Raw genomic sequence first — 288,358 nt, forward strand, 5'->3', positions numbered from 1 at the left:
CAGTCCATGGGGTCGCTGAGAGTCGGGCACGACTGAGCAACTTCACTTTCACTTTTCACTTTCATGCATTGGAGAAGGAAATGGCAGCCCACTCCAGTGTTCTTGCCTGGAGAATCCCAGGGAAGGGGGGAGCCTCGTGGGCTGCCGTCTATGGGGTCGCACAGAGTTGGACATGACTGAGGCGACTTAGCAGCAGCAGCAGCATACACAGAGTAGGGCTTCCCAGGTGGCGCTAGTGGTAAAGAACCTGCCTGCCAGTGCAGGAGACATGAGGCACAGGTTCGATCCCTGGGTGGGGAAGATCCCCTGGAGGCGGGCATGGCAACCCACTCCAGTATTCTCGCCTGGGGAACCCCAGGGACAGAGGAGCCTGGCAGGTTACAGTCCATGGGGTCGCAAAGAGCCAGACTTAGCACACGCATACACACACACACACACACACACACAGAGGATAAAATGTCAAGATAGTTGCAACTTTGCTTAAAAATGCATGTGTGTTAAGTTGCTTCAGTCGTGACTGACTCTTTGCAACCCTATGGGCTATAGCCTGCCAGGCTCCTCTGTCCATGGGCTTCTCCAATATTCTCAAGAATGCTGGGTTGCCGTGCCCTCCTCCAGGGGATTTTCCCCACCCAGGGACTGAAGCTGCAGCTCCTGCACTGCAGGTGGATTCTTTACCACTGAGCCTCAGGGGAAGCCCTTGCTTAAGAGTATTCAACAATAAAAGGTAAACTTAAAAGTGGCACAAGATTAAATCTTGTTGATGGGTATACGAGACTCCATTATGATTGTCTCACTACTTTTCTGTGTGCTCGGACATTTCTGTAATAGACACACAACTTCTGCTTATTATACCACGTCAGACAGAATCAGAGGGCTGAGATAAAGGGATGTGTTGGTTGTCTCGAGTCTGAGTGGTCAGGAAAGACATGATGAAAAGGTGACTTCTAATGTGAGACCTGAAGGAAGAGAACGAGTTGGCTGCATTAAGAGCAGGAAAGCATTTCTGACAAAGAGGACAGTGTGTTCAAAGACATGATGACTTAATCTCAGATAGCATCCATCATAAGGAATCCAGTTTTTTTAAAAAGCTATTAGAACTAGAAAATAAGTTAACCAAGGTTAAGTTAAACAAGGTTGCAGGGGACAGAATCAATACACAAAGAATAACTATATTTAGCAATAAAAAATCCAATAGCAATAAAAGCACTATACAAAATATAGTAAATAAAAGATCCAAGGAGGAAATTAAGAATTTCATTTGTGATAACATCAAAAGAATAAAGTTCTTAGGCTTTAATTAACAAAATAAGTGTAAAACTCACACTCTAAAAACTGTAATGCATTGTTGAAAGTAGCTAACAAAGACTTAAATAAATGGAATGGCAGCTCTTGCTTATGGATTGGAAGACAGAATCTTGTTAAGAAGGTGGTCCTCTTCACATTGATTTATAAATTCAATCCTTGGGCCACTATGGCTTGTTTTCATCAGAGCTCTGTACTTTACTCAGCAAAACACTTTCCTAAATAAATGTTTAAATCCAAGTATATTCAAAAGCTGAATAAACAGTAGAAGCAGTAGTATATGATTGAATGCCAATGTTAGAAAACAACTGAATAATGAAGTTTGCATTTTCAAGATGGACTACGTGAATACCAAACAAAAGTTCGGTTATCACATCTAAATAAAAGTCCTGATTTCATAAAAACTTTGCATATTGATTTTATTCATTAATTAGCTTCTAAATCATTTTTTATCCAAAATAGCATGTAAGTAATTACAAATATCCATGCAATAAAATTTTATTAGACATTTATGTGCCAAATACTCTGTTAAAAATGAAAGATTAAAAAAAAAGATAAGGTATAATCCCTCTCCTCAAAGTTCCAATACTTTGTACACAATTTTAATTTATCTCATGGTTAATAGCTCACGACTAGCTTATCCATCTTGGGCAAGTTAGTTAACATCTTTGTGCCTGTGTGTGTGTGTGTATTAGTGTACTATGGAAAATTTCAAACATACAGCAAAGTAGGGAGAATTGTGTTATAAACCCCATGCATCTACCAACCAGATTCAGTCATTTTCAGCCAAGTGTATTTTTTTTAATGTCCTCTCTTTGCCCCTTACCCCTTAACAATTGGATTATTTTGAAGCCCATCCTAGACATCATATTATTTTCATCTATCAGCACTTCCTTATTGCTGTTCAGTCACCAAGGCATGATCGATTCTGTGACCCCATGGCCTGCAGCACGCCAGGCCTCCCTGTCCATCACCATCTCCTGGAGTTTGCTCAAACTCATGTCCATTGAGTCGGTGATACCATCCGACCATCTCATCCTCTGTCGTCCCCTTCTCCTCCTGTTCCCAATCCCTCCCAGCATCTGGGTCTTTTCAAATGAGTCAGCTCTTCGCATCAGGTGGCCAAAGTATCAGAGCTTCAGCGTCAGCATCAGTCCTTCCAATGAACACCCAGGACTGATTTCCTTTAGGATGGACTGGTTGGATCTCCTTGCAGTCCAAGGGACTCTCAAGAGTCTTCTCCAACACCACAGTTCAAAAGCATCAATTCTTCGGTGCTCAGCTTTCTTTATAGTCCAACTCTCACATCCATCCACGACCACTGGAAAAATCATAGCCTTGACTAGATGGACCTTTGTTGACAAAGTAATGTCTCTGCTTTTTAATATGCTGTTTAGGTTGGTCATAGCTTTTCTTCCAAGGAGCAAGTGTCTTTTAGTTTCATGGCTGCAGTCACCATCTGCAGTGATTTTGGAGCCCCCCAAAATAAAGTCTGACACTGTTTCCATTGTTTCCCCATCTATTTGCTATGAAGTGATGGATGCCATGATCTTAGTTTTTTTAATTTGAACTTTAAGCCAGCTTTTTCATTTTCCTCTTTTACTTTCATCAAGGGGCTCTTTAGTTCCTGTTCACTTTCTGCCATTGAAGTGACATCATCTGCATAGCTGAGGTTATTGATATTTCTCCCAGCAATCTTGATTCCAGATTTTGCTTCATTGAGCCCAACATTTCTCATGATGTACTCTGCGTATAAGTTGAATAAGCAGGGTGACAATATGCAGCCTGACTACTTCTTTCCCATTTTTGAACCAGTCTGTTGTTCCATGTCCACTTCTAACTGTTGCTTCTTGTCCTGAATCAACATTCCCTTAGGTACTTCTAAATATTAACATAACCATAACACCATCATTAAATGCAAAAAATAACAATAATTCCTTGATTTTATGAAGTGTCTAATCAATCTTAAAATGTTTCAGCATATATCACATTTCTTTTTTTAAATTTTATTTATTTTTTACTTATTTAATTTTGGCTGTGCCGAGTCTTCACTGCTGCTTGCGGGCTTTCTCTAGTGCGGCGAGCAGGGGCTCCTCTCTAGCTGCGGTGCGCAGGCTTCTCATTGTGATGGCTTCTCTTGCTGCAGAGCATAGACTCCAGGGCCTGTGGGCTTCAGCAGTGTGGCTCACGGGCTTTGCTGCCCTGTGTCATGTGGGATCTTCCCAGACCAGGGATTGAACCTATGCTTCCTGCACTGGCAGGCAGATTCTAACCACTGGACCACCAGGGAAATCCACACATTTTATTTTTAAATGTTTTTTTTTTTTTTCAAATCGAATTCGAAGTCCACACGTGCACAAATTCACTTCCCACTCCCTCTTCTCTCTTCCCTCCCATCTGGTTGGAGAAACGAAATTGTTCTGTATCGTTGCCATCGTGGATTTTGTCGGTTGCTTCCCGTGGCAGCATTTAAGACGTCACGCTGTCATCTGATATTTTTGTAAGTGGAGTCGAGTTCCCTCTTTCCCATCCCTGGAGAATACAGGTAGGAGGTGGTGCTGCCTTCAGCATCCCAGCAGGAAGAATAGGATGTCTGGTGTTGTTTGTGTGGTGTTATGATTGGCCCATTCATTATGGAGTTCTTTACTGGCTTTTCACCTTAAGGTATTCATTATTTCAGTAGGCTTTGAAAGTGGCTCAGTGGTAAAGAATCTGCCTGCCAATGTGGGAGACACATGAGCTATGGGTTCGACCCTTGGGTCAGGAAGATCCCCTGGAGTACGAAACGGCAATTCACTCCAGTATTGTTGCCTGGACAGAGGAGCCTGGTGGGCTATAGTCCGTGGAGTCACAGCCTCTCCTCTTTTACTTTCATCAAAATGCTCTTTAGTTTCTCTTCATTTTCTGCCATAAGGGTGGTGTCATCTGCATATCTGAGGTTATTGATATTTCTCCCCGCAATCTTGATTCCAGCTTGTGCTTCGTCCAGCCTGGCATTTCACATGATGTACTCTGCATTTAAGTTAAATAAGCAGGGTGACAATATACAGCCTTGACGTACTCCTTTTCCTATTTGGAACCAGTTTGTTGTTCCATGTCCAGTTCTAACTGTTGCTTCTTGACCTGCATACAGATTTCTCAGGAAGCAGGTCAGGTGGTCTGGTATTCCCATCTCTTGAAGAATTTTCCACAATTTGTTGTGATCCATGCAGTCAAAGGCTTTGGCAAAGTCTACAAAGCAGAAGTAGATGTTTTTCTGGAACTTTCACTTTTTCAATGATCCAACGAATGTTGGCAATTTGATCCCTGGCTCCTCTGCCTTTTCTAAATCCAGCTCGAACATCTGGAGGTTCACGGTTCACATACTGCTGAAGCCTGGCTTGGAGAATTTTGAGCATTACTTTCCCTTAGTTTACTGGAATTTCACAAAGATGATGAACTAAGGTTTCTTTTTCTATTTAAATGTTTTTAGCATTATTTTTCAGTATTATCATGAATGTAATTAAAAAAATTTTTTTTATTTTTAACTGAAGGGTAATTGCTTTCAATACTGTCTTGGTTTCTGCCAAGCATCATGAATCAGCCATAGGTATCATAGGTCCCCTCCCTCTTGAACCTCCCTCCCATCTCCCATCTCGCCCAATCCCTCTAATTTATCAGAGGGCCCCGGTTTGAGTATTTTAACACAGTTGTTTTTCCACCCCTTGTCTTTTTTTTTCCTTTTTCTTCCTTTTTTGAGGCTTAATTCTTTTTATCTTTGGCCAAGGGGAGCTTGTTCAAATCGCTCCCGAGTCCTTTTGACATAATTTCGAGAGCCTTTTGCAGCTTTCTTGGTTTCTGGCACGAGGTGCTCCTAACTCTGTGTGCCAGACACACACAGAGTTAGGAGCCCCAGACACAGGTCATCTGCCCCAGACCTGGAACGTGCTGCTTCCCCAACGAGCCCTGGTTCTCAGCGTCCACGGAGCACAGTCTAGGGGCTGAGGCCACTTACTCATACCAGGCTGGCTTTGTGTCTTGGCCTTTTAGTGGACAGAAATAGGGTATACACGTAATTCTTCAGAGAAAAGTAAACCGTGAGTTTATACTGCTATTACCCATTTAAACTTGTGGTTACAAGATTTTTATTTAACTTCTTTGATTTTATACTTGAATTTCTTTACTTTTATGCTGAAAAATCCTGGGTACTAATTACTTCTTTTCTTTAATTTTCATCATGTTTATAAATGTGTATCAGAATAATAACATAGCTATTTGCATATATATGATTAATCACACATTTGTGTGCATGTCTGTGAGAAAAATAATACCACTATTATTAAAACAGCTTTGCCCTTATAGTGTATCCCACTAAGGATATACTGTCAAATTACTGGGTTTTAAAATCACTTAGAATAATTTCTGGATGTTTGGTTAAGCCACAAATCAATACTCATTAGGTTGCTTTGTTTTATTTTGCTTTCATTTTAGGTTTTTTTAAAAGACTTTGTTTTATAACTGTGTAAAAGTTAAATTGATAAATCAAGAAATAGCCAGAGAATTTTAGCTTTCATCCCTGCCCGTTGACCTATTTTTTCCTTTGCTTTATGGATGACCTTTCATTTTTAACATTTCTGGTTTATCCTTTCATTATATATTTATACTATAAGCAAGTGTGTATATGTGTGTATGTTTACATTAGTGTAATGCTCATTTCTTAGATAAAATGTAGATCCTCTACGTACTATTCTATATCTTGGTTTTTTTTCCCGCTTAAAGATATATAGAGCCTGTTCTACAGAGTGGAATAAGTCAGAAAGAGAGAAACAAATACCGTATTATGTATTAATGCATGTGTATACGGAATCTAGAGAAATGGTCCTGATGAGCCCATTACAGGGAAGGAGTGGAGATGCAGGTGTACAGGTCGGACTTGTGGACACGGGGAGGGCAGGGAGGAGGGACGAATGGAGAGAGGAGCATCAGCACACACACTGCCAGGTGTGAGATGGCCAGCGGCCGAGAAGGGTCTGTAGCACAGGGGCCCAGCCCGGTGCTCTGGGATGACGGAGAGGGGTGGGGGTGGGTGGGAGGGAGGCTCCAGAGGGAAGGGATATATATATATATATATAATTATGGCTGTTTCCCATCATTGTATGGCAAAAAACAACACAATTCTAAAACAATTTTCCTCCAATTAAAAAAGAAACAAAATACATTCTGGAAGCCACTGCACAGCATCACGTTAATAAGGTATTCCCCACGTTTTCAGCCGTCTCTTTGAGCTCTAGTATGTGGACATTCTGTTGCTTATTAAATCCCTTCTCTGCAGATGGCCATTTGTGTTGTTTCCAGTCTCCCACTATTTCAAATAGGGCTGCAAGTAACAGCCTTGTCCGTATGGAGGTCTCATCTGTTGCTGCTTTTTTGGTTTTATTTGGTTTCCGTTTTTGCTGCTGTGTCTTTAGGATCCATCTCTAGAAGAGGAACTGGAAGATCGAAGGGTAGAAGCATACGCATTGTGCTCTGCATGATAAATTCCACGTTACTTTCCTTTCCTACCAGCAGTGTATAAACATTCTTCTTTCCCCACAGCTGCACCAACAGATTATTTTTTGTCACCCTGATAGAGGAGTGAAAGTGATGGCATCACGGCAAAATGTCACGTTGCGAGAGCCGACTCAGCGAACCACAGATCTTCCCTAACACCGGACTCCACTAATAATTCACAACAAAACAAAGTGAGTATACGCAAGGAGATGGCATTCTTCTCTGCGGGGACCTCGAACGATCAGATGCAGCTTCCGGAAAGTGTTCCTCTTGGCTCCAGTGGAACTGGTGTCAGTGTCAGAGTAAGAGCGACCACGTGTGTGACTGAGGTCAGCACAGAGGAGCTCGTCTCAGGGTTAGGGCTTCTTGGTTTTTAGACTTTATTAGTTATGCAGAGAGAGAGGCTGTGAACTCAGCTTCCACTTTCCGGACTTCCTTGCTCCTTACATTAATACATTCCGGTGGTTTATTTATGACAAGCAATCTTGATAGATCAGCTATATCCTGGTAAAGGTGTTAGGAGGTTTAAAAAGAAGTCTGTCTGAGGTAAACCCAGGAAGGGTTCGGGTGAGTTGCAGGTTTGCTGTTTTACTTCCAGTTGCCTTATCTTGGCTATTTTATCCTGAGTCGAGGTTAAGCACCTTATCTTCAGTTTATCGTCTGTTTGCATTTTCTCCTGTGAACCATCTGTTCCTATTCATTGCTTCTTCTTCTGATAGCCTCGTGGTGGCTGCTGGCTTAGTCCCTAAGTTGTCTCTGTCTCCTCTGACCCCATGGACGTTAGCCCGCCAGGCTCCTTTGTCCATGGGCTTTTCCAGGCAAGAATACTAGGGTGGGTTGCCATTTCCTTCTCTAGGGGATCTTCCTGACCCAGGGATTGAACCCATGTCTTCTGCATTGCAGGAAGATTCTTTAGCAACTGAGCCACCAGGGAAGCTCTCTAATAGCCTCAGTTCAGTTCAGTCACTCAGTCGTGTCTGATTCTTTGGGAACCCATGAACTGTAGCACTCCAGGCTTCCCTGTCCATCACCTACTCCTGGAGCTTGCTCACACTCATATCCGTCGACTTGGAGATGCCATCCAACCTTTTCATCCTCTGTCTTCCCCTTCTCCTCCTGCCTTCAATCTTTCCCAGCATCAGAGTCTTTTCCAATGAGTCAGCTCTTCGCATCAAGTGGTCAAAATACTGAAGCTTCAGCTTCAGCATCAGTCCTTCCAATGCATATTCAGAACTGATTTCCTTTAGAATGGACTGGTTGGATCTCCTTGCAGTCCAAGAGACTTTCAAGAGTCTTCTCCAACACCACAGTTCAAAAGTATCAGTTCTGCACTCAGCTTTCTTTATGGCCCAACTCTCACATCCACACATGACTACTGGAAAAATCATAGCTTTGAGTAGATAGACCTTTGTTTGCAAAGTAATGTCTCTGCTTTTTAATATGCTGTCTAGGTTGGTCATAGCTTTTCTTCCAAGGAACAAGTATCTTTTAATTTCACGGCTGCAGTCACCATCTGCAGTGATTTCGGAGCCCAAGAAAATAAAGTCTGTCACTGTTTCCATTGTTTCCCCATCTATTTGCCATGAAGTGATGGAACCGGATGCCATGATCTTCGTTTTCTGAATGTTTTGTTTTAAGCCAACTTTTCACTCTCCTCTTTCATATTCATCAAGAGGATCTTTAGTTCCTCTTAACCTTCTGTCATTAGACTGGTGTCATCTGAATATCTGAGGTTACTGATATTGAATATCAGTTTACTGATATCTCATCTGAATATCAGGTTACTGATATTTCTCCCCTAATTTTTGTACCTCTAATTACTTTCATTGGTTGTATCATGGTTCCTTAAGTTAAAAGATGAAACAGAAATTATATTTATCTCATGACCCAGATAATCACAATGGTGTGATCACTGACCTAGAGCCAGACATCCTGGAAGCTGAAGTCAAGTGGGCCTTAGAAAGCATCACTACGAACAAAGCTAGTGGAGGTGATGGAATTCCAGTTGACCTATTTCAAATCCTGGAAGATGATGCTGTGAAAGTGCTGCACTTGGCAAATTTGGAAAACTCAGCAGTGGCCACAGGACTGGAAAAGGTCAGTTTTCATTCCAATCCCAAAGAAAAGCAGTGCCAAAGAATGCTCAAACTACTGCACAATTGCACTCATCTCACACGCTAGTAAAGTAATGCTCAAAATTCTCCAAGCCAGGTTTCAGCAATATGTGAACCATGAACTTCCTGATGTTCAAACTGGTTTTAGAAAAGGCAGAGGAACCAGAGATCAAATTGCCAACATCCACTGGATCGTGGAAAAAGCAAGAGAGTTCCAGAAAAACATCTATTTCTGCTTTATTGACTATGCCAAAGCCTTTGACTGTGTGGATCACAATAAACTGTAGAAAATTCTTCAAGAGATGGGAATACCAGACTACCTGACCTGCCTCTTGAGAAACCTGTATGCAGGTCAGGAAGCAACAGTTAGAACTGGACATGGAACAACAAACTGGTTCCAAATAGGAAAAGGAGTACATCAAGGCTGTATATTGTCACCCTGTTTATTTAACTTATATGCAGGGTACATCATGAGAAACGCTGGGCTGGAAGAAGCACAAGCTGGAATCAAGGTTGCTGGGAGAAATATCAATAACCTCAGATATGCAGATGACACCACCCTTATGGCAGAAAGTGAAAGGAACTAAAAAGCCTCTTGATAAAAGTGAAAGTGGAGAGTGAAAAAGTTGGCTTAAAGCTCAACATTCAGAAAACCAAGATCATGGCATCCGGTCCCATCACTTCATGGCAAATAGATGGGGAAACAGTGGAAACAGTGTCAGACTTTATTTTTCTGGGCTCCAAAATCACTGCAGATGGTGACTGCAGCCATGAAATTAAAAGACGCTTACTCCTTGGAAGGAAAGTTATGACCAACCTAGATAGCATATTGAAAAGCAGAGACATTACTTTGCCAACAAAGGTTCGTCTAGTCAAGGCTATGGTTTTTCCTGTGGTCATGTATGGATGTGAGGGTTGGGCTATGAAGAAGGCTGAGCGCCGAAGAATTGATGCTTTCGAACTGTGGTGTTGGAGAAGACTCTTGAGAGTCCCTTGGCTGTAAGGAGATCCAACCAGTTCATTCTGAAGGAGATCAGCCCTGGGATTTCTTTGGAAGGAAGGATGTTAAAGCCGAAACTCCAGCACTTTGGCCGCCTCATGGGAAGAGTTGACTCATTGGAAAAGACTCTGATGCTGGGAGGGATTGGGGTCAGGAGGAGAAGGGGACGACAGAGGATGAGATGGCTGGATGGCATCACTGACTAGATGGCTGTGAGTCTCAGTGAACTCCGGGAGTTGGTGATGGACAGGGAGGCCTGGCGTGCTGCGATTCATGGGGTCGCAAAGAGTCGGACACGACTGAGTGACAGATCTGATCTCATCTGATCTCTGTTGTACATATTAAATGATATTAAATATGTAAAATGATCAGAACAGTGTCTGAAATTTAAATTGCACAATTACTTATTTAATTATAGCTGTGTGTGTGTATATACATATATATATATGGGTCTTCTCTGGTGGATGAGATGGTAAAAAACCCACCTGAAATGCAAGAGATCCCTGTTTGATTCTTGGGTCAGGAAGATCCCCTGGAGAAGGGATAGGCTACCCACTCCAGTATTTTTTGCCTGAAGAAACCCATGGACAGAGGAGCATAGCAGGCTCAGTCCATGGTGTTGCAAAGAGTCAGACACTTGCATATGGTTGGATAGCATCACTGACTCAATGGACATGAGTTTGAGAAAACTCAGGGAGATAGTGAAAGACAGGGAAGCCTGGTGTGCTGCAGTTCATGGGGTTGCAGAGTTGGATATAACTTAGCGACTGAGCAACAACAAATATATATATATATCTTATATCCATGTGTTCAGTGAAGTATTTCAGAGTTAAGAATTCTTTCCAATAGCAAGCATTTGCACATCTGCAATTTGGAATTATGAAAGCCACAGTCACTGTCTGAAGAGATCAGTATTTGCAAACTTTGATCACATGTCACCTTCATCATTCCTCCATCCTCTGTGTATCCTACCACTTCTAGTTTTCTTTAGTATTTTTCTTTAAATGAAAAAGTTTCTCTTTTTTCTTTTAAATGTATATGTAAAGATATACAAATAAATAAATGCAGATTCTATATTTAGTGTGTCTTTATATATCTCTCTGTGTTACATGTATTAAAATAAAGATATTGTTTTTTTTTAAACCTTAACACCTGAATGCATTTCATATCCCACACTGTGGAAAACATTAACGAGTTTCTGCTTTAGACAAGAACCCCCTTTTCAGCATCCCAGGTAGCGGACACACTTATTTTTAAAGACTTCTTGAGTAGGTTTTATAATCACTCTTAATTATAGCTAGAATGTAAATTTTTAAAAGTGGGATCTTTGGTCTGATTCACTGATCCATACATGTTTTGGAATTCTTTCATTCATTCAGCTCTTCTGTCTTTTTCTCCAAGTCCTGCTCTGGGGCTGACATGGGCTCACAGTGTGTTTTAACTGCAGTGGTTTAAATTGGTGTTCATTCTGTCGAAAAATATGGAAGAATTGGGAATTTTGGGTCTATTCTAGAAGACTCATGAAAAAATAATTGGATTTTTTTTTTTTCTGCAGCTAGCTGTGTTTCATTCACATTTCCCCCTCACTTCTGGAAGTTTCCCTATAGATTATTTTTGAATCATGAAGTTTTAAATGTTTGCAGTGGGTAACGCGGATGCTATCCCAATATAATTAGAAATATAGAAGTGTGGGGCAAAATCCAGCTAGGGTATATTTGGCTTTCGTTTGATCTGCAACTTATATAACCAGCAATAACTCAGTCCCCAAATGCTAAATGTTGCCTATAATTAGAAAGGCCCACTTTTATAATTGATGGTTAAAACGACTGTTGCTGGTGCTTAATGGGCTTCCTTTAGGTATTCTTATCCGTAAGGAATGTGTAGGCTGCCTGTTTATGCCTTTCAAAGATTCCCCCAAATCGTTTTCTTTAAGAAAGTAAGGTCACGTTATAAAGCACAATTCTCTTTTGTTCTACTTTGTTAAATGACATAGTTTGTAAGTTTTCAAAGTGCCATCTGCATTCTATAATTAGAGCAGTATATTTTTCTTCCAAACATTTGTCAAATTAAGGATCCCAAGGTCTCAGGCATAATTTTTCACATCTTGTGCATAATGCTGGAAGCTTCTGTATGTACCAATTCAAGATGAGGATAGGCCATTAGCAGGAAAAGCAAGATTAAAAGAAAAAAAAAAAGTGTTAGCCTTGGGGGAAAATATGCTAGTTACAGTCACATGGATCAATCGTGTACTTACTTGGGGAGGTCTCTGAATTTCCCTGGCCTTCCTGTTCTTCTCTGAACAATGGGAATCACCAGGCAGGGAGGAAAGGTGTGTTGGGGCTTCCCTGGCAGTCCAGTGGTTAAGACTTTGTCCTCACAAAGACCCGCTGAGCACTGGGTGGGGGTTTTGTCTCTGGTTGAGGAGTTAAGATCTCACGTGCCTCTCGACCGAAATCCAAAACAAAACAGAAGCAATACTGTAACAAATTCAATAAAGATTTAGAAAATGGTGCAGATTAAAAACAGAGAGAGAGAGAAAGGTGTCTTAAAGAGACGAGGGTGCGATTCAACAAACACTTTCCTCAGTCTTTATCATAGGTAAGGTCCTTCCTAAGTGTACGTGAGACCGAAGAATAGGGTGAAAGCCTTCCTTTAGGGACTTTGCAGTTTGTTCTGGATGACAGGCATATAGAGATAATTATGTTACAATATAGAGAGGGAGAAAGTGTCAAAATAAACATGGATGAAAGACCAAAAGATAAATTGATAATCATTTCTTCATTAATTCATTAACCAAATATTGATTTTGAACCATAAATGTCTAACAAAACTTGTAATCTCAAACAAGACATTTTTCCAAATATCAACCATGTAAATCTATTTTTCTACATGTTTTGTGGGCTTTTCTCAGCCTACCAAGATGCCCTTCAATCCCTGTGATGGGTTATCTTCCACAAGGACCCTGAGTCCTGGTAGGTATAGTTGTCAAGGGCATGTTTGAGATTAAAAACAACCCATTTCCTGGAAATTCTCTGCAAAATTCACACGGGTTACCTTTAAAGCTACAGGGAGGGAGGTGGGAGGGGGGTTCAGGATGGGGAACACGTGTACACCCATGGTGGATTCATGTTGATGTATGGCAAAACCAATACAATATTGTAAAGTAATTAGCCTCCAATTAAAATAAATAAATTTAAATTAAAAAAAAAGAATGCCCACCATACAGTATTAGCAAAAATAGTTAAGATATAATATTGTTTACAGACCGCTGAATTTCCATAAATGAGTATGGGTTTGCGAAAGGGTTTAGGCTTACTTTTTGTTGCACAGTCCTGCCTTGAGATAGTAAATGACTACAGTGTTTTGCTTCTTTAATATCCTGAGGGTAAAGTATAATATTCATTCATTCATTCAACAAAAGGCTAGATTCAGGCACTCTTGTTGCAAAACTTTCAGCAATTAACAAGATAGAACTCACATCCTAATGAAGGAAGGGAAAAAGCATTCAATTCTGTTTTAAAGAGTTATGCATTTATCGATGGGGCGCTGGGTCTGCGTGGCTGCGCGCGGCGTTCTCTGGTGCCGGGGCCGGGGGATACCCTCCCTTGCCTTGCGCCTGCTTCCCGTTGAGCGGCTGGTGCGCGGGCTTCAGCAGCCGCAGCACGCACGCTCGGTAGTCCTGGCGAGCTGGATTAGTTGCTCTGCGACATGTGGGATCTCCCCAGGCCAGAGATCGAATCCATGTCTGCCTCCTCGGCAGGCGGATTCTTAACCACTGGGCCACCAGGGAAGTTCCGTTAAATTCTTAAGAAAACAAAAAACTGATGATTGCAGGAAGCTGTATGAAAACAAAAAATAAGGGAATAGAGTAATTAGTAGAGATAGATCTTGATAGAGTGATAAGACAGAGTCTCTCCAAAGGAGTGCATTTTAGGATCTGAATGATGAGAACTAGTGAGCCATGTGAAGGTCCATAGAGAAAGCATTGCTTGTAGCATTAATAACAGGTAACAATGGAGTGAACTTGAATTACTCAAGGAGCACAGTAAAAATGGGAGAGTTTGATGAATTGGGCTAAAAAGGTGATGGAGAGAGTAGGGGCAGAAATTTCTAAAATGGTTTCTGATTTCAAAGATGCATATCTGGCTCCTGTGTAAAACATGAATCGAAACAGAAGAGTACAACGGGAAACTGGTTCAGGGGCTGTTGCTGTCACATCGGAGAGAGAGAGTGATGGTTTGGTGTGGGGGGAAGCCATGAAGCCTGTCTGCGTATGGTGTGTTAGACATTGTGTTCCTGCTTCAAGAATATTAAAACCAGCAGCATTCTGAAAAGGTAATCACTTTACATTTTTCAGGTGAGAAGACTGGAGCTTAGGGAGGGTAAAACGTGGCACATAGTCACAGAGTTGGTAGACAGCAGATGACACTGAGTTGGTCAAATTTCAAAGACATGTTCTTTTCTAAATAATAATTTTATTTATTTATTTTTGGCTGCGCTGGGTCTTTGCTGCTGTTCACAGTCTTTCTCTAGTTGCAGAGGGTGGGGGCTACTGTAGCTGCAGGGCATGCGCTTCTCACTGCAGTGGCTTCTGCTGTGGAGTGTGGGCTCTAGGAGCATGGGCTTCAGGAGACTCGGCACACAGGCTCAGCAGACGCAGTTCACAGGCTGAGCAGATGCGTTACACAGGCTCAGCAGATGCGGTACACAGGCTCAGCAATGCGGTACACAGGCTCAGCAGATGCGGTTCACAGGCTGAGCAGATGCAGTACACAGGCTCAGCAGATGCAGAACACAGGCTCAGCAGATGCGGTTCACAGGCTGAGCAGATGTGGTACACAGGCTCGGTAAATGTGGTTCACAGGCTCAGTAGATGCGGTTCACAGGCTGAGCAGATGCGGTACACAGGCTCAGCAGATGCGGTACACAGGCTCGGTAGATGCGGTACACAGGCTCAGCAGATGTGGTTCACAGGCTCAGTAGATGCGGTACACAGGCTCAGCAGATGCGGTTCACAGGCTCAGTAGACGTGGTTCACAAGCTTAGTGGATGCAGTTCACAGGCTCAGCAGATGCGGTACACAGGCTCTGTAGGTGCGGTACACAGACTCGGTAGATGTGGTACACAGACTCGGTAGGTGCAGTACACAGGCTCTTAGATGCAGTTCACGGCTCTGCAGCTGTGGTTCACAAGCTCAGCAGATGGGGTACAGAGGCTTGGTAGATGTGGTACACAGGCTCAGTAGATGCGGTTCACAGGCTCAGTAGATGCGGTTCACAGGCTCAGTAGATGCGGTTCACAAGCTCAGCAGATGGGGTACACAGGCTCAGTAGATGTGGTACACAGGCTCTTAGATGCAGTTCACAGGCTCTGCAGCTGTGGTTCACAGGCTCAGCAGTTGCAGCTCACAGCCTCAGTTGCCTTGCAGCATGTGGGATCCTCCTGGACGAGGGATCCAACCTGTATCCCCTGCATTGGCAGACTCTTATCCACGCACCACCAGGGAAGTCCCAAAGACTATGATCCTGCATGCTGAGACACCAGGACTGCAAGGAATCGGTTAAGGTAGATTTTCATGCAAGGCATGATGGGAGTACGACCGCAGTCTGCAGACGTGGCAGGCCTGCCTCCCTCTGAGGGGAATATCTTGCTCCACAGGTCTGCCAACCGCTGTGAAGGTCCTGAGAGTTTATCCTGCTTGCAAGTGAACCGTTTCATGTTTGCTGGGAGGACACATGAGGTTCTCGGGACAGAGACAAAGGATTTAGTTTGGACAGCAAGTGGCCTGAGCTTCTTGTTTGGTTTGGCTCCCGCTGCCCTCCAGGTCCCCCAGTGGGTGAAGAAAGGAAGTGTTCCCAGGTCTGAGGGGCTCAGGTGGGTTCGCATTACAGCCAAGGAGCCCTGAACCTGGGGAGTTCCCCGCTGTTACAGCGAGCTGTGAGCCAGCCTGCTTGCTGTCTGGAGGGGAGTTACCTCATCCTTTAAAGTTGCTTGCTATGAACAGAACCCTGAACCGTGACCTGGGTGAAGAGAAGTCGGGGCCTTGCATTCGTGGCACAGCCACAAGAATATGGAGGAGTGCTTCAGGGCCCACAGCGGCTGCCCATCCTCCCTACCCCTCCTCCCCGCGGGGTCTACAGCTCACCTCAGTGGGAACAGAGCCACTTCCTCAGGACTGATGCAGGAATTTGTCCCAAATTCAACCCTCACACTGTTTTAGAAAGATCTGGGAAATGCATCAGAAACCAGAGTCTTGGGGTAAGAGATTTGAATGCTTTTGGCTGCAAGTAAGGGAATGTTGGCACAGTGGTAAAGAACCTGCCTGCCAACGCAAGAGACTGTGGGTTTGATCCCTGGGTCAATAACATGCCCTGGGAAAGGAAATGCAACCCACTCTAGTACTCTCGCCTGGGCAAGAATAGACAGAGGAGCCTGGTGGGCTACAGTTCATGGGTCGAAAAGAGTCAGACACAACTGAGCGACTGAGCATACACGTGCACACAAGGGAAATTCACCTTTTAGGATCTTGTAGGAGGGTTTCATTTCCTCATCGAAAATGAAGCTCTGGTAAAAGGTGATACTGGGCCCCGGGTCCACATCCCTGCGGTTCTCTAAACTTTCCGCTTGGTGTCAGACAGACCTGACTCATCTGAGCATGATGTTCTTCCTCAATCACTTCCAAAGCAAGGAGGAGGCAGGCAGGGTACTTCTTTTCCAACACCATCCCCTTGTCAGGGGTGAGAATTCACTGCTTCAGGAATCCCCAGGAGATTGCTGCTTAGCTCTCATTGGTCACACATTGGTCACATGACCACCCTTCTCTTCCTGAGGGACCCCTGCCAGACATGTGAATAAAACTGAGGTTCTGTGACTGAGGAGAAAAGGAGATTTTCGTGTTTGATGGTCACACGTGTACCCCAGTGCGTTTCTGGCATTTAGACAAGGGCTCTGGGCAAGAAGCATGGACTGGAAATCCACCATCCCTGAAGCAGGTCGTGGCTCTGTGGGTGGCTCCTCAGGGGCAGCACTAAGGAAGCGTTCTGCCTTTCACACCAGCCTGGTGTGGCGGCAGCTACAGAGCCTGCCAGTTAATTTGGCAAAGACTCTCCCCTTCAGTGAACTTTAAATAAAGAGCACAGAAGGGGACAAATGGGAATTATTTTACAATCTGACTCAAACCTTGCAGGTTCCTGAGTCACTGAATAGAGTGAGGACAAGGTCTCTTCAGCATATGCTGTCGGCCGGCCGGAAGCAGGAGGGAGCAGAGAGAAAGCTGTTTGTGCGCCTGGAACCTGTCACAAAAATCCCAAAGAAGCAGAATGAACGCTGCGATTCTCAGTGGGCACCGCGGCCCGAGGTTCCGCACGGTCTGTTTGCTTGCAGCTTTAGTCAGCGTTACTTTCCTCCGTGTTTAATAGTATTCACCATATTGACAGTAATTTGCAGGTTTTTAATTCTGCATATGTTCCCACAGAAATAAGCCTCCTTTTTTGCTTCCCTGAGACCTTGTTCAGGAAACACCTGAGCCAAGCAAAAATAATAAATAAATAAAAATGTTAAAGTTGTGCATGAATCAGAAAATGTCTTTGGAAATTTCTCCAGGCTTTTACATATCAAGTACTGCCCCCACTGAAATGGCAGTTGCAACATCAGGAGATTTATTGCTATGAATTGCAATCATAATCATGGGATGTTTTTCACTGAGAATTATTTTACACTATCAGATCATCAACTCCTTATTGCCAAATTCAGACTTAAATTGCAGAAAGTAGGGAAAACCACTAGACCATTCAGGTATGACCTAAATCAAATCCCTTATGATTATACAGTGGAAGTGAGAAATAGATTTAAGGGCCTAGATCTGATAGATAGAGTGTCTGATGAACTACGGACTGAGGTTTGTGACATTGTACAGGAGACAGGGATCAAGACCATCCCCATGGAAAAGAAATGCAAAAAAGCAAAATGGCTGTCTGGGGAGGCCTTACAAATAGCTGTGAAAAGAAGAGAAGTGAAAAGCAAAGGAGAAAAGGAAAGATATAAGCATCTGAATGCAGAGTTCCAAAGAATAGCAAGAAGAGATAAGAAAGCCTTCCTCAGCAATCAATGCAAAGAAATAGAGGAAAATAGCGGAATGGGAAAGACTAGAGATCTCTTCAAGAAAATTAAAGATACCAAGGGAACATTTCATGCAAAGATGGGCTTGATAAAGGACACAAATGGTATGGACCTAACAGACGCAGAAGATATTAAGAAGAGGTGGCAAGAATACACAGAAGAACTGTACAAAAAAATCTTCACGACCCAGATAATCACGATGGTGTGATCACTCACCTAGAGCCAGACATCCTGGAAGCTGAAGTCAAGTGGGCCTTAGAAAGCATCACTACGAACAAAGCTAGTGGAGGTGATGGAATTCCAGTTGAGCAATTCCAAATCCTGAAAGATGATGCTGTGAAAATGCTGCACTCAATATGCCAGCAAATTTGGAAAACTCAGCAGTGGCCACAGGACTGGAAAAGGTCAGTTTTCATTCCAATCCCAAAGAAAGGCAATGCCAAAGAATGCTAAAACTACCGCACAATTGCACTCATCTCACACGCTAGTAAAGTAATGCTCAAAATTCTCCAAGCCAGGCTTCAGCAATACGTGAACCATGAACTTCCAGATGTTCAAACTGGTTTTAGAAAAGGCAGAGGAACCAGAGACCAAATTGCCAACATCCGCTGGATCATCGCAAAAGCAAGAGAGTTCCAGAAAAACATCTATTTCTGCTTTATTGACTATGCCAAAGCCTTTGACTGTGTGGATCACAATAAACTGTGGAAAATTCTGAAAGAGATGGGAATACCAGACCACCTGACCTGCCTCTTGAGAAACCTATATGCAGGTAAGGAAGCAACAGTTAGAACTGGACATGGAACAACGGACTGGTTCCAAATAGGAAGAGGAGTACGTCAAGGCTGTATATTGTCACCCTGCTTATTTAAGTTATATGCAGAGTACATCATGAGAAATGCTGGGCTTGAAGAAGCACAAGCTGGAATCAAGATTGCTGGGAGAAATATCAATAACCTCAGATATGCAGATGACACCACCCTTATGGCAGAAAGTGAAGAGGAACTAAAAAGCCCCTTGATGAAGGTGAAAGAGGAGAGTGAAAAAGTTGGCTTAAAACTCAACATTCAGAAAACGAAGATCATGGCATCTGGTCCCATCACTTCATGGGAAATAGATGGGGAAACAGTGGAAACAGTGGCAGACTTTATTTTTCTGGGCTCCAAAATTACTGCAGATGGTGACTGCAGCCATGAAATTAAAAGACACTTACTCCTTGGAAGAAAAGTTATGACCAACCTAGATAGCATATTGAAAAGCAGAGACATTACTTTGCCAACAAAGGTCTGTCTAGTCGAGGCTATGGTTTTTCCAGTAGTCATGTATGGATGTGAGAGTTGGACTGTGAAGAAAGCTGAGCACTGAAGAATTGATGCTTTTGAACTGTGGTGTTGAGAGTCCCTTGGACTGCAAGGAGATCCAACCAGTCCATCCTAAAGGAGATCAGCCCTGGGTGTTCTTTGGAAGGAATGATGCTAAAGCTGAAACTCCAGTACTTTGGCCACCTCATGGGAAGAGTTGACTCATTGGAAAAGACTGATGCTGGGAGGGATTGGGGGCAGGAGGAGAAGGGGACGACAGAGGATGAGATGGCTGGATGGCATCACTGACTCGATGGATGTGAGTCTGAGTGAACTCTGGGAGTTGGTGATGGACAGGGTGGCCTGGTGTGCTGCGATTCATGGGGTCGCAAAGAGTCGGACACGACTGAGCAACTGAACTGAACTGAACTGAACTGATTAGGTCTCTGATATATTTTTTAAAGTTTAAAAAATAACTTTTTGGGGTTTTTTCCCTAGAAAAGTAGCACATTTATTTATCATTCAAAGAGCTTATTATTGTAATTTATTAGAGGTCTTAAGTGTACTGGAACTGTGACTATATTTTTATATGGACAGCTGTGTGTGTGTGTGTGTGTGTGTGTGTGTGTGTGTATAGGAAATCTCCAAATGACATCAAGGAGGAATCCTGTAGACAACTGGTTCAAATATTGGCCCAAATAATAATATAATTCCAACCAGATTAATTATCACTGTAGATCTGAGGAGCATGGTAGTTTTGAAGTCAGACTTTGGGGTTTCAATTCCCACCCTGTCATTTGACCTTGGGAAAGTTACTTCAATTCTCTGAGCCTCAGTTCCTTCATCTGTTGGTTGAGTTAATAATAGCAAATAGTAATATTAATAGCAATAATAGTAATGATGAAAATGATGGCACTGAATCTAGCTAACAGTTATTGGGTGAGAGGCACTGTTCTAAGTACCTCTCAAGTATTGTTGCTGTTTAGTTGCTAAGTCATGTCCAACTCTTCTGCAACCCCATGGCCTGTAGCTTGCCAGGTCCCCTGTCCATGGGATTGTCCAGGTAGGAATAGTGGAGTGGGTTGTTTATTCAATCATTAATTAATTATTAATATTATAATTATAGAGGCTTGTGAGGATAAGATGCTATGTGTCTAACACACTACTTCATACGCTGTAAATATTTTAAAAAATATACAGACCAGGTAGGCATCCAGACCCAGACAAAGAGCCTAGGCCACGCGGGCTCGTTAATTTTAAAGGCAGCGCAAGGTGTCCTGGACAAACAATTTTCAAAGTACATCCTGCCCTGCCAGAATGCACAATCAGCACCTCGGAGCATGGGACCTCTGGCCTGGATTCTTCTGAACTAGAGCCTGAAAGAGTTCCACATGTTTGCATATTTCCCCTGGTGGCCCAGTGATGAAGAATACACCTGCAGTGGGAGACATGGGAGGTGTAGGCCCGATCCCTGCGTCAGAAGATCCCCTGGAGAAGGAAATGGCAACCCATTCCAGTATTCTTGCCTAGAAAATCCCATGGACAGAGGAGCCTGGCGGGCTACAACCCATGGGGTTGCAAAAAGTCGGACACCTTAGTGATTAACAACAACTGGATCTTTCTGGCTGGAACCGCAGAAGTTTAAATATTTGCCCAACAGACTTTCAAGAACGCTGGGGAGGACTGTCACACGCCCTGCTACTGCAGCCCCAGATCGGCTCCTCCTCAGCTGGTGTTTTCCTTTTCCGGGTCTGGCGCACAGCAGTGCTGAGCAACATCTAGGGATACCCAGCATGCCCGGCAGGGAAGGCTCCGACTAGCTTTCTGAGGCTCCTGCTTCCAGCAGAGTTTCTGAGCCCTCCCCTGTCGACTTTTTAATAATAGATGCAGAAACCTGGCTACCCCCTTTCATTCATTCATTTAAGCAGTCCTCTGGGGAGCACCCGGGGACATCTCTCAGAGAGTCATTCAGATCACACACATTCTGAGATGTCTAAAAGCTTCAGTGTTTCCTCATGGGTCTGATGAAAAAGCTCCTCGTCTCACCTTATCTCACGAGACCCAGCCTGGTCCCGACCTTGCCTGGCTCTGTCTCACTTTGCATCACCGTCCCTGCCTCTCTGCTTCAGTCCTCCCGTCTTATTGCCTTTCATCGAAGGAGCCAGACTGAGGCAGCTGCAAGGCCTTCACTCTGCCTGCGTGCTCTTCTCTGCCTTTGCCTGGCTTGCTGTTGTTTAGTTGCTAAGTTGTGTCTGACTCTCTGTGACCCCGTGGACTGTAGCCCACCAGGCTCCACTGTCCATGGGATTCTCCAGGCAAGAATACTGGAGTGGGCTGCCATTTCCTTCTCCAGAGGACCTTCCCAGTCCAGGGATTGAACCCATGTCTCCTGCATTGACAGGTGGATTCTTTACCTCTGCGCCACCAGGGAAGCCTTTTCTGTGACTGGTTCAATTTACATATTTCCATCACACTGAGGCTTTTCATATCAACTCGACTTAAAGTAATTCCCTTCTCCAGTGCCTGGAACAGGGCCAAACACATAATAGATGCTAGTACTTAATTAACTTAAATGACATGAAGGATGCTTCTATAATGTGCAAATTGCTTTCTTTTAAAGAAAATATTTAGGTGTATAATTAAACTCAAGGAGGACTCATGAGATTTTAGGTGATCTCTTGGAAGGCAGAGTAATAGAATGGCTAACCTTTAGAATGGTGTGTTCCAGTTTAAATAGGTCCAGGAGCCGGGCAGGTAAGCAGTGTGAAGTCAACCTAATATTAAAGGAAAAAGAAAGGGTGAGAGGTGTGGCTTGAGTGTTATGCCTGACCTCAGATAATTCAATTCAGTTTAAGAAGTTAAGACAAATAAGAACTGTAGCCTTAGCTGTGGGTTCCGCTGGCTGGCGTCTAACCTTTGACGTGCTGCCGACTCTGAGAAGTGCCTTACTTCCCACTCTGCGTGTGTTCTTTCATTTACCATCACTCTACCCTGTAAAGGAGGAGCTATGATTGACATCCTTTATGCAGTCAGCCTTCCGTGTCTGCGGGTTCTTCATCTGCAGATTCAACCAACTGGAGTAAAAATATTCAGAGGAAGAAAAAAAATCCAGAAAACTCCAAAAAGCAAAGGTTGAATTTGCCAAACCCCCCAAATCATTTGCATAATATTTACATTATATTAGGTATTATTGGGAATCTAGAGATGATTTAAAGTGTACTGGAGTATTTTATTTATTTTATCCCTATGTATCTTATATCAGGAGAGTACAAATTTTAGAGTGGAATATTATTAAAATACTAATGCTGGACAAATAGACTAAAATATCATTTAAAGGTTGTCCATAATCTGAGACAGTGCTAAATTTTTGGGCAGACAACTGAAAAGATGCCCTGATTCACTGGTGAATCAGGGCAAAAGACTGACCTTCCTGTGCAACGGCCAGAATGCTTTGCAAATTTCTTTCATGTATTACCAGCAGGTCCCTTTGAAAAAAAAATAATGCTTAATTCTTAAAAAACAAAAGATTACCCATATAAAATAAAAGTTATTTGTGAAGCACAAGAAAGCAAAATGAAAAAATAAAGTACACCGGAAGATACATGTAGCTTATATGCACCATTATATAAACGGGACTTGAACATTCCTGGAGTTTGGGGTCCACCGGGTCTGGAACCAATCCCCTGAAGTCACCGATGGACTTCTGGAAATTCGATACTTGAAGTTTATAAAGCAGGGCAGACTTTTTCTGTAAAAGGCTTGATAGTAAATATTTTAGGCTCAGGGATCTACACGGTCTCTGCTGCAGCTACTCAACTCACAAGCAGCCACAGCCATTGTATCAACGCACGCGTGTGGCGCCCTTCCAACCCGACGTGCTTTATAGACGCAGCGGGCTGGACTTAGCTGTCCCTGGTTTGCCAGCCTCTCTTCCAGAGGGTAGGTAATTTGCTGGTATTTACAGAACTAAATGGCAGCTAGGTTTCCACCCCACTTGTCCTGGTTTTCAGATGCTGGGTTACTGCCTGTGCTTCCTACTGGTCTATCCAATAGGTCAGGGCCACCACAGCTTTTAGTAACTAGAACGCACGTTTATTGACTTACCAGGCACTGCCTAAGGGTCTGTGTGCGTATTCAATGATTTAATTCTTATGGTGTTGATGTAAGAAAGTGTTAGTCACTCAGTTGTGTCCAAATCTTTGAGACTCTGTGGACTGCAGCACGCCAGGCTCCTCTGTCCTCCACTATCTCCCAGCAGACAGGAGTTTGCTCAAACTCATGTCCATTGAGTTGGTGATGCTATCTAAACAGCTCATCCTCCGTCGTCCCCTTCTCCTCCCGCCTTCAATCTTTCCCAGAGTCAGGGTCTTTTCCAGGAAGTCGGCTCTTTGCATCAGGTGGCCAAAGTATTGGAGCTTCAGCTTCAGCATCAGTCCTTCCAGTGAATATTCAGGGTTGATTTCTTTTAGGGTCAAAGTACCAGCAGCATTTTTCTCCCTTGATTTTGCAGGCTAAGAACTTTTTGCACTTACAACAATGCTATAAAGAGATACTTTTATTTCTCCCAACGTGATGTTTGTGGAAATGGAGGCAGATTTTGTGTCTCTTCCAGGATCTTGGAGGTGGGGGTGGCTTAGTTGCTAAATTATGTCTGATTCTTTGTGACCCCTGGACTGTAACCTGCCAGGCTCCTCTGTCCATGGGATTCTCCAGGTAAAAACACTGGAGTGGGTTGCCATTTTCCTCTTCAGGGGATCTTTCTGACCCAGGGATTGAACCCAGTTCTCTTGCATTGCAGGAAGATTCTTTATCGACTGAGCCACCAGGGAAGCCCAGGATCTTAATGCTGGTAAATAAATGGTAGAGCCAAGATTTTAAAACTGAAAGTTTGGATCCTGCTCTGTGGCTTTTAACAAAGACTTTCTCTGCTGCTCGAGTTATATATTTGCTTTTGGTGAGACTAACAAGCTGATCACTTACAATCATGTAGATTAATTCCTCGTTTGAATCTATGTCCTTTTATCCATTTTAGTTCTCGCCTGTGTTACCTCTTTGTAGGTAACAAAAAGGCTACTTAAAAAAGAGCATTCATAAGGCCAATTTCCTTGATGTGAAATGCTGTGCCATTTAAGGTAATTGTTCCTAATATTTTAGCTTCTAACCCAAAAGTCAGGTTGCTTTAAATGAAAGGTTAATAACCAGGAATCTCAACTGCACAGTACATCAGGGCAGATAAATGACGACACAAACGGTAATGCAAAATTATAGCCTAGTTTAAACCCACTGGGTTTGTTCTTGATTCTTAGACCAACCTTGCCAAAGGTTAAATGGAAAATTAAGGAAAAGACAAGTTTCAGTTCAGTTCAGTTCAGTTCAATCGCTCAGTCGTGTCCGACTCTTTGCAACCCCATGAATCGCAGCACGCCAGGCCTCCCTGTCCATCACCAACTCCCGGAGTTCACCCAAACTCATGTGCATCGAGTCGGTGATGCCATCCAGCCATCTCATCCTCTGTCGTCCCCTTCTCCTCCTGCCCCCAATCGCTCCCAGCATCAGAGTCTTTTCCAATGAGTCAACTCTTCCCACGAGGTGGCCAAAGTACTGGAGCTTCAGCTTCAGCATCATTCCTTCCAAAGAAATCCCAGGGCTGATCTCCTTCAGAATGGACTAGTTGGATCTCCTTGCAGTCCAAGGGACTCTCAAGAGTCTTCTCCAACACCACACTTCAAAAGCATCAATTCTTCGGCGCTCAGCCTTCTTCACAGTCCAACTCTCACATCCATACATGACCACAGGAAAAACCATAGCCTTGACTAGATGGACCTTTGTTGGCAAAGTAATGTCTCTGCTTTTCAATATGCCATCTAGGTTGGTCATAACTTTCCTTCCAAGGAGTAAGCGTCTTTTAATTTCATGGCTGCAATCACCATCTGAAGTGATTTTGGAGCCCAGAAAAATAAAGTCTGACACTGTTTCCACTGTTTCCCCATCTATTTCCCATGAAGTGATGGGACCGGATGCCATGATCTTGGTTTTCTGAATGTTGAGCTTTAAGCCAACTTTTTCACTCTCCACTTTCACTTTCATCAAGAGGCTTTTGAGTTCCTCTTCACTTTCTGCCATAAGGGTGGTGTCATCTGCATATCTGAGGTTATTGATATTTCTCCCAGCAATCTTGATTCCAGCTTGTGTTTCTTCCAGTCCAGCGTTTCTCATGATGTACTCTGCATGTTTATCTCTTGGCAAATTCATGTTTCACCTTGTACAGCTTGCAGGACTTGATAGTTGTGGCCAGCATTTGCAGCAGAACTAGAATTATCACTGGAGAGTTGTAGTTTTGCTGTTTGACTCTAGGCTGATTCAGGGGGTAAAAGACATGGACTTGGTCCCATTTTATTCAATAAATTCGATGTAAAATCCGGGGGAAGGGTTGAGTCTCTTCGTGTGTATTTGTTTTTTGGGGGCTACTGTGACAAAGTACCACAAATTGGGTGACTGAAAGTAACAGAAATGTACTGAGATAGTTTTGGAGACCAGATGTCTGAAATCAAGTTACGTAAGAGTCAGAGTGAACCTCTCCTTGTTTGGCTTGTAGATGTGTCGCTGTGCCTCTGCCTCTGTCACCCTGTACCTCTCCCTTCCTCCCCAGTAGCATTGTGGCCTATTTTGGACCTTCGGGGCTCATCTTTCAGTGTCCTATCTTTCTGCGTTTTCATACTGCTCATATAGTACTCTTGCCTGGAAAATCCCATGGACGGAGGAGCCTGGTGGGCTGCAGTCCATGGGGTCGCGAAGAGTTGGACACGACTGAGCGACTTCCCTTTCACTTTTCACTTTCATGCATTGGAGAAGGAAATGGCAGCCCACTCCAGTGTTCTTGCCTGGAGAATCCCAGGGACGGGGGGGCCTGGTAGGCTGCCGTCTATGGGGCCGTACAGAGTTGGACACGACTGAAGCGACTCAGCAGCAGGAGGGGCAGCATGGGGTTCTCGAGGCAAGACTAGTGCAGTGGTTTGCCATTCCCTTCTCCAGTGGACCACATTTGGTCAGAACGCTCCACCATGACCCGTCCGTCTTGGGTGGCCCCACACGGCCTGGCTCATAGCTTCACTGAGTCACGCAGGGCTGTGATCCACGTGGTTGTTCTGATTAGTTTCCTGTGATTGTGGTTTTCCTTTTGGAGGCTGTGGGATCGCAGTTCTTGCTTCTTCTATCTGTCCTCTGATGGATGAGGATAAGAGTCTTGTGCACGTTTCCGATGGGAGGGACCGGCTGTGGGGAAAGCTGGGTCTTGCTCTGGTGGGCAGGCCACACTCAGGCCGTGGTCATGCAGCTTCTCTGCCTCTGCTGCCCTTAGCTGTACCCCCGTGTGTCTCTGTCTCTGAGCCTCTTCTCCTTCTCTTACAAAACCACCGGTCCTGTCGGATAATGAGCCCACCCTACTTTATTTGGACTCATTTTCACTAATTACATCTGCAGTGACTGATTTCTAAATAACGTCACATTCTAAGGTATGAGGTGCTAGGACTTCAGCATATCTTTTGGGGGAAAACAAAATTCAACCCGTAACACCAGGTTTCCATGTTCTCATTTGTTTTTGGATGTTAAAATTATCTTCTCTATAGGAATGCTAAAGGGAGGCTAATGAAATCCAAGTCCTTTGAGGAAACAATACTCCATAATTATTAAACAGATCACTGTGAGACTTATCCAAGAGATGAGGACATATTCATGGGACAGTCTTTATGAAATCTGGAATTGTTTTACATACCCAACCAAGTTCTCTTTTTACAGGAGCTGGGCTCCCCACAGTGTATTTTTAACCAGAATAATAAATAACTTCAAAGTAAGTGAGATAGACACAAAAGGATGACAATTCCTGACCTGGATGTGATTCTGCAGCAAGCTTTAGAAATTGTGTTCTTTATTTATAAACTGGATATTTATTAAGAGAAAACCAGTTTCTCCCCAGACATACAAAGAAGTGTTTCATTTGTTCTGGAAGAAAAGGCAGTTTTCATGAACACAGACCTTCCGTATTTGGCTTTTTCACTGAACATGTAGAAAAGAATGTCAATTCAGACACGAATTTCATAGAGGATGCAGGAAGTCCTCTTGGGCTTCTCAAGGAGTGAAGTTCACATGAAATGGGAAAACAAAAGCTTCCATAATCTTCTCTGGGGTGCGTTGCTCACTCGTTTATTTGACAAATAGAGAGCCCACTTGATTAAGGCAAAGACAACAGGGGCGCAAAGATGCAAAAGATGTGGTCCTTCCCCTCAGAGAACCCACGGGTGAGTGCAGAAAAATGTAAAGAAATAGCCAAAGTATGGTAAGCTCTGTTGAAGACGTATTTCCAAAATGCTGTGGATACAGCTGATACCACCGAAAGGAGCCAGGGAAAGCTTTCTTGAGGCAGAAACAGCAACAGCAGGGAATGGGATTGGGTGAAGGCTGAGGATGTAGGTGCCATGCTATTTTGAATGTGTGGCCGGAGTGTAGAGTGTGAGGTGCGTGGATGGCGAGACATGGGAGGTGAGGTCCGAGGCGCAGGCTGGGCCATGCCGCAAATACTCTCTTACATGTTGACCCAAAGAATTTGAACTCTACCAAGGGAGGACTGGCTTCTTTCCTTTCCTCAATACTGTTTTTCTGAAATTAATCTCAGCCTGTTATATCAAACTTTAAGTATAAAATAGTATAAATATGAAAATCAAAGCACTTCTAATCTCGACATTCAGAGTAAAGCTTTTTGTGTTTTATGTGTATCTCTTGGCCTAGAGAATTCTAGGACCATATAGTCCACGGGGTTGCAAAGAGTCGGACACGACTGAGCGGCCTTCACTTTTCACTTTCACTTTGTATTTTAAAAATAATCAAGTAGGGACTCCCCGGCGGCCCAGCAGCTAAGACGCTGTGCTTCCAATGCCGGGCGCCCAGTTTCCATCCCTGGCCAGGGAACCCACACGCTGCAACAAAAATCCTGTTTACTGCAACTCAGACCGTGTCCAGCCAAACAAATAAATAAAAATAAATATTTTAAAAATATGTAAATCAACATAATGTATTTATTTTAATTTTAGTTTATTATAATGTGAAGGTAGATAGGATTTTTGTCTCTCTCATTTTCTCTTGTCACTTAACTTTATATTGTGGACTTTGTCCTGAAAGAATTTTTCTAGATAGTCTTATGATATATCTACATTTTACAAAGTTTAACTGTTGTAGCAAGCAGAGATTTCTACACTTGAGTATAACATTAAGGTGATATCAGTCAAAAACTTGAACTCCCACTATTCCTAGCTGCAGAATTCAGCTAGGAATAGTGATTCAGTCTTGATGTATTTCAACTTGTCATGTGATTCACAGAAATAAAGTCAATGGTTCATCTTTTATGGAATTGTATACATTTATAAAAAATTATAAAGGGGAAGTGATACATGAAACACAATCTTGAAAAAGAAAATATGAGTGTAGAAAAATAGCAGGTTTGAAGCAGTGCATTTATTTTCTGGAAATAAACATTCCTGTTTATTTAAACATATAGTCTGAGTATGCTAACTATGTGGTACTTCAAGCCTAAGACTTCCATAAATTGCATCATTATAAGACACATAAGCGTATTGACAGCATTACAACAATCTCAAATAATCTGTCTGGAGGACAACTCTTGGATCAAAATAACATCATAGTACACGTGATTTTTTAAATTTATCCTTGAAATTTAAGACAATAATACCATTAGAAGGGATCAAAATAGTCTGAATGGGCATGAAATAAAATAACTGCACAGGAATGTGGGCTTGTACAGTGTCCCCTGGGTCTTGTCTAACTCTAAAATAGCTTAATGCTTTTAATGTGAAAAATCAGAAGTCTGTTGCATTTCAATGATATTCAATAACATCCACAAATTCCACTGAACCAGAGAATTCACAAATAGTTAAGATAATCAGAATGATTTTTTAAATTTTTTGGTGTAACTTGGAGGCTGTCAACTTGGTTTTTTAATTCACCATGTCAAAACAAACTAAGACCATTCATCTATGATGACACGTATTTTCAAGGATAAAGGAGAATAACTTAAGCATCTAGAGGGAAAAACCATATAATCTATAAAGAGACAAAAATCAGGCTGGCTGCAACTTTCTCTTCTGGGAGAGAGGGAATTTGACAGCCCTGACCATTATTGAAAGATAATTTTCAGGAAGAGGTAAAATCATGACTTATATACAGATATCAAAATGAATATGCACATTACAGGCTTTATTGTACTCGTAGGAGGGGCCCAGGCTGCTATTATAACTGGTTCAAAGAGAAAATCAAAATAGCACCGAGTAAAGGAAGGCTCAGATGAATTGCAAGCAGAGACAAAACCGGGGGGCGGAGTGGGTGGGGGAGTGAAGGCAGTTTGAACCTCTTCCAAATAAGACATACTCTGCCTGTCTCTCCGTCATCACAACTACAGCTCGTAACAGCTCAGAGTCAAGGAGCGGAGTTAGGTTCTGATAACAGAGGGTGTGCTGTAGAGCCTGAGCTGGGTTCCACGGAAACACTCTCTGTGGTGCAGTGTCATCGTGGTAATCTACCTCTCTTTGCCTTGTGATCTTCTGTTTCCCATTATGCCAGTCATCTACAATATAAACCCAGAATTAAATGAAATGATTTTTTTCCTTACAGATTTAGGAGTTAAAAAAAAAAAGATTTAAAAAAGCAGAAATCTAGGCCAATCACTACCACTGTTAGAGGGCAATGGACAAATGCACTCCCACTGCAGTCTGAGTCCCATGAACCCAGGAACTTCAGCTCTTTGGTTCACTAGTAGTGATACATCCTGGTGGTTTTTAAAAGATATTTGTTTATTTATTTGGCTGTGCCAGGTCTCAGCTGTGGCTAGCAGGATCTTCCGCTGCAGCCTGTGGGATCTAGTTCCCCGACCAGGGATCAAACCTGGGCCCCCAAGCACTGGGAGGGTGGAGTCTGCCACGAGGGACGTTTCCCAGATCCTGGTTTTTGAGGTCTGAAGCTTTTACAATGATTTTAGCCCTCTTAAAAAGATGTATATAAAATTATGAGAAAAGCATTAGATATAGGGCAAATACTTAGAATGAGCAAAGAAATCATGAAATAATTAATAAACCATTAAAAATGATGAGTCACAATTGATTTTAAAGCTGATTTTAAAAAACCCACACATGTCACAAAGTCCAGAAAAATAATACTGTTAAAAAAAAAATTAACAGATTCAACCCTCTGCAGTACTCTATTCCTTACTTTTGTGTGTGTGTGTGTGTGTGTGCGTATCTTTTGATATCACTGACATCATTCTTCTGTTCCTGTGACAAGGATTTTGCAATATTATTTTCCATCGAGAGAGCTGGAGGAAGTTCCGGTTTTCTTCTGCTGTTGTGGCTGCTTCTCTTTTGTGAGCAGTGTCGTGTGCTCTTCCGTCTGGATTCACAAGACGCCATCAGGACAAGATGCGTCGAAGGAGCTGAGATGTGATCTAATACGCTGCCACTCAGCTTGTCCATTGTGAGTTTAAGAATTCTGAAGTTCTCATGAGTGAGTGAAAGGCGCTCAGTCGTGTCTGACTCTTTGCAACCCCATGGACTGTAGCCCACCAGACTCCTCTGTCCATGAAATTCTCCAGGCCAGAATACTGGAGTGGGTAGCCAGTGCCCTTCTCCAGCGGACCTTCCCAACCCAGGTCTCCTGCATTGCAGGCGGATTCTTCACCAGCTGAGTCACCAGGGAAGCCCAATTCGCATCAAAAGAGGAATGAGAATGCATGGTGTATTTACTGTTGGGCTAGTTGGTTTCAGTCGCTAAGTTTTGTCCAACACTTGAGACCCCATGGACTGTAGCCCGCCAGACTCCTCTGTCCATGAGATTTCCCAGGCAAGAGTACTGGGGTGGTTGTCATTTCTCTTTTCAGGGTTTCTTCCCCACCCAGCGATCGAATCCGCGTCTCTTCTATTGGCAGGCGGATTCTGTACCACTGCGCCACCTATAGGAAGCCCAAAGGAAGCAGCCATCTAATGGAACCCTGGGTAGACATGTTGCTCTTAAAAAATTACAAGAACCCAAAATTATGTGTCCTTTTGAACGTATTGCTAGTAAGCCTTCCTCATTTCTCACTGTATCCCCAGTGTTTTGCCCATTACATAGACAATAAGAAGCATTTAATAAGTCTATGTTTAATGATTAAATGCTTGATGAGCAATGTGAAAGGAAGGATATATTTATCTAAGGATTCTTTGGTGCCCTCAAGGGATGCATGTACATATAAAAAAATACTACCCAGAAGTAGTTTTATTTATTTATTTAAAATGGTTCATTTCTTGTAGAACCCTGTATTGATTTATTTGTTTTTGGCTGCTTGGGCTTCTTGTCGCAGTGACGCGTCTGGCTGTGGAGCATGGCTCTAGGGTGGGCTTTAGTTACGGTGCACAGGCTTAACTGCCCTGCAGCACGTGGGGTCTTCCCAGACCAGGGATAGAACCCATGTCCCCTCATTGACAGGTGGATTCTTAACCACTGGACCACCAGGGAAGTCCAGAAGTATTTTATTTTTAAAAAATAAGTATTCAACTTATTAAAGTTGTGAAAGGAAAACTAACTCTAGCTTAGTCTTGAAGCATATCACACTATAATCTATTATTTTAATTTTAAATCCTGCAGATATTATTAGCAACTACTTCTAATGGATCTTTGACAAATATTGGGCCTTCCCAAGCTTGAACATCTCAAATATTTTAAACAGCTTTTAGAAAATTAATCTATTTGCACTCTCTAAGTACCCCAAAGAGACTGAATTAATGAAAACAACCTTCTAGAATAATTATCAAGCCTTTTTCATTTACTAATGTTTACACTTACAAAAATTTGAAGTTTTTTTTTTCTTGAATTGTTTCAAATGCATATTTATAAAGTGTGGGTCCGTCTAGTCAAGGCTATGGTTTTTCCTGTGGTCATGTATGGATGTGAGAATTGGACTGTGAAGAAAGCTGAGCGCCGAAGAATTGATGCTTTTGAACTGTGGTGTTGGAGAAGACTCTTGAGAGTCCCTTGGACTGCAAGAAGATCCAACCAGTCCATTCTGAAGGAGATTAGCCCTCGGATTTCTTTGGAAGGAATGATGCCAAAGCTGAAAGTCCAGTACTTTGGCCACCTCATGGGAAGAATTGACTCATTGGAAAAGACTCTGATGCTGGGAGGGATTGGGGGCAAGAGGAGAAGGGGACGACAGAGGATGAGATGGCTGGATGGCATCACTGACTCGATGGACGGGAGTCTGGATGGACTCCGAGAGTTGGTGATGGACAGGGAGGCCTGGAGTGCTGTGATTCATGGGGTCACAAAGAGTCGGACACGACTGAGCGACTGAACTGAACTGAACTGAAAGTGTGTACAGATTCAGTATTTACAGAAAAGAATGTTAATGCAATGAGTTTGTTACTCTCAAAATTCTTATACTTAATTTTAAAGTTTATTATGTTCATATTTGAGTAATATAATTAAACTTTCAATTAACTGGCTTTATTCATGAATAGCAGAGAAGGCAATGGCACCCCACTCCAGTACTCTTGCCTGGAAAGTCCCATGGATGGAGGAGCCTGGTGGGCTGCAGTTCATGGGGTTGCTAAGAGTCGGACACGACTGAGCAACTTCACTTTCACTTTTCACTTTCATGCATTGAAGGCAATGGCACCCCACTCCAGTATTCTTGCCTGGAGAATCCCAGGGATGGGGGAGCCTGGTGGGCTGCCGTCTATGGGGTCGCACAGAGTCGGACACGACTGAAGTGACTTAGCAGTAGAATTCATGAACAGAGGTTACATTCAAAAAGCTACCTGGGTTTTTAGTGACTGTTCTGCTGGAACTCATTGAGATCTATTTTATAGTCTACTTGTCGTGTCTCCATAATTCCAGGATGTGATCAAATTGCCTGATTTCCCAAGTTCAGGTTATACATATTTGCTAATTCATACAGGGAAGCCCGGTGTGTTGCAGTCCATGGGGTCACAGAGTCTGACACTAATGAGCGACTGAACAGCAGGTGTCTGTTTCCTGGGCTTCCCAGGCGGTGCCAGTGGTAAGAACCCACCTGCCAATGTAGGAGACACAAGAGATGTGAGCTTGTTCCTGGGCCCGGAAGATGCCCTGGAGAAGGCCATGGCAACCCACTCCAGTATTTTTGCCTGGAAAATTTCATGGACAGAGGAGACTGACAGGCTAAAGTCCATGGGGCTGCAAAAAGGAAAGCTATGACAAGCCTAGACGGCATATTAAAAAGCAGAGATATCACTTTGCCAATAAAGGTCTGTGTGGCCAAAGCTATGATTTTTCAGTAGTTATGTATAGTTGTGAGAGTTGGACCATAAAAGAAGGCTGAGTACTGAAGAGCTGATGCTTTTAAACTGTGGTGCTGGAGAAGACTCTTGAGAGTCCCTTGGACTGCAAGGAGATCCAACCAGTCAGTCCTAAAGGAAATCAGTCCTGAATATTCATTGGAAGGAGTGATGCTGAAGCTAAAGCTCCAATACTTTGGCCTCTTTGCAAAGAGCTCACTCTTTGGGAAAGGCCCTGATGCTAGGAAAGATTGAAGGCAGGAGAAGTGGATGACAGATGGTTGGATGGCATCACCAACTCAATGGACATGAATCTGAGCAAGCTTTAGGAGATAGTGATGGACAGGGAAGTGCTGCAGTCCATGGAGTTGCAAAGAGTCAGATACAACAGAGATACTTAACAACAACCACCAACCCAGCATAAAGACTTGCCCGTTCAATTAGCTCATTTTTAAAATAAATATTTTATTTATTTGTTTTATTTAAAATAAATATTCTCAAATTCGTATAATTGAGGAGGTGTTAAGAATGATATCCAGTAGAATTCTGTATTCCTCACGTGGCCTTTGTCTGATTTGCATTTAAACTCATGAGGTCATTCTGATGGCAGGAAAATGTAGGTCCTCTTGCTGAAAATAAAATCAAAGACACCCTCCCGCTGCCCAAAATAATGAATCAAAGAATTTCAGAGAAGGAAAATGAGAGTTTTTTTAAACTGTCAGTGATCAAGAGAGATGCAATTTAATAATAGAGTTTAAATGTGATAGTAACATTAAATTTCAAAAATAATTTTTAAAAGGTGCAAAAAATGAATAATAGATCTATGGATTGAAAATCTCACATTATGTAGATGCTATGTAATAGAATGGGTAGAATGGAGCTGATATAAAACAAAATGTACTCAAATTTCCATCATGGATGTTTATGTATTTATATAGTCTAATACAAATATCAAAAATAATTATTGAGAGAGCAAGATAATGTAAAATCATCACATTTGTCATTATATTTCCATATCATATCTTATTATTGAAAAAAAAAAACAGGAAAGGGGGTCAGGTCTCAGGAAAATAAAAATTGCTGGCATCTTTGTCTTCTAGAGGAAGTTAGACTTCAAAAATTTTTTGACATAGAAATGAAAAATACATGCATAAAATTATAAAACTAACTGCTGAGGGAATAAAAATAAGATAGTGTTGACAGCTGACTCCCCAGAGAGACCATCAAAATCACCTACAGATCAGACAAAGGCGAACTCATGGTTCACTTCAGTGCTGAACAGAGGGAGAGTCTCGGTAGCATTTCTAGAAGGAAAGGGCCAACATGGGAGAGACCTTGAGGGTTTTTTGATCTGATTTAAGGTATATCTTTCAGTGCAGGGACCTGAATAGGATTTTGCAAAGTGTGCGGTATAATAGTTGAAGATTGATGGATGCAGAGAAGTGAAGATTTTGAAGCGAAGCTCTAATAAATACACAATAATTTGGTGAATCCACTTGGGTTGTTTAATAGGAAGAAACGACTTCTGTTCCTTGTACTGAAGAGAACAAGGTGAATAGTCTAGTGTTCAGATACATGGATTTTCAGCAAGCTCCTGAAAGAAACAATAAAGGTTTGCAACTTCATTTTTCCGGGCAAGAATTTTCTGGCTTAATGCTGCTAAGTCGCTTCAGTCATGTCCGACTCTGTGCGACCCCATAGACGGCAGCCCACCAGGCTCTCCCGTTCCTGGGATTCTCCAGGCAAGAACAATGGAGTGGGTTGCCATTTCCTTCTGGCTTAATAGAGTCATGTTAAAGCAGACAGTAAGTTGTGTTGATGTAGATGGTATCAGGTATCAACAATATTTTTTTAAACATCAGCCTTATTAAAAATTACAAAGCTTTGTCTATAGCTTGTATAGACAGGAGGAGGAAAGATGAATAATAAAATGAGCATAAAATCAGACAACAGAAATTAAGAAGATCAAACACAACAATAAATGTTGAAAATGAAAGTGGATTAAGCTATCTGAGGCAAAGACACATTTAGCTGTGCACTAACCGAAGCCTTGTGCTGCGCTCGGTCGTGTCCGAGTCTCGTGACCCCGTGGACTGGAACCTGCCAGGCTCCTCTGTCCATGGGATTCTCCAGGCAAGAACATTGGAGTGGGTTGCCATTTCCTTCTCCATATGGTCATGTATCTTTATGCATAAAATCAAAGAGCATCTAAGAACATAAATCAAAAACTCTTGAGGCAAGAGAATGTAGGAGGAAGAAGAATTCAGGATGAATGAGTGTATGGGTCTGGGTTTAGGGCTCGAAGAGATGCTGGTTCTTGAGGCCGTGAGCCGAGGGTGCGGGGGGTGCTGTCCAGTACCCAGCCTCTGACCCAGGTGGGGAAGTTAGACCTCCGACAGACGAGATGATGCTGATGGAGAACGGGGCTACTACAGCGGTTTCCACGCAGAAGAGAGTGAACTGGATTTCGATCTTCCAGGCACCCCTCTCTCCCAATAAAATGATCATTCGTGATGAATTCAAGACTTAACTGTGAAAAGCAAAACTTTAACACTTGTGGAAGAAAATAGCGACTGTGTTTGACGTTAGGATCCTGAAGGATTTCTTAAGACACAAAAATGAAAAAAAATGACCCATAATCTGACTCCAATGAAAATTTAAACTTGTTTATTAAAAAAACCCCATAAAGAAAAAGAAAAGACAACCCCAGACCCCTTTTATAACACACTGACAAAAATCTGTTGTCTGAAATACATTAACAAAAAAATTCCTACAGTGAGAATTTGGGCAAAAGACAGGAACAAACACTGCAGAGAATATAAAACATGGATAGAAAGTGAGCACGTGAGGACAGCACTCAGCCCTCCTAATCGGAAAATGGGCGCTGAGATCTCATGCGGATATCCAGGAAAAGAGGGGCACAGGAGCCAGAGGACGTGCAAAGGCCCCGAGGCAGGATCCTGCCTGGCTGGATGGTTGATGCTGTTTGTTGCCAATTTACATCTGAGAAAACAGCTACAGGAGAGATTAAATAATTTGTTTAGAGTTTCCCGTGTTCCATGCTCTTGGCCTTTGGGGCTGGATAATTGTTTGTTGTGAGGCTGTCCTGTGCATCGGAGGCTGTTCTGAGCATCCTTGGTCTCTACGTACTAAAGGCAAGTGGCTCCCTACCCCCAACAGTTGTGAGAACCACGATGTCTCTAGAAAATATCTCCTGGGTGACAAAATCAACCTCATGGAGAACCACTGGCTCAGAAGCAGAGTAAGGGTGAGGGTGGAAATTCAGACCAAATCTGTCAACGCCAAAGGCGACATTTGTTGACTGTTTTTTGCAGAGTTCTTACAGTAGTGAACAGTGCCTTTCCGAATGGGTCTCACTGTCCATTCATGTTTAACATTCATGTAAAGCAACGCAGCTACTACAAATGGTTTGCCCTGGAGGAAGGTACACAGGACACCACAATGCAGATGTTATTTTGATTTTCCATTGTTTGTTGAACATCTCAAGACACACGTAATATCAAATAACAGCCTGCATTTCATTCATTCATTCAATGCTGGGTGTTGCATGAGGCACCAAGGCCAGCAGTGGACAAGTCAGAAAGATCCTGACTTGGGCTCAGTCTAATGGGGGATGGAGGACAGACAGAGACATGTTAGTACATCGTGAAACAAGATAACTTCAATTTGTGCCATGAGTTTTGGAGGGGGAGGTGGAGTTCCCAAGGGAAAGTGTCTTGGTTGGAAGAAGGGAGCTAATTTGGACTCAGATATCAAGGAAGGCTTCCCAGAGGAGGTGACACAAGCTGAGAAATCGGTGATTAGAAAGAGTCAGCCGTGTGAAAATCTGAAGGAAGAGTGCGGCAGAGAGCAGCAAGCAGGCACTAAGATGCAGGCAGCGAGTCTGGCGTATTTTGGGAACCGGAAGAAGGTCTTGGTGGACGGTGGGGGTTGAGCCAAGGCAAGAAGGACGTGAGGGCCTGGGGCCATGCCTGACCTTGTAAGCGAGCGGATTTTATTCTATATGCAAATGGAACATGGCTTTGTGGAAGCCACTTCAAAAGGAAGACCAACTGTTATCTTTCTCCAAGCTGAAATACCAGTGCAGGGTCCTACGTCTTCTTGCTCCCATCATTCATAGTTACATGTTTGCAATTATTTAAATGGACTGATGTGAGACTTTACTTTTTTGAAGCCAAGGGAAATCAAAGAAATATTTAAAATATATTAGTTTAGCTTTTATTCTCACTGCAGAACTTCTGCAAAACCAACTTTTTTTTTTGCTCTGGCTCCTTAGAAAGTCTACTGAGCATTTGATTTCATTAAAAAGAGCCCACAAGCATCTATATTCTTTAGGAATTCTGATGTTGAGCGTCAATGGCTGTCAGTGATTTTTAGATTTTTTTTTTTAGAAAGATATTACTGTGATGATCTTATTTCATATTTCAGGGATAACAATTTAACGTCTGTTGCTTGTGAAGGGATAAAATAGAAATAATTTAAGTGCCCAGCAGTGGAAAAAGAGAAATAAAATGTATTATTATTATATGATGGAATACGATTCAGTAGTTTAATGATTAGATCTAAGTGTATCAAACTGTACAAGTCTCCACAGAAGGAGAAGGAAAAAGTAGGCTGTAGTCAAACAGGTATATAAAAATACATTTCCCCCCAGATTTATTGAGATATAATTGACACCTAACATAGTGTAAGCTTAAGATACACAGATGCTAATTTGGTATATTTATGTGTTGCAAAGTGATGACCACTGCGGCATGGGGGCCTGGGACAGCATGAGTCGCTGCGGCCTGGGGGCCTGAGACAGCGTGAGAAGCTTTGAGGGATGGCAGGCATGTCCATTATCCTGATTGTTCACTGTTGCTGTTCAGTTGCTAGGTCATGTCCGACTCTTTGTGACCCCATGGATCGCAGCACACCAGGCTTCCCTGTCCTTTGCTATCTCCCGGAGCTTGCTCAAACTCATGTCCACTGAGTCAACGATGCCATCCAACCATCTCATCCTCTGTTGTCCCCTTCTCCTCCCGCTTTCAGTCTTTCCCAGCATCAGGGTCTTTTCCAGTGAGTCAGCTCTTCATATCAGGTGACCAAAGTATTGGAGCTTCAGCTTCAGCATCAGTCCTTTCAATGAGTATTCAGGGTTGTGATAATTTCACAGGGTGTACACATTTGTCAGAACTTAAGAAATTTTATGCTTTATTATATATGTGCTTTATAGCTGAATGTCAACTATACCTCAGTGAAACTATGAAAATTTCTTATGCTTGGCCATTGGCATGAAAAGTTAAGTTGAGAGAAATTTTCCTCCCTTACTAGGGCATAAAGTGGGAGTGTCCCTTAAAATTAATGGCATCTTCAATTCCATCAACTGCAGCAGTAATGCCTTTGATCTGAGATTCTGGTGGCTGAGCTTTATGCTATTTTCAGCTAAAAACATGCTGAGTGACATGCTTTGGAAATACTGGAGGGGAACAAGGTTGAAAGACCGTGAATTTGGTTTCAGCCATGTGAAGACTGAGGCGGCAGGAGCTTCCCTGGTAGTCCAGTGGGGAAGACTCCAAGCTCCCAAAGCAGGGGACCCGGGTTCTATTCTTGGCTGGGGAACTGGATCCCACATGCTGCAACTGCGTTTGAATCACACGGGAATAAAGACTGAAGAGCCCGCGAGCTGCAACCAAGACCTGGTGCAGCCAAATAAATAAAAACAAGTTTTAAAAAGTTCTCATAAAAAAAAGCACACCAAGATTGGGATGACAGGAAGACTGGTTGTCCCAGTAAGTTTCTAACTGGTCGCTCCGTCCTCTAGGGCTTCTCTGGTCCAGGCCCCACCCAGGCAGTCTTTCTGCCTTTGCCATAGACTGCCGCCTTAGCCTGGCTCCTGCCTGCCTTGGATAAAACATGCCTTTCCCTACGGTCCCTTCTCTTTGTGAAGTCGAGGGTCACATGGCTAAACTCTGGCCAATGAGATAAAAGTGGAATTGATGCGTGCAGCTAATTCTAGTCATCTGTCTAAGAAAGGAGTTCCTAGGACTGCAAATGGATCTGTCTATCATATCTTATTGTAAATGCATCTGGTTTTTGCTGCCTTATAATTCATCGACACGGAAACCCTGTTTTCAAAAGAAAAACATACCAGACTCAATTTAGCTACATCTTATGAGTGATGTCTTAAAACATGGCTTCTCTGGATGTCAGCGCTGTTCAATGGCTCATCCCGGTTCTCAAGCAGGCTCCATCAGTGTCCCTGGACAAGCCATTTATTCTTTCTGCTTCAGATCCTTCAGCTGTGAAACGTGGCTAATACTGCAGGCCTTGGGAGTGCTGTGAGGATTAATTAACGCTGGCAGAGCGCTTTGAACAGGAGCTTGTCCTCTCTGCATGTTTTATCCAGGGACTTCGACAAACTGTACCAGTAAGGCTGGTCCCATTTATCTCTGTTTTCCAGATCAGGTTATAAGGCAGGAGACATTAAAACCTTGCCCAAAGTCACTCAGTGAACAGGGGGGTGGGGGCCTAGAGGAGACCTCTGGAATATTGGCTTCTAATCTTGCAACAACCACTGAAACACACTTTATTTTGGAAAGAGGGCTCTATAAATGCCAAATGCCTTTGTCACCTGGTTCCTTCTCATGGGTCTCTTTCTCACGTGCTGGCCTAGATTTTCCTGAGTTGACTTTGTGCTGACCTACAAAGAGGAGGCCTCTTCTCATCAGAAAAGAAACGCGAGTATCTTGGAGAAGGTTAAGGATCACCAGACTCCAAAATGTGCATCACAGATAAGTTGACTGGAGGTTTATGTTAGCTTTGGTGTCCTTGGTTAAAAACTTAACATGTGAGGTCCTCCCCTGCAGAGAGAGGGTCACTCTTTATCCTAATTGCATCTGGAATTTATTTTAAAAAACACACACAGGAGAGAGTTCACAGCCTCAGTACTTCACTTTGGCCACAGATAAGCCCTGCTTATATTTTAGTATAGATATATTCTAGCACGCGTGTGGTGTGTGAGTGTGTGTATATATGTATGTGTGTGTGTATATACCTTTAAAACAGAACACAGGACCGCACCAGCGCGTGAGCAGCCCTCTCCTCTCTGCCTGGCGCCCGCCGCCCTCTCCTCTCCCGCATCGTCTCCGTGACCTCTCTGCTCTGAATGGGCCACCGCTCCCTTGTCTGGGGCACTGGCACCCGGCCTTCTTCCCCCATCCTCTCCTCCCACCCGAGTAATATTGTCTTCTTCCCATTTCAGCCCTCCAGTCTCTCCATCCCTCACCTTCCAAAGGGATCAGGTCCTGTCTCTTTGCCTTTGTCGTTCAGTCTCTAAGTCACGTCTGACTCTTTGCGACCCCATGGACTGCAGCACGCCAGGCCTCCCTGTCCATCACTATCTCCCAGAGTTTGCTCAAACTCGTGTCCATGAAGTCGGTGATGCCCTCCAACCATCTCACCCTCTGCCGCCCGCTTCCACTTTGGCCTTCAATCTTTCCCAGCACCAGGGACTTTTCCATCGGCTCGTGGGGGATTTTAGTCACGCCTGTGCTCCCACTGGGCCGTCACGTCCGTGAGGGCAGAGTCTGGTCTCTTCACGTCTGCTCCACCAACACCCCAGAGCCGAGGAAGCCTGGCTCATATGATACGTGTCGAATGAACAAATCAGAAAGGGTCCCATCTACATCCGTTCGAATGCTTGATATGGATTTGTAACAGAATGATAAAACGGCACCTTTCCTGTTGACTCAGTTTTGGAGGAAGCCTCTAAAGTGCAGGGGAAGGCTGGGGTGGGGGGCCTGTTTAGAAAACATTCCGAAGCCAAGGTGCGAGGCTGTCTGCGCAGAAGTGACAAACAAGAGTGACCAAAAAATGATGGTCCAGTGAGCGCACAAGACGGTAACAAAACACACCCATAGGTGTACGATTACGCGACAATTTCATGATGCTAGGACCAGGCGTGAGACCCCGACCGCCGTGGAAGATGGGAAAATCAGGCAGCTGAGCTGGGAGAAGTAGTCCGGAACACTTCGCTTGCACTAGTCGATCACGCTCCTCCAGCCTAAAGAGGACTTTGTGGATAAAGAAATTCAAGGAGGCAGCAGCCCTGCAGACAGCTGTCCTCTCCCCACAGGGCAGGCGGGGAGGCTTGTCCTTACGTCATAGCAAGGGAGCTGTTTTCAAGAGATTCGCTCAGCGGGCTGAGATGCGGGTCCCTGTGAGTGTGGCAGATACGCGGGCAGCCCGAGTCTGAAGGCGGAGGTCTGTGGCTGACCCGTGGCCTTGAGCGCGGGACCGTGATGAGCGCCGAGGTTGCCCTGGGGTGAGCAGAGGACTCAGTGCGTGAGCTTTCCCTCAGGCCGCCGTGCACACGTGGGGCACAGAGCCATCAGGAGGACACAGGGGATCCGCCGAAGCCTGGAGCCCTGGGGCCTGGGGGTGTGGGGGGGAAAGAGTAGCCCGACTAAGGAGGGGATCGACCGTGAGCTCTCGGCAGGTGCATCTCTAGTGAACTTGCAAACACTCAGAGACAGAACCAGCAGCCTTAAATGCCTGGAGCCCTGAAGGCATCTGGCCCCAGGCAAACCTTGGGGCAGGCAGAGCTTCTCTGTGTTGCAGCCTCTCCAACCCTGGAGGTCTCCGACGCCTGCAGTTATTACCTGGAGGAGGAGGCAGCTCAGAAAGTCAGTGAAGATCCCGCTCCCAACCCCAGCGCGCTCTCAGGCCTGACCGGACTGGCGGATACACCCTGCGCTGAGAGGTGTTGGTGTTCTGTGGTTGCTAGGCTCAGCTGAACTCTTTATGACACATTAGTAGTCAAAGGGGCCAGGGGCCTCCTGGAAATTTCACTCAGGCTTGGAGGAAGCACTTCTCAATAAGCAAAGGGTAATGAGGACTGACTGAGATTCCCAGGTGGCCAATCTGCAGCCCTATCCTCCTCGTTGGCGCGGCCTCGCCTCGCGGGGCCAAGGCTGCACGTGTTTCTGTGACAGTCCCACTGAGAGCAGCAGCCCACGGGGCCAAAGCTCAAGTTATTTTTGGTAAAGATTTTGGACACGTGCCATTTCAGCCTCTGCCCTGGTGCTTGGTGGCACCCAGTGAGAGAACGACCTTTGATGAACTTGGGCACCTGCTCTGGCAGACTGCAGAAACCTCTGGACTTTCTGTTCAGAAGAACTTAATAATCATAGAAATAACAACAATAATTGGTTGAACGGGATGCAGAGAGCAAGGCATGAGGTGTTCGTGTTTGAGTGAGAGTGGATCTCTGCTCTGAATGTATTGAAGTGGGCAGCTTTTGGGCTTTCCTGGTGGCTCAGATGGTAAAGAATCTGCCTACAATGCAGGAGACCTGGGTTCAATCCCTGCATGGGGAAGATCCCCTGGAGAATGGACTGGCTACCCACTCCAGTACTCTTGTCTGGAGAATCCCATGGACAGAAGAGCCTGGTGGGCTACGTCCATGGAGTCACAAAGGCCTTTGGGTTAATTCCTGCCTTTGTGCAGCTGTGGCTATAACGTTCTATTTCAGTGTGTGACAGGATTTTGTTTTATAGCCAGATGTCCAAGTAGAAGAGTACTGTTACATGTGTTCCATTTCAAACGGACACTCCTTTCATTTTAATTATTACGCTTTTAATAAGGACAGTGTTGTGGACTGAATGTGTCCCTTCAAAATTCACAAGCTGAGTTCCTCTTCTCTCCCCAGTGTGGTGATCTTTGGACCTTTGGGAGATGATTAGACTTAGATGAGATTATGACCATGGACCCCTTGTAAATAAGATTAGTGCTTTTAGGAGAAGAGAAAGAGAGACCAGAGCCCTGTCTCCCTCTCTGGCATGTGAGCACCTAGCAAGAAGGCTGCTGTCTGCAAGCCAGGAAGAGGGGTCTGCAGGCACTTCATCCTGGACTTCCCAGCCTCTAAAAATGTGAGAGAGAAAACTCTGCTGTGGAAGCCACCTGGTCTACATATTTTGTTATAGCAGCCTGAGCTTAGAGAACACAAGAGAAGACTCTACACATGGACATCAAAAGATGGTCAACACCGAAATCAGATTGATTATATTCTTTGCAGCCAAAGATGGAGAAGCTCTATACAGTCAGCAAAAACAAGACCAGGAGCTGACTGTGGCTCAGATCATAAACTCCTTATTGCCAAATTCAGACTTAAATTGAAGAAAGTAGGGAAAACCACTAGACCATTCAGATATGACCTAAATCAAACCCCTTATGATTATACAGTGGAAATGAGAAATAGATTTAAGGGCCTAGATCTGATAGATAGAGTACCTGATGAACTATGGACTGAAGTTCGTGACACTGTACAGGAGACAGGGATCAAGACCATCCCCAAGAAAAATGCAACAAAGCAAAATGGCTGTCTGGGGAGGCCTTACAGATAGCTATGAAAAGAAGAGAAGTGAAAAGCAAAGGAGAAAAGGAAAGATATACTCATTTGAATGCAGAATTCCAAAGAATAGCAAGGAGAGATAAGAAAGCCTTCCTCAGTGATCAGTGAAAAGAAATAGAGGAAAACAATAGAATGGGAAAGACTAGAGATCTCTTAAAGAAAATTAGAGATGCCAAGGGAACATTCATGCAAAGATGGGCTCAATAAAGGACAGAAATGGTAGGGACCCAACAGAAGCAGAAGATATTAAGAAGAGATGGCAAGAATACACAGAAGAACTGTACAAAAAAGATCTTCATGACCCAGATAATCACAATGGTGTGATCACTGACCTAGAGCCAGACATCCTGGAATGTGAAGTCAAGTGGGCCTTAGAAAGTACACTATCAACAAAGCTAGTGGAGGTGATGGAATTCCAGTGGAGCTATTCCAAATCCTGAAAGATGATGCTGTGAAAGTGCTGCACTCAATATGCCAGCAAATTTGGAAAACTCAGCAGTGGTCACAGGACTGGAAAAGGTCAGTTTTCATTCCAATCCCAAAGAAAGGCAATGCCAAAGAATGCTCAAACTACCGCACAATTACATTCATCTCACACGCTAGTAAAGTAACGCTCAAAATTCTCCAAGCCAGGCTTAAGCAGTACGTCAACCGTCAACTTCCAGATGTTCAAGCTGGTTTTAGAAAAGCCAGAGGAACCAGAGATCAAATTGCCAACATCCACTGGATCGTGGAAAAAGCAAGAGAGTTCCAGAAAACATCTATTTGTGCTTTATTGACTATGCCAAAGCCTTTGACTGTGTGGATCACAAGAAACTGGAAAATTCTGAAAGAGATGGGAATACCAGACCACCTGATCTGCCTCTTGAGAAATTTGTATGCAGGTCAGGAAGCAACAGTTAGAACTGGACATGGAACAACAGACTGGTTCCAAACTGGAAAAGGAGTATGTCAAGGCTGTATATTGTCACCCTGCTTATTTAACTTGTATGCAGAGTACATCATGAGAAATGCTGGGCTGGAAGAAGCACAAGCTGGAATCAAGATTACTGGGAGAAATATCAATAATCTCAGATATGCAGATGACACCACCCTTATGGCAGAAAGTGAAGAAGAACTAAAAAGCCTCTTGATGAAAGTGAAAGAGGAGAGTGAAAAAGTTGGCTTAAAGCTCAACATTCAGACAACGAAGATCATGGCATCTGGTCCCATCACTTCATGGGAAATAGATGGGGAAACAGTGGAAACAGTGTCAGACTTAATTTTCTTGGGCTCCAAAATCACTGCAGATGATGACTGCAGCCGAGAAATTAAAAGACGCTTACTCCTTGGAAGGAAAGTTATGAGCAACCTAGATAGCATATTCAAAACCAGAGACATTACTTTGCCAATAAAGGTCCGTCTAGTCAAGGCTATGGTTTTTCCAGTGGTCATGTATGGATGTGAGAGTTGGACTGTGAAGAAAGCTGAGCACCAAAGAATTGATGCTTTTGATACTATGGTGTTGGAGAAGACTCTTGAGAGTCCCTTGGACTGCAAGAAGATCCAACCAGTCCATCCTAAAGCAGATCAGTCCTGGGTGTTCATTGGAAGGAATGATGCTGAAGCTGAAACTCCAGTACTTTGGCCACTTCATTCGAAGAGTTGACTCATTGGAAAAGACTGATGCTGGGAGGGATTGAGGGCAGGAGGAGAAGGGGACGACAGAGGATGAGATGGCTGGATGGCATCACCGACTCGATGGACATGAGTTTGGGTAAACTCCGGGAGTTGATGATGGACAGGGTGGCCTGGTGTGCTGTGATTCATGTGGTGGCAAAGAGTCGGACACGACTGAGCAATTGAACTGAAGTGAGCTTAGAAAGGTGGTAGTATCAGGGTTGGGACTGAGGAGGCAAGAAGCTCCTAGAAGGGGTGGTTTAAGGAAGCATTCACCCTCAGGGTCTTGGAAATGGAGATTCAGCACTTGGTACCCCAGAGAGCAAGTGCTTCCTTAAATTTTGCACAGTGTCCCATTCACTTCACCCTAGTCCAGGCCCTCGGAAGCATACTGTTTATATCCCAAACCCAATGGGCTCAAATAAACAAAACAGAACAAAGAAAAGTAGATCTTGTCAGCAAGACGCAGAAGAGGTATCGTTCTGGCATGAGGAATGATTCCATCTCTAGCTCTGTCTCTTCCTGCTTTCTCCTTTCTTAACTTTATTCTTGACTGGGCTTCCATTTTGGAAACAATATGGCCACGTAGCTGTGCATCTCAGTGAAGGTTTTGATTGGCTCTTCTGGGTCACGTGCCCATCTCTGTGCCAATCCCCGTGTCATGGGTGGTGTGTGCTGATTGGCCAGACTCGATCAGGTGTCTAGCCCAGGATGGGTGAGACTGGCTCCTGCAGAATCACTCATGTTGAGACAGAAAAGTGAAGTGAAGTCGCTCAGTCATGTCCGACTCTTTCTCGACCCCATGGAGTGTAGCCTACCAGGCTCCTCCATCCATGGGATTTTCTAGGCACGAGTACTGGAGTGGGTTGCCGTTTCCTTCTCCAGACAGAAGTGATTCCCAAGGGACAGCGATTAGACCAGTTTGGACCTGAGGTCACCTTCCCCTTTGTCGACAGCTTTCTAGAAAATGCCACAAAAATGTTGGGAATTTTCTCAAGTAATCTATGCCTTCTAGGTGTGTCTGTATACAATTAAGTTGAGATTCTTGAGGCTTCAAATTGTACTGTGGGGCCATAAGCAGGACTCCTTTGATTGCAAATGACAGAATACCTCAGTCTGACTGGTTTGAGCAAAAAGGCGATTTTTTTACTTTGTGCAATTAAACAGCCCAAGAGTGGCTCTGGTGAGGTAGAAAATGCCAACTGATGCAGGCAACACCAATTCAATTTTGTTCTTTCAGAATTAAAGCCATGTCGGAACAGAGACTATATTCCCCATTCTCCTTGGAGACAGATGTGGTCATATGACAATGGATCCTCAGTGGAACGTAAGAGAAAGAGGTTTGAAATATCTGGATGAAAATTTTATTTGAGGATGTTTTCCGTCCATGCTCTCGTCTCTCTTCCTGGGAAGTGGCAGTTAACTAGACTCAAGGATGGGAACCATGTCCACAGCTGACCCACCTGCCTGAGTCCCTGGATGACCTTCTGGGATTGAGCTACCTATCTGCCCACCTGTTTTGTTCCATGAGAGATAAGTCAAACTTTTACCCAATCTAAGTCATTGCATTTTGGGCTCTAATTGTAACAACAGCTTCACAAGTATTTATAACATAGTAGGCTCCTGGGTTGAAGAAGGCAATGGCACCCCACTCCAGTACTCTTGCCTGGAAAATCCCATGGGCGGAGGAGCCCGGTAGGCTGCAGTCCATGGGGTCACAAAGAGTCGGACATGACTAAGCGACTTCACTTTCACTTTTCACTTTCATACATTGGAGAAGGAAATGGCAACCCACTCAGTGTTCTTGCCTGGAGAATCCCAGGGACGGGGGAGCCTGGTGGACTGCCATCTATGGGGTCACACAGAGTCAGACACGATTGAAGCGACTTAGCAGCAGCAGCAGCAGCAGGCTCCTGGTGGGTGGGGTGGGTTACCTGGACCGCAAGGAGATCAAACCAGTCCATCCTAAAGGAAATCAACCCTGAATATTCATGGGAAGGACGATCCTGATGCTGAAGCTGAAGCTCCTATACTTTGGCCATGTGATGTGAAGAGTTGACACACTGGAACAGACTCTGATGCTGGGGAGGATTTAAGGCAGGAGGAGAAGGGGCGGGGAGAGAATGAGATGGTTGGATGGCATCACCAACTCAATGGACATAAGGGACATGAATTGGCACTAACTCTGGGAGATTAGTGAAGGACGGGAAGCCTGGCATGCTGCAGTCCGTGGGTCACAAAGAGTCGGACACAACTGAGCGACTGAACTGAACCTGGGGTGCTAGATTGGGGGGTTCCAAATGGTACTATCAGGATTTGGTTTGCTTCTCTGAACCTCTTGATCTGCTTCTTCTGTGTGGCCTCCACTCCCAATGCTTCTGGGCTCTGTCCATCTAGACTCTATTTCAGCCAAACACCATATGAACCTTTGGCCCAGTAGCCATCAAAAGTAACATGTGTCTTAGTGCGCCAACTTAGGTCACGTGTCCAGGTCTAAACCCATCGGTGTGTTTGAAAGAAGGCAGTGTACAAGGCTGCACACCTGTGCTGGTGGTTGTACCTCAGGTAACAGCAGTGACCCTAGCGGAAGAGGCTTATTTACATGCTCTGGAAGCAAGCAAAAATGGGTACATATGAAGTTCCAAGTGTTCAAATTGAGTTAAAAGCAGGGATTGAAATAATGATTTTTCTGTATCAGACTTATCTCTAGTGAAACCGCATTGTGTGTGGCTGTGTGTCTGACTTGTACAAGTTGTGCACCGTGCAACTCTACAGGCACTATTTACATTGTGCCTCTCTGCGAATTACTACTTTCTCTTCAGCAGTAGGTTTCCAAATGATTTTTTAAATTATTTCATCCTCTTTTGGTGAGAGATTTAAACTTAAAACATCATTTTCATTGAATGACAACATGATGACAGAGCTGATGGTTTACTGTATAACAAAGAGAGTTCTCCTTGTCAGAAGATTTGATTTTTGATGGTCCCGATTTAGTCTCAGTTCCTCTGTGACACATTCTAGGGTGATTCTCTTCTTTAATTGACACCCATCAAACCAAGATGGCTCAAAGTCAGTGTTCCCAGGGAGAAAGATTCCTATAATCTTAGAGTTGAAAACCTTTGAATGTCATCAGGTCAAAGAACCCACTAAATAAATAAATGAATCTTTTCCTCAATAGCTCTGAGCAAAGATCACCCAGCCTTCACTCAGTCACCTCCAGGGTACAAGCACTGTCAGATTTCTGACTCCATCTTTGCCTCTGTGCACAGTACAAGTGATTGTAAAGATTTTTTGGAAATCAACTAGTAACCTCCCTCCCCCTGACATCTGCTCTTCAGAAGGGGTATGTTGTTGTTCAGTCACTAAGTCATATCCGACTCTTTATAACCCCATGGACTGCAGCATGCCAGGTTCCTCTGTCCTCTACAGCCTCCTGGAGTTTGCTATTGAGTCAGTGATGCTATCCAACCATCTCATCCTCTGCTGCCTACTTCTCCTTTTGCTTTTAATCTTTGCCAGCATCAGGGGCTTTCCCAATGAGTCAGGTCTTCACGTCAGGTGGCCAAAATACTGGAGCTTCAGCACCAGTCCTTCCAATATTCAGGGTTGATTTCCTTTAGGATTGACTGGTTTGCTCTCCTTTCAGTCCAAAGGGACTCTCAAGAGTCTTCTCCAGCACCACAGTTCAAAAGCTTCAGTTCTTTGGTGCTCAGTCTTCTTTATGGCCCAACTCTCACATCCATCATGACTACTGGAAAGATCATAGCTTTGACTATAGGGACCTTTGTTGGCAAAGTGATGTCTCTGCTTTTTAACATGCTGTCTAGGTTGGTCATAACTTTCCTTCCAAGGAGAAGGGATGTAGGGCAGTGTTTACCATCGGAACTGGTGGCACATCCATCTCCCTTCTGGTGGAATCTGATTCACATCTCTTTAATTCCTCTGAGCTTCAGTTTCTATAAAATGTAGCCCATAGTAGTTCATTATTCCTTTAGCAGGATTAGCATATTGCCTAATGCCTTGTTCCAAGCAATGATTGGCGTGATCACTCAAACAGGTTTCGGGAAGGCAGTGCAGCCAGGGCCAGGTGGATGTGCAATGGGTCCCCCTTTTGCCCTGTTCTGTAGGTGGCATCCTGCAATGGCTATGAACACGAACCTTATAAGGGAGGGTACCTGTGGGGTATATGAGAGTCTGCATGAGTCTGGCTAAGGGCTCAGAGGGTACCTGGCACTAAGGATTTATTCAGCATCTGCTCTGGGTCAGGCTTAAGCGGGTACAGGTATTAATGAGGCCAAGGGTCAACCTCTGGGAAACTCACAACCGGCCTGGAAAGACAGGCTCAAACAAGCAAAATGTGGAAAATGATATCACCGCAGGCTAGGTCCAGGATGCCAGGGAAATCCGAGGAAGCAGGCAGCTTAAGCCAGGACACTATTCCTCCCCTCCTATGCCAAGGTCAAGGCTAACCAGGGCAACAACAGCCCCCAGGCACACGCACAGCAGAGGCAAAAGCCAGTCGTCCTCCGGAAAGAGCTGGGGGTGCAGGGAGAGGAGGGAGAGACGCGGCTGAGAAAAGTGAAATTCCCTCTCCATCTGAAAGGAGCTGGGGATCTCCGCGGGCGTGGGCGAGACGCGGGGGCGCGCAGGGCAACTCGGGGTCCCGGGGAGGGGAGGGGTCGGAGGACCGGATCGGGCCAGGGGGGCGCCAGAGGGGTGGAGGGGAGAGTGCGCCGTCAAGGCTGTCTGCCTGCGGGTGACCGGCGGCTCCTCCGGCTCCCTCTTCCCCGTCCCCCTCCCCCTTCTCCCTCTCCTCCCCCTACCCACCCGGAGAGGCAGGGCTGGATCCCTGAGCGCTGCCCCTCCTCGCCCTCCCCCTCCTCCTCCCCCTCCCCCTCCTCCCCCTCCTCCCCCTCCTCCCCTCCTCCTCCTCCCCCTCCTACCCCTCCTCCCCCTTCCTCGCCCTCCCCCTCACCCCAGAGGCACGGGCTGGATCCCTGAGCGCCGCCCCTCCCTCCCCCTGCGCCTCCTCCCCTCCCCCTCCCCCTCCCCCCTCCTCCCCCGTCCCCCCTCCCCCTCCATTCTCCCCCCGCCTCGCAGAGGCTGGGCTGGATCCCTGAGCGCCGCCCCTCCTCCGAGCAGGCCGGCTGATGAGTCAGCTGACGCGGGCGCCCCAGCCGCGCCGGCTCCCCGCGCTCCCCGAAGTGGCTGCGAGCCGGCCGCCCACTTCCAGGCTCGGGGACGGGAAAGTGATGCGCGCCTCCTGACGCCGCTCGAGCCGCCGCCGCCCGGTCTGCGCTTTCTCCCCTGGCCCAGCCCAGAGCCCCGTCTTGACCCGAGGCCACTTAGGGCGCGCGCGGGGCGCGGGGAGCTCGCCGGCCGCCCGGGATGGCCTCCAGTTTCAATGACATCGTGAAGCAAGGCTACGTGAGGATCCGGAGCCGCCGCCTGGGGGTGAGTGTGGACCGGTCCTCCCGCCTCCCGGCGCGGGCTCAGGGTCCCGACCCCCGGCCGGCGTCCCTGGGGTCTCGGGCGCGCCGCGCCGCGCCTTCCCGGCTGGAGCGCACCCGGGCAGCCGCTGGAGCCGCTCTCGGTGTGTCGCGGGTCTGTCTTTGTCTCCCGGGTGACTTGGCTTTCCGTCGGTGGCCGCGTGTCCGCCTCGGTAGCCTGGAGCCCAGCGAATGGAAATAAATATTTCTCGGTAGCCATGGGAGTCGGCGCCGAGGAACCCGGGCGGGGGCGCCGAGCCTGCCGGGTGCCCGGTGCCCCCACCCGCCGCCAACTTCACTCCAGCGGGGGTGCGGGACGGACCGGCCGGGCGAGGAACGGCGGCCGCTCCGGGTGCGAGCCGGGTCAGTGACCCCCCGACCCCGGAGAGACACTTCTGCCAAGAGAAAGGCTTTTTTCGGAACTCCGGGCCGTGGACGGTGACCCAGCCCCGGCCCAGGAGCTGGCGAAGGCGCCGTGGGTAGATGTCCTCGTCCTGGGCAGGGGATGTGTTGCTGGAGTACACACCGGATGCCCCTGGAAGGCTGTCTGTTTAGGGCGGAACGGAACACCTGGCGCAGAGCTGGCGCTCTCTCTTTAAATATGTGCTGAAAGGAAGGATGGCTGAGCCGGAGGGCACTGGTGTGGACAGGTGTTGGCACAGGGATGGGTCCTCCTTTAAAACTCCCTCTCTGTGGCCCTTCTCCCCTTTGCTCTTCATTGACGAACTTCAAAGAGAACTTACTCTGCTTCTCTTTGGGCTTGAGTGGTGATGGCTAAGGAATTCTTGAGGGAGGAAGAGGATACTGGAATGATTTTTTTTTTTTTTTTAATTTCAGACTGCCTCATTTCTCTTTGCTTTGTGTCGGGTACTGTTGCTGCCTTTTTTTTTTCTTTTTTCATTGTGTACTTTGGGGCGAGAGGGTTGGGGGGAGAAAAGTTTACTTTGCTAATGTCTGAATAATGGTAATATCAGTAATGGCCACAGGGATAACTTAAATATCTTTCTCCACAAATATATGTCATTGGCACTGTCCTCTTATTGGATCTTTGGACTTGTTAATGCACTAGATAATCTTACTGGAAATTGAGATTTTCACCGTGTTAAACAGCTAGACAGGAAGACCTGCTGGTGGCAAATATCCATAACTATCAACAGCTCTTACCTGATGTGTTTTGGTCCTTTGCTTTCTTTCTTCCTTCCTCCTCCCTTTTCTCCCTCTCTTTCTTTCCTTTCTTTTCTTCCTTTCTTTCCCTGCTGGTTACCATTTTTTAGCAACTATGTCTTGTGTAATTGTGAATATACAAATACATAATTAGGGAGCAGTGTAAGAGAACTAACCAGTCCCTATCAACCGCAAGTTTCCTTGGTTTTCTTCCCTGCTATGCAGACATTCTGATCAACAGGAACAGCTTTTGTTAGGGTATTTAACCTAATGACTCTCATGCAAAGAGTCAGAAATAATAGGAACTTTTTATTTTTCATAACCTTGTGGGCCAGCCAAGTGTTACAGTGTTAAAAGGAGCATTTGAAAACACCATTCTAATTTTAGATTTACTCCATCATGTCAGTTGAGGAAATTGATGAGACATCCATTCTGTGCTAGAGAGCATTCCAATAGAAAGAGGACGTGAATTATTAATGTACAAAATGGGAATTATTCATAAGGATCAGTTTATACCAAATTTTGACACATGGTGATTTATTTGAAAAACTAGTTACTGTAACTTCCTAGTTTATAGTAATTGAGACTTTTTCTGTAATATTACTACTGACACAGTGTAGTCCCACGTGTGTGTCAGGAAAGGAAAAGTAGTTTACTTTGCATTTACTTTATATTTTATAGTATTTTGGATGCCAACAGAAGTGTACTTTCTTAGGATTTATTCATTGTGTCTGTGTTAATACTCAAATAGATTTTGGAATATTTATTGAATGACAGTTATTGTTCATGGAGAGAAAAGGTCAAAAATAATCAAAATCTAGTTTTATTTGTTCAGTTTGGTTTTATCAGCAGTTAATTTTAAAAAGTGTTCTAAATAGTATAATTTATCATTAGAAGCTGAGGAGGCTGTCGGAACCACTGCAAGCTAAAGCTTTAATGGAGGCATCAAGAAGAATACATTGGGAAAATGGCATAGGGACCTTCAGTCTAAAGAAAGAAATGTTCGTGGAGCTGATCGAGGCAGAAGCTGGCTTGGAACAGCAGGCAGCGTGTGCAAGTCTCAGAGAGTGGTAGGACTTCACGTTAGTGCACTGCAGGTGCTCAGGTCGTGCAAGTTGAACATGGATTGAACTGAAAGTAAACGCTTGACTTTGCGAATCATAAGCCTCTTGAAGAACCAGTATGACACAGTGGCTTTATTAATGGAATCCAGACAAGTGTCTGAGGGTTAGAACCATGTTTAGGAGAGTTTATAATTAAACAAGAAAACAGCACTTAATGGTGAGCCGCTGTCGTACCTAGGAACGCCCCTGCAGATTTGCAAAAGGAAGAAAAGAGACAAACTCTCCTTCTGTTACTCGTTAGCTCTGTGACCCTTGACTTCTCTTGGCCTCAGTTTTCTTATCTGTACATTGAACAGTGTTTAACGATGCTGTGAACTTTGGATAAGATGATGTCTATGAAAATGCACTGAAAGCATACAGCCTTGGTTCTGATTGCATCATTTCTCTGGTATAATTAGAGATGAGTTGGGGTTGGTGGAAGGATGTAGGAATTAGTGATTTCCTTATCTTTCGATCTAGAAGCGTCCAACGGCATATATATTTACGCAGCTTTCATTGGATGCAGTTTTCACAAATCCATTAAGTGATCTGTGATTTTGTTGTTGTTGTTATTTAATACTGATTTATTTCTCACGAGGGACCAAGAAAATATGCTCTGCAAACATTGGTGCCGTCTCCAGGGGCTTATGTCACGTTCACAGGTTTGAGTATTAGTGAGTTGCTTGTCCTCACTTGCGTGTGTGCCGAGTCTCTTGAGTTGTGTCCACTCTGCAACGCTGTGGACCGTATCCTGTCAGGCTCCTCTGTCCATGGGATTCTCCAGGAAAGAATACTGGATCGGGTTGCCTCCAGGGGATCTTCCCAACTCAGGGATTGAACGTGCGTCTCTTATGTCTCCTGCATTGGGAGGCAGGTTCTTTAGCCCTAGTGCCACCTGGGAAGCCCTGCCCTCACACACACTTGTAGTTATCCCCACAAAAACACAGTATGCAAGTCACACACACACACACACAAATATAATACATTTCAACAAGGCGTGAGTCATTCTAAGACCATCCCTGTTCAGATGGACCTCAGTAAGTGGTCACCTTTAGTTGAGATACTAAGCAGTTTAAGCGATTAAGCAGTCAAATATTTGTAGTGTTGCTTTTTTCTATAAACAATCCAAAAGCTTAGAAATTCACCTCCTTTAACTCAGAAGAAGCCTCCGTATCTTCACGTCTTTATTCTCCAGCCTCACTCCGTTGGTTCATGGAGCTGTCCAGTTGGGCCCTGGGGCTGCATTTGTTCAGGAGTGTCGATGGCACTGCTTTGGGGGGGTGGGGAGGGGTCTGTCCACAGTTTTTCGGCAAATCCACTAAAGGCATTAAACCTGTGTTTTTAGAGGAGTGGTGAATCAGGTGATTTGCACATCATTAGCAGTGGCCCTGAGTTTGAGCAAACTCTGGGAGATAATGAAAGACGGGGAGGCTGGTGTGCTACAGGCCATGGGGTCGCAAAGAGTCGCGCGCGACTGAGCAACTGAACTGCAACAACTGTTTCTTCCCTCGCAATGGAGAGGATTCCCGGGCAGTAATTGTCAGGAGTGTCCACTGGTGAGTCTCAGACCTGTTTACTTTATCTGCATGCAGTTCCCCTTGATTACTTGATTTTATTTACTTTTTAGCATTTATGTATCTATTTGGCTGTGCTGAGTCTTGGTTGCAGCCTTGGGATCTAGTTCCCTGATCAGGAATCGGGTGCCCTGCATCGGGCGTGTGGAGTCTTACTCACCTAACCACCAGGGAAGTCCCTGGGTGGGTGGGTGGGTTAGCTGCTGCGTCAGGGAAGACCCCACTTGCCTCTAAGCAGCATCTCTGTGCTCACCTACCAAGGAAGGACCTCTTCTCCCATCAAGCCACATCTTCATCTGATCGGCTCCTAGGCTCAGGCTTAGTATATCCAACCACCCACTTTTTCATCCTAGCCGGCTTCTCCTGGAGCCTGTATCTCAGCCACTATAGGTCCTGGTATTTCAGTTGCCCTGTAAAAATCAGTCAAGCAATCAAACAAGCAAGCAGCAAAGGATCAAAGCTTAGTCTCCATTCTCTCTCCTTCCCGTATCTCTTACCACCACGGCCAGTCCATCACGAGATGCTGTAAGCTTTGTTTTAGAAGTATAGCTAGAGTCCAATGACCTCTCATACCATCTGCCACTACTGCCCTGGCCCAGGCCCCCCGATTTATCTCCCTCACTGCTCAGACCACCAAAGCCTTTCCCTGCGATCCAGAGTGACGGCCTTACCACCAGCTCCCAGGTCCTGTGCTGACGCAGAATGTTTCCTCTTGCCCCTCCCTCCGCCTGGAATACGGTTCCACCAGGTTCTCTCCTCCTGGCCGTCTCCTCACCTCCTTCAGCCTTTCTGCAAGTGCCGCCTTGTCATCGAAACTTCCAGCCCTCCTGTTTGATCGCTGCCGTCCTTCTCGCCCTGTATCCCTTCCATTTTTTCTGTCTAGACTTAGCATCCACTTACCTGCTGATCTGTCTGTAGGTTTTACCTGTTGATTGCCTGTATCTCCCAAATAGCGTGTGGAGCTCCATGAGGGCTGGGACTTCTCTCTCTTTTCATTATAGCTGAACCCCAGTGCCTGGAACAGTTTCCAGCACAGAGACGCACTTGATGAAGGTTTATTGTGTGAATAAATGGATGAATGAATGCATCATGATAGCTGGACCACAGTGCCAGCATGAAGAAATACTTAAAAATGTATTGGATGAATGAATGAAACCATCAGTTATAGCTGAACCCCAGTGCCTGGAACAGTTTCCATAATGGAGGAACACTTGATGAAATGTATTGAATGAATGAATGAGTCCATCAATTATAGCTGAACCCCAGTGTCTGGAACAATTTCCAGCATGGAGAGCACTTGATGAAAATTTATTGAATGAATGAATGAATCCATCAATTATAGCCGACCCCCCAGTGCCTGGAGCAGTTTCCAGCATGGGGAAGCACTTGATGAAGATGTATTGAATGAATGAATGAATCCATCACTGCCTCCTGGTTTAAGAGCATGGGCTCTGACATGAGACTGTTAAAATCCCAATTCAGCGGCTGGTTATGTGAGTTTTGGTGAGATATTTAATGTTAAGAAGCCTCAGTCTCCTGTAAAAATAGGGAGGCTCATAATATCCGCCTAATAGAAGATCCTCATGAAAGGCTTAACACAACGCTTGACACAGCGGAAACCCTACCAGTGTTTTTACCACTCTCCCTCTTACCACCGGCGCTGTTAGAGGATAATGGTGCTTACGTGGTGGTGTTATACCTCTTCTACTGCGATAGCTGTCCTCCTCAGAGAACTCGCTCTTTAGTTAGGAAAACAGATGTAACATCTGTGAAGTAGTCACTGAACAACCACTGATGCTAGGTCATGGCCAGAGGTATTGGCCACCGTAGAATTTTTCCTGATCGTTAGGTACATGGCAGAAGTGTCAGGACAGAGAAACTCATCCGTGTGCAAGTTTGGTTTGAGCAAACTCATCAGACAAGAGCAACACTCTGTTAATTTGAGGATCTTTTTTTTGGGAGAAGGGGGGCTGGCAGAGTAGATTTGAAAAGTTGGTTAATTAATGGCCAAATTTCAGGTGGAAATATTTTCTCACCCCTTTCGTTTCTCAGTTTCGCTTGACCCAGCCTGCCAGAGACGTTTCATTTTTCATTTAGGGTTTTAGGTTGCAGAGATGATCAGGAATCTGCGTGTTAAGTTATATTCCTTACTAACACTGAAATCGTAGGAATGGAATAAATTAACCACATGCCATCAGTACGGTCGCTCAGTCGTGTCCGACTCTTTTGCGACCCCCTAGACTCCTAGCCCCCTAGGCTCCTCTGTCCATGGGATTCTCCAGGCAGGAATGCTGGAGTGGGTTGCCATGTCCTCCTCCAGGGGGTCTTCCTGACCGAGAAATAAGACCCGTGTCTCCTGCTCTGGTGGGCAAAGTCTTTACCACTGAGCCACCAGGGAAGTCCTGCCATCAGTACATGAGTGTGTGTACACACGTGTGCACACAAGCACATGTAATCTTTCAGTAAGATGCATGAAGCACCCTTTTCCTTCCTCAAGGAAAAGAGACTTGGCGGCTGACTTCCTGGAGTGAAATTTACGGTCAGACACTCACCTAAGACTGTTGGGCTTCTCAGGTGGCTCTAGTGGTAAGGAACCTGCCTGCAGTGCAGGAGACCCAGGTTCCATCCCTGGGTCGGAAAGATCCCCTGGAGAAGGAAATGGTGACCCACTCCAGTGTTCTTGCTGGGAAATCCCATGGACAGAGGAGCCTGGTGGGCTACAGTCCAGGGGGTTGCAAAGAGTCAGACACGACTGAGCGTGCGCGCATGCACAAACACAAGAATACTTGGTATTTTAGCCCCATCGGAATCTGCTTCACTGGTGTCATGTCAGAAGTTCTTTCCAGCTGGTATTTTAGCCATCTTTATTTGATCGCCCTTGTGGATGGTGTGATTAATTATGCATAAAGTCACAGCCTTTAATCATCAGCCCCAAAACTGATTTAAGCAAAGAATGGCCAATTTAGTGCTTTTGTGTGTAGACATAAACCAAATTATGGACGTGATCATTTCCCCCACATCTGCCAATGTATTTTTTAATAATATTCACGAGATGACTAGAAAGATTTATTTTTTAAGCAATTTTGTGGATCATTATCTTTGGTATTTTAAGAATTCTGTTTTCATTCGGGGTATTTGCTTTCATTTATTTTAACACGCATCAGATGTTTATGGAGTGAATACTCGTGTTAAGAAGCTTAGGGAACACTACCCTAAATAAGACAGATGTGGTCAACATCCGTGGGGAATTGACACTCTATTCTGGGGCTGATGTTATTAACATGAGATTAATATATTCACTCTAGTTGAGGAAGAATTCGTTTGAGCAACAGGTCAAATATTGAAGTGAAAAGGCATCTTCAGGTCTTTCCTTGTTTCATTTTTATGAAACGAGGGAGTGGAAATTTGATTTTCCTGTTACTGTAGGAATTTGATTCTGATCGGGTGGAAATCAAATCTTCAGGGATTCTAAGCCAGGAAGAGATTACTCTGCCTCCATTCTGCAAACGCCCTGTTTCTGTGAAGTTCAAAATGAAGCTAATAGTTTAGAAATGCCGCAGACATATGTGAATGTGGAAGTTAAAATAGCTTCTTTCTAGAATGCAGATGCCTGCATTTTGGATGAGGTTTTTCCGAGCAGTCGGCAGGCTGTGTTTATTTTATGAGTATTCTAAGTCTCTGTTGGTGCCCTGGGTCTCGGAGAATATAAGTGTTAGCTGTGTGTGCTGTGTTATGGGTAGGGTGCAAATGATTTCCTCAGGTGATGCTTCATAGCTTTTGTGGGATTCTTAGAGAAATCTAGACTTGTGTGTCCCCAAACCGCTCACCTCCCACCTGCAGATTTCCAAAACAGTGAGGAACCACTGTCTCGCTCACCTCCCACCCTGCAGATTTCCAAAACAGTGAGGAACCACCGCCTCATTTTTTAAAATTAGAATTTTAGGGACTTTATTGGTGGTCCAGTGGCTCAGACTCCAAGCTCCCACGGCAGGGGCCAGGTTCCACCCCTGGTCAGGGAACCCCACGTGCCCCAGAGACGTGTTCCCAGGCCGCAGCTAGAGATCCCGCGTGCTGCCGTGAAGACCGAGATCCTGTGTGCCGCACTTAATCAAGGTGCAGCTTAAAAGAGTTAAAATTTTAGCTTTTACATAATCGTAGGTTCACAAGAGGCGTAAGAAATGACACAGAGAGGCAGCCATGCCCCTCCCCAGGCTCTCCCAGTGGTGATGCTTTTCGAGTCCCCAGTATCACAGTCAGGATGCTGGTATACCATCAAGGGACAGCGCGTCCGTCCACAGCACCGTCCTCCCCATTGTCTTTTGTGGCTGCCCCTGCATCTCCCCCACCCCCGCCCCACAGCCCTGAAGCCCTGACAACGTGAATCTGTTTTCCATTTCTTTTATCATTCATCATTTCAAAAATATTATAGAAATGGAACCATGCAGTATGGGATGTTTTGGATTTTTTTTTTGACTCAGTATAATTCTCTAGAATTGTGGTGGTTGTCATGGGTTCTCTGGGTATGGATGGTGGTTGTTGTTCAATCGCTCAGTCGTGTTCTGCTCTCTTCGAACCCATGGACTGCAGCACGCCAGGCTTGCCTGTCCTTCACCGTCTCCTGGAGCTTACCCAGACTCATGTCCACTTACATGAGTCCATACAACCGTCTCATCCTCTGTCATCCCCTTCTCCTCCCGCCTTCAATCTTTCCCAGCATTAGGGCTTTTTCTGAGTGGCTCTTTGCATCAAGTGGCCAACGTATTGGAGCTTCCGTTTCAACATCAGTCCTTCCAATGAATATTCAGGGTTGATTTCCTTTAGGATTGACTGGTTTGATCTCCTTGCTGCCCAAGGGGCTCTCAAGAGTCTTCTCAACACCACAGTTTAAAAGCATCAATTCTTTGGTGGTTCGCCTTCTTTATGGTCCAGCTCTCACATCCATATGTGGATGACTGGAAAAACCATAGCTTTCACTACAGGGACCTTTGTCGACAAAATAATGTCTCTGCATTTTAGTACATTGTCTAGATTTGTCATAGTTTTTCTTCCAAGGAGTAAGCATCTTTTAATTTCATGGCTGCAGTCACCACCTGCAGTGATTTTGGAACCCAAGAAAATAAAGTCTGTCACTGATTCCATTGTTTCCCCATCTATTTGCCATGAAATGATGAGATTGGAAGCTATTCCTTTTCCCTTTTTACTGCTAAGCTGTAGTCCAGGGTATGGATGTGCGATATTTTGTTTAGCTGTTCAAATAGTGAGGGATATCTGGGGGGTGTTTTCCATTTCAGGCTCTTATGAATAGGTTGATGTAAATATCTGGGCTAGGGTTTTTGTGAGAATGTAAATGTTCATACCTCTAGGAAAACGCCCTAGGAGTACAATCGCTGTGTGTATTTGTAGTTGCATGTCTATTTTTATAGGAAACCACCGAGCTGGTTTCACATTGTACACTCACAGCGGCATCACAGGAGTGACCAGTCTCATCCCTGCAGCCTTTGGGGTTGCCCAGCGCTTGGTGTGAGTCTCGGCGTAGACCTTCTACGTGCGATGCTGGCCCTCCTTGTGACGCTGAGCACTTTTCATGTTCCAGCTTGTCAGCTATACGTGCATTTTGGGAAAATGCCTATTCATGTCTTTTGCCCATTTTCTATTTGGATTGTTTTTTAACTGTTGAGTTTTGAGAGTTCTTTGTATATTCTTGATATTAATCCTTTTCAGACATGTGGTTTGCAAATATTTTCTCTTACTATGTAGCTTATCATTCTTATCCTTTTAACAAGGTCTAGCACAGGGCAGACATTTTTAAGTTGATGAATTCCAATTTATTTTTTTTTTCCTTTTCATACTAATCCTTTGCCCAGCCCAAGATCCCAACTATTTTTTCCTACTTTTTCCCCCTAAATATTTTACAGTTTTACCTTTTACATTTAAGACTGTGGTCCATTTCAAGTCAAATTTTATATACGGTGTGCATTTTATATGAAGGTTCATTTTCTGCCTATGGATGTCCAGTTGCTCCAGGACCATTTGCTGAAACGCTGTCTGTTCTCCACGGAGCTTATTCACGTCATCTGTCCCTAGTCCTCTGTTTTATTCCACTGCTCTGCGTGTCTCTGCTGTGCCTTGACGTGTCAACATGTGTCTACATGTGTAGCTATACTATGTCTTGAAGTGGGGTAGACTGGTTCTTCCCACTTAATTTTTCTTTTTTGAAATTGTTTTTATTCTAAAGTTGAAATGATAAAGCTGAAAATTTGATCAACATATAGTGGGAAAAAGTTATGTTTATTGAATCAAACGGATATAGTAACTAATATTCCCAATCAATAGTTTTATCAACTCGCTCAGTCTCTAAGTGGGTCCGGGTGGGAGGAGGGATAATAGAATAATGTCTTGGCCCGCAGTCGGTGCTCAATGAGCATTAAATTCAATGAGTAAAACCCTGAAATAACATTTTGCATATTCAGTTATGAAACGGACAGGAAGCCTAGCCTCGCATGAGGACGCATACTCAGGAATCCCAGGAATCCCAGGAGTTCCGTAACATTCTTTGAGTGGTGTTTGTAGGCAGCCCTGCTGCAGCATGCACGCTGCAGTCCTCAGCGCAGGACAAGCGTGGAGACGGGCAAGCCGGCTGGAACGAGAGCGGCCTGGTTCCCCCGTCCTGCTGCTGGCCATCTGCTGTGACCAGCGCGTGTCGCTGAACTTCTCTCATGCCGGCTTCCGCTGCAGCAAAGATGGAGGTGCCAAGGTCTGACCTGCCTGCCTCCCCCGGCCGCCTCGGAGCCAGACGTGTGGCCGTGGATGCGGAGAGCCTGCCCGAGCACACTCCACATCCCGCCTAGTCCCAGCTTGGTCTCCACAAGTGCCCTGCTGTCGGCCTCCTGAGTGGAAAAGAGCAGAGAAAACTTGGGATGGCCCTGTGCTGCTCTGAGCTGTGTCAGACCCCAGAACCAGAACAGATGACTGGAAAACTTTCTAGATTTATGATTTACTTTGGAGTCACAATGTTGAATTTCTGACCAAAAAAAAGAAAAAGAAAGAAAGAAATAGATCCTCTTTACCTACAACAAAAAATGACTTTTGCCTGTATCAACTACTTTTAATTTACTAGTATTTTACGCTATATTTACATGGTTAAAAAATTAAAAAAGCAAAAAACGATCAAATGAAGAGGAAAGTTCTCTCCTACTCCAGACTTGTCTCCATTTCCAGGCAATTCTGTGCGGATTCTTGTGTATCTATATGGAGATATTTATTTGTATAGGCATATATAAAAATGCCTGTGTTTTTGTGTGTGTGTAATTTGCTTTGCATGCTTGGGTTCACGTTATTTAGTACTGTTATTCTATCTTTGTTCTTTTAACTTATGTTGGAGCACTTTTCTGAAATTTTTATGGATTTCCAATATTCACTTGGGCTTCCATGGTAGCTCAGCTGGTAAAGAATCCACCTGCAGTGCAGGAGACCCCAGTTCGACTCCTGGCTTAGGAAGACCCCCTGGAGAAGGGGAAGGCTGCCCACTCCAGTATTCTGGCCTAGAGAATTCGTGGACTGTATAGTCCATGGGGTGGCAAAGGTCGGACGCGACTGAGTGACTTGCACTTTCACTTTATCAATATTTACTTTCACTTTATCAATATTTACTTATTTGGCTCCATTTCTTTAATTAGCTCGCACTAATAGTGGGCATCTTAATGTAATTTCTAATTGTTGCTAATTAAACAGTGAAGCAGTAAACATCCTGTGCATACACTTATGGGCGTATACGATGCTCTGTTTCTAAGATAAATTCTAGAACGGAAGCTGTTCTTACAAAATTATGTTCATTTAGAATTTTGGTAAATTCATCTAATTTTCCTTCAAAGAGGGTGTAGCAGGTGTACTTCCCCTGAGAGTGCTCAGAATCATTTGTTTTTGCCAGTCCTCCCTTGAGGTGTGTTTAACTCTGTGCGTGTTCAGCTTCAAAAGGATGTTCTCCTGCAAGGATGTGCCTTCGTTTGGTCCCCAACTCTCCAAATTTATTCTGCTTGCAGCAAACATTACCTCGTAATCCAGTCCAATCCTATCCTATCTGTACTTTAAAACTCTCTAATGCCTTCTCCTTACCCATAAATATTCTGCAGTGTCCTCAAGACACTCTGTAATCTGTACCCGGCCATAACTCATCCCACCCAAACCCGTGCTCAAATAAGTTCACGTCCCCCTTGGTGCTCAACGAAACCTGCCCACTCGAGTTTCTCCACTGGCCAAGCTCTCCATCCTCTGTTATTGCCTTTATGCATGCTTTTTCATTGATTAGAAAATTCTTCCACTTGCTTTTATCTTCTGTACTTCTTTCTCATCCTGAAACTCTCAGCTGGGATATTGCTAATCTGGAGATGCTTTTCCAAACACCATCCCACATCTAAATGGTGGAAAAAGCCAGTTGGCACATGTATTTTTTAGTTCAGTTCAGTCACTCAGTCATGTCTAACTCTTTGCGACCCCATGGACTGCAGCACGCCAGGCTTCCCTGTCCATCTCCAACTCCCAGAGCTTGCTCAAACTCATGTCCATCGAGTCAGCGATGCCATCCAACCATCTCATCCTCTGTCGTCCCCTTCTCCTCCTGCCTTCAATCTTTCCCAGCATCATAGTCTTTTCCAATGAATCAGCTCTTCATATCAGGTGGCCAGAGTATTGGAGTTTCAGCTTCAGCATCAGTCCTTCCAATGAATAGTCAGGGTTGATTTCCTTTGGGATTGACTGGTTTGATCTCCTTGCAATCCAAGGGTCTCTCAAGAGTCTTCTCCAACACCACAGTTCAAAAGCATCAATTCTTTGGTGCTCAGCCTTCTTTATGGTCCAGCTCTCACATCCATACATGACTACTGGAAAAACCATAGTTTTGACCGTAGGTACCTTTGTTGACAAAGTAATGTCTCTGCTTTTTAATATGCTATCTAGGTTGGTCATAGCTTTTCTTCCAAGGAGCAAGCGTATTTATTTGTGTGTGTTTAATTAATTTATTTTTTATTGCAGAATAATTGCTCTACAGAATTTTGTATGTCTTCTGTCAAATCTCAACATGAATCAGCCATAGGTGTCTTTTAATTTCATGGCTGCAGTCACCATCTGCAGTGATTTGGGAGCCCCCAAAATAAAGTCTCTTATTGTTTCCATTGTTTCCCCATCTATTTGCCATGAGTGATGGGACCAGATCTTAGTTTTCTGAATGTTGAGTTTTAAACCAACTTTTTCACTCTCCTCTTTCACTTTCATCAAGAGGCTCTTTAGTTCTTCTTCCCTTTAAGGGTGGTGCCATAAGGGTGGTGTCCTCTGCATATCTGAGGTTATTGATATTTCTCCTGGCAATCTTGACCCCAGCTTGTGTTTCATCCATCATGGAATTTTGCACGATGTACTCTACATGTAAGCTAAATAAGCAGGGTGACAATATACAGCCTTGATGTACTCCTTTCCTGATTTGGAACCAGTCTGTTATTCCATGTCCAGTTCTCACTGTTGCTTCTTGACCTGCATACACATTTCTTAGGAGGCAGGTCAGGTGATCTGGTATTCCCGTCTCTTGAAGAATTTCCCACAGTTTGTAGTGATCCTCACAGTCAAAGGCTTTGGCATAGTCAATAAAGCAGAAGTAGACATTTAAATTAATTAAGATCCAATAAAATTCAAAGTATTCAGTTCCTTAATGATGCTAGCCACTTTCAAATGCTCAGTGGTGACGGTTTTGTTGGTTCCTACCCTGAGGACAGAACAGTTCCACCGTTTTTGAGAATTCTGTTGGTTAGCGCTGCGCCAGTTTCTTCATGGCGCTCGTGGCTGCTTTAAAATCCGTGATTGAGAACTTCCCTGGTGGTCCAGTGATTAAGAATCCACATGCCCCTGCAGGGGACACAGGTTCCGTCCTCCTTCCAGGAACTGAGACCCCACGTGCTGTGGGCAGCTGAGCCCGTGCGCCACAATACGGAACCTGAGCTCCAAGCCCGCGCCCGCCACAGCAGGGGCCCCCGCAGAGAGAGGCCCGAGCACCGCAGCTGGGGAGGGGCTGTGTGTCACACCCGAGATCCCGTGCACCCAAAGATGAATGAGTAAACACACAACTTTTAAAAATTGAAAAACATTAATGTTAAGTATGTGTTACCTTAAAAAAAATATGTGATTGAATGTGTTGTTGTGGTGGCTTTTCCCCTCATTAGTCTGTGAGCCACACATGGGTACAGCTTATTCTTGTCTTGCTTCCTGCTTTTTTTCTTAGAGTTCACTAAGTATTTGTCGAATGAATGACTGAGTGAATTGAAGAATTGCTCCAAGCTCTTAACTGTATCATTCTGCCATATTGGTGAGAGTCTTTCTGGGCAGGGGCCAGACACTTCATGATTTTATCCACGTCTCCTTCAACATTCCAGTGAGATACCTGCGCAGGGCCCTAACTCTTTCTCCACCATCGTCTGGGCTTATTTTTCCTCACTGGGCTTGACATTTCAGCATCCATTGGCCAACCGTGGGAAGGCTGCCTTGGGTTGGGCTGGACCATCGTGTTGGCACTGCATTGCGCCTTCCCGATCTCCACCGTCTCTTCAGGATGGAGCCTCTCGAGCCCTCTGGAAGTGCTGAGAGTGCTGTCGACAGCTCTCGGCCCAGCCCTGTCCTGATGCCGAAAAGCTGCATGCCCGACGCCAGGCCCCTTTCCAGGGCGTGTCCTGGCCCCAGTGACTGCCCCCGCTTGGGACAGCTGTGCAGGCGGCCAGCTCCCGGGGTGGGGTCTCCATGGGGCACAGTGCACAGAACATCACAGCTGCCCCGCACCTGATGTGGCTTCCAGAGCCCTCCCGGGAGATTTCTGGATGCACGTCTCCTTAGAGCCTGCTTCCTGCTAGGAAACTCGATTTGCAATCGCAAACCTGCAGCCCCGTCTTCCAAAGAGGGAGCCGAGACCTTGGCAAGGGTGTGTGTGGCTTGACTTGCTGGCCCACCGTTTCTGCCTGTGTCTCACCGAGTGTTCTCAACACCAAAACGGTTCTTCAGTTCACCTTTCATAAAGTGGAAGTTTGGTGGCTTGTTTCATTTCTTATGTTGTTAAAATGCCAGGCTCTTCAGCAGACTCATCTAATGAATGAATTAGGAGGATGCTGCCACTGGCTTGTCACCCTGCATTTGGACTCTGTGAATTGTTGATACCAACCATGGTTTTCTCTGAAAGGAAGAAGCTCCAAATAAACAGTAGGCAAGAATTGTATGCATATTGCTTTATCTTTTACTGCCAGAAAGGCCTGATTACAGTTCTTTTTCCTGAGTACCTGTTTGGTGGTGGTTTAGTTGCTAAGTCATGTTGGACTCTTGCGACCCCATGGACTGTAGCTTGCCAGGCTCCTCTGTCCATAGGATTTTCCAGGCAAGAATAGTGGAGTGGGTTGCCATTTCCACCTGTTTACACCATTATAAGAGGAGAATTCTGATTGTAACTTGTAGCCAGAGGGAAGGAAGATGCTTTTGTCTGTGGATTTGATTCCATTTTAATCCTGGACGGGGCACCTGGCCATCAGGCAGCCCACGCAAGGAGAGGAGAAAATGTGATTTTCCTTCAAAACTGTCACCTTCCCTGGGCAACTGTGAATTTCCGGAGAACATTTAGAGCGTAAATGGAGTTCCGGGAGATATGCTGACTGGCAGATGTTTCGAGATCGATTACAGATTTAGAAAGAAGTACGTTTCCCCAGGCTACTGGACTACCTTTTAATGAGATTGACAGTTTTACACATGGGACGGAGAAACTTCTTTATCATACAGAAATAAATTTCTGAAGTGAAATCCATTTGAGAGAGATGGATACAAGATAAAGTGTGTGAAGCAGTTTCGACATTTTACTGGCGTTTAACTTTGAAGTTTCTTTTTCAGAGATAGATGAAGCTGGGTCTTTCAAAGATGAAAAAGATCATTTTGTTAGACTAATTTCTCTAATATTAACTCAAAGAATGGGTCAACTCTCTGCCGGTTAAGGTCATGCATTCTGGAGAATTTGTAATCATGACTTTAGTTGGGCACTGGGCATATGGAGTTAGAAATTAGCGGATTTTCATTTTGTCTTGTAAAGGTTCAAATGGAGAAAGTCACTGGCGTATTAGTTGAGGAGATGACTAATAAGACTGTCAGTGTCGTTAGAAGAATGCATCTTGCTATTCTCTGAACGAGAAGCAGGCGAGGGAAGATTATGTTAAATTTAAGGAACAACATATAAAAAAAGAATAATGTCAGTTCAGGCTTCGAAACCAGAGGGAGGAGAAAAGGACTAGGGCAATTAGGCCTTTGTGGTGTAAAAAGATCTGACGTTAACTCGTTTGATCCCCGTATTTTACTGATGGGGTAACAAGCCAAGAGTGCTTTCATGACTTCTCATCCTTCAGAAATCGCATTTTTAAGCTGTGAAACCTATAATGTGAAATTATCCTGATATATTGTGACGTGCAAAAAAACAAGTGGCAGGAAAAAGGGAAATTCTGGCACAGAGGTGCGCACCAAGTCTCTGTGTGTGAGCAGAGAGGAATGAAGAGGGGGTGGCTCCTGGTCACACGTCTTGTATAACAGCTGTGCTTTCCGCTGAGAAGTAGGGCACTGCGGGTAAAGTAGGATGGGTGGTCATTTGCTTTTTAAATTTTATGCTTTTAAGTTTATTTATCCATTTGTTTATTTTTAGTGATGCACATTTGTACCTCCTGTAATACAATGAAAGGAGAGTATCATGACCCTAAGTGGCCAGACGTGGAGGACAGTGGTTGGAAGATGACTTTTATTTTTAGTGAACATATTTTACTTCTAAATTAAGAATTCATTCTCTACATGGCAAGGGCATATCCTCATCGATTGTCTTATCCTGAAAGACAACATCCAGTAACATCACTGACTTTTCCTCTCATGCATCTCTTTGGAACACGGGAGAATCACAGATCCTGTTCATTCCTGCGTCAAGTCATCACATGGGACCTCCACTGAGTATTTTCTTTTGCAGGAGAGGAAGCTCGGCCATGTGACTTTCTGCACCCTAGCATAATCATTATGGCTTTGCCAAAAACATTGTAAGACATCCTCACAGTTTGAATGAAATGTATTTTCCTTTAGCGATCACTATTCATGTTTTAATTAAGACTGTTGAGAGCTCAGGGTTTCAGCAACATCTCACGATCAGAAATTGGCAGATTACATGGTCTTTTTACATATCTTATTAAGTTTATCAAGGGAAGAGCAGCAACTCTAGTTTGTCAAGAGAGAAAGATGGGATTTGAATTCTATATTCAAATATTTAAGCTTGGCAGGCAGCTTCAGCAGTGAGAGACTGTGGTCCCTTTGGAGAAAGGTGAGAAGGAAGTTGGGTCAGATTTTCAGAACAAATCAAGCTGATTTGGAATTTCAGTGTATTTCGATAATATGTTCACTTCCGATGTTCTGTATCATTTTGCAAGTGTTGATGTTTGCTCTTAGGTAGCAAAATTACATCCAGTATTTCAGAGCCCTGTTCTTGGTGAACGGTGTAAATTGTGGAGCCCAAATCCTTTGTTTAGGATAATAATAGAACACAAGGAAAAATCATGTCCCTTCGAGCTAGTTTTGTAAAGATTTGTTTCCAAAAGCTATTGAATAGTATTTTTGTAGGTATTGACCCTCCAGCCAAATAAAGATTTTTCTGTGGAAGAATAAAGCCAGCCAATTGCCATGTCGGTGTGGTTGGTTATAATTTGTAGAAATGTAGAAATATTGATAGAAATGACTAGGAACTCTATGAATCAATATATAGTGAATTTTGACTTAACAATGATAGCTGGTTCCAGTATGATTTGATAATAGTTCAGTTTAGTTCAGTTCAGTCACTCAGTCGTGTCCGACTCTTTGCGACCCCATGAATCGCAGCACGCCAGGCCTCCCTGTCCATCACCAACTTCCGGAGTTGGAGTTCCTCTTTCAGTATCCTATCATTTTGCCTTTTCATACTGTTCATGGGGTTCTCAAGGCAAGAATACTGAAGTGGTTTGCCATTCCCTTCTCCAGTGGACCACATTCTGTCAGATCTCTCCACCATGACCCGTCCGTCTTGGGTTGCCCCATGGGCATGGCTTAGTTTCTTTGAGTTAGACAAGGCTGTGGTCCTAGTGTGATTAGATTGACTAGTTTTCTGTGAATATGGTTTCAGTGTGTCTGCCCTCTGATGCCCTCTTGCAACACCTACCGTCTTTCTTGGGTTTCTCTTACCTTGGGCGTGGGGTATCTCTTCACGGCTGCTCCAGCAAAGCGCAGCCACTGCTCCTTACGTTGGATGGGGGTATCTCCTCACTGCCGCCCTTCCTGACCTTCAACGTGGGATAGCTCCTCTAGGCCCTCCTGCGCCCGCGCAGCCACAGCTCCTCGGACGTGGAGTTGGACCTCCCGGCCGCCGCCCCTGGCCTCAGACGCAGGGTAGCTCCTCTCGTAGGGCACTTAATAATAGTTGGGGGCATTAGGCAAGGCTTTGTGTGCACGTACAGGGGAGTAAGTTGCGACTCATGACCACATTTTATAAATGAACAAAGTAAAGGTCAGAGCAGTGACATAGCACGTTCTAAGTCACGTGGCCAAGTGAGAAAGCAGGATGAACTTGGGATTGAGCTTGGGCACATTTCATGGCCTCTTGGAACAGCATTTACATGACTGAGCAGCTGAACATGTTGGAGTGACTCCCTTTGGAAGGGGAGTGAAGATTCCTCAATGCCATGTTGGATTTTCTGTGTTCATCATCTTTTTGAATCTAACACTGTAAGTCACATTCTATTAGCTTCGTTTAAAGTTTCAGGAAAGTCAGGGTCAAAGAACGACAGGAATGGCCCAAGACTGAGCAGTTTCGAGCTTCTCTGTCTGGGGTCCCACCATCCATCTAGTTCTGTTATTCACACCAACACGGAGGCAGGTGCACCCAGAAGTTTCATCTGCGTGGTGTACGCATCAGGAAGTGTTGAATCGCACATCACTCCCGGAGACCCAGAAGGGTGTTCTGCTTATGCTGCAGCTGCTTTACTGCTGTTGAGCCGGTTTTAGTGGAATGAATGCTAAGTGGGAGGAGTCACCACTTCCATCGTATCTGGCCAACTTAAAAGGGCCGTTATTGTTGCTGAGATCAAGGCACGGAGAGCTGAAGTAATTCACCAGGGCCACACAGACAAGACCCCACCTCCGTTCCTATCCATGGCTTGTCACACTGCTTGACTGAGTGTGCAGCACATGGTTAAATCTGGGTTGGAATTCATTCTCAAACCTTTATGATATACTATCTTTGTCCTCCTTTTACAGGTGATTTAGGCTTATAGAGAGTACATAATCCAGTCAAGACTGCCCTGCTAGTAACAGGAGATGCAGGAAGTTCAGACCATGCCTTTCTCTGCTTAACCTTTGCAACGCAGGTCCACCCAGTCTTTAACATTTTTATATTAGTAACAGGACTAACTAAACATTTTGAGTTACTCCTGTAAAACTGCCTCTTTTGGATACTTTTCTTGCACTACTTTTTACCTGATGCTCTGAAAGTAAGAAATGTTGAAGTTGCTAATGAGGAAAAGAGTAAGAAACGGAATTCAATGAAATCAAAGTGAATGTCATACACTTAATTGACTTGAAAACCAGTGACAGGAGAGGGCAGCTGGGTGTCTGGGTGGTCTTTGTGACTGCCTTTAAAAAATAGAAAATAGAAAAATAGACTAATAGTCTAAAGCTGGGCTCCATATACAGGCTCTTCAGAAGAATGTTAATAACCAAGATTGTCTCAGTCAATATAAATTTGAACACGGGACACAAAAGGGACAGGAGAGAGCACATTGACGGCAGTAAATCTTTTCTCTTTGTACTGTTACAGTTTTGCTGGGTTTTCCCTTAGTTTTCCCTGTAATGAAATTACATAAACCTAGTACCCCAGTGGCGCCCGCTCCAGCGCTCTTGCCTGGAGAGTCCCAGGGACGGGGGAGCCTGGTGGGCTGCAGTCCACGGGGTCGCTAGGAGTCGGACACGACTGAGCGACTTCACTTTCACTTTTCACTTTCATGCATTGGAGAAGGAAATGGCAACCCACTCCAGTGTTCTTGCCTGGAGAATCCCAGGGACGGGGAGCCTGGTGGGCTGCCGTCTGTGGGGTCGCACAGAGTTGGACACGACTGAGCGACTTAGCAGCAGCAGCAGCAGTACCTCAAAACAAGGGTGCTGTTTTAGTATATCTCTTTCCATTTCCCCATGCTCCTAAAATTTTTCATGGTTGTAGCTATTATACATTTATTGTGTCATATCCTATGTACGTTTTAAAATATGTTATATACATTTTCTCAAATGGTTACATAATCTTTCAAACTATAATTTTAACATCTATAGTACTCTGTTGAGTAAGTACATAATCTACTTGATAGTTAAAAACAGTTAAACTGTTTCTAATTCAAATAATGCTCAGGCTTACATTTTTGACCATGTTTTAGATTATACCTTAATAATCAATGTGATTATGAGGCTACAGCATTTAAATGTTTTTATGACCATTGATATACATTATGAATTAACTTGCCTAAGATCCTTAGCAGTTTATCCTGCTATCAGCAATGTGTGAAGTGATAAAGGCCAATTTTTAAGACGGGAAATCTAGCAGCCTGCCATAGATGAAGCTGACATTCTATTTGTTTCAATGTCTTCCATTCACTGATTATAGAATGTGGCTCTGAATCCTGAACTCAGTAATAAAGTCATAACCACAGTCCTCCGTGTACATTTCTGCCCTTAGCATGAAGATATATGTAGTGCTTTTTGATTTCCTTCGTTCAGACACTCTGAAGATTCTTTAGCTCAGTTAGGAATTTCATTATAATTAGAGAAAAATTAGATATGCTCTTTGCGATGGACATGAGTTTGAGTAAGCGCCAGGAGTTGGTGATGGACAGGGAGGCCTGGCGTCTGCAGTCCATGGGGTCGCAAAGAGTCGGACGCGACTGAGCGACTGGACTTGCGGTGGTGAGCCATGCTGTCTCCAGCCCATAGAGAACTACTGCCAAATGGGCTCAATGACCATTTTGATTTCATTTGTTCCAAAACTGGAAAGAGGATCTGTTTCTGAATTTTGAGCAAATTTTAGTTCCTCAGCTAATACTCTGAAATGCGATTTGCTTGTTATACTTGCTGACAGCAGAGAGCATTGGATTTGTTTTTGTGGCTTATGCTGTTTATTAATTATATTCCATCGATAAAGCAGTTTACATCTGTGAAGCTGGAGAAGCTAATCAAGGAAGAGTGTGTTCTTTCTGGTGAGTTCTGTCCTCGTGCGTGGCTATTTGTAGTGTGTGTGTGGCTCTTTCAGAAACCACATCAGTGACTGAGGCCTGTTTAGTAATCATTACACCAGTGACCCGGGCCTTCCTAGTGGCTCAGACGGTAAAGAATCTGCCTGCAATGCAGGGCACCTGGGTTCGATTCCTGGATCGAGAAGATGCCCTGGAGAAGGGAATGGCTACCCACGCCAGTATTCTTGCCTGTAAAATTCCATGGACAGCGGGAGCCTGGAGGTCTAAGGTCCATGAGGTCGCAAAGAGTCGGACACGACTGAGTGATTAACACACACATGCACCAGTGACCTAATTATTCCTCTAGTTTAAAATATTTAATGACTGTACATTCATTTGGAGGTCCATTCATTCATTTATTTAATACCTTTTTACTGAGTGCCTACTATGCGCAAGGGTTAGTTCTGGGTACTAACAGATAAACGGTGAGTCGAAGGAAAATGTATTAACGATAAATGTGCTCATTTAACCTGTGGTTTTAATATTATTATAATGATTTCATGCTATTTAAATGAAAAATTTTATAGGTATTCACATGGCATAAAATTCCAGCATTAAAAATTAAAAAATAGTACACAGCAAAAATTCTTTCATCCTGTTCCCCAGTATTATCCAAATAGGCCATCAGTGGTATAGCTTCTTATGGCTTTTTTTTTTCAGCTGTATGTCAGGCATATATCAACATATACATATATAGATAAACATATATATATGTTATTTTTTGCACTCCTTTCCCCCATGTATTTGGTGTATCTACTATATACTTTGTTCTGCACTTACCTTGTATTACCTAATAAATTTGGAAATCTCTCCTCATCATTACTTAAAGATCAATTTCATTTCTTTCTTTTTCTGGCTTCGTGGTTTCCCACTGTGTTAAATATTTTGTTAATTTGGAATTCTTAAATTTATTATCTCCTTTATTACGATTATTATAAATAGTTTGCAAAGAGCATCTTTGCACATAGGTTTTATTCCCGGAGGTCTTTTTTCTTTCTGGCCATGTCAGGCAGCATATGGGATTTTCGCTCCTGGACCAGGGGTTGAACTGACACCCACTGCGCTGGAAGCACAGAGCCTTAGCCACTGGCCACCAAGGAGGCCCTAGGTGTTTTTCCGTAGTAAGTGAAACTGTGCCTTTAATGCCAGGTGATTTTTTTTCTGGCTATTGAAAAATATTTTTCAAATCATAGCCTGTACTGATCCCCAGTGTGTAGAATGCTGTATTTGTGTAGGAAGGGAGGGGAATGAGGCTGTGTATTTGCCTTTGTACGCACATCCTAGCATTTGCATAAGAAGCTGACTGTCCTTGCAAATAGGTGACTAGTTTCGGAGATATAAAACTCAGAGGAAGGAGCTAATCAATAAATACAGTCAATCAACCAGTAAAATACAACTGAATAAATCCATAGTAAATCCATCAATAAATACTATTGAAATCATTGGGAAATTTGAACCATATGAACATATCGCTTTTAAAAATCATAGAATTTCAATTTTAACTGTAAAGTTAAAAAACGGAGCGTCGTTCTCTGTTACACTTCCGCTTTCAACCTACGCATACGAACGGCTTTCTTTTTAGGATGCTGGTGCCAGCGAGTGAAAATGTCACAAAGTACACGCGGTCATGCAGTTTGTTCATTGGGAGGATCTAATTCATAGGTTTGCTGCTTTTATCGCTAGCTCTTTTTTAAAAAAATTGCGTTAGAATATGGTTGATTTACAATAATCTGTTACTTCCTGCTTCAGGTGGAGTTGGGTTGAAATGGGATTGTGAGACACAGGGTGTTTTAGACCCATAGTCTTCAAATTTTTTTGATTACATAATTCATTCAATTAAAGGAGCCACTCCTGGCATTTCCTTGTCGGTCCAGTGGTTGTGACTCTGAGCTTCCACTGCAGGGGATGTGAGTTCAGTCCCTGGTCGGGGAACTCAGATCCCACATGCTGCGTGGTGTGGCCAAATAAAAAAGTGGCTCAGTATTTAATGCTTATTCTTTATATACGCGCTCTATTATCAATTCATATAGAGCAGTATTATATTTTAGAAAATGTTTCTTATTTATTCAAGATACACACAAGTAAACACAAGTTTCAGAATGTTTTCCTTCACTTCACTGAGCCCTACTGACTCTTCCAGGCAAAGGGAATTGCACAGGCAGAGGCCTGAAGGTAGAATAAAGCATGACCCACGTGGAGAACAGCAGCAGCTCACCGTACCTGGAGGGAAGCGTGTAGGTGGGGAGCTGGGGGCGATGATGGTGAGGAAGCAGGCAGGATCGTTTCTGGAGAGCTGCGCAAGGCGCTCAGGGAGAGGGACAGGCTGTGGGGACGCTTTTGTTAGATGCCTAAACACCCGTACGATGGGAGGTTGGTCATGGGTTTCAGGCTCGAGGGGGCGGGCATCCAGGCTGTGGGGACGCTTTTGTCCGATGCCTAAACACCCGTACGATGGGAGGTTGGTCGTGGGTTTCAGGCTCGAGGGGGCGGGCGTCCAGCATTTTGTACGATGGGAGGTTGGTTGTGGGTTTTAGGCTCCAGAGAGCGGCGTCCAGCATCTTGGTAAGCACTTTACATTCATTCGTCTTTACTGTGCAGTGCGAGGTGGTGACGAGGACATTGATTATTGATTGAAATAGTCTCCTTTCTCTCCTGTCCACTTTCTCTAATTAAATTCTGTAAGTTGAACTCATGCTGGTGAAGACCAGAGCTTTGATCACAGAGAGGAATTTCATTCCAGGACAGACGGTACTGGATCCCTACCGCCACAGCTCCAGAAGAAGCACCCAACACTGCCTGGGGTCCAAGCCAGTGAAAACTGCCCAGTTACACCAAGATGTAAAAATGTCCACCAGAGGCTTTCAGACAGGAGTATGGACAGTTTTTGTTTCTTTTTTTAGTACTGATTTACATTTCCTTTATTTACTTACTTTGCTCACACAGAATTTCCTGGAAATGCTTTTACTCCAAGAAGCAGAAATATTCCTTTTTCTTTACTGGAAGATTCTCTTTTCTGATTTCCTTGATGAGGCTGGTGTGCAAGGCTGGTGTGCAAGGGCTGTTTCTCAGTCTGTAAATGCTCGGTAATTAACAGTCACACTTTATGCCTAATCCTAAAATATGCGTAAGTGAAATAGCATTTTTTAAAAGCCTATTTTAAACTTCATACTTGAACAATTTTTTTACCTTCTGATTAGAATTAAAGAGAATAAAGCCCTTTCATGATAAATTTTCTGGCCATGGTGAAGAGACGTGTTTTAATGCTCATCTCTTTAAACCACAACCAGAGATATATACTCAGAAAATCACTTTATATTAATGGCTAATTGGAAAAACAGACAATACTATTAGAACATGGAGAGAAATAGCATTTGGGCTTTCAAAGTGGATTCTGTATAGGATCCCATGGCCTGGGATAAGAGAGGACACTTCTCCTTCCTGGTTTGCAGGAATCCCTGCTTTGCTTTACTTTAGTTCCCTTACGTCACCCTGGCTTGTGCTGGATTGAAAGGTTGCCTGGCTTGTGCAGCCCCTGGACCAGAATTACTCTTCCTGCTCGGCCATTGGGAGCACAACCCTGTCAGCAGATGCATCCACTTGATTTCACCTCTGTGCTTTTGGAGTTGAAAGCGCAGCCATGGCAATGGGCGTACGTCAGAGGGCTCAGCACGACCAGCTAGAGACACTGTCTGACCGTGGTGTTCACGCAACAGCGCAGAGTAACGGCGTTCGCGTCCGAGGATGGTCAGAGCCGCGACTGCAGAAGCCACAGCAGCAGCAACCGCTCCCATTTGGTGGGCATTTTCTTTCCTTTAAAATTGAAGTATCGTTGATTTACAGTATTAGTTTTGGGTATATGGGAAAGTGATTCAGTTATATACATATATATTTTTCAGATTCTTTTCCATGATAAGTCATTACCAGACATTGAATATAGTTCCCTGTGCTATGCAGTAGATCTTTATTGCTTATCTGTTTTATATATAGTAGTTTATATTTGTTAGACCCATAATCCTAATTTATTCCTCCCCCATTCCTTTCCCCGTGAATAGTATTCTTTCATATTGAAATCTGCACTTTGATTTACTATTTCAAAAAATGCACACTTTAAAAAAAAGAAATATGCTATGAAGGGTAAACTCAGTTTCAGTGATACTGACTTGATTTTGGCCCTAGTCTTTGTGCAATTATTGTACCATGGTTCTGGGGAAGGCAATCATAAGAGGTTCTGCAGCTGCAAGTGGAAGAACAGGATGTAAAGTAGTTAAGGAAGGAGAGAGGAACAAAAGTGAGCTTCTGTGTGGTGCTGACCACGTTTCAGAAATTTTGCATCAATTTTTTGTTCCTCTTAACCAGCCTGTGACACAGGTTTGCTTCCTGGACTCTACAGGACACCAGATTGACACTGTCTCCTCCCTCTTACTCACCAGCAGATCCCAGGTTGTTTGGGGTCATGATATACCCAGCTAAATTAACCACGTTTCTCAGCTTCTTGGCTGGGGCTTCAGAGCCAGATGGAGTTAATGGTAAAGCCCTTTAAAAGGGGGCAAAATCAACTGGTAACTTGTCTCTTACCCTTTTCTCAGAGTGTAACATGGGGTTGTAACAGGAGGTTGAGCAGCCACTTCAGGACTGTAAGTGGACAAGCCACAGAACTTGGTTTCCTGTTATATTCAGCTGGAATACCATTCCCAATAAGTAGATAATAGTGCGTTCGTGCTCAGTCATGTCTGACTCTTTGTGACCCCATGGACTGTAGCCCTGGGAACTCCATGGGATTTCCCAGGCAAGAATATTGGGGTGGGTTGCCATTTCCTTCTCCAGGGGATCTTCATGACCCAGGGAACAAACTCATGTCTCTTGTGTCTCCTGCATTGACAGGTGGATCCTTTACCACTGAGCCACCTAGGAAGCCCAAGAATAATAGTAATAGGAGTTTATTGAGCTTTAGCTGAGTGTATATGGTCTGTCAGGCAGAGTGCCAAATGGTTTCTCTTTATGATTTCATTTACCTTGCCTTCTGATCCTTACTGCAACCATGGAGTTAATGATGGTTACAGCGATCTCCCTGTTTTACGAGTGAGGAAATCGAAGCCTAGAGATTACAGGTAACTTGTCCTTGAGTGGTTACGTGTGAACACTGGTCTGTTCCAAATCTTAACACTGGTCAGAATCTGCCTGAAGTCAAGAAAGGCCTCTACACTTGGGAAATCTAATCCCAGTTCTTACTACTACTTAACTAGTTGTCGGCTGATACACTAGCAGTGGAATTAACTGCTCCTCTGCGTTGTTCTTCACGACCTTTCTACCACTGATGACCTTGTCTATCCATTTTGCCTCTGTATCAGCAACAAGGACTTTTTCCTGGTGAGAGCGATGGCTCAGCGTAGAGGAAATACAGGCTTTGGTTTCAGAAAGCTATGTTGAAATTCCACGTCTGCCATTTCAGTTTGTTATTGAGTTACCCAACGTCTGAACCTCAGTTCTATAAAGCGAAAATAATCATGAGACCTAGGCAATAGAGCTGTTGTGAGAATTATGAGAATTAATGAGTAATTGTCAGATAGTAGATGATCAGTGAATATTAATTCTAGATTACTGACACCTAGTAACTACTCAAAAATGAGCAGTTCTTTTGGAGATTGTTGAAGATATTGTTTCAAAAAGTCAAAAACTCAGAAGCCCTTGAAGCAGCTTGTACCATGAATAAGTAAAGAGGGCTGGGTAGGGATTCTGGGAAAATAACACCTGCCCTGCTTCAAGGAAGCAGTCACTTCTCACATCCAGCCCAGGGATCCAACTTTGTCAATTCTTGCAATTTTTCTTTTCTTTTTTTAAGTTTACTTTTAATTGGAGGATAATTGCTTTACAATGTTGTGTTGATTTCTGCTCAACAACAGTGTGATCAACTGTAAGTATACGTAAGTCCGCTCCTTCCCACCTTCTCCCCTTTCTCACCGCTCTAGGTTGTCATGGAGCACCAGGTTAAGCTCTCTTTGTTAGATAGCGTCTCTCCACTAGCTGTCTATTTTACACATGATAACGTATATATAGGCTTCCCAGGCGGTGCTAGTGGTAAAGTACCAGCCTGGCAGTGCAGGAGACTTAAGAGATGAGAGTTCAGTCCCTGGGTCAGGAAGGTCCCCTGGAAGAGGAAATGGCAACCCATTCCAGTATTCTTGCCTGGAGATCCCATGGACAGAGGAGCCTGGCGGGCTACAGCCCAGGGGGTTGTAAAGAGTTGGACATGATGGACATGAGTTGGAGCAAGCTCCGGGAGTTGGTGATGGACAGGGAGTCCTGGCGTGCTGTGGTCCATGGGGTTGCAAAGAGTCGGACACGACTGAGCGACTGAACTGAACTGAACTGAAGAGACTTGGCACACACACAGTGTATATGCATCAATCCTACTCTCTCAATTATTGCAACTTTTAAAGCAAAATCAGAAGTCCAAGTCTATGTGAAACTTGATTTTCAAATATTAGTTCATTTATATATTTTTAAATGCTCTGTGAGCAAAAAAATAAAAATCTCCATATTCCCTTGCAGGCTGCCATCCTGCCATCATGGATCATTCATTCATTTCACTGGTTCATTCAACAAGCTTTGGAGAGGTTAACTTAATTCAGAAGTGAGTCACAAAAATGACTGCAGAATAAGACTTTCAAAGAAGATAAAAGACACTGAGATTATTAATGTTGGAGAAAAGTGGCCTGTGGGTTGACTAATTAATAGTTTTCAAATACATGAAGGATTTTAAGCAGTCGATGTTGGCTAATTATCCTCTGTCTTGCAGAGAGTAGAACAAAAAGACAGTGATTCATTTTAAGGAGAATTACTATGATGAAATAAATATGAAAAAATTCAGCTACTGGGACTGATTAAGTTTTCAACAGAACAGGGGAACAGGCTGTGGACCCTTATTTTGTGAAGACTTAAAAAATAGGAAATGTTATTGGGGGGATATATGTGTATAATTTGAATGATGTTGGAATGACCCCAACATCTGGAATGCTGAGACCGCAGTTACTTATTCTAAAGGGATTTAATTACCGACACCCAACCTTTGGCACTCAGTTCACTGCAAGGTACAATTCAAGACAAATCCCTAAGGATTTTGGATTCTGATTACTTGAGAGTCTTCTGCCTCTCCTGTGCTGTAACTGCTCTTGTTACTGGACACGTGCATTGAATAGAGGGCTCCTTTCAGAGATACAGACACGAAGTTTCCCCTGGGGAAGTCATATCTTCCAGCTTGATGGATGCCAAGTTGACACCTTCCTCCTCTTTCATTATTCTGAATAATTCTGCAAAGCCCTCCTCATTTCAATACTGCACTGGGCATGAGAATTTGCCTTTTCCACTTGTCAGAAGATGTCAAGAGTTTCTCGGAGTCCGCGGTCATACTTCAGTTTTCAGGCAGAAGAGGAATTCCAGGGGTCCCAGAAATGGCAATAAATCTCTGCTCTAACTAACTTTGCTTCAGGTGTGCTTTAAAAACTCGAAGCTTAACAGTCTTAAATATTCTCTTTCCTTTTGCTGGAAAGCTGCAAGTTATTTTAAAATATATGGAAGGTTGCCTAGTAACTATAGCTTCACTAGCTGTGAAAGAGAGGTTTTTTTTCCTCTCTTTCTCTCTCCCTCTTTTTGCTACAGAAGGGCTGTCAGGGAAGAGTCTTGGAAAATGAGGTTCATCGAGAAATGAATGAAAAATAAGACATCTTTTGGGAGTTTGGGCTCACATAAAACTGACATTAGCAGGAACATGAAAATTAAGTTTGTGTTTGAGGCAATAAATAAGTTCAAGAAAATCATCTCATTTATCTTTGCATATGCTGAATAATTTCAGTAACGTGTGTTATAGTTGAATTATGAAAATACTGTATTTCACCTTTCTCTCTGTCTCTCCCGTCTCTTCTCTCTCCTTCTCCTTCTTCTCTTAAATGAATTAGTCTGCTTAGGCTGCCGTGAAGAGTGCTGCAGACTGGGCTGCTTAAACCATGGAAATTAGTTTTCTCATGGTTTTGGAGGCTCAGTTCAAGGTGCCAGCAAGGTCCCTGTCTGGCATTGAGGACTTTCCTTCTTGCTGGTAGATGGTTGCCTCCTGCTGTGTCCTGACATGGCCTTTCTTCTGTGTTGGTAGGGAGAGAGGGATCTTTGATGTTTCTTCCTCTTATAAAGACACCAATCCAGTTGGATCAGGGCCCCACCCACTTAACTGTAATCGCCTCCTTAAAGACTCAGTCTACAAATACAGTCACATTGAGGGTCGGGTCTTAAACATAGGAGTTTGGGGAAGACACAGTTCAGTCCATAGAAAGTAGTGTGGGTAATCTTAGTGTTCTGTGGACTCAACTTTAGGCTTTGAGATATGAAGAGTTAATTATAATTGACCTCCTGAAGTGAAGTAAAAGTTGCTCAGTCATGTCTGACTCTTTATGACCCCATGGACTGTAGCCCACCAGGCTCCTCTGTCCATGCAATTTTCCAGGCAAGAATACTGGAGTGGGTTGCCATTCCCTTCTCTAGGGGATCTTCCCAACCCAGGGATCGAACCCAGCTCTCCTGAATTGCAGGCAGATTCTTTACCATCTGAGCCACCAGGTTTCAATTGACTTCATAACTGACTTTATTTCTCGTTTGAATTTTGCTTCTTTTAGCCTAGTGGGAAACAACCACCAATCAAGATGATCAAGATGTTTTTGCTGAGTCAGTCCAGGCTTGGAACTGATTTACTGAAGAGCTCAGTGCTGAACTTAGCAGAGTTCTGTGGGGGTTCTGGGAACTCTGTGAACTTACAGTAGTACTTGGTGCATAGTTTGAGACCCAAAGATTGTTTGTCTTTTTCTTTCTTTCTTTCCTCCTTCTTCTTCTTCTTTTTTTAACAGCTGTTTGACAAGGAAAGAAGAAAACGGAGGGAAAATGCAGTTTAAGTTAATAGAACCGTAAGTGCTGCTTGGATTAGTATGACGATACGGGAAATAGATTAGTACTGTGATACAGGAAACCTAGACTCAATTCATTTAACAAGGATTTATTAGTTACCACCTCAGAGCAAGGCACGTGTGCTCAGTATATTAGGATGAACAAGACAGCAAGGTCCCTGCCCGGAGAACGTTCCTCCCCAGTTTATTAAGCCTCAGTCTTCTAAAAGCATAAGGGTGTTAGACTTTGAAACAAATGTTTTTCAGGGAAGGTAAAATGCGTTCATAGTTTAACAGAGGGCCAGTCTGGTTCACGATGGTTTTAGGTATGCGGTAGGTGCAGGATGGGTTAGGGACAGCCAGTTGCCGTCTAACCTTGCAGAGGGACCATGATGACCTTCTTTCTGTTCCTTTCTGTTAAACATTCTTCTGCGTTCTTACTGGGAACGCAGCCTTGGAAGGGATGCACAGGTTTTCTGTGTTCCTTTGAAGCCCTGTCCTGGGATCACCCTTCCTTCTCGTTTCCGTGTCTGACTCAGTTCCTCGTTTTCTGTCCACCTGTTGGCTCCTCATTCTGATTTGGGGACATACGCTACTGTCCTGTTTTATTATTAACTTTAATTATGTGAATAACACGTAGGACATTCTCATTGTAGGAAGTGAAAGTGTTATAAACAAGTGTCCCTTGGCAATGTCATCCTGCCTTTAACTCTTTAGCATGGGCAACTGTTATCAATTACCACATATGGTTTCTAGGCATTTGCATAAATATGTACATCCATTGAAATATTAGTTGTTTGGCATGTGAGTTCTTTTATTTAAATGATATCTTGTATGGACTGCACCAGTCCCAAAGAAAGGCAGTGCCAAAGAATGCTCAAACTACCACACAACTGCACTCATCTCACATGCTACTAAAGTAATGCCCAAAATTCTCCAAGCCAGGCTTCAGCAGTATGTCAACCGTCAACTTCGAGATGTTCAAGCTGGTTTTAGAAAAGCCAGAGGAACCACAGATCAAATTGCCAACATCCACTGGATCATCGAGAAAGCAAGAGAGTTCCAGAAAAACATCTATTTGTGCTTTATTGACTATGCCAAAGCCTTTGACTGTGTGGATCACAAGAAACTGTGGAAAATTCTGAAAGAGATGGGAATACCAGACCACCTGACCTGCCTCTTGAGAAACCTATATGCAGGTCAGGAAGCAACAGTTAGAACTGGACATGGAACAACAGACTGATTCCAAACTGGAAAAGAAGTACATCAAGGCTGTATATTGTCACTCTGCTTATTTAACTTATATGCAGACTATATCATGAGAAGCACTGGGCTGGAAGAAGCACAAGCTGGAATCAAGATTGCTGGGAGAAATATCACTAACCTCAGATATGCAGATGACACCACCCTTATGGCAGAAAGTGAAGAGGAACTCAAAAGCCTCTTGATGAAAGTGAAAGAGGAGAGTAAAAAGTTGGCTTAAAGCTCAACATTCAGAAAACCAGGATCATGGCATCTGGTCCCATCACTTCGTGGCAAGTAGACAGAGAAACAGTGGAAACAGTGGCTGACTTTATTTTTGTGGGCTCCAAAATCACTTCAGCTGGTGATTGCAGCCATGAAATTGAAAGATGCTTACCCCTTGGAAGAAAAGCTATGACCAACCTAGACAGCATATTAAAAAGCAGAGACATTACTTTGCCAACAAAGGTCCATCTAGTCAAGGCTATGGTTTTTCCTGTGGTCATGTATGGGAGTGAGAGTTGGACTATAAAGAAGGCTGAGCACTGAAGAATTGATGGTTTTGAACTGTGGTGTTGGAGAAGACTCTTTCGAGTCCCTTGGACTGCAAGGAGATCCAACCATCTATCCTAAAGGAGATCAGTCCTGGGTGTTCATTGGAAGGACTGATGTTGAAGCTGAAACTCCAATACTTTGGCCATCTGTTGTGAAGAACTGACTCATTTGAAAAGACCCTGATGCTGAGAAAGATTTAAGGCGGGAGAAGAAGGGGACGATGGAGGATGAGATTGTTGGATGGCATCACTGCCTCAGTGGATATGAGTTTGAGTAAACTTCGGGAGCTGGTCTTGGGTCCGGAAGCTCGGTGTGCTACGGTTTATAGGGTTGCAAAGAGTCGACGTGACTGAGCGACTGAATGGAACTGACTAAAATTGTTGAGTCCCTCCTGTCTTAGACTGGGAACATCTGGAGGATAGGACTTGAAATGTTCATTTTTGTCTTCCTAAGCTACCTTGCAGATGACACCACCCTTTTGGCAGAAAGTGAAGAGGAACTAAAAAGCCTATTGATGAAAGTGAAAAAGGAGAGTAAAAAAGTTGGATTAAAGCTCAACATTCAGAAAACGAAGATCATGGCATCTGGTCCCATCACTTCATGGGAAATAGATGGGGAAACAGTGGAAACAGTGTCAGACTTTATATTTGGGGGCTCCAAAATCACTGCAGATGGTGACTTCAGCCATGAAATTAAAAGACGCTTACTCCTTGGAAGGAAACTTATGACCAACCTAGATAGCATACTGAAAAGCAGAGACATTACTTTGCCAACAAAGGTCTGTCTAGTGAAGGCTATGGTTTTTCCTGTGGTCGTGTATGGATGTGAGAGTTCGACTGTGAAGAAAGCTGAGGGCCAAAGAATTGATGCTTTTGAACTGTGGTGTTGGAGAAGACTCTTGAGAGTCCCTTGGACTGCAAGGAGATCCAACCAGTCCATTCTAAAGGAGATCAGCCCTGGGTGTTCTTTGGAAGGAATGATGCTAAAGCTGAAACTCCAGTACTTTGGCCACCTCATGCGAAGAATTGACTCATTGGAAAAGACTCTGATGCTGGGAGGGATTGGGGGCAGGAGGAGAAGGGGACGACAGAGGATGAGATGGCTGGATGGCATCACCGACTCAGTGGACATGAGTCTGAGTGAACTCTGGGAGTTGGTGATGGACAGGGAGGCCTGGCGTGCTGCGATTCATGGGGTTGCAAAGAGTCGGACGTGACTGAGCGACTGAAGCTACCTTGGCTCCGAGTGGGCTTTCAATAAAGGGTTTTGAACAAGTGAAAAAGATAGTAAATGAATGACTGAGTGAAATGTGTGATTCTGAACAAATAAAAGGAACTAATGCATAAATACGTCTTGAAGATATGAAAAGAATTCAGTTCAGTTCAGTTCAGTCGCTCAGTCATGTCCCACTCTTCGCGACCGAATGAGTCCCAGCACGCCAGGCCTCCCTGTCCATCACCAACTCCCGGAGTTCACCCAGACTCACGTCCACTGAGTCGGTGATGCCATCCAGCCATCTCATCCTCTGTCGTCCCCTTTACCTCTTGCCCCCAATCCCTCGCAGCATCAGAGTCTTTTCCAATGAGTCAATTCTTCGCATGAGCTGGCCAAAGTACTGGAGTTTCAGCTTCAGCATCAGTCCTTCCAAAGAAATCCCAGGGCTGATCTCCTTCAGAATGGACTGGTTGGATCTCCTTGCAGTCCAAGGGACTCTCAAGAGTCTTCTCCAACACCACAGTTCAAAAGCTTCAATTCTTCGGCCCTCAGCTTTCTTCACAGTCCAACTCTCACATCCATACATGACCACGGGAAAAACCATAGCCTTGACTAGACGGACCTTTGTTGGCAAAGTAATGTCTCTGCTTTTCAATATGCTATCTAGGTTGGTCATAACTCTCCTTCCAAGGACTAAGCGTCTTTTAATTTCATGGCTGCAGTCACCATCTGCAGTGATTTTGGAGCCCAAAAGAATAAAGTCTGACACTGTTTCCATTGTTTCCCCATCTATTTCCCATGAAGTGATGGGACCAGATGCCATGATCTTCGTTTTCTGAATGTTGAGCTTTAAGCCAACTTTTTCACTCTCCACTTTCACTTTCACCAAGAGGCTTTTTATTTCCTCTTCACTTTCTGCCATAAGGGTGGTGTCATCTGCATATGTGAGGTTATTGATATTTCTCCCGGCAATCTTGATTCCATCTTGTGCTTCTTCTAGTCCAGCATTTCTCATGATGTACTCTGCATAGAAGTTAAATACAGAGGGTGACAATATACAGCCTTGACGTACTCCTTTTCCTATTTGGAACCAGTCTGTTGTTCCATGTCCAGTTCTAACTGTTGCTTCCTGACCTGCATACAGATTTCTCAACAGGCAGGTCAGGTGGTCTGGTATTCCCATCTCTTTCAGAATTCTCCACAGTTTGTTGTGATCCACACAGTCAAAGGCTTTGGCATAGTCAATAAAGCAGAAATGCATGTTTTTCTGGAACTCTCTTGCTTTCTCGATGATCCAGTGGATGTTGGCAATTTGATCTCTGGTTCCTCTGCCTTTTCTAAAACCAGCTGAACATCTGGAAGTTCACGGTTCATGTATTGCTGAAGCCTGGCTTGGAGAATTTTGAGCATTACTTTACTAGCATGTGAGATGAGTGCAATTGTGCGGTAGTTTGAGCATTCTTTGGCATTGCCTTTCTTTGGGATTGGAATGAAAACTGACCTTTTCCAGTCCTGTGGCCACTGCTGAGTTTTCCAAATTTGCTGGCATATTGAGTGCAGCACTTTCACAGCATCATCTTTCAGGATTTGAAAGAACTCAACTGAAATTCCATCACCTCCACTAGCTTTGTTCATAGTGATGCTTTCTAAGGCCCACTTGACTTCACATTCCAGGATGTCTGGCTCTAGGTCAGTGATCACACCATCGTGATAATCTGGGTCGTGAAGATCTTTTTGTACAGTTCTTCTGTGTATTCTTGCCATCTCTTCTTAATATCATCTCCTTCTGTTAGGTGCATACCATTTCTGTCCTTTATCCAGCCCATCTTTGCATGAAATATTCCCTTGGTATCTCTAATTTTCTTGAAGAGGTCCCTAGTCTTTTCCATTCTGTTGTTTTCCTCTATTTCTTTGCATTGATCGCTGAAGAAGGCTTTCTTATCTCTTCTCACTATTCTTTGGAACTCTGCATTCAGATGTTTATATCTTTCCTTTTCTCCTTTGCTTTTCGCTTCTCTTCTTTTCATAGCTATTTGTAAGGCCTCCCCAGACAGCCATTTTGCTTTTTGCATTTCTTTTCCATGGGGATGGTCTTGATCCCTGTCTCCTGTACAATGTCATGAACGTCATTCCATAGTTCATCAGACACTCTGTCTATCAGATCTAGGCCCTTAAATCTATTTCTCACTTCCACTGTATAATCATAAGGGATTTGATTTAGGTCAAACCTGAATGGTCTAGTGGTTTTCCCTCCTTTCTTCAATTTAAGTCTGAATTTGGCAATAAGGAGTTCATGATCTGAGCCACAGTCAGCTCCTGGTCTTGTTTTTGCTGACTGTATAGAGCTTCTCCATCTTTGGCTGCAAAGAATATAATCTGGTTTCGGTGTTGACCATCTGATGATGTCCATGTATAGAGTCTTCTCTTGTGTTGTTCAAAGGGGGTGTTTGTTATGACCAGTGCATTTTTTGGCAAAACTTTGCCCTGCTTCATTCCGTATTCTAAGGCCAAATTTGCCTGTTACTCCAGGTGTTTCTTGACTTCCTATTTTTGCATTCCAGTCCCCTGTAATGAAAAGGACATCTTTTTTGGGTGTTATTTCTAAAAGGTCTTGTAGGTCTTCATAGAACCGTTCAACTTCAACTTCTTTAGCGTTACTGGTTGGGGCATAGACTTGGATTACTGTGATATTGAATGGTTTGCCTTGGAAACGAACAGAGATCATGCTGTCGTTTTTGAGATTGCATCCAAGTACTGCATTTTGGACTCTTTTGTTGACCATGATGGCTACTCCCATGTCTTCTGAGGGGTTTTTGCCCACAGTAGTAGATATAATGGTCATCTGAGTTAAATTCACCCATTCCAGTCCATTTCAGTTTGCTGATTCCTAGAATGTTGACTCTTGCCATCTCTTGTTTGACCACTTCCAATTTGCCTTGATTCATGGACCTGACATTCCAGGTTCCTATGCTCTACTGCAACTCTTATATATAGTGAGTTAAATATAGAGTCAACGTTCAGAAGCAGAAATTAATTCAAGAAACATTTGTCGAAAATCGTACATTTAAAATGTTTTAATGATACATAACATTACTTTCCTATTCCTATTGTAACAAATAGTCACAACTTAGTTAGTGGTTTAAAAGAATGGAAATTTATTTTCTTACAATTCTGAAGGTCAGAAGTCTGAATTGAGCCTTAAGGGGCCAAAATCAAGGTGTCAGCCGAGCCTCCTCTGGAGGCCTTAGGAAAATGGTCTCCTTGCCTTTTCTAGCTTCGCTCGTACTTCTTAACTCATAGCCCCTTCCTTCATCCTCAAAGCCCTTCAGTCCAGCCTGTTTCTGTTGTCACATCTGCTTTTTCTAACTTCGTCTCTTGCTTTTCTCTTATAAGGATGCATTTGATTACACTGTGCCCACCTGGATACTCCAGGGTGATTTTCAGATATCAAAACTCTTAGCGTAATCAATTCTGGAAAGTGTTAAGATAGTATCTGCGCAGGTCCTGGGCATTACGCAGTGGACATCTTTAGGGGGCCATTTTTTTTGTCTGTCATAGTATATCTTGTTGCTATTGACTGTTCTCGTTTTGAGATTTTATAATGGAAGGCATCCTACCACTGACTGTCACTTCAAATGCAAATTTAGAGAGTTTTGAGCTTGTGTTCTCTTTTGCTTGTTCCATTTCAGAAAGTAAATTCATTTCCCAAGAAGACAAATCATTTCTTCATGTTGCCCATAAAAAGCGGCATGGCTCAACCAAGGAAAGCATGCCAAGATGGACTCAGTCCCTCCTGTGGAGACGGTGGTCCCAGAAACGTGTGCTGGTCATCCAGAGACGGCAGAGCGCTGGCAGTCAGCCAGCTTTGTCGGGCGACGGCACAAGTGTCTGAAGCGCGTCTATGCAGCCCTGTGGTGTTGCGGTGATCGGGTAATGCAGGGCATGCGTCTATGCGCTCTGTGGTGTTGCGGTGATCAGGTAATGCAGAGTACGCTTCTGTGCAGTCCAAGGTGGTGGTGGTGGTTTAGTCGCTAAGTCGTGTCCGACTCCTGCGATCCCGTGGACTGTAGCCCGCCAGGCTCCTCTGTCCATGGGATTCTCCAGGCAAGAATACTGGGGTGGGTTGCCATTTCTTTCTCCAGTGCAATCCATGGTGGTGTGTAATTGGGTAATGCAGAGCATGCTTCTGTGCACTCTGTGGTGTTGCGGTGATCGGGTAATGTGTTAGCTGACAGAGGATGATCCCTGACACAATCCACCTCTTTCTAGCTCGAGTTATTTCTGACTCTTAAAGTAGACAGCAGAAGCCAAAAGGAAAGGTGTGAATAATAGTAAAATGTTCACTTGCAGTGTGTCCTGCAGCCTTAGGCTAAAAGTAGCATCTCAGAGTCCAGCTCCCATATTCTCATTTCCCCTCTGTGATTCCTTAAGTGGGCAGAAGTGTGTCTCATTATATAACCCTGTTATAGTGGGAAGAGAAGCTATATTTAAATATGTGTGTGGAGAATCCATTGTCAGCTACAGATACATATTTAATTACTGTAAGGGAGAAAAAACCCAGAAATTCAAATATGATGTGGGGGTTGATTTTATTCAAATAATTCCGCCTAAAGAGAACTGAGCAGTGTTGTTTAAATGATTGCCTCTTAGGAGACAGAATGTGTATATGCGTCTATAGCCCTGCTTTGTTTAAATAAAGAGGCTTTTTGCAGTAGATGGAAAGACAAATGAGAAGAGAAAATCATTTAAATTTCACCCTTTGGAAATACTCTAGCTTGGGAACCTTCTATTGTTTTCTTTGGGTGTGGTAGAGTATGCTTTTGTCTGAGCTGTGTCTCCCCCTTCTAACATCCTGGGCTAAAAGCTTTACTGTTGCAAAGGCTCAGATCCCTCCCAGTGACAGAGAAGGGCCTCCAGCTCAGATGGTTTGGCTCCACATGTGTGTTCTATACTCACCCAGGGTCTAGGTTCGCAATAAACAATGAAAAAATTAACACAGATATTCATTCATTCATTCAGTTCCTAATTAGGTCATTGCTGTTGTTCAGTCGCTCAGTCGTGTCTGACTCTTTGCAGCTGACCCCATGGACTGTAGCACACCAGGCTTCCCTATCCTTCACCAACTCCCAGAGCTTGCTCAAGCCCATGTCCATCGAGTCGGTGATGCCATCTAGCCATCTCGTCCTCTGTTGTCCCAACTCCCAGAGCTTGCTCAAGCCCATGTCCATCGAGTCGGTGATGCCGTCTAGCCATCTCGTCCTCTGTCGTCCCCTTCTGCTCCTGCCCTCAGTCTTTCCCATCATCAGAGTCTTTCCAATGAGTCAGTTCTTCGCGTCAAGTGGCCAAAGTATTGGAGCTTCAGGTACTGCTAACTCTGATCGTTTTCTACGGATAGAACCCTACTGACACCAAATATTCATGAGGCTTTCCAACATCAACCAATTTCCAGCTCTCTGGACACCAGCTCAGTGTTGTATGATTCAGTTTAATTCTGACACTTTGTGTGAGTGCTGAGTTGCTCAGTCGTGTCCGACTCTTTGTGACCCCATGGACTGTTGCCTGCCAGGCTCCTCTGTCCATGGGATTCTCCAGGCAAGAATACTGGAGTGGGTTGCCTGCCCTCCTCCAGGGATTTATGCAGACCCAGGGATCGAACCTGCCTCTCTTACTTTATGTGCTGATGGTGATGATGTTGGTGATATTGATGAAAATGCCTCACAGTTAGTAAGCCCTTACTTTTTGCCCGGTGCCAGGCTGAATACTGCACACACATCAGCTGGTAGTGCTCTTACCGGCCCTCTGTGGCAGGTGGTCCTGTGGCTCCGCTCTTCCATTTTACGTTGGCGTCTGTTTATTTCCTTGGCGGTGCTGGGTCTTACTTGTGGTGTGCCGGACCTTTGGTGGCAGCACGTGGGATCTCGTTCCCTGACCAGGGATCGAACCTGGGCTCCCTGCATTTAGAGCAGGAGTCTTAGCCACTGGACCACCAGAGAAGTGAGAAGGTGAAAGTTTAATGGAGTTAATGAACGTGTCCAGGGACGTCTAGGAAGAAGTTGGCTCATCTAGGGCTCCAGTGTAGCTGTCCCTGACTTTCAACGTGTGCTGCGTCTCATTTAGTGTTTTCACTGTGCTGTAGTGGTTGGATTGAACTGCATTTTCTTTTTTTTTGTATCAGGAGGTCAGATGTTATGAAGATTAAAAGAGACATATGTTTAATGTTTGGCATCCATCCCATATAAAATGCTACATAAATATTAGGCATTTTATAATATTAGATCTATTTCTTTTACTTATAAACTATTTAATATAATCTTTATTCCTTCCATTTCTATTATTGCCTTTAACATTTCATACCATCCTGAAATGATTAAATTATTTATTCTCTATCTCTATAGAGATACAGAAGTTACGAGTGCCTATATAATTGAAGATGAGAGAATGACAAGACCTCTGTAATGTCCACAGAAAGTCAGAAAGTCTTGATTTAGGTCAGAGTTTCAAGTTTGAATATGATGTACTCATTTTTTCAAATAACTAGCTTATGTTTTAAGCAAATACCATTAGATCTGTAACACCATCCTCTTGTGATTTAGTAAGGAGAAATGGGTTGCTTAAACATGATGCTTTGCTCCTTCATTTCAAAGTGAATGATGCACCAGGAGCGGTATTTGTGAATCTGTCTCTATACATGAGATAACCAATTTGTCTGACTTTTATCTTTGAATTAATAGTTGTTTTGGCTTCAAGGAAATGTGGTGCATTAGACACTGAAGATTATCTGTGGCACATCTTCCTTGTAGGCTTTTAGTAACACTCTGTTTCAAACTCTCAGAAGAGAATCCTGTCGTCTTAGCGTTTTGGTTTTTGAAAATCAAGTGTGTTCTCCATTCTGTAGAGCAGGTAAGTGCCTATGGAAGCTCCTTGACCTGCAGCCTCGTCAGCTCTCAGACTCCTGTTGCTCGTGTTTTGGGGTCCTCCTCCTCCAGTTGATGGGACCAAAGGTGTCTCAGTGGAGCTCCTAGTTCAACCCCATCCTCCCAGTTGCTTATGCGATGGATCACCCTTCGGTTGTCCTTGACTCTTCTCTTCCTCTCCCATTTGGTTTGGCAGCCCCTTAGCAAATTCTGTTGCCTCTAGGTTCAAAATACATCTAGGATTTCGTTCTTGGTAAAACTCAACGTTCAGAAAACTTCAATTGTGGCATCCTGTCGCATCGCTTAGTGGAAAATAGATGGGGAAAAAGTGGAAACAGTGACAGATTTTATATTCTTGGGCTCTGGAATCACTGTGGATGGTGACTGCAGCCATGAAATTAACAGATACTTGCTCCTTGAAAGGAAAGCTGTGACCACCCTAGACAGCATATTCAAAAGCAGAGACATTACTTTGCTGACAAAGGTTCATAGAGTTAAAGCTTTGGTTTTTCCAGTAGTCATGTACAGATGGGAGAGTTGGAACATAGAGAAGCCTGAGAGCTGTGGTGCTGGAGAAGACTCTTAGAGTCCCTTCAATCCTAAAGGAAATCAATCCTGAATATTCAATGGAAGTACTAATGCTGAAGCTGAAGCTCCAGTACTTTGGCCACCTGATGTGAAGAACTGACTCATTGGAAAAGACCCTGAGGTCAGGAGGAGAAGGGGGTGATAGAGGATGAGATGGATGACATCATTGACCCAATGAACATGAGCTTGAGCAAACTCTGGGAGATGGTGAAGGACACGGAAGTCTGGTGTGCTGCAGTCCATGGGGTCAGTTGCAGAGAGTCGGACATGACTGAGTGACTGAACGAGAACACTGGCGTAGGGCGTTTGTGCTCACCATCTACGTGGGGTGTTTCCTTGGGATGCCACTGTGCCCCTCGAATCTCCCGGCCCTTCCTTTGGTTGGATGACTCCTGTCAGAGGGACCTTCTGTGAGCAACCTCTGACAGACCCCGTGTCTTCTCCTGTTGACCCAGTTCTTCACTTTCTGGCCTCACGTCGCTTGTGAGCCGTGGTGGTGCTCATTTTTATGATGCAGCCTCTGACACCAAGTGTGTCCAGAAACTCGGGTCAGTTCTGCCACTGCCTCCTGGAGTTAGCACAGACTCCAGAGGTAAAAACCTTGCTCCCAGGAGACGTCCCTGCTGGAGCTGCCAACCACAGCAGGGGTGCCCAGGCTTCCCACCCTTCTGCAGGGCCGACCATTAACTGTGCTGTTCTCCCAGCTTTCTTTTCAGGTTCAGAAATTTGCCTGAACAACTCACAGAACTCAGGAAAACACTTCACTTGCATTTCCCTGATGACTATAAAGGATTCAACTCCAGAACAGCCCGATGGAAGAGATGCCTGGGGCAGGGTATGGGAGGGGACTGTGTGGGACTTCTGTCCCCTCTCTAGACCTGCCACCCTGCCAGCACCTTGATGATCTCTCGGTCCTTCAGTCCTTGAACCCTGCCCTTTGGGAGCTTCTATGGAGGATTCATTATGTAGGCGTGATGGACCAATTCACTGGCCATGGGTGTTTCTGTCTCCAGCCCTGTGCCCCTCCCCAGAGGTGAGGGCTGGGTGGGCCTGCTTCCTTTGGCTGATCGAGAGGCACCTCATTAGCATACACTTAGGATTAAAGGAGTTAGTTGTGAGCAATAAAAGATGCTTCTAAATTCCTGTCTTTCCCATCACTCAGGAAATTCCAGAGGTTGTAGGAGCTGTGCCAGGAACGGGAGACAAAAGCAAAATACACATTTCTTACTAGACCACACCTGCCAGCCTGCTTCATACTCTACTCAGATGTTGATTGCCTGCCTGCACCAGCTGGCATTAAACTCCACTGCATCATGTGCTTTAGGACTGTGGTGCTGGAGAAGACTCTTGAGAGTCCCCTTGGACTGAAGGGAGATCCATCCAGTTGATCCTAAATGAAATCAGTCTGAATATTCATTGGAAGGACTGATGCTGAAGCGGAAGCTCTGAGGCGAGGAGCCAAGTCATTGGAACAGAGCCTGATGCTGGGAAAGATTCAAGGTGGGAAGAGAAGGGGACGGCAGAGGATGAGAAGATTGGATGGCATCACCGACTCAGTGGACACGAGTTTGAGCAAGCTCCAGAAGACAGTGAAGGACAGAGGAGCCTGGCGAGCTGCAGTCCGTGGGGCTCTAGAGTCGGACACGACTTGTCACTGAGCAGCCGCAGCAGCAGCAGCACATGACTTTTGTCGGTTTTGTGTCCACTCCTGTTCAGCACCCGGAACAGTGCCTGCTGCACCACAGACGATCAATATGTATTGAATGAGTTGCTTAATTGACTGAAATCAGATATTTACTTAACAGAGTGATGGAGGCAAAGATGAGTTTATACATCTTCCATGAGACTCAGAACCCAAGAGAGGGAGAGAGAAGAAAGTGATTTTCTAAAGAGCTTTCTGGTTTGAATCTGAGTCTTTGCTGGTACTGTGTTTTCTTTCTTTCCCTTGGAAAGTTCTTGAGCTTCTCCTGTCTTCTGAAAATAAACCCCCCTATTATAAAGCAAGGTTCAAATGGATTTTCCATTTGTTGAAAGCCAGAGTATCTCGGCTCATGCAACTCTTTGTAGAAGAGCAAAAGCAGTGGGCCTGGCACATGATAGGTGCTCAATGAATATTTTCTGAAGCATGAATATTTCCTAAAGACAAGAGGCTTGTATTTCCTATTGGCTAGAGGGAGAGAGTGCCCGCAGTGTGCTTGCGAGCTGGTGTGGGGCAGAACTGGGAAGCTCGTTTAGACACTCTGAAAGGACACAGCGGGCATGGCCTCTCTGAGGGCATTTCACTTCACATGCCAGTACAGATGTTACAGGATTAATTAGACACGTGTCTCTAAGGTCAGCGTCAGGGACCAGACTTGTTCCGGCTGCAGAACTGAAGCTCTGAGATTCAGACCTGCGAACTGGCGCTGGTGCTGGGCTCCCGGCTGTGAAGCAGGCTTAGCCACGGCCCACCCCCTTACTCTCCTTTCACCCACCTCCCCGCACCTTCTGAGTCTAACCCAGCTTGAGTCCCCTTCCATTTGGAGGTGTGGCGGGCTGAGGGAGGAGGAGCTGTGCTGGGGAGGGGAGGAAGGCCCACGGGAGGAGAGTCTCAGGTTGAAGGGGGTGCAGCCGGAAGGCGTGAGGCTCAAGATGCCGCGTGGCTGCGGTCAGGACGCAGCTTGGAGCTCTGTGCCTTCATCCTTGTGGTTCAGTCCGGTTCCCTTGCTGACGCGGCCGATGATGTGCTGGGTCCTCCGAGGTGCAGTGAAGATTAACAGGACCTGCCCTGGGGAACCCCAGCAGCTCCCAGAAGCCCCAGTCTCCGCCCTTCTGATCACATCATCTCATTTCATGACCTGATTTCAGTAATACCTGTTATGGTAACTTAGGTGACTCAGTGGTCAAGAATCTGCCTGCCAATGCAGGCCATGTGGGTTCCATCTCGGGCTCAGGAGGATCCCCTGGAGGAGGAAATGGCAACCCACTCCAGTGTTCTTGCCTGAGAACCCCACAGATAGTGGAGCCTGGAGGGCTACAGCCCGCGGGGTCACAAAAGAGTCGGACACGACTTGGCAACTAAACAGCAGCAGGCATGGGGACCAGCACTGACGTGGGTCCTTGTTGGCCGTCCAGACCTCCCTTCCCTCTGCAGCTGTGCCGTGGGGGCAGTGAAGGTGTTGGTTGACACTGACGTGGGTCCTTGTTGGCCGTCCAGACCTCCCTTCCCTCTGCAGCTGTGCCCTGGGGGCAGTGAAGGTGTTGGTTGTCTTTTCTCCATTACTCAGCACAGGGGAAACGAAGACGAGGGGGAGATAGGGGATGTATTTGCCGGAGATCACACCGTGGAAGGGGGCGGGTTTCCAGCTGTGGCTCCTGAAGCGAGTTTACACAACACTTGTCATTTCTCGGCATTTGGATTCTTCCTCTCTCTTATCTTCTGTAATAACTGATTTTCATTAAGATAGTTAGCATACTCTTGAGCTGCTGGCTAAGATTTATCTGTATCAGATTAAAGACCAGACCTTCAAAAGAGAATGAAAAAGATTGGATTTTTGTTGCTCTGTGGCTGCCTGGTTGCAGTTCGTCTTCAGCCAGAGGACAGCCCTCTGGAGAAGAACGTGAATGGAGGGTGGTCCTTGGTGGGCGATGGCCCCTGTCTGCGGGGAGAGCAAAGTTCCTGCTCTGCTCGCGTGTTCAGTACTGCAGGTGGCGTGGGTCTGAACACCCAGGTTATTCACAGCGGGTCCGATGGTGACTGTCCCTGCCCTGAAAGGAAGCATTTCCCCGAGGGTGGGAGGCTGGCCAACGTCGCCTGGGCTCAGCAGAAGGTGGACTCGAAAGGAAGCGTTTCCCCGAGGCTGGGAGGCTGGCCAACGTCGCCTGGGCTCCGCAGAAGGTGGACTCCTGCTCTCCTGGTTGGCCAGAAGCCTTTCTGTTAGTCATTCTGTTCACCGTGGTACAGGGACCAGTGGGACTGGGGGCTTCTCAGGGGGCACGGTGGTAAAGGATCCGCCTGCCAGTGCAGGAGACTCAAGAGACGTGGGTTCCACCCCTGGGTCAGGAAGATCCCCTGGAGAAGGACATGGCAGCCCACTCCGATGTTCCTGCCTGGAAAATTCCATGGACAGAGGAGCCGGGTGGGCTACAGTCCATAGGGTCACAGAGAGTCAGACACGACTCAGAGAGATGATAATTTAGGCAGGCCTTTCGTCTTTACTGAAATTATAGAGGGGTGTGGTAGGAGTTGTACTCCAGTCTTCTGACGCTTCCCGTTTGGTGATTCGATCTGTTTTTGAAGATTTGGCTGCAGATACCGGCCAAATACTAAGAACCAAACAGCTTCTTAGTTTTCAGTGCGCGCACATAAGTGTGCGACTTTTCTCCCTGCCAGCGACCGGCAGCATCGTGTCCTTTCGGCTGTGACCACTCTCCCTCCCTAAGTTCTGCTTTTTAAATTTGGCTGCTTCTCCCAGTCCAGGCTCGCACTTCTCTGATCTCTGGCTGAGGAGCCGGTGTCAAAACAAACCCCAGATTCTTTTTTTTTAACCGTTTCCCACATTCCTCTCTTTTTAGCTTTGATGAGGTCAGATTTCAGAATCGCCAACCTGACAGCTTTCTCCTTCTCCCATTGATTCGTTCGGATAAAGACAGACTGTGTAAAGAACACTTCTTGTCTGAGCGGTGTCCTTTCTGTGCCCTGTGAAGGGTGAGGCCCGAAGCTGGGACACCGGCTGTCTGGCGCCAGGGTTCCTGGAGTTCTGAGTGGTGAATATTCAGGAAAGAGATGAATTTGTTCCCTTTGATCCAGAGCTGGTTGCCAGGGGGGGAAGGCTGGAAAGGGAAAGAAAACGCAGAGACCGACTACTCGGGTATTAGGAATGTTAGAAATAATGGTTTTCTCTTGACGATTGGAACTTTCTTGCTGCGAACTTGTGGTCTGATTATAAATCAAGTGAGAATCTGGCACCAAGCACACTTGGTTAAACACACACACTCACAACTGGAAGCACAAAAAAAGATGTCCAGTTGCTGGATGCTTCCCGAGTCACGCAATTAAATCACAACCATGCTTTTCAGAAATACCTGGAGCAAGTCCATCTTCCAACAATAGAATCTTTTCCAGCACACGGCTGTGTCTGCACGCCCAGAGAAAACTGTGGGGCTGCCTGTTATCAGAAAGCAGCCTTTTTCCCCTCTTGCTTTCAGAACACCCGTGTGAAAGGTGAGTGCAATTTCTTACTCAGAGGTGGAAATGTTTTAAAAATCAGTTACTTAACCGCAAACAGGTACTGTCTCTGAAATGATGAGATTTTGTTCATCAGAGACAGTGGCTGTTAAGGTGCATTTCGCCTGGTCTTGTCTCTTGCGGAGAAGTGGTTCAGCATGGTTGTGGTCTCTGTGTACTTCTGATAAGGACGCTGAAATAATTGCACTTTCAGCAGAAAGAGCAATCTTGAAAATTTTCCTGGTTAATTTCTCTCTCAAAAATGGAAAGCTTGAGAAACTTGCCTGAACATGGATTTGGTCTCTGAATGATACCTGAGATGTGTTTTACCTAAACAATTGCAACTCTAAGTCCAGTGGGAGAATTTGGGCTCTGTGGTTCAGAATCTGCCTTCTCTCTGAGAACCGGCTTTAAAAGTGTTTTATTTTATTTTGTTGATCTACCAGTAATATAGGAGACATGAATTCAATCCTTGGGTTGGGACGATTCCCCCCTGCAGATGGAAATGGCAACCCACTCCAGTATTCTTGCCTGGGAAATCTGATGGACAGAGGAGACAGGCAGGCTACAGTCCATGGGGTCACAAAGAGTCAGATATGATTTAGTGACTAACACATTTTCCGACAATTAATGGCTATTTTGGGGTCTGAGTAATGAAGATCCATTGTAAGTGTGTATTCCTATGCTCAGGATTTTATGAAGCTTTTTTAAACTTGCAGTCCCCTGGTTGCTCCCGAGAAGAACACCCTGAGCCCCCGTCCACTTATAGGGCTGTGTGTTGTCATGACATCGACGGTCAGATGTCAGATCTGAGGGCAGGCCTCTCACGTTGCTGTTATTAGGTGGTATGCGCTCCAGTGCTCGCTGTGAGGGATGCTAACCCCCAAAGGCCTTTTGTTAGTTTCCCAGAATCTAAGCTGGGAAGCAGAGTTGCTTGTCTAAGAGCAAAATAAAACTGAATGCCTTGGGAAGGCAGCGCTGAGTAGAAATAGATTTTTTTCTTTTCAGAAACAGCATTTGAAAAAAAGAATTTAACAAAGTGGTTAACGGATGTAGAGGAACAACTTGAAACCTTAACAATGGAAAGCTACACATTCATTCAAAAGAAAGTTAGGGTTGTGCATATTGAAGTGGAAGGATGCCTTTGATTTGTTTTGAAGTGGAAACTAAAGGAGTAAGTTCTGGAGTATAATACTTGGTACGATCCTCTTTGTTAAAGTGTGCATGCTCAGTAGCTTCAGTCGTGTCCAGCTCTTTGCAGCTATGGACTGTAGCCCGCCAGGCTCCTCCATCCATGGGATTCTCCAGGCAAGAATACTGAGTGGGTTGCCATGCCCTCCTCCAGGGGATCTTCCTGATCCAGGGATCGAACCCACGTCTCCTGTGTCTTCTGCCTTGCAGGCGGATTCTTTACCACTGAGCTGTTGGGGAAGCCCCTTATTAAAACATATACATATATAAATAGGAGGGTAGGCTGATGCTACTTTTTGAATTAGGTTTGTCTGCCTGTACCTGAAAACTCATAGTAACTTACTAAGTAGAAATTTAGTTTTCTTCCATAGAAAATAATTCAAAGTTCGTATAATAGTTCCAAGGTCATCAGGAAAGCAGGTTTCATCTGTGTCTGCTCTGCCATCCTACTAGGGGCTTCCAACCAAAAGGTTACCTCATGGCCCAAACTGGCTGCTGGAGCTCCGTGCATCATACGTCTTACACAGAAGTAGGAAAGGCCAGAAATGCAAAAGAATTCTGACAGAACACAAAACTTCTTCTACATCCTTGGTCAGTATTTAGCCGCCTGGCTTTACTTACAAGCCTAAAAATATAGTCCCTCAGGTGGAACATTGCCTGGGATTTTGTTGCTGTTTAATAAGAAGAGAGTGGTAGTTGGGTGGTCACTTGCTGGAATGGCCAAATGGCAGCCTCCTGCGCTTCCATCATCGATTGCCTTAAATGCACATTTTTAATTTAAACAGTAAAAAAAATGAAGGAATGCATATTTTTAAGTGGGCTCTCCCGGTGGCTCAGTGTAAAGATTCTGCCTGCAATGCAAGAGATGCCAGTTAAATCCCTGGATCGGGAAGATCCCCTGGAGAAGGAAATGGCAACCCACTCTAGTATTCTTGCCTGGGAAATCCCGTGGACAGAAGAGCCTGGAAGGCTACAGTCCACGAGGTTGCAAAGAGTTAGACCTGACTTAGCAAGTAAACAGCAACAACAAATATTGTAAACAGAGGGCGATAAAAATGTAAGGAAACGCATGGTGACCCGGGAGTCCACGGTCAGCAGCGTGAGAGAAACGACAGTTCTCTGGCCTGTGGGACCCGTCTTTCAGCGTCAGAGCATCTTGGCATGTTGAACAGATCGTCTCATCATGACCCAGTGCTGGACTCTGAACAGTGTCAGATGAAAACATGTTTAGATTTCAACTCAGTTTAGATCCCGTCATTTTTTTTATCTGTACCAAGCCATTTGCAAAGGTAAAATTCTAATGAAAAGTACTGATTCATAGCTGCCACTCAGCTTCCTAAAATCTACTCGAGCATTTGGATGTTCAAGGCTGGAACCATAGTGACACAGTTGACCTTTGGACAACGCAGGTTTGAACTGTGCAGGTCCACTTACATGCAGACGCTTTTTGCAGTAAATACACACTGTCGTACCACACGAGCCACAGCTGCTTGGATCCATAGATGCAGAACCCAGGTGTGTAGGGCTGGTTGTGGAATTACACTCAGGTTTTTGACTGGCAGGAGGGTTGATGCCTCTAACCCCAGAGTTGTTCAAGGTTCAACTGTAATAAAAACACTAACAGAGATTAAATGCTTCAGAGAGGGAAGATCGTCTAATGGACAAGAGTGTGGGTTCTTGAATCAGAATTGCTCTTTACTTCTCCTTCAAATATCTTAAACCTCAATTTCCCACCTCTAAAATGGTAATCATAAGAGTTTCTCTTTATATCATGGGACAGTCATAAGAATTGAAGAAGACAAGCCCAATCAGGTGACTGGCCATTAGTAAATGCTCAAGGTCAAAGTGATGACATTTTTGTGGCTGGCCCACTGTGTCAGGCGGACTATAGTTATTTTGAATTTTACCCCCAAGTCCCACAAGTCTATAAAGGTGTACTTAATTTTTAAAATAACAACTTTATGGAGATAGAGTTCACTACCATAAAATTCAAGCTTGTGAAAGTGTCCAGTTCTGTGACTTTTGGCATATGCACACGGCTGTATGATCATCACCACAGTCCAAGTTTAGAACATTTTCATCACTCCATAAATAAATCTCCTGTCCATTGGCAGTCACTCCCAGGTGGCCCTTCCACTCAGTCCCTGGAAACCAGTAATCTACTTTCTGTTTCTATGAGTTTGCCTCTTGGACATTTCATGCAAACGAAATTAATGCAATATGTGATCTTCTGTGTCTGGCTTCTTTCACTTAGTAAAATGTTTTCAAGCTTCATCCATGTTGTGACAGATATCAGAACTTCTTTCTTGGTTGAATAATATTCTGCTGTATAGATACACCACATTTTTTTCTCTTCAGTTGATGGGCATTTGATGGTTTCTGCCTTGTGACTGTTGTGAATAATGTTGCTGGGAACATTCACGTGCAAGTGTCTGTGTGGACACATGTGTTCATTTCTTCTAGGTACGCACTCGGCTTTTTCGCTCAGCAGTCACTTTTGGAGCAGACAGTCATTTCAGTGGGTGTCCGGTTGTCTCCGTCTTATTAACAGCTGGCATTTGTGTTTTACCCTGCTGCTGCTGCTGCTGCTAAGTTGCTTCAGTCGTGTCTGACTCTGTGTGGCCCCGTAGACGGCAGCCACCAGGCTCCCCCGTCCCTGGGATTCTCCAGGCAAGAACACTGGAGTGGGCTGCCATTTCCTTCTCCAGTGCATGAAAGTGAAAAGGGAAAGTGAAGTTGCTTCAGTCGTGTCCAACTCTGTGCGACCCCATAGACGGCAGCCCACCAGGCTTCCCCGTCCCTGGGATTCTCTTTTACTCTACCAGCTCCCTCATGGTGTTCTGGTGTTTCAAATCTTTGGCTTGCTTTTACAAATAGTGCCACAGTGAGTACTCTTACACAGCCGTTATTTCACACGTGCAAGCGTATAAGGGTAAAGTAAATCTTTGCAAGTGGAATTGCCGAGTTAAAGCATGTGTACAGTTTGGGGAAAGATCTTGTGAGATTGCCCTCCGTGGAGAGTGTCCAAATTGTCCTCCCATCCGTTATAAAGACCCTGGGGAAACATTTATCTCTGGGCCGAGTGTAAAGAATTGTTCTGACTTTACTCAGCAGTTGTTTTCTTTTCGTCTTACAGAGAACGTGACTCATAATTCATCAGGTGTCTAATTTATCACTTGCTTAGAGCCAACTTTGTGGTCCAGCATTATCAGTCTGTGAAATTGTATTATGGGTTTTTATGTTAGTGTCTTTATTTTTGCTCATCTTGTAGGATTGGAAAAGCATTACATTGAATCTTAAAATTCTTATTCGGATGAGTCTTGAACCAGTGTTGATTCTAATTGTAGGATCTCAGAGCTCCAGAAGACTGAAACTGTAATAGAACCTGGCTTATAAGGCAAGGAAGCTGTTAGATTTTGGATGAGTCTGAGTGGAATCTATTATAGTTAGGACACCTAAGGAAAAGTTGATATTATTGTAGTTGATATTGTAGAGACGTCACCAGCTTTGCCTCATTTCGTAACTAATCGGAGTGAGAATGCTGTTCCAGGCTCTTTTAATGTTCAGCAGCTTTCTATGCAGCTTCCTGTTGGCCTCGGGTACAAGTGGGATGAAAGCTGAACCTCTTGCTGCCACATGTTACTATTGGAGATGAAGTCTTGGGGGAGCTGGTTTCCAGTTAATTTCTAGTGGAAAAGCTCCCCTTTCTTCATATCCTTTGTAAAAGCAAAAGCATTTCCAGTAAGACTTAGAGACAAGTTTATAGGAAAGCAAAATATGAATGCTGTTGACTCTACTGTCTTACTTATTCTTTATTTTACTTTATTGAAGTATAATCGATTTATAATATTGTGCTAGTTTCAGATGTTCAGTTTAGCAGTTTGAGTTTTTGACAGATTATATTCCATTATGCTGCTGCTGAGTCGTGTCCGACTTCAGTCCTGTGGGACTCTTTCTGACCCTATGGACCATAGTCCCCAGGCTCCTGTGTCCATGGGATTCTCCGGGCAAGAATACTGGAGTGGGTTACCATGCCCTCCTCCAGGGGATCTTCCCCACCCAGGAGTCGAACCCGCATCTCTTAAGTCTCCTGCGTTGGCAGGCGGGTTTGGGAAGGCCTATATTCCATTATAGGTTATTATAAGATAATGGGGATAATTCGATTGTATTTATTCTTGAAGTTAGACATAGATTCATTTCTTTGTTTCATTTAGGAACTATTTTGATGTGTGTTCACCACGATCCAGTAAGAGCAGTGCATAAAGCAAGCACTGCCCCTCTCAGGACTTACAGTCTAGAAAAAAAGAGACAGTTAAATAATTACCATGAAGTATAGTTTGTTTATAATGGTGGAAGGTCCTCTGGCAATTCATTTATCTGGCAATTGTTTATTGAGTTCCTACAGTACGGCCAGCACTGTGCTAGAGCTGAAAATAAAGCAAGGAAGAAGATAGACAAAGTCTCTACTCAAGTGTCTGTCGTTGATTAAAGGTTTATTATGTGCCAGCCATTGTTCCAAGGTGCTTTAAATGCAGGAACTCAGGATCCTCTGGGATGAGTCCTGTGACAATTAGTTATCCCATGAAGACACAGAGGGTTTAACAGCTTGCCCAAAGTCACACAACATGTGCATTTTGCGATCACCCTTGAGCCTAGGTAGGCTGGCTTTCATCTTCGTGTGCTTTGCTGTGACTTGGCTGCATCGTCTCAGGTGGGGTGTGGGGGTGCTCATGGGTCGTCTGTCTTCCCCGTGGTGCGTGGGCTCGGGAGCGTGGGCTCAGTGGCCGCAGTGCGCAGGCTTAGTTGCCCCACAGCATGTAGGATCCTAGTTCCCAGACCAGGAATCGAACCCACGTCCCTGGCATTGCAAGGCGGATTTGTAACCACTGTACCGCCAGGGAGGTCTCTTGAGGCTGTGCTCCCGACTTCTGCGGCATATGCTTCTTTGCATGGTCTGTATGTATATTGGTTTGATGCTGGGGATGACGGGAAGTGACGATTTTCTGGAGAAATTAACGTGACACGTGGAAGCTAAGGATGGATGTTGGAGGGTGTGAAATGGGAGGGTTGACACACACAGAGGCGCTCCCCTGAGGTGCCGGAAAGAAGGTGGGGATGGTTCTGGCAAAGGAAGGAGCCCGGTAGTGCAGAGGCCTGTAGGGTGTGTGTCCAGCCTGGGTGCCAACTTCTGAGTTGACTTGAGGCTTCACGTTCAGGGACTGCCACTGTTCACAGCCTTTGCGTGTTTCTTTTCCTCCTGATTGATCTTCACCGTGCTACTTTTTCGCATGTTTTCTCTACCTTGGTCGGCAGTGACTTTTCTAGCAAGGCTCACGTCTGAGCAGGGTGCCAGGAGGCTCGGAGCCCTGCAGTCTGAGTGGCAGCTCCTCTGCCTCTATCCAGCCCTCCTGGCCCAGCACTAATTACTGCCACCTGACTTCAGAAATCCTTTGAAGTCTGAAACACGTCGTCCTGGGACTGCGGGCATGTCTCAGCTTGTCAGGATCTGTGTCTACCTGACCCTAACACATCCTATCACTTTAACAGAAATGTTTGGGCATCTTGACGTTTGGTTTTCAACGTGACAACACTTGCTTTCAGAGCACTTTATAATTCATCAGACAGACTTAACTTTGGTCAATGAGTCCTTCTAGATCTGGGATAAAGGCTTTAATTTTGAGAAGGCTGTTTACCTGATGTCTTCTTTTTCTCACCTTCAACACTATAGACATTTTAGGGCCAGATAACTCCTTTCAGCGGAGAAGGCAATGGCACCCCACTCCAGTACTCTTGCCTGGAAAATCCCATGGACGGAGGAGCCTGGAAGGCTGCAGTCCATGGGGTCGCTGAGGGTCGGACATGACTGAGCAACTTCATTTTTACTTTTCACTTTCATGCATTGGAGAAGGAAAATGGCAACCCACTCCAGTGTTCTTGCCTGGAGAATCCCAGGAACGAGGGAGCCTGGTGGGCTGCCGTCTATGGGGTCGCACAGAGTCGGACACAACTGAAGTGACTTAGCAGCAGCTCCTTTCAGTGGGGGCCGGCCCTGGCACTGTAAGATTCGGCATCTCTGGCCTCCACCCCCAGGCACTGCTCAGCATCTTCCCAGCTGTGCCAAGTAGATTTGCTTCCAGATGCCGTCACATGTCCCCTGGGGATGCATTTGCTGGAGTTGAGCACCACTGATCTAATCACACCGATCTAATCATCACCTACAGGCCTCTGTCGTTCAGACGTAGGTTGGCTTTTTAAGCTGGACGGTACAGAGCAAAAGGCCATTTCATGACATTTTAATAATCTGATATGTAGACACTTTTTCCTAACAGTCTGTAATTAAATCAATACAAACAGGGCTCCCTTGATGGCTCAGTGGTAAAGAATCCGCCTGCCAGTGTAGGAGACCTGGGTTCAGACCCAGATCTGCTTCATGCCTTGAAGCAAGTAAGCTCTTGCGCCACAACTACTGAGCCTGTGCTCTGGAGCCCGGGAGCCACAGCTAGAGAAGCCTGCATGTCCTAGAGAGTAGCCCTCGCTCACGCAGCTGGAGAGAAACCCAAGCAGTGCTGAAGACCCAGCACAGCCAGAAGTAAATCAATTAACTAATTAAAAAAAAAAAAAACTCTCAAAGCAAACAACCAACCAACCCATCTTTCTGGTGCGGTCCATATCACATCTCTTCACAACAAGAATCATTTCTGAAAATTTGCCTCTTTGCTGTAAATTAGCCCTGATGAGCTGAAACGGTTTCCTCTGTGGCCACCCCGGTTTCCCCGCCTTGGATTCCTGGCTGAGACGTTTTTACGTGACCCTTATTCTTCATCCTTCTGCCCCTTTCTGGCAACATCTGTTCCAGGTGTGTGGGTTTCAAGAGTGCTTTCTCAACCATGGGATTCGTTTCTCTTCCTTTCTTAGAGAGTGACATTCTAACGTGCTGTACTGAACCCTCTCCTGGAATGGCTTTTCCTCAGTGCTGTGTCCCCGTCTTGGGGAAGTTTGGAGAGCCAGCCATGCTGAAATGTTTCCTTCTGAAATCATGACAGTAGCTCAGCTTCAGAAGTAGCATTTCTAATGAAAACTCTCTAATTGGGAATTAAAAAAAAATTTTTTTTTGTCATGGCAAATGTCTCTCCAGCTTGGTTAGAGCCTGTTTCTAAAAATAAGAAAATATTTGCTTTAGTCTCTAGGGAATTATAGTCATCTTGAGGGTCTGTGGTTTTAGAACAAAAACCCATTGATGTTTAAAAACAAAGATGTGCCGAATGGTCCCCAGAACCTTTCTGCATGGTATAGATAATGGCATTTTGCAGGATGCACTTTTTAAGGACAAATGTGGTTTTATAATTGTTTCTTTTCAAAGCATGTCTGTCAGTATAATTTGAATGTGTGCTCTACATATTTTGAGGTTTTATTTTCTTTTAATACTGTCTTGTATAAAGATGTTAAGGCTTTTTGGAAATGTCAGGTCCATTTTGAGGTACTTTGATGTCTAAGGGCATCATTTATGAAATTGTGGAAGGCTCATGAGTGCTGAGTATGGATTTTCCTATGTTTTTAATTTGCTCATTCATTTATGCACTCAGTTATTTAAAAAGAATGAGAGCCTATACTCTCTTAGGTCCTGAGAATTCAAAGTAAGACAAAATATGGGTTTTTTTGCTTTTTAGGGAGGAAGGTAAAACATAAATATGCAGACAAATCAGTGAGCAAGATGATTTCAGACGCTAAAGTTGCAAGGAGGGGAAGGAGAGTGCGTTAGATTTCGTAGGCGGGACGTGTTTCTGAGGAGGTGACATCATGATGGATCGTGAGTATGTGCTCGGCCTCTGTTACTTCCGGGACCTTTACCTTGAAATCTGACTGTCTCCATCTGCCCTGACTCTGGGCTTGTGAGATGAACTATCAGCAAACTTGCCACAAGCAGAGGCTTGTAAAAGCGTTTTACGTGGAGGCTATAAAAATATTTACTTGCTCCTTCTGGGATAAGTGAATAGACACACTCTCCCCTATTTCCTTTGCTAAGTACAACTATAAACTCTGGACTTTATATATAAATCAAACTAAGAAGACTCTGAAAGGTGAAGAGAGGGCAGACTGGCCAGAGACCTCAGCTTTTTAAAAACCTTTTGGCTGTGTCCAGGGCATGTGGGATCTTAGTAGCCCAGCCAGGGATTGACCCACACCCCCAGCAGTGGAAGCACAGAATCTTAACCACTGGACCGCCAGGGAAATCCCCACGGGTCTTGGCTTTCGAGGACCGACTTAGTGGTCATTTCCGTAGGTTTTTGTTTTGTCTCATGTATTTGAAAGGTGACGCTGGAGAAGCCAGCACATCAGAAATGCCAGTGGGCACAGGGAGAAATGCCAGTGGGTACAGGGAGAAATGCCAGTGGGTACAGGGAGAACCTCCTCTTCCCGCACACCCCCGCCAATTTTCTGATCCAAGGATGACCTGGAAAAGGCTCGGCTGAGTAACACAGAAAACTTTTAGAAAATACCTCTTCTGATATCAGCCAAGAATCACAGAATAGACCGGGCCCCGCCCCCCCACCTCCATGCCAGCAAAGGCTGAGTAAGGAGTCTAGACTTCCATCGTTATGAGCTTCTGTGAGTAAAACATTTCCCTCTACCTTCTTAGGTGAAGCACCTGGGCATTGTGAATTAAACTGACACAAAGCGTACAAATTTTATTTATAACTTCATATCTCTGGGGACTAAACAGAGAAAGAAGTGAAAATCCAAAGAAGCAGGCTTGGGATTTTATTTTAGTTACCCTACTTCCTAAAAGTCCTTTATTTGTCCCAACTCAGATTTGTGTTCTGCCTGTTATTTTCCAGGCAGTGCCCAGATTCATAACTTCTTTCTCTCCTTTCTGTCCTTTTTATTTTTCATGTCTCCCTCTCTCAAAGTATCAAAGAAAGAAAGAAAGACGCTAGAAAGAAACCCAGATACTCTGTTACAAAAGAGTTTGGCCATTTCTTTTTTAAAAATATTTATTTTTTTGCTATTTGACTGCACTGGGTCTGAGTTTGCAGTGCGCTGGATCTTCATGGCATCCTGCAGGATCCTTCCTGAGGCACTCGGACCCTCTAGCTGCAGCAGGAAGGCTCTGTAGCTGCTGTGCACTGGCTTAGTTGCTCTGCGGCAGGTGGGATCTTAGTTCCCTGACCAGAGATTGATCCCGTGTTCCCCGCCTTGCAAGGAGGATTCTCAACCACTGAACCCCAGGAGAGCTCCTGGCCACTTCTTACGTCGCCTTGACTCTTGATAATACCTGTGTGGTCTCACCTTTGAGCAAAGCTGTTTAGAGCATTCGCTCTATATTGAGTTTAGGTTTGGAATCTTATACACCGTTTTACCAGCGAGCTATGAGTTATGGAGAAGTGACTAGACAAGGAAAGAGAATTTGAGCAGCTCGGGGTGGTAAACTGCATGAAGAAGACTACAACATTTTTACTGTAGAAGAGGGTGTTCAGTATGGTTGGTTAAATAGATTCATCTTGGTGCCATCTCTTGTATTCCTGGTTTAAGAGAGTGAAGCCCCTTTACACGTGTAAATAAGTGAAGTCACTTCAGTCATGTCTGACTCTGTGCGACCCCATAGATGGCAGCCCAACAGGCTCCCCCATCCCTGGGATTCTCCAGGCAAGAACACTGGAGTGGGTTGCCATTTCCTTCTCCAATGCATCAAAGTGAAAAGTGAAAGTGAAGTCGCTCAGTCGTGTCCGACTCTCCGAGACCCCAAGGACTGCAGCCTTCCAGGCTCCTCCATCCATGGGATTTTCCAGGCAAGAGTACTGGAGTGGGGTGCCATTGCCTTCTCCATACACGTGTAAATGCATGTCAGTTAAAAAGAAATGTATTCCTTACTTTTAGGCAGAAAGGAGGAAGGCAGAGAGATTCGTCCTGTGTCTGCTGTTTCTCGGTTACCTTTGGCTCAACATGATCCCGTCAGAGAAGAATGTTTACTGTAACAGGGTCCTCTGTCCCCAGGTGGGTGTCCTGGAAGGCCAGGCAGGGAGCCCAGCCTCTCCCCTCAGCCAGTCCTTAGCCACGCCCACTGCGGTGTCATGGAGACTGAGGCCGCGTCCCTACACCCTGCCCCGCAGTCACGAGGTCTTCACCCCTTTCCCCACGGGGGTGGTGTCAGGGGTCAGGATCTACCGATGGTCAGTGGCAGTGAGACCACCCCACTGCCGCACCGGCGGGATCACTGGGGACAGAGCTCCCCGCCCCGTCCTGCGGTAATGAAGGCCCCTCGGTGCCAGCCATTCTCCTGCTCGCTCCGTGGAAACACGCCCCAGCTAACCCGGGGAATCTGAGGCCACGCAGTTGCAGAGCTCAGTCACCCCAGGAGAGCTCCAGACCGCCCTGCCTTGACCACTCACCTGTGCAGGAGCCCTGCTTAAAGGAGCCAGGGGAGACCAGCAGAGCAGCCCCATCCACCGTCAGGCTCACCAGGGGTGAAACGGGCTTGTTGTCTTGAGCTTCTCAGCTCCAGGGTGACTGGTTATACAACAGTCGCGAAGTGACAGAGGAATTTCACGTGCTCCCTGGAGGATGAGGGGAGGCAGCCCCTGAGCAGCAAGGGGAAGAGCCTTCCAGCACGTTCTCTCCTCCCTCATTAGAGAAGCTCGGAACTTGGAGGCTGGGGCTCCAGTGGTGGGCGGGGAGGTCTGGCCAGCGGGCAGCGGGCAGCCTGCGGAGAGCCAAGCTGAGGAATGGGAACTTAGTGTCGGGGATTTTGGTGTGGTGCCCACTCACAGACTTTTGGAAGCCACGACGACATCATTTCTTTTTTTAACTTCGCCAAATACTTGTTGGGAACATCCTACCAAACCACGGTGTCCCGCAGATGCAGTTCATGGTTGTAATGACCACGTGCTGGGCCTCGTGCTTGGGGTGGGGAGACTGAGTTGTCTGTCTCTACACACAAGGAAGCGAAAACCAGAACTTGCATGATGTTCACAGAGATGTGTATAAATGTCAACTGGTTCAATCCTCATGTTAATTATATGTGCTTGGTATTATTATTGTTATTTATCCTCACTCCACACAAGAGAAAGTGACTGTCATTTCTTCAGTCCTTGGAACAGGGCCTGGAGCATAGTAGATGCTCAGAAAATATTTGTGAAGTTAATGAATAAATGGGCTTCCCTGGCGGCTCAGACAGTAAAGAATCTGCCTGTAGTGCAGGAGAACCAGGTTCAGTCCCTGGTTTTGGAAGATCCCCCGGAGAAAGGAGTGGCTACCCACTCCAGTATTCTTGCCTGGAGAATCCCATGGACGGAGGAGCCTGGTGGGCTAGAGTCCGTGGGGTTGCAAACAGTCGGACAGGACTGAGCGACTTTCACAGGCTTCACAGTGAGTAAACGAAGGAGCTAGAATGTGTGTTGTCCTTGTTTGCAGGCAGATCACCTCCTGGCTGGATGGTGTGAGCTGCTGACCTCTATAAAGGGTCCCCCAGGCAGGAGAAGCCCTTTAAATGCACTAACTCATTCCATTCTGCCAATAAGCCTGTAGGGAAGATGGTGCTGTCAGTTTATTTAAAAAGTACAATAAAATCTTGTATTTTAGGCTTATGTGTATAATATATACATAGCTGACTAGTCCTCATGTTTAATAATAGAATGTTTATATATAAAACTTAGGTGTTTAACAGGCATAACAGACTCCTTATATCCACCATCAGATTCTGCATTCTCGCTGCAGATTCTGGTTCCCTCCCAGGCTTGCTTGCTTTGCTAACATAAACTCCATTCTTCTACTTGCTTGAGCTAAAAATCTTGAAATCATCCCTGGCTCTCCTTACTCACATCCTTACCTCCAGCCTCATCAGTGAGTCTCGTTGGTTCTGCTCTCGGAATGTATCCTGACTTGGACCCCTTCTCCTCTGCTTCCTCACGTCCATCCCGGCTCAGGGCACCATGAGATTATTGCAGCAGCAACCTCCTAGCTACATTCCTCGATTCTGCCTTCAAGTCCCTGCCGGGTACTAAACATAAATTGGATTATACGACTTTCATTCAGAAGCCTTCATCTCACTTCCCATTGCATGCAGAGAACAAGTCAGAGTCTTTGCAGTTAGACCCATACAGCCTCCCCGCCTCCACCAGCTCTGGCTTCTCTGGAATTCTGATGGCTCTTCATGCCAGGGCATGTTTCTGTCTGAACGTGCGTCTCCTGCATTGGCAAGCAGATCCTTTCCCACTGAGCCACCAGGGAAGCCCACATAACCCGTTATTGCCTGTGTACTACCAGACATACGCTCACAGATGTACCCGTACGTCTCTTGTCATCATATCGCGTCCGGAAGCCCAGTGAAGGCAGCAGGTTCCTCCACTCTGTTTGCAGCCCCGTCCTTAGTACCTGAACAGTGTCTGGCACATGGTAGGCACTCAGTAAGTGTTTGCTGATGAATTAATGCAGGAGTTCCCCAACCTCCCCACTGCGGAGTATCTTCAGATCAGTTGTAGCATTAGATTAGAAATAAAGTGCCCAATAAACGTAGTGTTCTTGAATCATCCCAAACCACCCCCCTCCACCCTGGCCCGAGGAAAAATTCTTTTCCACGAAATGGGTTCCTGGTGCCAAAAAGGTTGGGGGCTGCTGAATTCATGAGTGACATCAGCTCCCCAATTTTTTGTTTGAATAGAATGTCCACCCAGTAGTCAAGGTTCTCTAGCATTTCTTTAGCGTTGTTTGGCTTTTTTCTTCAAGGCTGCTTAAAAATAGAAGTTGAATGAGGACATGCAGCTGCATGTGGCTTCTTCAGGCTCCTGTTCTCACTTCTCTTCCTCCTGCTTTGTGGATCTGCCCGGGGACAGAAAGCACTGGGGAGAGGAGGAGCCACCACTTTTCCCTTTGGCCGTCCACTCTGCATTGGTTACTTTTGTCTGACAAGGGAAGGGTCCTCATGTATGACCAGAATACTGATTCCGTGAGAATTTTTCCAAGTAACCTCGTATTGCTTATTTGATCACCACTAAAAATATATGTGTATGGTTCTAAGTACAGACTATAAAAATGAAGAAATCAACAAAATAAGGCAAAACAGGTAGGGTGGGGCCAGCTTTTGCAGGTTCTACAATCTCTCGTTAAGACTTGGGTTTGTACCCCAGAGGCAACAGGCAGCCTCAGAAATGTGTTCAGCAGTGGGTTGATGTGGTCACATCAGGGTTTTAAGGATCACTCCAGAGGTACTGCGGGAAATGAACTGAAACGCGGCAAGAGTGAAAGCAGGGGACTCTGGAGCTCAGGAGGTGGTGCTCAGATTAGGGTGGTGGTCCCTTCGGGGGAGGCGGGGGAAGACACGCCAGGTTCAGCCAGAAGGTGAAATACACAGGACTCATCGACTGATGGATTGTGTTAAAACTAGTTTTCAAAACAGTTAACTGTTCATATCATGACTTTCGTACAGATGTAGAAAGAGCACGTGCTGAAGATTCTAATTAGCTCATTAAGTGAGAGAGCAGCACAGGATATTGTAACTAGTTCTAAGGGGAAGCCAGCGAGCTCACACATTTATATAAGCAGCATAGTGAAATGTGTGCTCCAGAGGAGGCTGAGCGGGCTCCATGATGGGGGCGGGGAAATCAGGGAGGCCTCTACTGAAGGGGATAGAATTTGCATCTTTATGGCTATTTTACATTTTTATCAGTGATCTACAGTCTAGAGTTGTAGACTGTTTCCCTCAGAATCAGAAGCAGGTGATACCGGATGTGTGTGTCCTAGAGAATGCATAGTTTTCCATTGAAACGGATACGTTCCCCCCTGGTGTGTGTGTGTGTGGGGGGGACTGAATGTATATATTACAGTAGAAACAAACTAAAAAGCAGGGACAACCTACTCTTCTTACTTAATAACTTACTTAGTAGCACATCCTGTGGTATGACTATTATCTTACAGCATCGTTTTTAATGATGGCAATTTCCAGTTTACAGATATGCCATAATTAATGAAGCCAGTCCCTGGAACATTTAGAGCACTCTCAGTTTTATGCCAAAGAGCCCTATTCCCATATGCTTGCATATTTCCTTAATTATTTCCTTAGGGGGAAAGTTCCTAGAAATAGTATTTTCAGGTCAAAGGGTAGGCATAATTTCTCCCCTGGAAAGGTTGTGTTAATTTACTTTGACATCAACAGAGGGTTTGCACAGCTAATTTATTGCCTGTGGATGCTTTTGAAATACTTTTAATCCTCTTTATACAAATTTTATTTTATGATTAATTATCTCATTTTTGCTGGGATTTTTCTTTGTAGTGAATTTTAATATGTACCTCAGCACCCACTGTGCAGCTTCCCCAAATTAACATTCTTTCCTGACAAATGGAAAGTGCATATAAATGACAGGCACAGAGTCATGCTGTTTACTCATTAAAGTGACTTTTTCTCCTCATAAAATATGTAATTCTGAACCAGCTCGTTATTTTGGTGAGTGGAGTTGGTAGCACCTACGGGTTACAATTCAGTGAAATCACAGAATTCTACTCTTCTTCCGTCGCCTTGTGGCTCAGACGGTAGGAATCCGCCTGCAATGCAGGAGACCTGGGTTCAGTCCCTGGGTTGGGAAGATGCCCTGGAGAATTCCATGGGCAGAGAAGCCTAGCGGGCTGCAGCCTATGGGGTCTCGAAGAGCAGGACACAACTGAATGACTGACACTTTTCACTTTCACTTTCTATCACCTTCTGAAATCCCATAATGACAGAGTCCTTCATTAGGCTAGAATGTTATAACTGCCTCGGTCTCAGACGTCTTCTCGGTCAGAATTCTCATTTTGTGGAAGGATTATTTGGAGACCGTGGCAGACAGACAGGCTGCATCACCCAGTGCTGTGCCTGTGGCTGTCGGCCTGCCCTTGGACTGGTGCTCGTCCATCGCAGGCTCAGGACTGGGTGGGCCGTGGGTCACTGTGGCCGGGCGCCAGGGCCACGGTGGGGGGCTGGGTGCTGACTGCTCGCATCCAGGGAGCTGGGGAGCCAGGACGCTGGTTTTCTGCAGCTGTAACCGGTTACAGTTGCTCGGTTAGAGCGAGCAACCACAGGTTAGACAGGGAAGGAAGGCTATGGAAAACCCAGAGCTTGCGTGAGACACTTACCATATAATCAGAAATATTTGGCACAGTTGAGTTTCTGAGCTGTGGTCAGGGATCCTGAATACTTTGTCACTTAAGGAGAGGGTGGAGTTCTTTTAAAAGAAAACACATCTTACAAACTGTTGGGCTTGCAATTCCGGGATAGGGTCTTCAGACCCCAATTGCAGAGATACTCCATTAAAATTTTCACTCTTGGCCAATGCTTGGTGCCAGGGAGCTTAAAATCACAAATGCAAATGTCACACTGAAATAGCTAGACGGTAAAGTCGTTGTCCAGATGAAAGAGCATATGGTTACAACTAAATGTCTCTTTATAGATTATGATAAGCATGAAAATCAACTTCTAACAGACGGCTCGACCCTCAGCAGAAGTTTGAGTGTCTCTAGGAGACCAGCTTTTCTGGGAAAATCCTGGAGGAATGGTTAAGAGCTTTTTCTCCAGAATCAGGCAAACCAAGGTTGGAATACTGGCTTGTCTCTCTAGTTTCATGCTCTTGAGTAACTAACACCCAGTGAGGAACCTCACTAAGGTCTATTTCCTCGTTGTGAAATGGGAGGAATGATAGCCTCTGTTTTATGGGGCTGTGGGTAGGTTAGTTGAGATAATGCACAAAAAGGAATTAGCATTCTGCATGCAGAAAGTTTTTGGCTAATGCTTGGTATTGATACTAACTCCCCAGACAAAGAGAATATTTGACTTGTTTTAGAGAATAAATAAAAATAGGACTAGAATGTGAGAAATGAGGCTTATATATGATGAGGATACATGATATGGCTGGGGTGGAGAGATGCCTGGTTCAGTTCAGTTCAGTTCAGTCGCTCAGTTCAGTTTGCGACCCCATGGACTACAGCACACCAGGCCTCCCTGTCCATCACCAACTTCTGGAGTTGCCTGGAGAAGAGGGAAAATTGATGCGATTACAGAAATTAGATTCTGGCAGAACAGAAAACAGTCCTAACTTACCTTCACTCCCCCGCCCCACCCCCCAAATACACCTTCCTGCTGTAGAATTGTTGTTGTTGAGTCACTAAGTCGTGTCCGACTCTGTGCGCCCACATGGACCGCCAGGCTCCTCTGTCCACGGGAACTTTTCCCCGGCAAGAGTGCTGGGGTGGGTGGCCATCCCTCCGTGGGTGGTCAGAACCTGTGACGCGGTGTCTGTTGTCGCTTCGACGGTGGCTTGTGTGGATCGGCTTGTCCGAGTCCAGGACTTTGAAGATATTCTTCAACTCTGCAATCTCAGATCAGCGTGAATTCATCTAGAATAGTGCTTCTGACTTTACACCCCTCACCGCCCGCCAGGGGACACTCAGCAGTGTCAACGGAGTAGGAGAAGCGTGCTTCCTGCATTCAGTTGATGAAGCCCAAAGAGGCTCTGAAACATCCCACGATGCACAGCGCCCCCGCCCCAACTAAAAACATAACTGTCTTAAATGCCAGTTGTGCTGAGAACGCAGAACCCTAATGTATAGCAGGTGAGATATTTCAACATAAAGTTATTCTGTCGTCAAATTATCTTAAGAGTGGTGCTAGCGGTAAAGAACCCGCTTGCCAGCGTAGGAGACGTGAGAGACTCGGGTTTGATCCCCTGGTTGGGAAGATCCCCTGGAGGAGGGCATGGCAACCCATCCAGTGTTCTTGCCTGGAGAATCTGTGGACAAGGGAGCCTGTCGGGTCACAGTCCAGGGGGTCCATAGGGACCCAGTGGATGTGACTTAGCATGCAGGCTCATCATTAGGATTACCTACGCTTCTTGTCCCATGAAACTACACTTTGCTGTCACAGTTGGGATAAAAAAGCTTCAGTTAAAAAAATCAGTTGAAAGAAAAATGTTAACTAAAGACGACTATAGATGGGCCATAGATGTGCTATGAAGGAGATCATTGGAAGAATTAATCGACGAAGGAAACGCTGCCCTCTGCCAGTAAGCAAGTGAGATGATTCTCAAGCTGTCGCCCTTTGACGCGCGCCAGTCACCCCAGCTCGTCGCCACGCATCCCCGTCCTCAGTGAGTCCTCCTGCCTTGTCCCCTCTCACCGATGCTGAGACATGGAGCAAAAGTCTGTAATTCTCTGGTACTTGGTGGCTGTTCTGTTCTTGAGACTAAGAGTGTAGGGCAGGTGAAACGGGTTTGCTGTGGTTCAGCCGACTTCACTGTCACCGTCACTGGGTCTCAAGACAGCATCTCCTGCCCCTCCATGCCCCAGGTCACGGTCCTCACCGGATATCACACCCTCAGAGGCCCTCACTGTGGGCGGAGCAGTTGCCAGAGGAGTCTTTGTTGGCCATCCCTCCGGGGAGCACTGAGTTGTCTGCAAGTCTTTATGAATATTCATGCATTGGTTTGCAAATTAGCAAGCAAAATTCCTGGGGAATGTGGTAAACAGCCAATTTGTCTGGCCCCATTCTGATGCAGTTGACCTTGGCTAATCTCTAGGAATCTGCATAATTAACAATTATCTTGAGTGAGGCTGGACCACTGCTTGAGAATCACTCAACTCCCTCTTTTCATAAACCTAGTGTTGGAATTTTCCTTATCTCCTGATGATCCAGCATGTTTTAATCTGTTCCAGGGTGACTTTACAGCCAGTCATTATAAACAATATTTGTACAATACAGCCTGGATACCCAGGTGACTTAGTGGTGAAGAATCTGCCTGCAATGCAGGAAACTTGGGTTCCATGCCCGGGTCAGGAAGATCCCAGGAGGAGGGCATGGCAACCCACTCCAGTATTCTTGCCTGGAGAACCCCATGGACAGAGGAGCCTGGTGGGCTACGGTCCACGGGGTCGCAGAGAGTCGGACGAGACTGAGCGCAGCACAGCAGCAGCAGCGAACAATACAGAATGTGTATCCATTTTACAAGTTTATTTATGTTGAATAATGTGAATCTATACAATAGTGCTTTGGCGGTTATTTGATTATAACCCTTCACTGTTGCTCTTACTACTTAATAAAACGAAAGAAAAACAAAAATCCTCCAAGAGTAATGTGGATGAATCGAAGATGGAAGTCATCAGGCCTGCTTAAATTGAGGAATCTTTAGCTTGCGTGTGACAGACTTCAGACAGAAGCCAGACAAATGTGGTTTGATCCTGAAGAAAATGAATAACTTTGTTTTAAAGTAGAAATGCTGTCATTCAAGACTGGGCCTAAAAGTTACAGCATAATTTGGAAATATAAAATGTCCTCTTTGATGAAAATATTTTTTCCCGTAGTATGCATGTTTCTTGCATACCTTAGCATGCTGTCTCTAACACATTTTCATGGCCGTGTCCAGAAGAGAGGAGCTGCCAGTGATAAAATGACGTCGAGAAACCTGTTTTCCACGTCTTTTATTTGAACAATCATAGTGACAGTCATTGCCGCTGTAATTATCGTCCTCTTTCTGGTGGTTAGGTTTTAAGGAAGCCAGTGATCTCATCTGTTATTCAGACACCAGTGAGATATTGGTAAGTTTTCTATTTGCCAGCCACAGCCCTCCACGTGTTAATCTCCATGGCTGATTCTCCATCCTGAAAAGGATTTGGTGTTTGAACTCTTACCGATGACTCTTGCCATTTAGTTTTCTTAAAGTTACTTAGTCTAGTGGTTAATTAGACTTCAGTTTGATAGCAAAAGAAGCAGGTAACTGTTTTTAGATTAGGCTGTAGTTTTTGAGATCTTGGTTACATATCTCTGCACTTTTCTGTTAAAAATTTATAAGTGTTTTGTTTTAAGATAATTGTAGATTCACATTTGGTTGTAAGAAATATTACACAAAGATCCTGTGTTCTTTAACCAGTTTCCCTGGTGGTAATATCTTTGAAACAACGCAGTATTTTTTAGATTCATGTATTTAATTTTTATTTGGCCGAGTCTTAGTTGCAGCAGGTAAATGGACTCTCTGGTTTGGTGCTCGGGCTCTGTAGATGCGGTGCATGGGCGTGTACTCGCCCCTAGACCTGTGTGATCTTAGTTCCCCGACCACAGATCGAGTCTGCGTCCCCTGCATTTCAAGGCGGATTCTTAACCACTGGACCCTCAGGGAGGCCCCCAACAATGCACTGTACCCAAGACGATAGTATTCGTAGTCAGGATACAGGGCAGCTTCATCGCTGCCGGGACCCACCTGTCACCTATAGGCACCCCTCCTCCCTTCCGCTCCCTCTTCACACAGCCCTCACCCCTGGTGACCACTCATCTGATTCCATCGCTATACTTGCTCTTGATGCGGCCACACAGTGCGTGGCCTTTGGGTCTGGCTCCGTGCCTCGCCCCCCCCGCCCCGCCTCAGGCAGCATTATTCTCTGAAGACGCGTTCAAGTTGTTTTTGTAGCTGAGTGGTGTTCCATGATGGGACTGTTCCCCGAGTCGTCTAGCTGTTTCCCCGGTGGAGAACAGACGGGTTGTGTGCAGTTGGCCCTGGCACAAATCCAGCTGCTGTGAGCATTCATGTTCATGTGTTTTGTGTGCGGGGAGTTTGCATTTCTCCGGCCTGGATTCCTAAGAGTACAGTTCTAAGTCCTGTGCTGCTTGCTTAGTTCTTTAAGGAATTGCCAACCTGTGTTTCAGAGTTGGACATTTTATATTCCCGGCAGAGTGAGAAAGCGATCCAGTTGATTGGCATCCTTGCCAGCGTTTGGTGGTATTACTGTTATTTGAGCCAGCTTGGTAGGCGTGTGCTTCATCGTGGTCTTAATGTTTGTGGTCGTGATTCACACATTTCATTGGTTCGCAGTGTTTCGCTGTGGTTTTAGTTTGCATTTCCCTGAAGGTTAATGACGGCGAGCTCTTCCTCATGTGCCTCTCGATCACCTGTGTGCTGTCTTTGGTGAAATGTCTGTGGTCCACTTTATAAATGGATGGTGTGCTTTTTTAATGTTGAAATCTGAGGACTCTGTGTATTCCAGATACTGAGCCTATGTCAGATATATGGTTTGCACATTTTTTCCCCCCAGCTTGTCTTTTCATTCTATCAGCAGAATTTTTCACCTAGCCAAAGTTTTAAATTTTGGTGAGTTACATGTGGCAACATTTTCTTATGGATTAAGATTTTGACATGAGGTCAGTCCTGGGTGTTCTTTGGAAGGAATGATGCTAAAGCTGAAACTCCAGTACTTTGGCCACCTCATGCGAAGAGTTGACTCCTTGGAAAAGACTCTGATGCTGAGAGGGATTGGGGGCAGGAGGAGAAGGGGATGACAGAGTATGAGATGGCTGGATGGCATCACCGACTCGATGGCCATGAGTCTGAGTGAACTCCGGGAGTTGGTGATGGACAGGGAGGCCTGGCGTGCTGCGATTCACGGGGTCGCAAAGAGTCGGACACGACTGAGCGACTGAACTGAGCTAGGGCTTCCCTGGTGGCTCAGTGGTAAAGAACCCACTTGCAATGCAGGAGACCCGGGTTCCATTCCTGGGTCAGGAAGATTCTTTAGAGGAGGAAGTGGCAATCCACTCCAGTATTCTTGCCTGGAAAATTCCATGGATAGAGGAGCCTGGCGGGCTCCATGGGGTCACAGAGAGTCAGATGCAACTTAGGGAGTAAACAATAGCAACCTGAGGTCTAAGAACTCTTCACTCAGACCGTGTTCCCAAACATTTCCTTTTTCCTCCCTAAGCATATATATATATGTGATATATATATATATATATATATATATATATACTTTTTTAAATATTTGAGTCCATTTTGAGTTAATTTTGTATGAGTCTTTTGGGTCAAGGTTTTTTTTTTAATTCCCTATGGATATTCAGTTTTTTGGCCTTCCCTGGTAGCTCAGATGGTGAAGAATCCGCCTGCAATGCAGGAGACCTGGGTTCAGTCCCTGGGTTGGGAAGATCCCCTGGAGGAGGGCATGGCAACCCACTCCAGTATTCTTGCCTGGAAAATTCGGTGGATAGAGGAGCCTGGCTGACTGCAGTTCTTGGGTTTGCAAAGAGTCGGACACGACTGAGTGACTAAGCACAGGCATTCAGTGTTTTGAGCACCGTTTGTTTAAAAGGCCACCCTCTGTCCAATGAATTACTTTTCCACTTTTGTCTCCATGTTTTTATGACCCTTAATATGTTGCAGTATTAACTCGGACTGCACCCCAGCCTGGCAATAATCTTTGAGTCTCCGGGTTGAATTTTCTGAAGGAGAATGTGGTTGGTGTTCATCTGCATTTATTAGCTAGTCTGCTGTCTGGCCCAGCTCCTGACCATCGGGTATGAGGAACGTCCCATGACACGCAGGGGCTGTCCCTTCCTAGGTCTTCTCGCCTTTGGCGTGTCTCAGGCTGTGATCTCCATAAGTAATGGCGTTTGGAATTAGGGCACGTGCCGTGAAAGCTTGTCTTGTTTGTGCTGATTTGGGGTTTTTATCTCTGGGACTTCTTCTGAAATGTTGTCAAAGAATGAAGATATGTGCCTCTAAATACTTATTTTCTTTTGATTCCAGTGATTTTTCTGAACAGCATAATACACCCATTGTGGAAACAGTTTGGGGTTTTAAAATTTTGTTTTCCCAAAGCAACATCACATTGACGGTTTATGAATATTTTACAGGCGAAAACATCAAAAAGAAAACATTTAAACGCAAATGCCAGTAATATCTGAGTCGGCTGTGATGCTGAGTGCTGTCTTTGTATTCACTTCCAGATTTATCAACGATGTTGGTTAGTATTCAAGAAAGCGTCCAGCAAAGGTCCAAAGAGACTGGAGAAATTTTCTGATGAACGTGCCGCCTATTTTAGGTGTTATCATAAGGTAAGACTCGATTATTGTAGCTTTCCAGGAGTCTGTTCGTAACTAGGGAACTCACGTTCTTTGAGTCTGAAAACTTGTCTTGCTTTTTTAACCGCGTTACAAAAGTTACTTTTCCCAAGGACGTAACGTCTCTAAAGTGGTAACTGCTTGCTCATTGTTTTCTTTTTTGGTTGTTGTTATTTGTTTCTTTTGTAGCTTATTCATTTTATTGTTTTTTTTTTTTTTTGATTTGTTTATTTATGATGTGTTTTGGCTGCGGTGGGTCTCTGCTGCTGCACGCAGGCTGTCTCTAGTCCTGGGCGGGGCTCCTCTCGGTTGCTGTGTGTGAGCTTGTCATTGCTGTGGCTCCTCCCTGGGCGGGGCTCCTCTCGTTGCCGTGTGTGAGTTGTCATTGCTGTGGCTCCTCTTCTTGTGGAGCGTGGGCTCTGGGTTTCAGGAGTTGCGGTCCTTGGGCTCGGGAGTTGCGGCTTGCAGGCTCAGGAGCGGCGTCTCAGGTCGTTGTGGGCTACCGGCTTAGGTGCTCCGTCCACGTGGGAGCCACCAGGGATCAAACCAGTGTCCCTTGCGTTGCAAGGTGGATTCTTAACCACTGGACCACCAGGGAGGCCTCCCATTTTATTGTTGATAGATACTTAGTTTTTTTCCAGTTTTCACCTATTATGACTCCAGTTTTTAAAAAATTTTTCTTGGAGTATCGAATCTTCCCTGGTGGCTCAGAGGGTAAAGCTTCTGCTTACAATGCGGGAGACCCCGGTTCAATCCCTGGGTTGAGAAGATCCCCTGGAGGAGGAAATGGCAAGTGGTTCCAGTACTCTTGCCTGGAAATCTGCATGGACAGAGGAGCCTGGCGGGCTACAGTCCATGGGGTCACGAGGAGTCAGACAGGACTGAGTGATAAACAACAGACCCCTGTGGTCCAGGCCTAACTAACTCTACCTAGGTCCACGCTACCTAACTCCCAGCCCTCTGGAGTCTATTTGAGATGCTCGTATTGCATCATGATTCTCTGTCGCAGAACCCTCAGTCAGGTTGGTATAACGGTCCACCCGTCACACGTGTGACTTCCTGCCGCCTGTTTAACTTCACGTGTGCAGTTTCCCCAGCCCCGCTTGGCCCTGCGACAGATACCCTGGGCTCTGAACTCTCCGTAAGACAGCCAAGCACATCCCCTGTTTTGAATTCCCCTTCCCTCTGCTTGGAAGGCTCTCCTTGCAAATATCCACATAATCATATCCTTCCTTTGTTCATGTCACCCTTCAAGTTCCTCCGCTAAGCGAGCCCCTTACCTGCCCTCGTTATTTAAAATGAAGTCCTTGGACACCCTCCCACTCCCTCTCCCTTTGTTTTTAGCTCTTATCATACTGCATACATATTGCTCAGTTATTTCTTATTGTCTTCACTACAATACCACCAAAAAACAAGGTTCCCAAGGGCAGAGATTTTGGAGTCAGGGGTACATCTGCTTCTACTCCTTACCAGGGCCTAACGTAGCAGACACTTCTTAAACTTTTTTTTAAAAAAAATATCAAAGGTCTTTATTTGTTTTGTTTCTGTTTTGTCGTGTCTTGGTTGTAGCACGCGGGGTCTTTAGGTGTGGTGTGTGGGCTCTAGTCCTGAGCCGGGGGTGAATCCGGCCCCTGCATTGGGAGTGCAGAGTCTTAGCCACCTGACCACCGGGGAAGCTGCTCTTGAAACTCTTGATTGAAGAGATTCGGGTGTTACCGACAGAGGACGGGGAATAGATGTGGATGTCCATGCATCACTTTCATTTAGCTCATCAGGGAGGCTGGAGGCGTCTGAAACTGGGAGGAAGAGTTCTGATTGGAGGAAATGCAGTGCGTGGTGCTGGGGCAGAGGAAGCCAGGACTGGGAAGGCTTTTGAGAGCAGACCCACCTGCAGAACCAGAGTGCCCTGGGAACATTCCCCTTGCATGCGGAACAAGCCAAGGGCGTTTGAGAACAAGCTCTCCCTGTCTCCCAGACCCCTACCTGCTGGCTGTGGAATTTAATGTGTGTATCTTTGGGGAACGTGGTAAGCCAGTCCCTTTCATCTATAATAATCATTAACCAAAGTTCAAAGCATTGGAACGGAAGAATTATCTCCATTAAGCCTCCAAGCCCTTGATGAGTTCCTGTAGCCGATTCACCCTCCTCACTCTTTCAGATCTGATACATTTAATATTAATCTCTCTGCGGCATATAAAAAGCTGGAGTAACTCTGAGATGTGCATTTTTTATCTAAATGCTGTGTAATTTATGAATCGTGATAATAAAAGTACTAGGGCGATAAGTGGCTCACCATGACCAGATTTCAGAGTTTGTTTGAATACAAATAAAAAGCAGCTTCCACAAGACATGAAGCACTGTACATGAGGCTGTGTGATCGGCGCAGGGACGGCGAGGCGCAGACACCCCTCTCTCCTGCAGGAGACCTGGGCGTGTGTGGAGCGAAGTGCCGCTTTACTTTCACTTTTAAAGACAGTATTACGGGGGCAGAAGACCACACCAGTTTTACACATGTGATTCTTTACAGTTTTTAAAAAGGAAATTGACCGTACAATTTTAAAATTTGGCGCTTTGCTCACTGGCAAGGTGACTACAGGTGTTCTCATACAAAAACTGGGAAATAAATACGTGACTGATGCCCAGACGGAGGCGTTCTGTTCATGTCTTTACCTCTTTCGTGAAGTGCCCCTCAAGCCCAGAGCTGTCAGAAATGGCTGTGAACTTGATTAACTGTAATTGTAGCAATATTAAGACTCCAGTGACTTTATTTTTTCTTTCTTTCCAGTTTTATTGAGAAATAATTGACATGCATCAGTAAGTTTAAATGTGGGGCTCCAGTGACTTTACATTTAGTTCCTGACCTTCCCGTTAAATACTGGTTTATTGTTCTCACTCAGCAAATGCAAACAGCCCACACGGAGCAGAAGGGGTGAGAATTTCTGTGCATACTTTTACTTGTTTGGTGTGCATAACAATTGGGAGGAAATCTAAGTAGAATGATGGTCAACTGTTGTTTTCGAGACCAAGGCAAATCACATGGTGGGAAGCATGCTGGCCCTGGGTTTGGGAAGCTTGCTTTCTCTTTTCTCTTTTGTTAATTAACCTCACTTTATTTATTTATTGAAGTGTAGGGAATATGCAATACTTATTGCATATTGATTCAGTATTTTTTCAATTATTTTTATTAATTAATTACAGGCTCAGTTCAGTTCATTCAGTCACTCAGTCGTGTCCGGCTCTTTGCAACCCCATGAATCACAGCACGCCAGGCCTCCCTGTCCATCACCAACTCCCGGGGTTCACTCAGACTCACGTCCATCGAGTCAGTGATGCCATCCAGCCATCTCATCCTCTGTCGTCCCCTTCTCCTCCTGCTCCCAATCCCTCCCAGCATCAGAGCCTTTTCCAATGAGTCAACTCTTCGCATGAGGTGGCCAAAGTACTGGAGTTTCAGCTTTAGCATCATTCCTTCCAAAGAAATCCCAGGGCTGATCTCCTTTAGAATGGACTGGTTGGATCTCCTTACAGCCAAGGGACTCTAAAGAGTCTTTTCCAACACCACAGTTCGAAAGCATCAATTCTTCGGCGCTCAGCCTTCTTCACAGTCCAACTCTCACATCCATACATGACCACTGGAAAAACCATAGCCTTGACTAGACGGACCTTAGTTGGCAAAGTAATGTCTCTGCTTTTGAATATGCCATCTAGGTTGGTCATAACTTTCCTTCCAAGGAGTAAGCATCTTTTAATTTCATGGCTGCAGTCACCATCTGCAGTGATTTTGGAGCCCAGAAAAATAAAGTCTGACACTGTTTCCACTGTTTCCCCATCTATTTCCGATGAAGTGATGGGACCAGATGCCATGATCTTCGTTTTCTGAATGTTGAGCTGTAAGCCAACTTTTTCACTCTCCACTTTCACTTTCATCAAGAGGCTTTTTAGTTCCTCTTCACTTTCTGCCATAAGGGTGGTGTCATCTGCATATGTGAGGTTATTGATATTTCTCCCGGCAATCTTGATTCCAGCTTGTGCTTCTTCCAGCCCAGCATTTCTCAAGATGTACTCTGTATATAAGTTAAATAAGCAGGGTGACAATATACAGCCTTGATGTACTCCTTTTCCTATTTGGAACCAGTCTGTTGTTCCATGTCCAGTTCTAACTGTTGCTTCTTGACCTGCATATAGGTTTCTCAAGAGGCAGGTCAGGTGGTCTGGTATTCCCATCTCTTTCAGAATTTTCCACAGTTTATTGTGATCCACACAGTCAAAGGCTTTGGCATAGTTAAGAAAGCAGAAATAGATATTTTTCTGGAACTCTCTTGCTTTTTCGATGATCCAGCAGATGTTGGCAATTTGATCTCTGGTTCCTCTGCCTTTTCTAAAACCAGCTTGAACATCTGGAAGTTCACGGTTCATGTATTGCTGAAGCCTGGCTTGGAGAATTTTGAGCATTACTTTACTAGCATGTGAGATGAGTGCAATTGTGCAGTAGTTTGAGCATTCTTTGGTGTTGCCTTTCTTTGGGATTGGAATGAAAACTGACCTTTTCCAGTCCTGTGGCCACTGCTGAGTTTTCCAAATTTGCTGGCATATTGAGTGCAGCACTTTCATGGCATCATCTTTCAGGATTTGAAATAGCTCAACTGAAATTCCATCACCCCCACTAGCTTTGTTCATAGTGATGCTTTCTACGGCCCACTTGACTTCACATTCCAGGATGTCTGGCTCTAGGTGAGTGATCACACCACTGTGATTATCTGGGTCATGAAGATCTTTTTTGTTCAGTTCTTCTGTGTATTCTTGCCATCTCTTCTTAATATCTTCTGCTTCTGTTAGGTCCATACCATTTCTGTCCTTTATCTAGCCCATCTTTGCATGAAATGTTCCTTTGGTATCTCTAATTTTCTTGAAGAGGTCCCTTGTCTTTCCCATTCTGTTGTTTTCCTCTATTTCTTTGCATTGATCGCTGAAGAAGACTTTCTTATCTCTCCTTGCTATTCTTTGGAACTCTGCATTCAGATGCTTATATCTTTCCTTTTCTCCTTTGCTTTTCGCTTCTCTTCTTTTCACAGCTATTTGTAAGGCCTCCCCAGACAGCTGCAGCATGGGGGTCACAGAGAGTGGGACACCCCCTAGCGAGTGAACAGCAGCAGTTGTTATTGGAGTGTATCAATTTAGAGTGTTGTGCTGGTTTCAGATGTGATGGTCATGGTTAGTCACTAAGTCATGTCCAGCTCTTGTGACCCCATGGACTCTATAGCCTGCCAGGCTCTCTGTCTACCAGCAAAGTGGATCACTTATGCGTGTGCATACATCCACTCTTTTTTAGATTGTGTTCCCATATAGACCATTACAGAGTATTGAGTGGAGCTCCGCGTGCTGTGCAGCAGGTTCTCGCTGGTCATCTGCTTATATGTAAATGTAGTGGCGTGTATGTCAGTTCTGGTCTCTCAGCTTATACCCTCTTCTCCCCCTTGGTAACTATATCTATTTCTACATCTGTCACTCTGCTTCTGTTTTTAATAAAACTCTTAGAGGAAAACAAAGGCAGAACACTCTCTGACATAAATCCCAGCAAGATCTTTTTTGATCCACCTCCTAGAATAATGAAAATAAAAACAAAAGTCAACAAATGGGACCTAATTAAACATAAAAGCTTTTGCACAGCAAAGACAACCATAAACAAAATGAAAAGACAGCCCACAGAATGGGAAAAAATATTTGTAAACAAAGTGCTCGACGGGAGATTAAGCTCCAATTTTTAAATACACAAGCAGCTCATGCAGCTCACTATCAAAAAATATAGACAACCCCATCAAAAAATGGGCAGAAGATCTAGATAGACATTTCTCCAAAGAAGACATACAGAGGGCCGATAAGTGTATGAAAAGATGATCAACGTCGCTAATTATCAGAGAAATGCAAATAAAATCAGCAATGAGTTAGCACCTCACACAAGTCAGAGTGGCCATCATCAAAAATCAACAATGAGTTAGCACCTCACACAAGTCTAGAATGGCCATCATCAAAAGATCTAGAAACAGTAGATGCTGGAGGGGTATGGAGAGGAGGGAGCCTTCTTGCATGGTTGGTGGGAATGTAAACTGGCACAGCCACTGTGGGGAACCGTATGGCTGCTTGTTAAAAAACTGAAAAGAGAGGGCCCATTTGGTCCAGCAGTCTCCCTCCTGGGCTTATATCCAGAGAAAACTGTACTTTGAAAGGACACATGCACCCCAGTGCTCATGGCAGCACTGTTCATTAATGCAAGAGACAGGACATGGAGGCAACCCAGATGTCCACTGACAGGTGCATGGATAATGAAGATGCGGTGTAGATACTCAATGAAATATCACTCAGCCGTAAAAGAGAACGAAATGACGCTCTCGCAGTGACCTGGATGGACCTCGAGACTGTCGTACTGCGTGAAGTCAGACAGACAGAGGCAGACAGATATCAGATGATATTACCTATAGGTGGGATCCAAAAAGCGATTCAGCCTTTCTGCAGGTTCTCCTCTATCATAGGTCACTGCTGTGCTCTTCTTGCTCATCTATTTCATATGTGGTGTCGATAGTTTGTACCTGTTAATCGCAGACCCCTGACCTGCCCCTCCCTGCTGGCTTCTCCCCTTCGGTAACCACAAATTTGTTTTCTATATCTGTGAGTCTGTTCCTATTTTGCATAAACATTCATTTGTATTATTTCTTAGATTCCACATATAAGTGATATCATACAGTATTTGTCTTTCTCTGACAATTCATTAAGCGTGATATTCTCTAGTGAGTGAAAGTCGCTCGGTCGTGTCCGACTCTTTGCAACCCCATGGACTATACAGTGCATGAAATTCTCTAGGCCAGAATACTGGAGTGGGTAGCCTTTCTCTTCTCCAGGGAATCTTCCCATCCCAGGGATCAAACCCAGGTCTCCCACCTTGCAGGTGGATTCTTTACCAGCTGAGCTCTCAGGGGTTCATCCACATTGCTGCAAATGACAATCTTTCACTCTTTCTCATGGCTGAGTAACACTCCACTGTGTGTAAACCACATCTTCTCATCCAGTTAAGAAGGGTGCTTGGGTGGCTCCATGTCTCGGGCGTTGTAAATGGTGCTCCTGGGAACAGTGTAATCCCCGTGAGATTCTCCAGGTTGCCGTGGTATGTGTCCTGATAGTCCCCTCCTGTCTGTCCCTAACCAGTGTTCCACAGTATGCATTACTACAGGTGATTACATTCCCCACTGAACAGCATCTTGCTTGTTTCTAGTTTGTTATTATTATGGATATGGTGGCTATGCGTTTACTTCTACAAGACATTGCGCACCTCCTTACAGAGCAGCTGTGGATTTCACATTCCCACCAGCAGAGAGCGGCCGGCCCCGTGTTCCTGCATCTTCATCAGCCTTTGGTGGTGTCACTGAATTTAGTCATTCGATAGTCACATCTCATGCAGTTTTAATTTGCATTCCCTCATGTCTAATGATATTGAATGTATTTTCCTGCACTTTAATTGCTGCGTATCTTTTTGTATGAATATCTCTTTATGTATTTTTACCAATTTTTAGTAACTTTTTTTACGAGTGAGTTTTGAGTATTTTTTAATATAGTATGGATTCCAGTCCTTTGTCAGATATGTGGTTGCAAATATTTTCTCCCTTTCCATAGCTTATCTTTTCATCCTCTTAACAGGATCTTTTGCAGACCAAAGGTTTTAAATCTCCTGTGGTCCACTGTTTGAATTTTTACTTATATGAATTATGCTTTTTGTGTCAAGTCTAAGAATTGTTTGCCCAGCCTTGGATCCTGAACATTTTCTTTTTCTAAAATTTTATAATTTTAAGTTATTATTAGTATATATTTAGTATAATTTATATACTAAAATATAATTTATAGCATAAATTACTTATAATAGTATATATTATTTGGAATATATAATATAGTATATTATACTATATAATTATACTATATAATATAGTATAAATTATTTATAATTTATAGTATATAATTTAAGTTATAAATTTAAGTTCATGGTTCATCTTGAGTTTAATTTTTGTATGAGATGTGAGACGGAGCTTGAGTTTCTTTCCTTTTTACCTATGGTTGTCCAATTATTCCAATACCCTTTGTTGTAAAAAAAAAAAACAACCTGTTCTTTTCCCACCGAACTGCTTTTGTACATTTAACCAAGAACCGTTTTGAGTATTAGCACAGGTCTATTTCTGGGTTTTCTGTTCTTTTTCATTGAGCTCGGTATCACGTTCTTTGATTACTGTAAATATATACTAATAATATTGGGTAGAAATGAATGCTTGCAGTTACTCTGTTTTTAAAGGTCGTTTTAGTCATGTTAGTGCTTCTCCATAAAATTTTAAATTTGTCTGTGCTTATAGAAAACCCATGTTAGAATTCTGAATAATTACATTAAGCCTATAAATCAAATTGTGGGAGAACTTGACATCTTTTCTGTATCAGATCTTTGCATTCATGAACATGGTCATTCCATTTATTTGAATTTTAAAACCTTCTTTCATCGTCATTTGGTAGTATTCAGCCTCTGTGTCCTGTACATGTCTACTTAGGTTCATATGTGATTATTCCACTTAATCTGGATTAAATTCAAGCCCTTCTGCATTAAATCTTGTGTAGACTTGCCCTCTCTGGCCTGTAATCAGTAAAACGGTCATCTGGTTTAATTTTTTTTTTCCTGTCCCACAATTATTTGAGTAATCATTTGAATTGATTAGTGGTCCTTGCATTTTGGGAAAAAGCCTCAAGTTTTGAGGGCTTATCAGAGTGTCATCTGTGTAGTCTGGCACTGATCCGTTAGTTTGCTTGACTTAGTCTTGTCCTTAAGAAATGTGCATATGCACGCAAGGAAAAGCAACGAGACAAAAACAAGCAGGGACAAAGTCCACTGAATGTAAATGCCTTTGCTCCCCCCATTCATATGTATTTCTTACTTGAATTTCTTAAAAACTTGAATTCTGAGGACTTATCTATATGATTTTGCATTTGTGTTTATGTGGAAACGCTTGACTATAATCCAGGTACACACAGAAGCTCTCTGTCGGTGATGTCAGAGAACGATGGATTTTGTTTAGTCGGTAAAAAATGAGTCAAATGGTTTTTGGGTGTGGGAGAAAGTACAGGATATTGTTGACCAAAGGGTGATGCTCCATCTACCTCATTTTACAACTTTTTGCAGATTTCTTTTTTCTTTTTCTTATCACATTATTTTTTAAAATTGTAAATATCGTACATGTTTCTTGCACCAAATGTAAACAGTTCTGAAATGCATGGAGTAAAATGAAAAACAAAAAAATACTATTGTGGACCCTAGTCCCTGTCCTTCGGAAAAAATGCTGCTGCTGCTGCTGCTGCTGCATCACTTCAGTCGTGTCCGACTCTGTGGGACCCCAGAGACAGCAGCCCACCAGGCTCCCCGTCCCTGGGATTCTCCAGGCAAGAACGCTGGAGTGGGGTGCCATTGCCTTCTTCTTCGGAAAAAATGCTAATGGATTCATGTGTACTTTTCAGACTCTTTTTTTCTCTGTATACAAATAGAAACAAATTCTCACACATATATAGATCACATTTTTAACGCAAAAATTCAGTAATTCATTGCATATTATGCATATTGTGTTTAAGGAGACCATAGTTACAGATTTCTCCAGGACATTTTGATGAGCCTGTAGTCAGTCCTTACATAACTTTTAGTAGTGACTTGTTTCACATTCAGAATATTTGTATTTATGAGACACTACACATGGCCACGTTAGTTATGCCCTTTCTTTCATGCTTTGACTACCACTCCAAGTCCATAATTAGTGGCTACACCTCATTAATTTAACAGAACCAGAGTACTCTTTAATATTGATACACCACAACCTGTTGAAAAATACCCAAATTGATGGGCAAAAAATTTTCTAATATTTTATAAATTTAAATTCTACTATGGTGAAAAACTTGTGCATGTATCTTTGTATGCTCATGCAAATCTTCTTGAGAGGAAATCTCTTAGACGCGGGATGGTCAGCTGATAGATATCCTGTGCTGTTAACATTTTTGTAACTACTGCCAAATTGTCTCCAGATAGATTATCCAAAATCCCACACCCACGACCAGTTTAGGAAAGTGTCCTTCACCCCAGACTCCATCCTGTCTGTAAATTTCAGATGCAGACTTTTCAGTGTAAGTACTCTTTGGTGTGTGTGTGGCTTTTTATTTTTAAGAAAGATGATGTGGACAGATTATTTCAGTTATTTCACATGTACAAATAAAGCTCCACTCTTCAGGGCAGACAGTCCAAATTTATACCTCAGACAGGCTCTAGTCCAATTTATTTTAAGTGACCAAGGGCATGTGTATATATTTGGAAAGAATGAAACCATCTCTTGGGGCTGGGATTTAACTGTCTAGGATGGTTCTTTCTTAAGGAATCTTTTGTAAAATGTTTGCTTAAACTGCTGTGTTCCAGGTCCTGAGGGGAGATTAGTGGATAGAAATGTTTTATGCTGACAACTTTTGATTAGAACTGGGAATGTGTCTCCTTCTTTATCTGTCCTTGCATACTGGCACTGCTTTAAAACCATTGGTACTTTTTTTTTTTTTTAGGAAAGACAATACGAAACACTTTAAATGTTTGAAACACATTATAAGAAGTCCTTAGGAAAATTTTAATGGGAATATTTATTAGAGCTTTTTAGAGTGCTCTGAAAAGTTCAACTGATAATAATGTAATAACAATAATAATCATGTAATGGATTGTTTTATTAATCCTGTACTTGAGAAGACATTATAGATCCAGAAATGTATTGCTTTTACATGACTTAATTTCAAAGGCAACCTACAGAAGTTAAAGGGATTTATGCCTGTTCATTTTCCGTAGGATAATGGCTTTATTTATTTATTTTTTTAGAATGAAATAATTTGAAGCTTTTGCAGAGCTTTGCAATTTGCATATACAAAGTGAATTGCTCACTGAATTCATTCAGTGCCACAAGGGGAAAAATAATTAGGATACAGCTTACAAAAGCAAGGCAGAAAAATTGCCTTTTAGGTAGCAGTCTCCATTTCACTCTGTAAACATAAATAAATCATCATCTGTAAATTACCATCAGCAAAAGAAGGGGAAAAGTTGGAAATCAAATCCTTGTTTTCCTAAATGGCTCTTGACTTTGCAGCATACCAGCAACGTATTTAATATTCCCACACAACGTTGACTAATTGCATAATTCTGACAGGAATATACCAGCTCCTCAAGGGAGTGTACTTTTAAAAAATCCGATTGTATTAATCTTCCCTTGAAGCACCAGAAGAAATTTCAGCAGTTTCTCTGTCTAGTTACAAAATAACCCGTTTGGAAAATTGAATTGTGTAATTTGTAATTGTTTTCCAAGTTGTTAATGCAAACCTATATCAGCAGCAAGTTAAACTTTTAAAGTATGGCCACTTTGTTAATTGCTGGCTGTTAAACATTTATTTCAATGAATACTATCATTTATGACGAATAAGACATCTGGAATATGGCTTTAAAAGCCAAATTAATTTGCCAGTTCTTTCCTAACTGGATGGCATACTTAAAGATTTATCAGAGATTTAGGAGTGTGCTGAATATCGCTCTTTGCTTTGAGGGAGTCACAGTGCTGGGTTTTGATGCTCAGAGAGTTAGCAAAGGAGAACTGCGGAGGAATTAAGCAGCTCTTCAGCGCCCCCTATTTTCCATCCCCCGCCCCACCCTAAGCTGAGCTAAGTCCTATCTGCTCACTGCCTGGCTGTCTGCTGACCTCTCTGGGCCTTGTTTCCACCCCCGGTCGTGTTCCCACCGTTCCCCACGGTTGAGGCCACGTGTGGCCCAGCCAGCGGCGCGATGCTCAGCCCCAGAAGACGCCATCCTCATTAGTCCTGTGTGAACAGCACACTCAGGCTGCGTGATGCATCAGCCGTGTCCATTCTCCACTTTTCCTCTAACGCGGTTTTTCCACCCTCTGCGCTGTTAACATTTTTGGTGTGGAGCCGGCCTGTTCTTTGCACTATGTTTAGCAGCGTCTCCTGACTTCTACCCCCTAGATGCCAGGAGCACCCCCCAGTTTTGGCAACCAAAAATAGCCCCGGACTTTGTGAAATCTTTTCCCTGGGAAGGATGAGGCGAGTGCAAGATCTTAAGCTCTCCCCTGGATGGAGAACCACTGCCTGCAGCCTGCAGATGCGACCCCCCAGTTACCTGCGTAAAACCTCCTCGTCTGCACTCTGCGACTTCACGAGGCCCAGTGACTCCTGCCAGCTGCTCACTTCTAGCCTTTTAGCCCCAGCCCAGCTGCTCTCGCTTCGCACTTTGTCTTCCTGTCACTGCCTCACTCCTCACCACCACTTTTCCCCGTACTCCTATCCTGCCAAACTGCAGTTTCGAGATTGTGTGGGGAAGCTTTGGTCTGGAAATCCCTCTCTCCTTTCTTTGCCTCATAAACCCTTGCTCACCCTTGTCAACCCACTTTAGGATGACAGTGCCTCCCTCAGGAACGATGGCCTCACTGATTCCTTTCTGGAGAGTCATTTGGTGGCATTTGGTGGTTTACTGAAGTGTCATGCCAGATTATCCATGGTTGAATCCCAGCTCTGCTGTTTGCAAGCTGAGTGAACAAATTCACCTCTGATAGTCCTGTTCTGTGTAAACAGGAATTTCACAGTCAGAAATGTGAAAAAGTAAATAACATAATCGATATGAAGTGCTTAGAACCCCAAATCTGGCATATAATTAAAGGTCTGCCTGCGTGGGGGCCTTCCCTTCCCTTCCCTGGTGGCCCAGCGGCTGAGACTGCACTCCCAACGCAGGGCGTCCGGCTTTGGTCCCCGGTCGGGGGACGAGGTCCCACATGCCCCAGCTAAAGACCTGGTGCAGCCGAATAAGTGAATTTTGTTCTTGTTCAGCCACTAAGTTGTGTGTGACTGTTTGCCACCCCATGGACGCCAGGCTCCTCTGTCCTCCGCTGTCTCCTGGAGTTTGCTCAAATTCACAGTCTCCTTTCCTTTATGATGAAGATGGGTGGGGAGGGGGGCTTTCATTTACCATGCTCTTGTTGAGGGCTTACACGTGTGAGGCACTGAGCTTGGTGCTGGAGAGAGCACAGAACAGAGCAGGCGACACCCTGCTTCTGCTTCTACGTAACATAAAGAAAATGTGTAAGTAAGGTATGTAGGGTGTTGGCGTGACTGATCAGCGCTAAGCAAGAATGCACGCCAGGCAAAGAGATAGGCATGTGGACTGAGGGTGTCGCAGTTTTGTTTTTATTTTACTCTATTTTACTGGCCTGTCAGCATGTGGGATCTTAGTTTCCTGACCGGAGATCCAGGCTGCAGCCCCTGCATTGGAGGTGCACAGTCTTCACCACCAGACCGCCAGGAAGTCCCCCTGTTGCAGTTCTAAACAGCGTCGCCTGGATGAGACGATGTTTGAGTCACTGATGATGGGGCAGATTGAGACTTCCTCCTCGAGAGGAAGAGTGTTTCCAAGCAAAGGAAGAATAAACCCAGGTGCTCTTGTTTGGTGGGGCTGAAAAGACCACAGAAGCGAGAGGGAGTTCAGTTGGACTTCCCGGAAAAGGGAGAGTAAAGTGTGACTGCCTGTGTTTCAGCAGAGTGGCGTCTCTTCACATAAGGCCCTCCAGCACCACACTGGGCTTCCCAGGCGCTAGTGGTGAAGACCCGCCTGCTGGTGCAGGAAACGTGAAAGACGCGGGTTCGATCCCTGGGTCGGGAAGATCCCCTGGAGGAAGGCATGGCAACCCACTCCAGTATTCTTGCCTGGAGAATCCCATGGACAGAGGAGCCTGGTGGGTCTGTGGGGTCACAAAGAGTTGGAGACGACTCAAGTGACTTAGCATGCACGCACGCAGCAAGCATCACAGCAGGCGGTGTCTTCAGGGCAATATTTGGAGGAATATTCTGAATGTTCCAAAGAACTGTCCACCAGATAAGCAGAAGCTGGGTGGAGACTTCAGTGTGCAGCTTTTCATTTCTTCCAGCTACTGGGAAGAAATCCATTTCTCTTAGAGCAGCACAGAGTATGTGGGAGGAGTACACGTGGTTGGACTGTATCTTGAGGAAAGGGAATCAAAGTTGGTTCAGACTGATTTTCAGGCAGCGCCGTCCAAAGGAATCACACGCTAGAGCCAGAAAGCACACCACCAAGGTAGCCTTCTGTCATTTTCTGCGTTGGTGCAGGAAAGGCAGGCTGGGCTGCCTTCAGCATCTGCCTGGAGTCTGCTGAAGGAAGGACGCTTCACTGCGGGGCATGGGGGATTGAAGGACCCTCCTCAGATGGTCTGCATGTGCCCCCGAAAGGCTAAGACTCAAAGGATCCCTTCTCAACAGGCTCTGGAAGTGTCACCTAAACAGGCCACCATATTCACCCGCGAGTGGTTTTCTTCAGATCCTCAGCGACTACAGGTAGAACCTGCTTCTGTGATAACAGCCAGCTGACTGTCCTGCGGCAATGCCTGCAAAGAGACGGAGGGTGGTATCAAGCCCAAATGGCTTGGTTCCCTTCTTGAGTAAGCGCCCCAGGCATGCACACCAGCTCACGTGCTGACGGATCCAAACCAAACACAGAGGACGTGTACCTGTCAGTCATGTCCTGCTCTGTGTGGCCCAGGACTGTAGCCCACCAGGCTCCGCTGTCTGTGGGGTTTCTCAGGCAAGAATACTGGAGCATGTTGCCATGTCCTCCTCCAGGGAATCTTCCCAACCCCGGGATCGAACCCAAGTCTCTTGCATCTCCTGCATTGGCAAGTGGGCTCTTCACCACCCGCGCCACTTGGGAAGCCAGAGATGGAGGAGGAGGATGTCCAAATGTTCAAAGGGTGTATGGTGGGTGCTTCTGTCAACTACACATGCAGTAAGTTCTCGATAGTTGAACACGCTCCCCTTATTAAATGCCATAGTCCACGTTTTTAAAATAAAAAAATAATCAGTGCTTCTAGTAATACTGTTGACCTGGCTTTCCTTGTGGGAACAGTTCAGGCATCCTGTGTCAATATTTATCTTGACTCTGACAATCACAAATATATGGGCTTAGGTTGACAAACCAGTTGGCCTAAAAAGAACAGCATTTTGATGCAGATGAGAGTCTTCAGTGGGTGCTAAGACAAGTCTCTCAACGGTAATTGGGAAACAGGTGTTCACATAATGCCAAAGTATTGCCCAGCGTGGATGCATCTTATAGATGTGACACCAGATGTAAGAATCCAAACATAGAAAAACACGTGTGATATAGTTCGGTTTACATGTTAATAAAAAGTTTTCTAGAAGGAAGAACCACCCAGTGGTGATGGAGGTGAGAGTGGTGGTTTTATCCGGGGTCGGCACTGATCCGGGAAGCGACGGTGTTAACTGAGAGCTGTGTGTGTCAGTCTGAGTGGCGTCCCCCAGCTGTGTACACGTGTCAAGGTTCACTGGACTGTGGTCTCGAGATTTCTGTCTTTTACTGTTTGTGCTGGATCCGTGGGGCCTCATATTTAGGTTCCTGTGTTTGTTCCAAGCTGGCTTTCACTAGAGCTGTAGTTTGGAATACAGACCGTGGTGCCACATGTACACACGTAAAAGCCAGTGGTTTTTGAAAAGCCGAGTTTTCTTCAGCATTTTAAAGTCTGAATACGAAAGATGAGTTTAGCTCAGACTGTCTTCTTTTCAGTTGACAAGTACTTTATTTTTACATAGGAATTAAGATTTACATTTCTTTTTTTTTCTTTCTTTCAAGATACGGTTTATAACTTGCAGAAATATCTTTAAATGTTTCCAGAACTGTTTGCATCTATAGTTTTACTCATTTGCTCATTTATCCAGCCAGTAACTTATTTATTCATTTACTTTTAATGTTTTTTAAGGAACACACATGGTGGAGTGTACTGCTAGAAAAAAGCATACATTTGTAGAAGCCAGAAGGTCTAGATTTGAATGTTGCTCTATCCTTCCATCTGCCTGAAAAATCATCATTAAGTTACCGCTCTCTCTCTCTCTCACTACTCATCCTCATATAATGAGTTTAATAATAGTACCAAGGGTGTTATACCATTGTGAGAATTCAGTATTATGCTGTAGCCATTCAGCGTTCTGCAGTTGATTGAAGTAAGCGGACCTCCTTGAGAAGTGGATTTATAACTGGTGAGTAGGGTGAGATTCATTTCCTCATTTAATTAGACTAGTTCTACTTTTATATGATGGTGACACTGTAAGATTTCCTTTGAAAAAAAACTTTAAAAACCAAGTGATTCAACCACTAAATTAAAATTGCTAACCAGTGTTCTAGTGGCTTATTATGTATTTGACTAGGAAATCTCGTCCCTTTTGTGCTAGAAGTAATATAGGAATACAGTGGGGTTTGAGAGAAAAACTCTATGAGAATTCTTGGCCAGAAGGAAATCAAACAGAGAGCATATTAGCCAACTTTTGCTTTGGCAACAATTCCAAAATCTTAGCAGCTTATAGCAATTCATCCTTGTCTTCTGCCCTTATTGTTTGAGGGGTCTGGGTTGTGTGGTGGGTCTGTGGGTGTGTTGAGCATAGCTGGATTAATTTGATTCAGTTGCAGTCCATCTGTCTGTACATCCAGGAGTAAGGAGGGAAATGAACTCAAGGAGAGAAGAAATGACTTACGCATACTTTTAAAGTGTTTACTTGCACATATCAGCTCACATTCTATGAGCTAAAGCAAGTTGCATGACCAAATCCAAACCATTCAGGAAGAAGTCGTGGGGGCAAAGAGTGGGTGGATGAATTTTGAGCAAGTAAGTCAATCCGTAAAATGAAGGTTAGGAATTCCCCAGGTGGTCCAGTGGTAAGGAGTCCACCTGCCAATGCAGGGGACACGGGTTCCATCCCTGGTCCGGGAAGATGACGCCTGCTGCAGGGCAGCTGAGCCCCTGCACCTCAGCTCCTGAGCCCACGCGCCCTCGAGACCGTGCCCGGCAACGAGATGCCAGCACTCTGCAACTGAGCACCCTCGCACAGCAGCAGGGACCTAGAGCAGCCGGAAATAAAGATAAATAAAAGAAGAAAATGAAAGTTGCCGTGAGGTACAGCGTTTGCCTTTGGTCTGATTTTAAATCCCTCCAGATTCTAAAGAGAATCATTTTTGCCAAGTCTTACCCGCACTCAACCTTCCCATCCTCTGTGTTCGTGAACGTACTTTATGTGTCAGGAAAGCTCCGATTCAGGGTTCATTTCTCTTACCAGAGGAATTTTCAAGGAACCATGATCTTCCATGAGTTCTGAATGAGTCCAAGGATTGACTATCAAATTAAGCCTGAAGCTAACCTGGGCTTTGAAAGTAAACAGCCAATTTCTAAAGAAAATCAAGCATTTAAAAGGTCCTCATATTGACATTTTCAGTAAGCTGTACACATGTTTCTGGTCTTCTTTGGCTCCATTTTGGCCAAAATGGATTAGATTTTAGCTCCATTTCGATAGAGAAATCTCTGGAGTCAGAAAGCGTAAATACACCCAGAAAAGGAAAAGGAAGTTTAGAGATTGAGAGGTCCCGGATTAACTGGAAAGAGTCATCAGACAGGTGGCAGTCCAGAAATAAACAGAAGTAATTTCCATTGTCTGCCTTGGTCACTTGTTGCGTTCGCATGAAGATTCTGTTACAGGGTAGGTAAAAACATTTAGACTCTATGTACCGTTTGAATCACAAAATGTGACTTCTGTTACTGTCCTGCTCAGTACCAAGACCCTCTGTTAGTAATGGACATTTGTAACTGGGTCTCATATTGACTGTCTCTTGGAAACTGTTCTTTTGCCTTTTAAATCGTAATTCTCACTTACATTTCAGATCTGGTCATGGCGTTTGAAATGTTTTGTTGTCTTCTTCACTTAGGACGTGGGGTTGTGAAATGGACAAAACAGGAGAAAAGGAAACAAATGGTCCTGCTCAGGTGCATGACCTTTGGGATGGGAAGTGGGCACCAGATCTTTGCCAAGGTTCTGTTGACATCCATTGTCATGCTCCTGCCAAGCAAAGGAGAGTTCTTCCGGCTGACTGTCGACCTTTAGGACGCTTGGTTATCACCTGGACTCTCAAATTCGTGAAAAATTAAATGCAAGTCAGTTCATAACAGTGGTGTTAGGTTAGGAGTCATAGATTAATGGTGTTTTTCCTAATTTTTAGTCCTTTTTCATTTATTCATAACTGTTTGTTGTGATGTTGGATGGCAGCACCGACTCAATGGACATGAGTTTGAGTAAACTCCAGGAGCTGGTGATGGACAGGGAGGCCTGGTGTGCTGCAGCCTGTAGGGTCACAAAGAGTCGGATGCGACTGAGCGACTGAGCGACTGAACTGTCGTAGTGTTGTTGCAGGGACAAGCCGCTTCTGAGTCCATGTTGGACTTTGACTTGCTTTTCGTTGCTTTTGTTATTAAAATCATACATAATGGCCTGTCTCACAGAATTCTGCGCCTCTGTCTGACCATCAAACTCAAATGCCTTTGTTCAGAACCCTGTCCTCTTGTGGATGGCAGGAAGAAAGAAATTAGCACATCCTCTGCCTGAGGCTTGCCGTTCTAGGAGGTGTTTGCAAGATGAATGGCCTTTTAACTCTGCTCCCTACCTCTCCCATCTCAGAGCTACAAAAGAACCTGGCATCCAGACCCCGATAAGATGGCTGTTTTGAGACATTAGTCTGCCAGCTTCTCGGTCAGCCAGCTCTCTCCTTGCCTCAACACCTGGTCTCCAAGTCGCTGGCCTGTCACGAGACTAGAAGCGCGAGCTTGTACTTGGTAATAGTATCAACTTTACTCCCTTTTACTTAATATTTTGCTTGAAATCAGATCACTTCTTTATTTAAATAAATTCACTGTAACAGAACGTTTTCTTACTACCATCAATAGAAACTAGTATTGCTTGCCATGAACAGCAGATAGCATTTAAGAAGAAGTACAAGGGGAAGAAAGTAATATTTTTAAGGCTGAATAATACCCCACTGTAGGCATGTACCGCGGTTTCTTTATTCGTCCACCAGTGGACAGGTTGTTTCTGTATCTCAACTGTTGTAAATAACACTGCAGTAAAACAGGAGTGTAAATGCCCACCTCAGGGCACTGTTTTCATCTCCTTGAATGTACGTCCCCAAGGTGGGACTGGTGGACCACATGGTACTTCTGTTTTAATTTTTTGAAGAACCTTCATATTTATTTTTATAGCAGCTGCATCATTTTTCATTCTCACTAACAATGCACAGAGTTTCCATATCTTATCCCTAGTTAATAGAACAGTACTTGATACCAAGCAAATTTTAAAAATAAATGAATGAATGAATGAATGAGTAAGTGAAGAGTAAACAGACAGATATTTTGGTGGATGAAGGGATGCAAGGAAGATTCTTGAGAAGGAATGTGATTCTCCTGCAATTGTGTGTAAGTGGTTCTCCTTGGTGTTAGGTCTTCTCAGGTGGTTCAGTGGTAAAGAATCTGCCCACCAATGCAGGAGATGCTGGTTTGATACCTGGATTAGGAAGATCTCCTGGAGGAGAAAATTGCAACGCACTCCAGTATTCGTGCCAGAAGAATCCCATGGACAGAGGAGCCTGGTGGGCTACAGTCTATGGGATTGCAAAGAGTCAGACATGACTGAGCATACACTTCTCGATGTTGTTACACTTTGAAGAACTTTTTACATTTTATTTGTGAATCTCTACACAAAGACAGCACTGTGAAGTTTCAGTTCAGTTCAGTCGCTCAGTCGTGTCCGACTCTTTGCAGCCCCATGGACTGCAGCACGCCAGGCCTCCCTGTCCACCTCCAACTCCCGGAGCTTGCTCAGACTCATGTCCATCAAGTCGGTGTTGCCGCCCAGCCATCTCATCCTCTGTCGTCCCCTTCTCCTGCCTTCAGGAGGATCTTTCCCAGCATCAGGGTCTTTTCAAATGAGTCAGTTCTTTGCATCAGGTGGCCAGAGTATTAGAGCTTCAGCTTCAGCTTTAGTCCTTCCAGTGAATATTCAGGACTGATTTCCTTTAGGATGGACTGGTTGGATCTCCTTTCAGTCCAAGGGACTCTCAAGAGCCTTCTCCAACACCACAGTTCAGAAGCATCAATTCTTCGGCACTCAGCCTTATTTATGGTTCAATTCTCACATCCATACATGACTGCTGGATAAACCATAGCTTTGACTAGATGGACCTTTGTTGGCAAAGGAATATCTCTGCTTTTTAATATGCTGTCTAGGTTGGTCATAACTTTACTCCTAAGGAGCAAGTGTCTTTTAATTTCATGGCTGCAGTCACAATCTGTAGTGATTTTGGAGCCCCCCAAAATAAAGTCTCTCACTGTTTCCACTGTTTCCCCATCTTTTTGCCATGAAATGATGGGACCAGATGCCATGATCTTAGTTGTTTGAAGGTTGAGTTTTAAGCCAACTTTTTCACTCTCCTCTTTTCACTTTCATTAAGAGGCTCTTTAGTTCTTCACTTTCTGCCTAAGAGTGGTGTCATCTGCATATCTGAGGTTATTGATATTTCTCCCGGCAATCTTGATTCCAGCTTGTGCTTCATCCAGCGCGCTAGTGGGCACCTGCTGGGTAGCACTGGGAGCCCAGGTGGGCGCCCTGGGCGACCTGGGAGGTGCAGTCAGGGGTGGGGGGAGACTCCTGAGGGAGGGGTTAAATGTATACACACAATTTATTCACTCTGTGAAACAGTCACACTCCTATCGAAAAGGTATATGTATGAAGCAAGCGCCTATGTCTGTGAAGCTCTGAGGCTGTGGCGCCTGTTAGCTTCAGAGAAATCTGACAAGGGGAGGCAATGTGTTAACCTCCTTGCTAGGGCTCTGAGGGCAACACTGAAATAATCGCCGGACATGCTCTTCTTCTGGCAAGTCCCCTTTGTGTTCCCCTGGAACGGGCCTGCTCCCTTCTGCTTGGTGTCAGTGGGAGCTTTCTTTCTGTGCTCTAGCTCACTGTGGTTCATTTTTCAGGTTACAGAACTCAACAACGTGAAGAGCGTAGCTCGGCTGCCAAAAAGCACCAAGAAGCACGCCATCGGGATTTACTTCGGTGATGACACCTCCAAGACCTTCGCTTGCGAGTCAGGTGTGTTGGCGGGGCGGGGGCCGAGGCTCTGTGCTCCCCGGCAGGCGCCGGGCAGCCGCGCTCATCTCTGGCATCTCCGCAGATCTTGAGGCTGACGAGTGGTGCAAAGTCCTCCAGATGGAGTGTGTGGGGACGCGGGTCAATGACATCAGCCTCGGAGAGCCTGACTTGCTGGCCACCGGAGTTGAGAGAGAGCAGAGTGGTATGTAAAGAAAGTCCTCTCCTCTCTTTTCTTAAACTGTTTTTTCCCCCATATAATGAAACATAAGACATCTTGATGTAAAACTTTTGAAGTTAGAAAAGTGTATAAAGGAAGAAGTAAAAATAACCTTTTATTTCACCTAAACCTCGGTTAGCATTTCTGTGTGTTTCTCAAGATGTTTCGGTGACTAACAGGACTGGATCGACATGAATCATATCAGCTGGAAGCTCTGAGAAACCCGCTGTGTTTCTGTGTTACTTTTCTCTGGACGATGCGTCAGATCATTTAATTTTCCCAGCACACTGTGATATAAGTACTATCACCTCCCATTTGCAGATGGGAAAATGAAGCTTAAAAGAGCTAAAGATCTGGCGTCAGGTCCAATAGCTAGGGCTTGATTCTAGACGCGTACTCCTGGGCTTGTATTTATGGTGTACACGTGCAGTGGGTTTTTGTCTTCCTTTTCTTCCACTTTAAATTTTTATTGAATGCTTTCCAGTGTTTTTAATAGAATCCAGACTTCCTGAATTTTTCATCAAGAGTAAACCTACCTAAAATTTGTAAATTTTTTTTTTTTTTTAACTAAAACACTTGAGCCAACTCTTTGAGCTCAACACTCAACCTGGGAATATATCATGATAAATAATAATGACCAAAATGTTCACAAACACTTCAACGAAACTCACTATTGATTTGCAGTATGAGTTTGGAGGCGAGGAATCATTTCTTTGTTCCCAAATGCCTTGTAACAGGATAGATTGACTCCTAGAGTTCCGCACCAGCCTGTTGACTTGATCTGTGAGGATATATCACAGCCAAAGAGGCTGGGGGTCACCTGGCCTGATTATGAACACTGCAGAGGTGGGATTGTGCTGACCCCTTCTATGGATCCACAGTCAATTGTTAGTGAGAAAAATGCCCTCCGTCACAGCCGGAACTGTGTCTTCATGACACATTTACAGTCGGCGGCTCCTTTAGATGCTCCGTGTCCGCCATAATCCGTCTCCAGGGAAGTGTTATTGATAAAGTCTGAGACGTGCTGGCTGATTCAGAGGAGCCTCTTTGCAGACTGGGAAATTGAGCTGCACAGAGGTGAAGTCATTAACCAAGGTCACACAGACACGCCCCAGGCTTCTCCCTCCGAAGTCCACTAATTCCGAATGCTCTTGTAACCGACATACAGAGAAAACGTGGCAGGCGCTGATTATTTTTTTAGAGAGCCCAGATCAGCACTTGCCTTGCACATTTTATATTTGCAAAGCTATATTCAGAGAGTGCCCCAAACTGAATTCACAAATTGCCTGTTCCTAGGGGTCGGGCTTCCCTGGTGACTCAGATGGTAGAGAATCCATCTGCAGTTCAGGAGACCTGTGTTTGATCCCTGGATCAGGAAGATCCTCTGGAGAAGGGAATGGAAACCCTCTCCAGTGTTCTTGCCTGGAAAATCCCAAGGAGAGGGGAGTCTGGTGGGCCACAGTCCATGGGGTCACAGAGTCAGACATGTCTGGGCGACTAAGCATGTCAGGAATTGCCCTTTGGTACCAATTTTCTGAGCCTCAGTTTCCTGTTCTGTCAAAGAGGAATAAGAATACCTCTGGTATATAACTACTGGGGTTTATAGCAAAACTCAGCTCTGTCTTCTGAGGTACTTTGCAAGATTAACTATGACTTAAAGTTACGGTAAAGTGGTCACTCTTACCAATGTTACTGTTATTCCTGGACAAGGTGATTACAGAACTTCCAAGCGAGTGACTTGGGAAGGATCTCTGTTATCGTTGTTGTTTAGTTGCTAAGTCGTGTCCGACTCTGCGATCCCATGGACTCTCTTATTTTTTGCTTATTGATGGCAGTCTTTCTTATTTCAGAACTCTCCAGGTAGAAATTTACTCCATCAGAGTTTACTTTTAAAATAACAGTTACTGGAAAGCAGCTAACGCTTGCTTATTGGGAGTTTGAAATCACTTAGAAAATTTGCAGACTAGATGCTTGAATACATTTGTAAACATAATCTTGACACTCCTGTTTCTTAAACTTAACTAAAGTCTATGAAAATTCTGTTGACTTTGTATTAATTCAGAATACCAGTGATACTGTTAGTGTCTACTATCTTCTCAGATGCAGTCTGCTGTAATGACAAATAGATAAAAAAGCGTTTGCTATAGTAATAATATTTTTATTCATATTTCATTCAAAATTTAGACTCTGTAACTTCCTGAATTAATGAATTTTGTAGAAATGTAACAGAAATACCATGACTGTATCTGTGGGGATGAAAATTCAGTTGCAGTAAAAAGCCAAGTAGTTTATTCAGAGTAATCGTGGTGAAATTTTAAGTCACACAAATAAGCAAATGAATATTTCTTTCCAGTATTTTGCTAACGAGAGCTCTTTGTTAAAATGAGTCCAAATTCATTGGAATTTTTCCAAACTGTTGGTCAGTTAAGTGCATACTATTAGTTTTATTTAAATAATTTGAGGTAGAATAGTGTTATGAAAATTATAAATTGATTAATATAACTTTAATATCAATAAACCATGCAACAATGATTTTGCACCTGCATTTTTTGTGAACACAAAAGTGTGGGTGTAATTAACAAGTACTTGGCAGGAAAAAAAGTTGTTTTTAATGGTTTCATTGTTAGAGTCTCTTCCTGGCATGCACAATTTTTATTATGCAAGCTAAAATATTGTAAAAATGATCTTTGCTCCTGTAAATACTGTGGCATGTACATTGACCACCAGACTGCATCTTTCCTGTGTTATTTAATGTAGTCTTCATTTAAAAAAGCATTTTCTGGAAGTGTTGATTTGTGAGAAAGGTTTGTCTTCCTGAACATTCAACCAAAACCTAGAATACGAGCTTGAATTGTTTGAAATGCCTCTTTGTTCCTGCTGTGTCTGTGATGTTTTATTCCTGGGGATTTTAGACTAACCTTTTGTTTTTCTCCCAGAGAGATTCAATGTGTATTTGCTGCCATCTCCTAACTTAGATGTACATGGCGAATGTGCCTTGCAGATCACATGTGAGCACATCTGTCTTTGGGACGTCCAGAATCCCAGAGTCAAACTCATCTCTTGGCCGCTAAGCGCGCTGCGGCGGTATGGGCGAGATGCTGCCTGGTTCACTTTTGAGGCAGGGAGGTGAGTTCCATGACTGTCTGTCTGCACTTTTTCCCGAAGTTCACGTCATGTGAGGCCTGGGTTTTCCTGTGAGATCCAGCGTGAAGCACACTGGGAAGACGCCTGGACCTGTGACTGTGATGCTGTGAATGGTGTGGTGGGTTAGTCGCTCAGTCGTGTCTGACTCTGTGACCCCAAGGACTGTAGCCCACCAGGCTCCTCTGTCCGTGGGACTCTCCAGGCAAGAACACTGGAGTGGGTTGCCTTTTCCTCCTCCAGGGGATCTTCTGGACCCAGGGATTGAACTCGTGTCTTCTGCATTGCAGGCAGATTCTTTACCAACTAAACCACTGTTCGCATATTCAGCATGGCTTTGTTTTCCAGGGATGGGGCTGATGTTTCATGAATGTGATGTGAAATTTTCATTACACGGTTTGAGCCCATACCACAACCTGACGTTGAAGTAGGAACCAGTGCTAAGATTGTACTCTTGCCAGGTCATGCTGAACAGAGGCCAACTTCCTCGTTTTTGGAAAACTCCTATTTTGATATCTATGTTTCCTCACTGAACTAACATTAGGGGCTGTTGATATTTTTCAAGTTACAGTTTATTAAGTTTAATCTATTTTTCTCACACAGTAATGAATGACACTAATATTAAGAAGAGATTGATTTCATAACTTGGTTACTGCAATACCTAATAAGCACTTTCGAGGCTTTTCCTGTTTCCTTTTCAAAGTTAATTTTGGAGAGAGAAGGGGGTGCAGTAATATGGGGTTGATCATTAGCTACAAAATATTAGTCTAATCAGCATCTTATTGTCACCCTCTTTCCTCAGAATGTATGCTCTTTTTTCGGAAACACTGCAGATCTAATTTTATATTTTAGAATTTCAAATGACTCAGTTCATTTCAGTCGCTCAGTCGTGTCTGACTCTTTGCGACCCCATGAACCGCAGCACGCCAGGTCTCCCTGTCCATCACCAGCTCCTGGAGTCCACCCAAACCCATGTCCATTGAGTTGATGATGCCATCCAACCGTCTCATCCTCTGTCGTCCCCTTCTCCTCCTGCTCTCAATCTTTCTTTCTAAATTTTAAGAAATCCAAGTTCTTCTGTATATGGCCTGATTTTAAAGTTGAAAAAAATCAACTTGTGACTTTAAAAGGTTTTTGTTTTTGGTTTATAAAGTAGACAGTTCTCCCCTCACAGGAGTAGGGTACTTGACATAATAATGACATGACTTCTAAACACCTAAAACTCTGCTCCATGTGAATATGCCATAGTAATGCTCCACTCACACTAATCTGCTCACCTCAGTATAAACATTGCCCAATTATTTAAAATTCCCTTTTCAGATAGATGATCGAGTCAGTGCTCTTACAATTATTCTAGAAAGTGTTTAAAGCCTTCTCACCCATGCAGCTCTTCTCTGGTCTGTTTACATTTTAAGAACCTGGAAATGGAAATGGTATAAACACATCAGTGAGTCTTTCAGAGACACAAAGTTTCTTGCATTAGCAAGTAAAACTTTAATCTTTAGAGCAGTGTCCTTAAGTCAGAATTACTTGTTTATTACCCTTATAGGGAAATCTTGATAGAAAATTAAGAATTTGTTTGGGAAGGTGGGTATTTCTCCCTGTTTCAGTGTCAGAAATCATTTATTATCATTTTTAATATTTCTGGCCATGCCTCGTGACTTATGGGATCTTAGTTCCCCAACCAGGGATTGAACCCTGCCCCCTGCAGTTGAAGTGAAGGATCTAACTGCTGGACCATCAGGATTCCCTCCAAAATCATTTATGTATAAACTGTAGCCAGTGACGATGGGTATGAAAGGTGTTTTGTCACTGAAAGTAGACTTATCTGTTGGCTGTACACCTCACATCATTCCCCACGCATATTTCATGTTCACTTGCAGGAGAGTTCTGCATTGATCAACATGTTAAGGGCCCATTTTCAGTCAGTCAGTTCAGTTTCTCAGTCGTGTCCGACTCTTTGGGACCCCATGAATCGCAGCACGCCAGGCCTCCCTGTCCATCACCAACTCCCAGAGTTCACTCAGACTCACGTCCATCAAGTCAGTGACGCCATCCAGCCATCTCATCCTCTTTCTCCTCCTGCCCTCAATCCCTCCCAGCATCAGAGTCTTTTCCAATGAGTCAACTCTTTGCATGAGGTGGCCAAAGTACTGGAGTTTCAGCTTCAGAGCATATTGGGCACCTACTGACCCAGGGAGTTCATCTTTCAGTGTCCTATCATTTTGCCTTTTCATACTGTTCATGGGGTTCTCAAGGCAAGAATACTGAAGTGGTTTGCCATTCCCTTCTCCAGTTGGGCAACATTTATTCCAAAATTCGTATTTTTCCATTTTTCTTGCATGTTATTGTGTATGTTAGTTATTGTGTATGTTATTGTGTTAATCTGTGTTATTGTGTTATTGTGTGTGTGATTGTGCGTGTGTTGTTATTGTGTATATATGTTATTGTGTGTTAGTTATTGTTTATGTTATTGTGTTATTGTGTGTGATTGTGTGTGTGTTGTTGTGTAAGTGTGTTCACATTTTGTAAGTAAGAGGACAGAGGTGGCCGATGTGGATGTGGGAAGAGTATACGGAGCTCGAGTGCAAGAAGTGGTGGAGGAAAAGAAGGTACGCTGAAGACGTGAATTTCCAAACTATTCCGATTGTCTTTGACCACAGCATGAACATTGACTTGGAAAATGAAAGCGCTTTTTAGTTCATGACTTTCCTCTCTGTGTTCTGTCCTTTGGGGTATTTCGTGCAAACACTCCAGTGGTTAGATACTGTTAACACCTACAGCTCATCCCCACAGCGTTGTGTCTCAGATGTTGTAGGGACCTGGGATATGTGTGGATTTTGAACAGCATCCTTGTTCAGTGGTCGTGCTTTGTGGGGCTGTGCAAACTGGAGACCGAATGAACGGTCAGAAGGCCAACTGCTGGGCTGTGCTCTCAGGACCTGACTCCTTTCTCAGACAGCATGCTGTGTGCATAAGGGGCCCTGGTTTGGGAGTCAGAGAAACCCTAAGGTCTGATCTCTATTCTTTTTCTTTAAACACTGAGTGGGAGCAATTGATTTATTTATACGTATTTTTTTACTTATAAGTCACAGCCGTTTATCAGGTCAGAAGTCGAGACACAGCCTGGCTCAGCTGGCTCTTTGCGCTACGATTCACAAAAGCAAGATTTTTCTCAAGGTTCTGGGGATAAACCTGCTTTGAGCCTCATTCGGGCTGTGGGCTGAGTTCAGCTCCATGTTGTAGGACTGAGTTTCCTGTTTTCTTGCCAGCCGTCTGCACCTTCTAGAGGCTACCCACACTCTTTGGTACATAGTCCCCTTCCTCTGTCTTGAAAGCCAGCAGTGGAGTCTGATCTCTGTTTTTTATTAGCTGTTGACTGTGGATGAAGTGTTTAACTTCCCTTTTATGTTTATCTAAGTAATTAACTTCCTTTTGGGGTGGTTGTAGGTAAAAGCAGTGATGGATATAGATGACCCAGAAGGTGCTGGGCTTCTATTACATAGTGTCTTTGAGATTTTGTTATAGGAACTTTTGGAGCAGGACTGGGTTTGCAGGATCCAGACAGTATTAAATGCAAGGTGATATTACCATTTTATATTTTGCCTGAACCTCAAATTAGATGGATTTTTATAGTTACCATCAAGATGCTCAGGATAATAAGATCGTTCATGTTCCCCCGAGTGTGAAGATTTCATATCTGCCTTGCTTTATTAGTGAAGATAATTTTTTCCCTTGGCTATTTTTGGATGTGTTCAAAACAAGATAATTTCCTCCTTGTCTTACATTGATAGGTGAACAGGAATTAAGTCTCTCCGGGCAGGTGGTTTTCACATATCCAGCATGCGTCTGCAAAGGCATCACAGCATTCCCCTCTAGGACACAGGCAGTCTTCCCAAAGACCTCAGGGAGAATTCTGCTCCATCTGGACAGAACCTGTGTTTGAGCTGAAACTAAGTGTTATTCCTGTTGAATGGCCCATTTTGAGGCACCAAGATTGACAATGGGGTGTGTGTAATAAGCTAGGCTGGGAGTCGGAGGAAATGAAATTAGAGTTAGTCTCATACTGGTTGTGGGACCTTGAGTGAATGAGTTAACTCTCTGCGATTCCATCAGCCACCTGTGAAATGAGTGTAATATTCTGTCTCCCACAAGATGGCTGTGAAGATTAACAAAGGTGCATAGACAAACACCCACGTTAACGCCTGGCAGGTACTAGGCAATTGTGTCAACCCAAAGGGATGCAAAGAGCAGAGAGATCCACGGACCCTCAGAGCCAGTGCAGGTGGCACGGCTGGCTTCAGGCTTGGGCTGACTCAGAGGCCAGATGAGGATCCTGGGTTGTATCTCACAGTCCTGCTCCTTCTAGATGGCGTCACCCTGACTCCACGTGGGTCCTCCAGGAGCCTTGAGATCTCACACCATCAGTGAAAAGAAGCGAAGTAGATTCTTACAGGTGTTGACTCCGTGTCAGGAGCTGCTTTGAGGACTTTGTGGAATGGTGCGGTTCTCGCAAAGCTGGAAGGAGGTACTGACACTTTCGGAAGACCTGTGAAGTTTAAAAAAAAATCTTAACAAAGTGTGTCCAACAGAGTATTTAATTACTGCTCAAAGCAATTAAAGAAAGGCAGCTATTTGACTATAATTAGCAATATCACTCATCACGGTGCTGAGGTACAGAACAGTGGTTCTCAACCAGGGGGTGATTTTGCCCCCAAAGGACACTTGGTGGTGTCTGGAGGCATTTTTAGTTGTCACAGCGTAACCTGTAGAGAACAACCCCAGCAACAAAGAATTGTCAGGTCCATACTGTAGCAGGCATGTCAGCCATTGAACGACTAGTGATATTTACTGAGCCCGTACTGTAAGGAAGGGGCTTCCCTGTGGCTCAGATGGTAAACAGTCTGCCTGCAGTGCGGGATACCTGGGTTCTGTCCCTGGCTCGGGAAGATCCCCTGGAGAAGGGCATGGCAACCCACTCCAGTATTGCCTGGAGATTTCCATAGACAGAGGAGCCTGGCAGGCTACAGTCCATGGGGTCACAGAGTCGGACACAACTGAGCGACCAACACTTTCACTTAACTGCTGTAAGAAAGTTGTTATATGAAACATTTTATACGCACTATCTCATTTAAGTCATTTGCTGGTCATATAAACCAGGGGATATTATTATTCGCATCCTAAGAGGAAGCTTGGGCATCGGTGCAACTGATCCAAAGGCACACCAGAGCAGTGAGTGAAAGGCGGATTCAGAAATACACGCAGGTCTTCTTACTCCCCAGCCCTAAGATTCCTAAGAAGGCTAAGTGTGACAGCTCTACTAGGTTAGCCTAGTTCTTTCTCTTAAATAATTATGTAAAATTCATTTGTAATCAGAGGATAATCGCTTTACGATGTTGAGTTGGTTTCTGCTATAACAACATGAATCAGTCATGAGTTACGTATGTGCCCTCTAGCCTGGTTCTTGGACTTCCCCCGTGGCTCAGACAGCAGAGAATCTGCCTGCAGTGCAGAAGGCCTGGGTTCAATCTGTGGGTTGGGAAGATCTCCTGGAGAAGGGAATGGGTACGACAGTGTTCTTGCCTGGAAAATCCCATGGACGGGGAGCCTGGCGGGCTGCAGTCTATGGGGTTGCGAAGAATCAGACGTGACTGAGTGACTAACACTTTCACAGCCTAGTTCTTAATGACCTCTACAGAGCGAAGGAAGAGAAGGCATACTACACAACCAGCACTCGTGCATAATTATCTTAGTTTAACTCCGAAACCTCCTGTTTGTCCTTTTGGTTCTGAGTACAGCACTTACAGTCAGGATCATTCATCTCTCCTGTGCTGCAGTATCATGACCAAAGGTTGTTAAGAGTCTTCTAGATTGTGTTTATCCCTCTCTTTCCCAGTGTAGGCAAATCTAACCATTCCTCTGTGGGTTTCTGTTTTTTTTTAAGAAATCCGGAGTTGATAAATAATCTGTAGTCTATAATAAAGTGCAATTGCACAATTAATTGCTACTCATTGCCCCCAGAGATAAAGAACAGTTAGCTTATGGGGAGGGTGGGAGGCAGGGGAAGGGACACGTTGCTTATTTTATTTTTGAGTATTTTCTAGTCTTCTATTTGTTTCTTTCCACTTGGAAGCCCTGAAACAGTGAAGCAGATCAGACTGGCAGGGTCTCTGATTTTTTACGGGAAGATCCAGTTGACATGGAGTTGTAACTGCAGCGTCCCCGCAGAACTGTTCTGTAAACGTTACTTTCTGAAGCACGGTGCCAGGTACCCAGTCAGTTGCCCTGTGAATTTCACAGCTGGCTGCCCAGGTCCCACCGTCAGCGCCAGGCCCCGCCCCACCTCCTGACTGATTTAAATGGACGCCCTGGGTTCAGCGCCTGCAAGGATGGGAGGGGATCAGGTGACGTGTGGCGGGACACCGGGGATGAGTACCACCCCTGGGCACCTCTCTCTACCAGCCGAGGAATGTCTCTCTTGTGCTTTTGACATCGTTTTAAGAGAAACTTTGAAGTATGCCAAGAACATGTTAAAACTGACATTGCATAGACCCATCCTTTTTCTTAAATGGAGTGCAGAAATTGGTGAAAAAGGCTTTTTTGGATGTAAAGGCATCTGAACAGTCTTGGAAAAGAAGTCATCTGTGTCTTCTGTATATCACTTTAAAAACAATACTAATTGGTAAAACAGTCTGTTTTAAGAGACTGTTTAACATTTCATTGAAGAAGAAAATTTTATCTTCCTCTAATTGATGAGTTTAAGGTAAAAAAAGGACCGTTATTCTAATATAAATCTTTGGGTATTCTCTATTTGTCTTCTTGATTACAAGCTACTTAGTAATCTCTTACTTCTAAGTATTTTATAGAGCGTATATTCATTCTTACTAAAGGATTGAAAGCAAATGAGCAAATGTATTCCGTGTTTCCTACTATGTTGATTAGAGAACTGTTAATTTTTTTTTTTTTTGGAGTATGGTTGATTTACAATGTTATGTTAGTTTCAGGTTACACAAAGGGAGCCTTTATATATCTGCATATATCCGCATATATCCACCTGTTTATTCTTTTCCCACATAGGTCATGGTTGTTGTTTAGTTGCTAAGTCATGTCCAGCTCTTCGTGACCTCGTGGACTGTAGCCCTCCAGGATCCTCTGTCCATGGGATTTCCCGGGCAAGAATACTGGAGTGGGATTTCCCAGGCAAGAATACTGGAGTGGGATTTCCCGGGCAAGAGTACTGGAGTGGGATTTCCCGGGCAAGAGTACTGGAGTGGGATTTCCCGGGCAAGAATACTGGAGTGGGATTTCCCAGGTGAGAGTACTGGAGTGGGATTTCCCAGGCGAGAGTACTGGAGTGGGATTTCCCGGGCAAGAATACTGGAGTGTTGCCCTTTTCTTCCCCAGGGGATCTTCCTGATCCAGGGATCAGACCCGCCTCTCATGCGTTGGCAGGTGGATTCTTCACCACTGAGCCATCGGGGAGCCACATAGGCCATTGTGAAGTATATAAATATGCTTGATCCCACACGGTCTTGCTCAGAAGAAGCGAAATTCTTCTTTTGAAAGCAAACAGAAGCTACAGTTGTACTTATATGGCTGTTCATTCTTCATTAGCATTGATCTAAAAAGTAACTGTAATTATAAAAGTGACAAGCATTATAAGCATTCCTTGCGTGGAGGCATGTGTGAAACCAGAAGGGAGAGTCCCCTTTGTACTCCAGGAAGTGACCTCTTCAATCCTCATCTTTAGTAGATCGTTCATGATTGCACGTCTGTTCTCTGCCAGGCGCTGTGCTAGGTGTTCAGGTGTGAACACAGTCAGGGCCATCGTAAGACGCTTAACCAAGTCCCCTTTGCCTCTGAACGTCTATGGTCTTAGCATATGAAATCCCTAAAGGAAAGGATGACTTTCTTATGATCTTTGGAAAAAGAAATTAGACACTCATCAATGCCTCCTGTCTTGTGGCCATCTTTAAAAAAATGTAAGGTGTATTTGTATTTAATTTATTTATTTGTCTAGCTTTATTCAGGCACCAATGACATAGAACATCATTTAAGTCTAAGATGTACAAGGTGATGATTTGATACATGTATGTGTTGCGGAAGGATCACCGTGATAAGGTTCGTTAACACCGTCGTCACCTACCTACTGAAAGAGTATGCACTCGGGGTCCGGCTGCCAACAAACAGGCCAGGCTGCTGGAAAGGAAAGTCTGCTGCATTTCAGATGCCGGCAGCTGTGGGGGCCGGTGAGGGTGGTGGATGTCTGTCCAGCCCCTGCTGACAAGCAGGGGTGAGAGCTTTGACAGACACAGCTGGGGGGCGGGGCATGCCGAGCAGCACGGTCACCTTCTCGTCGGTCATCGGTGGTCTGACCGCAGCATCTTGACTGTTTCACAGCTCGTCTTCAGTCCCAGGGTCTGTTTGTCCCCGTTTATTTGTGGCCAGTTCTCTGCTGTGGTCCCTCATGTCCTGGGAACAGTCTGGTCATCACATAGTTAACTCCTCCACCTGGGGTTTTGGAATCTGTAAGACAGCACACAGGACGTGGCACAGAATGTCATCTACAGCCCTCGAGGAAGAACTAAAGGTCCTTGGCGATGCTTAATGACTGCATTATTACCGCTTAGTCTCCTTTGACTGTTTTCCTTTGTTTCAGCATTTCTCACTTTTCTGATTAAAGGTATTCTTTGACTAAGGTTTACCACAGACAGAAGGCAGGCAGAGGGCATGGCTGGAGGTTGGGGGGCAGGGACCATGCGGTCCTGCTCCATTCCAGCCTCACATAATTACCCCTTTTTGTGGTGAGAACACTTAAGATCTGCTGTCTTCCAGGTATACAATACAGTATTTCCAATGATGGGCCGCACGCTGTACATTAGATCTCCAGAATTTACCTTCCAGCTGGAAGTCTATACCCTTAGACCAACATCTCCTGTTTTCCTCCGCCCCAACCCCTGGTAACCACCTTTCTATTCGTGGTGTCTGTGAGTTTGGCTTTTTTTAAGATTCCACAAGTCAGTGAGATCACACAGTATTTGTCTCTCTTGCTCTGACCTGCTTCACCTAGCATAATGCCCCCAGGGTCCATCCGCGTTGTCTCGACTGGCAGGAATTTCTTCTCTTTTCTGCAACTCAGTGATATTCCCGTGTGTTGCTTCTTATCCACTCACGCGTCAGTGGACTCTCTGGTGGTTCCCGCGTCTCAGCCGTGGTAAACAATGCTGCAGTGAACATAGGCGTGCTGACATTTCTTTGAGATGGTGACTTCATTTCCTCTGGAAATATGCCAGAAGTGGAATTGCTGGATCTTTTGGCAACTCTGTTCTTTTGAAGAAGCACCATACCGTGTTTCACAGTGGCTGCCCCAATTTAAATCCCCACCGGCAGGGCACACGGATTTCCTTTTCTCTGCGTCCTTATCACCACTTGTCATCTCTTGCCCTTTTCACAGTAGCCATTCTCACAGGTATGAGATTGTATTTCATTGTGGGCTTCATTTCCCTGATGGTTAGTGATGCTGGGCACTTTTTACAGGCATTTTTCACCCGTTGGCCATTGGTGTGGTGAGACCATTTTCTCGTAGGTGATGGCCCTCTAGTGGACGTGAGCACTCTATATGTGACACTGCCTCAGAATTCTAGTTAAGGGCTAGTGAAAATGAACCGTTCTTTCATCACACATTCCCTGAGTGCACCCTAAGAGCTACTGTGGTTCCAAACAGCATGGATGTAGCAATAAATAAAACTGATGTTCAGTTTTGAAATGTACTCTCCAGAGGAGAGGAGATACAGGCAATAGCAAACATTAAGAAAAAGTAAAATAGATGTTGGGACATGTGAGTCCCATATGGAAAATAAGGTGATGGAAAGTGCCAGACGGGGGCCCAGGTTTAAAAAGGGCGAGAGGACTGGTTTTGCTCGGTCAGTGACGTATGAGTTGGAGGCCTGAAAGAGGTGAGGGAGCGAGCCATGTGGGATCTGACGGGAGAGGATTCCGGCGCAAGTAGGGGTGCGGAGGGGGAGCGTGTAGAGCAGAGCCAGGCGGCCGGCAGGGCTGGAGCGGAACAGGTGGAAGGGAAGCGCCGCGTGACGGAGGCGGAGGCGTGGCAGGCCCAGGCCGTGTGGGGCTCGGGGGCCACGGGCAAGAGTCTGGCTTTTGGTCCTAATCACGTGGGAGCCACTGGGAGCTGCACAGTCTGAAGAAATGGTCCCCAAGACCTGTCTCTCTTCCGACACCGATTTCAAGTTCAGGGGTTCCCATACCACAAAGGTGGAATCATTTGCTGGGATGACTCAGAATTCACTGAAAGCTATGAAACTCATAGCTCATTACAGAGACGACACAGACTAACGTCAGCCAGGAGAGGACGGGCAGGCGATGGGGAGCAGAGGAAGCGGGTGATGTTTCCTGGTCTCAGTGTGTGACCTTCACACGGAATGCTGCCAGCTGGGGCGCTCCCTGACCTGCAGCGTCCGAGTGTTGAGCCTCCATCGCCTGCACAGTGGGTTAGTCATCGACTGCACAGGTGGAGATCTCCAGCTCCAGGTGCACAGATGCCACGTGACCCAAAGCTCATCCTGAACCGTATTGTTACTCTTTGCCTGGTCAGGAACCCCAGGCAAGCAAAACCCCTGACCTCCCAGGAGCCCATGGGAAAGATCAGAACCCTTGTTGGACAAGATAAAATTCTTGACTTGGGAAAGCAGGGCAGGAGGAGAAGGGGGCGACAGAGGATGAGACGGATGGATGGCATCACCAACTCAATGGACCAATGGACATGAGTTTGAGCAAGCTCCAGGAGATAGTGAAGGACAGGGAGGACTGGCATGCTGCCGCCCATGGGGTCCCAAGGAGTCAGACCTGACTTAGTGACTAAGCAATGATAAGTTCTCGGCTACACAGGGAGTGTTAAGCAACGAGGTGACATGGTCTGGTTTCGTTTTTTTTAAATTAGACTCTGTCTGACTAAAACCAGTTAGAGGAGCATCACAGCGATGCTCAGGGGAAGGGGCGGTGTGGCTGTGACGACTCTGGTAGCAGTGAGTGAAAGTGGGCTTAAGCGTTTTGAAGCTAAAGCCCAAGCAACTTACTCACTGGTTGGATGTGGGTTAGGAGAAAAATAGAGGAGTTCATGACTCCCCAGAAGCAGCTAAAACTGCAGAGCTTGCCAGAGTGGGGGTCTGTGGGGGTAGGCTGACAATGCATCCGTTTTGGACACGTTATCATCAAGCCGTGTTCAGCAGTTTCCCTGTACACACTTTTCATCTCATCAGGTGAAGCTAATTAGTGGTGCTGGAGAAGACTCTTGAGAGTGCTTGAGAGTCCCTTGGACTGCAAGATCAGACCAGTCCATCCTAAAGAAATCAACCCTGAATATTCATCAGAAGGACTGATGCTGAAGCTAAGGCTTCAATACTTTGGCCACCTGATGTGAAGAGCCGACTCATTGGAAAAGACCCTGATGCTGGGAAAGATTAAAGGCAGGAGGAGAAGGGGACGACAGAGGATGAGATGGCTGGATGGCATCACCAACTCAATGGACATGAGTTTGAGCAAACTCTGGGAGATATTGAAGGACAGGGAAGCCTCATGTGCTGCAGTCCATGGGGTCACAAAGAGTCGAACATGACTGAGCAACTGAACATGATCTTTGAGTTTAAAAACTGAGACTAGCATTTCATTTCCAACCAGCTCCTTATAAACTGCTATATCTGGAAGGATGAGGAAAAATGCATCCTTGACAGAAAGACATAGATCGAGGTCTTGGCTTAAAAAAGCAAAAAAGGAAGATAAAAGTCATCATCCCTCTTTGACTGTGTTTACATGTTAAATCTTTGGGAACAGATGCGAGTAATAAACCGCCACCCTCTCTTATTCTAGCTGTGTTGCATGGCTTCGGATAGTTCATTTTCTCCCCCACAAACCTTCAAGCCCACACACAGGAGGGTTAGGACGTGTATCTGAAAAGCGATCCTGACGTTTGTGTGTGTGTGTGAGGGGTCTGGTCACAGGAGCCCTGGCGACACTGAAGACAACCCCCCGGGAGAGAGGACAGCATATAGCAGCGCGTGCTGAGATCGGGGCCTTTGTCTTCATCCTGATCGCTCCGTTGTTAAGGTGTGGCTGACACTTCAGGACGGACACCTGGAGCTTCCTGGAGCTGGAGAAACAAAACACACGATATTTCCTGTCATCGTTTTTGGGGTTTCTTTTAAGGATCATCTCTTTTTTTAATTAATTGATTTATTTTTGGCCGTGCTGGGTCTTCCCTGCTGCTCGGACTTCCTCCAGCTGGGCGAGCGGGGGCTCCTCTCTAGTTGTGGTGGCCAGGCTGCTCATCGTGGTGGCTCCTCTTGCTGCGGAGCACGGGCCCTGGAGCACAGGGGCTTCAGCAACACGAGGGTTTAGCGGCTGTGACTCCCGGGCTCTGGAGCACAGGCTCTGTGGTTGTGGCGCGTGGGCCTGTTTGCTCTGAGGCATGTGGCATCTTGTTGGATCAGGGATCAGACTTTTGATCCCACGTGTCTTGCCTTGGCAGGCAGATTATTTACCACTGAGCCACCAGGGAAAACCCCTTATCATAATAGTTTTTATTCAGTGACAGTGGACTCTCGGATTCTCTCCTTAAAGGGAAACTTCATCTGTCTGAGTTCATGACTCTGCTCCCAAGGAAGGGGTTTCCACTGCCGTGCTGTCAGGCGGCCTCGGGCGTGCCTGCCCCGCTGCACGCCTGCTTTCCTGGGCGGTCACCCACGGGCACCTGCATCTCAGGCTGCGGTCACCCACGGGCACCTGCGTCCCGGGCTGCGGTCACCCACGGGCACCTGCGTCCCGGGCTGCGGTCACCCACGGGCACCTGAGTCCCGGGCTGCGGTCACCCACGTTTCCCTCTAGGCTGTGGTTGTGTCTGTCTCGTGATGTTTTCCCCGAGGACATCGTCCTCGTTGGCTTTGACGTTTTAAAGAGCCCAAGTAACAACACCCAGTCCTAATTAAATGTTTACTTGATGTCAGGTCCTTTGCTAAATATAAAACAAGATTTCCCACTGCCCTCTGAAGTTTGGGTGAGTTTATTACTCATATTAGAAACATGAGGCTGGCTTCAAGAGGCCAGAGACTTGCCCAAGGTCACAGCATGCGAGGGAGCTGGGACGGGGAGGTCCTGTCTCCTGCGCCCCCAGAGCAGGGCTCTGCAAACTGCACGTGTATCTCCCCGCAGTGGGAGGTGACTTTAGGTGGTAGAGACATCGTGTTAACTGAATGTGACTCTTCCAGGGATGAAGTCATTTTCTCTTCAGTTACCTTTTTGACTAAATTATAGAGAACCATTTCAGTGGGTTGCCTGCTGTCTTTTTTTTTTTTCCTTAATAACAAACACCTAAACTCTTCCCTTTATTAGTAAAGGGAGAAGTAACACAGTTCATGCCACATGTCTTAAAACAGTGCATCCTCTAACAGTTTCTAATTTACCTGTGTGTTACTGAGAGGGAATACGAACCAGTCCATCCTAAAGGAAATCAACCCTGACTATTCATTGGAAGGACTTGATGCTGAAGCTGAAGCTCCACTACTTTGGCCACCTGATGGGAAAAGCCAACTCATTGGACAAGGCACTGACGCTGGGAAAGACTGAAGGCAAAAGGAGAAGGGGGTGGCAGAGGATGAGATCGTTAGAGAGCGTCTCCAACTTGATGGACGTGGGTTTGAGCAAACTCCCGGAGATAGGGGCAGACAGGGAGGCCTGGCGCGCTGCAGCCCATGGGCTCGCAGAGACTGAGACGCGGCTGGCCCGTGACTGAAAAGTGAGCGAGCGCTCAGCTTGAATCTTGGACAGAGGCCCGAAACGGAGCGTTTCGTCGCATTTCTGTTCATGTCTACTTCCAATTTATGGCAGAGCCTCCTGGTTCATGATATGGATTTGATCATCCCATTTACAACATATTTGTTTAAGAGAAAAAAAATGAGTTGATTTAAAATATTCAGTAGGAGATACAGAGGTCTGACCAGCAAATGAAAGTTGTGTATTGACGTTCACAGAGCTGTCCCTGCTCAGAAGCCTGAGTGTCTCGCACGTTGATTCCATGTGGCGAGGAAGCCTGGGTCACGTTCCCAGCAACTCCTTTCCCAGTCCCGCCTGCTGTCTCCTCATCTCTTCTACAGTGACTTTGTTCTTGTGCTCAGTCGCTAAGTCGTGTCTGATTCTTTTGCGACCCCATGGACTGTACCCACCAGGCTCCACTGTCTGCGGGATTTCCCAGGCAAGAAGACTGGAGTGGGTTGCCATTCGCTTCTCCAGGAGATCTTCCCGACCCAGGGATCGAACCTAGGTCTCCCGCTTGGCAGGCGGATCCTTTACCTCTGAGCTGCCAGGGAGGCCCCTACAGTCATTTATTGGGCACCAGATAAAGGCCGAGGCCCGTGCTGGGTCCTGGAAAAGCGGTGAGTAAGTCAGAAAACAGTCTGCCCACGTGGGGCTCCCATCCACATGATTTGAAGACATGCTGTGTGCGTTCTGTGTATCACATCTAATACTTGTAATGCAATTTAGGTGACGGTTGCCATCATTATATTCACTTTTCAGATGGGCAGTGCAGGCTTCAGGAGGTTTACGGACACGTCCCGGGCCTCAAAGCAGGCATGGGGCAAGCCAGCCGGGTAGTCTGGAGCCCAGGTCATTACCTCTGCTACGCTTCTTCTTCCCACAGCCTCGATACGCACTTATCGTGTGTATGAAGGACTGAATTTCCCAGTGCTTTCCGAGCTCTTGGTTTTTCGATGGGTTCTTAGCCAGGTGCATAGTTCATGGTTTGGAGTGGCATGCGTGGCTTTTAGGTAAAGCAGTTACTGAGGACGTCAGCGCTCTAAGTGCATCTGTGTGGACATGGCGTTCTTGTATCCAAATCCTTATCCTCTCGAAGGACAGAAGGAGGTCCGGCTTAAACTCCGTATTTTTCTTTCTCTGGGTGTCTGTCAGCTGGTTTCTGTTAGTGTATGTCTATCAGGAAAGAGTGCTGGGGCCTCTGGGATATTAGCTAAAGTGCCCGCGGTCACAGTCAGAGGGTAGAGAGAGAAAGGAGTCGGTTCACACGTGGGCATTTGCAGGTCTGCGGCCGGTGAACCAGAACATCTTTGCCCCGTCTTGTGTGAGGCAGACGCTGCCGTACGAGGTTATGTAAGACCATCACTCCTTTCATGTGCTTTTCTTTTGACTTCCTTTCCTTTCCTCCCCCCCTCCCCTTTTCTTCTGACTTGCCTTGGGGAGTTGGCCCATTATTTTACTGAAGGCCCCCAGCAACATTTTTAATGCATCGTAAAGCTGCTTATGAAACAGCACCAAACAAATCTGTTGGGTTGGGGGCAGTGTGTGAATGAAATAAAAGAGCTCGTGGATGGAGGTTCGCAGAGACCTATGGAAGAGCCTCTGAGGTCAATTTTTGTTCATTATCCACACTTTCTGGGCCACACTTTCCCACTGAAGGGCATATGCCTTTGAATGTACGGATGAATGCAATGCAAACCAGAGGCCTAATTTCTGATCTATTTAGAGATCTTTAGTGCATTTTTGTCCCCTAATGCAAACTGGTGGCCTCCCGGCCAGATATGGTCCTTAAATGGCATTTTGACCTCCACAGCTTAAAGAAAATGGAAAAAGTAGCAACATTAAAAATTCAGATTATTTCCTATAAAAATTCAAGATTTCTGGTTTCTCTTAAATGATCAGAAGTGTGGCTGCACTGGGGCTCACCATTTCCCCGTGTAAATGCCTGATCGTCTGTGAAGCTCTATGTTGTGGGAGGTCTCTGCCTCCATTCATTCACGCTCTTTGTCTAAACCCTGATGGAATTTGAGGTTGTAACTCCTGTTACTTTCTTTAAGTGGTCAGTGTGTGTGTATAAGTGTGTATATGTATGCATATGTATGTGTGTGTGTAAGGGTTTGTGTGTGTGTGAGTGTGTATATGTGTGTGTGTGTAAGTGTTTGTGTGTGTGTGTCTCTCAGATCCTCAGGTGAAGCCAGGGAAAGCCCGTGACTTTCAGGAATACTTGATGCTCTCTGGATTTCCTTCATTTCTGATCACAGTAATCACTGAATCAAATGTCACCAAAGGATGGTTGTGGTGGATTCATGATGTTAACCAAAAGCAGACAGTGGGTGAAAGAGTGATTTTTTTCAGAGTTCTCGCCAATTAGTGAGTCATTATGTAAATTAAGCACTTCACCACTAGTATTAAAAGCAGAAGAGAAAACATCAGCATTTCATAAGTTGATAGATGAATAGATAGCTAGATGGCACCTAGATGATAGACTAAATAGATCAGCGGAGTATTTGATCACACTCTAAACTCCGTTACTGTGGGCTGCGGTTACAAAAGCCTTACAGTCCCTGGGTCATCAAGCTTTAGAAACACAGTTGCGGGTTTGCTGTTATATGGATCAGTCATCCTGTAAGTATGTCCCAGTTAACAGGAACCTTCATACTTTCTGAAATCAAGGTTGACATCTAAGTAAGTAAATAAATGATGACCTCTGCCCTAAAAGAAACAGAAGGCCACTTCTTTTTCTTAAATAATCGATTGAAGTCACCCTTCTCCTAACAAGTTACATTTCCGTATTTGGTGCAAAAAAAGAAGTGTGAAAACAAGTGAAAACCTTGCAGAACTGAGTGCCAAGTGACAGAGTCCCGTTTCTGTGGTCGGTCAAGTAGAGAGTGGATAGCTGAGGAGGGGAGTATTTTAGGAAGTCTTCAGGAACAAAACAGGACTTGAGTAAAAATGCTTTGAATTTTAATTCTTTGAATTAAAATGACAATTAAAATCACACAGTCAACCTTATAAGCTAGTTTTTATGTTAGTTTGTTGAAAGAGCCTTCTAATTTTTCTCTTTCTTCTTACATGGTCCATACTAGTGAAATTCAAGCCAATTAACATACTCTATGCTATACGTGCTGAAGACTGCCATATGGCGGGGATATTGAGCCAACCTTAGATAATTAGACAAGGGTAAATCTTCCTGTTTTACTGCACTAATTGCGTAGACTGGACTAGATAAAATCATTCACAGTGGTTTGGGTGAAAATTGGTTTGGTTCCCATGCTGTGTTAGAAAGTTCTTCTGATGTGAATCTCTAGATGTGAGCAAAACTCAGGCAGTCAGGCCAATATTCAGTTTGCAGTAAGAGTTTCAGAGGTGGAAGGAGAGGGATTGTGTCTTAGAATAACTAATTATTAATAATTGTAAACAATGTAATAATTGAATAGTGTTCTTTAAAACAAAAACAACCTCTTGGTTAACTGTTGATATATGTAATTAAAATCAGAACTGTACTGTAAAAAAAAATTCTTTTGAAAATTATCCAAGTCTTCAAAAATATTTAGAATAATTGAATACATTCATTAATTATGTATGCCCAAATCACTGTATATATATGTATTTTGTGTGTGTGTGTATACAAATATATATATATATGTATATATGTGCTCTTGCAATGCAGGAGACACAGGAGACATGGGTTCCATCCCTGGGTCGGGAAGATCCCCTGACAAAGGAAGATGGCAGCCCATCCCAGTGTTCTTGCCTGGGAAATCCCATGGACAGAGGAGCCTGGCGGGCTATAGTCCACAGGGTTGCAAAGAGTCAGACACGACTGAGCACTAAGCATACTTAGAAAACACAGACACACACGCATTAGTGGTTAAAACACACTGGTTTCTGGTCTAATTGTATGTACCAGTCTCCCTTACCAATGCAATTCATTTCTGTTTTTTAACAGCCTGAGGTAGAGATGGTTCCCCTCTTAATTCTTGACATTAATGATGAAACCCACATGTCTTTCCTTGAGTTCCCTGTTTCTCTTCCATTCCACACATTGGTTCAAGTTATGTCTGTTTAAAATACTCTTGGCTACGTTTGATTTATCACATGGAGTGAAAATCTGGAGTAAAATTGGATCGATGATTTTGGAAAGCAGAGCTGATTTCAGAAATAAAATCATTCTTCAAGCCATTGTCTGTAAGGAGGATCAGGTCAGAGTCTGAGAGCCATAGAACCCGTTCTCACCTCTGAGCTGAAAGGCCCCGTTTCTGGTGAGTCTCTGAGCTGTGAGCTGTGCTGGGAAGGCCTCGCCCTGGTGTCCTCTTTGACAGTTTTGGGAAGTAGAGGAATTGTACTGAAAGCCCAGAAACCATTTGTTCATTAACCTCCAACAAAACCTTCAGGACAAAAAACACGGGGCACCGCCCCGTTGGCTCGAAGTGACTGGTTCTCTGCCCGCTTTTCTGTATTAATGACAATTTGTCAAACACTGTGATTCCAGTTAACTCTGTTCAACACATGTGAACAGGAATCCTGATCTCATACAAAAAAATGAAGCTGATCTTGGGTTGTTCTGGGCTCTGGGTGCATTGAGCTTGGAGAAGCTGGCTTTCAGAAGCCCTCTGTCTTTGTTTTCACAGGATGTGTGAGACTGGTGAAGGGCTGTTTGTCTTTCAAACGCGAGATGGGGAGGCCATCTACCAGAAGGTCCACTCGGCTGCTCTGGCCATAGCGGAGCAGCACGAGCGCCTGCTGCAGAGCGTGAAGAGCTCCATGGTACGTCTGGGGGCCCTTTCTTACAAGCGCTGTGCACACCGTGGCAGAATGCTCTTGCAGTCTCTGTGCTGAAAATATGGTCAGTGTTTTGGGGGGCAGATGCTTTCCTCCTATACTCAGCAGTGTGTTACTCGGATGACACGCATCCTTGGAAAGCTCCAGAAAGTCACTTGGGAGCAGAAGAAGCATCAGCCCGCTTGTCATCTGCCTGCACACTGCTTACCTCCCTTGTAACGTGTGCTTAATCAGTGCCTTCCTGCAGCAGAATGCTGTCCACTGAGGGAATTATAAAAAGCAAGTATATTTTGTTCTCACTGGGAGACTGAGAAGTCTGAGATCAGGGTGCCGGCGGATTCTCTGGGGACACTTCCTGGTTTGTAACTGGCTGTCTTTTTACTGTGTCGCAAATGGCAGAAGGGGTGAGGGATCTCTCTGGGTTCTCTCTTGTAAGAACGCTAATACCGTTCATGGGGGCTCTGCCCTCATGACCTGGCCCCTGCCATATGCCTGACTGTCTGATAACATCACTTGGGGGCTAAGGTTTGAACATAACAGTTTGGGGTTGGGGACACAATATTCAGTCCATTGCAGTCTCTCTCTCTCTATAAAAATCCATTTCGCGTATGTATGGACATCTATAGACACAACTCCATGGGTTATCTACCTCTGAAAGTGAAAGTCGATCAGTTGTGTCCGACTCTTTGCGACCCCATGGTCTATACAGTCTGTGGAATTCTCTAGGCCAGAACACTGGCGTGGGTAACCGTTCCCTTCTCCAGGGGATCTTCCCAACCCAGGGATGAAACCCAGGTCTCCTGCGTTGCAGGTAGATTCTTTACCAACTGAGCTATCAGGGAAGCCCATATATACTTACAAGTGTAACAGAAGTTGTCATTTCAAAGGTCAGCAGTGGTCAGAGAAAAAATGTAAGTGAGAGAAGAGAGCTGAGAGGAAACGGGTCAAATACCAAAAACTCACGACCAGACAGCTGTTGACGTGAGATCATGGTTTCTGTGTAGGAGAGTTCTTGATTTTTTTTTTCCAGGTAAATCAAGACTTTGAGTCTGTATAGTATCTTCCAGTTTATAAGTGTTGGAAGTTAATTTCAGCTAAAACCAACAACAAAAATCAGTAATACTTTGTAGGACAAAGGAAACCTATTTGTAAGATTTCATTCTGCCCACAGCGTGTGTTTGCTGTCTCTAGGGGGTAAACCTTCATAGTCATCAGTGTGCAGAGACAGCAGGGACTGTGCCTCGTATGGGGAATTGTGAGTCATGAGTTTCTTCTTTAGGAACAGTAAATTTACAAAATCTGAAATGAATGTGCAGCAGTTAAATAATGCAACTCATGAATTGTGACTGCAAACACAAGAATAGAGAGTCACATCTGGGAAAGAAATCTGCAGAACCAAAAGGAACTAGGTTGGCATAGGAAGGTCAGGGCAATTTGAAAAGTCTGTGATTTAACCGTGTGGGTGGTTGGATTTAAAGAGGGGAAAAGCATGCCAGTAATACGATCTGTCCCAAAGCAGCCAGGGATTATTCCCAAATGACTTATGCGTGCCGTGTTGTGGGATTTTAGAGCTAGGATCAGCAAATCTTTAATACAGGCTGAGACAGTAATATTTCAGGCTTTCTGGATGAAGATGGTCCCTGCTGCAGCTCTTTAGCTCTGCCGTGGGAGAGCAACTGCAAGCATAGGTCATGTGGATTCAAATGGACATGGCTGTGTTCCGAGGGAAACTTATATTAACGGACAATGAAATTCAAATTTCACTTGATTTTCACATATCATGAAATATTCTTCTGATTTCCCCCTCAACCATGTAGAAATGTTCCTTCTGAACTAACAGAGTCTTGGCATCCATTTTCCATATTCTTCCCAATTTTGGATATTGCAGTAGAGGTGGATAAATGGATGGGTGGATGGACAGAAAGAAAAAGGAAGAAGGAAGAAAAGAAAGAAAAGAAGGAAGAATTCAAGTCATTTTGAACTTACAGGGCAATGTGTCACTGCAGTAGAACTGTGAGCTACTCGAGATGCCTTTAAATGTCTGAAGAAGGTTTTTTTTTAAGATTACCTTTTTGTAAAGCCATCAATTAGCATAAATCTGTCTGTACTTGAAAGGGAAGTTCTGCACTCACATGTGTTTCCATTTATAACTGCCTCATTACTTGCACTAAAAATTAATCAGGAATATGAGTAATTCGTTCAGATCATCCCTTTGCAAATTTAACTGTAATATAATGTTGTTTGCTCTTAATTTGCTGTATGCTTAACAAGCTCTATGAAATGAATGTGATTTTAAAAGTAAAAACATCCTGTTTTTAAATGGAAGTGAGTAAACTTCAAAATGGGATCTGAATCTCAAGGGAGTTAAAACTGGGGATTGCAGAATGCTTAAAAATCAACATCCTTGAATCGATCTCTGATTAGGGGAGAAAAGAGATACTATGCTAAAATGAAACGAGATGATACGGTAACACTTCAGTTAGTCTTGCATTTTCTGGTCACTGGGAGAGGGGCCGCAGATTGGGTTTATTTTGACTAGGAATTGCCATTATGCCACTATTGGCTGGCATCTCTGAGATAGTCAAGGTCACAAATGGAGAAAGACGGCGAAGCTAATCTCATCAGGCGGCCCTAACCCTAAATCTAAACGACAGTTTGCTGCTGCTGTGGTAAAACTCCCAAGACAGAATGCTTTGCCCATGACAGTTTGAAATTGCAGCCTTGTGTGAATGGTTTGAATCAGACTTATGACCCTAAATCCCAGAAGTCATAAAGAAGAGACATGTAAGTCAGATAATAATGATTATTTTTATTTTATTATCATTACTTATTACTGTGATAGTCTGAATGATGACTCCCTGAGGATCTTCCACATCTTAATTCCTAGAGCCTTTGAGCATTATCTTCTATGGCAAAAGGGACTTTGCAGTTGTGATGCAGTTAAAGCTCCTGAGATGGAGAGATTGTGCAGGATTATTCCAGTGGGCCTGGTGTCATCACAAGGTCCCCATAAGAAGGAAACAAGAGGAGTCGGAGTCGGACCAAAATGACGTGGCTGTGAAAGCCGAGGCACAGAGAGATGTTTGAAGAGTCTGCCCTGATGGTTATGGAGACAGAGGAGCTGGGACCCAAAGGTTGTCGTGACCTCTAGAAATTAGATAAGGAAGGCAATGGACACTCCTCTGGAACCTCCAAAGTGACCAGGACAGCAGACACCGCGAGTTTACCCCAGTGAGTCTTGTTTCGGACTTCCAGCCTCTAGATCCATATAGGGATATGTCTGTGTTATTTTAATCCCAAGTTGTTACAATAGCCAGAGGTAGCCAATACAATTACAATTGTATTAGTTACAATTGTAACGCAATTATTAAAATTATAATAATGTATGCAATTTTATACAATTACAATTTTATTAGTTACAGTTATAGTCACTGATGTTTAGTGTGTCCAGCTCTTTGCAGCCCATGACTGCAGCAGGCCAGGCTTCCCTGTCCTTCCCCATCTCCTGGAGTTTGCTCAAACTCATGTCCATTGAGTCAGTGATGCCATCCAACCATCTCATCCTCTTTTGCTCCTTGCTCCTCTTGCCCTCCATCTTTCCCAGCATCAGGGTCTTTTCCAGAGAGTCAGTTCTCCACATCAGGTGGCCAATGTGTTGGAGCTTCAGCTTCAGCGTTAGTCCTTCCAATGAATATTCAATCCAGGGTTGATTTCCTTTAGGATTGATTGGTTGATTCTCCTTGCTGTCCGAGGGACTCTCAAGAGTCTTCTCCAAAACCATAGTTGAAAAGCATCAAGTCTTTGGTGCTCAGCTTTCTTTATAGTCCAACTCTCACATCCCATACAAGACTACTGGAAAAACCATAGTTTCGACTTTATGGACCTTTGTTGGCAAAATGATGTCTCTGCTTTTTAATACGCTGTCTAGGTTTGTCATAGCTTTACTTTCAAAGAGTAAGTGTCTTTTACTTTCATGGCTGCGTTCACTGTCTGCAGTGGTTATGGAGCCCAAGAATTACAATTGGAATAATTACCATTATAACGTTATAATGATGAAAATGTGCTGTGTCTCTGCTCTGTAACAGACAGTAGTGTGTGGGCTTTGTGCGCACTTTCTGACCATCACAATGACCCTTTGATCAGAGGCCCAGTGCCCCAGCTTGGAAGTAGCAGGGCTCAGATTTGGAGCAGGTGTGCTGGGACAACCCCCACTTCACGCTTTTTCTCAAAATCAGGCATGTTTTCTTTGCCCTTCATGAGATCTGCTCACAGCCATTCAAAAAATTCCAAATTAATGGCTGACACTTAAAAGTTAAGATGTTTCACATAAAACTCAGATTTATGTATCATCAGGTCATGCAGCTTTTGGGTGGCAGGGGGTTTTCAGTTCTCTGAGGTCCCCGCCCTCCCCCTGGTGCCCTGGCAGGCGGCCCCTCTCTGTGCGTTTGCTCCCAGCACTGTGACCAGTTGAAGTCCTCCCTGAATCACTACATGTGTCCACTTTCTGCTGCTGGGTGACAAAGCCACGAACTCTGCACCCCAAAACAGCACACATTTATGACGTCATGGTCACCGTGGGTCGGGCGTATTGACGTGGCTCAGGTGGGCCTCAGCTTCAGATTCTCACAAGGCTGTGCTGCACCAGGCCAGGGGTCCCCAGCCTGCGGGATCTCATGCCGGCTGGTCTGCAGTGGAACGGATGCAATGATAACAGCAACAGCTTGCGCAGTAGATGTGGTGCACCTCGATCACGCTCCCCTGTCCACGGAGAGAGTGTCCTCCACGAAACCCGGCCTGGTGCCACAAGGTGGGGGCCACAGAAGCTTAGATGGGGGCGGGACCCACTCACAAGCTCACGGTGGTTATTGGTGCAAGTTAATTCCTTGGGGCTGAGGATTTAAGAGCCCTGGTTTCCTGCTAGCTGGTGGATGATGGCCACCCTAGCTCCCAAAGGCTGCCCTCTGTTTCTTGCCATCTTCCCACTTGTTTCATCAAAGCCAGCAAAAAAGACTTTCCTTCACAATGAGGGCCACGATCCTCTGCGTCCCTGTCGTGGTCGTGACATCCATCACCCCATCATAGGCTGTTGGTTGGAAGTGAGTCACAAGAGCTTCCAAAGGTCGAGGCAGGGGACCCCACAAGAATGTGCACACTTGGAGAGGAGACTGGGGGCCCCTTACTGACTCCACACGGACGTCACCAGAGGGTCGACACCAAAACCAGACTAATGATGTTCTTTGCAGCCAAAGATGGAGAAGCTCTACACAGTCAGCAAAAACAAGACTGGGAGCTGACTGCGGCTCAGATCATGAACTCCTTATTGCCAAATTCAGACTTAAATTGAAGAAAGTAGGGAAAACCACTAGACTATTCAAGTATGACCTAAATCAAGTCCCTTACGATTATACAGTAAGTGAGAAATAGATTTAAGGGACTAGATCTGATAGATAGAGTGCCTGGTGAACTATGGACGGAGGTTTGTGACATTGTACAGGAGACAGGGATCAAGACCATCCCCAAGAAAAAGAAATGCAAGAAAGCGAAATGACTGTCTGAGGAGGCCTTACAAGTAGCTGTGAAAAGACGGGAAGCGAAAAGCAAAGGAGCAAAGGAAAGATATACCCATTTGAATGAAGAGTTCCAAAGAATAGTAAGGAGAGATAAGAAAGCCTTCCTCAGCAATCAATGCAAAGAAGTAGAGGAAAACAATAGAATGGGAAAGACTAGAGATCTCATCAAGAAAATTAGAGATACCAAGGGAACATTTCATGCAAAGATGAGCTCAATAAAGGACAGAACAGACAATATTAAGAAGAGGTGGCAAGAATACACAGAAGAACTGTACAAAAACGATCTTCACAACCCAGATAATCATGATGGTGTGATCACTCACCTAGAGCCAGACATCCTGGAATGTGAAGTCAAGTGGGCCTTAGAAAGCATCACTATGAACAAAGCTAGTGGAGGTGATGGAATTCCAATTGAGCTATTTCAAATCCTAAAAGATGATGCTGTGAAAGTGCTGCACTCAATATACCAGCAAATTTGGAAAACTCAGCAGTGGCCACAGGACTGGAAAAGGTCAGTTTTCATTCCAATCCCAAAGAAAGGCAATGCCAAAGAATGCTCAAACTACCACATAATTGTACTCATCTTACACGCTAGTAAAGTAATGCTCAAAATTCTCCAAGCCAGGCTTCAGCAATACGTGAACCATGGACTTCCAGATGTCCAAGCTGGTTTTAGAAAAGGCAGAGGAACCGGAGATCAAATCGTGAACATCCACTGTATCATTGAAAAAGCAAGAGAGTTCCAGAAAAATATCTACTTCTGCTTTATTGACTATGTGAAAGCTTTTGACTGTGTGGATCACAATAAACTGGAAAATTCCGAAAGAGATAGGAATACCAGACCACCTGACCTGCCTCTTGAGAAATCTATATGCAGGTCAGGAAGCAACAGTTAGAACTGGACATGGAACAATATACTGGTTCCAAATAGGAAAAGGAGTACGTCAAGGCTGTATATTGTCACCCTGCTTATTTAACTTAAATGCAGAGTACATCATTGCCGGGGACCAGCCCCGGCTGATCCAGGGTATTCGAAGCGGGGACGGCGTCGGCGAGGTGGCACATCATGTGAAATGCCAGCCTGGATAAAGCACAAGTTAGAATCAAGATTGCTGGGAGAAATGTCAGTAACCTCAGATATGCAGATGACACCACCCTTATGGCAGAAAGTGAAGAGGAACTAAAGATGATGAAAGTGAAAGAGGGGAGTGAAAAAGTTGGCTTAAAGCTCAGCATTCAGAAAACGAAGATCATGGCATCTGGTCCCATCACTTCATGGGAAATAGATGGGGAAACAGTGGAAACAGTGTCAGACTTTATTTTTTTGGGCTCCAAAATCACTGCAGATGGTGACTGCAGCCATGAAATTAAAAGGCGCTTACTCCTTGGAAGGAAAGTTATGACCAACCTAGACAGCATATTAAAAAGCAGAGACATGACTTTGCCAACAAAGGTCCATCTAATCAAGGCTATGGTTTTTCCAGTGGTCATGTATGGATGTGAGAGTTGGACTGTGAAGAAAGCTGAGTGCCGAAGAATTGATGCTTTTGAACTGTGGTGTTGGAGGAGTCTTGAGAGTCCCTTGGACTGCAAGGAGATCCAACCAGTTGGATCCAATCTGATCCAACCAGATCCTAAAGGAGATCAGTCCTGGGTGTTCATTGGAAGGACTGATGTTGAAGCTGCAACTCCAGTACTTTGGCCACCTGATGAGAAGAGCTAACTCATTGGAAAAGACCCTGATGCTGGGAGGGATTGGGGGCAGGAGGAGAAGGGGACGACAGAGGATGAGATGGTTGAATGGCATCACGGATTCAATGGACTTGGGTTTGGGTGGACTCTGGGAGTTGGTGATGGACAGGAAGGCCTGGCGTGCTGTAATTCATGGGGTTGCAAAGAGTTGGACACGACTGAGTGACTGAACTGAATTGAATTTACTGTCTGTGTCCACAGCATGCAGACTTCTGGAGTAACATCTATTTAGTGTTCCCTGATTTATCGTGTTTTGCTAATACTATTTATTTATGAAAGAAAGAAAGAAAGTGAAGTCGCTCAGTCGTGTCCGACTTTTTGTGACCCCATGGACTGCAGTCTACCAGACTCCTCCGTCCCTGGGGTTCTCCAGGCCAGAATACTGGAGTGGGTTGCCATTTCCTTCTCCAGGGGATCTTCCAGACCCAGGGATCGAACCCAGGTCTCCCACATTGCAGGCAGACGCTTTAACCTCTGAGCCACCATTTATGAAGCATCTGCTAAATGCCAGGCTCTTTAGTAACAGCAGCTGTACCACTTGTCAAGCTGGACACTTTACTGACCTTTTCTCTGTAATCAGGATAGAGTCTCGGTGAGGTAGATTCAGTCATTCATTCTCATTCATTTGTTCGTTCACGATGTTTACTGAGGGGGTTATCTGCTTTGGGGCTTCCCCGGTGGCTCTGTGGTAAAGAATCAGCCTGCCAATGTAGGCGACATAGTTTTGATCCCTGGGTCGGGAAGTTCCCTGGACAAGGAAATGGCCACCCACTCTGGTATTATTGCCTGGAAAATCCCATGGACAGAGGAGCCTAGTGGTCCACAGTCCTTGGGATCGATAAAGAGCCAGACACGACTTAGCAACTACAGCAACAACAGCCTGCTGTTATGTGCGCTAGGATATAGTGGTAATCGACAGGTAAAGCCCGTGATCCCACGGGTCTTATTATTCAAGGGAGGATTATTCATGACCCTTGACCCGGAAGGAATCTGTCCAGATGCTATAGGTGAGAAAACAGATGCTCGCAGTGGTGAGGTCACTTGCCTGCAGCTATGGAGCTCATTGCTGCTGGAGCCAGGAATGCATGATCTTCTTTGTGGTTCCTTTTTAAATTTCTTGTTTGATATTGGAGTCTAGCTGATTAGCAATGTCGTGATACTCTCAGGTGGGCAGCAGAGTGACTCAGCCACACACACACGCATCCATTCTCCCAGACCAGGTGAGAGGGGAGTTTGTGTGGTTCTTAAACCTCTGCCTGCAGCCACAATGCCTTACTCTCCAGAGGGTTTTAAAGCCCTTCTGTTTCTCTTATATCCACGCCGTCTTAGCATTTTCAGACTACCCTGAATGTCAGAGTGCCTTTCAGAAATGCGTATCAACTTAGAGTACATCTTAAAAAAATCACTGTTACAGCAAACCCGGTTTCTTTTGCTATTTCCAGCACCAGAGAGCCATCGTGTTTCTCATGACTCTCCCCGCTCTGCTTGTGAATCCAGCGTGCTCTGATTCACTCTAAGGATGGCGCGGAGGAGGGTGGGTGGTTCGGGGAGGACTGACCGGTGATGAGATGGGGCGGCTGGAGCTGTTTGCTCGAGAGCCGGCAGCTGTCTCGCTGGAGTGGCGACAGGAAGACTCCGTGGGGACACTTCGGGACTTCCCTGAACAGCCGGCTATTTTTGCCACCTTGGAGATCAGTGCTGTGAGAGTCTAATTTTGGAGCAAGGAGTGGCAGTGTGTGGGAGGTCCCTCATTCCTCGACCCGGCCTGTCATCTTTAGAATTTCCTTCTAGGCAAGAGGGACAGGGTGGAGTGCGGTGGTGATCTGGCGGCTCCCTGTGCGGCTGTAGGTTTGGCCTCCCCTGGGGGTGACTTTGAGGCCCCGTCTCCCCCTTCCTCTGCAGCCCTGACTGTGCCCCCAGGCTTCCGAGTTTAATCCCAGCTGTTTCTGTGTTCCCTCTTTTTTCATTTGCTTGTTTAACTGATAGATTTATTTCCACCTTTGGGTTTGCAAATAAAATTTGATAATGAATTTGTAGAATTCAAGTGGAACTGTGTTACAGTTCTGCAAACCAAAGTAACTTATATTCAGCCTCATTTAAAAAATTATAGTCCGCACATTAAAAAAAAAAAATAACAGAAGACATCAAAGAAAGCATAGAATCAACTTCACTGCTTCTCAGACTAAAAGACCCTTACCTGCTGGGATTTTTATGTGTATGAACACCCTTTTCACAACTTTGTCCCCATCCTTCTAGCCACAGAAAAAATTAGTTTTTGCCTCTTTTTGTGTTTATAGACTCTGGTTAATTGGGTTAACTTACAGATTCTTTTTTTTTAATTTATTTTAGCATACTACTTAAAGTGGTTATCAATTTTTTCCATTCCTAAAATAAATCCTTTTTATATCCTGGTAATATTAATTATAGCTCAAAAATATTTTATCAAACACCAATCTACTGCTTGCAAAGTAGATCTTATAGAGGACATAAATAGTGAAAAAATCTTTTGCATCTTTAAAGAAGCTTGGATTTAGATTAGTTATGAATTTAAACCCTTGAAAACATGCAACAGTATAATCCTGTGATTCAATTTGCTCTAGTCCCTTCAGAGGGCAGTTTGTCCCTCTGATCAGGATTAAACTGACCAGAATTGGATTCAGGGACTCCCCGGTGGCCCAGTGGTTAAGACTCCATGCGTCCACTGGAGGGGTCACAGGGTCAGTCACCGGTCCTGGACGTTCCACACGCCATGAGGTGCAGCCAAAACCATGAGAACTTCAGGCGTCTCTTTAGTCAGCAGCAGTACTTCCAGGACTTTGCTCTGAAACCGCACCAGCAGAAGCACAGATGACGTGGCACAGCTAGAGGGAGTCACACCTGTTTCCTGACTTCCCTCTGTTGACCACGTTCGCTGAGCCCTGCTGTCCACGAGGTGCTGGGGACGTGATCAGAGAAGATGGGGCTCCCACTCTTGGGACCTGGTGTGTGAGTAACAGAAGTGTCACCCCAGCGGGAGCCTGGGCACGCTGTGGGGCGTGGTGTCAACAGGAGCTCAGTGAGGCCGCTGAGCAGTCACGGGTGGTGACCCTGTGCGTGTGAAGCACACGGATGAGCAAGGCAGGGCAGCGGCAGAGTGGACACACTCGTTCTCACCCTCACCCTCACACGTGCTCTGTGAGCCCTGGGAGTAAGCTTGTGGCGGGAGACTAACATCCGGGCTGTGTTGGTTACCTTTGGCGAGCGGGACTGTGACTCGAGGGTCTGGGAGGGGGCTTTAATATCAGTATTTCACTGTATGTTTTTCTCTGACATTAATTTTTTTTAACTAGCTACATAATTTTTAGAAGTTTATTCACTTCCGGCTCTGCTGGCTCTGTTGCCACGTGGGCTTTGTCTCTACTTGCGGCGAATGGGGGCGGCTCTGCGTGTGGTGTGGGGGCTTCTTTGCAGAGCGCAGTCTCTAGGACACGTGGGCTCCAGTAGTTGCAACTCCCAGGTTCTAGGCACAAGCTCAACAGCTGTGACAGCCGGGCTTAGTTGCTCCTCGGCTCGGGGGATCTTCCTGGATCAGGGATCGAACCCATGTCTCCTGCATTGGCAGGAGGGGGCTTTATCACTGAGCCACCAAGGTAGCACCCACAATTATTTTATAGAAACGGTAGCTGAACTTTTGGCCTGGGCAGACTGAGCTGATACACCGGTGAGAAAGAGGAAGAGCTTTCCCACTTAAATGTGTAGCAGAGCATGGTAAGAAAGAACGGGTTTTGAAAGCTTGGCAGGAACGTTTTCAGGTGCTAGAAATGTGGTCTCCATCAAGGGATAAGATGATCTTTGTGGAGAAGTTTGTGCCTGAGCTGAGTTTTCGGATGAACCAGAGGTAGCTATGAGCTACCACTGCTGGTGATGGTGACTCCGACATTCACTGAGAAGTTACTTTGTGCCAGGAACTCTGCCGAGCACTAGACATGTATTAACATCTTATCTTGACTCTTTAGCTTGGCTGCACTGACGGTGGGTACTGTCATCCCATTTTTATAGGTAAGGAGTCTGAAGCCTGGACATGCAGATTGAAATAATGGTGCCAAGATTTAAACCCAGGAGTTGCTAGCTCCAGTATCTGCAGGTTAGCTACTGGGCTCTTCTTAGCGAAAATTAATTTTTTTTTCCTCTGAATTCATTTATTTAAAGATCAGATCAGATCAGTCACTCAGTCGTGTCCGACTCTTTGCGACCCCATAGAATGCAGCTATTTGAAATCATGGAACACAGTATCAACCGAGAATAAAGTTGTGGAATTGAATTGTTATATTTCATTATATTAATAAATATATCAAAGGAGCAAATGTAGCTTTTAAGATTTATTAAGTTACTAATAGCACAAGTAACTAAGAGTTTCTAAGTTAAGAGTGATATTCTTGATTTTCAAGTTGAAAGATGATAATGATATTTCAACTCTATGGCGGCAAATGCAGAAGCGTGTTTTGAGCTGTATAGTGTATGTAACAGAGAAGGTGATGGCACCCACTCCAGTGCTCCTGCCTGGAGAATCCCAGGGATGGGGGAGCCTGGTGGGCTGCAGTCCATGGGGTCACTGAGGGTCGGACATGACTGAGCGACTTCACTTTCACTTTTCACTTTCATACATTGGAGAAGGAAATGGCAACCCACTCCAGTGTTCTTGCCTGGAGAATCCCAGGGACGGGGGAGCCCTGGTGGGCTGCCGTCTATGGGGTCGCACAGAGTCAGACACGACTGAAGTGACTTAGCAGCAGTGTATGTAAGGTGCCAGGCACTGGCGGCTGAGTGGGAAAGGATCTGCCGGCCCACGTGGGAGATGCATGTTCGATCCTTGGGTCAGGAAGAGCCCCTGGAGAAGGAAATGGCCACACACTCCAGTGCTCTTGTCTGGGAAATCCCGTGGACAGAGGAGCTTGGTGGGCTGCAGTCCATGGGGTCACAAAGAGTCAGACACGGTTTAGTGACTAGACAACAGCAGTATGTAAGGTATCGGCACAGACGGCATTTTTAAAAGACTGACTTAGTTCCCTGTGTTTAAAGTGGAAGATTTCACATAAAACACACAGTCTGTCTTTCGAGAAAACGAGACTGTCTGGCATCGCTGTGCCTGCTGGAGTCAAAGTTGCATAGCAGCTCTCATTTTCAGATGCTGACTGCTCTTCCGTTTTCTTTTTTTTAAATTTTATTAATTTATTTTATTTCTGGCTGTGCTGGGTCTTCATTGCTGCGTGGGCTTTTCTCTTGCTGTGGCAAGTGGGGGCTGTCCTTTGCATGCTTGGGTTTCTCACTGTGTTGGCTTCTCTTGCTGCAGAGCACAGGCTCTAGGCATGTGGGCTTCAGTAATTGCGGCACACGGGCTCCGTGGTCAAGGCATGTGAGCTCCAGAGCCCAGGCTAGAGCCTGTGGCACATGGGCTTGGTGGTCATGGCACGCAGGATCTAGAGCCTGTGGCATGCGGGCTCGGTGGTCACGGCATGCGGGATCTAGAGCCTGTGGCATGCGGGCTCGGTGGTCATGGCACGTGGGATCTTCCTGGACCAGGGATTGAACCTGTGTCTCCTTGATTGGCAGGCAGATTCTTCACACTTTGGTTTTTTGTAGTCCTGTCTTTTCTGGTCTCAATAACCAGGCTCTGGGCCTCTGGAGGGGAGGGGACAAGGCCCTCTGTGTCGCCATCGTCCTGGGGCTTGGCACAGGGTTCACTGAAGTTTTGCTGAATGAACAAAAGAGTGTCAAATAGACGATTTTATGAGCACAGAGAAAAAAATCGAAGCCAGAATCCCAAATCCCGTCTCCCCTCCAACGCCAAAACATGGCCAGGCTCCAAGTGAGTCTGCTCTGAGAGGCTGCTGGAAACAGTCCCAGAGGTTATCAGTTTCCCTGCACAGGTTGGGAGAGAGTTTCCTCAGCAAGGAGGCATAAAACGTTACTCTATTTTATGCGCACGGCCGAGAATTCAGACGGCTCTGAGAAAACGGAGGCAAATCACTTTCTTTCCGTGAAAATAACCGTTAGAGCGCATCTGGAGCTCACCAAAATGCTGGATTTGGAAACTTGGCCCCAAACGCTGGATCCCACTAACGGTCTCTTTTATCAAAGCCGCAGGCGACTGTGCGGGCATTCTCAGCTGGAGCTCTGCTCGCCAAGTGGTGTCACGGCTGCATTTTCCCTCCGCAATGTTCTTCTCTTGCTCACTTTTCTTCTGTCTCCCTCTCTTCTCTAACGTTCGAGGAGTAAGCCTCTGTCCACGCTCTTTCCTTCACAGTCAGTCATATTCTGTGATGTCTCAGTAGCATTTCGATGGTGGGAATATCCTCAATTTTGCTCCAAGAATTAGAACAAGGGCAAGAGCTGGAGAAAGCAGAGACAGCTCTTTGAGTGGTTCCTGCCAAACACCCGGCAGAGCTGGTCAGGGCTTGGCGGTCCCGGGGAGCAGCTTTCATCAGAAAGCCCGGGATGACCACCTGTCCTGTAGACAGTCGACTTGGACCTGAGAGAAGCGCCCTGGGAGAGCGGGGCTCCAGGGGCCGGCAGAGCCCCTGCAAGCTTCTGTCCCTCAAGCCCCCGGGGCCTTCCCAATGCCCTGCGCCTCCTCCGGACAGCTGTCGTCTCTCTGAGCTCTGGAGCTTTCATTTCCATAGTAAAATGTGTTTCCAAACTTCAGTGAACGGGATATGAGCCCGTCCCTTAAGGTTTCCATGACATCCTCGGCGCTTTCTCAGGAAATGCACAGGATTCCGCTGTGGACCTCGGCTCTGGAGGAGAAGGCCAGGTCTCATGTCCTCCCCACCCCCCGGGTCGTCACAGAGCCCAGGCTGAGCTCCGCGTGCTGGGCAGCGGTGTCGCGCTAGCTGCCTGTTTTACACCTGGGAGTGTTTATATGTCGGTTCTACTCTCCCATTTCATCCCATCTAAAATTTTTTAAAAAGAGCCTCTTGGGATAAAGCAGAACCTCTTAGCAGCCTGCTGGGGTGGAGGTGGGGCTGGGCTCCTCCTGGAGAGCCGTCCTCTCTGGACACATTGTTTTCGTGGGAACCATGAGCCAGAGAACTGAACGCTGTTCAGCAGGTGGAAAAGCAAAACACAGCACGACCCTGACTGAGCCAGAGAGGCTGAGGCTGTGACTGAGGGGCGGCGGGAGCGGTTCCTCATCTGCTGCCTGGGCCACACATTCAGCCAAGCCAGCCAGCGTGTCCATTGGCGACCCAGTCATTCAGCAGCTTTTACCAAGTGCCTGCTGCATGCTGTCGTACAGATCACGCCCTGTGCACTGTGTGTGAGCGCCCAGGAGGAGGCTTCTCCTCCAGGGAAGGAGAGCTCTGATTGCACGTGGGCCTGCTTTCTTCTTGGAGAAGGCAATGGCACCCCTCTCCAGTACTCCTGCCTGGAAAATCCCATGGATGGAGGAGCCTGGTGGGCTGCAGTCCATGGGGTCGCTAAGAGTCGGGCACGACTGAGCAACTTCACTTTCACTTTTCACTTTCATGCATTGGAGAAGGAAACGGCAATCCACTCCAGTGTTCTTGCCTGGAGAATCCCAGGGACGGCGGAGCCTGGTGGGCTGCCATCTATGGGGTCGCACAGAGTTGAACACGACTGAAGCAACTTAGCAGCAGCAGCAGCTGCCCTCCTCTGTTGAGAAAGCGGCGCCATTGTGTGAGCAGACAGTGATGGGATCCTAGCTGGGCTTTGAACTAGCTCCCTGGCCATTTGCTATACAAGGCGGAAGAGGCAGCCCACTGCGGCATTCTTGCCTGGAAAGGTCCGTGGGCAGAGGAGCCTGGCAGTTTGCAGTCCCTGGGCTCAGAGAGTCGGATGCGACTCAGCGAGTAAGCATGTGCACACACACCTGGGGAACAAAAGGTCTGTGTCTTATGTATTTTTAATTTCCAGCCCCCAGCAGAGTGAATGGCTATAAATGATACCCAGGGTATAGAAATGCATGCCGTGAGGGAGTGCATGAATCAAAGCGCCGAGGGCAGAATTCGCTGAAAGCGGTAAGGGGAGGCAGGGTGCAGGCAGGGGCCCATTCGGGAAAACCGCATTCGGAGGTTTCAACTCATGGAGGGACAGTTAAAGTTGGAATGAGCAGCTCCGTCTGTGGTGCTGCTTTATTTTGTTTTAATTTTCACAACTGTCCTTGGAGATGGGGGTTGGTTTTTGAATCCTATTTATCTTTACATAAGTACATGTATGGAAAATTTAAGTAACTGCAAAAATATGACCACATAGATGCTGTGTGCTGTTTCTGACTTTCCTTTTTATTATTAGTTAGCATGCCCCGCTCCCCTCTTCAGCAACTCCTGAACCGTAAAGGAGTGTCCTAACTTTTCCCTGCTTTCCTCTATACTCACGTCATGCTACGTAGAAATCTGTACAGACACCCGGAAGATTACATACACACTTAGATACCTACCCAAGATGGGAGTCTCTGGGGATCCTTGTTGGTTGTATAGAATCACAATCATTTTACACATTTAAAAAACTGCACGCTGGTTTTCTTACTCGGCAATAAATACTTCATGGGAATAGTTCAAAGTCATGTAGCATAGGTCTGACTTGGGTTGGCAAACCATGGCTGATGAGCACAATCTGGTCTGTGCCTGTTTTCATGAATACGGTTTTATTAGAACACGGCCGCCCCCCCTCCATTTTTATATTGTCACGGCTGCTTTTGCATGGAAACGAAGGAGGGGCTTCTTAGCCACCACAGAGACTGGATAACCTGCAGAGCCAAAGGCCGTTAATATCTGGCTTTGACAGAAGAGTTGGTCAGCTTTGGTTTCTTTCATTCTTTTTAATGGAATGCATTTTATTGGCAATATGATCAGGTCCATTTCACAGAGGGAAACAGAGGCTCCATGGCTCACAGTCAGCACGTGAGGAGCCAGGACGGGACCAGGAAGCCCAGGATGTGTGTCACCGGAAATGAAAGGCAGAAGGATGTTTGGAGGCTCCCGTAGGAGAGAGAGGGTGTCTAGGCCCAAGTGTGAGTGTGGTTGTGGTCTGGGTGGAGGTGAGAGGTGAGGGAGCAGGAGAGGGGGACCCTGGGGTAGTGGTTCCCACCTTCTTTGGGAAGCAGAGTCACCGAGAAGGCTCACCAAGCCCCGGGAGGGTGGGCTCCGCCTGCGGGTTCCTGAAGGTCTGGGTGATGCGCTGGGATCTGAGTGTCTAACAAGTTCTCAAGTGATGCTGACGCTGGCCCAGGGACCACACTTCGAGAACAATGACTCTAAAGTGAGAATTTGGCTCCTTGGTCCCTGGAAGAAATGACAGGGGAGCTAGAGAGTGCACAGTGTGTGACCGCGAGCTTTGATATCCTTTATACCCACAAAAACCCGCAGGCAGATTACATCAGTGATCATTCAGTGAACATGGGGCTGAGAACACAGGGGTCAGTACAGGCATAATTGCCTACCAGTCTTCACATGCATCTCAGCAGGATGTGTTCATGGGGTTTCATTGTTTCCGAAAGCAAGAACATGTGGTTATGCTCTTGCTGGAGAAAGCTGCCTCCTTTTAAGACCTCATTCCTCTGCTAGCAGGGGAGTGCACCTGTTCAACAGGTGGAGGAAAGATGGGTGTGAGAACTTCTCTGCGGACCTGTGTACACCTTGAGGACGATTTACCCCTTCTCATCAACCTGCAGTGATTACAGGACTTGCCCCACAATGAGTACAAAACTTGTTCAGCAGCATCTGCACCTCCGTTCCAGAGGGTTTGGTTACCAGCACTTAACATAGCAATTAGCATTTTAAGCAGCTTGTATTGATTAAATGAACGTGCTTTATCAAGCACAGAGAATCCCAAAGAATGCAACAAATGTATTTATCTCAATGAATTACTCCCAGCACGGAGGAGACATACAAGAGTTATTTGCTAGCACTTTATAAGGGTGTTTGATGTACCTGAGAAATATAGATGTATCAAGCTGGGTAAATAGAGCGCATGCTACGCAAATACACGCTTGATTTTTATGTCTTAAAAATATTGTCTAAGACTGTTGTTCTCTTGTAAAAGGGACATTTGATCTGGATTTTGTAGGAATAAACAACAATTTAAAGATTTTGTTCAAAACATGTTTACTGTTCATGAGGTATTTGGAGTACTTCTCTCTGGTTAGAGATTTTAAATTATGTTTAAGCTTTGTTGGGAGCTCTTTTCTAGTCTCCTTTCAGTTTCTCCTTGGTTTCAATTTCTAGTGTCATCTGGAGAGGATCAAGGGGGTTAGGGTTGGGGAGGAAAGGACCTATAAAATGACAGTGTGTGAAGTGGGAAGAGATTTCTTCCCTATAAGCTTGTTCTTACAGGAGTGGGGGCACTTAAACATCACTCAGTGCTTTATTCATAGTTTCAACATTCTTCAAACTAACACGTGGAATGGTATGCAGTGGAGGGTGGGAGCTGTGCTTTCTCTTGAGACTTCAAAAGCAGGCTTAAAAGATTTGATTCGTACGTGATAGAAAATGCAAATGGTACAAAAGGAGGCACCGTGTGCAGCCAACCTCTTTCCCACGCTTCATGCCTCTTAGGTCCCCAATTTACTTTCTTGGAAGTGAACACTTACCAGCTTCATTTGCATCCTTCCAGAACATTGTATCACTTAATAGATACAGGTGTGTCTATTTATTAATAAGTTCACTCATTTTATGAGTGTGGCAGAAAGTGAAGAAGAAATAAAAAGCCTCTTGATGAAAGTGAAAGAGGAGAGTGAAAAAGTTGGCTTAAAGCTCAACATTCAGAAAACTAAGATCATGGCATCTGGTCCCATCACTTCATGGGAAATAGATGGGGAAACAGTGGAAACAGTGTCAGACTTTATTTTTTTGGGCTCCAAAATCACTGCAGATGGTGACTGCAGCCATGAAATTAAAAGACGCTTACTCCTTGGAAGGAAAGTTATGACCAACTTAGATAGCATATTCAAAAGCAGAGACATTACTTTGCAACAAAGGTCCATCTAGTCAAGGCTATGGTTTTTCCAGTGGTCATGTATGGATGTGAGAGTTGGACTGTGAAGAAAGCTGAGTGCCGAAGAATTGATGCTTTTGAAGTGTGGTGTTGGAGAAGACTCTTGAGAGTCCCTTGGACTGCAAGGAGATCCAACCAGTCCATTCTAAAGATCAGCCCTGGGTGTTCTTTGGAAGGAATGATGCTAAAGCTGAAACTCCAGTACTTTGGCCACCTCATGTGAAGAGTTGACTCATTGGAAAAGACTGATGCTGGGAAGGATTGGGGGCAGGAGGAGAAGGGAACGATAGAGGATGAGATGGCTGGATGGCATCACCGACTCGATGGACATGAGTTTGAGTGAACCTGGGGAGATGGTGATGGACAGGGAGGCCTGGCATGCTGCAATTCATGGGGTCACAAAGAGTCTGACACGACTGAGCAACTGAACTGAACTGAACACCCTCCTAGGATGCAGGAGTACGGCAGAGAACAGGAAAGAGTCCTTGTCTTCAAAGAGTTTGCTCCTTGTTATGGGCTGATGTGGAGAAGACAATGGCACCCGACTCTGGTACTCTTGCCTGGAAAATCCCATGGACGGAGGAGCCTGGTGGGCTGCAGTCCATGGGGTCGCTAAGAGTTGGACAGGACTGAGCCACTTCGATTTCACTTTTCACTTTCATGTATTGGAGAAGGCAATGGCAACCCACTCCAGTGTTCTTGCCTGGAGAATCCCAGGGACGGGGAGCCTGGTGGGCTGCCGTCTATGGGGTCACACAGAGTCGGACACAACTAAAGTGACTTAGCAGCAGCAGCAGCATGGGGTGATGAGATGATCATCAATAGATAATAAAAAAAACTGTATCAAGAGTTGGTGAATGCTCTGGAGATGGCAGTGTAAAGGGGGAGAGAAGAAGGGGGATTTGTTGCTCTGATGAAACAAGACTCTAGCAGAGAGAGGAGGGAAAGAGAAGTGGAAATTTCCAAGGGCCAGTTGTTCTAGGCAGAGGGGACCATACTTGCAGAGGCTCTGAGACAGCTCTGTTCTTTGCTTGGTCAAGTCCAAAGCCATGACTTTGGAACATGAATGAGAAGAGGGCTACGAGGTGTTGTCCAGAAATAAGTAGGTGCCAAGTCCTAAAGGACCTTGCAGTCGTGGCCCAGACTTCGAATTTTGCTTGGGGTCAGTTGGGAAATCACCGGAGGGTTCTGAGTAATGGTCCAGTAAGCTGTCTTTACCCACTCCAGTGTTCTTGCCTGGAGAATTCCAGGGATGGTGGAGCCTGGTGGGCTGCAGTCTATGGGGTTGCACAGAGTCGGACAGAAGCGACTTAACAGTAGTAGCAGCAGCAAGCTGTCTTTACTATTAAAGGGGGCACTCTGGCAGCTGTTTGGGAAAGACTGGGGATGAGTGAGGCCAGAGTACAAGGAAGAAGCCAAGCTATGGACTGTTTCCATCATTGAGGCATCCAGGAGAGCTCTAAGGATGTGGATCGGATGGTGGCGGGGTGGGGAGCAGGTGGAACGTGGACTCTGGTACGTTCTGAAGAACAGGGTTTGCTGATGGCTGGACTCTCGAGTAGGATAGGGCGTGAACAAGGTACTCCCAAGGGGTTCTCTTCTTTAAACAGAGCAGTGGGGCAAGTGGAAGAAGCATTTACCCCGAAGGGGAAGAGCTGCAGAGAGTGGAGTCTGGGAAACGATGCTTTGGGTTTGTGTGTGTTCAATGAGAGACTAGCTCTCCTGGGTCCCTGGTGGCTCAGACGGTAAAGCATCTACCTGCCATGCAGGAGACCTAGGTTCCATCCCTGGGTCAGAGCCTGCTGGACATCTGGTGGAGGTGGGGAGCGGGCTGTGAAATACAGGACTCTGAGGTTTCAGGGAGAGATGGGAGTTACAGACACACGTTTGAGAATCATCAGAGTGGATCCATGGAATTTAAACCTGCCCCAGTGATGAGTTCTCTCCATGAACGCGCATACATAAGTAATAGCAGCCCTTTGAGTTTAGAATCGTTTCACATCACTTCAGAAAAGATCTACCTTTTGCTTTTTAATGGCTAACCTGTTAGTCTATTGCATTGGTATACGGTATATGAAGATAAGACTGCTTTGTTTAAAAACAAAAGCAAAATTACCAACCCATCTACAGTCACATTTTAAAGTAATTTTTGAGTCAGTCTAAAATTCAATTTCACATGTAAATTAAAATTAAATTTTTTAAACATTAAAAATACTGGTCATTGGAATAATTGTAGTAAAGTGGGTCTTAAGGTAAAAATTATAGTTAGCAGGGAAAAAATGTTATAAAAGGAGATTTGGTCAGAATTTAGTTCCTCCATCTTACCTGGTAAATTAAAAATGGTTAGGAAAATGAACAAGTAAAGTATAGTGCAACCGAAGTACGGGCTGTGATTCGGACGTTAAAATGACAGCAGAGGGGACGGCAGTATTGGGGAACGTTGGGATACATTTGCAAGATATGAAATAGAAAAAAGAGGACAGTGTAGTGCTGCATACACTATCTCTTGCTCAGTCTTTCATTCGTGTCCAACTCTTCGACCCCACGGACTGTGGCCCGTCAGGCTCCTCTGTCCATGAGATTTCCCAGGCAGGAACACTGGAGTGGGTTGCCATTCCCTTCTCCAGGGGATCTTCCCGACCCCAGAGATCAAACCCAGGTTTCATGCATTGCAGGCATGAGCCACCAGGGAAGCCCCATTAACGACTAAAGGAGGTTAAATAACCAGCCTGGAACCTTTATTAGTGGCAGATCCAGACTGCAACCCCAGTTTCCTGAGTCTGGAGTTGGGCTCTTGACACAGTGGAGAACTTTTCCCCCAGATTGATTGATCCAAAGTGTATGAATAACATAGGACCTGCGTGCATGCATACTCAATCCTGTCCAGCTCTTAATAAGACCCCATGGACTGAAGCCCACCACGCTCTTCCGTCCTTGGGGTTTTCCTGGCAAGAATACTGGAGTCAGTTGTCATTTCCTCCTCCAGGGGATCTTCCTGACCCAGGGATCCAGCCCGAATCTTCGGCATCTCCTGCGTTGCAGTCAGATGCTTTATCACGAGTGGCCAGGGAGGCACCAGCGTGGGACACTGGTTCTCAAAGTGTGGTCCCTGGGCCAGGACGGACGGAATTATCTGGAAACGGGGAAAATGCAAATCCCCCATTCACAGTGAGGTTGGGGGCCGGGAATGTGCGTTCTAATGAACCCTCCAGCTGATTCTTGTTAAAGTTGGAGAGCTCAGAGGTTGGCTGACCCAGGGACCAGAAAGCGTAGGTAGAGTCTATTCCCAAATGTGATTCCGAAGGAGAGCAAGTAGGCAGGAGGTGAAGGCACCGTTGAGGGGGCTCGGTGGAGGCTGACGGTGAGCCGAGGGGCGGTGCCACTCGTGCGCTGGGCTTGGGGGGATGAGAGACAGACAGCGAAATGCGGGTTTCTTTTAGAACCTCATCTTACTCGTCCTCTCTTGGACTGAGTCGTTCCTTCTGATTCAGCTTTGCCCACATGTTGTGCTTAAAATACCCGGAGAAAGTAAGTTCTTTATATATACATCCCTAAACTGAGGCTACTACCAGAATCAGGGGAGCTTTGGAAGCCTCTCAAGCCAAGCAGACACTCGGCGTCGATGTAGCTGTGACTCACAGCACAGCCTTATTGTCAACATCGTGTCCCTGGGCGGCGACTTCAAGGCGCGGTTGAGAGAGTGGAAATCACGGGTGGTTTGGGTACGCAGGGTGGCCACTGGCAGAGGCCCCACGGGAGTTAGCTGGAAGGCGCAGCCCGACGGGACTTTAAGAGGCTGATGAGGAGGGGGTTGGGTCTTGAAGTCGTTGTCTGTTCTGTGATGACTTGTGCTGGCTTCTGAACGGCTCCAGGACGATGCCACAAACGCAGCATATGAGCGTCCTTGTGATGGCTCATGGCAGCAGTTAGCTCCTGTCGTACTGTTCAGTTCTGCAGAACCCAGTGCTTTGTTGTAAAAACAGATGGAGTCCAGGGAAGGACGACCTGGTGATTGATGTGTGTCGTGCTGTGGCTAAGTCTTGGCCACGGCCCTGTGCACCTGGTCTCAGACTCATAAAAGGGGCCCGCAGGCAACAGGGAAGTGTGAGCCAGGCCAAGGGATGGGGCGGGAACCAAAGGGCAGCTGGCACACAGTGGTCCTTAGAGGGCTTTCTCTCCCAAGAGGGTGGCTATGATTCGCCTATTATTAGGAGAAAAAGGGAGAAGGCAATGGCACCCACTCCAGTACTCTTGCCTGGAAAATCCCATGGATGGAGGAGCCTGGTGGGCTGCAGTCCATGGGGTCGCTAAGAGCCGGACACGACTAAGCGACTTCACTTTCACTTTTCACTTTGATGCATTGGAGAAGGAAATGGCAACCCACTCCAGTGTTCTTGCCTGGAGAATCCCAGGGACGGGGAAGCCTGGTGGGCTGCCGTCTATGGGGTCGCACAGAGTCGGACACGACTGAAGCAACTCAGCAGCAGCAGCAGCAGGAGAAAAGGGGCCTTGACAATGAGCACTTTCCTCAGTGAGTTTTGGGAGGTTTTTTAGAGCCTGTCTGTGCTGCTGACTGTGACAGCAGTGGGGGCCGTGGTTTGGCCACTTGTTACTCAAATTTAAACGTTACTTCCGCCGCAACTGTTTGGCTGGTGGTGCTGGTGGTGGTTATTTAGCCTCTAAATCACACCTGGCTCTTTGTAACCTCATGGACTGTAGCCCACCAGACTCCTCTGTCCATGGCATTTCCATGTAAGAATATTGGAGTGAGTTGCCATTTCCTTCTCCTGGCCCAGAGATCGAACCCCCGACTCCTGTATTGGCAGGTGGATTCTTTATCACTGAACCACCTGGGAAGGCTTTGACCAGAAGTAGCCACCACCTACCTCATTACATCATGCTTTATAAAAAAGAAATAGTCCACACACTACTATCTGATTTTATTTTTTTGAGGACAGCTATATTGAGGCATAGTTCACATACCATACGATACACCCATTTAAATCATGCAATCCAGTGGCGCTAACATAGTCATGGGGTTGTGAAACCATCAACAGTCAGCTCCTGAACACTTTCCTCACCCCAGGGAGAAGCCCGCCCACCCAGCCTCGGGCGGCCACCGGCACGCTTTCTCTGCATTCGCCTGCCCTGGATGTTGCGTATAAATAGGATCGTGTGCAATGTGGTCTTTCCCAAGTGACTTCTGTCACTGAGCATCATGTTTTCAGCTTCTCCACGTTGTGGAGGGGGCCCCGGTGGCTCAGTGGTAAAGAAGCTACCTGCTGATGCAGGAGTGCGGGAAACACAGGTTCGATCCCTGGGTTGGGAAGATCCCCTGGAGGAGGAAATGGCAACCCACTCCAGTGTTCTTGCCTGGAGAATTCTGTGGACAGGGGAGCCTGGAAGGCTACAGTCCATGGGGTCGAAAAGAGTCGGACACGACTGAACGAGACTGAGCATATGTGCATGTTGTGGCATGTTTCAGGACTTCATCACTTTATTTAGCAGGTCATGATAGCAGCATGCAGGATCTTCAGTTATGGCATGTGGGATCTAGTTCCCCGACCAAGGATCTAACCTGGCTCCATGCACTGGGAGCTCGGAGTCTTAGCCACTGGACCAGGGTGGTCCCTGACTTCATTCCTTTTTATGGCAGTCATCTCTTTCTCTTTTGTTTGCTTAGTTTTATTGTTGTCTCTTTAGGAAGGGATGTTCCATGGGAAAGGAGACTGGGAGGTTTAGACACAAGTGGGGACGTGTCCCGTGTCTTACCTGGAGCACGGCTGGGATGGGAACCCAGGCCTCCTACCCCATAATCCCCCCCGGCCACCCCCAGCGGCACAGAGCCACGTGTGTCCTTGAAACCGCACCAGCTCCATCCGTTGATTGATTATCTCAGGCCACCGAGCAGCATCAGAACTCACTCGGGCTGGGCGGGGAGAGACCTCCACGTATCCTGCCGTCTAGGGGAAAGTCTGGGTGGTGAAGTCCAGGAAGGTGTGTGTCTGTCACTCACGAAGCCTTGTCCTTCTCCCCTGGCGGGATCGTGAGCCGACACTAGTAGGACGGATAAACGTGACGAGCTGGACACCCTGCTTCTGCTCGTCACATGAGCGGCAAAGTACAGAGTGACTCAGTCTTGTCACCACGCTCTCCACAGCCCCGAGAACCACGGTAACATAACCTGGACCTAGAGCTTCAGTAGGAATTCAGCTCCAGGCTGCTTTGCTGGGTTGATTTAAGATTTATTCCCTGCTCCCTGGGCAGGGCTGGGTTCTCTGGCTCATTGATTCCTCCATCCTGTATTTGTTCAGTCTTTGGGGGTCCCAGTCAGGTGTTGGGGATACAGAGATGAAAGATACAATCTCGTGTTCTCGGAGTGCATGGGCTGCAAGAGGAGGCGGGCTGCCATCACAGAAGAGCGAGATGACCACGGTGAGAGCAGGGCTGTGCATGCTCAGGTGGGTCTGACTCTGCGATTCTGTGGACTGTAGCCCGCCAGCCTCCTCTGTTCAGGGATTTCTCAGGCAAGAATACGGAGGGGGCTGCCATTTTCTTCTCCAGGGGATCTTCCTCACCCAGGGATCGAACCTTCGACTCTTGCGTCTCCTGTGTGTCCTGAGTTGGCAGGCAGATTCTTTACCAGTTGAGCCACCGTCTGGTAAGAGTGCCTGGTGTCATTTGTGGAGGAAGAGTGGTCAGGCGGTGGTTCCTGGGCCGCCTTCTGAAGGGCAGACAGCTGTTAGCTAGGTGAGGAGTCGGAGTGTCCTCAGGCCTAGGAGTCAGCATTTGCTATAGTGGGGAGTGGGGTGTGGGCACCTGGGTGGGTGGAAATGGCAGGACTCAGCAAGTGGCTTGGGCCCAGCCATTGTGCAGAGGGGTGACGGAGGGGTGCTGAGCTGAAGTCAGAGGGTGGGGCTCCCTGTGGCAGTGAGGTGGGGTGAGGCGGCACCTTCTGACTGGGGCATCATCGCTGACTTCCCAAGTCTTCTCACGCTTCGAGAATTCAGACATTTTTGCAGTGTTAACTAAGAAGGCTTTTCTTAGCACTTTTCTCCAAAGACAATTAAAATGCCCCTTTGATAAAATTAGATGTTCTTTCAAAGGTTTGAGGAAGGAAGAGACCAGGCTTGGTTGATATTCTCTTGACACACGGCATTGGTGCCATTTTATTTTTGTTCCTAAGTAAGCGTTCTAAAAATACAATCAGACCATGCTGGGCTGCAGAAGTATGTTCACAGTGAAGTAGCAAGTGATTTGAAGTGATGGCTGCTTCCCAAATATTTTCTTTGTATTAAAAATATTACTATCTTAACTATAATCCCTTTCTATTAAGAAAAGCAAATAATCGGTGCCTGAATATTCAGTTCTTTTCCTCTCTTTATTTTCTTGTACTCCATGTTCATGAGGTTGAACGTCACCGCATGTCGCTGCTAAATAGGTTTTTATTTTTTTTGGTTGGTTTTTGTTTTTGCTGCTAAACTTTGAGACTTTCATTTCTGCAGAAGCAGGAAAACAGCCCCAGAACTTTTCTACTAGCCTTTGTTTTCAACTTTTTAACCCTTTTGATTTAATTGGACATGTTTAGGGAAAATATGTCCCCACAAAATCTAGTGCTGTGTAATTACTTGGACACATTTAAGTAATTGTGCTACTGTGGTAAAGAGAGAATTCAATCCATCACGTGTAAAATAGAGGATATGTAAATTAAAATAGTCTTTGGAAAGATGGTTATAATCTTCTTTTAGAGTCAGTCTCATTGGGCTTCCCTTTGGTAAAGAATCTGCCTGCAATGCAGGAGACCTGGGTTTGATTCCTGGGTTGGGAAGACCCCCTGGAGAAGGAAATGGCAACCCACTCCAGTATTCCTGCCTAGAGAATCCCATGGACAGAAGAGCCTGGCAGGCTACTGTCCATGGGGTCACAAGAGCCGGACACGACTTAGCGGCTAAACCACCACGTCAGCTCCAACGAGTTTTGGATTCCAGGGTGTGAAGTCTCGTATTATTTGGCTTTATTGAGGGAACGTACAGATATTACGCCTGAGACTACTATGTTAATGAGATGTATAGAGTGGGGAGTTTAAAAGGAACCTTTTGGAGGGTACTGCAGTTTATACTCATCATCACAAAGTCCTTCCTTTTCGCTGTGCCTGGTTTGTTAGGCAAGTGCTAAGCAGGCATCATCTCACTGAATCCAAGTGGATAAATTTAATACCAGCTTTTCTCAGATGAGCAATTAAGGTGGCATCCCACTAGACAGAATGGTCTGCGATTTGCTCTTCCGTAATGGCACAGTATGGCAGTGTTTCCTTCTCAGTTGACGTAAATCTGCCGTCCTCTGATTTGCAGTTGCCAAGCACTCCAGCGTGTCCGCAGTTAGCCAGGCCCTGAGACATGGAGGCTTACGTTGCCCCTAGTTTTCCATGAGTGCAGACTGTCTCCTAACACCCATCCTTGTCTAAACCCATTTCTGGACACGTTTTTATCAGACTGGGGTGGGTCATTTGATATGCAAGCTGCTCTGGGACATCAGAGTCACCTCTGTGGTACGACACAGTAAAAGCATGTCATGTTTGTGCCAGATCAGGGCTCGGGCCGGGGGCACTGGGCAGCTGCCTCAGATCACACCCCACCCTCTCTTCCTCCTGCGTCGTCCCTGTATGCCCCTAGTCCCTCCCTGCTCGTCCTTCTAAGCTGTCTTCTCTCGGACTCGTCCCCCAGTGTGGTTGGACAGACGACCTACTCCTCCCCGAGGACGTGGAGCCTCACACTGTATCTTTTAGGATGGGTCCTCTTAGATACTTGGAGCCAAAAGCCACAGCTTCCTCTTCCCCTCAGTACCTGGAAGGGGATCAGGCACTTGTGGGAGCAGACAGAGGTTTTCTTCTGCTGGTGATGGTGTGAGTGCTCAGCTGTGTCCGACTCTGCCGCCCTGTGGACTGTGGCCCGCTGGGCTCCTCTGTCAGTGGGATTCTTCAGGCAAGGATGCTGGAACAGGTTGCCATCTCCTTCTCCAGGGGTCTTCCTGACCCAGAGATGGAACCCGGGTCTCCTGCATCTCCGGGATTGGCTGGTGGATTCTTGACCATTAGCGCCACCTGGGAAGGCCCATGCTAGTGCTAAAACCCAGCTCATATCAGCTTAGACTAAGACGAAATGGGCTGGTGTAAGTGAGAGCTCTCGGCCTAGCCTCTGGGTTCAGGTAGGAACCAAGGCCTCAGTGGAGCTCGTCAGGACTCTCCCTGGCTTTCTTCCTCAGAGTAGTGTCCACTGACTGCCTTGTTCTTTCTTACTGTGCCAGGATAGACCCCAGGCCCATCTCCTGTCCCCCCATCAACTCCCTACATTGATGAGAAAGCTCCCACATTCAACTCCAGAAGTACGTCCTGCGTACTTACCACCTCAGGACATGATCTAGACCCTGGGGTTCAGCAATGACCGAAGCAGGCAAAACACCCTTAACTTACCTCTCCTGATTCTTCCACAAAAGTTCTAATGAATGTCCCCAGGGATTGTGTCTTACTGGCCTGACTCGGGTCCCTGGGCCACCCCCGAATCCGTAGTGGGGTCCACCCACCGTGACCAGGTGGGTTGAGCTGAGTCGCTGGAAGTTCCCGCCAGGAAAATGATACCCTGTTGCCAACGTGTGAAGAACGGGTGCTGCCAAGTCAGCAAAGACAGACGTGCTCCCCCACGGGCCAGCCCACTGGCTCTGGATGGCCGACTCCGCGGCCCTCGATCTCCCCGGGTGGATCTCCCTGGGTGGATCTCCCAGGTGGGCCCCCCCCAGGGTGGATCTCCCTGATTGGATCTCCCTGGGTGGATCTCCCCGGGCGGATCTCCCTGGGCGGGGCTTCCCAGGTGGATCTCTCCGAGTGCATCTCCCTGGGTGGGGCTCCGCGGGTGGGGCTCCCCCGGGTGGATCTCCCCTGGTGGATCTCCTCGGCGGGGGTTCCCCGGGTCAGCCCTCGCAGCCCTGGGTTGCTGACTTGCGCTCTGTTCCTCTGTCGCAGCTCCAGGTGAAGATGAGCGAGCGGGCCGCCTCGCTGAGCACCATGGTGCCTCTGCCTCGCAGCGCCTACTGGCAGCACATTACCCGGCAGCACAGCACCGGGCAGCTGTACCGCCTGCAAGGTGAGCGGGGCGGGGCGGAGGGCAGGGTGCTGGAGCGGAGGGCGTGGCTCCGCGGGGCGGGGGGCGTGGCGTGGCGGAGGGCGGGGCTCCGCGGGGCTCCGGGGCGGGGCGCATTGGGGGAGGGGCGGGGGGCGTGGCTCCTTGGGGCTCCGGGGCGGGGCGGGGCGGGGCGGGGCGGGGCGGGGCGGGGCGCAACGAGGCCAGAGTCCTCCGGATGCTGCGTCCTTCCCCGCAGGTTAGTCCCCTTTCCCCCAGAGCCTCGTGTTTCTGAGGCAGGGGCCTCGGGCTCCATCCCAAGTCAGGGCCCTGAGACCCCGCCTGTCTTGTGGGGAGGACAAAAACGAAACATCCTCAGGGCAATCTGGACAGAGGAAATGTCACATGAAGGAGACCCTCATTTTACAATTATTTTAACCTAACTCCCTTTCAAAACAAGTAGGCGTTTATCAGAAACGACCGAAGACTAAAGGTCTTACCAGGGCCCTGACGGTGTAGTCATATTTTTTAAAATCTTAAGTTTAGAGCAGATGTGTTAGATGCTATTGACATATGGTTTGTGTGCTCCTTGGGTTATATAGCTACCTCTGACAATGTCTGCATCTGTTTGCAACAAAGAAAACAACTCTGTTTCCTAGCATATAGACACAACTTTTTCAACCATAACAACAAAAAAATGCAAATTTACCTGCATGCAAAAAGCCCGTATTACGGTTGGAAAACAGTACATAGCTGAAAGAGTCTGGTGTCATCACCAAGGACTGTTACTGCTGCTAAGTCGCTTCAGTGTCCGACTCTGTGTGACCCCATAGATGGCAGCCCACCAGGCTCCTCCGTCCCCGGGATTCTCCAGGCAACAACACTGGAGTGGGTTGCCATTTCCTTCTCCAGGAATTAACTATAGGAACTTATAATTACTAGAGGCCCTTATTGAATATAACTGGCCTAGAACATAACAATTCTCTGCCAACACAGGCCTTAGTTGACTTAGGAAGCACAGAAATCAGTCAATTTCCTGGTCTTCATGTGTTGCCACACTGGTGCAGAACTCGCTTAGAAGCTAACTGCTACACTGACCTGGACAGCACCTGAATTATAGCAGGCTTCTGCTTCCCCAAATTGTTCTTGCCCATGTTTTCAGACTATCTTCTTTGCTTTTTCACATTTCTCCAATTACTGAAAATAAGATTCACAAGTTACACCGTGCTCTATCAGGCCTTACAGACCTAAATAAACATCCCCATCACTTTTGACAAGGCCTTCTCCCAGTTCCCTTACTGTCACAGAAATGGTTCACACCACTGGTACAGACTTTTTCCCCCACTGAGAATTTCTCTCAGTATTCTTTATGGCTTAGTTCAAGCTCACCACTCCATAAAATTTCTAGGGACTACACCAATTTCTAGGGACTACATCACCAAGGACTACTGACCCACTAATTCCAGAAAAACAGTGGTGATAATGTTACCTCTAGACACGGAGCAGAACAACACAAAACATCACCATGAAGGAGGAAAATCACCTTAGAGAAGTTTGCGTTGTTTTTATCAAATATAGCAAGCCACAAACCAAACGGCTCATCAGAATCGGACTTGGGGTTATTTGATAAGCCTTTATATTTCAGTTCAGTTTATATTTAAGTTTGTTATTTATTATTTTTATAACCCAACACTCAACAGTAATGAGATTCAGGCAGATTTTGGATATATATTAGCTTCCCTGGTGGCTCAGAGGGTAAAGCATCTGCCTGCAATGCAGGAGACCCGGGTTCGATCCCTGGGTCAGGAAAATCCCCTGGAGAAGGAAATGGCAACCCCTCCAGTTTTCTTACCTGGAGGATCCCACGGATGGAGCAGCCTGGTGGGCTACAGTCCACGGGTAGCAAACTGAGCGACTTCACTTTCCCTTTTGGTTCCAGACCATCCCAATAAAGAGAATATTGTGATAAAGCGAGTCACACAAATTTTTTTGGCTTCCCAGTGCATATTAAAGTTATGTTTACACTAGCCTATGGTCTATTAAGTGTGCAACAGGTTGTATGTCTAAAAAGATATACATACTTTAATTCAAAAACACTTTGTTGCTAAAAAATGCTAACCATCACGTAAGCCTTCGGTGGGTCGTAGTAGTAACATCAAACATCACCAATCACAGGTCATCAAAGCAAGTATAATAATGAACAAGCTGGAGATATTTCAAGAATTACTCAAATGTGACACAAAGATGCGAAGTAAGCAGGTGCTGTTGGAGAAACGGTACCAACAGGTTCACTCAGCATAGGATCGCCGCAGATCTGCCATTTAAACAATACATAGGGACTTCCCTGGCCATCCAGTGGTTAGGAACCTGCACTGCCTCCACGGTAGGGGGCGTGGGTTCGATCCCTGGTTGGGGAACTGGGATCCCGAATGCTGCATGATGAGGCCCTAAAATACTCAATCAAAAAGAAATTTTAAAAAGTTAACAAAAGTGCAAATCTGTAAGCATAATGCAGTGAAGCAGAAAATGAAGTCTGTGTGCATCGCTGTAGAAGTAAGTCCAAGTTTATTGGTACAGATTTTACAAATGAGCACAGTAGTAGTGCTTGCAAGACAGTAATTTAAAGATAGCGATTGCTTAGTTTCTGATGAAATAAATTCCAGTGATAATAAGAAAAAAAAAAAGCCATGGAATCCCTGCAGAGATGATGGGTTATCAAACTTTGTGACTGGTAATTGTATAGGGTTTTGAAGGTGATTGTGTTCTAGGATTGAAGATGATAATTAAAACTATGATTGTTTGTTACATAGTATAACCTTCATTGAACCTAAGCTCCCAATAGAATTCTTACATTTTTCCTGTTTTGACTGCATGCTAATACTCAATGAAATATCCTATTATCTTAGTATATTTCTGTGCACGAGAATGGCATTATAATTGCTTCAGTGATTTTTTTTCTATGTTTTGTATCAATTATTTCATCAAATTGTTTGTTTTCACATACTTTTGTTACCTGTGTAGGAATTAATGTAAATGTGTTTTATTTTGATACTCAGTTTGTAACCAATGTTTCCGAGATAGTACCTCATCAGCAAGTTCTATGTAGATTTGTCTATATTTGTCTTATCTTGGGATTGCTTCTTAGTCACCAGTATTCATTGAGATACAGTGCTAATATGTGCTGTGGATGTATTGAATAGCTTGGAAACTCAATTTACCACTAAATTTGATAGATTTTTAAAAAATGTTCAGACTACATAAAATTATCTCACGTCTCAGGGGTGGCCATTCACACGACGAATAAATGGGAAATGTTCATCTGTCCCACCTATGAGGCTTCCGGTGGCTCAGCGGTAGAGGCCGCCTGCAACGCAGGAGACACGGGTTCCACCCCGGGTTGGGAGGATCCCTGGAGGAGGAAATGGCGACCCACTCAAGCGTGCTTGTTGAGAAGTCCGTGGACAGAGGAGCCTGGCGGGCTATAGTCCTTGCGGTTTTCAAGAGACAGACAGGACTGAGCAGCTGAGCTGGCTCACACGCATTCCACCTGTCCCACCTGCCTTTATTCCTCCCTTCTGCCCACCCCCAGAAAAAAAGGAAATTGAGAAAATGAGTAACATCGTGGCCCTGTGTGTGTCCCACGATGAGCTTACACAGCGCCTCGTATCTTGTTTTGCTGGTATCCGTGAGTTGTAATTCCTCTGGCCAACTCACCTCCCCTAATGTGTTTCAGATTGATTTTTGTCTGACGGATCCAGTGGCTAACCTTGGAAATCATGCAGAACTTTATAAGGGAATTTATCCAAGAGGTTTGAGAAATGTTTCCTCTCCAAATTTGGTGCTAGAGCGCCCCCTACTGGTGGACGCTTGGATTTACCGCTTTATTATTCTATCGGTGAGGAGAGGAGCGTGCGGGGTCTGACACGCCCGCGTACCCTAAGATGTGTTCATCCATCTTCGCTGCTTCCTCCACCCCATTTTCCAGTTTGAAAACTAAATTCTCTTCTCTGCTTAGGCACTTACAGAATTAACGTGTAAGTTTCATCGTGAGAATTGGGAAAAAATACATGAAATAGAAGCACTCAGCTGTATGTTGAGCCCCGTGTTCACAGGCTTCTTCTAAGAATTCATTGTATAAAATGAGTTGCCATTTCCCAGTTGTCTTCTATATTGTCCTGACCCTGGTTGATGCCACCCTCCTCCAAAAAAGTACTGCTGCTGCTGCTAAGTCACTTCAGTCGTGTCCGACTCTGTGGATTCTCTAGGCAAGAACACTGGAGTGGGTTGCCATTTCCTTCTCCAGTGCATGAAAGTGAAAAGTGAAAGTGAAGTCACTCAGTCTAGAGTCCAATAACTGGGGGCAAAATCAGTCTTTTAGTCGCTCAGCACGCCAGGCCTCCCTGTCCATCACCAAACTCCCGGAGTTTGCTCAAACTCATGTCTATTGAGTCGGTGATGCCATCCAACCATCTCATCCTCTGTCGTCCCCTTCTCCTCCCATCGTCCATCTTTCCCAGCATCAGGGTCTTTTCCAGTGAGTCAGTTCTTCCCATCAGGTGGCCAAAGTATTGGAGCTTCCGCTTCAGCATCAGTCTTTCCAATGAATACTCAGGATTGATTTCCTTTAGGATGGACTGGTTTGCGCTACATGTTAAATTCTTTAGGAAATTCAGAGAGCAAATCAATATTTTCAAGACTCTGAGATGTCCTGCAGTAAAAAATAAATCTGTTTAATCTTGGTTAAGCCAGGGCTCTGTAAAGGTGAACATGCAGTCTTCTCTCCTTTTTTTAAAAAATATAAACTGACATTAATATACAACTAGTAAAGTGCCAGCTTTGTTCCTTTCAAGGGAGATAGGACATACTCACTGCATATCTTTATAAAAGCTACTGTTTCTTGAGGACCCACTGTGTTCCTGTCTACACTAGGAACCTAACGTGGTGGTGGTGGTTTAGTCGTGTCTGATTCTTCTTCGACCACAGGAACTATAGTCCGCCAGGCTCCTCTGTCCCTGGGGTTTCCCAGGCAAGAACACTGGAGTGGGTTGTGTTCCCTTCTCCAGGGGACCTTCCTGACCAGGGACTGAACCTGGGTCCCCTGTGCGACAGCAGTGTTTGTACTGCAGGGGGTCTCCTGCATTGCAGGCAGACTCGTTACCGACTGAGCCACTAGGAAAGCCAGAATGTAATATACGTGATCTCATAGACTGCAAAGCGGCCGCCTGGGAGTATTTTATTCCCCTGAGCGGCTAAGACACAGAATTTGAAGTTAGTAATGTGTCCAGGATCACCTGTGTCGTGGAGCTGAGGCTTTCGTCTCCATTCATTCATTGTTTGATAAATGTTAGTTGAGCATCTGTTTTATGCTGAGCATTATGCTAGGTGATGGAGCCATAGTGGGACTACTACACAGGCTTGTTTCTGCCTCCTACAGGTTATAGTCGGAAGGAGAGCCACAGCCAACAATTACACACGCATATTTAATTTCAAATTTGGTCCGTGTCATATTGAAAAGAAAATGTTTGTAGTAGAGAATGGTAAAGCAGAGTTGTAGCCAGTTTGGGGAGGAGGGTCACAAAGAGACTTCTTTAGAGGGGCTGCACCATTTACCCCAAGACCTGGAATCTGAAAAGAGGAGTCCTATTGAGCATTATCCACAGAGAAATCAACATATGCAAAGGCCCTGGTGCAGAAGGAGCTCAGATTTTCAAAGAACAGAAAGGAAGCGGTGTGACTGGTGCATAAAGGCTTTTAGGAGAGAGCCGGGTGTGTCCAGCTTCTTGGCAATGTTCTTCTTAAACTCCCTCATCTCCTTCTTTAAGTTAACATGTTAGGAATTTTGCCCTTAATCCTAAGGCGCTCCATTTCTCAATATGCTTAGAACCCTTCTGTAGAAATTGCCTCTGAAGAGAGCGTCCCTTGTTTCAAAGCAAAAATGAGAAAAACATAGGCACTTATATCATTGATCCAGCATGATGTGATTTTGGATATTCGTGGGAAATCAAGGAGCCGCATCAGATGTCTGTGCCACTCTACGGGCGTCTCCCTTCTCGCCTTTCCTGGCTCACCTGGCAGCAGGTGGAGTTGGCCAGAGACTCCATTTCAATGAAGGCAGAACTGAGACCCTTGGAGGTCAGTAGTCACCGAGATCACATGGCCAGCGGGTGGACGGACTGACACTAGAACTCCAGGGTTCTGACTCCTGGTTTAGGGTCTTTCTTTCATTGTATATGCTTGCCTTTGGGTGGAAATTCTGCCACTGCGGGTGTTTCCAAAGTGAATACCATGTGATGGAAATAACTCCTCCAGAGGGTTGGTTCCAGGTCGTGCAATTTACATTTTTATCCTAAGGAGGATAGATTTTTTGAGCAAGTGGTTACTTTGGAGGGCTTAACCTTGGGTTTTCTTTCTTTTTAAATATTTATCTTTTATTGAAGTATAGTTGGTTTACAATGCTGTTTTAATTTCTGCTGTACAGCAAAGTGATCCAGTTATGCATATATATGTATACATTCAGTTATACACACACACACACACACACATATATGTGTGTGCTAAGTCACTTCAGTCGTCTCCGACTCTTTGCAGCCCCATGGACTGCAGCTCACCAGGCTCCTCTGTCCATGGGATTCTCTAGGCAAGAGTACTGGAGTGGGTCACCATGCCCTCCTCCAGGGGATCTTCCCGACCCAGGGATCGAGCCCAGGTCTCTGTCTCCTGCATTTGCAGGCAGGTTCCTTTACCCCTGGCGCCTGTGCCTGCGTTTTATACTCTTTTCCATTATCTATCACAGGGCATCGACTATAGCCCCCTGTGCTGTAAGCAGGGCCTTGTCTGTCCCTCCTGGATAGAACAGTTGCCTCTGCTCGTCCCGAACTCCCATCCATCTGTCCCCCAGCCCCTACCCCTTGACAACCACCATCTGTTCTCTGTAATGTTGGTTTTTCAGTATTAATTCTAATACAGCTACGTACATTGTGTGTGCATCTAGTAAGAGAGAAGTAGATTAAGGTCCGAGCAAATTAGAATAGAATGATGACAGATAAACCCGGGTCTCACACTCGCACGTCTGTAGGGGCCACGAGGACCAGCCAGTGTGGCGCGGTGGGCTCCCTGGTGAACATGGCGGGGAGAGCGCAGGCCATGGGCCTGGCCTTCCCCAGTGTGCAATGTCGACAAGGAATGCCGCGTGCTCTGTGCCCCGTGCAGGCCAGAGAACAGGGCTGGGCACAGAGAGGGCCCACAGGCCAGCACCAGCTTGTGACCTCTGTGTGTGACCTTTGCACGCGTTTGTGTGCATTGGAAGGAGAATTGAATTCATGTGTAAAATGATTGGGAAACTGGAAGGAATGATCTCTAGTGATTGGGATATTTTACTATTCTAACTTCTCTAATAGTCACCGCTATATGTACCAGTGACTGTATGATACATATATAGTTTTCTTATGGTTCAGATTTGAGGCTTGTAAATATCTGAATCCACGATTTCTTATGTCAGAAAGGGACTAGACTGGGCCGTGATGGAGCCCAGGGCTGTTGGGATAAGGAGATGCGCTTAGGGCGTAGGGCCAGCGCCACCATGAGCCTTCCTGCTCCGTCCAGCGTTCTGAGCGCGCGTTGGTGGGGCGGGCATGTTCTGCTTAGCCGGTTAGACTGGCTTGATCTACATGTTTGGCTCCAGGAAGTCTGAACTATAGTGTAGATTTTTCTTTGTTCACTTCTGAGGGCTCTTCACCTGATCTGCATTGTAAATTCCTTTGCGTGTGGTAACCCTTAGTCGCTTAATGCAACGAGCCCACTGACCGGAAAAGACCCTGATGCTGGGAAAGACTGAAGGCAGGAGGAGAAGGGGCGACAGGGGATGAGGTGGTTGGATGGCATCACTGATGCAATGGACTTGAATGTGAGTGAATTCCGCAAGATAGTGAAGGACCGCGGAGCCTGGCAGGCACAGTTCACGGAGTCCTGGAGTCAGACTTAGCGACCGGACCGCAACAGCCCTTAGCCAGCAGATGGCAGTAGAGCACCTCTTGTGTTTATCAAACCACGCGCTCTGGCCGCAGGAAATGGCCAGCTGGCCTCCTGGGCAATCCAGCTGCTGTCTGTTTTTGTTCACAAGCTTTCATGGGAACATTCACGCCCATTCCTTACAGATTAACTGGTTGCTATTGAGCTGCAGGCAGTGGAGTTAAGTAGTTGCTACGAGACCATACACTCCGCAGAACCTAAAGTACTTCATATCTGCCCTTTTATGAAGTTCGCCAGCCCCTGTCTGGTGTCACAAAGGAGACTCGCAGTGGCCTCGTGTGACTTCTTCCTGACCTGGCCTTCCTGACACCTTCATTGTCCTTGGTTTGGAACTTAAACCTGAAATAATAAAGGCTGTGTGGCTTTTAAGAGGTCCTCCTTTACCACAGGATTGCCTAGGAATAAATACAATATTGTCTTATTTCTGACCTGGTTTCCAAACGGTGTTCTCGCCAAAAGATTCCCCAGTCTTTTGATTGTATCTCGTTTTCCCTAAATCTGTTGGGTGTAGGAGTTGGTTGATGAAATATCGAGGAGGCGGTTGCCCCTCGTTGCTCCTGGTTTGATCCCGTTGCTGTTGTTTGGTCGCTAGGTTGTCACCACCTCTTTGCAACCCCTTAGAACGTAACTGGCCAGGCTCCTCTGTCCCTGGGATTTCCCAGGCAAGATTCCTGGACAGGGCTACCATTTCCTTCTCCAGGGGATCTTCCCGACCCAGGGGATCTTCCCGACCCAGGCGTGGGACCCGTGTCCCCTGCATTGGCAGGAGGGCCCTTTACCACCGAGCCACCTGGGGAGCCTGGTTCGCACATAGCCAGTGCAAAGGCCCGGAGAAGGCGATGGCGCCCACTCCAGTACTCTCGCCTGGAAAACCCCATGGACGGAGGAGCCTGGTGGGCTGCAGTCCATGGGGACGTAAAGAGTCGGACACGACTGAGCGACTTCACTTTGCCTTTTCACTTCCATGCATTGGAGAAGGAAATGGCAACCCACTCCAGTGTTCTCGCCTGGAGAATCCCAGGGACGGGGGAGCCTGGTGGGCTGCCGTCTCTGGGGTCGCAGAGAGTCGGACACGACTGAAGTGACTCAGCAGCGGCAGCAGCAGTGCAAAGGCCACACGCAAGTGATGTGTTAAGCACCCCGTCTTTCAGTGTGGTTTCACTCTCCTTTGCATATCCTTGGGAGTAGCCTCTGGGGGAAAAGCGTTCTGTATCCTACGTTATTTATGTCTGTTATACAGAAACTTGCGATGAGCTAACCTGGTTGTGGTTGCAACTGCTGATTTTAAAATCTCTTTTGGAAAAGGTGTCACCAGCCCTCTGAAGCTTCATCGAACAGAGACTTTTCCCACCTACCCATCTGAGCACTGACGGGCCTGGCTTGAGCTGTGTCAGCCGCAGACCCACCCGGACGGGCAGAGGGCGCCCGGGGAGCCGTGCCGGCAAGCAGCTCCGCGTCCTGCCTACCTGTGTGGTCCCTGGGACACTCTGCAATACTCTTTTTCTTTTTTCCCCTTTTCTTTCTTTAAAAAAAAAAAATTAGCATACTTGAAACCTGCTCTATAGGTATCGACTTTGTGTTCCCCCTTTGATGGCTGTGGTTTTCTATTGTAGATAGCGTGTGCCCTGCACCTCCCTGAATTTACCCTTTTGCGGATTCTTGTGATTTATTTTCCTTCTGAGTGTTTCAATTGTTTGACAGTACTGACAATAAAATGGCTCTTAATTATTTGTTATTTGTTTATACCATATTCCTCAGTTATTAATATTATGGTTCTGCTTAACTATGGGCCATCGTATTTTATTATATCCCCACTTGGTTAAATCAGTGCTTGGACTCAGTGTGACCTGTTACATTAAGAAGTCACCTTTCCCAGCACCCTTTATATTATTTACCAGGGTCACAGTTTCTTACACCATCTCCCCTCTCCCCTCCCTTTTAAGAAAGCTTTTATTTTCTTCCATGTACCTTCCAAAAACGTTTTAAAATAAAAGATCATTCTTCACCCATATGGTCTTGGGTTTCTGGCTACATGGGTTTCTCTGTATCTCCAGTGTTTCTGAAGGTGTGTGAACATCTTCAGTGTGAACCCTGAGCATTGCATTTGATAGTATCCAACCGTGTGTGTGTTTCTTCACTCCTTCATTCAGCTGCCTGTGCTGAGCATCTGCTCGTCCCAGGACCTTGTCATGAAGAGGGGCATGACAAGGAAATAAGGGCATAACTCTAATACAGCGTGGCATCTGCTAAATGGGCCTCCAGAAGTGATGGCCTCTAAAGAGACGGTCAGTCTGTTCCCTAGGCTTTCCCACTGGGAAAATGCCAGATGGGAATTGAGTCTTGTGAGCTTCTGAGGTTACAATTGCTATAAAGCTGTATAAGGGATGGGGTCTGTCTTGGTCTCAACTCGATTCTCAGTAGCGTTGCCAGGTAAAATATGGGATCTAGTTAAATTTGAATTTCAGATACACAGTGAATAATTTTTTAGCATACATGTATTGCATGGGATGTGACTATACTTAAAAATGCCCGTTGTCTGTCTTAGATTAAAACTTGACTGGGTGGTCTCTATTTTTCCTTACTAAATTTGGCAATCTTATTTCCCAGACCCTAGAATATAGCTCATGCTTGAGAAATATACGTTGAACCTATGGATAGAGGAATAAACCCTGATCCTTGGGATGGAATTCTTTCTGCAACGGGAAGCAAATTAACATTGATTTGCATATGTTCTAAGTGCCAGGCATGGGGCTCGATCCTTCCAAAATGATTATTTTCACTAAGGAGAAAAAAAAGTGTCTTTGCTAAGTCCCAAGAATGCTCCTTCCAAAAAGTGCATAATTTCCTAAAATGGAGATTGACCAATGAAACCCCAAAGGTCTTGCTGAAATCCCGCCTTGATCTGAGGTGGTTGGGGTTTCCAAGGACGCTGTTGGGATGTGTTTTTCTCAGGGGTGGAGAAACCTGGAGGAGGGGGTTAAGCTCAGCTGAGAATGAATTAGTGGCTTAGGGACACAGAAGCGATTTCGCGCTGATGGCTTTGCTGGGACACACTTGTGTTCCGTGTCCTCTTCCCATCCTTCTTGTTCATCCTGTTCTCCCAGGCGTATTTCTGTTCATCTTTTAAAAATTTGGTTTGCCACACACGTTTGATAGTTCACTCACTGTTCATTTTTCCTGACTCTATCTGGCTTTTATGTATTTTTTTTTTTCCTTGTTGAAAACTATCTCATAAGAGGTTCTCCCTGATTCCCAAGGCCTTGGCAGCCAGCATGGGGGATTAAGTTAAAGAAGTAGATAAAGGAAATGGAATTAAGGAAATAATTATAATTTTAATGAAGTCAGGATTGCTGAAGCAAGTCTACAGCTAATGAGTGTGTGAAGAAATGTTGCTGAATGTAGTTAACTATAAGCCAGAGACTCTTTTAGGACTTTTCAAAAAAGAAACATTGACAAAAAGGAGTTAGAGTTCTATTAGAGTCTCCTAACAGCTTCTACTTATTGTCTCTGCTATTCTTAGACCTTTACTTGTGTTATCTTACTTAATTCAATCCTCAGCAGCTCCATGAGGTAAGTATAATTATTGTTCCTGTTTAACGGATGAGAAACTGATCCTAAGGAGTTTAAATAATCTAAAAATATGCCTAAGATCTCTTAGCTCTGTTAAAAGATAAACCGAGGCAGATTAATAGAGTTTATTTGAGGGACTTAGCCGGTGATCCAATAGTTAAGACTCCTGGCTCCCACTGCATGGGGTGTAGGTTCGAACCCTCATCAGGGAACTAAGATCCCACATGCCCATGGCATGGCTTAAAAAAAAAAGTTTATTTGAGTATCCGTCTCTTGGGATTGGGCAACATCAAACCAAAGATGGTTAGAGGAGCTCCACAGACAAGCTGGTGGGCTGGGGTGGGGGTGCAGTTTTCATAGAGAATACTTGGAGGCAAAGCAAGGAAGCACTTGACTGCCTGTGGCTGAAGCAGTTGCCTTATCTGGGAAAGACTAGTTGGCTGTTTGTGATGGCTTGTTCCTAAGTTTCATTTTCTTGAATTCTAGTGCATTGACTCTGGCTTAGGTTTTTGCTTTGCTCCAGTAGGCCACCCGGGACCACCCCAGTCTAACGGCCTTCCTGTTTGATTATGTCAACAGCTACTAAATGACAGACACATTTGAACCCGGGCAGTCTGATTCACAAGACTGTAAATTGTGTATCCCTTACCCATGCTGCTTTGGAGGGCAGCAAATATTTTCTTTAAAGGGCCGGAATATAGATATTCTAGGCTTTCTGGGTCATATGGTGTCTCTGTTCCTCCTGTATTGCAGAAAAAGCCGCAGGCCGTGATCCTCAATGGGGAGGCATGGCCATGTGCCAGTAAAACTGTTTACAGAATCAAGTGACTGGCTGGAGTCACCCCACTGTAAGAACCCCCAGTACTGTCTTTTATCAGTTTCAGGGTTTTTGGTAGACAACATGAGAGATTTAAACACATTAATCTCTGACCTTAAATAAGAGAAATAGTGATTCGAAGTTATTTTGAAATTTCTTTTTCTAATCCTTAACCTGCTTGGTGAACACCCGAGTGTGAGAAGGGGTAACATTTCAGAGCTGTGCTGGATGTGTACGTAATCCAAACTGAATTCTTAAGTGCTTCCACCAACGTTGCAAATCAACTGAAATCTAAAGATTAAACTGCATAGTTTTACTTAGAGTTGTTTCTGTTTTAATTGTATGATGAGAAAAGTGACTTTTCTTTTTTTTGGCAGACGTATGATGGGGGTGGAGGTAAATTTTGTCTTCCCTTTTGCATGCTTATTTTATCCAGGGCTAAAAAAAGACCTTTGGGGCTTCCCTGGTGGCTCCGATGGTAAAGAATCTACCTGCAATGCAGGAGATTCTTCTATCTTTGGGTCAGAAAGATTCCCTGAAGGAGGAAAGGGTTTCCCACTCTAGTAGTCTTGCCTGAAGAATTCCATGGACAGAGGAGCCTGGTAGGTTACAGTTCATGGGGTCGCAAAGAGTTGGACCAAGCACGCAGCACGCACAAAAAGACCTTTTACCTAACTTAAAAGGCAGAATGATTAAAAGGCAGTAGTTACTAAAATGCTTTCCAGCAAGACAGCTTTGGTTTCTGTGCTTCATTTATTCATTTACCAAGTGTTTATTCTGTCTCATCTCTGGATATCCCAGGCTGAGTGGGAGTTGCTGAAAATACGGTGTGAATAAAACAAGCAGTGTACCTGCCTTCATAGTGCCTGACCCGGAAGCCAAATTATTTAAGCCAATTGCTCAGGAAACAGAAAAACTAAGGAGAACATCCGTTCATATGAAGGGGCATTGTACGGTTTTTAGGGGAGAGGATGGACGATCTTGACCTTTCAGAGGAGGATACCGTGCCAACTTTTAACACAAACTTTTCCTTTTAGTCCCGAACAAAGGAAATCATTTTGCAATTTCCACACGAACGCAGTACTTTTCATTCCTATTGACATTTTAAGTTCTTTTGGTTAAATGTTGGAGGCAAGGCTGCCTCAATACTGGCTGACTTCAAAGCGAGGATTTGGCTCAACCATGGGGATTTGAATCAGCCAAGGCAAGACCAGGCTTCCCTGGTGTCTCAGAGGTTAAAGTGTTTGCCTGGAATGCAGGAGACCTGGGTTCCATCCCTGGGTCGGGAAGATCCCCTGGAGAAGGAAATGGCAACCCACTCAAGTGCTCTTGCCTGGAGAATCCCACGGATGGAGGAGCCTGGTGGGCTACAGTCCATGGGGTCGCAAAGAGTCGGACACGACTGAGTGACTTCACTTCACTTCACTTACTTAAGGCAAGACCAGGTGGTGGTCATTTGCCTACACTTGTGCTGAAGATAGCTCCACCCACGTTCTACTCGCTGAGCTTGTAGTTACCAACTGTTGGCAAAGGACGCTGGTTTTGTCGGTCTGAAGTGGAGCCGATGAATCTCTGGGAGTGGAATCTCTGGGAAATTCCAGTGCGGGAGACACACATCCCACTTTAAGAAACCTTAAGGAGACAGACGTGGGGAGAGTTCCCATCAGGGGAGACTTGGCACCTGGAGTTGTCAGCAAGCGTGCTTACACAAGATACCACTGGGAGTCGGTAGGAGGAGCTGGGGGCTGGCCGCAGGGGAGTGGGCAGGGGGAGCTGGGGGCTGCAGGGGAGTGGGCAGGGGGAGCTGGGGGCCGGCCGCAGGGGAGTGGGCAGGGGGAGCTGGGGGCCGCAGGGGAGTGGGCAGGGGGAGCTGGGGGCCGCAGGGGAGTCGGCAGGAGGAGCTGGGGGCCGGCCGCAGGGACCCTGGCGATTCCCGGTGCAGGTTATGCGAAGGCCTGAGCTGTGCCGAGACTGAAGCTCGGGCGGGGCGGTCCTGGGTGGCACTTCCAGGGTTTCTGGTATACTTTCTTTGTTGCCATAGCAACTAGGGAGGCGCCTCAGTTTGACCTTCTTTGTCTCTGGGAGAGGCCTGAAGGGCATGGACTGCTCACACTGTTGTTTAATAGGAAAAAGCCAGCTGGGAGCTGCCGGAAAGAGACAGGCTGCGAAGCTCGGCTGGAGGAGGAGGCCGAGCCTGTAGGTTGTTAAGGACCCAGCGCTGAGCCGCCGGGCGGGCCGCCGCCGACTCCCTGCCCCGAGTTCTTTCCTCTGATTATAGTAGTTGTGCTGTGTTATTATCTTTGGCCTTTGGTAATGAGTTCCCCTCCTCTGCTGAGAAGCAGAGGTTGCTGGGGTGGGTTTAAAGATGTCAGAGGTGGGTAAGAATTGCTGTTTTTGCTCTGAGTTCTGACCTGGACAGTGACTGCCCCCTTCGTGGTGTCTCTGTTGTGTTGACAAGCTGTGTTTATTTCCTTTCTTTACATTGGAAACTGAGAGGGTAACAGGCAGGAAGGCCAGGGTTCTCCAAAGGGAGGAAATAGCCTGCAAGTGTCAGACATTTTTATCTCTCTTAAGCGGCAGGAGGAAACAAACTAGCAATATTTTTTTCCTTCTCTATACAAATTTAAAGGGAGGTTTCTCTTAAAATACTGTGTTGCCATAATGACACCTGGTTTCACCTGAAGTTAGCTATTCTTGAGCCTAGAGGTAACCAATGCCTTTTTCTTATGGAAATGTCCGTCTTAAGCTACGCTAATGTACTACGCCTTTACCCCAAACTCTGTCTCCAAGTCGGTTCGCCTCTTGGCCCAGAACCTACTTGACAAACCAGTATGGATATTGTTCCCCTAATCTATGTAAATGAAACTATTTGTATGGTGGTCTGCCCTTCTTCAAGATTCAAGTTAATCGTTTTATGGCCCAGGATAAACCATTTGGTGCCAAGATTATCCCAAAATGCATCTTATGGTGAGGGGCCTGGTGCCATTCTGAATTTTAAGACATTCCTTTCTTTCATTAACAGACTGCTAGTGACTATATAACATCCAGCTGAAGACTAGCGGGGGGTACTCTTTCTGCCCCCTTCTGATGCCTATGTCAGAAGCTTTCTCTATCTCCTTTATACTTGAATAAAACGTTATTATACAAAAGCTCTGAGCGATCAAGCCTCGTCTCTGGCCCCGGATTGAATTCTTCACCTCCGGGGGCCAAGAATCCTGGTGTATTCGTGTGATTCAACAACAACCTTTCAAAACCCTAGGAGACCAAGGAGTAGCTTGTTTTTCAGTAGGTAGCCACCCTCCCTTGACCCACCGAATGAGGCCCACATGGAAGGCTTGTGTAGCAAGGGTCTTAAACTCTGGCCAAAGCGTCAGTGAAGTTTACCTGGCACACCGCCGTGCCCGTTTGGTACCTGTCGCTGCTTTAGTGCAACACCCGTGGAGTTGAGGGGTGGTGTGAGGGGCCTGAGCCCTCCCCAGGGAAGGTTTGCAGAGTCCTGCCCCATACGAGCCCTGCCTTCAGGAACCAGCTGCCCCTGCTCCTGCAGGCCTCTCTTGCCCCTGGCATCCCGCTGAAGCCAGCGTTCTCTGTGGAAGGAACGCGGAGCCCGCCCCTGAGCCAGGCCTGCGCCCTCTCACTGCAGGGGGCTTGTTTCTGTCATTCCTTTGGCCTCGGAAAACCTTATCTTCCTCCACTCTTGCAAAACCAACGCTTCCTGTAGACGTTAATTAAAACACCAGGCTCTGAGTTCCTTCCCGAGACCCCCAGACCAGACGAAGCCGCCGGTTATAAGCTTTTAAAGTACTCCGAAGGGTCCCTGCACAGCCCTAATTACTGTGTATAATGGCAGTATCGTGTGCTGACTGGATTGTCTGCCTTCTCTGTGCTTCTCAAGCTCCCTGAGGGCAGGAACTGTATTTAATTGGCTAAGCTTTGCCCCCCCCCCAACACCACATAAAATATCCAGCTTAGCGGGTGCTCAATAAATGTTCATAAAGAAATGGAAAGTGAGATGGCAACAAATACATCATTAAATCGCAGTATCGGGCAGCACAGGTTCTCCCTTGGACGAGCAGTACAGAGAGCGCCAGGGAGCCCCGACTTTCTGGGACCCCCGTGTGTGGCAAGTGCAACCGTTACGTCGTCTCTGTGTGGGTGACGACTCGAGTCACATGCTTTACCGCTACACTTCTGGTTCCCAAACTGTGTGCCTGGGTGCCCCAGGGAAGTCACAGCAGTGCTGTGGAACATGTTCAGTTTCTGCAGGAAGCAGTGAAACTGACCATCTATCGGACCCTTGAGAGCTACTGGCCGGAAGCTGTTCAGCTTCCACATTCGATCACATTAAGTTCATTTCCATGACGTCATGATTGTGAAACTGGGTTTTTGGCAATAAAAAGCAAAATTACTATGTGATATATATATTTTTTTTAAAGTACTGTGTGAATGGCTTTCTGCGCGGAGCTGGGGTGAAGAACCCACCTGCCAATGGGAGATGTAAGAGATGGGTTGATCCCTGGGTCAGGAAGCTCCCCTAGATGGGGCACAGCAATCTACACCGGTGTTCTTGCCTGGGAATCCCTGGACAGAGGAGCCTGGTGGGCTGTGGTCCACAGGGTCGCAAAGAGTTGGACACGACCGATATGACTTAGCACGCATGTACTATGTGAATAATGAGTGTGAACCAGGAGAGGAGGGTGACTAGGTGTCCTGTCACATTCCCAGATTTGAGGACCTGTTTAGCTTAATGCTCTGCTGGTGCACAGTTTGATGGTGCCTTGGTTTGGTCCAGTGAAATCCTTCACACGTTTATCTTTGGACTTGTGCTTGTAAGTGAAGTCCGGTGGGACAGTGGAGCATGTGTGAACGGAAGAGGCGCCTGCAGTGTGTTCGCGGGCTGTTCCTCCAGTCGGGGTTTGCATGTAGTATTCATAATCGAGCAGGACCCGAGGGGGCCTTTCCGGAACAGGCCTTCCCCGTATCCTGTGCTCCAGCTCCTCTGATGGACCTTGTTGTTCTTGCTGCTGTTGTCCAGTCACTCAGTCGTGTCCAGCTCTTTGTGACCCCATGGACTGCAGCACGCCAGGCTTCTCTGTCCATCACCAGCTCCTGGAACTTGCTCAAACTCATGTCCATCGAGTTGGTGATGCCATTCAACCATCTCATCCTCTGTTGTCCCCTTCTCCTCCTGCCCTCAATCTTGCCCAGCATCAGGGTCTTTTCCAACGAGTCAGCTCTTCACATCAGGTGGCCAAAGTATTGGAGCTTCGGCTTCAGCATCAGTCCTTCAGTGAATATTCAGGGTTGATTTCCTTTAGGACTGACTGATCTCCTTGCAGTCCAAGGGACTCTCACATCCATACATGACCACTGGAAAAACCATGGCTTTGACTAGACGGACCTTTGTTAGCAAAAGTGATGTCTCTGCTTTTTAATATGCTCTCTAGGTTTGTCAGCTTCTCTTCCAAGGAGCAAGCGTCTTTTAATTTCATGGCTGCAGTCACCATCTGCAGTGATTTTGGAGCCCAAGAAAATAAAGTCTGTCACTGTTTCCATTGTTTCCCCATCTATTCGCTATGAAGTGATAGGACCAGATGCCATGATCTTACTGTAGAGAAGCAGAAGATATTAAGAAGAGGTGGCAAGAATACACAGAAAAACTACACAAAAGAGATCTTCATGACCCCAATAACCACGATGGTGTGATCACTCAACCAGAGCTGGACATCCTGGAATGTGAAGTCCAGTGGGCCTTAGGAAGCATCACTACAAACAAAGCCAGTGGAGGTGATGGAATTCCAGCTGAGCTATTTCAAACCCTGAAAGGTGATGCTGAGTGATCTAGATAACAGTATTTGATGCAAGTCTCCTGAGATGTTTTGCAAATGTAGAAACTGCAAAAAGGAAGATCTTGACTACTTGATGAGCATGAGTGCACAGCCCCAGGCCTCCTGGAGTCAAAGGATGGAATGTGAGCCTTTGACAGCGCCTGCTCCCTCCCAGCAGCCAGTCAGAGAACTGCACACAAGCTGATCACAGGTCCTGTGCCCCCCGACCCGCACCCTCCCGAGCAGGGCACAAGCCACCCGTTGCCCTGCACTCGGCCTTTCTCTGCTCCAAACTCCATTTGTCTGGCCTCACTGTGCATCAGGCACAGAACTGGCATTAACCGTCGTGCCCCATGAACACAGCTCCCGAGGCCCCAGGGTGCATGGGGGTTCTGGGATCCCTAAAGCAGGTAAAGCACAAGGGTGGCACACCCACCGCAGGGTGAGCAGGGCCCTTGGCCACCCGGGAGGCTTGCCCTCTGCCCCAGAACTTGCTTCCCCTGCAGAAGTCAGGCAGCAGAGGTCCAGGAAACACGGCCAGCCGAGGGGCCCATCAGGTCTTTCTCACACACGGTCCTTCCTGTGTGACAGAGAAGGGAAGGAAACGAGGGCAACCCGTGGTTCTTTCAGTCTGTCCTCACTCAGCAGGAGGCCAAGCTGGACTGTGCTGCAGAATGTCCGTGTATCAGGAGGTGAAAGAAAAGCAAGTGTGTTAGCTTTGTGCAACTCTTTTCCTGTTCTGACAAGAACAGAAAGTACGTGTGAGGTGTAGAATACAAGACGTATAGTTTTGGGGATTCAGCACGGGAATTAAATGTTCTGATATTAACATTTAGGACAGACACGGCACCATCCGAAGATGACCCCCTGCATTGGTGCTATTTTAAAATCTTAATTTTTCTGAAGACAATCACAGCAGATAAGGGACACAGTGACAAAGGAGAGAGCATAAAGCAGAAAGGAAACACTGCACATTTTAGTTCCTTGAATGGCACTTCTTTCTTGCTATTTGAACTGTCAACTTTGAGAGTTATGTTAAAACATAACACGGATTTTTAGGATTTGAAGCTGGGTAGGCTTCCTGAATATTCATTGAAAGGACTGATGTTGAAGCTGAAACTCCAATACTTTGGGCACCTGATGCGAAGAGCTGAATCATTTGAAAAGACCCTGATGCTGGGAAAGATTGAGGGCAGGAGGAGAAGGGGACAACAGAGAATGAGATGGTTGGATGGCATCACTAACTCGATGGACATGAATCTGAGTAAGCTCCGGGAGTTGGTGATGGACAGGGAGGCCTGGCGTGCTGCAGTCCATGGGATCGCAGAGAGGACATGACTGAGCGTCTGGACTGAACTGAAGCTGGGTAGGCAACATCTCAAGTAACCCTGAGAGCCCTGCTCCGAGGAGGCGTGGCGGGAGCCGGGTTACACGGAAGTTTTGCAACAAAGGGCAGCTTGTCCAAATGTCAAAAGATTGTTGTTAATTCCAGAAAACCAAATACTTCAAGGAATTTAGGGCTTTTCCAGGTACAGAAAGGGCTTCCCCGGTGGCTCAGTGGTAAAGAATCTGCCTGCCAACGCAGGAGACACAGATTCAACCCCTGGGTCATGAAGCTCCCGGAGAAGGAAATGGCCACCCACTCCAGTGTTCTTGACGGAGTCCCATGGACAGAGGAGCCTGGCGGGCTACAGTCCTTGGGGTCCCTAAAGAGTCATTCACAACTTAGCAACTAGAAACAACAGCAGTGTGCGGGAGATGCGAGAGCCTGGCCTCGCTGAAGCCAGCCGATCAGTGCGCACCTCAGCGCCCGGAGTCCTGGGTGTCCACACCCTCAGGGCTCAGCGGTCACCGGCCGCAGTGACGGCAGCGCTGCTGACTGTGGCCTCCTTTGTTTGCTGCTACGGCAGGAAGACCCCCTCCTCAGAGCGCCGAGGCCCCGTTCTAACCGCACTGGGTCTCCCGGGTCTGCGCCGGTCCTGTGCCGGAGTCGCCGCGTAAGGGAAGGCAAGCTGAGCGGGACGGCGCGTGGGGTTCCCGGTGACTCTCCTGCCTCTTTCCTGCTCCCACTTGTGGCTTCCACCCAGGACCGCTGCTCGCCTCTTAAACCTTCCTCCAGTCATTTAACAATCGGCCTCCATTGCAGACAAGCCCCGCAGCTCCTATTTTAAGCAAATGCCCTGAGCCAGTCATGGTGGCTGCACACAGCTAGACGCTGTAGAATTATTTTCCTCATCACTGAATTTCTTTTAAAGTTGTACCTTCAGAACAAAGAGAAACATTTGGTAATCAAAGGAAGCCAGCCCCCAGATTTACTCTCCTTCAGCTGTCATGCAGATTTCAAGCCAGAGGCCTGGCTGGTTGGCTTTGAAGATAAAGATCACAGTGGTGTCCCAGAGAGGCTTCAATGGGGTTTCTGATGATCCTGCAATTTACTTGGAGATGGGGAAGAAAAGAGCGGAGAACACTAGGAAGAACTCTGGAGGCAGGAAGATGGCTCTGAAGGCACAAAAGCCCAGTGTCCAATTCTGGTCCTCTCGCCACCTGGAAGAAATGTCAGTTAACAGGAAGGGGTCAGACAGGACCAGACCAGGATCTCCCGAGTGCCGCCGTCTTTGTGATGGCAAGTTCTTGAGGGTGGAAAGAAAGTTTTATCCATAAGTGAAGCTCTGGTAAATATTACATCAATCCTAAGGGAAATCAACCCTGAATATTCACCGGAAGAATTGATGTTGAAATCGCAACACTTTGGCCATCTGATGTGAAGAGCTGACTCACTGGAAAAGACTCTGATGCTGGGAAAGATTGAAGGCAGGAGGAGAAGGGGACGACAGAGGATGAGATGGTTGGATGGCATCACTGACTCGATGGACATGAACTTGGGCAAACTCCAGGAGAGAGTGGAGTTCAGAGTAGGCTGGTGCACGGTAGTCCGTGGGGCTGCAGTCAGACATGACTTAGTGACCGAACAGCAACAGACATCGAAGCAGTTTCTTTCCTCTGCGGACATCGTGGACCCTCCATTCAGCACGCGTAGCAGCCGGCTGGGCTGGTAGGAGCGGGGCTTTTGTGGTGGTGGTGTTTTCGTTCCTGTGTGTGTGTGCTTATCTTCCTAACACGAGACGCACGTTTTTGTTTTTACTGCAACGTGTCTGAACCAGCTTGGCTGCCTGTTGCTGTTTCCGCATGACTAGTTTCCAAACAGCTGGAAGGCAGAGTTGACTCCACATCCTCTTCTACAGAAACGCAGCGACAACTCTTCTCTCCATTCGGTTAAGACCAAGTGTAAGTCACAGCTATGAAAACTTTGAGAACTGTAAACGTGATTCATCTGTGAGGCGCTTTCAGAGTCACTGCCAAGTGTCCCCTGGGGGCAAAAGTGCCTGCAGGTGAAACCAGCAGCGGAAAGCAGGGTGAGGCGCCTCTGCCCGCCGACCTCCTCTCCCGCAGCTGCGGGATGCAAGTGTTCGCGCCCAGCAGGGATGCGAGCGCCGGGCCTCCGCTCACGGGGCCCGCCTCTCCTGAGGGGCTCACGCGAGGCGGGGGCTCGGGTTTTAGAGTCAGGCTGCCCGGGTCTGAGCCCACCTCCGCTGCTTCTTCTCTTTCAAAATATGTGTTTATTTGGCCGCACCGGGTCTCAGTTGCAGCAGTGGGATCTTCAGTCTCTGTTGCGGCAAGCAGGCCTCTCAGTTCAGTTGCAGCAGTGGGTCTGGTTTCCTGACCAGAGATCAACCCGGAGCGCCCTGCACTGGGAGCCCAGGGTCTTCGCCACTGGATCACCAAGGACGTCCTCGGCTCTGCTACTCCTTACTGCACATCTTACGTATATAATATACGTATATAATATACAACGGTGCATTTGTTGGCGTGTGTTCGTGTGTGCACGCACAGTCGTGTCTGACTCTTTGTGACGCTATAGACTGTAGCCCGCCAGGCTCCTCTGTCCATGGGATTTTCCAGGCAAAAATACCGGCATGTGTTGCCATTTCCTTCTCCGGGGGACCTTCCCGACCCAGGGCTTATCCATTCGGTTAAGACCGAGTGTAAGTCATAGCTATGAAAACTTTCAAAATTGTAAAAATGATTCATCTGTGAGGCGCACATCTCTTATGTCTCCTGCATTGGCAGGCGGGTTCTTTACCACTGGCTTCACTTAGTGATTTGAAAAGTTTGCACCTCTGTTTTCCCCCCTGTAAAATGGGAATAACAATAGTCCCTTCCTCTTAGAGTTCTTGAGAAGACAAAATCTTACGTGTAAACTGTTAAGAGGAGGCTGGGACAGAATTGTCACTCAAAACTTAGTTTTTGTTAATGATACGCTTTCCATTGGTTCTAAGCCACGGCTGCATGGGCGTTGTACTGACCACGGCCAGCTCCCCCCGGCTGGCCCGACTCTCCTAGTGTGAGCACGGGCCCAGCATCCAGGGAAGCCCAGAGTCCAGCCAGCCTGGGCAGTTGGCCACCCTGATCCTGCCCCAGGAGGACAGCTGAGTATTTTGTTAGGTCACGTTCACAGCTTGGTTCTGACTCTGCGCTGACAGATGCTGACCATATGCATTAATGACCGAGGTTTGTGCTCAGTGCAGAGGTCCCAGTCACCTCACTGCCCAGGGCGAGAAGCAGCAGTAAGCTGCGTCTTGGCTCCCTGGGCCGGGAGAGCACCGACCGTAGGGCATTTTCAGCCTCCTCTGGTGCAAACAGCAGTGTTTTTTGCTGAGAGGATGGCCCTTGAGCTAAAAATACTCAAGCAGATAATATTTGGCCAGGTAGAAGTAGATGCCAATGACACGCCTATTTTTTTGGCCTCGAAAGATGACTCCAGTGTCTTATACAAGGAAATAAGGGATTTAAAAAATGAATACAGCGCGGGGAGGTGGTTACTGCAGACATGTTAGCTAATTGGCAGTGTGATATTATGTCTGTTTTGCTAACGGGGCAGAGCAGCCTGGATTATCATATTCTAGTGAAAACCAAAGAACTCGCCCAGTTTTCTGTTGAGCCGAAACTCTCCTGAACTGGGTACTGTTTTCAAAGGTTTGGCCATTTAGTTTTAAAGGAATTATGGCTGTTGAAGCAGATGCTGCAGATTGCTGATTCAATTCCATTTCCCCCCTCCCCGCCCCCCACTAACCCTTTTTTCTTAACTAACAACTCTGATTTTCTTTGGGGAAAGCAGTGATTCTGCTTGAAAACACTTTTCTAGATTCTCTGGAATGTCACGAGACCCAGTTCCAGTCTGAAGAGGGCTTTCTTTCCCCATAAAACAAAGTTTCTAAGGTGAAGCCTTTTATCCCTCATCCTTGGTGCATGCCTCTCCATCCTGCCTGGAATGTGGATGGGATGGCTGGAGCTGGAGAAGCCATATTGCTTCCATGAGGAACAAAGATAAGAATGTCAGAGACCTGGCATGCTGCAAAGGAGCATGGTCCTTCGCAGAAGGAAGCAGGGTCATAAAGGACCCTGCATGAGTAGCTGGACCAGCCCTTGTATGAGGACTGCCCTTGTCTTACTTCGTATGAAACTTCCTACTGGAGGGAAGCCACTGTGGACAGATCTCTAGCATGTGCAGGCAAACAGGATCCTAACTGAGCTGTTAGGCATTCATTTCAGTGGTGTTTGGCAAATGCTATCAGCATCAGAACCTTGCAGGGATGTAGAGTCACTATGAAATTTCTGTGGACGCAATGTTTCTAGTTGCTGGAGTTTTCACCTGAGACTGTCCGGGCCGTGGCCTCCACTAGACCCAGGAGGTACGGTGCCTGGGCTCCATGATTCTTTCAGAGGCCCATAAAAATCTTTTACTTTCTTATAAAACCAGGAGAAAAATCCAACCTGGATTATATGGGTTTATACAAACCCAGTCATGTAATCCAGTTTTCAGTAGCATTTTATGAAGGAAGAAGTCCATGAAGGCAGAAGTGTTTATTGGCCCATGAAAGTCATCGTGTTGTCTGGAATACCCCCTTAGTTCGAGGAGGAATGGTCTCATTGCTTCCCACTCATTTTCCGTTCCCAGATCTTCCCTCTGTGGACACAGGAACGTGCCCCCATTCGACAGACAAAGCAAAGGACGGCTTCTGGGTCCAGCAGAACTGGGTGTGACCCCTAGAGTGCTTTCAGTTCAGTTCAGTCGCTCAGTCGTATCTGACTCTTTGTGACCCCATGAATCGCAGCACGCCAGGCCTCCCTGTCCAACACCAACTCCCGGAGTTCCCTCAGACTCACGTCCATCGAGTCGGTGAGCGCTTTAGGCAAATGTTAAAACTTCTCCTGGCGTCCATTTTATAAAAATGACGGATCCATGTATTTATTCAACAGTGATTTGAAGGCTCGCAGTGTAGCAGGCAGTCTGTATGGCAATTATCTTTTGGGAATTAGAGGAATTAACGCACAGGAAGCCCCGTGTCTGGCACTCAGTTCGGGTTTTAAGTTCCTCGCCCTTGGCCGTGAGTTCCAAGCCTCAGCACGGCCCACTGTTATCGTCTCTCTTGCTGTGTGAAACTTGGGATTCTTCTCAAGGTGGGGTCCTCCTACCTTTTTAAGATAAATTCATTTATTTTTGGCTGTGCTGGGTCTTCACCGCTGGGCACAGCTTTCTCTGGTTGCAGCAGATGGAGGCTGCTCTCCGGTTGGGGTACACGGGCGTCTCATGGGGCAGCTTCTCTCCTTACAGCGCCAGCTCTCGGGAGGGCGGGCTGCAGGAGCTGTGCCCCATGGGCTCCGTTGCCCTGTGGCATGTGGGATCCTCCTGGACCAGGGGTTGGATCTGTGTCTCCTGCATTGGCAGGCGAACTCTTCACCCCTGGACTACCAGGGAAGCCTGACCCATCTACCTTTTGCAAAAGAGCAGTTCTTTTACTGGAATCTGATTAAGGCCCAGGGCTCCTTTCCACAACCATCACTGCGATGTCCCAGCGTCTCTTTGCTAATGATTTTGTTCCATGTGAGTGTAACTCTACGACTCATTCTCTAAGCACAACCATCAGCGAGCATGCCGGGTAGGATAATTCAAAGACCCACTGAACCATCTTTCATTGGAAGACGCTGTCAGAATTTCAGACCTGGCTTATTTTTTGTTGTTGTTGTAGAAATCTTTTTTTTTTTCTTTTGCCTTCTTATAACTCTCTTACAGATCCATCTGTGAAAAAAAGCAATGTGTTATTAGAAAAATGTGTATTTCCCCATTATAATATACCATGCCACACACTAAAGGCTCTATAGTCTGTTATAAAAGTGCCAGATATAACTTGTATGCAAATATCTGATGCAAAGGAGGACTTTTTTTTTTTTTTGATTGCACGCAGGAAAACACACCGAGTGAATTTTTGACAAACACAGGCTAGATCCTGCTGAGATAAGAAAACATCTTAATGCAAAGCTGCCTAGAGAGAAGAGGAGGAACTTATTCAGATTCCGAATAAGAAACAGCAGAGCTCCTTTTCTCTCGGAGACAGAGCCTCAAGATGGCAGTCCCTTTTTGTGCCCACGCTCCAACTGTTTGCTCCCTGCCTGGCTGAGGAATCCCAAAGAGCCACCGGAGAGACCCTACATGCCAGTGTACCCGCCCTGGGCAGGAACAGCCGCGCTGAAGCCTTGTTGGTGTGGAGCAGGTTAACTCCATCATGGCCAGGTCTCCGCTCTCCTGCCGTGTGGAGGGGTGGCGGCCTGGGATGCACCCTCACGGGACCGTCCTGGCAACGGCACATTCCTTTTCTTATTTGGGCTGTGATCAGACGACCTGGGCCTGAAAAGTGTCCAGCAGTGCACAGGGCATTTGCTTTAAGAGAGATGGTAGTGGAAGCTTCAAACACACCCAGCTCGTTATTAAACTATGTTTACAAATAACCCAGGGATGCCAAGAACGCCCGAATCCCCCAGATAGGCTCCCAGTTGGTCTTCCACTTTCTCTCTTCTCAATGTGTTTTTGCTCAAAGCTGAACTTCTCCAGGGGAGCAGGGAATGATAATTCTAGTGATCCTATTCTCTGAGTCAAAAAAGCCCAGAGTAACACACATACGCACACTCATGCATGTATTTATTCATTTCTCAACTGCCACTAACAATCTCGGTGCATGTCCAGCATTATATTAGATGCCAAGAACTGTGCTGAACCAATAATGCACGGAAGTGATTTTTCTCAGCAGCTTAAGCCCGTGTGGGAGGCCCGTGAGGATGGAGGGGCACGGTCAGTGCTCCTGGCGGTCCCCTCCGGGCACGGCACTCGGGGAGCTGGCCTGTCTCCTCTCCTCGCCTAGAAGCCCTGCCGCCCTCATCGCAAGGAGCTGGGGAAAGGCCTCTCTTGTGACTCCTGCCAGAGAGGACGCTCTGATGGGGGTTCCTCACAGCCCCTCATGGGCTCACTCACTCAGCCGTCAACACGGGTTAATAATGACAAGTGTTATACATGCTGGGGAAACTGGACCTGGTGATGAATAAAACAGACACGATTCCCTGCCCTCACAGGGCTCACAGTCTAGCTGGGAGGTGTAGAGAGGAGGGGATGTTTGTGTGCATGCCAGCTCGAGGTTGCTGCTGAGAAATCGAAGTGGGAGGGGAGTGAGGGGCTCTGGGTGGGTGTTGCAATTGTAAGCAGAGCGGTCAAGGAGGTCACAGAGGAGGTGATTTTGAGCGGAACTGAGGGGCCAGCTGTGGAGCATCAGGGAGCATGCAAAGAAGCGCAGGAGTGGGGGAAGGCTTTGGAGCAGGGCTGTCCAAGGACCGGAAGTGGGGGTGCCGTCTCACTGGAGGCAGGAGAGTTTGCTGGGCAGGGGAGGGGGCGGGGGGGTCAGGGTGCCAAGGACCACCCGGATGAGGAACAACGTGGAAAAGACTTAGGGGGGGCGGTCCAGACGGTGTCTCTTTTGTCCAGAATCGCAGAGCAGGTGGTAATTTTTGGTGGAAGATGTCTATTTCCAGCCCCTGAAAGCTGAAGGGTGTGTTGCTGCTGCTGCTGCTAAGTCGCTTCAGTCGTGTCCGACTCTGTGCAACCCCATAGACAGCAGCCCACCAGGCTCCCCCGTCCCTGGGATTCTCCAGGCAAGAACACTGGAGTGGGTTGCCATTTCCTTCTCCAATGCATGAAAGTGAAAAGTGAAAGTGAAGTAGCTCAGTCGTGTCCGACTCGTAGTGACCCCATGGACTGCAGCCCACCAGGCTCCTCCGTCCCTGGGATTTTCTAGGCAAGAGTCCAGTAAAAACCTTCGTGTCAATCGGCTCACCTCCAGCACTTGTCCTGGAGCCAGAGGAGCCTTCTGGCCCTCGTCTCGGGCGGGCGGGTGGGCAGGCGTGCACCTCTTTTGTCACGGCATGTGAACAGCTCAGTCGAGTTTTACTGGTGTGCTTGAATCGGGTGTGGGAAAACCCGCTGTTCCCAGCACAGACCTGAGACCCAACGGGCAGCTTGCGGTCACCCATGTCCATTACCCGGTGGGCTGACAGGGGCCGTCTGACGCTGCCCCCAAGGACGCACAGGCGTCGCCTCGGGGCACAGGCTGTCTTCACGTCTCTGTCCGCGGCAGCTGTGACCACCGCTCACGTGGTCTTTCCTGCCAAGCTTGGAGGAAAGGCCTAAGTCCTCAGGATGCCTTCAAAGAGTCCTGCATGGTCTGCCACACTGACATGCCCTGCCCTGAGTTATTTTTTTAAATTGTTGTTCAGTCGCTCAGTTGTGTCCGACTCTTTGCGATCTCATGGACTGCAGCATGCCAGGCCTCCCTGTCCTTCACCATCTCCCAGAGCTTGCTCAAACTCATGTCCATTGAGCCGGTGATGCCATCCAACCGTCTCATCCTCTGCCGTCCCCTTCTCCTCTTGCCCCCAGCATTTCTCAGCATTACAGTCTTTTCCAATGAGTGAGTTCTTTACATCAAGTGGCCAAAGTATCAGAGCTTCAGCTTCTGCATCAGCTCTTCCGATGAATGTTCAGGACTGATCTCTTTTAGGATTGACTGGTTGGATCTCCTTGCAGTCCAAGGCTCTCTAAAGAGTCTTTTCCAACACCACAGTTTAAAAACATCAATTCTTCGGTGCTCAGCCTTCTTTATAGTCCAACTCTCACATCCATACATGACCACTGGAAAAACCATAGCCTTGACTAGATGGACCTTTGTTGGCAAAGTCATGTCTCTGCTTTTCCTATGCTGACTTTTAGTGTTTTAAGCATCTGTATTTTCTCACTTGGCTGCAGTGGTCTTAGCTGTGGTACCAGGGTCCTCACTGCGTCATGTAGATCTCTGTCTGTGGCCCTAGTTGTGGGCGTAGACGCTCCTGAGCAAGTGGGCTCTCAGCCCCCAACCAGGGATGGAACCAGCGGCCCTGCATTGGACGACAGACTCTCAACCACTGGGTGAGGAGGGCAGCACCCCCGACCCCCGGCTGCCCTTCCTCACCCTCTCTTTGCTCTCGGGCGTCTGTCTCTCCTGAGCCCCTCCCCACGCTCTGGAGGGCCTCTGCATGGGGCCCCATTCACTGCTCTTCCACAATCAGCTGCCATGCTTGATTTTCCTGACTTTGGGCAAGGTCTTTGTTCAAAAGAATCCTTCTCAGTGTCTTAACCTGAGCACTCTAATTAAAAATGACTACCGCCCATTCCCTAGTCAGTCCTCTGACCCCCAGCACTCTATGCTGACGTTCCCCCTATGGTACCTAGGTTTTTTTTAAAAAAACAAAACATCATAAAAATTAATTCCTTCCTCGTAGTTTCATTTACTGCCTTCCTCCTCTTTGCTCACTGTGCCCCTGCTCTATCCCATACCCATCAAACACCCAGGAGAGGTTTGCTGCGTGGAGGGTGCTGAGCGAATACGCGTTACATGAAGGATGCGTCCCTGAGTGGGAAAGACAAAGAGCCGTGCACACAGACAACACGGGGAGGAGAAACTGTGATCTATGTGCATGCGGATGTTTACATAGATAAACATGTGTGAACAGCGAAGGCATGCGTGTGTGTGGCATGAGTATATGTGGACACATACCCAACCCACAGAGAGTGGAAGTGTATCGACAGCCTAAATATTGAGTATTAACGTCTGGGTTGAGGGATGTGGAGTAAATTTAAATGTATTTTTGGTGAATGTCATTTTATATCGTCTGATTTATACAGTGAATAAAGAAACACTTTCAAAATCCGGAAAAAATCCATAGCGTCGATAAAACACAGGTTCTTTGTTTTTTCTGGGGTGTTTCCTCTGACTTTGATTTTTACCAAGCAGGATGCCTGCTTGAAACTTCCAGTGCGGGCGGCTTCTGTGAGGCAGTTGAGTTTGGCTTCATTCGTCCACCTCGGAGTCTGATGGGCTGGGTCTGCAGGCTAAGCAGACCCCCGGGTTCAGGGAACTCCCAGCCCATGAGGACGCAGCTGCTCACTTAGGCAGCAACATTACTGAATTCAGCAGCCTCTTCCGAAATGAACACCCCTGTGAACACCAGCCCAGATCATTATGAGTTTGCTCTTAACTCCCTTTCAGCTGAAGATCCCACAGCTCAGCTTCCGGGAATTATACACTCTAGCTTTGTTTTGTTCTTCTTTGTTTTCTGATCTAACGAGCCAGACGAGTGCATTATTGAAAATACGGAAATTGTATAAGAGTGAAACAGAAACAGTACGTACAATCAGCAGCAGTCTTGCCTCTCGCGGATGACCAGTTTACACTTGGTGTGTTCCAGTCTTGCCTCTCGCGGATGACCAGTTTACACTTGGTGTGTTCCAGTCTTGCCTCTCGCGGATGACCAGTTTACACTTGGTGTGTTCCAGTCTTGCCTCTCGCGGATGGCCAGTTTACACTTGGTGTGTTCCGTGCCTAGCTGTAGAATCGATGTTTGTTTAAAAAATCACAGCTATACCTTGAACAGTTAATTTTTTCACTCAAAATGATAATCTAAGAATTTCTGGATCATGACAGAAACTTGAAACATGGTTTTTGCTGGTTCCATTGTATTCTGATATATTAATTTCCCATGAATCAATTCCTGCTCTTCACTCGAGCATTTAAGTTGTTTCTAGACAGTTTTTTAAATTTTATTTTATTTTTAGTTGGAGGACAATTACTTTGCGGTGTTGTGATGGTTACAACAGTGTGACTCAGCTCTAAGTAGACATATACCCCCGCCTGAGCCTCCCACCCCCCTCCCCCCGGGCTGTCACAGAGCCCCGGGCCGAGCTCCCTGAGCCAGACAGCAGCTTCCCACTAGCTGTCTCTTCTACACATGGGAGGGTATATGTTTCAATGCTACTCTCTCAGAAAGCTTATTGTTAATGAGGTCGTGATGAGCATTCATGAATATTCACCTTCAGGCGTGAGTCCCGGAAGTGGGACACCTCCCATGAGTCAAGGGTGTCTGTCCGCCACTCAGTGGTTGAGCACACTACACTAATTGCTCTTGCCCATCTGACCATCTCCTTGCTGAGAATAAATATTACCATCAAGCAAAATAAGACAATCCTTTTTGACTAAAGAGATTGGTCGTGGCACCCCGGCTTGGAGGTGCTAGAGTGGAGCTGAAGACGCCTTCGAGGTCTCTCACGGGCCATGCTCTCCTGCTGACCTGGAGAGTCCTGTGTCTGTGAAGGACTTCCTCTGTCGAGGTATAGAGCATTTGTGGGCAGTTCAGTTCAGTCGCTCAGTCGTGTCTGACTCTTTGAGACCCCATGGACTGCAGCATGCCAGGCCTCCCTGTCCATCACCAACTCCCGGAGTTTACTCAAACTCACGTCCATCGAGTCGGTGATGCCATCCAACCATCTCATCCTCTGTGGATTTGTGGGCAAGAGGCCCCCAAACCCTTCCATCTTCTGAAAGGGACACTTTTAGCCTTGGGCTAACACCTCCCTCAGTTCCCCTGGAAAGCGGATAAGCATGGCCCACCAGCTATGTTAGCCGGACGCACTGGTCAGGGCAGACGTGAGCACTGGCAGAATACTGCTGGGCCTGGGAGAAGCCCCGGGTGAACGCGTACGATGAGAAGCCATGCCTTGGGCTCCCCGGTGAGTGAGGAAGGCTCTTGTCACGGGCACGGGCGTAGAACCTCTACCCCACCTGAAGAGGAACGCCTAATGCTGCCCTCTTGGCTTGCCCTCTCTGCTGGCTTTTGTCAGTGTGGTCAGTGGGAATCTTACGTATCTAACTGTTTGAAAATTCAAGACTGATGACCCCTGCTAGTTACAGCCTCAGAGTCATAAAGACCCAGATCCCACATCTACATTCCCTCCATCAACTCGCTCAGCTGCTCTTAATCCCTTGAAACCTGGTTTCCTTATTTGTAAAACAGGGAGGCAGACATCCCCTCAAGTCTGGCCCCAAGTCGAGATGCTTATAAACAGTAGTAGTGGGAACTGTGGTCATTTACTAAAAATGAACTTTAATGCGACTCACCCACTGTTCCGGTCAAGGCTGGCTCTGTGGACGTGGGCCCCGTGCAGTCACTCGGGGCCACACTCAGAAGGACTCTGCTTTGTTGAATGCCTTGCTGTGGCCACTATGAAGCTCTCAGTAATTCTTGAACGAGACCCACAACTTGGCTTCTCACCGACACCACCAATTATGTAGTTGGTTCTGATTACAGGATAAGATGAGCCTGATAATGTTAAACATGGGGCTTCCCAGGTGGCTCAGTTGTAAAGAATCCACTGCAATTCGGGAGACCTGAGTTTGATCCCTGGGTCGGGAAGATCCCCTGGAGGAGGCATGGCAACCCACTCCAGTCTTCTTGCCTGGAGAATCCCATGGACAGAGGAGCCTGGTGGGCTACAGTCCATGGGGTCACAAAGCGTCAGACACGACTGAGTGACTAAGCACACACTCGCCAGGCTGCAGGCACTATCTCAGCCGGCCCTGCAGACAGGACACTCCACAGAAGACGATGAGTGTCCCTGGCTCTTGAGGGTCCACGTGCAGCTGCTCTTCTCAACAGGGTCCTCTCCGCTTGTAGCTGGTGGAAGGGGGGATCCTCTTGTGCAGAGCCTTTCCTGTGGGTGGGGGAGTTCACTAAGCAAATGATAAGCTCCCCAAGACTGGGGCTCTGGAGACGCCATACGAATACACCCTGCACGCCCATGGACCAGCGAAGAACGGTCTCAGCTTTGTTTCTGGGAGGCTCTGAATACTGCACAGTTTCACGACTGCTCCGGCGCTCAGCGCTCAGGTCTGCCTGTGGTATTCCGTGTCCTTTTTTTATTTATTTATTTTTTTCGTGTCCTTGTTAACTTCCACAGGACACACTGATCTTCCGTGTGCCGAGCACCAGTGATGCGTTTCTGCGGGCACCGCCGCCTTGAAGCCCTATCTGGCGTCATGACCCTTGTCAGGCTCTGGCTTCCTGGGGAATCATTGCTCACTCTCAGAGTGAGGAGAGGCTGCTCGGAAGACTTTGGGTGTCAGCTGCTGAACTGGGCAGTTCTGGGCATTCCCCACGCCTGGCATGCTCTTCTTCCCTTCTTGGAAGGAATCTTCTAGAACACTGGTCCTTAACCCTTTACATCCAACTTCACTCGACCTAGTCTAAATCGTTCTTTGTTTCTTCCTTGATTCAAGGCACCAGTCACGTCCTTGACCCCGCCCACCATTCCCGGACCCTTGCCAGGCCCCATGAGAGTCCTTAGGGGCCTCGGCCACCAGTTCCCGGACCCTTACTAGGTCCCGTGAGGGTCCTTAGGGGCCTCGGCCACCGGCCCCCGGACCCTTGCCGGGCCCCGTGAGGGTCCTCAGGGGCCTCCGTCACCTTCTTGGACTCTCTGCTACCTCTTGTTTGTATAGAATTGAACCTTCCTAAGGGCAGGGACTCGAGTCCTTTGCGTTTCCAGCAACACCTGAGGAGCAGTCGGCAAACGCCGCTGGCACCGTCTCCTGGGAACAACCCCGCCGTGCACACGCCAAGTCTCAGGTCACCGGCCGCCCTCGGGCCCCCGAGGTTGCTCAGGCAGGTGTGCGCGGACCTCAGGACGTCAGCTTCCTCTCGGCGCTCTCGTGCCTCGTAACGGGGTCTCCAGCACAGCTCTGCAAGGGTAGCTCAGGCACCACTCGGATGTCTCTGCTGACGGTAAACTCACGACCTACTCGAATGTCTCACTGAGGGAGCGTAAAGCACTGGAGGGCGGCTGGATGGGGGCGACTTCACTCTGAATACTTGTTGTTTCGTTGTGTGTGTTTTGCTTTTCGCTACGCTGTGTCTTTGCCGCTCGGGCTCAGCAGCTGCGGCGTGCAGGCTTAGTTGTCCCGAGGCCTGTGGGATCTTAGTTCCCCGCCTGGGGACTGAACCCACGTCTCCTGCCTTGGAAGCAGATTCTTAACCCTTGGACCGCCAGGGAGGTCCCTTCATTGATTAGCTTTTATTGGGGCCACTGTGTCAGGCCATTTTCTTGGGAAACAAGGGCAGACAAAATCAAGCCCCTGTTCTCTAAAGCTGAGTTCTAACCGAGAAGGCTAACCGAGAAAGATCGTTATTTGTTGATCAAATAACGATCAACAAGTCTGGTATGATTACTGCTATGAAGAGGTACAGCAGGTGGACAGAAGGTGGCAGGGACGGGGAGCAAAGGCTGTTCTAAACAGACTGGGCAAGAAAGACCTTCTGAGACCCGAATAAAGGGAAGGAGCCATGAGCAGTTTTGAGGGGACAAGGTTTCCAGGCAGAAGGAAGAGCAAAGTTCTGAGACAGGAGGACCAGGGTGGCTGTTGGTGGGAGGTGGCCGGGGGTCAGGGCCACAGGCCTTGGAGGTCCCCATAAGAGTGTGACTTTCCCTCAGGTTTGATGGGAGCCAGCGGAGGGCTTAAGGAGGGGAGTCAAACAGCCCTGTTTTCAAAGGGTCCCTGTTTGGTGACGAGGAGCTCTTAGGAAGAAGGAAAGTTATGTGGGATCTGAGGAGGGAACTCTGGTCTCCCAGGTGACGGCTGCTCGGACGCGCTTGGCTTCCGATCAGGCCAGCATCATCAATCCTGCTGCTCTCAGGTGGAAGGTGCGCTTCCCCAAGGGAGAGGTGAGCGTCCCTGGTCTGGGCTATGACTCAGGATGAGTCTGGTGCTGAGTCTGGTGCACAGGGCATTTCCATGTACCTCCTTCCCTGGCCAGACCATTTATCATACATGAATCTCTGTTCGTAAGTCGAGAAGGCTACGTGTTACATCTCTAAATTTCTTTTCAATTAAATTAAGTTCCTCTTTGGCCCGTGCCCTGGTGGACTGATTGGCAAATCTGTACTCTCTGGGTTCCTTCTTCACCTAGGCTGTACAAAGTCCCTGGGTTCTTCTGCTGAAGTACTAAGAAGTGCTGGCTGGTCATCTCTGAAATACCCCCGTTTCACCCAGCATTGTCCTCTGAGGTCCAGCAGCCCTACTGACTCCGTGCGGCACTGAGGGGAGGTGAACGTTTGGCTGGAAGTCCCGGTGTGAGACAGATCACGAGGACGCGGTACTCGTCAAATAAGGGGCATAGTTCAAGTCAAAGGAATTAATTTCTAACTGTGGGATTTTGTTCATTTTAATTAAGTCAACACTCCACTAGTATTTGGAAAGACAGCAGATAAATAAATATGAGGTGTTTTGCTTGTGTGTTGTGCGGAATCTTGAATATTCCAGGCAGGAGCCTGGAGCAGCAGCAGGCTTGGAGTTTTGACAATTACTAATCCTTATGGAGAACCAATTTACTTAATATACAAACGAGTGAATAAAACAAAAGCAGCAGAGTCTCCCATGACTTCTTCTAGTTACTTTCACTGATCTTCACCTACACTGAGAAACATGCTCTAGAATTTAAGCTCCTTCGTGCACACACAGTGGTGGGGGTTGGCGTGCCACCTGGACCCTGGGCTTGCGAGCTTCTTAAGGGAGGGGATAAGCTAGAAGGCGCCTGGGTCCTCAGTGGGTTCCTGTGTGAGCCGTGAGGCGCTCCCGCGCAGACCTGTCCCTGGAGAGAAGCAGTCAGACTCTGTCTCTCTGCTCTTTGTCTGACGCTCGCCTGAGGTCCTTCATGGCCCCTCCTTTAGCTCCATCTTTGTAGCTGCACAAGTCCCTGCTCTTTGAGTTTGGAGCTTTCAGCTAGTGGGGAAGGAAAGATTCGAAACAGAGTTATTTCACTGAGAATGTATCACAGGTGAGCCTGACCAAGGATGGAGGAAGTGATGTCGAAAGGAGGATGGAACGATGGACAGATGTCCCATTTGCGGGGATCGGTAGCCTGCTGTCTCCTTGCATAAATAAAGTTTTATTGGCACACCACTATGCATATTTGTTTCCATATTATCTGTGGATGCTCTTGTGCTGTAACAGCAGAGTTGAGCGGTTGTGACAGAGACCGTATGGCTCACAGAGCGGCATCTTGTTTTCACACCCTTTAGAGAAAAGGATTTACCCGTCTCTGATCTACAGGCAGTGGGAGAGAGAGCGTGGGCAGGGCTGGGCAGGGAGAACCTTTTGGAGTGAGGACCAGGGCTTCTTATGGCAAACCAAGGATTAACAAATCTGAATCTCATAAACGGTCAGACAAATAACAGCAATAAAGTGGATCGTATGTTTGTGCATTACATGGACAAGATCCCAGAGAAATATGTTTCCTGCCTTTGTGTTTTGTATATTGGGCTACTTTTAATAGAGACATGGACATAAAAATATTTCTCAACTATAAGAAAAGCTCACAGCAAGCGTAAAAATAAATGGCAACTGAAATTCAGACCTGGTATTAATGGTATGACAAAGTGTGGTGGGGACTGAGGGAAAAACAGAAACATGCCTATTTCATGCTTATAGTGCCTGGCAGATATTTTTTTTTTTTTAAAGAAATTCTAGAAATTCAAATTTTTATGTGGAATCTCCCGATATTGAAACAATGGCTTTTGTTTTGTTTTTACTGCGTGAATGTTAAAACTCAGCCTATCTCCAGGCTGGGTTGTCCCTGTGACTTCCAGGTGGAGACCGTGGCATAGATATTTAGGAGGTTCAGAGGTGCAGACCTCAGAGGAAGAGAAGGTTCTAACAGCCTAGGAACATTGAGCATATTATTTGTATCAGGTTGCATATTTTGTGGCACAAAGATGTTTGCGTCGGGAGGCTGGAGGAGGAGGGGGAAATTCAAGGTGGTTGGAGAAGTCTCTGTGGACCCTAGGGGAAGATGGGTAACATGCTGTGCTGGGCAATTGGTCACTCAGTCATCTCTGGCTCTTTGTGACCCCATGGACTGCAGCCCACCAGGCTCCTCTGTCCATGGAGATTCTCCAGGCAAGAGTACTGGAGTGGGTGGCCATGCCCTCCTCCAGGGAGTAGCATATTAGGCACTAAATAAAGGATACGATCAGAGTATCTAGTAGCAATAAGAGACGGAAGACCTGGAAAACCACATTCCGGGAAGATGAGAGCTGCAGAACAGAGAAGAATTTGTAAGAGATTTGATCTCCTGGGAACAAACTGTATACGCGGGACTCTACAAGGCCAGCAAGTAATTTAAAATCTGTGCTCCTGCTATTATCCACAGCTCCTCCTCTCTGCCATCCGCTGACCTCTGCGCTCTGGCTTGAGTTTAATTGTATCTCTGAGTTGGGTTGAAAATTGCCGGTGGTGACTTGGAGATCTGCCACCAGGTGGTGACATTCTCATTTGGAAAAAAAAAAGCAAAGTCCAGCCAAGGAAGGAGCCACTTTCTGTTGAATGATGTCCACCGGGTTCTCTGATCACTGCCTGAGCCCGGGTTTATAGCTAATCAAGTAGAAACAGCTCACACAGTTTTCCTGTTTTATTTATCTTATGGCACTCTGCATAGATCCCGCCACGTCAAGCCCATCATATTTATTTCTGCAGCGATTGCTATGCAGACTGTATGCAGAGGCAATGTCTGATTGATTCCCAGCATCTTCTCAGCAAGTGCAGCCACGAGAGAGAGCAGAGAGCAGAAACCTGCATGTAGAGGCCCGGAGACTTCCTGGAGGGCGAGGTGAGAAAGCAGTGAGGCGCGTCTCCCACCCCTGCTCTCCAAGGGTGCAGGTTTAGACAGAAGATCTGCTGCTCAAAGGCTTGTTTTAAGAAACAGAATATGCAATACCTAATGGTCTTTTTTCAGCCCATCTCTCTGGAGAAGCTCAGGCCAGAGCAACCCGCCGAGGTGAAGGGCCGCTTCTGATCAGCCAGGGGTGGAGGGCCAGGGCTGTGAAGGACGGAACGGAGGAGCTGGGAGGGGAGTGGAGGGGAACCCTGGCCAGGTGGTGTTTATTCCTGTCTCTCTTTGACCTGTGGGTGGTGCCCCATGTGGATTTCCTCTGCCCTTCCCCGCCTCCCATGATGGTGTTGAATCAGAACAACTCTCTGGGAGGAATGCACGCCCCGCCCTCCCTGCAGGAGGGGGAGTTGGACTCACAGGAGCCCGGTCCCACCCAGTGAAGCAGGAAGTGCCTGGAAGTGCTTGTCCGGGGCCAGAACCCCCGAGGTGGTGGGCAAGCGTCATCATTTTTCCCTGGCAGTCCGGCGGCGTGTGAATAAGATCCGTCTATTCATGCTCCTCGGGCTCACGTGGTCCCTCTTCTGCGCCAGGCCCTGGGGTTCCTGAGATTTCCACCTCCCCCAGTTCCCTTTCCGCCTCCTTTCCCAACCCTCCTTCCCAACTGGTGTGTTCAGAAACCACTCTGCTCCTCTGAGGGAAGTAACCCTCCTTGGCACTGCTGGTCTCTTTGCCCCTCCTGGCCTCCGTCTCCTCTTCTCAAGTTTGTGAAGAGGTGATGCTGGGCACCTGTTGTCCGCAAAACTGCTGGATCTCCCCCCATGAAAAGTGGGGTAGAGCCCGCTCTTTTGCTGCATGAAATCACCTCTTTGAGGTGAACTAGACTCTGGCTCAGGTGGGGTAGGGTAGAAAAGCGGGCAAAGAGCAAGAGATCAGACCAGGAGACCTGCTCCGAGACGTCCCTCTCTTGGCCACGTTCTGCCCCAGGAGCGTCAGCTGTGCCCACTGGGCTGTGTCCCTTTGCAATGCACTTGGTCTGGAAGGCCTCATCTGGTCTGCAGGCGGGTTTTTACCAGGGGGTCTAGCTTCCCTGTGTCACTGGTGGTAAAGAATCTGCCCGCCAGTGCCGGAGAGGCAGGAGACATGGGTTCAGCCCCTGGGTAGGAAGACCCCCTGGAGGAGGGCTTGGCAACCCACTCCAGTGTTCTTCCTGGAGAATCCCATGGACACAGGAGCCGGGTAGGCTTCAGTGCATGGGGTCACAAAGATTCATACATGATTGAGGGGAGTTACCACCACGCCACTAGCTTCTGAAGTTCCAGCCAGTGTGCCCACAGAGACCCCAGATGCAAAACCAGGGGTGAGTCCCCCACGACGAAGAGCGTGTGGACACCCAGGCCCCGTGCTTCTCCTCACGGGGCCTGATTCCTGCGCTGTTGCTCTGAGGACCGCCCGGCCCCGCCTGCCAAGGGCCTGGCACCTAGAACCTCCCCCGTGGGCTGAGAAGGCCCTCTGCCAGTGGCTGGCTCTCTTCTGAGCCACCCGCTCCCGACCATGGAATTTCTCAGGCAGGAGTTTGCCTGGATGTGGTGTGCTGGGTGAGTTGTGTGTGCAGGGAAGCTGGGTGAGTTGCCGCCTACCTGTCTCTTCCAGCTCAGAGCCTGTGACTGCCAGCCGTTGGGTCCAGTGGGATCAGAGCAACCTCCTTCGGGTAACAAACACTCAAGAGCCTCCTGATGCTGTTCTGGGCCCAGAGGCTCTGAGATGAATACGGCGAGGTCCCTGGTCACAGAGGATTCATGAGATGGGGTGGGCTGTTCTGGGCTCAGAGGCTCTGAGATGAATACGGCTTGGTCCCCGGTCACAGAGGATTCATGAGATGGGGTGGGTTTCGTCAGTAAGTGCTATGTAAACGGTGTGTTAGGTGACAAAGCCGCTGGAAGGGAAACCAGAGGAGTGGGGGAGGTAGTCGGGGAAACCTCTGTGTTGGAGATGATGTGGGCGGAGGGCTGAGGAACTGAGTCGTGCAGTGAGTGATCGGGGAAGAACTTGCCGCCAGGCAGAGGGAACAGCCTGTGCAAAGGCCCTGAGGTGGGGGTGGGAGGGAGGTGTTGAATCCAGAATCCAGAGTGGCTCTGATGATGTAAAAAGAAAATGAGAGACAAGAAGGCTGGTGAGATTTGGGGGCTGGGGCTGAAATCATACAGATTACATGGAGCTTTGCAGGTCCTAGCTTTTGAACTTCATCTTGGGTGAAATGTGAGGTTTCAGAGGGTTTTGAGCAGAGGCATTATCTATTGGGTTGGTCAAAAAGTTCATTTGGTTAGTGACTACATTGTTCAATAAAGTTCTTGCTGAATATGAAAAACAGGTCTTTTATTTTTACTTAAAACCGAACAGACTTTTTGGCCAACCCAATATTGTGACTTCCCTGTTTTAAAAGGCTGGTTCATTTTTCTAAAGGGAAGCCTGGTGTGTGTGTGCATGTGTGTAAATGTGTGGCTGAGTGAGGTCACATGTGTATGCACTTATGCATGCACAAAGTCAGAGGCGTGCATTATACATACAGTTTGAAAGTGTTAGAGTCCGTGTCTGTGAACCCCTTTCCACTAAACTCTGCTGCACACAGGTCCCTGTTCCTTGACTCACTTTATCACTAAGAGCAGGGCGCTCACTGTGGGAGGGGAGCCGGAAGCCCCTCTGGGGCTGCAACACAGTCTCTGCCCGCTGGGACGTCTCAGCCACACGTGGAGACCCGAGTCCTCCCCTTTCTCAAGCAGCAGCTAGAAGCCGGGGTGTCTGAGGTGGTGGGCAGAGGGTGGCGACAGAGAGCGCCACAAGGGGCCTGGCCCACGAGACGCCCTTGATCCACGCTCGGCTGGAGAGAAGCGCTGACACAGCAGGGCGTCATCGTCACACGGGCACCGGTTCCCCACGGACTCGGCCTGACTCGAGAGGACCCTCTGCTGATAGTGAAGTCCTGTGTGCATTTTTAGAAGAATGCAGGGGAATAAAAGAAGCAATTTGCAATGAGAACGCAGGCTGTTTCAGATAGAAGGTGTGTGTTCGTGGGTATGTAATGTTTTTAAAATGGAGATTTCTTAAAAAATAGCTCTTCTTGAAAACAGATGCTCAGCTTCTCCCCCACACTAAGGTGATCTGGCTCTGGCTCTGGGTGAGAGTCCATGGCGCATGTTTTGTCTAAACCAGGAGTCTGCTTGGGCCTCTCTGGCTCAAGTTCTAAAGCTTGGCTGCAAACCTAGCTGTGCGCCCAACATTAGCCTCTTAATGGACATTTACTAAGAATGGACCATGCGTTCCTGGTGAAGCTGGATTCATCTGAGAGCTTTTTCAGGTGTGTGTGTGTGGGAAGATTTTTAGGAACCATTCTTTGAAATCTCTTAGGGGATGAACCCAAGGGTTCTCCGATCACCCTCACCTCAATTCAGGTGTTTTATAAACCGGACTTGCACCACGGGACAGTTTGCTGTCCAGTTTCTCCCTGGTGCAATCTGAGCCAAGCCTGTACAGGACACGGGTCGCGTAAAGGCTCTGTGGAGGCCCCGCACATAAAGCCGTCTCTGTGGCTCACTAGGGGACGAGCCCAAGGCCATCTAGAGGCTGGCTTTTCGGACAGCTCCTTTTAGTTTTAGGCGACTCTCGTCCCACTGCGGCCCCAGTGCCGTTGCCCCCGCTGCAGTCCTTGGTGCTCAGGACTGAGAGCTGAACAGGCCCCGTGTGCTCGCCCTCCCCGTGAGCTCCCTGCTCTGCAGAGCCGGGGTTCCAGCCACACAGACGCCACCTCTCTCACATCCTCCAAGTCTCCACACGGTTACCATCTTGCTCAGCCCTGAGCCCCTCACAGGCTGAATTCTACGTTCCATAGCCCCCAGACCCCACCCCATCGGGACCTTTCCTCAAAGATCTCTCTGGGAGCCCCCACCACCCAGATTGCAAGGTGGGGTCGGGAATCAGGAACCTTGCCTTTCCCTCATTAGAACTTATCAGAGCCAGACCCAAATAACTAACTGAGGAATCAGCTGTGGAAGGTCTGTGCCTGCGCTGGAATATTTGCTTTAGAATAGCTTTGTGGAGGTACAGTTTTCATATTATAAATCCACTCATTTTAGTACATTTTTAGAATTGTGCAGCTATCACTCTAAATTTCTTTCATCCCCTCAAAAATCCCCTGTGCCATCTTCAGTTCAACCTCATTCATTTCCCCCTCCAAGCCCAGAAACCCCCAAGGAGCCGCTGATGCAGTTTCTGTCTCTGGATTTGCCCGTTCTGGGCACTGCTGCTGCTGCTGCTAAGTCGCTTCAGTCGTGTCCGACTCTGTGCGACCCCATAGACGGCAGCCCACCAGGCTCCCCCGTCCCTGGGATTCTCCAGGCAAGAACACTGGAGTGGGTTGCCATTTCCTTCTCCAATGCATGAAAGTGAAAAGTGAAAGTGAAGTCGCTCAGTCGTGTCCGACTCCCAGCGACCCCATGGACTGCAGCCTACCAGGCTCCTCCATCCATGGGATTTTCCAGGCAAGAGTACTGGAGTGGGGTGCCACTGCCTCTGGGCACTAAGCAGAGACTATTATATTACAGCCCAGCACAATGAGGCACTGAGGTCCACAGGGTCGCGGGACATGGGGCTCACGAAGAGTGGGCACAACTGAGCGGCTGAGCTGAGCTGAGCAATAAGGTGCAATGCAGTACAGTTCAGGACCGTGCAACAGGCCTCTCAGGGCAGCTGGTGTGAAAACCCGCCTTCGAGTGCACAGATGTGGGTTCAGTCCCGCGTCAGGAAGGTCCCCTGGCAGAGGAAATGGCAACCCACTGCAGTATTCTTGCCTGGGAAATCCCATGGACAGAGGAGCCTGGCGGTGGCGAGAGTCAGGCGCGGCTGAGCGACGGAGCACGCATGCGCAGTTGCGCCTGGTCCTTGGCCGGACAGGCTGCTTTGGAGCCGCTTCCGTATTGCGATCTGTGTTAGCAGCTTGCCCTCCGCCAGAATCTGGTCTCACGGGGGACTGGAACCTGATCTGTGTCCAGTTCATAAACGTTTCTAGTGCAGGACGCCTGCTGCAGGCTGCGCTCTGGGGAGAGGCCTCCGGGGAGGATGCGCCTGCGAGGGCCCGGCCAAATATTCATTGGGTGAGTCCGATGTTGGATAAATGAATAATGATATAAGCTCCTACAGATACGGAATGTCTAACCTCATGATGCTGAGGTTCTGATGAGTGATCCCACGTGGGGCCCAGCAGGAAAGATCTGAGTCAGAAGAATGGACAGTTCAGGGCTGAACTGGGGAGACAGACACGAAATCATCTCATTCTATTACAGCCTGGTGGGTGTGCACAATGGCTTAGGCGTGTTGCGGAAATTCTCAGCTCAGCTCTGTCCGTAACTTACTCTGTGCCTCTGGCAAAACCACTTAACCTAGCGATCATTGCAATACAAGAAACGCACTGAATGGTTTCTAGATGTTTTTACATAAATTTTACATAAATTAGCCGTTTGATCGTCACACTAACCCCATGTGGTGGTTATGTAAATTAGTATTAAATAATAGTCTTAACAATAACAACACTGAGTATTGTTACAGCACTCTTCAGATCAGATCAGATCAAATCAGTCGCTCAGTCATGTCCGACTCTTTGCGACCCCATGAATCACAGCACGCCAGGCCTCCCTGTCCATCACCAACTCCCGGAGTTCACTCAGACTCACGTCCATCGAGTCAGTGATGCTATCCAGCCATCTCATCCTCTGTCGTCCCCTTCTCCTCTTGCCCCCAATCCCTCCCAGCATCAGAGTCTTTTCCAATGAGTCAACTCTTCGCATGAGCTGGCCAAAGTACTGGAGTTTCAGCTTTAGCATCATTCCTTCCAAAGAAATCTCAGGGCTGATCTCCTTCAGAATGGACTGGTTGGATCTCCTTGCAGTCCAAGGGATTCTCAAGAGTCTTCTCCAACACCACAGTTCAAAAGCATCAATTCTTTGGCGCTCAGCCTTCTTCACAGTCCAACTCTCACATCCATACATGACCACAGGAAAAACCATAGCCTTGACTAGACGGACCTTGGTTGGCAAAGTAATGTCTCTGCTTTTGAATATGCTATCTAGGTTGGTAATAACTTTTCTTCCAAGGAGTAAGCGTCTTTTAATTTCATGGCTGCAATCACCATGTTCAGTGATTTTGGAGCCCAGAAAAATAAAGTCTGACACTGTTTCCACTGTTTCCCCATCTATCTCCCATGAAGTGATGGGACTGGATGCCATGATCTTCGCTTTCTGAATGTTGAGCTTTAAGCCAACTTTTTCACTCTCCACTTTCACTTTCATCAAGAGGCTTTTTACTTCCTCTTCACTTTCTGCCATAAGGGTGGTGTCATCTGCATATCTGAGGTGATTGATATTTCTCCCGGTAATCTTGATTCCATCTTGTGTTTCTTCCAGTCCAGCGTTTCTCATGATGTACTCTGCATATAAGTTAAATAAACAGGGTGACAATATACAGCCTTGATGAACTCCTTTTCCTATTTGGAACCAGTCTGTTGTTCCATGTCCAGTTCTAATTATTGCTTCCTAACCTGCATACAAATTTCTCAAGAGGCAGATCAGGTGGTCTGGTATTCCCATCTCTTGAAGAATTTTCCACAGTTTATTGTGATCCACACAGTCAAAGGCTTTGGCATAGTCAATAAAGCAGAAATAGATGCTCTTCTGGAACTCTCTTGCTTTTTCCATGATCCAGTGGATGTTGGCAATTTGATCTCTGGTTCCTCTGCCTTTTCTAAAACCAGCTTGAACATCAGGAAGTTCACAGTTCACATATTGCTGAAGCCTGGCTTGGAGAATTTTGAGCATGACTTTACTAGTGTGTGAGATGAGTGCAATTGTGTGGTAGTTTGAGCATTCTTTGGCATTGCCTCTCTTTGGGATTGGAATGAAAACTGACCTTTTCCAGTCCTGTGGCCACTGCTGAGTTTTCCAAATTTGCTGGCATATTGAGTGCAGCACTTTCACAGCATCATCTTTCAGGATTTGAAATAGCTCAATTGGAATTCCATCACCTCCACTAGCTTTGTTCGTAGTGATGCTTTCTAAGGCCCACTTGACTTCACATTCCAGGATGTCTGGCTCTAGGTCAGTGATCATCTGTCATGATTATCTGGGTCGTGAAGATCTTTTTTGTACAGTTCTTCTGTGTATTCTTGCCATCTCTTCTTATCTTCTGCTTCTGTTAGGTCCATACCATTTCTGTCCTTTATTGAGCCCATCTTTGCATGAAATGTTCCTTTGGTATCTCTGATTTTCTTGAAGAGATCTCTAGTCTTTTTCATTCTGTTGTTTTCCTCTATTTCTTTGCATTGATCGCTGAAGAAGGCTTTCTTATCTCTTCTCACTATTCTTTGGAACTCTGCATTCAGATGTTTATATCTTTCTTTTTCTCCTTTGCTTTTCACTTCTCTTCTTTTCACAGCTATTTGTAAGGCCTCCCCGGACAGCCACTTTGCTTTTTTGCATTTCTTTTCCATGGGGATGGTCTTGATCCCTGTCTCCTGTACAGTGTCACGAACCTCATTCCATAGCTCATCAGGCACTCTATGTATCAGATCTAGCACTCTCGCTGTTTCTGTAACACTTGTGTGACTATAATCATTACGTGATATTGGTTATCGCATGCCATGAGCTGCTCTAAGCACTCTGTTATTAGTCCTCATTTGCTTTTCACAGTGACGCTAGGAGGTGAGTTAGGAGGTGAGTGCACTGCAGTCACCGGACTGTAAGCCCCGCGAAGCTTCACACACGGGCTCATTTGCTTATTCTTCACTGTGCCTCCTACACTGGCAGAGTATTTAAGAATATCTGATTTTTTAAAAAATTGTTTTAATTGGAGGATAATTACTTTACAATACTGTGATGGCCTCTGCCGGACATCAGCGTGAATCGGCCACAGACACGTGGCCCCTCCCTCCCGAGCCCCGCCCCGCCCCTCCCCGCTGTCAGGGCACCGGCTCTGGGTTCCCTTCACACCTCACACTCCCGCTGGCCGTCTATTCTACGCGTGACAGTGCGTCTGTTTCAAGGCTGGTCTCTCGAATCATCCCACCCTCTCCTCCTCCCACGGTGTCCAGAAGTCTGCTCTTTATGTCTGTGTCTTTTTTCCTGCCCTTCACGTAGGTTTTAATTGAATCAATGACTCTCCTCTATACAGACGAGGGAGCTAAAGCCCAGACTGTACCTGATAGAGTCCTGCCTCCATACCTGCAGATTCTGCATTTGTGGATCAGCATAAACCAGAATCAGACCACAGTTGGTTGGATCCATGGATATGGAGCCCACAGGCATGGCAGGGAGGGGGATCCACTGAACTACAGCGTTTGTACACGAAGGACCAGAGCATCTGCAGATCTTGGTGCCCGTGAGCCTCCCAGGAACCAGTTCTCCTGCAGACACCGGGGAGGCCTGCATTTGTCCCCACGTCATTAAGGCTGCAGGCGATCAACCCGGATGTGAACTGGGGGCTCTGAATCCAAAGGCCACACACTGAAGCTTTTCATTTGTTATAGCCCTTCTTCCTGAAACTGGCCTCTCCCTGGCTCGTCCCTAAAAGGTAGGGCTATAATTCAAGTACAGGGCTGCAATGTGGTTCGATATAGAAATCTAGAACCAGAATGGACCTTGAAGACCGTCACAGACAAAGGTAGCATTCTCCAGAAGAGGACACCAAACCTCACCAATTTCAGGATGAAGGGCTGTGCTCCACAGCGAGAGAAGCCCCACAATGAGAAGCCTGAGCACAGCACTAGAGAGGAGCCCCCACTCCGCAGCTGGAGGAGAGCCTGTGCAGCAACACAGGCCCAGCACAGCCCCAAAGAAATGAATAAATAAAAACCAAAAAAGAACGGGAGGGCCGTGACAGTCCTGGAAAGCTTTGTCGGGAAGGAAGAGGTCTCGTTAAAAACTCCCAAAGTTGGCGTTTCTTGTCATTCATGTTCTTCTATTTTTTTTTAATTTGAAAACACTACTTGTAAAAATTATACAAATAAAACAGGCTTATCACAAATAGTGGCATAAAACAAATAACTTCAGATGAGTAACACTCAGAATCAAGGAATTCCATGTATCTGCCACTAAATGCGACATTTGACTAGAAGGGGTTCTGTCTTCATTTCTAGGGTGTGTGTTTATAACTCTGGCAGCTAGGTTGTGTTCTCAAGGCTGACAATAAGTCAACTCAAAAACACAAAACTGAAAGGCAGCCCTCTTGGAAGCTGAGTGTCAGAAGATGCCACGCAAGCACCCTGGGGCGGAATGATGAGAGAATTTGGTGAAAAGGCGGGTAAGCCCACCCAGTCTGGGCTTCCCAACACCTACCTGCCAGTGCAGAAGATGCAAGAGATGAGGGTTCAGTCCCCGGGTCAGGAAGATGCCCTGGAGGGGGACGTGGCAGCCCCCTCTAGTGTTCTCGCCTGGAGAGTCCCAGGGACAGAGGAGCCCGGCGGGCTGCAGCCCACGGGGTCGCAGAGTCGGACTCGACTAAACAGTCTAGCACCTCCCCCGTCCAGGGCACGCTTTATCATATTACCCGTTTCAGTTTCTCTACAGCCACCGTTCTCACCTCACACAATCTATTCACTGGTTTGTTTAGAGAGATTTAGGAGTTTTATTACTAATTGTTGAGTTTTATTTATTTTATACAGAATCATGTGTTTGCTGCACTAAAAGCTGCAAATGAGTGGGTTCGTGCTGAGAAGGTCAAGAGATAGACTTGGTTTCATTTGAACTCAGCAACTGATTGACTTTGTGACCTTGGAAGACGTTCTCAATCTCTCTAACCCTCAGTTTTCATCTCTGTAAAAGGGGACAGACTTAACAGCCATCTTACATACTACTTATGACTGGACATTACATGTAAATCATTCAGCCTGGTGCCTGGCAAACAGCTCTGAGTTTACTGAACAGTTTCTGTGATTACTGGTCCTTCGCTTGCGGCAGTAGCAGTGTCTTCCGCGTCTTACAGACGCGTCGGCAGCTCCCTGACCAGCACTGTGCCTTAGTTCTGGTTTTCTCAGGCCTGAAGGATCTAATGATGGGGTTGCTGCAGTGGTGGGTTGTTTCTGTTGTTCAGTCGCTCAGTTGTGTCCGACTCTGTGCGACCCCCATGGACTGCAGCACAGCAGGCCTCCCTGTCCCTCACCATCTCCTGGAGTTTGCCCAAGTTCATGTCCATTGCATCGGAGATGCCATCCAGCCATCTCATCCTCTGACGCCCTCTTCTCCACTATCTACATGCTTATACCCCCTTACATGCCAATTGCACTGAGGAAGGGGGCTTCCCTGGTGGCTCAGCGGTAAATCCACCTGCAATGCAGAAGCTGCAGGAGACGTGGGTTCAATCCCTGAGTCAGGAAGATCCCCTGGGGAAGGAAATGGCAACCCACTCTCTATCCTTGCCTGGGAAACCCATGGACAGAGGAGCCTGGTGGGCTATAGTCCATGGGGTTGCAAAGAGTCGGACACAGACTGAGTGACTGAGCATGCACTCACACACACACACACACACACGCACACACACGCACGCACACACACACACACAGAGTCACACACACACACAGTCACACACACACACACACGCACGCACACACACACAGTCACACACACACACGCACACATGCACGCACACACACGCACACATTAAGAAAGACTCACGTGGTGTTTTGAAGGCAGGCTTTAACACACCTTTGTGTTCAGTGATATTGAGAAGCCCTTCTTTCCACCAGAGGACCTTGACTTTCTAAACACACTAAGCATTGTTTCTGCACTTCCGTTTTTTCTAACCCAATTCTCCCCTCGATCATGATAATCCCTCTGAGTCCCAGAAGGGATTATTCAGTGAGTTTGTGGAACCCTCTTGCTTATTAATCATCTGGAATAAAGGCCCTAGACTGAATTTGAGAAGAAGCAAGCTTAATGTAGTGGGGGTAGTCTGTACTAGTCTTCTGGCGATATATAATTCACTGATTTGGGTTTTATATGGGCAGGAGGTAAAGATGGCAAAGAGAAGGAATACACGTGTCTCTTCTGTCTCTGTGTGTGTCTGAAGAGAGAGGCGCTGAGAAGATCACAGTTGAAGGTAGAACTAGATCTCTGGTCTCTGTGTGTGTCTGAAGAGAGAGGCGCTGAGAAGATCACAGTTGAAGGTAGAACTAGATCTCTGGTCTTTTGAAATCTTATTTCTTGATGGATTTACAACTGTATTTATTAAAAGCACAGGGAAGTTGCAGGCCATGTTTAAGGAGAGAAGGCCTTTGCCTGGTTTGTAATTTAAAACATTGGTTGGAGATTCAGGCCTTGATTCAGATGAACTCAAATTTGGACCCTTGGCCTGCCCTGAGCTCTGCCGTCTGTGTCACCATCAGCGTTGGAATGTCACCGTACAGCTCTGCCATCCATGTCACGCAGCTTGGAGCCACAGGATGATAATCCGATAGAGGCGTTGGCAAGCACTTGGGGAATAACATGCATCTGTGACTTCAAGACACTTGGGTGTCACTGGCCGAGCAAAAAACGGCACCCCCTCCTGTAACACGGCGCGAGTGAGTACTCAGTGGGTGAGGGTGATGGGACCCTTCAGAGAGGAGGGTCAGAGGAGGCTTCTGTGAAGAGGCAGAAGCTAAAGGCGGAGCCCGCTCGGTAAAGCTGTTGCAGCGTTCATCGAGCTCGCAGAATGCTTGGAATGACGTCTCCTGTGCTTTTGCTCCCTTTCGTAATTATGACCCAAATCCTCTCACATAGCCCTTCAATTCCACAGCAAAGGAATTCTCTCAATTCCCAAACTCTATTTGCCCCTCCTAAGTCTCCACTTTTAAAATACTCTTTCTTTTACCGTCAATTCCTTGAGAACTTGAGGTCCTGTTCTCAGAGCCAACCACCTCACCCCTTCCTTGGCTGGCGGCACTTTCGTCCGCTGTGTTCTGTCCTTTATTTTTGGAAGTGATCTTGCACTCCTCCTGCTGCTGCTGCTAAGTCGCTTCAGTCGTGTCCGACTCTGTGCGACCCCACAGACGGCAGCCCACCAGGCTCCCCTGTCCCTGGGATTCTCCACGCAAGAACACTGGAGTGGGGTGCCATTTCCTTCTCCAATGCATGAAAGTGAAAAGTGAAAGTGAAGTCGCTCAGTCATGTCCGACTCTTAGTGACCGCATGGACTAGCCTGCCAGGCTCCTCTATCCATGGGATTTTCCAGGCAAGAGTACTGGAGTGGGGTGCCATTGCCTTCTTGCACAGCCATATGCATGCAAATTTCATTTAGACCAGGTTCGGGGCGGAGCAAGCCTATAACTCCTGCCATTTGCTTCGAAAATGGTTTATTTCATTTACTTGTTTACACAGTGAAGCAAAATCAATCCGAAGTTGTTTTCTCCCCAGGACACGTGACTGTCCAATCCCAGTGGAAAAGTGCTTAAGCTGTGTGATCCATTGCTTAAAGTGGGACGGAGCATTTAATTACAGTTTAATTATCTTTGCAGATGTGGTGTTTGGTGGGGATTCGGTTGGTCCGTGGGCAGCTGCAGCATCTGGGTTTCCTGCTGCCTTTTTTTTGAGAGCAAACTTCTCTGTAACACAATCAGCTTTGCCGGTTACAGCTTTCCAAGCCCTATCAACTGAGAGTTTCATTGCTTTTAAATTGCAAGGCTTTTGTGATCACTACAACTATGAACCAGACAGCCAAAACCAAAGCGGAATTCAGAAATATCAGCAGAGGAGGAGGACCGAGCCGTAACTTTGGTCTGGCCCAAGTTACAGAGAATGCAACTTGCTGAAGATTATTTGCAACCTCAGTTCTTTATTTATGATGTCATATGTTCACTTTTATTTACAACTTTCAGGTAACCATCCTTGATTAAAGTTTAAATGTGGCTTCTTCTGCATTTGTGTTGCTGAGGGGTCTGAAATCATTCATATGTATCTTCTTCCTCACACAAAGAAAGAAAGTAAAGACTATTTTCATAAAAGAAGAGGCAAGACTATAAGTGTTGTGTAGATGACTTCAGAATCTGTTTGCATCTGGCTAATAGGATAACAAAAACAGTTATCAGAGAGAAGAGCCAAATAATACAATGTCATTTTGCAGAACCTGGGCTACATTTCTATTTGTAATTTCAGCCTGGTGTGCATTAAGACACAACTGAGCCATCAGGAGAGAATACAACTTGTGGTAAGAAAGCTTTGGCTGGCGTTTGTCAGCTGTCACCTGATGGCAAAGTGCAGGAACTAAAGCTGAGCTTGTCACTTAAACTTCAGCTATGAGGGGATCATTATTGAAGGCAGGGGCAAAAAGCGATGAAATCTAAACGAATCCTCAAGATTCAGGAAAGACTTTTTTGGACTAGAGGGTCTGGGGAGATGTTTCAGCCAGCTACAACGGGAGAACTGCTGGCAAAGTGGTTTCTTTTTCCAGCTTCAGCTTCTGAACTTGGCAGTTGTGTTTCCAAGGAAGCTTCCCTGGTAGCCATCTGCTAAGTTACGTGGTGTGATTTGCCCAGAAAGTTAATTCTCAGTTGGCAGTCTTCACGTGCAGCTAGGTTGCCTTTCTGTGTAATAACATTCGCAACAAGCTGTCTCCAACTGATTCACAGTGACACCCCTGGGAAAGATTGAAAGCAAAAGGAGAAGAGGGCAGCAGAGGATGAGATGGTTGGATGGCATCACCGACTCAGTGGACATGAATTTGAGCTAACTCCAGGAGACAGTGAAGGACAGGGAAGCCTGGGGTGCTGCAGTCCATGGAGTTGTAGAGAGTGGGACATGAAGTGACTGAACAACAGCAAGGAATTTATCAAAGAAACTCCAGTACATAAGACAAAATTCAGGAGTCTCTCTTCTCTCCCCTCTCATCCCTTGGGCTTGCGTTAGAAAACCCAGTTATAGAGAAGAAAGAAATGTTGCCTAGAGAGGTAGGAGTCTTTTTTTTTCTAACTGAGTGCTGACTATGCCAGTCAGGTAAGGGAGTTAACTTTTGTCTCATGCCTACCTTGTAATATTTCATCTTCATGATTTCCTGTGCGAGAAGAATGACTCCCTCATGTTAACAGAGGGAAGAAAAAGATTGAGGATTGGAGAGGCTCAGCACAGCTAAACTGTATGACCAGATATATTCGTTTCCTGTAGCTGTGAAAACAGACCCCCACAAATTTAGTGATTTAAAACACAGCAGATTTATCACCTTCAGTTTTGGAAATGAGATGTCCTAAAACCAATGTATGAGCAGGACCGTGCTTTCTGGAGGCTCTGGAGAATTGGTGGTTGCCTTTTCTGGAGTGCAGAGCCCACTGACCCTCCTTGCCTCATATGAATCCCCTTCTTCCACCTTTAAGGGCGTCTCTGGGGCTCCGATGGCAAAGAATCTGCTGCTATGCAGGAGACCTGGGTTTACCTCCTAGGTCAGGAAGTAAGGCCAGCAGCCATGGTCTTCAAAGCTTTCTATCTCTAACCTGGGCTCTGCAGCACATCTGCCTCTGAGTCTCTGTTGGACCTACCTGGATGATCCAGTGTCTTAGGATCATTCCGTCTCAGAAGGATTCTCAGCCACTGGGAGTTGCTTTTGCCACACAAGTTAACAGATTCGTAGGTTCTGGGAATTGGGGTGTGAACACTTAGGGGTCATAATTCAGCCTGTCACCCCAGGGCTACAGCAATTAGAATCAGGAGAAAGGAACAACCCTATCTGTGCATATCTCTGGAAATCTCTGGACATAAGAGTCGGTGGTACAAAATTTTGTGAAAATTTCTAGGACTTGTGCAGGATGATTCTAAAATGAATCGGTCTCAGTCATATTGCCTATCTGCAAATTTCAGTTTCCAGTTTCGAAACTTTTCAACTAAACTTACTTTTTTATTTAAAAAAAGAAAAAGCTTCATTTATTTTCTGGCCGCACCTCGTGGCATGCAAAATCTTCCAGACCAGGGATAGAGCCTGTGCCCCGGCAGTGGGAGGGCAGAGTCCTGACCGCTGGACTGCCTGGCAGTGCATGCAAGCCGCTCAGCTGTGTCCAACTGCTTTGCACCCCATGGGCTGTAGCCCACCAGGCCCCTCTGTCCATGGGATTCTCCCAGCAAGATTACTGGAGTGGGTTGCCATTTCCTCCTCCAGGGAATCTTCCTAACCAGGGATTGGACCTGCATCTCCTGCATCAGCAGGCAGATTCTTCACCAGTGAGCCGCCCGGGAAGCCCCTAAACTTACTTTTTAAGAGTTGATTTAAATTAGTCGTGTATCTGAGGACACTAGCTGCAGCTGCCTGGGATCATGGGAACTTCCGGTTTGGGCAGATGCAGACTTTGCTTGAGGCGCTGTCACTGGCCCACTTCTCGCATGTCTTAAAATGCAGAAGCGCCTCCAGGGCCTCTTGTGAGATCTTTGCTCCCATTTTCTGCTGTTTCAGGCTCAAGAGGCCCTGACGGACCTCATTATTTCTGCAGCCTGTTGTTACTACCGCGTTTACGTCTTCCGGATGCCTGATGTGAACCTGGAGACACGGAGAGCCTGAGCCCTGGAGGAGGCCGCCGGGACCTCCACCCGGCTTCACGCTTTATTGGCCGTGTGACTCTGGGCAAATATCCTAACTGCGCCTGCGCTTCATTTTCTTCCCTTGAAGAACGCTGATCGTGACGACCGCGCAGCGCTCATGCTGTGGGGTTGGCAGACTGAACGAGGCGCTTCTGCCGTGCCCAGGACTCTCGGAAAATGTTGGCTCTTACCAGCGTCATTGACAGAGCAAGGCCCCCTTTAGCAGAGACTCCACATGGGACAGAAATCAGTTCGCAGTGAACACTTCTTTCTCCGTTTCTTTTCAAATCCAGTTTAATGTAAGATGTGGCAAGCTCCCCGGTGGTCCAGTGGTTAGGACTTAGCACTTTTAACTACCGAGGGCCGAGTTCAATCCCTGGTTGAGGAACGAAGATCCTGTAAGCTGCATGGTACCCAAAATAGAATATTAATAAAATAAAATGTAAAATATATAGTGTTTAATATATGCGTGTCTATATGTGTCTGTACATCTGTATCCTTTTTCTCGTTTCTTTAAAGTGACCTATTATGGTCATTAGCTTACACAAAATCCGTTTTACCTCATTATTTGTGTTCTCTTAACCTTTTCCCTTCAGAGAAGGCAATGGCGCCCCACTCCAGTACTCTTGCCTGGAAAATCCCATGGACGGAGGAGCCTGGTAGGCTGCAGTCCATGGGGTCACTACGAGTCGGACACGACTGAGCAACTTCACTTTCACTTCTCACTTTCATGCATTGGAGAGGGAAATGGCAACCCACTCCAGTGTTCTTGCCTGGAGAATCCCAGGGACGAGGTAGCCTGGTGCGCTGCCGTCTATGGGGTCGCACAGACTCGGACACGACTGACCGACTTAGCAGCAGCAGTAACCTTTTCCCTTGGTTTAGGTACATGATTTCAGTCTCTGCAGCCCCACCTGCCTTGCTCATAGAGTGAGGATTACTGCTCACACGTCCCTTTAGGCTTTCTCACCCTAGATCAATCTTCCTGTGTTTCCTTCCTACCAGGAATCAGATCCCTTATGTGTGGAAAATAATCATTCTAAAGGGGAAGCAGAAGTGATACATTTCCCTCCAGTTTTATGTACCTTTCGAAGTTTATTGTCAACTCCTGAGCTGGGAACGAGCAGGACTCACGAAGACCTGCACTCATGTCTGTTTCGAGTGCGTGATGAGCAGAATTTTGGTCCCTGTGATCCAGCCCTTGGTGTCACTGTGAATGCGTTTCGTTACATGATTAAAGGAACTCCGTGGATGTAATTAAGGTTGCTAATCAAGCGACCTTAAAGTAGGCGTCTCATCTTGGATTATCCTGATGTAATCACCCGAGTCTACAGCAGTTTTCTCCTGCCTGTGGGCAGAAGGTGAATTCAGAGGGGTTGAAGTCAGAGAAAGACTGGATGTGCTCCTTCTGATCTTGGAGACGAAGGAGCTGCGAGCCTAAGAATGTGGAATCCTATAGAAGCTGAGAATGAGTCCTGCTCAAATGCCAGCAAGGAAGTGGGGACCTCAGTTATGCAGCCACATGGAACCAAGTTTTGCTGGCAATCAGAATGAGTCTGGAGGTGGGTTCTCCCCCAGAGCCTCCGTATGGGATCCCAGATGATGGAACCTTCTCTTCAACCTGGCAAGACCCTGAACAGAGAGCCTAGATGAAGCTGCTGAGACTTCTGACCTACAAAACTGCGGGATGACATGTGCTTTTAAGTCTGGGGTCATCTGTCACAGCAGTGATGCAGAAGTGGTGCAGGGGATTCCTGAGAGTGGACGTAGAAAGTGAGGATTAGCACCGGTACACCACTGGTGAGGCCCCAGACTTCACTCAGGGCTCCTGAGTGACTGTAATAGCCTCTGATTTATGTCTTTCCAGTTGGATGTTTCACTCAAGTTTTTGGTCACTTGCCTCTTTAATGAAGCCAGAGGTGTCGAAGAAGCATGGTGTAGAAGTGCCAGCCCCAGGAGCTGTCTCGATTAACCAGAGCCGCACATTTTTTTTTCTTTCTTTTTGTCTTTTAAAGGGGAGTTTTAAAAAAAACACTATTTCCAAATAGGAGCCATAATCAAGTTTGTTCAGATTCTTGTAAAAATAGACAGAGAAAACAGACATGCTTCTGAGATGGAAACAGCCCCCAGGAGGCCAGGGTGTGACTGTGACCTCTGGAACACTTTTGTGCTTGCTCCAAGCTCCAGTGGATGACCTGGATTGCAGGTGAGGTCATAACACACCCAGATAATGGGTTTGGTGCACTCAGCAGGAACACGAGTTTGTGAAACGTCAGTAAACCTGGTTAATTTTAAGAGATTACCCTGGCAGAGCCCTTTTCAGAGCCTGGCTCACGACAGATATTCAATAAGTATTCAATAAGTGAGATAGAAATTCTAACAGGACCGTAGACAGACAAGACAGCGGGCACAGTGACGGACACACGCAGAGTTCCAAGGCCATTGGAAGCTTACTGCTCAGTCCATAACCAGCTCCACTTGATTCTTGTTAGGTATTTTATTCCTAAGATAAATTTTTTAGAGAGGAGTTCACTGGGAGTTTAGCCATCACTAGCCCTTTCTACTGATGTGGGAGAGTCTGCAGTGCAGCCAGCACCGTGTCAGGTGTGGGGATGGACAGGGCGGGTGTGAGGTCCTCGTGGAGCTGATGGCCCAGCAGTGGAGGACACATGCCGAGTTTCCCAAACACAATGCACCTTACATCAAGGCTCCCTTTTGTAATACCTGGATTAATTGAGGTTTATGGTTGGCTGGAAGGGCTCCCATCTTAAACACAATGTATTTAGGATTCATGTATATTTCAGACCAGGCTCCTTGAATTGAGCAGAAGTAAAATGGTTCTCGTAAATGCATCTGCAAGTGAGGGTCGTTGTCTGTGACTAATTCACACAAGTGATGTTTGTTTCCCCCTCATATCATCAAAAGAACTCTGTGTGGTATAGACTTGCACACCCCATTTGCTGGAAAGTAGTAAAAACGCAAATGTCTCATTTGAAGTCACTCACCTGGTAAACGGTTTTATTAATCAAGAAGCTTTAGAAGCAAATGGGAGAGATATATCTTCAATCTGTATTGAGACAATAAAAGGAATTTGTTTGTGAAACTGAAAAACTCAGAAATAGATGCAGAGACCATATATGTATACTGTATATCTATATTTCCTAGTTCTTCTGGATTAGCTTGATTCGGCACACATATTTTACCAGAAGTTCCAATATCTTTCCAATCTCTCTTCATGTCTAGAATAAACACTACTTTATTACAATGGTCCCGTGAAAAGTCTTAGGATTCTGTCTAGTTGGACTGCAATTCCAGTGCCTGAACCAACTTCAGAGAGATGCAATATGCTGATGTGGAAGACAGGATTTTCCAAGAATAACCATCTGCTCCATTCTTTGGTGGCTCAGACGGTAAAGTGTCTGCCTGCGATGCAGGAGACCCGGGTTCGATTCCTGGGTTGGGAAGATCCCCTGGGGAAGGAAATGGCAATCCACTTCAGCACTCTTGCCTGGAAAATCCCATGGACGGAGGAGCCTGATAGGCTACAGTCCAACGGATTGCAAAGAGTCAGACACGACTGAGCAACTTCACTCACTCACTGTGTTCTTTGAAAACCTTGCCACTCTTAGTTGAAAGGTCGAGTTTATTCCTCTTCTCCCAGAAATCAGGCGGGTTTTGGTGGCTGCCTTAATGAAGAAAATGTCATGGAAGGGATGCTCCAGGACTTCTGAGGCTAAGTCGCAAAGAGCGAGAGTGTTTTTGCCTGGGTCTCTGTCTGAGGGCGCCCACCTTTGAAACCCCCCACTATACTGCTAGGAAGCCCAGGCCACGTGGGGAGGCTACGTGGGCCTCTCCCATGTAGGTATTGTGGGCAACAAAGTTAAGATCTCAACTGACAGCAGGCATCAACTCCCGGACGTATGAGTAAGGCTTCCGATTATTCCAGCCCCTGCCTAAGCTGCCTCCGCTGATACTGAGTGGGTCAGAGAAGACCTGTCCGTGTTGAGCTCTCCCCACACTGCATCTTTGTAGACAAACAGGAATGCTGCTGTCTTCTTAAGTCACTAAACTTTGGGGGAATTTGTTGTGTTACCAAACCATGGTAACAGAAATATTGATCATATCTGAGTTGCATGACCATTCGTGGGACTGGAGTTGGGAAACTGCAGGGAAGAATGAACCTGACACTTCCATAGGGACAGATAGTAAAGAGGAGGTTGGTAACATGAAAACTGGGATGATGTAGCCGGCAGAAGGGTGACGGCACTAGCTGACACATCAGATGCCCTTCACAGGGGTAAAGACGGGCTTTAAACTGTCCTCAACATCCATGCTCTTTTTATCAGGAGGATCTTCTCTTCTTACTGTGGGCTGCCCACAGTCTAGCTGGGATAGAACATAGGTACAAATCGCAATATAATGTGGAAGGTGACTCTCCTTTCTGCGAGCGCAGGTAACTGAGGGGATTGAAGAGGGCTGCGCTGGATAGCACGTGTTCTGTTTTCCGCATCGCAGCCTGGGATGGTGGAGCCCAGCAGGACTGGGGCAGTCCTTGGGTTATGACTCCGTGTCCTGGTGTCTATATGAGGCCTCACAGAGCCAAGCCACGTTTTACACTTCCACTCCTTACTCAGGTGAGCTTCCGTACCAACAAAGTGACCTGGGTGCCGAAGGTCCTCAGAAATGTCAATGGCATTGCTTTGAGCTTAGTTTCTACGGCCTTCGTGTTGTATCTCAGCCCCCTGGGGTTGGTCTCTAACCATCAAAAGTAGAGAAAGCACATGACGTTCGCATGACTTTTCCTGGAGCTTGGGGAAGGAGTGGCTACCACCGCATGCTGACACATTAATGATTTGTTATGAGCCCCCAAATGGGAATAGGCTTCAGATGAATGGATAAGAAAGCTATGGTACATATACACAATGGAGTATTACTCAGCCATTAAAAAGAAAACATTTGAATCAGTTCTAATGAGGTGGATGAAACTGGAGCCTATTATACAGAGTGAAGTAAGCCAGAAGGAAAAACACCAATACAGTATAATAACGCATATATATGGAATTTAGAAAGATGGTAACAATAACCCTGTGTACGAGACAGCAAAAGAGACACTGATATATAGAACAGGCTTATGGACTCTATGGGAGAGGGAGAGGGTGGGAAGATTTGGGAGAATGGCATTGAAACATGTAAAATATCATGTATGAAACAAGATGCCAGTCCAGGTTCGATGCACGATACTGGATGCTGGGGGCTAGTGCACTGGGATGACCCAGAGGGATGGTATGGGGAGGGAGGTGGGAGGAGGGTTCAGGATGGGGAACACATGTATACCTGTGGCGGATTCATTTTGATATTTGGCAAAACTAATACAATTATGTAAAGTTTAAAAAAAAAAAAAAAAGAAATGCCTTCTGATGGCTGCACAATGGCAGAATAATTTAAAATACAACCAAGCATTCAATACTCCATTTGCTTATGGCAAGGTGCATTAACACATTTTAAGGAAATAAAAATTCTTCCCGAGTTCTAAGTGGTTATCAGGTATCTGGGGAATACTTTTACACATTAAATACAATAATTGGTCTCTTGCTTGGAACCATTCCAAAGCTGGTGTGTCATCCCCATTCTGGCTTCCCTTGTAGCTCAGTTGGTAAAGAATCCGCCTGCCAATGCAGGAGACCGAGGTTTGATCCCTGGGTTGGGAAGATCCCCTGGAGAAGGAAATGGCAACCCACTCCAGTATCCTTGCCTGGAGAATCTCATGGACAGAGGAGCCTGGTGGGCTGCAGTCCATGGGGTCGCAAAGAGTCAGGCACGACTAGGCGACTAACACTTACTTACTTACTTACATCCCCATTCCAAACCAAGTTATCTTTGTACGAAAATAACTATTATATCACCTGGCTTACAAACCCCAAACAAGCAAACCTAAACAAAACACGGGTTCTCTGTCACATAAAGCTTCTTTGAGAATCTGTGCAACCTTTTGTGTCTGAACTGGACCCGACTTACTAACCTTGTCTCCTTTTATGGTCGTTCACGCTCCTCACTGCTCCGTGAGCACGGGCCATCTCAATGGTCTGCCACCTTGCCTGTGCAAACTCTTCCAGACATACCTTCCTCATTCCCGGCCTATACAGCTGTTCGGTTTCTTAGACATAGTTTAATACTGCTCATGTTGAAGGTACCAGAACTCTTTGACAATTAGATCACGTCTGTTTCCTCTTTGTATGTCCAATACTCCACTCAGTGCATAAATTATGTGACGGGTAGATGGACGGATAGATGGACGGGTAGCCGATGCACCAGTAGCTGACACTTTGACCAACTGATTCATTGTCTGTCCTTTTACCAAGATGGCACTGTCTTGAATACTCCAGCTCTATAGTAAGCCTTGAAGTCAGGTAATCTAAGTTCCTTTAATTTTTTTGGATAGTCTAAGATTTTTTCAAGATTTCTTTGGATAGTCTAAGGGTTTTGAATTTCCATGTAAGCGGTAGGAGCAGCTTCTCAAGTTCCACACACACACACACACACACACACACACACTTAATGGGACTTTGATGTTGGAACATGTTACGTTATTCAAGCCCTGGTCATAGTGTATCTACTCATTCAGGTCTTTGATTTCTCTCAGAAATCTTCTGCAGCTTTTAATGGAGACGCCTTACGTTATGTTACCCTGCCTCTTTCACTTCAACTCCTTTTGATGTCGTGATTCACTTAACCCTTCTCTCCTTTTCTTTCTTTCTCCCCACGTGTGTGTGCACGCATGCTCAGTCACTGCGTCGTGTCCGACTTTAGCAACCCCACGGACTGTAGCCCGCCAGCCTCCTCTGTCAGTGGGATTTCCCAGGTAAGAACACTGCAGTGGGTAGCCATTCCCTTCTCCAGGGGATTTCCCGACCCAGGGATTAAGCCCACATTTCCTGCATTGACAGGTGGATTTTTCACCAGTGAATCACCCGGCAAGACCCTTCCTCCTCTGCACACACCTCACTCTTTCTCCCCATCTTCCATCCAGCAAATATATTTAAGTTGAGAAGTTCAGCATGCATGGTGTCCAGGAATCCAAACAGGCCCCCAGATAAATTTGCGTCTTTGCCAGTTTTAAAAACTGTTATAGGACTTCCCTGGTGGTCCTGTGGTTAAGAACCTGCCTTGCAGTGCCAGGGTTGTGGGGTTCAGTCCTTGGGCTGAGAATGAAGGTCCTGCCTGCTGAGGGGCAATGAAGCCCACATGCCAGGACTACTGAGCCCAGGTGCCTCAACCAGAGAGCAGCTTGCTGCCACGACAACGATTCCTGCACGTGTGCCGCAGCTAAGACCCGACGCAGGCAAAAATGAATATAAAAGAAAAACAGCATTGAAATGGCAGTCAAGAGGTCTGTGCACTCGTGTTAAGTTGCTCAGTCGTGTCCGACGCTCTGTGACCCTGTGGGCTGTAGTTCACCAGGTTCCTCTGTCCGGGGTATTTCCCAGCCAAGAATACTGGAGTGGGTCACTATTTCCTCCTCCAGTGGATCTTTCTGACTCAGGGATCAAACCTGCATCTCCTGCGTCTCCTGCATTGGCAGGAGGTTTCTTTACCACTAGGGACACCCGAGAAGCCCGTCAAGAGGTCTGCTTAATACTAATGAATGAAGATGGGATTGCTGAAAAAACCTTGGCAGCAAGCAGGGCTTCTAAAATTATTCTTTGGTTAAAAAATCTATTCAATATTGCTGTCATAAGTATTTCTCAACCTGAGCTCCATTCATAAGATTTGGGGCTTGATTTTGTCCTAAACTTGAGTCACTCTAAATGTTAGGCTTAAGCATATGAAGTTACAGTTTGTGGCCGTCACGGGTTGTCAAGTGTTGGCAGATTTGTACGTTCACCTAACAGAGAACGTTTCGCTATATGTACCTTTCAGTGACTGCGTTACGTTTCCACTTGTACAGACATTTCAGTCAGTTCAGTTCAGTCGCTCACTTGTGTCCGACTCTTTGTGACCCCATGGACTGCAGCACACCAGGCCTCCCTGTCACACCAACTCCCAGAGTTTACTCAGACTCATGTCCATTGAGTTGCTGATGCCATCCAACCATCTCATCTCTGTTGTCCCCTTCTCCTCCTGCCCTCAGTCTTTCCCAGCATCAGGGTCTTTTCTAATGAGTCGGCTCTTCACATCAGGTGGTCGAAGTATTGGAGTTTTTCAGTTTCAACACCAGTCCTTCCAACGAATATTTAAGACTGATTTCCTTTAGGATGGACTGGTTGGATCTCCTTGCAGTCCAAGGGACTTGCAAGAGTCTTCTCCAACACCACAGTTCAAAAGCATCAATTCTTCGGTGCTCAGCTTTCTTTATAGTCCAACTCTCATATCTGTACATGACTCCTGGAAAAACCATAGCTTTGACTAGACAGCCTTTGTTGGCAAAGTAATGTCTCTGCTTTTTAATATGCTGTCTAGGTTGGTCATAATTTTTCTTCCACGGAGCAAGCGTCTTTTAATTTCATGGGTGCAATCACCATCTGCAGTGATTTTGGAGCTCCCCAAAATAAAGTCAGCCACTGTTTCCACTGTTTCCCCATCTATTTGCCATGAAGTGGTGGGACCGGATGCCATGATCTTCGTTTTCTGAATATTGAGTTTTAAGCCAACTTTTCACTCTCCTCTTTCACTTTCATCAAGAGGCTCTAAGCTCTTCTTTGCTTTCTGCCATAAGGGTGGTGTCATCTGCATATCTGAGGTTATTGATATTTCTCCCAGCAATCTTGATTCCAGCTTATGCTTCCTCCAGCCCAGTGTTTCTCATGATGTACTCTGCATATAAGTTAAATAAGCAGGGTGACAATATACAGCCTTGACGTACTCCTTTTCCTATTTGGAACCAGTCTGTTGTTCCATGTCCAGTTCTAACTGTTGCTTCCTGACCTGCATACAGGTTTCTCAAGAGTCAGGTCAGGTGGTCTGGTATTTCCATCTCTTTCAGAATTTTCCACAGTTTATTGTGATCCACACAGTCAAAGGCTTAGGCATAGTCAATAAAGCAGAAGTAGATGTTTTTCTGGAACTATCTTGCTTTTTTGAAGATCCAACGGATGTTGGCAATTTGATCTCTGGTTCCTCTATCTTTTCTAAATCCAGATTGAACATCTGGAAGTTCGCAGTTCATGTACTGTTGAAGCCTGGCTTGGAGAATTTTTAGCATCACTTTGCTAACATGTGAGATGAGTGCAATTGTGTGGTAGTTTGAGCATTCTTTGGCATTGCCTTTCTTTGGGACTGGGATGAAAACTGACCTTTTCCAGTTCCAGACCTTTTTCAGTGCTGAGTTTTCCAAATTTGCTGGCATATTGAGTGAAGCACTTTCACAGCATCATTTTTAGGGTTTGAAATAGCTCAACTGGAATTCCATCCATTTTATGAATTGAAAAAGGAAGCTTTATCATTCAATGTTTCCAGGTGTTGCACAAGTCAGATGGAGCTAGATGGCTCCTTTTCTCAGGAAGGACTTGAGAATCTGGATTAATTTCTCCCATAATGTCTTCTTCCTTCTTCTCTAGAAAGTATGTATGCAATCTGGAAGAAGTCTCTTATCAGAATGCATTTTCTCTTGTTCTTACACTAAAAGATAAAGGTTAAAATTCTAACCAATTACATTTTGATTTTTAAAGTTTCCGCCGATGACACAGCAAATCCCGAGGAGGCATTTTCTCTTTTTACCTCTTGAGGATATAGAACTTTAGGGAACCAGATGTGTGATTCAGAAACTTTGCAACTTTCAGTAAATAATATCAGTCCCATCATAGAAGGAAAGGATTTAGTACCAGTTTTGGATTTCAGTTTTGAATGAGGGATTTCTGCTTCGCAGACTATGGCTGCAACCCAGGAGTAGCTTCAGACTCTGATGGTCTCTCAGTCTCCGATTCCTCAGTGATCTGAGATCACCGTGGAGCTGAGGGCGGGGTGAATAGCACAGTCATCTTCTAGCAATGTCTGTGATAGGTGACAAATTACAGAGTGCAGGGCTGGTGTTATCTAAGTTCAGTTTCCACACCTGCCTTTACAAAATCAGATTTAAAATGAGTACAAATAGTAAAATCACTTGGAGAGATTCTAAAACATTTTGGCACTAAAAGAAGCTGATCATTTCTTTAAGCATAATAATATATGATTATCTGCTCATGTGGGGGAAACATCTGCAGAAGCCAGTGTGTCTGGGGAGGTAGATTTCTGATACATTCATGCATGTGAGTGGGGAATGGAAGTAGGAGAGGAGAACCAGGCCAAACACAAGGAAAAACTGTTACAGATCCGTCGACGTATGTTTAGGATGGCCAAGGGTCATGATGCGTTAAAGCCTGGGGAAACATTAGCTAAAGGGAAAACTGCTTTATAGTGATGTGTCAGATATGAAGATAAACCGGAAAGAAACTGCACTTCTGCTTGGGGCATGGTAAGCAGCTAAATGATGGCACAGCCATGCAATCCCCATTTCCTCTCAATTTTCAGATCAAGAAATCTGACCTTCAATCTGAACGTGTCAAGCAAGTATCCTTAAGGGAGGAATTACAGACAGACTACAACATTAAAACAGGTCTAGTGTTGCCGACTTTGCTGTAACGGCCAAGAAATAAACAAACGCCTGGCCTTGGCAGCCTCCGTCTCTGCGGCAGGCCTCCTCAGCACTGCCGCTGCAGCCCCGAAGCCGCCTCGCAGAAATGCAGACGCACCCGCGTAGCTCTGCTCCAGCAGAGCTTAATCTGCGGACACTGGAAATTTGAATTTCATGTAATTCTCACGTTGTCATGTAACACTATTTTACCTTTGGTTTTTAAAAATCATTTATAAATATTTTTTTAAAGATTGGGTTTTGAGTCTTATAAAAATATTTCCCCAGCCACAGTTGGCCTCTGGGCCATATTTGGTGACCCTGAAATAAGAACTCAGGCACTTTATTTTTTTTGAAAATATTTATTTGTTTATTTTTGGCTGCGTAGGGTCTTGGTTGCAGCATGTGGGATCTTTCGCTGTGGCTGGTGGTCTCGAGTGCCCCGCAGCACATGGGATCTTAGTTCTCCGACCAGGGATCCAACCTGCCTTCCTGCCCCGGAAGGTGGATTCTTAACCACAGACCACCAGGGAGGCCTGGAAAGCTCCCTTGGTCACTTTAAAAGTGAACTGTTTCTCTGCTATTGAAGAAAGAACGCTAGCGTCCTGACCAACTTGGAGAGGTGACAAGGAGCCAGTTATCCATCCACACAGATGGTACTGGCTGAGGGAAAGATCAAACTTGGAGGCAGGCACAGGTCCCAGTTTTCTGGAAGGTGGTGAGTTGTCCCTTCTGGGAAGCACACAGCAGAAGGCTTGCCCTCAATCACCGGCATTATTGGAACACGTTATTAAACAAGCAGCAGGCTGAGAGGTGATTACTCCCTAGTGTGAGCTAACAAAACAAATACCAAGCTTAAATTGGCGGATCAAATTATTAAAATAGGTGAATGGCCAGGACAGAGAATGGATTCGGCGTGCAGGGGAGTATCTGCCAACACTCGACACGCACGCCTGGGGAGGAGGAGACGGGCGAAGTGACAGCACAGCGAGAAGGGCGGGATTATCTCCCGGGGCCCGTGCGCTTCAGTCGAGCAGTCCTCACAGAGTTGGGTCTGTAAGATGGGCACTACGGTCTTCTACTCCTAAAGGTTAAACAGCTGAACACCAGCTCAGCCTTCCAGATTGCCTTTCGCCCGAGTGTCAATTTGATTACTAAAGCCATGCTGCTCACATTTTCAAATGACCCGAAGTGAGCGAAATCTTCCAGTGAGGTCACACTGAAAACGACCTCAGTTCCTGAAATGACTGATTCAAGCCAAAGAAACATCAGCATGGGACAGGCATAAAAGTAAAATGTCAATTAGGCTGAAATAAACCCCTTACGGGGCTTCCCTGGCAAGCAGTCCGCCTGCCAACGCAGGAGACGCGGGTTCGATCCCTAGGCCTGGAGGACTCTCTGGAGAAGGGAATGGCAACCCCCTCCAGTATTCTTACCTGGACAGAGGAGCCTGGGGGCTACAGTACATGGAGTCGCAAAGCGTCAGACACAACTTAGTCACACACACACACACACACACACACACCTCTCATGAACAGGTGTCACTGGCAGAGTGCGCAGCGTGACTGTTCTTGTTCCCTTTTTGCAATGTGTATGTGTGCCCATGTGCTTTTTTAAAGAAAAAGACGAGGCTTCGGTTAATCACAACTCACAGTTAGCCAGCGGTTCACCGTTTCTGCAGAAAGTGTGTAGTGTGCCTCTTGTTTCTTCCCAGTGCCTTGGGCTGCAACTTAGGAAAACACAAAATGGAAGCAGCAGTGGGTTTACTGTGGTTTGGGAATTTTTCTCACCAAGATGATAACTTGGAAACATTCTTGGGAACTATTCTGTCCAGTGAGATGGTAGTTTTGACAGTTTGGTTGGGTCAGGCTTTTATAACTTACTGGTTGCCCATAACAGCCATCTGCTTTCTTAAGTGTTTGCTTAATTTCACTTTCAATCCAACTGTATATTAAATGTACCAGACCATCAGTGCAGGAGGCAACATGACTTGGCAACAAATGATGTGCAGATGCTTGTAAGAATATCAAGAAACTTAGAATCTGTAACTCATTTCGTAGCATCATGCAACTTATTTGACCTCTCTGAAGATAAGGGCTTCTGTTTAACAGAAACACATGTTTAATCAGAAATAAGAGGGAGGTGTCACCTTCCCCATATTCTTTCCTCCTAAGCCTCTGTGCCCCCAGCTCCTGGCACTGGACTCCTAAACCTCCTTGTAATTTCCTGATTGATGGGGGATGATAGGAGGGTCTTACGCAAAGCTAAAACTCATGGAATTTTCTGGGTGACAGGAGCATCCTTTGTATTAATGAGGTGACTCCTGGATAGTCTTAGGAGGATGCTGTTCACAGAAAGACAGAATATGATTAGAAGTTTGGGACTTTCAGCCCCACTGCTATCCTCTGGGTGGAGGGATGAAGCCCCTGTAAAAATTCCTAAAATGCAGGATATACAGGGCTTCCAGGTCAGTGAACACACCTACACGCCAGGAGGGTGGCTCAGGCCAGCTCCCCAAGGGGAGAAATCCCTGTGCTCGGGACCTCTCTGGGCCTGGCCCCTCATACCTCCTCTTGTGACTATTCCTCTGTATCCTTTATAAATCTTCTTTGATACATAAACTGGTAAACGTAACTAAGGGTTTCCATAAGTGTTGTAAGCTGTTATAGCAGATCATGGAACCAGAGGAGGGGTTGAGGGAACTCCTCACCGACAGCTGGTCTGTTGCTGTTCAGCAGTTCAATCATGTCTGACTCTTGCGACCCCGTGGACCGCAGCCTGCCAGGCCTCCCTGCCCATCACCACTCCCGGAGCTCGCTCAAACTCACGTCCATCGAATCGGTGATGCCATCCAGCCATCTCATCCTCTGTCGTCCCCTTCTCCTCCTGCTTCAATCTTTCCCAGCATCAGGGTCTTTTCCAATGAGTCAGTTCTTCACATCAGGTAGTCTATAGAATGCAGTTAACATCTTTAGTGGGGGCAGTCTTTTGGGGTTAACCCTCAAATTGTGAGGCCTGAGGCTAACTCCAGGTAGATAATGTCAGAATTTAATTGAACTGTAGGATACCCAGCTGGTGTTGAAGAACTGGCCAACGTGGGGAAGAGCAGAAGCAATGTGGATAGAAAACAACTACGTTTCCTTTTAGCCTCAGAAGTTCTGTAACACAGATAACCTGGAATCACACGGATCTGATATGGAATGTGAAAAGCATTTGTCATGCCCGGATAAGATAGTTTTCAGAGTTCCTCCCCACCTGGGTGTGTGAATGATCTCTACATTTTGGGCTCTGAATATATTATCATGGTTCTTTGTTTTTCAACATCTGCTCGCATTTCACACTTTAAAAAATCAAATATATTGTAAATCCTTATGGTATATCAATATTTGAATTTTATTATTATTATTTTTAAAAAAATACTTCTGAAATTGATAGGATAAAGTTTGGGATTTTTGCAAAAATTCATCCGTCTGAGTCTCCTTTTGAGACAGCCATTCTAAAATCTGAAGGCTATTAACTAGAAAGTTGTAATCGATGTTTTATGAAAAGCTGAATTGCAGAATTCCTCCTCCCAAAAGACGTGAAGGTCAATCAATATAGCTAAGGGATGAGGCTAATTCTCTTATTTTAGGATGATAAATTGGAACGTTAATTTTCCACTCTGAATTCAAGCTACCCTCTGTCCAGTAGTCGATCTCTCTGCAATTCACTGTGGTGGCCACTCTGATTTCAGCTCATAGATGTGGGTTTCTAATTTGGAGACGTTAACAAGGCTTGATAAGCTTCCTGAGAGCCTTGCGGTTTTCCATCCGTGTCCTCTCCCCCGAGCTTCCACTCTCCATGCGCTTCCTTTCCACCTCGCTCCTTTATGTTCCCTTCTCCCTCCCCCAGGCTTTGGGCTTCCATTTGCTTGCATCCACCTAAGCTGCTGTGAGGTGTGCATCGCTGTGCTGTGCTCACGGAAGCAGACACGTCTGTGCCTGTCTGCCCAGCTGTATGCAGATCTCTGCATAAAATACACAAGGGATAGTTAGCAATAGTTAGAAATCATGTAGTAGCGTTGGTTTTTAGTTCTTGGCCTTGTTTCAAAGAGGGCTACCCCCTTCCACGTGTCAGGCTCTGAGAGGCCCTCCTCTCCTCCCCAGCCTCCTCTCCCCTTGCAGTGCTGTGGTGCAGGGTGTGTGCTGTGAAACAGGGTGGAGGGCAGGCCTCTCCCCATTTGTGATGCTGATCTGTTTAAGGCTTTGCCAGATAAAATGTCATTAATATCATTTACAGATAATGGGACCAATGCTGTAGGTCCAAGGAGGTGCATACCCGTACCTTAAGGGGAGGAAGTGTTCAATTAGGAGGCCCATGGAAGCAGGTTGTTTTGCTAAATTATCTACCCATCCACTTTGCCTGGTGGTGATCCCAACACTTCCCTGGACACTCCCCTAAAACCTGGTTAGGTTTTAATTTGGGGGAATAAATTGTACCACACACAAAGCTTCCTCTGCTAATCAGACTTCCCATATATTATATTTACTCAGTGTTTAGGATTCCTTCCTTAGGAAGCAGTTATTTGCTGGGAGAAGTCTGCTTGATGCCAGAAGTCATCCTTTACAATTTAGGCGAGTAGTGGAAAGATTTACAGTGTGTTTTCTTTTTGATTCCTTCCAGCTGTCGGGAGCAAACGTTCATCTTCTGCCTCCTGTTATAGGATCTGACTTATGACATCATGCTCTGGAAGTCTGCAGTGTAAGTAGCGTGTTTTTTCTCTCTACCACACATACATTATGCAGAGACCCTAGGGTTTCATTTTCATTTCATTTTTTAAGTCTGTAGACGCCAACTACTCTGGGGGTCTCCTCCTACAGACTCTAGCATTGCCAGGGTAGCTTTCTGACTGCACTGAAGTGCATCATAAATAAATATCATCTCATAATGGATACTTAGGGCTTGGCTTGTGCAGGAGTGGCTTGTTCCACCGGATGAGTGCAACACTGAGAAGCCAGTGACATTTATCTCCACTAATTTTCCAAAGCAGCAGGATAGAAATGTGTGCACAACACTGCTCATTCATTTTTAAGGGATTCTCAGGTTTCTGGAATGGTGGCATCAGTTGAAGCCCCTTGCTCAGAATGTTTTCTTGGATGAGAGAATGACATGACAAGCTGTAGAACTCTTCAAGGAAAATGAAGAAACACTGACCGTTTGCTGGGGGATCAAGATGATTCTCAGCATGTCTTAATATCATGAAGCATGGCTTTCTTAATATAGGGTGAGTGGGATGCTTGCTGCTACTAGGAAGATGGGGGTTTTGGTCTCACATGGCCTCAGAGAAGTCAAGAGGACTTTTTTTTTTAATATAAATTTATTTATTTTAATTGGAGGCTAATTACTTTTCAATATTGTATTGGTTTTGCCATACATCAACATGTATCCGCCACAGGTGTACATGTGCTCTCCATCCTGAACCCCTCTCCCACCTCCCTCCCCATACCATCCCTCTGGGTCGTCCCAGTGCACCAGCCCCAAGCATCCTGTATCCTGCATAGAACCTGGACTGGCGATTCGTTTCACATATGATATTATACATATTTCAATGCCATTCTCCCAAATCATCCCACCCTCGCCCTCTCCCAGAGTCCAAAAGACTGTTCTGTACATCTGTGTCTCTTTTTCTGTCTCGCACATAGGGCTGTCGTTACCATATTTCTAAATTCCATATATATGCATTAGTATACTGTATGGGTGTTTTTCTTTCTGGCTTCACTGTGTATAATAGGCTCCAGTTTCATCCACCTCATTAGAATTGATTCAAATGTATTCTTTTCAATGGCTGAGTAATACTCCATTGTGTATATGTACCACAGCTTTCTTATCCATTTGTCTGCTGATAGACATCTAGGTTGCTTCCATGTCCTGGCTATTATAAAGAGTGCTGCGATGAACACTGGGGTACACGTGTCTCAATTCTGGTTTCCTCAGTGTGTGTGCCCAGCAGGGGGATTGCTGGGTCGTATGGCAGTTCTATTTCCAGTTTTTAAAGGAATCTCCACCCTGTTCTCCATAGTGGCTGTACTAGTTTGCATTCCCACCAACAGTGTAAGAGGGTTCCTTTTTTCCCACACCCTCTCCAGCATTTATTGCTTGTAGACTTTTGGATATCAGCCATTCTTACTGGTGTGAAATGGTACCTCATTGTGGTTTTGATTTGCATTTCTCTGATAATGAGTGATGTTGAGCATCTTTTCATGTGTTTGTTAGCCATCTGTATGTCTTTGGAGAAATGTCTGTTTAGTTCTTTGGCCCATTTTTTGATTGGGTCATTTATTTTTCTGGAATTGAGCTGTAGGAGTTGCTTGTATATTTTTGAGATTAATTCTTTGTCAGTTGCTTAATTTGCTATTATTTTCTCCCATTCTGAAGGCTGTCTTTTCACCTTGCTTATAGTTTCCTTTGTTGTGCAGAAGCTTTTAATTTTAATTAGGTCCCATTTGTTTATTTTTGCTTTTATTTCCAATATTCTGGGAGGCAGGTCATAGAGGATCCTGCTATGATTTATGTCAGAGAGTGTTTTGCCTATGTTCTCCTCTAGGAGTTTTATAGTTTCTGGTCTTATGTTTAGATCTTTAATCCATTTTGAGTTTATTTTTGTGTATGGTGTTAGAAAGTGTTCTAGTTTCATTCTTTTACAAGTGGTTGACCAGTTTTCCCAGCACCACTTGTTAAAGAGATTGTCTTTTCTCCATTGTATATTCTTGCCTCCTTTGTCAAAGATAAGGTGTCCATAGGTGCGTGGATTTATCTCTGGGCTTTCTATTTTGTTCCATTGATCTATATTTCTGTCTTTGTGCCAGTACCATATTGTCTTGATGACTGTGGCTTTGTAGTAGAGCTTGAAGTCAGGCATGTTGAGTCCTCCAGCTCCATTCTTCTTTCTCAAGATTGCTTTGGCTATTTGAGGTTTTTTGTATTTACATACAAATTGTGAAATTATTTGTTCTAGCTCTGTGAAAAATACCGTTGGTAGCTTGATAGGGATTGCATTGAATCTATAGATTGCTTTGGGTAGCATACTCATTTTCACTATATTGATTCTTCTGATTCATGAACATGGTATATTTCTCCATCTATTAGTGTCCTCTTTGATTTCTTTCACCAGTGTTTTATAGTTTTCTATATATAGGTCTTTAGTTTCTTTAGGTAGATATATTCCTAAGTATTTTATTCTTTTTGTTGCAATGGTGAATGGAATTGTTTCCTTAATTTCTCTTTCTATGTTTTCATTATTAGTGTATAGGAATGCAAGGGATTTCTGTGTGTTGATTTTATATCCTGCAACTTTACTATATTCATTGATTAGCTCTAGTAATTTTCTGGTGAAGTCTTTAGGGTTTTCTATGTAGAGGATCATGTCATCTGCAAACAGAGTTTTACTTCTTCTTTTCCAATTTGGATTCCTTTTATTTCTTTTTCTGCTTTGATTGCTGTGGCCAAAACTTCCAAAACTATGTTGAATAGTAATGGTGAAAGTGGGCACCCTTGTCTTGTTCCTGACTTTAGGGGAAATGCTTTCAATTTTTCAGCATTGAGGATAATGTTTACTGTGGGTTTGTCATATATAGCTTTTATTATTTTGAGGTATTTTCCTTCTATTCCTGCTTTCTGGAGAGTTTTTATCATAAATGAATGTTGAATTTTGTCAAAGGCTTTCTCTGCATCTATTGAGATAATCATATAGCTTTTATTTTTCAATTTGTTACTGTGGTGTATTACATTGATTGATTTGCAGATATTGAAGAATCCTTGCATCCCTGGGATAAAGCCCACTTGGTCATGATGTATGATCATTTTAATGTGTTGTTGGATTCTGATTGCTAGAATTTTGTTAAGGATTTTTGCATCTATGTTCATCAGTGATATTGGCCTGTAGTGTTCTTTTTTTGTGGCATCTTTGTCAGGTTTTGGTATTAGGGTGATGGTGGCCTTATAGAAAGAGTTTGGAAGTTTACCTCCCTCTGCAATTTTCTGGAAGAGTTTGAGTAGGATAGGTGTTAGCTCTTCTCTAAATTTTTGGTAGAATTCAGCTATGAAGCCGTCTGGACCTGGGCTTTTGTTTGCTGGAAGATTTCTGATTACTGTTTCAATTTCCTTGCTTGGGATGGGTCTGTTAAGATTTCTATTTCTTCCTGGTTCAGTTTTGTAAAGTTGTACTTTTCTAAGAATTTGTCCATTTCTTCCAAGTTGTCCATTTTATTGGCATATAATTGTTGATAGTAGTCTCTTATGATCCTTTGTATTTCTGTGTTGTCTGTTGTGATCTCTCCATTTTCATTTCTAATTTTATTGATTTGATTTTTCTCCCTTTGTTTCTTGATGAGTCTGGCTAATGGTTTTGTCAGTTTTATTTATCCTCTCAAAGAACCAACTTTTGGCTTTGTTGATTTTGGCTACAGTCTCTTTTGTTTCTTTTGCATTTATTTCTGCCCTAATTTTTAAGATTTCTTTCCTTCTGCTAACCCTGGAGTTCTTCATTTTTTTCCTTTTCTAGTTGCTTTAGGTGTAGAGTTAGGTTATTTATTTGACTTTTTACTTGTTTCTTGAGGTATGCCTGTATTGCTATGAACCGTCCCCTTAGCACTGCTTTTACAGTGTCCCACAGGTTTTGGGTTGTTGTGTTTTCATTTTCATTCATTTCTATGATTATTTTGATTTCTTTTTTGATTTCTTCTGTGATTTGTTGGTTATTCAGTAGCGTGTTGTTCAGCCTCCATATGTTGGAATTTTTAATAGTTTCTCTCCTGTAACTGAGATCTAATCTTACTGCATTGTGGTCAGAAAAGATGCTTGGAATGATTTCAATTTTTTTGAATTTACCAAGGCTAGATTTATGGCCCAGGATGTGATCTATCCTGGAGAAGGTTCTGTGTGCACTTGAGCACTTGAGAAAAAAGTGAAATTCATTGCTTTAGGGTGAAATGTCCTATAGATATCAATTAGGTCTAACTGGTCTATTGTATCATTTGAAGTTTGTGTTTCCTTGTTAATTTTCATTGTTTTTCCTTGTTAAGTTTCACATGGCCTCAGAGAAGTCAAGAGGACTTTAACAATGAGCTTTTAATGGCACTTCTAATGCCTCAGCTTGTTTTGTGATATATTATCAATTTCCCCGCCTCGTTTCTAAGAACGTATATGTCCAGCAACAGCTGAGGAAGTCTCAACATCTCCATGAAGTAGGGCATCTCTTAGATTGATTAGGGCATTGTCAACTTCAAGAGAAAGAAACCAACCCAAACTTCAGAAGATCATAGCTGACGAGCCTGAGGCTGGTGCTGCTTTCCGGCTTGCAGCTAGATTTGAGGTTTCCATGTCAGTCCCACTCCTGTTGCTTCCTTCAGTGGGACTGATGCCACGTTAGGGCCCGTGTGGCGTACTGCACCTCCCATGGCTCCACTCCAGGTCTCTGCCCATGACGGTACACTGGCTGCAGCACAAGCTCTTGGATTAAAGTCCATTCAGAAACGGGAAGCTCCATTCTCCCTGCTGCTGCAGAATTCCCAAGACCCATTCTGATTGCCTTCGTTTCTGAACCCCCGACCAGGCCTGGAGAATGTGGCTTGCTGAACCCAGTACTGGAGCTCTCCTCAATCCAGGTAGACCCAGAGTGGGAGAAAGTGGCTTCGAACAAAAATCAGTTCTTTTATTGAAGAACCAAAAAGGTCAGCAATACCTCGGTAGTGCTCATATTGAAACTCTCAGATATGGGCTGAATTCCAAAATTCATATGCTGAAACCCTAACCCTCAGTAGCCTCAAAATAGGACTGTATTTGAGATAGGGATTAAGTTAAAATAAAGTTATTAGAGTAAACCCTAACCCAATGTACCTGGTGTCCTTGCAAGAAGAGGAAATTTAGACAAAGAGAGAAAAAAATAGCCAAGTATTTAAGACACTACTATTTTCCAGGAACTTGAATAAGTATCCCAGACAGTGCAGACATCATCTCCTTTCTAAGCATCTTGCCTTTTATATTAAGATTTTTGTCATTCTTTTTAATCCCCCCTCAAAGACAATAGCAGCTTGAATTCTTCAGAGCTTGTACAATTAATACAGAAAAGAGCTGAATCTCAAAGTCATGAAAGCAAATGATTGAAAGTCAGTTTTTCCCACTTTCTATTTGGTTTTTGTTCATTTGAACTTAGATCATGCAAATATTACACAAAGTGTAATCTTTGGGAGAGAATTTGAAAGCTCGACAGTATGATAAAAATTCTCTGTGCCTGAGATCTTTGATTCAATGAAAGATCACTTCAGTTGGGGTGCTTGTTGTTTTATCAGCAGTATGAAGAAAATGTTTTTAGCTGACACAATAAAAAAATGCCATTAAAAAATAAATAATGCATAGTATTTGAATCCTTCTTTCAAGAAAAATAAAAACATCCTGTTTCAGTTATTTCAGCGGCTCTTCTAACTGCTGAATGCTTGCTTCTCCAACTTGCCTCTTCTCCCTCCTCCCAGAAATTTGTCTGGTTCATGAAATTCTTTCCTGGTCCATGTTCACACTGCTATTGTGTTCTAGTAAATGTGGGATATCATTACAGCACGTGTCAGTCATCAGAAAAAACCCAACTCCGAGGCTCTGTATGTGTGTACGCTAGCTCAATAAATTTTAGACAACAGATGTAGCCGCAGGTTCCGCCTTCTGCCACTTTTCCAGTTCAATAAGAGGTCCAGATGGTTCGCTTTGCCCTGGTGTCTTGAATCTTGGTATGAAGATGCTGACTCTGGTGATCTTTCTCTGGAACCTTCCTTTGACCCATAGGTCCATGGCAAGCTAAGTGTCAATGGAGACTGCCTTGCACGTATCTGGCCATTTGGAATCCTGGGTCCCTTAACAGTTAAAAAGCATCTTGAAGTCCCTCTTAGCATTCTGCATGGAGAAACTGTCGAATTACATTTTCTCCTCTGCTTTTTAATGTTTCTACGCTCTGCCTAAGGAAGCCCAGGGCTGGGAGAAAGGTCATCGGGGTATCAGCTCTGCCTCAGGAAGAGCCGAAGCCCATCTACTAGGAAGACAGGAGAATCCAGCTGGAACTTAGAGTTTCCCAGCTCGGTCAAGAGAAACCAAGGCAACCAACAGTGGTGTTGACAAAAGAATTTAAGATATTAAAAAATAAAAGTTAAGGTCCTAAATTGTGTGTCCTATGGGATAAACGCAGTTTTGTTTCCTCTCTCTGGAAAATGCTCGCTCTTTAAGGATTGGTATTAGCAGTCTGTACTGCTCACAGGTGTCTCAGAGAGGAGCCCGTGATGTGTGGAGGGTCGGTCTCACCCTTGTGGTCATCTACAAATAGCTGACAAAGTTCCTGGCCACAGTCAGCCAGACTCTGGGCCATGAGCCATCGCAATTGGGATTAGAGGTTGTTACCTGATCCAGAAGTGAACAGCTATGAGGTAGGCATAGGTAGGCAGCCCAATAATTTATGGTCAAAACTCGGGTAGCATAGGGGACTTCCTTGGTGGTCTAGTGGCTGAGACACCATGCCCCCAATGCAGGGGATCCAGGTTTGATCCTGAATGCCACAGCTAAGACTCAGGGCAGCGAAATAAATAAATTAAATATTTTTTTAAAAACTCAGGCAGTAAAAGAGCAAAAGGGCTGTATGAATACTCAGCTGGGGCAACAGAATGAACTGAGATGAGCTTGGGCATCGTGGGCCCAGGCATAGAATAGCAAGGTCCACCACGTGGTCAGTCTTCTAAACACCTCCCCACGTATCATTCCATTAATAAAACTTGCTCTCATTACCCTTCTTTTGCATATCGGGAAACCAAGGCACTCAGAAGCTAATTAACTTCCTAAATTCACATAAATCTGGAGATGGTCAAGTCTGGGGAGAGGCCAGTCACCTTAGGGAGGGCCTGGGTCCAGACCTCTGCACGACAAGGCTCCTCACTGTGTGTTAGGGAGTTGATGACCAAGATTCTTTCTCTCAAAAGGTTTGGCATGGCAGGGACATAGAATAAATTATAGTAGAGTAAAAGTTGTGGCCCGTGGCAAGAAGGCACAGGAAATGAGCTTGGAGGAGAGTAGAGAGTGTGGGCAGTTGCTTGTGTCAGAAGATGACCAGGTTCCCCAGGGAGGCTGAGGAAGACGAGAGAGAGCTCTGTGGCTGCCTGAGCATCTAGGGACCCTGTGGGGCAACCACCCTGGTGCTCACGAACTCTGCGCTCAGTCATCTCCAGTTCTGCGACCCCACAGACTGGAGCCCGCCAGGCTCCTCTGCCCATGGGATCCTCCAGGCGAGGATACTGCAGTGGGTGCCATTTCCCCCTCCTGGGGATCTTGCCGACCCGGGGATCGAGCCTGGGCCTCTTGCATTGGTAGGCGGGTTCTTCACCACTGAGCCGCCTGGGAGGCCCAGTTCCTGAACTCTGCATCCCTGCCAAGAGAGTGGCTCCTTCCTTCCCTCCCCAGCGCGTCTCCTCCGGGTGTGCAAGCTCAGGAATGTCCCGGGTGAAATGTGAAGCTGGGCTTTTTGCATGGAGGGCGAGGAGAGACCGAGAAAGAGGCAGTCACCCCAGGTGGTGTGGGGGCAGTTCTAACAAGCAAGGGGCAGACTTATGACGCTTGTCTTGGGCTCTGCAAGAAGAGTCATTCTCCGCACCCACCCAACATTTATTGAGAGCCCTTAAAGGGCTCAGTCACATGGGGGATTATTGTATGTTGTTATTCTTGAAAACGGAATTCATGAGGGTCTCTGAATTTACACTTCCCAGATATCATGGATTCCTGCTGTGAGTGGTGGTATTTTTCTGGGGCCCCCTCGAGTCCTTTGGAGTTGCTTAAAGAGCACTGTGAAAACTTGCTATATTTCATTTTTAAAACTTATATAAGATATAATAGTGTGAAAACACCGATGAAAGCAAGCATATACTCTAGTGTGTTTTAGACAAAATTGTCCCCATCGGAGAGCAGCTTCTACTGCCAAATTAACATTTTAGTTCAGAACACAGACTTGGCAGCCAGAGTTGTTCAATCACTTAGTCTTGTATGACTCTGCAACCCCATGGGCCGCAGCATGGCAGGCTCCCCTGTCCTTCACTATCTCCCAGGGTTTGCTCAGACTCACGCCCAGTGAGTCGGTGATGCCATTCAACCATCTCATCCTGTGTCACCCCCTTCTCCTCCCGCCTTCACTCTTTCCCAGCATCAGGGTCTTTTCCAGTGAATCAGCCCTTTGCATCAGGTAGCTAAAGTACTGAAGCTTCAGCTTCAGCCTCAGTCCTTCCAATAAATATTCAGGGTTGATTTCCTTTAAGATTGACTGGTTTGATCTCCTTGGAGTCCAAGGGACTCTCAAGAGTCTCCTCCAGCACCACTGTTTGAAAACATCAGTTCTTTGGTGCTCAGCTTTCTTTATGGCCCAACTCTCACATCCATACATGACTAGTGGAAAAACCATAGCTTTGACTAGATGGACCTTTGTCAACAAAGTAATGTCTCTGCTTTTTAATATGCTGTCTAAATTGATAATATTTTTTCCTCCAAGGAGCAAGCATCTTTTAATTTCATGGCTGCAGTCATCATCTGCGGTGATTTTGGAGCCCAAAAAGTAAAGTCTGTCACTGTTTCTATTGTTTCCCCATCTATTTGCCATGAAGTGATGGGACTAGATTCCATGATCTTAGCTTTTTGAATGTTGAGTTTTAAGGCAACTTTTTCACTCTCCTCTTTCACTTTCATCAAGAGGCTCTTTAGTTCTTCTTAACTTTCTGCCATAAGGGTGGTATCATCAGCATATCTGAGGTTATTGATATTTCTCCCAGAAATCCTGATTCGAGCTTGTGCTTCATCCAGGCTGGCATTTTGCATGATGTACTCTGTATATAAGTTAAATAAGCAGGGTGAGAATATAAAGAATTCTTTAGATAATCTTAATTTTCAACTTTGAAACAAATATCCAATTGACCTTTGAACAGCAGTGTTTGAAGTGCACCAGTGCATTTAGAGGCAGGTTTTTCCATTAAGTGCATGCAACGGTGCTTCATGCAGCGCCACATGCAGCGCCACAGCAGCGCCGCACTGATCTGGGGCCAGCTGAATCCTCAGACATGAACCCCGGAGAAGGAGGGCTGGCTTTGGAGTCACGTGCTGACTTTTGGCTGTGCAGGGAGGTCAGCTCCCTTCACACCCCTGTTGTCCAAAGGTCAGTTGTAACTACTACCTCCCTCTCACTTTTTGGATGTTACTGTTGGTTAGTCGCTAAGTCGTGTCCAGCTCTGCAGCCCATGGACTGTAGCATTCAAAGCACGCTCCCGGAGTTTGCTCACATTGGTGTCCACTGGGTTGGTGGTTGTATGTAACCCTCTCATCCTCTGCTGCTCCCTTCTCCTCTTGGCTTCAATCTTTCCCAGCCTCAGGGTCTTTTCTAGTGAGTCAGCTCTTCACATTAGGTGGCCAACGTATTGGAGTGTTTTGAACGAGCTGACTGAAAACTAGTGTTTGCAGGGAAAGTTGAAAACCACTTAGCCTTTGGATCTGCTTATGTGTACCACCAGGGATTTACCTGATACTCTATAGCACACAAAGGAAAAAGCAGAAATAAACGGAATGACGAGGATCACAGGAGACTAAGCTGCCATTTCTAATCATTAGCGTGAATACGGTGTGCTCTTCAAAAATTGCATTGTGCATAAAATACTTAACCTTTTTACTTTAAGTGTGTCTATATTAGATTTGTATTTTGATAACACATGGTTATATTTGAGAAGTGTATAAAGAAAGAAGAGAAAGACTGTTAGAGCTCCGTTACTCATTTTTAATCTCATATAATGTTTTTGTCTATTTTATAAAAGAGGAATCACTAGGGTGTGTGACACTTTAGGTACCAAAGTAAATAACAAGGTATCTGGTTTTTTATGTGTTATTTCTGACTGAATTGGCAGTACAGGAATGTTAGCGTTTTATGTGTGATGCGTGGACTCAGCTGAGGTACTAGTTGTTTTGATGTGTGTGTGCTCAGTCGTGTCTGACTCTTTGCGATCCCGTGAGCTGCAGCCCACAGGCTCCTCTGTCCGTGGGATTTTCTAGGCAAGAACACTGGAGTGTGTTGCCACTGTCTAGTCCAGGGGATCTTCCCAACCCAGGGATCAAACCCGTGTCTCTTGCATTGGCAGGTGGATTCTTTACCACAGAGCCACCTGGGAAGCCTAGCTTTGTTGATATATTTGTAATAATAATTTTGATTCTTGTTTTCAGTCATTTTAGGTTCTAAGTGACAGAAACCTAGTGCAACTTGATTAAATTCAGTACAGTGTGTGGAACTGTCCTGGGAAGCTCAGGGTGCATTAAGAACTCAGGGACAGGGAGGAGACGCAGGTTTGAGGGGCTGGGAACTCTGAAGGTATACACAACTGAAGTTCTTCTTCTCTCTTAAGGGTCAAGTGGGATTTCATTTCTGCCAGTCTCTTTAGATGTAATTGTTTTCTTCTGTCTCTGTAGCTAGGCCCCCCACCCTACCAGTATTGAACAGGAAAAGTTAACATTTTACCTAACCTTCTTCTCCTTCTGCCTCTGTAACTCAGCTTGCTCCTTGCAAAGTCTGGATCATGTAGGACATGTAGTCTCAGAAAGTGGGGCCTTACGACACTAGATCAAGTAGGATGTGTGGTCCCAGAAAGTGGGGCCTTACGACACTAGATCAAGTAGGACGTGTGGTCCCAGAAAGTGGGGCCTTACGACACTAGATCATGTAGGACGTGTGGTCCCAGAAAGTGGGGCCTTACGACACTAGATCATGTAGGACGTGTGGTCCCAGAAAGTGGGGCCTTACGACACTAGGAGCTGCAGTTTATCTCATTCACCCTTGTCCTGCTCTTTGCAGTCACCCGGAGAAGGCAATGGCACCCACTCCAGTACTCCTGCCTGGAAAATCCCATGGATGGAGGAAGGCTGCAGTCCATGGGGTCGCTGGGAGTCGGACACGACTGAGCAACTTCACTTTCCCTTTTCGCTTTCATGCATTGGAGAAGGAAATGGCAGCCCACTCCAGTGTTCTTGCCTGGAGAATCCCAGGGATGGGAGAGCCTGGTGGGCTGCCGTCTATGGGGTCGCACAGAGTTGGACACGACTGAAGCGACTTAGCAGCAGCAGCAGCCCCTGCAAACCTGCCTCATCACGCCTGTCCAGGTCAGACATCCCCTGCCCCATCTTGACCACTGTTCCCATGCGTGAAACCCCTTAGTTTAAACCAACTGATTAACAGCTAGTGTTGCCCAGTATAGTCTGTCTATAAAAACTCTGTAATCCCTTTGTTCAGGGCTCAGAGCTTGGAGTGCCAACTCCTCCGGGCCCGCCGGCGTAATAACTCTGAGTCCTCCAGCCCTCCAAGGGCGCTGCTGGGTTTCTTGAGTACTGGTTTCTGCAACAGTATATCCCCTTTCAAATTCAGAGCCCAGGAGTGTCTCAAACCCAACTGCAAAATCTCTAGGGTAGGGGCTCTGATGGGCTGAGATCCTGGGTGATCCCGGGGCAGTGAGACTAGATGGACTTCTGCCCACTCAGCGGATCCTGTTGGAAACGATCCTCTGAGAAGGTGGGAAAGAGCCTCCACGTGGAGGAAGCAGGAACAGGGGCTGTGGCCAGAGCAGGAGACCCTGGCAGCCTCCGGTCCACCTGCCTAGGCGTTGTCTTGCCTGAACTTATTTTTCAGTTTCTGCTTTTATTGGCCGTGCTTGGTCTTTGTTGTGGCACGTGATGTGGAAGCTTTAGTGCAGCAGGGGCTCTAGTTCCCCGATCAGGGATCGAACCGGTGCCTCCTGCATTGGGAGCATGGGCTCTTAGCCCCTGGACCAGCCGGGAAGTGCTGTGGGCATCCCTGGTGGCTCAGACAGCAAAGAATCTGCCTGCAGTGCAGGAGACCCAGGTTCGATCCCTGAGTTGGGAAGATCCCTGGAGAAGGGAATGGCAACCCACTCCAGAATTCTTGCCTGGAGAATCCCACAGACAGAGGAGACTGCTGGGATACAGTCCACGCGGTCACAAAGAGTTGGACATGACTGAGTAGCTTTTACTTTTTCACAAAAAAAATTGAAGGCAAAAGGGGAAGGGGACAGCAGACGATGAGATGCTTGGATGGCATCACCAACTCAATGGACATGAATCTGAGCAAACTCCAGGAGCTGGTGATGGACAGGGAAGCCTGGCGTGCTGCAGTCCATGGGGCTGCAAAAAGTCAGATGTGACTGAGCAGCTGAACAACAGTAACACACTACCAGTGTTCACCTTTGCATGACTCCCTCTTGTTTGATGAATAATCTGTTTATAATTTTCCTTTGAATGAGAATTGGGGAATTTAACACATGGAATGTAACTTTGATAATTAAAGGTGTGGATTTTGCATGAAAAGGTTTGTGTTTACATCTCAACACCAAAGCTTCCTAGCTCTGAGACCTTGACCTGTCTTTCCTGTTCCGGAAACAAGAGCAGTATTACTAACTGCCCATGGGGCTTCTGCGAGAAGTAATTGTTGGAATACAGAGTGCTCTTAAGACAGTTCACGTCCTGTGCGGTTCTCAACTGAGTTATCTGCCAAGAGATTTTTGTAATTATGAGATTAAACATACTTAAGGGATTTTTGTGTATTAATTGATTGAATTAAAAGTCAGGGCATTAGGGGAGAAGATGTGTGACAACCATTAAGAGAGGAGCTAGAAAGATGAGAAAGAGGAGGCTGCAGGGTAACTGCAGTCTTGTGATGACAAGAGAGAGGCTCAACCAAGTGGAACAAAAGGTCCAGTTGAGCTCAGACTGTGCAGCTTGTTCCAGACTGGCCTCGGTTACAGGCTCTTCTCTGCTTTCCCCTGGCGAGAACAGTCATGTGCGAGTTGAGTGAACTGTGGTTAGGTGGAGCGATGGTGGCTTGACTGGTGGCTCAGTGGTAAAGAACCCGCCTGCCAATACAGGAGGTGTAAGAGATGCGGGTTCAGTCGCTCTGTGTGGAAGATTCCCTGGAGGAGGCAATGACGACCCACTGCAGTATTGCCTGGGAAATTCCAGAGGAGCCCAGCGGAGTACAGTCCACGGGGTCACAAAGAATTGGACACGACTGAGCGGCTAAACAGCGACAGAGCAGTGGATATTCTGGCTGACTCTGCTTTGGAAGAGGGCTGGGAGAAGTTCAAATGGAGCTTGGGTGGAGAGATCAGAAGGGAAGACTGTAAATACAAGGGCTTGTCCGAAGGTGTCGCCTCCTCTGTTGCAGCTGCTGGGCAAACCCTGGAGCGCCATGTGCCTGTCTGTGTCTCAGTGGCTTTTTAAGCTGGTTTGAGCCCCTGGCACCGTGGCCACTTCTACCTTAATTCTCCTCATTGCTCCTGGCTGCACCCAAGGAAGGTCAAACCTTGCTAAGGAGTATAGAAGATCCAATTACAGTAACAGCAAAAACAATGGATTGTTTTAAATAAAAATGAAGGCTAAATTTGTTGGGCATATTGACATCTAAAGAGGTGGCCACCATTCTGATCTGTCGAGCAGGGTCCTTGACAAGGGGAGATGACCCCTGTCGAATCTGCACAGGACAGACATCCCTCCTCTCAGGGACACTCAGCCTGGGTTCAGGGCAAAGTCTTGGGAGCAAAGTGAAGTGTCTGAAATACGAGGATCTGTGGTCTGAATCTAAGCAGACCATACCACACTTCTCCCTATTTCAACTTCTCCAATTTGCTAAGAGAATTACTGAAGCAGAACTGATTTCTGATCCTTGCTAGAATCAAGTAACGCATTTAATCATATGCGTTTTGCCATCGGTTATTTTTATTCCTATAACATTGTGGGTTGGCCCCATGATAGTGAAACCCTCAGTCAGTTCAAATGACTCACTGAATAATAATTATGTAGGTTTTGCTTTTAAATAAGTACTTAAACTTGTAACTAATAGCAGAAATAAATTTTGCATTATTTCTGTGAAATCAAATAATGGGCAAAATTACCTACAGATGTCCCCCTTTTTAGTAGAATTTAATTCAAATGTCGTTTTATTTTTCTTTGAGTCTAATAAGAACAAATGAACACTTTAAAAATGTTTTTGTTCATCTGGGTTTAGTGATTTTGAGAAGATAAGCTTTGATAACAGAACATGTTTAGTTTTGTGCTTGTTAAAGCTTTGCTGAAAATATAGCTAAGCAACTGTTCACTTTTTGAATTAATCAATGTTATCATACTGTTATTATATGGCTGAAATTATACTTAATTTTACTCAAAGTCACACTGTTTACTTAAAGTTTACTGTTTACTTAAAGTCACACTTTCTGAAAGACAGGAAACTGTAGACAGAGCCTATGCCATCAGACATCATACCAGAAGTTAGCAGAGAATACAGCATTAAGGATAATCTTTAAGAAAATAGGCACTGTGTCTTCTTCCTGTTTGTATTCCTGCTGCTGCTGCTGCTGCTGCTAAGTCGCTTCAGTCGTGTCTGACTCTGTGCGACCCCAGAGACGGCAGCCCACCAGGCTCCCCCATCCCTGGGATTCTCCAGGCAAGAACACTGGAGTGGGGTGCCATTTCCTTCTCCAATGCATGAAAGTGAAAAGTAAAAGTGAAGTCGCTCAGTCGTGTCCGACTCCTAGCGACCCCGTGGACTGCAGCCCACCAGGCTCCCCCGTCCAGGGGATTCTCCAGGCAAGAGTACTGGAATGGGTGCCATTGCCTTCTCCGGTTTGTATCCCTAATAGCATATTGCCTCACACATAGTAAATGCTCAAAATATGTATGATGTAGAACTGAACAGAACTGGAGCTTAAATCTTCCAGTCCTCTGAAAGTGAAACATTAGACGTTCAAATTTTAAGACAAATTACAATGACAAATTACGAGATCTATGTTTTAATCGGGAAAGGCTGTACTATTCTAAATGTTTCGTTATAGATTTTGAGACCTATTCTGCAGGTTATTGATGAAAAGTTTAGAACCCTTTTAAAAAAATAACGGTGTTTATTTATTTATTGGCCATGCTCGGTCCTGGCCGCTGCGCGGGCTTTTCTGCAGCCGGGCGCGCTGGGGTCCTCTAGCTCGGCGCGCAGGCTTCGCGTTTCGGCGGCGCCCCCTGGGGCGGAGCACCGGCTCCAGGGCGCTGCCTCCGGCGGTTTCAGCTCCCGGGCTCCGGAGCGCAGGCTCAGCCGGTGTGGCGCGCGTGCTGGGTTGCTCCTTGGGGGTCTCCTTGGACCCGGGACTGAACCCGTGTTTCGTGCACTGGCAGGCAGAGTCTTTACCCTGGACCAGGGAAGCCCCTAGATCACTTTCTTAGTGTTTTCACTAAGTGTGATTTCCAAGAGAGAATGATCTTGCTCTGCACACGTGGAAATGATGCTAGCCACGTTTAAAGGGTCCAGAAATCTGACCAGGCATTCTTCCTTTGGCTATTTTAATGAAGCTAACATTTTGTGATATCATTAGATGATACTCAGTTGATGATGTAATACTTCACATTAGTCAGAATTGAAGGAAAAGGTTAATAATGATAATAGCAAATATTATGGTAATAAGAACAGTAGCAAGTACACATTGACTCTTTCTATATAGCAGCTGCTAAGCTTACACACTTCATCTGGAGCCCCTCATTTTGTCCTTATTACAAGGCACCGCTAGTGCCGCCTTTACAGAAGAGACCTCTGAGACCGCCTGAGCTTAAGTACTTTGCCTAAGATCTCACTTGGGGTGAGTGTCAGATTAGAATTTAAATTCAGATAGTTTGGTCTTAGAAAAAGCCTTCTTTACTTATACTTTTTTTTCTATTTCCGTCATATACTGGTCTCTACTAAAGGCCCAGTAGGGCTTCCCTGGCGGCTCAGGTATAAAGCCTCTGCTCGCCCACGCAGGACATGTGCGTTTGATCCCTGGGTTGGGAAGATCCCCTGAAGAAGGAAATGGCAACTCACTCTAGTGTTCTTGCCCGGGAAATCCCATGCACACAGGAGCCTGTGGGGCTACAGCCCATGAGGCCGAAAAGAGTCAGATATGATTTAACAACAAACAAAAGTCCAGTTAAAATTTATTAACTAAGATCTGACAGATTCTAGAGGAGAATCTGGCTTTTGGAGACCACAGAAACGTGACTAGTTGGAGACAGGAACCGGATTTCAGGTGGATTTTCAAGCACACGGTTTTGTTCTTTCATTTATAATTCCTTTTTAGTCTCCCCAAACCTCACTAACGAAGTATTTGTTTCCTGACCTACATGTTCATGAGTTTTGGTTAAGCTATGAACTAGTTTCTCTATGGGCAGCCTTTCCCTGAGGGCTTGGGGGAAAAGATATATTTGGTGGTGGATTGGGGAATGGATGCATAGGAGATATGTGTGTACATATGCCTTGGGATGGATTTGGGAATGTGGGCTTTGAATTATTGATCTTGCTTTGATATTGCAATGTACCTTTAGACAGTTAAGATCCGTGTGTTTTCTTCAGGGAATTTGATGAGCTGTGAATCCCAAATTCATTCTACCATTTAGGTAACAAGGGACAAAAAATACAAAATAAAATACCAACAATGCTTTTTTAAGTATTGCGGTGAGCTGGGGGAAGTTGGTGGGCCTCCCTGGTGTCTCAGTGGTAAAGAATCTGCCTGTGATGCAGGAGACCTGGGTTTCATCTGTGGGTTGGGAAAATCCCCTGGAGGACGGCATGGCAACCCACTCCAGTACTCTTGCCTGGAGAATCCCATGGAAAGAGGAGCCTGGTGGGCTACAGTCCATTGGGTCACAAAGAGTCAGACATGACTGAAGTGATTAAGCAGCAGCAGCAGCAGCAGCAGCAGGGAAGAAGTTAGTAATGCAGAATTAGAAACTAATGAGGGATTATATACACATGCATATATATTTATACATGTGTGTATGTATATGTCTTTATATAAAACACTAGTACAAGAAATAACATTCACCATACTATATAGAGTACATTCTGATACTTTCAGATATACTTTCAGATGCATTCTGATACCTTCAGTTATATTTTGCTTACATTTTATTTCACAAAATGGTACTGTTATATCTTATCTTACAATGGAACATTAACAAGTTAGCAGAAAGTTGAAAAGAAATTACAGTGTACATAAATATTCATGGTTTATCCATATATGCCAATATCTCATTACCATTAAAAACTAATGCTAATGAGTTATTGGAATCTTTGGGTCAAAAATATGGAAACATCTAAAATTGCCTTCTAGTATTTGTGGTTGTTCTTCAGTCGCTTAGTCATGTCCAGCTCTTTGCAGCCCCGTGGACCGAAGCATGCAGGCTTCCCTGTCCTTCACTGTCTCCTGGGGCTTGCTCACACTCGTGCTCATTGAGTCGGTGATGGCATCCAACTGGCTGTGCTCTGTCGTCCCATTCTCCTCTTGCCTTCAATCTTTCCCAGCATCATGGTCTTTTCTAATGAGTCAACTCTTTAGACTAGAAATAAATGGATGCCAGCTATTTGGTTCAAAATCCATTACTTTCAGGATAGCTTCAGAGCCAAAAATAATTAGTCAATCTCCTCCTCCATCTATAATACTAAGAATCGATAATTTGCATAAGACTTCAACATGGCAAGGAAAGCTTATGACGCCTGTATTTATTAAGGCAGGAAAGTAAAACTCTTCATTTTAGAAATATTTTTTAAAGAGAAAGAGGTAAAATTATTCTTGGGGAAGGATTATTCAGAAACCCTGCTTGCAACTGAACCGGATCCTTCCTTCCTTAACCCAGACCAAGAAGAAGAAAAGAAAAACAAAAGGAAAATTCATTATCTCTTATAATGTAAAAGATCTAGGGGTAGACAGACCTTCAGCTGACTCTGTGGACTCGAATAACATCACAGAAATCTTCCTGCTTTACTGTGTGTGTGTGCGGGTTGGCCTCTTCTTTCTTCTTCCGGGAGTCTTTTTCCACACAGTTGCTCCAGAAATACTTCCTACCATCCTGTCAAGCAGCTACTCTTCCAAAATCCCATTGCTGTGGTTGTTCAGTAATTAAGTCATGTCTGACTCTTTGTGACCCAGGGATTGCAGCACTCCAGGCTTTTCTGTCTTTTGCTATTTCTTGGAGTTTCATCAAAGTCATGTCCACTGAGTTGGTGATGCCATCCAACCATCTCATCCCCTGCCACCCCCTTCTCCTTTTGCCCTCAGTCTTTCCCAGCATCAGGGTCTACTCCAATGAGTCGGCTCTTCGTGTCAGGTGGCCAAAGTATTGCAACCACAGCATTGGTCTTTCAATGAATATACAGGGTTGATTTCCTTTAGGATTTACTGGTTTGATCTCCTTGTGATCCAAGAGACTCTCAAGAGTCTTCTGCAGCACCAGAGTTCAAAAGCGTCAGTTCCTTTGAGCTCAGCCTTCTTTGTGGTCCAGCTCTCACATCCATATATGACTACTGGAAAAACCAGATCTTTGACTATAAAGACCTTTGTCGACAAAGTGATGTCTCTGCTTTTCAATATGCTGTTTAGGTTTGTCATAGCTTTCCTTTCAGAGAGCAAGGGTCTTTAAATTTTATGGCTGCAGTCATTGTTTGCAGTGATTTTGGAGCCCAAGAAAATAAACTCTGATACCGCTTCCACTATTTTCCCATTTTATTTGCCATGAAGTGATGGGACCGGATGCCATGATCATAATTTTTTTAATGTTGAGTTTTAATTTCATGGACAGTCCTAAAAACCAGGCCTTCATTTGCCTCACTTGAGTCAAATGTCTCAGAACCCGTTAGTATGACTGGCGGAATGGACGATACTGATTGGCCAGGCTGGGTCATGTTCTTTATCCTTCATTATCTCCTTGGCAGCTCTGGTTGGAAGAGATCTACCCAAACCACGAGGACTCAGAGAGGCAGAGCAGTGTCTCCTCTAAGGGTAGTGAGTCTTCAGTAACCAGAAGGAGCAAAGAAGACTGAGCACGCACAGCAAGGGACGCTCTTCGGAATGTGATCATCATGTGAGCAGAAACTCTCTCTGGCTCATTGTTATGCAGCACCTGACACGTATGTTAGCACCCTTTTAAAAGGAATTTAACACGTGAGATTCTTTTTTACATAAATACAGTTTCCTGCTTTCCCAGTGCATTTTATTTCATTGAAACTTGATTAGAGCAGACAGTGGATGGGAGGTGGTGTTGAGTGTTGTGGAGTGTTTTATTTTTCAGTCTAGCTTAAGGAATTTTGTCTAATGAACTGCAGTATTAAACAAACCACAGTTATTAGTGAAAGAGCAAAGAGCAGTGAGCCGAATGCAATCTCAGTTCCAGTCTGGTCAGAGCCTTTGACTCATTGCCATTGACCTTCTCAGGCTTCTGTCAGTCAACCCAGTTGGAAATTCTGATAAAAATCAGTTTGTCACCGTCAAGAAGACATTGAGGTTGAAATGACCTTTTTGGACTAAATAAATTAGAAAAGACAACAAAATTCAGCAGCATCCTTGACACAGTGACCACAGAAACCTGCATGGAGGCGTATGCGACCTTTAGCCTCCTGGCCTTTACCTCATTGTCCTCCAGCCAGCGGATGATTTCCAGCTTCTGTTCCTCCGCTTTGTGAAGACTCCAAGCCTTTGATCACATTTGAGGATGAGAGCTTCCAGTTTAACTGTTGCTGAGCTTAGTGAATGCTTCTGACTTGTAACTAAGACATCACTTGCATGTTAGAATTAGGCATTCCAGAGATCAAGCCATGCTGCTGACACTTAGCAGTGTGTCTGGGCAAAAGACAACATTTTCAAGTCTGTTTCCTCATTTGTAAAGTGACAATATCTACAGTTCCTCCCCTACCGTGTTGTTTTAAGTATTATGTAACAGTTCATTTTACCAATACTTAGCAAGTGACTGGCACATGGTACATATTCAGACAATAATCAGCAAATGGAAAGTAGCTGAAATTAAAGTACTATGCACTCTTCTAATTAAGAGTATCATCAACTTGTCTTCAATTAGAATCATGAGATGGACAAGCCAATTACTGATTAACTTGTTACAACAGTGGGAGGCATCCTCTCTTGCTTTTATTTCCACTGGGAAAGAGGTGATGGAGAACAGAAGTCAAGAATGGTATGATTTCCTTAATTAGATGACAAGGAAAGATAAGAATGGCAAATCAGGTTTATTAACATCACAGACAGAGACCCTTCCCTCTGGATGTACAAATGCTGTCTTAACTATCTTTTCTACATGAGTACTTAGGGTGGGGAGGGTTGATGTGAGAATCGAGTGCTTTAGTCATCTATTCTCATGCAGACTTGAGTATAAAATGAAGATAAAATGCGGTTTTCATTTACCCATGCCAATGCACAGCAGCCCAGAGGCTTATGTCATCTACTCTAATTGATATTTGGCCTTGGAATGCATTATTCAGTTTGACTGTGTTTTGTTTCAGCAAACTCACCTAATTATGGTTTGTTGAGGCTCATGCTGAAACAACTGTGAATTTCCTAAGTATATCCCAATCAGCAGTGGGGGAAATTGGCCTAGAAAACTCTGCTTGGCAGAAGGATAATGGCAGACTGGGATAACAAACACAGCAAAAATTATTTGCATATGGATAATTGAGTCTTGACTGTAAGCAGCAGACATTTATGCTCTGTTGCTGGAACCCTTTTACCAAACAAACAAAAAAAAAGAAATCAGTAAAATATCTTGGGGAACACCCAAGGACCAACTTACTGCTTGATGAGGTGTCTAGGTGGCAGCTGGCTATTTGGACTGTTCTCTTCTCACCTGAAAAATCGTGGGACATTGCTTCAGATTTTTGATAAAAATTTTATGACCTATGAAGATTTTGAAATAGGTCATACAGTTTATATATATTGGCTTCTCAGGTGGTCCTAGTGGTAAGGAACCCACCTGCCAATACAGGAGATATAAGACCCACAACTTTGATCCCTGGGTTGGGAAGATGCCCTGGAGGAGGGCATGGCAGCCCACTCCACTATTCTCGCCTGGAGAATCCCCATGGACAGAGGAGCCTGGTGGGCTACAGTCTATGGGGTTGCACAGAATCGGACACAACTGAAGCAATGCATGCATTTTAGCAACTTTCATTTGTTGATTATTGTCCGAGTATTTATGATGTGCCATGCATGCTTATATGTGTGTATACAGCATATACATAGAGAGAGAGAGCCATGCCTATTGCTTAGCACTTAATTTTCAATCTTTTTAAGACTGGAATTCAGTTGACATTTTGTTTTCCTTTAGCATTAACCAAGGTCATTTTTTTGTTTTTCTTATGTTTCTGACACTACATTCGTGTTCTGATGTACTTTCATCTTCTCAGAAAGATGTGCTTTTAGCCATATCTGGCCTAAAGTTCAATCGTTTTTTCCCAAACTTATACCCAACTTCTTTTTTATGATTGCAATATCATATTGATTGCTAAGTATATGCCAATCTCTTTTGTTTTTTTTCTGCTCTCCTTCTCTCTCTTAAGATAAATAGATGGTTTACATGGTCCCTCAACACACGTGGCTCCTCTGTATTCGAAAGTTCCACATTCAGGAATATACCCTGGGACTGCATGGTACTGTGGTATTTATTATTGGAAAAAACCCATGTATAAGTGTACCCTGGTGGTTCAAATCTCTGTTTAAGGGTCAACCGTGTATATATACATGGAGAAGGAAATGGCACCAACTCCAGTGTTCTCGCCTGGAGAATCCCAGGGCCAGGGGAGCCTGGTGGGCTGCCGTCTATGGGGTCGCACAGAGTCGGACACGACTGAAGCAACTTAGCAGCAGCAGCATGTATATATATATTTATATACACCAGACGGTTGCTCAGTTGGTAAAGAACCTGCCTGGCAGTGCAGGAGACACAATAGATGCGGGTTCAGTCTCTGGGTTGGGAAGATTCCCTGGAGAAAGAAATGGCAACCCGCCCCTGTATTCTTGCCTAGAAAATTCCATGGACAGAGGATCCTGGAGGGATATAGTCCATGGAGTCTCCAAAGAGTTGGGCAGGACTGAGCGCCCGTGTGCGTGTGCACACACACACACACACACACACACACATTACATCTCTCTCTCTGTCTCTCAGAGACATCTTTACAGAGAGTTTAACACACCGAACTGTTAGTTACTTTATTGTAGAGCTGTAATTTGAATCTAAGCCTGCTCCTCTCTGCAGGCTGATTTTCTCGGTGTGCCTCTTACATCCTTGATAAATGGGAGCTGCAAGTTTGTGGAGCTCAGACATGACATCAGACATGACATCAGACGAGCTTCAGTGACTCGTTTTCTTTCCTTTGAGTTCTTTCTCCTACATTGTGTTGGAGGGAAACTTGTGGTTTGGTTCGAGTAAGTATCAATCCCCCCTTCCCGTTCATTAATCTCCATTTTTAAACATTACTAGGAGGCTTCAAGCAATCAGAAAGGCCTGCCTGAGGAGAGTTGAACTATGTAGCTTTATTTTCAGTTAAATTTTATGTCTACTTTATACTTGTGTCAAACGATGCTTTTTTTTGCTTGTTTTGCTTGTTTAATTTTTAAAAGTAAAATGTAAAGAGTTGTTAAGAAAAAATGAATCAATTTTAGCAAAAATGATTAAGTCAGTGGAAGTGAGTTGATGTGTAAACTTCATAACACCAATCTGGGCATGAGTGGATAATGAGAAAGACGATCACACCACACGATTTCCCTTTCTGACTTCTGGTACATGCTGTTTCCAGACGTACGCCCACCCTTCTCTACAGGAGCGATGCACTTTGCAGTTACGATGTCGGAGCTCACTATTTCTTCTCTCTTGTCCCTGTGTCATCGTAGCCAGATTCTGAAGAGCCATAAAAGGCAAATTCACCCACTGTATTCATAGTCTTCCTTTATCTCATAGCTGAAATATTCCTTACTGTTTTCCCCAGATAATTTTCTACTGGTGAAGTCATTACTGATTTTACAATTCCTAGTAAACATATGTTTATTTCCCCCATCTAGTATATCTTGCACACTCTGAGGGCAGGATCTGTGTCCAGTACACTTGTCTGCACAGATCAGCACCTGGAATAGTGCTTTTGGGTATTGGAGGCACCAGAGAAACATTTGTGGAATCAATAAATTCTTGTGTGATTGAATAAAAAAGCAACTGAATAGCTGCTTGATTCATCGGAAACCTCAGCGTTTTGCAATGGCTCAGTCTCACCTTGAAAAGTGAAAGCAAAGTCATTCAGTCGTGTCTGACTCTTTTCGACCCCACAGACTGTAGCCTACCAGGCTCCTCCGTCCATGGGATTTTCCAGGCAAGAATACTGGAGTGGGTTGCCATTTCCTTCTCCAGAGGATCTTCCCAACCCAGGGATCAAACCCGGGTCTCTTGCATTGCAGGCAGACGCTTTACCATTTGAGCCACCTGGGAAGATAGTCTCACCTTAGGATCATTTAAATTTTGCTTTCTAGAACAGCAAATAAACCAGATGTTCCAAGTTAATCCCCAAGGCTCTGGAAATAATCCAGGACATGAATTAGGAATAATCAGAAACTCCAACAAATCATTTTTTGGGTTATCATTGGTAGAGTGATACATAGTTAATTTATTAAAAAGAAGATAAATTTACTCACTGTCTTGAATTGTCTGCTATCAACTTTTCTCTATCACTCACTCAAAGCATTTTCTTAAAATGAATAAACATCAAACCTTCTTGAGTAGGATGGTTTCACTGTGCTCTCTGCAAGGGGATGAAACCGGTGGAAGAGAATGAAAGAAGATACAGTCCAGCTTTGGGGAAATGTAACTGCTTCCCTAATTATCTCTTTAAGAAAATTAGAGATACCAAGGGGACATTTCATGCAAAGATGGGCTCAATAAAGGACAGAAATGGAAGGGACATAACAGAAGCAGAAGATATTAAGAAGAGATGGCAAGAATACACAGAAGAACTGTACAAAAAAGATCTTCACGACCCAGATAATCACGATGGTGTGATCACCGACCTAGAGCCAGACATCCTGGAATGTGAAGTCAAGTGGGCCTTAGAAAGCATCACTACAAACAAAGCTAGTGGAGGTGATGGAATTCCAGTTGAGCTATTCCAAATCCTGAAAGATGATGCTGTGAAAGTGCTGCACTCAATATGCCAGCAAATTTGGAAAACTCAGCAGTGGCCACAGGACTGGAAAAGGTCAGTTTTCATTCCAATCCCAAAGAAAGGCAATGCCAAAGAATGCTCAAACTACCACACAATTGCACTCATCTCACATGCTAGTATGGAGAAGGCAATGGCACCCCACTCCAGTACTCTTGCCTGGAAAATCCCATGGATGGAGGAGCCTGGCGGCTGCAGTCCATGGGATCAATAGGAGTCCGACATGACTGGGCGACTTCACTTTCACTTTTCACTTTCATGTATTGGAGAAGGAAATGGCAACCCACTCCAGTGTTCTTGCCTGGAGAATCCCAGGGATGGGAGAGCCTGGTGGGCTAGGTCTATGGGGTCGCACAGAGTCGGACACGACTGAAGCGACTTAGCAGCACCAGCAGCACATGCTAGTAAAGTCATGCTCAAAATTCTCCAAGCCAGACTTCAGCAATACGTGAACCATGAACTTCCTGATGTTCAAGCTGGTTTTAGAAAAGGCAGAGGAACCAGAGATCAAATTGCTAACATCTGCTGGATCATGGAAAAAGCAAGAGAGTTCCAGAAAAACATCTATTTCTGCTTTCTTGACTATGCCAAAGCCTTTGACTGTGTGGATCACAATAAACTGTGGAAAATTCTGAAAGAGATGGGAATACCAGACCACCTGACCTGACTCTTGAGAAATCTGTATGCAGGTCAGGAAGCAACAGTTAGAACTGGACATGGAACAACAGACTGGTTCCAAATAGGAAAAGAAGTACGTCAAGGCTGTATATTATCACCCTGCTTATTTAACTTATATGCAGAGTACATCATGAGAAACGCTGGACTGGAAGAAACACAAGCTGGAATCAAGATTGCTAGGAGAAATATCAATAACCTCAGATATGCAGATAACATCACCCTTATGGCAGAAAGTGAAGAGGAACTCAAAAGCCTCTTGATGAAAGTGAAAGTGGAGAGTGAAAAAGTTGGCTTAAAGCTCAACATTCAGAAAACGAAGATCATGGCATCCGGTCCCATCACTTCCTGGGAAATAGATGGGGAAATAGTGGAAACAGTGTCAGACTTTATTTTTCTGGGCTCCAAAATCACTGCAGATGGTGACTGCAGCCATGAAATTAAAAGATGCTTACTCCTTGGAAGGAAAGTTATGACCAACCTAGATAGCATATTAAAAAGCAGAGAGATTACTTTGCCAACAAAGGTCCATCTAGTCAAGGCTATGGTTTTTCCTGTGGTCATGTATGGATGTGAGAGTTGGACTGTGAAGAGGGCTGAGCACCGAAGAATTGATGCTTTTGAACTGTGGTGTTGGAGAAGACTCTTGAGAGTCCCTTGGACTGCAAGGAGATCCAACCAGTCCGTTCTGAAGATCAGCCCTGGGATTTCTTTGGAGGGAATGATGCTGAAGCTGAAACTCCAGTACTTTGGCCACCTCATGCGAAGGGTTGACTCATTGGAAAAGACTCTGATGCTGGGAGGGATTGGGGGCAGGAGGAGAAGGGGACGACAGAAGATGAGATGGCTGGATGGCATCACTGACTCGATGGCCGTGAGTCTGGGTGAACTCCGGGAGTTGGTGATGGACAGGGAGGCCTGGCGTGCTGCCATTCATGGGGTCGCAAAGAGTTGGACACGACTGAGAGACTGAACTGAACTGAACTGAACTGCTTCCCTGGTTGATTAGTATTCTAGATGTTAAAGACTCGATAGCAGGGACTTCTCTGGTGCTCCAGTGGTTAAGATTATGCCTTCTAATGCAGGAGGTGGGGGTTCGATCCCCGGTCAGGGAGCTGAGATCCTGCGTACCTCATGGCTAAAAAACCAAAGCATAAAACAGAAGCAATGCTGTAACAAATTCAATCAAGACTTTAAAAAAAATGGTCCACATTAAAAACATCTTTTAAAAAAGACACTACAGCAGAAGCTAAGTGAATCCTGTTTTTTAACAAGCCCTGGGTGGATGTGGCTGCTGTTGAGGGACGGAGTTCTATTCCTCACGGTCAACTGCTAAGTCCTTCCTTTGTTTCACTGCTGCTAAAATTTCTCCTCTGCTACTTTATCTCTTCCCGTCAGTAAGATGATTCCCAGAGCACCTTAGGGTGTAGTCGCACTTCTGGATGTTGCTTATCTCTAGCTGCCCTCAGCTGCAGACATTTATTTTCCACAGACCTCAGTCTGCAAACAAAATCGAAAACTCTGCCGCTTGTTATGGCAGCAGAGCAGCCTAAACTGTTCTCCTTCTGAGGTGCTTCGGGGTCCTTAGCATCTGTATTTTCTCCCTCTACGTTTTCTGTTTCTCAAAAGTGAAATTATACGCCAGCGGCTGTTTCTCCTGCTGCCTCTTCCCCAGATAATCTAGACCATCAGAGTTTTCGATCTTTTTTCCTTGATCATTCCTGCAAAACCACTTACACATGAAGATTGCATTTCTGGAAGTGGCTGGTTTTGAGCCAAAGATGCTTGGAAAGCAATGAGTGTGTTTTCAGCAAACTGAGAACATACTGGAATTTAAGTACCATTTCAAGTTCTCTGAATTCAGATCATATTATATCTGAAAGTTAAGCTGCATAATCTGCATTTATTCCATAGCTATTTCAGAATACCAATTTCTACCACCTCCATTTTTATTTCTGGGGTAACCTTTGTTTCAAATAAGATACCTATAATAGTATAAATGAGAAAATTCAAAATGGAACTTTTATTTCTCTAACAACCATCTGATAAAATATAATGAGCAGGAAAATAACAAGAGGAAGGAAGAGTAGTAGAAACAACTGGAAAAGCAATTTCTGAGTAATCTCTTTTTGGATGTTATTGGTTAAAATATGTACCTCCTACTTTATTCAGTAAAGTTTTGTCAACAATAATATTTACTATAAATATTTAATAGTTACAGTCAGATGTTCACTGATTATGAGAAAATAACATCAATAACTTCCCTTTGAAAGTCTGTTTATCACTTATGATTGTTTTCAAGTGCATGAGATACAAACTCTACTGGAGGGATTAACTAAATAAGCATTTATTTTTCTCATATAGCAAGTGGGATGAAAAAGAAATCCATAAAAAAGTAGCTCTGTGATTCTGTTGTGGATCTCCGTTGCATCTGCAGTTCTGGTTTTCTTTCCACAGTCTTGTGACTTCCACTCATGGTCTCAGCATAGCTGCAGAAGGTCTTGCCATCACGTGTACATTCTAAACAGGCGGAAGGAGAAGGGAAAAGGGCATAAGTCAAGTGCCAGCCGGCTTTATCACCTTTCAGGTAAATAATAGCTTTCCTTGCAAGAGTTTTCCATCCAGATAGATGAGATCCCAGCCATGGGTCCACCCATTGCTGTGGGGAGTCTGGGGAGGTGGACCTCTTATCTGAGTATATTGCTCATGCTTGCGTGCTTGGTTGTCTTTGACTCTTTGTGACCCCTTGGACTGTAGCCCTACCAGGCTCCTTTGTCTATGAGATTTTCCAGGCAAGAATACTGAAGTGGGTTGCCATTTCCTCCTCCAGGGGACTTTCCCAACCCAGGGATCAAACCTGCATTTCTTACGTCTCCTGCATCATAGGCGGATTCTTTCTCACTTGAGCCATCAGGGAAACCCAAGCATATTGCTGTTGAACAAATTCAGTAAAAAGATACTTGTACCCAACTAACAGTGCTTGCTTAACATATAAAACTAACATACTGTTGGTCAGGGTCAAAAAAGCACCATCTTGTTCCAGATTAGGTCACTGATTCCTTTTATTTAATAAAGAACATGTCAGCAAGCAGAGGAAGCGTAGGAAAAGCACATCAGTGAGAAATACTGGCAGTTCCATGCCAACTACTGCCCAGAGAAGAAATCTGAGTTAAAGGGCTTTGTGAAAGTGAAAGTCGCTCAGTCGTGTCCAGTTCTTTGTGACTCCATGGACTATACAGTCCATGGAATTCTCCAGGCCAGAATCCTGGAGAGTGCAGCCTTTTCTCTAGGGGATCTTCCTGACCCAGGAATCAAACCAGGGACTCCTGCACTGCAGGTGGATTCTTTACCAACTGAGCTATCATTTAGATAAAAATGATACAGTGTCTGTGTGTGTGTGTTGGGTGAAAGAGAACCAAGACAGTATCCAGTTTTAGTCTTTTTTAAAGATTTTATTTATTATGGCTGTGCTGGGTCTTTGTTGCTGTGCGGGCTTTCGTTCGCTGCCGTGAGCTGGGGCTTCTCTTCCTGGCGATGCGCGAGCTTCTCACTGCCGTGGCTCCTCTTGGTGCGGAGCACGGGCTCTAAGTGTGTGGGCTTCAGCAGCTGCACCACGGGGACGCGTATCCCGTGGCTCCTGGGCTCTAGGGCATGGGCTTCGTTGCTCCAAGGCAT

The 288,358-nt window shown here is 45.8% G+C and overlaps 1 protein-coding gene and 1 non-coding gene across 2 annotated transcripts; one reads left to right on the forward strand and one right to left on the reverse strand.

Moving 5' to 3' along the window:
• Positions 1 to 50,882: 50,882 nt before the first annotated feature.
• DOK5 (docking protein 5) lies at positions 50,883 to 201,629 on the forward strand. The gene is made up of 8 exons (XM_061438013.1): positions 50,883 to 51,245; positions 120,014 to 120,121; positions 141,094 to 141,208; positions 141,291 to 141,410; positions 144,362 to 144,551; positions 163,019 to 163,154; positions 191,496 to 191,616; positions 200,926 to 201,629. Exons 1-8 carry the CDS (start codon positions 51,180 to 51,182, stop codon positions 200,988 to 200,990), a joined length of 921 nt encoding a protein of 306 aa, XP_061293997.1. The 5' UTR covers positions 50,883 to 51,179; the 3' UTR covers positions 200,991 to 201,629.
• TRNAL-UAA (transfer RNA leucine (anticodon UAA)) lies at positions 90,315 to 90,386 on the reverse strand. Its single transcript has one exon. It is a non-coding gene; the product is annotated as a tRNA-Leu (tRNA).
• Positions 201,630 to 288,358: the final 86,729 nt, after the last annotated feature.

The sequence above is a fragment of the Bos javanicus genome, chromosome 13 (assembly GCF_032452875.1).
Source record: "Bos javanicus breed banteng chromosome 13, ARS-OSU_banteng_1.0, whole genome shotgun sequence".
Taxonomy (NCBI): Eukaryota; Metazoa; Chordata; class Mammalia; order Artiodactyla; family Bovidae; genus Bos; species Bos javanicus.

Bases quoted from the DNA above. Each gene is read 5' to 3' on its own strand.
- DOK5 (XM_061438013.1), top strand. From the start codon at position 51,180: ATGGCCTCCAGTTTCAATGACATCGTGAAGCAAGGCTACGTGAGGATC. The intron at 120,122-141,093 runs GTAAGACTCGAT...TTCATTTTTCAG, and splicing joins ATTTTAGGTGTTATCATAAG to GTTACAGAACTCAACAACGT. The intron at 144,552-163,018 runs GTGAGTTCCATG...TTGTTTTCACAG, and splicing joins TTCACTTTTGAGGCAGGGAG to GATGTGTGAGACTGGTGAAG.